Consider the following 288,358-nt stretch of genomic DNA (forward strand, 5'->3'; position numbering starts at 1 on the left):
AAATTCTGCCTTGACAAAAGGATATTATGACAAGCTAATAACACCTAGTACTATCATTCTCCAAGTCCAAGAATATTTTCATCTCGGTCACTGGAATTGGGCATTAGAGTCAAAGCAAGGAGCCCCACAGGCAATGCTAGACAGAGCAACTTTATTTCACTCTTTAAAATTTCTACTCTAGAGCCTTAAATATTGGCTCATGCAATTATTCCACATTTAAATACCACCAGATTACCAAGGACACATCTACTAGTTTAAGTTTAAATTGATGGTTTCTGGATAAAATTCAAGGATACCCATTTCAACAGCAAAATATGTACATAATATCTCACATTTAATTATTCTGATAGTTAATCACATTCACTTCTTTATGCTTTTACTTCACAACAATTGTACAGAGTGATATTTTTGTACTTGCCTCTGACTCCTAAAAGGAATATACCCTATTTGGGCATAACATTTGAACACAAATTTTTAGAAACAGCAGCCTGGCATCACTCTCCAGAATGCTAGAAAAATATAGAAAGACCGAAGATGGAAAAACAGATCAATGATATGGGCCATGACTAGGAAAGAGAAGAAGGAATGTGAAAAAACACAGCAAAGAAAGATCAATGGGACTTGCTTTGAGGGTTGTATGGGTTTGAGGTACAAATAAAAGGGAAGAAATAAAGAGGCCTCCAAACTTTTCATTTAGAGGATTGGAAAAAACACAACTTGAGAAAGAAAAATTGCTTAGAATTAGATGGAAGAATAGGATGAGGAGTTATTGGAGGCAAGTGCTAAGTTTCTGCAGATATGTTCTGAGCTCCCACAATGTGCCAGACACTGGTCTACGCTCCAGGTCCCCGTGGGGGTTGAGACAAAGATGTTGTCCAGGGAGCTTACATTCTGCTGGAGGAAGGCAGACTGTAAACATGTAGGCGAATAAGGTAACTTCCCTAATAATGATTTACAAATGCCATGAAGGAAATCCAAACAGGAAATGGAGAGAGAGTGAATGAGGCTAATAGGAGAGATGGCAACGACATCACCTCAGAAGGTCAGGTAAACTGGAGAGCTGGGGGATGAGAGTGAGCTGGTGAGGGAAGCATCTGAGAAGGCAAGCCAGGCAGAGGGAGCAGCACATGCAAAGGCCCTGCAGGGCGGAGTAGCTTTGCATGTTTGTGGGTTAGCAATGAGAGAGACGAGGTAGGAGATCAGTTTGGGAAAGGCAGGCAGAAATACGACTAACACCTGGGCTTCAAGCTATGGTGAGAAGTTTGGACTTTACTCTTTAAGTGATGGGGTGCCACTGGAGAAGGTGAAACAAGCAGGTGACAGGATCTCATAAAAGAGCACTCATCCTGTTGTCAAATCAACATGCTGTACACCCTAAACTGCCACATAAGTCCATCTGCAGGAGGCAGGGGGATGCTCTAGATGCTTTATAAAGGTGTCTCATAAAGGCGCAGAAGTAGGGGTGAGAGACCAGCTAGGGAGCTACTGCAGGACTTGGGGTAGGAGCAGTAGAGGTGAGAACTGTCCTATTGATGGTGGATATACCGTGATGGAAGGCCTTATGATGCATTCAAGGGGGGATGTGAGCAAAAGAGTTGAACACCTAAGATGATCACCTGCAGACCCCAGAGAGAGACAATGGGAGACACACACAAGGTGAGATATGAGGGACAGCAAAAATAGGGTTGCAAGATACTCAGGATGGGGGTATTGTCTAGATAATTAAAAGTATAGTGTAAGAATTTAGGGGAGAAGTTAGGGTTGGAGGCATAAGTTTAAGACTTATTAGCTTGATGGGGCACCTGAGTGGCTCAGTTGGTTGGGTGTCTACATGATCCCAGCGTTCTGGGACAGAGCCCCACATCGGACTTCTGGCTCAGTGGGGAGTCTGCTTCTCCCTCTGCCCCTTCCCATGCTTATGCTTTCATTCTCTCTCTCAAATAAATTAATAAAATCTTTTAAGAATTAAAAAAAAAACTTTCAAAGTTTAAATTAAAAATGTTTTAAAGAATTATTAGCTTGAGTATGATGGCTGACATGTTCATGCACCCTGACAGACTAAGCAGAGTGGGAATAGCGAGTCATGCCAAAGGGAATAGTCTTATTTAGAGACTAACAAGATGAAGGAGAGTCACAGGGCCATTTACAGACACAATGGCCCAAGGAGGGAGAGCGCCAAGTATACTGAAGCTGTGACTGACAGGCTCCAGGTCTCAGATGATTTTGTCTCTTAGCAATGCCCAATATAGGGACTTGTTTGTTGGTGTATCTACATTGTCCTGACCCAAGAAAAATGTTTCTTAAATCTGAGAGGAAGTCCAAAAGACTTTAGGGATCCGGCAGGATGAGGTCTTGGAAAAGGCCAGGTAATTCAAAAACAACAACTTTTGGCAACCGTTGACAATGGAATCAATTAAAACAACAATGATAGATACTGCTGGACACCTATTAAATGGAAAGAACCCAAAACACTGACAACATCAGTTGTGGGCTGAGAGGTGAGCAACACAAACTCATTCACCAGTAAGAACACAAAATGGTACCGTCACTTTAGAAGACAGGTTCACAGTTTCTTACAAAACTAAACCCCACCTTACCATATGATATAGCGATCACTAAGCAATCAATACTTCTTGGTATTAACCAAAAAATGTCAAAAGACTGTGTCCACCTCAAAACCTGCACATCGGGGGATCCCTGGGTGGCTCAGTGGTTTGGCACCTGCCTTTGGCCCAGGGATTGAGTGCCGGGTTGGGCTGTTTCTCCTTCTGCCTGTGTCTCTGCCTCTCTCTTTCTCTCTCTCTATCATGAATAGATAAATAAATCTTAAAAAAAAAAAAACCTGCACATGGACGTGTACAGCAGCCTTATTCATAATTACCAAAACTTGGAAGGAACCAAAATAACCTTCAGTAGGTGAATGAATAAAGTTATTGTGGGACATCCAGACAATAGCATATTTTAACAGCACACACACACACACAAAAAAAGAAATGAATTTTCAAGCCATGGAAAGACATGGAAGAAATTGAAATGCATACTGCTGAGTGCACGAAGCCCATCTGAAAAAAGTACATAGTTTGTGATTCCAACTATAAGACATTTTGGAAAAAGCAAAGTTGGAAAAAGTAAAAAGATCAGTGGTTGCCAAATGTTAGTGGGCAGGGATGAATAGAGCACAGAGGATTTTTTAGGGCAGTGGAACTATTCTGTGGGATATTTGTCAACAAAATGTACACCACCAAGCGTGAACCCTAAGGTAAACTATGGGCTTTGGATAATTATGATGTGTCAGTGTAGATTCCTCAATTGTAACACATGCCCCACACTGGTGGGGGTGTTGATAATGGGGGAGGCTGTGCTTGGTAGGAAACATAGGGTATATGGGAAATCTCAGTGCTTCCTGTTCAATTTTTCTGTTAACCTAAAGCTGCTCTTTTAGTTTAATTAAAAAAAAAGAAAAAGAAAAAGAATCAGAGTTGTGTGGCCCAAAGTAAAAGAACAGAAAGCCAGAAGCACAGCCAGACAGTCCGTGAGATAAGCACGATTGCTGCTTTTTGTTAGGTAAAATCCACTCTTCCCATTGCTCAGGCCAAAAACCATGGTGCTGTCGTCATTCCTCCCCTTCTCAAGTTCATGAGCAAATACTGTTGGCTGTACCTTCAAAATACATCCAGAAGGTAATTGCTTCTTTGCATCTCTTTGATCTTTTCTTCCTAGGTCATTGCAAAAGCCTCCTGATTAGGCCTCTGTATTTCCCACCTTGATTTCTCAAGATCGATTTTCAGTGCAGGAGCCAAGGGATCCTGTGAAGGTCAGAGCCAAAAGTCATGCCTCCCCTCAAAAACCCCTAGATCTGGGGCACCTAGGGGACTCCCATCAGTTAAGCATCCGACTCTTGATTTTGGCTCAGGTCATAACTCAAGGTCATGAAATTGAGCTGTCACGCCATATGCTCAACATGGAGTTTTCTAGAGATTTTCTCTCTCCCTCTACCCCACCCGCTACTTTGTGTGTGTGTGTGTGTGTGTGTGTGTGTGTGTGTGCAAGCATGCGCACACACATATGTGCACACTCAAATAAGTAAACACTTCTTGATAGAACTCTCTCTCTCTCTCAAATAAGTAAATCTTAAAAAAAAAAACAAAAGTCCCGCAGACTTCCCATCTCACTTAGAGTACATATCCTTTTATGGCTGAAAAGTCCCCTCCATTGTGTGGCCCCCTCATCCTCTCCCCTGTGTCTCACCTCCCTCCTCACCCTCTCCTCCATCCACGCTGCTTCCCTGTGCTCCAGACCCACAGGGAATGGCCTGAGTGCCTCCTGCTCTTTCTGCCCAGAGTGTTTTCTCCCCAAGATACCCACATGACTCACACACTCATTTCCTCTAGATCTGTAAGATTTTATTTATTTATTCATGAGAGACAGAGAGAGAGAGAGAGAGAAGGCAGAGACACAGGCAGAGGGAGAAGCAGGCTCCCTGCAGGGAGCCTGACGTGGGACTCGATCCCAGGTCTCCAGGATCAAGCCCTGGGCTGAAGGCAGGCACTCAACTGCTGAGCCACCCAGGTGCCCCTCATTTCCTCTAGATCTTTATACAACATCTTATCAGTGAGGCCTTCCCTGTCTACTGTGCATAAATTAGCAGCAGCCCCCAACCTGCTTCTGATCAGTCATTTGCCCTCTTCCTTACCCTGTGTTACTTTTCTGCACGCCATTTTTTTTTTTTTTTTTTTTTTACCATTTGGTCTGTCTTTACTGGTTTATAATTTTTATGGTCTGCCTTTCCTCTCTGGAATCTGAGTTTCGTGATTTGAAAGACTTTCATCTACTTCTGCTGTATCTCTCCACCTAGTGCCTGGCCCATCTCAGGCACCTGAAAGACATTTGTTGGATGAATTAATGAATGATAGAAGAAAGTCCCAACTTTTTAAAAGTTCATGCGACAAATAAATTGAAAAGTCAGAGACAGCCTGCTGCAATGTCTCTATCTTAGCCCATTGGAGCTGCTTTTTTTTTTAAATAAATTAATTTTTATTGGTATTCAATTTACCAACATACATAATAACACCCAGTGCTCATCCCATCAAGTGTCCCCCTCAGTGCCTGTCACCCATTCCCCCCCACCCCCTGCCCTCCTCCCCTTCCACCACCCCTAGTTCGTTTCCGAGAGTTAGGAGTCTTTATGTTCTGTCTCCCTTCCTGATATTTCCCACACATTTCTTCTCCCTTCCCTTATATTCCCTTTCACTATTATTTATATTCCCCAAATGAATGAGAACATACACTGTTTGTCCTTCTCCAATTGACTTACTGCACTCAGCATAATACCCTCCAGTTCCATCCACGTTGAAGCAAATGGTGGGTATTTGTCGTTTCTAATGGCTGAGGAATATTCCACTGTATACATAAACCACATCTTCTTTATCCGTTTGAGCTGCTTTAACTATGTACTATAGTAAGCGGCTTATGAACAATGAGAATTTATTTGTCACAGATGTGGGGGCTGGGAATTCCAAGATCAGGGTGCCAGCAGGGTCAGTATCTGGGGAGAGCCTGCTTCCTGGCTCACAGCCAGCCTTCATTTCACTGTGCGCTCACCTGGTGGGAGGCAAGGCAGCTCTCTGGGATTTCTTTGTTGAGGGCACTAATCCATTCAATAGGACTCTGCTCTTCTGACCTAAACACCTCCCAAAGGCCCCATTTCCAAATATCATTTCATTGGAGATTAGGTTTCAACAGATGGATCTCAGAGAGATACATTAGTCTATAGTAGTCCCCTCGCAAAGTTTTGCCAAATAATTTGAGAACAAATGATATATTGCTGATTTTTATTGATTATAGGAGATCTGCTCCTCTGATTATTCTACACTGACCCATCAAACTGATCTATGTTTTCTATCTTTCACTTACATGTGACTTTTAAAGCTCATTCACTCATCATAATCTTTATAAACTACATTAAGTTCTTAGGATGCATGGAGTTGATTATAAACTCCAATGAAGCCTGAACTTAGAAGGCCTTTGCCTCTCAGTTGGCTATTTTTGGATGTCTTTGCTTGAACACTACAACCAAAAGGAAAAACAAAAAAGCACTACTTACTCTCAAGGACTAGACAACAACTGTCCTGTTTATTAAAACCTGATAAACTTTTCAAACTCTGTTTATCATTCATTCACAAACAAAGCAAACTGCAAACAGGCCAAGCATGTTTTTGATGACACGTCAGTTTGTGACCACTAAGAAATTACAGCAAAAGGAGAAATCACTCATCCTTTTTTCTTGGTGCTTTTAACTACACTTACCAAGGCAACAGATAAAACCAGCTTAAGACTTTTTAACAGCATCACTCAACCAGGGAAAACATTCATCACTACAATTAAGTAGCACCACTGATATTTTCCTTTTTATCTTCTGTTGATAGTTAAAGGAAAATATGGATTACCTTCATTGAGCCATTTGAAAATGCAACCAAAATTCCAGATTTTGTGATATCTTTACAATTACAGCTTTTTCTTTTCTATGGCTTTGTTATTGCTATTCCATCCTCACCATCCCTTCAAACTTCCTTATTTAGCCAGGAAATACGTGGAACTTAATTAAGAAGAGTGAAGTATCTCAGTATTCTCAATGTGAGAGAACACTAGAAGTTCAGACACTGTTGTGTTATGTAGCAATAAAACAGACATGAGGCTAAAAGTTGTCTGTTACTTCTATTAAGAACTTTGCAAGGTAAAATCTCATTGTGAGTCTCCATCGTCTGTCTCTATGGGAACTGTAAAACATCAACACATGATCTGAAACATACAGTATTTCTCCTACTGAACACAACAAACCACAGCTGAGTTGGAAAAATTCTTTCATAGCTAAATTGTTATCCATAGATCAGTATTTACTCTCATATTTCTTAAATTGAGGTTGGGATTAAGAACACTTCTTCGGCCCATCTGTCCATGTAATAGAACTATAATAATTAATATAGTGTGATACAGACCCAGGAGCAGAGAGATGAAGGTAGCAAAATAGAAATTGTAGAAATGAGCTCATGGTACACAAGCACAAATTTAATATGTAGTATTTCAAATCAAAGAGATAAAGATGGATTATTTGTATGCTAATATGCATCTATTTGAGGAAAAAAAATTAGTTAGATCCTACCTCACACCCAGTAGTAAAATGTATTCAAATGCATTTGACCCTCTAACAGTTCTCCTAGGGGTTCTGTTAAGGATGGAGACGTAAGACCCTTCAGAACTTACCTCCTTCCATGAACACAATATATCTACCACTATATGTGAAATAATTCTCTCTGAAAGAAATTCAGAAACTAGCCAAGTTAACTTCTACACAGTAGAGAAATCCCACCATAAATCCTACCTCTGGCACATACATTTAGAAGGGAACTCACAACTCTCAGCTTCTCTCTTAGGAGTCAAAAAGTTGCATCTATCATCTAGTACCTCAATTTTTAAGACCTGCACCTGAGAGAATGGCCCCCAAAACACCTAGCTCTAAAGAGCAGTGATGCTTGGGACCACAGGACCCAAAAGGCTATACAAGCAGGATCACAAGGACTCACTGTGGCTAACCTCCCAAGGCTCAGTACAAAAGCAGCTGACTAAAATGCCCATCTCCTAGTCTTTCCATGAAAGAGATCTATTTGCTTATCTTCAGCTTGAAGTTCAGACTCTTAATTTAATACAAATCTAGGCATTGATTACAATCTTCTGCAAAGACTGGCAAGATCAATGGATAGAAACACCTATCTCCCAGTCCCCCTGAAAGAGGCCTACTTGTGTACGTTAAAAGAAGCCACCTAGTGCTATCTATTTCCCTCTTAGAACTGCTTTTGCTGGGACACCTGGGTGCCTTAGTGTTTGAGCATATGCCTTTTGCTCAGGTCATGATCCTGGGATCCTGGGATTGAGTCCTGCATCAGGCTCCCCTCAGGGAGCCTGCTTCTCCCTCTCCCTGTATCTCTGCCTCTCTGTGTCTCTCATGAATAAATAAATAAAATCTTTAAAAAAAAAAAAAGTTATCTGTCTCCATGTATTTTTTTTCTTCTTTGATTGCTTTGTTGACCCATTGGTTGTTTAGTATCATGTTTTTTAGCCTCCATGTGTTTCTGTTTTTTCCTGTTTTTCTTCTTGTGATTCATTTCTAGTTTCAGATCTTTGTGGTTGGAAAAGATGCGTGAGGTGATTTCCATCAACAGACAAATGGATAAGAGATGTGTATACATATACACACAATAGAATATTATGCGGCCAGAGGGAAGGATGAGATCATGCCATTTGTGATAACATGCATGGACCTAGAGGGTATTATGCTAAATGAAATAAGTCAGACTGAGAAAGACAAGTACCAATGATTTCACTCATATGTGGAATCTAAAAACAAAACAAGAATAAGCAAAGAGAGAACAGAATCAGACTTAAAGATACAGAAAACAAACTGATGACTCTGCCAGAAGGGTAGAGGTGTGGGGGGATTGGGAGATACAGGCTTACACTTATAAAATGAGCAAGTCATGGGAATAAAAGGCAGAGCAGAGACTATATAGTCAATGGTGTTGTAATAGTGCATGGTGACAGATGGTACCTATACTTATGGTGAGCACAGCATAATATAGAAACTTGCCAAATCACTATGTTGTACATCTGAAACTAATGTAACATTGTATGCCAACCATACTTGAATAAAAAACAAGTTTTAAAGGAGATACTGCCTACAGCCTGTCTTCTAATCAGCCTGCATCCAAGTGCTTAGACCCTTCCCTTTTGAACATTGGAAAGTCTTGTCACAGCCTCAACTCTTGGGAGCCACTAAGAGCAAAGGCAGCTTGGACAATCACAAAGTTCAGAGAAACAACCAAGAACTAGGGCAGGGCTAAATGATAAGTTTCATCTCCCACAGGAGAACACTGCCTCAAGGCTGGGAATTGTGACTCTTATCTAATACACAGAAACCACAATGAGAGTCAAGGAAAATGAAGAAACAGAGAAATATGTTGCAAACAAATGAAAAAGATAAAATTCAAGACATAGACCTTAATGAAATGGAGGTAAGTGACTTACCTGAAAAACAGTTTTGAAATAATGGTCCTAGGGACCTAGCAGTTGAGCCTCTGCCTTTGGTTCAGGGCATGATCCCAGGATACTGAGACTGAGTCTCACATTGGGCTTCCTGTAGGAGGCCTGCTTCTCCCTCTGCCTATGTCTCTGCCTCTGTGCATCTCTAATGAATAAATAAGCGAAATCCTTTTTTAATAAAAGGAACAATGTTCCTAAAGATGCTCTGTGGTCTCAGGAGAATAATGCATGAACAGAGTGAGAATGTCAACAAAGAGATATAAGCAAGTACCAAACAAAATTATAGAGAAGAAGAATATAATAACTGAACTGAAAAAGTCAATAATGGAGTTCAACAGCAGAACAGATGAAGTGGAAGAAGGGGATCTTTAAACTCATATATGGGAGGAGCACCTGGGTGGCTCGGTGGTTGAGCATCTGCCTTTGGCTCAGGTCATGATTCTGGAGTCCTGGGATCTAGTTCCACATCAGGCTCCCTACAGGGAGCCAGGGAGCCTGATTCTCCCTCTGCCTATGTCTCTCCTTCTATCTCTGTGTCTCTCATGAATGAATAAATAACATCATTAAAAAATAAATTAAAAAATAAATTCATATATGGGACTGTAGAATTTACCCAAATAGAAGAGTTAAAGGAAAAAAGAATGAAAAAGGTGTATTTTAAGGGATTCATAGAACAACATCAAGCAGACCAGTTTTTGCATTATAGGAGTCACAGAATAAGGGGCAAAACCTTATTGGAAGAATAAAGGCTGAAAATGTCCCTAACCAATGTCCATCATCAAGAAGCCTTAACATTCCAGGTAAGATGAATCCAGAGAGACACACACTGAAACACATTATAATTAAATTGCAGAAGTTAAAGAGAGAATTTTTAAAGCAGCAATACAAAAACAACTTGTTATATATAAGGGAACTTCCACAAGACTTTCATCACATTTTTCAGCAGAAACTTTGTAGGCTGAAGGGTGTAGCACAATACATTCAAAGTGCTGAAAGAAAAAAAATCCCAACCAAGAATTCTCTACCAAGAAAAGGTGTCCTTTATAATTTAGGAAAAGTTTTTCAGACAAGTGAAACAAGAAGTTCATCACCACCGTAATGGCCTTATGAGAGATGTTAAAGGGACTTCTTCAAGCTGAAACAAAGGGATTCTAATTAGTAACAAGAAAACACATGAAAGTATATTCCACACTGGTAAAGGTAAATATAAATTCAGAATACTCTAATGTCATCTTGGTGGGTAAATCACATTTAAATCTAGCATGGAAAAAAAATAAATCTAGCATGGAGGTTAAAAGACAAAACTATTAAAAATGACTACAACTACTTGATTTGCTAAAGCGCACACAACATAAAAAGATGTCAACTCTGAAATCAAGACATAAAATATGGGGGAGAGTAAAAATGTAGAGCCTCAGAAGCAGTCTAATTTGTTATCAGCTTAAAATAGATGTTTTATATAAGCTTCACAGTAATCACATAGCAAAAACCTGTAACAGATACACAAAAGGTAGAGAAAGAAATCTAAGCATACCACTACAGAAAAATCATCAAATCACAAAGGAAGAGATAAGAGAAGAAAGGAACAAAGGAATTTTTTTTTTTTTTTTGGAACAAAGGAATTTTAAAACAGGCAGCAAACAATTACAAAATGGCAACAGTAGCTATACTTCCATCAGATTAAATAGATGTTCAGACAAAGACTGCCATTATATAATGACAGGTTTTTTTTATTTTTTTCATAAAGATTTTATTTATTTATTCATGATAGACATAAGAGAGAGAGAGAGGTAGAGACACAGGCAGAGGGAGAAGCAGGCTCCATGCCGGGAGCCCGATGCGGGACTTGATCCCAGGACTCCAGGATCGTGCCCTGGGCCAAAGGCAGGCACTAAACCACTGAGCCATCCAGGGATCCCTAATGACAGTTTTTATATAACAAAGAGGGTCATTATATAATGGTAAAGGGGTCAATCCAATGAGAGGATAGAATATCTGTAAGGATTTATGTTATATATATAATTATATGTTTATATATTTTATATGTAATTGTATATTTTTATATAATATACTTGTATATATAATTATATATTACTTATATTGTATTTATATATTTATATTATACATCATATTTACAGTTGAAAATATTTATGCCTGTGACAAAGGAGCACCTAAATATATAAAGCAAATATTAACAAACCTGAAAGGAAAAATAGACAGCAAAACAGCAATAGTTAATGGACTTCAATACTTCACCTTCAACAATCATCAAGATGGAAAATTAATAAGGAGACATTGGACTGAATCTACATATTAGGCCAGATGCACTTACATAACATTTCCATAACATTTCATCCAAAAGCAACAAAACGCATATTCTTCTCAAGCACAAGGAGAAATAGATCTTCTTTCTAAAACAAGTCTTAATAAATTAAGGAAGATTGAAATCCTATGAAGCATCTTTTCTGACCACAATGGTATGAAACTAGAAATCAAATATAAGAATACTAGAAAATTCACAAATATGTGGAGGTTAAATAACATGCCTCTGAACAACCCATGGATCAAAGAAGAAATCAGAAGAGAATTTTAAAAATATCTAGAGACAAGTGAACATAGAAATACAACATAATAAGGCTTATGGGAAGCAGCAAAAGTAGTCCTAAAAGGGAAGTTTATAGCAGTAAATGTCTACATTAAGAAACAAAAAGGAGGGCAGCCCTGGTGGCGCAGCAGTTTGCTGCCTGCAGCCTGGGGTGTGATCCTGGAGACCAGGGATCGAGTCCCACATCGGGCTCCCTGCATGGAGCCCTCTGCCTGTGTCTCTGCCTCTCTCTCTCTCTCTCTCTCTCTCTCTCTGTCTCTCATTAATAAATAAATAAAATCTTAAAAAAAAAAAGAAACAAAAAGGATCTCAAATAAGCAACCTAACTTTATGCCTAAAGAAACTAAAAAAAGGACAAACTAAGCCCATACTTAATTAGTATGAAAGAAACAACAAAGATCAGAGCAGAGATAAATGAAATAGAAATGAGAAAATACAGAAGATGAAACTAAGAGCTGGTTTTTTTTTTTTTGAAAAGGTAGAAAAATTAACAAACCTTTAGACTCATTGAAGTAGGAGAAAAAGAATCCAAAATCAGAAATGGAAGAAATTACAACTTAAACCACAGAAATACAGAGTCATAAGAGATTACTATGAACAATCATGCCAATAAATTAGATAATATAAATGGAAAAAAATGTAGCAACATAGAACCTTCATATAAAATCTGAATACTGATTACTACTCTTAGATTGAATCAGTAAACAAAAATCTTCCAACAAACAAAAATTTAGGACCAAATGGCTTGACTGATGAATTCTATCAATTAAAAGAAATTAATACCAATTCTTCTCAAACTCTTCCACAAAATAGGAGATAATACTTATAAAATCATTTTACAAAGCCAGTATTATCCTGACACCAAACCAGACAAGGACATTCCAACTAAAGAACATTATAGGCCATATACCTGATGAACATGGATGCAAAAATCTTCAACAGACTATTAAGAAACCAGATTCAACAATACTTTAAAAGGATCATACACAATGATCAGATGGGATTTAACCCTGTGAGGCAAGGTTGGTTCAACATCTGCAAATCAATGTGATGCATCATTTTAACAACATGAAGAATAAAAATTAGATAATTGTCTCAGTAGATGCAGAAAAAGCATTCAACAACCTCAATGTCCATTCATGATAAAAACTCTGGGTGAACAGGGAACATTCCTCAACATTAAAAAAATCCATATGGGGTGCCAGGGTGGCCCAGTCAGTTAAGCATGCAATTCTCAATTTTGGCTTAGGTAATGATCTCAGGTTTTGAGATCAAACCCTGCATCAGGCAGGTAACAAAAATGGAATAAAAGACACCTATCTCAGAAAGAAAGAAGTAAAACTGTCTCAATTTTCAGAGGACATTATGTATATTTTTAAAAACCCTAAATACCCTACCAAAAAAAACCCTATTAGAACTAATTAATTAATTCAGCAAAGTTACAGTTTACAAAAATCAATTTACAAAAATCTGTTGGGTTTCTACACACTAATAATGACCCATCGGAAAGAGAATTTTTTTAAAATCCTATTTTTAATTGCATCAAAAATAAAATATCAGGAATAAATTTAACAAAGGAGGACCTAGACACTGAAAATAAGACACTGATAAAAGAAGACACAAATAAATGCTCACTGATTGGAAGAATAAATATTGTTAAAATGTCTGTAACACCCAAAGCAACCACAAATTCAATGAAATCTCTATCAAAATTCCAATGGCATTTTTCACACAGAAACAGAATGATCATAAAAAATTCATATGAAACCACAAAAGACCCTGAAGAGCCAAAGTGATCTTGGCCAAGAAGAACAAAGCAGGAGACACCACACTTTCTGATTTTAAACTATCTTACTAAGTTATAGTCATCAAAACTTGGTACTGACATAAAAATAGATACACAGATCAATGGAACAGAGAGCCCAGAAATAAACCATACAGATGTGATCAATTTATGACAGGGGGGCCAAGAACATACAGGGTGGAAAGGACAGTCTCTTCAACAGTGATGGGAAAACTAGACAGCCACATGCAAAAAATGAAACAGGACCTTCATTTTACACGATATAAAAAAAAATCAACTCAAAATGGATTAAGGACTTTGAACAGAAGACCTGAAATCATAAAACTCCTAGAAGGAAACACAAGGAGTAAACTTATAAACGTTGGTCTTGGCAATGATTTTTTAAAATTTTATACCAAAAGCAAAAGTAATAATAAAAGCAAAAATAAGTGGGACTACATCAAGCTAAAAACCTTCTGTACAGCAAAAGAAACCATAGACAAAATAAAATGCCAACCTATTGAATGGGAGGAAATATTTGAAAATCATGTTTCTGATAAGGGGTCAATATGCACAATATATATAAAGATTTTATACACTTCAAATAGCCCAATTTGATTAAATGATGAGCAGAAGATCTTTCCAAAGAAGACATGCAGATGGCCAACGATAAACGTGCTCTACATTGGTTAATCAGGGAATTGCCAACAAAAGCAAAATGAGGTGTTACCTCACACCTGTGCAAAGGGTTATTATCAAAAAGACAAGAAATAACAAGTGTTGATGAGGACAAGGAGAAAAGGGAACTCTCGTGCATTATCAGTGAAAACGTAAATTGGTGTTGCCACTACCCAAAACAGTATGTAGGTTGCTTAAAACATGAAAAACAGAATTACCAGTTGGTCTAGCAATTCCACTTCTGGGTATTTACCCAAAGGAAATTAAATCACTACCTTAAAAAGGTATCTGTGCCCCCATATTCACTGTAGCATTATTTACAGTAGCAAGACATGGAAATAACCTAAGTGTCCATCAACAAATGACTGGATAAAGAAACCGTGGCAAATATACACAAGAGAGTGTTATTTAGCTATAAAAAAGAGTGAAATCGTGCCATTTGTGACCACATGGATGGATCCTGAGAGCACTGTGCTAAGTGCAATAGGTCAAAGACAGATGCTGTATTATCTCTCTTCTATGTGGAATCTTTTTAAAAATTTTAAAAATTGAACTCCTAGATAGATGGAACCGATGGAGTTTGCCAGAGGCAGGGGTTGGCATAATTTGTGAAGGGGCTCAAAAGGTACAAACTTCCACTTACAAGATAAATAGGTCCTAGGATGTACAATAGAGCATGGGGCCTACAGTCAACAACCCTGTGTTACACATTTGAAAGTTGCTAAGGGAGTAGATATCCAAAGTTCTCATCACAAGAAAAAAAAATTATAACCATGTGATAAGGATGGATGTTAACTAAACTAACCGTAGTATCAAATCATGTTGTTTGCCCTCAATTAATACATTATATATCAATTATATCTTGATAAAACTGGAGAAAATTTTAAAGAGTACTAGTCAAAGTTCTAAGTGAGTTTATATGGGCTTGGGATAGAAAAAGACTTTCTAAGCATGACGGAAGTGGGAAAATGGTAGCACAGACCTATAAAATTTTATAATTTCTGTATATAGGAAGCTGTAAGTAAAATTAAAAAGGAAATGACAAACTAGAAGAAAGATACACAGGGGCACACCTGGGTGGCTCGGCGGTTGAGCATCTGCCTTTGGCTCAGTTGTGATCCCAGGGTCCTGGGATCGAGTCCTGCATCAGGCTCTCTGTAAAGGAGACCATGTCTTTGCCTGTCTCTGTGTCTCTCATGAATAAGTAAAAAAAGAAGAAAAACACACATACGCAGCTGACAAAGTGTACATTACCACCCTGTCCCAATAGGAAAATGCTTGTAGGATGTAACAGGACCCTCACAATTAAAAAAACAATTCTCTAGCTTTAGTTTCTCTCTTGAAAATTAACAATCACAATAATGCAGGTAAAGAGCTGAGTACTGGTCTTGCCCTTAGAGTTTCTAATAGAAGTGGTGTTACTTATCACCGCATGTGTGTGCGTGTGCACAAGGGCATCTGCACAGACCAGCTGTACCAGTCGGCCCAGAACTGATCAGTGGTAAAACTGAAAGTCCAATATCCTAGAAAACTCTTCAGTTGGCAAATTGGGATGGCTGGTCACCCCACCACACATGCACATACGTAAACCTATAGCAGAGGACCTGAAAGACTGTGCATCAGGGTTTTAACACGGCTTAATTCTGGGTAGGAAGTATTACACCTTCCTTTTATTTTCTTTGTTATGCTCAGTTATATATTCTAATTTTTCCTATAAATGAATGCATTCGTGTTATGATAAAAAAAAACCCTCTCGTTTATTCTAATTTTTTAAATGAATTTAACCTCTACAACTCTTAATAGCTATGGAATGATTTCCAAAATATAGACTGAGTCAAATAGTAACAGCTTTTATGATACGAGAAAAATCTTTAGGCCCCAAGACATGATATGGTGTCAATTTGCCAGCACTAAAGAAACATTCCCTGTACATGGTTTCTGCATTTTAATGTCTTGACAGCATGGAAAATACAAGAAAGTCATTTTAATCAACGGCAAGATAGGCAGCTATGTTAGTAGCAATGGTTTTAGTGCCGTCAGTAAAAATTGCAGATGCTTCATGTTTCTATTGCATTTAATATAATATCACCTAGGATGTCATCATTTCAAAGACTATGACTTACATGCTGAGATTTTGTCCATTGGTCACTGGGATTCTGTGATTATGTAATGAAATTGATGGCAGACTGATAGATTCTATGACTTAAATTGAGGGATTTTTAAATTCCTATTTCCTTAAAATTTGAAGTGTTCCTAACTTAAATACATATTCTGAAGGGTCTTTCTTTAGAGGAGTGAAGCAGGAGAATTGGCAGGTGGGTCCCAGTACTTTGATGAGAAAAAAGAAAAGATCTTTTCATTGTTTTTTTAGTACCCAGGGAGCTGTAAATTCAAAGACAGATGTGGCAGGAAAGGACACGCCGTGGGGCCACCTCTTCCTGTGACCAGGAAAAGCTTCGCAATCCACCCAGAGGTTCATCAGTACCAGTGGGATGGTCTCACATTTCCTTATTTAGTGCCAGCAAGCTGTTAATGGCTTGACTCAAGTCTTTCCAGTTACCGTATTTCTGAATACTTCCACATGAGATTTAGAACGTCTGAGTTGTTAAGAGAAAAAAAAAATTTGGAGCACTGGAAGCACACAAGACAGCCTCTGATTCCCTAATTCTACTTCCTAGAGCTAAAATCAACACACACACACACACACACACACACACACACACACACACACACAGATCTCCTGGCCAGAACCTCATGTAAACAGAGATGTAACCCTGTAACTTGGCCCTATTCAGAAAACCCAGGATCTCTGATTTAAACGGTTCACCTATGTTACCAGAGCCGATTTGGCCATAATTCCAGGTGTGTTCAAAACCCTGTCTTTTGAATCTAACACAATTTTCAGCCTTTTTACACTTAATGCCTCAGCCCCCTTTATAGAGAATGGTCTGTGCTTATCACGGTTGGCCTCAATTACAGAGCCTACATCAAGTATCTAGGATTATATTACTACTATATACACTCTTCTCTGGCTTTGCCCAAGACAAAGGGTCTCTTTTCAGCAATTACAACTAATCAAAAACAAATTGAGCTTTGGGCTTTACCGCCCTCAAAAACAAAACAAAAACAGAAGCCAAACCACACAAGAAAATATTCCTATAGCAGTAAAAATGCATCTCCCAAGATGTCCCTCTTTCTCACTCCCTCATCTAACCCCCAGTCCTCTCGAGATGGAAGCTAAAGAAGAAAGTAATCCTGTAGATTTTATTGAAGAATTCATGAAAAGCCTACTTTCTGGCCACTATCATAATTTGTAGGGAAGGTATGAGATGTACATGGACCACCCCCTGGAGAAGACACAGTCTTTTTATTTTTATTTTTTAAATAAGATTTTAGAGAAAGAACATGAGAGCAGAGGGGGTGGGGAGGGGCAGAGCAGACTCCCCACTGAGCACAGGGCAGGATGGGGAGCTCCATCCCAGGACCTGGAGATCACGACCTGAACTGAGACCAAGAGTCGGACACTCAACCAACCAAGGCACACAGGCACCATATTTTCAAAGTGCTGCAGCAGAAGGAAAGCCACACAAGCCCTTGAACGTAGCAGAACGATATGAAGTAACTGGTGACAAATAAGCAGGTGTGGGGAACCTCAGCCTGTAAACTCTGTACCCGAAGTGGGGTGCTCAGGTTCACACTAACTCTAGGACCCAAGACTGAACAACCTGTGAGCCACTGACAACATGTGGGCAGCTGGCCTCTTGTTCGAAAGGGCTGTCCCTGAGGCAGCTCCCTAACTCACACAGAGTCTGCACCACATTCTCCAACTTCCCAGGTGCTGGCGGCAGCATCAGCGTTCTTTTGGGCCTTGTGGTACCTAACCCTTCCTCTCTCATGCCTTCCATTCCATTACCTGGTCCCAGATATTTTCCCTTTCTCCTCATGATGTAGCCGTTGGCCTCTTTGCCTCCTGTACTGGGCTAGCTCCTCACCTACCTGCCCCTGCCTCCTCCTATTTTATCTCACATCTAGAAACAAAAATCTTACTTCCTCAGGAAGTTTTTGTGATGCTTCCCTAGACCAGAGGATCTATTCACTAACCCCAAATTATATGTATTGTTATGATCAAACAAACCAATGATGGATTATAGGGGAACTTTGCTATGTATTCCTTTCCCCATCATCGAACCACCTTCACCCCCAGTTACAAACAGCAGCACCCACCCTCTTTCTCATCCCTCATGAACCACAGCACCCACAGGCTACTGAGCCCAAAGTGAGGAGATGGAACAATGCCTCTGAGCAGTTTGATTTTGAGCCACAGGGAGTGGGAAGTCCACTTTCAACCCAGACTCTAAGCAAAAAGAGGCTGCTCCCACCAAAGCTGCTTAAAATAACTACACAGAGTAAGTTGGCTGGACAAAGAGGTCCTTCTCTCCCAAGGAGAATAAAGTCTGCAAAGAGAATCCAAACACAGTTTGGTATAGGCAGAGAGAAAAGTCAGAGATATAGACCCAAAGAGGCTGCCTAGCATTTGCAGAACATGTTGGAAGAAGCAAAACCTTCCCTAAAACAAAAGCTCTGTCAATTGGAGACTGTACTGGGAGTAGTGACAGGAGCAAAGACTAGTTATTTTCTGTGCTTAGTTACAGGGACTTTGAAGAAGAAAAAAAAGAGAAAAAGAAGAAAGAAATAAAGAGGTCACAGCTGGTGCAAAACAAAGGCCTGGAGAAAGAGGATTCCAGACATGAGCCTCCAGCCCACCCTGGTTAACGCTACCCTAGGTTCATGACTGAGGAAGTACTGAAGATTGTTACCCAACACTGCGCCTTTATTGCACTGGGGGAGAGATCTGAACAAACCTGTAGTTCCTTGCTGAGAGCTCTTATTTCAGAGGATGCATTCAGTCATTCTCAAAAAATCCTTTTGTTGAATATGTGAGACACCACTCCGTCCTAGAAGGAGTGAGAAGACCCTTCCTACTTTCCCCCTTTCTAGAGGTCACTCTAGAAATCATTTAGCTAGAAAACCCTTTGAGCTCATCCCATTTAATTCTGTCTTTGCATAGTTAGGTGAGTTTTCATATTTCTTAGTACTTATATATGTTTTGATGTTTATTTGTCCCCTGTTCCAAGTAAAAGGCTGTACCAGATACTATGAAGACACAAAGTAGATCTAGCACCTAGCACGTTATTCTTGCCTTCAAAGGACTGACAATCTAGTAGCATGAAAGAAATAAGAGGCCAAGAGTTAAATAGTGACAAAGTAATTAAGAAATAGCTCAGTACTGGTGGTAAGTGCTAGGGGAATCAAAGGGAGAAACCCCATGGGAACTTGGTATTGCTCCGCTGTTTCTTTCCTACATGCCAGGAAGTAGCATTGACTTTTCTTACTGAGTCTTGCTGCATGGGTCTAGCCCTTTCAGTGATACAAAGAATGGGAGTTTGGGTGCTGGGCTTGAGTTACAATGCTCCATCCAAAGAACCTGGGAAGGGTATTGAGAAAAGGTCACTTGACCACTAGAAACTAAGAACCAGCACTTTTGAGAGGCATTTATTATATCCAGTTGGGAATTCAATCCCAAGAGGCTAGGGTTGGAGAAAGAAGAGATGGAGAGAAAACACAGGTGAGAGGGTGGCCATTGGCTAGAAGGCAAGAAGCCAGCCATGTGAAATGGTTTGAACCAGGGGTGGGCACAGCGTCTGGGAACAGCCCTGAGCCAAAGAAAATGGTTGTAGGAGCTTTTAATAAAAGCAATTGCCCCCTTGAGTTTTAGTGGGATGAGTCATAAAAGGGGCTCACTGAACTTGGACATCACCCCCAACCCACTCTGACTCTTTCCTGTCAGGAAGAGAGGGGTGGCACTACCAAGGGCAAACCCTAACATTCCCTAGAACATCGCTGAGATGGGAGAGGTGTTCTCTCAAGTACCTCTTTGACCCAAACACTTCCCGGTGGCTGATTTTAATGTCTTTGGATGCCCAGAACCTCTGAACCTCTCTGAACCTCTCTGAACCCACTCTTTGGGTTCTAAAGTGGAGAAGGGAATCTTGAGTTTGGGTGATCACGATGAGTAGGAATAGAAGGTATGGGGCAGGAAGACCTTGAAGACAGCTTCTCTAGTTACCTTGGAAAGTCAGAAGTCGGGGTCTTCCAGCAGCTGGTGTGGGCAGAAAGTACATTGTGTTTGGAGGCAAGCCCAGACTCACAAATCTCCCAGACTCCCTCCCCCAGGGGCCCAGCATTAGCTATGGAACTCCTTATATGTGTATAGGGATAGCTTCCTTAATACTGACCAGCTGTTAGGTTAATAGCAGTGCCAGGGATGGCAGGGGACCAGCACGGCTGGAACAATGATTGATACAAAAGGGAGTGTTCTGGCCAGTGGCTGTGGTGAGTCATTACAACTGAATTCTGTTAGGAATATGTAGTGCATGTGTCTTTTTTAGCAAGAGGTTCTCCTCTGGAGTTAATATAGAGTATCAATTGATATAATCCATATGGCTGATCATCTGCATACAGTGGGCAGATGGAACCAGACTTGGAAGGTCTAGAACAGTCAGCTGTTTGGTCTGACAACAGAACCACCTATGATATTAAGACTACAGATCACTTGGCCTCCTCCTAGATCTACTGAATCCTAATATTCAGAGGTGGGACTTTGGCACAAAGTTTAAAAACAATACTTTTTCAAACCCCAAGAGAGGCATAGCCAAGGTGGTGAACTACTGTTCTAGAACAATGCTCTACAGAATTGGGATACAAAGTGAAGACAAAATTCTGATATTATGTGGTCAGATTATAGGAGTTTTATGTGGCCAGATAATCTGTGAGGATATATGGGACCAGGTAATCTATGAAAGTGTTATGTGTTTAGCTAGTCAATGAATGTGTTTAAAATTAGAAATTGATAATTTTTATTTTATTTATTTTTTAAAAGATTTTATTTATTTATTCATGAGAGACACACAGAGAGAGGCAGAGACACAGGCTGAGGGAGAAGTAGGCTCCTGTCAGGGAGCCAGATGTGGGATTTGATCCCTAGACTAGGATCATGCCCTGAGCCACCCCTCAACTGCTGAACCACCCAGGCATCCCTGAAATTTATAATTTATAAATGTTTAAAAATATATAATAAATCACATAACCTTGTTCTGGTCAGCTTAGTCCAGTCAGATAAAACTCTGATTCCTAAGCAGTCGATTTAACATTGAAAAAGTTGCACCAGTAAGATTTGAGTCACTGTTCTTCTGACCTCACTTGAGTCAACAGATCAGTGGCTTGTACACAGTATGGGAACAAGGCTCTGCTCTGATAGTAATGGAAAGGGAGGGACAACAGGAGGAGTGGTGGACATGATAAGAAAGCAGAGTCCTCAGAAAGGTAGGACCATGACAGGAAACATGTCAATTCAGAGTCAACTTTTTCTGGATGGTATCCACAGAGAAAGCAAGGTTTAAAAAAAAAAAATGGCATCTGAGTGAAATCAACCCAGGGCAGAAGATTATTAATATCATCTCTTTTGCCAGCCACATACATTCCCATCCATTAAAAATGGGAGCTTGGGTAGAAGAAGAGATGGTAGACAGTCTACTGTTGCCACCACTTCCTTCTTTGACCGCAATTTCCTATCACATTTCATTTTTAAAGTTCCCGGTGTTAAGTGCTCAATTTGATCAAGAGGAGAATGGGTTCCAGTGGTCTAAATTCTTCTAAATAAATTAGTCCATCAATCCATGGATATGCTCATCAGTTGACAGCATAGTGTAATGTCATGGCAGATATAAGGCCACTAAAAGTCTTACTGGATAACATTTAATGTTTTGAGTTGACTCAGGGCTCAGCTGGGGTGTTGTTATAGCAGGAAAAATACATGCATTTAGCCTCCTTTGGTTGCTTCATAGAGTTACCCTCCCTCCACATTCTTTCTTATGCACACTCCAAATTCCATGACTACTCCTTTTCAGGGAGGGGTCATCATACATAAGCACCCACTCTGTTAGAGCCATAACATCACAAAATTTGGGGGCCAAAGGACCAGATATGTGTTGGTACCCCAGGTATCTGTTGACCAAATATATTAGAGTTCTTTAGAAAGTAGATGTATATATGTATATACATGCATACACACACAAATATGGATGCATATATATGGAGGGAGGGAGGAGATGGGGAAGAGAGGGAAAACGGGAGGGAGGGAAGGAGGGAAAGAGAGAGAGTGAGAGAGAGAGAAAAGGGGGGGAGAGAGAGAGAGAAAGAGATTTTTTTTGAGAGGGAGAGAGAGATTTTAAAGAATTGGCTTACACAGTTATGGAGGCTGACCAGATCAAAATCTGCAGGATGGGTTGGCAGGTTAGAGACCCAAGGAAGAGTCAGTGTTGCAGTTCAAACCCAAAGACTGTCTGTTGGCAGAATTTCCTCTTCCTTGGGGGAAACTGGTCTTTTGCTCAATCCAGGCCATCAACTAATTAGTTGAGGCCCACCTACATTATGGGGAGCAATCCGCTTTACTCAAAGTCCATCAATGCAAATATTAATCTCATCCAAAAACACCCTCACAGACACACCCAGAATAGTGTGTGACCAAATATATGGGCACTACATGAAATTAACCATCACAGTGCCAAGTGGGCGCTCTAATCAGTTAAGAAGACCAGAGGTCCTCCAGCATCAAAGGGGTGTTATCCTTCCCCCTGATTGTAGATGAATGGCTAAAAGAAGTAGGCATAGATGGACCCCAAGCCAAAAAACAGCACCGGCCTGGTCAGGATGGTATTCATTCCTCAGGAAATCACAGGGTAGGAAATGAGAAAACCTGATAGAGCTATTTGAAGAAAGTCCTTGTTTCCAATGTATTTTAGCATAGGGTTCTGAATGAGGATAGAGGGATATGTGTCATGTTCTCAATGCATTACAGCAAGGTGTAGGCAGTGTTAGGTTGAGGGCGGAGTGCAATCTCACAGCTCAAACCCCACTTTAGAGGAATATCTGCCCTTAAATGGTTTGAAGGATGTACTCCAGGCTTTGGCTTACCATTTGTTTTCCCAGAAACTGAATTAAAATCTCTGGAAAAACTCTTAGTCATATTATGGATCACGTCCACCTTTATGAGTTTCACAGGAGCCCTCACAAATGGCAGACAGTCTATCTTGTACAAGATCTTGGCAAAAAAATACTATTGAGACTCTACTCAGAGTACATAAGGTTACCATTGTCTCTACTAAAAAGTGATCCACACAGAGCCGGTAAAACCAACCACAGTAGCAGACAAGTCACTGCTACTGCCGCGGAAGGAGCCACTGTCAGGGGCCTTGTCACACACTGGGGGTTTTGAAGTTAGGAATTCCAAGTTTGGCTCCGCCAAGCAAACCAAAACCTACAAATAGTACTTGTTGGATTTAAAGAAAATTAGAGCAGGATTAAGAGAAATGAGGGAGGAGACAACATAATGGATCCCCATCTGCGCTCTCTCCAATAGATTGCAAACTCCTCAGGGTGGAGACTTTGTCTTATTCTCTGCTGAATGCCCAGAATCTGACACACAACAACCAGTGCTCAGGAAACATGTTAACTGGCAGAGTGATTGACGGGTTAAATAAAGTCCAAAGCAATCTTCCTCAAGTACCGACACATCATCAAAGTGGTCAAAGAGGAACGGGACTGTTTTTCTGTTTTGTTGTTTTTTTGGTAGAAAGTTGGAATGTTCTCAGAGTGATTGATGTTGAACTGAATTTATAAAATGGCCACCATCTTTGCATGTCTGCTTGGCCCTCTGTAAAGTAAGACTGGCATGTATGTTTACTTCACACCCATACTATGCTTGGGGATACATCCGATAGGTAAATACGGCAGGGAGGCCGACCCCCAAACCATTTACCCAACAGCCCTTTCCCTTCCTAGCAGAGGACAGAAGCTTCCAGGAAGATCTTATTAGGTTGCTCAATCTAACTTCTGGAGGGCAGAGACCATGTATCTCATTCCCAGCACCTAGCACATTCCCTGACATCCACGGAATGTGCTCAGGCGATGGTTATCCAATGCTTATGTTCTTAGTTTTTTCTTGCCAAGCAAGGAGATTGGAACATAGAATTTCAGAAATCCTGTGATAACAGGAAGCTGGTGAAGGAGCAGAGATTACTGCAGTGGAATACAAGAAATAATTAAAAGTAGCAGAGGATATTGACAGAGAGAATAGGACCTGAAGAGGATAACTAGAATATTGAGTGGATGGGGTAAGAAGAAGACAAAAGAAAGCTCAACTAGCGGTATTTATTTTCCCAAGTATGGAATTTGAGTAAAATATTACGAAATCTATTAAAAAGGTGGAGAGCATTGGGTTTTTAGGGAGGTTCAAAGAACATGGAAGGTAGTGTTTCCAATCCTGAGGAGCTTACACAGTACGCTTTTTCATTACTGATAGCATGGACCAAGTGCCATCCCAAGGAATAAGAATTTCATGATCAAGGATTATTATCAGCTTGGATAACTTACATGCATATTGGCCTTTCAATAATGTCTATACTGTAAATACTATAATATTTTGTTTATTATATATTTACAACATTTCCCTTTTGTAAACAGCATGCTAAGACATAGATTAAAACCCTGCAAGCACAAATTTTTTGTCATCTTAAAAAAAAAAGAAGAATTTAGTCCTTTCAAATGAATAAGCCCTGAAGTCACCACTTTGAATGCTGCTGGAAAAATCTCCAGCTCTTCTCCAAAATCCTAACTATGAGCAGACCCATAATTAATGCTTGTATTTTCATTTTAGTAGAGTAGTGAATCCTGGCCATTTGGGGGACATCAAGGTTCTGAGAAGTTAATGGAAGGTATGGATACTTTTCCTTTATAAAAAAGGAATATATAACTTATTGAAGAAGGGTTTTTGTCCACATAGACAAAATACATAAAAGATGGGTACTTAGGTTTTTCATAGAAAAATGAATGTGTACTTCCTAAAATACAATTGAACTAAGTTAAAATTCACAAATAATAAAGAAAAATAAAATTTTAACTCTGCTCACATTTCAAAGAGAAGTCAAATTTTGTTTGCCTTGAATAGGAAGATTGTAATAAGGCCTTTGTTACAGTGATGTTCTTGTCAGGGTAATGTCTGACATCTATTCAATTTTGACTTTTCTATCCAATGCTGTAGGTGCTGAAATTTTCTAATATACAGAACTCTGAGGTGTTTGATAAAATCAGAAGAGCCTGGCCTTGCATCAAAATTCACCAAACTGCCCAATTCTTTGAACTTAATTAATGCCCCAGCATTTCCTAGGTCTATGAAGTGACCTTAGGCAAAATCTACATCCATGATGTTGTTCTCAGAGATAAGAATATTTTAAAAGGAGAGGAGTCATAAGCAGAGACCTTAGGACCATGCTGTTAGGAGCCATGACTTTCTCATCTCCTGGCTTAGTAATGCTCTCATGTCTTCTACAAGAGCCTCTCAGTCTTATTTGCTTCCATACTTGATGCCTTGCCCATTCCTATCCTTCAATGACTCTCTCTCCACACTTCTCCACCATATCCCTACTGAATAGCCAAGAAGGACCCCAATCCCACCGCAACTAGGGAGGACAGCAACCAAAGTATGGTCTGAACCATTTTACCCCCAGAAAAACCATTAACGTTGTGGTTGGGTTTTGTGGTATACTCTTCCACTATGAACAAACCAGGTGGGCTGGCTTTTTGAGAACCACATTTGTTCCCATCAAAAAATGCATTCCATGTTCCATACAATTCATAAAAACTGGCTTTTGGGGCACAATCTGGCCAGAGGTGAGGTGCTGCTTGCATGTGATGTTATACTTGCAGTAGACATGAATTTCACCCTCATTAGTTTTAATAGGGCAGAGATCCAGATGTATTTTATTCCTATGGGAATAAATGTAGGATTTATCCCTGTCTACATCCCAATTGTCAGACACAGTAGTTAATATTAAAAGAAATAGAAATGGGAGGTAAAAGCTTCTAACCACTTCTGTTTTTACCACTGGAGCCAGACCTCTATTTTCTTAATATTTTGTTCTAAGAGCAGAGTGGAAGGCTGCCATTTTCAGTGTTATTCTACAGGCATCCTGGGCCAACAAAGCTGAGAGGGAAGCTAAAAACTACAGCGAGATCTCCTATCAGAGAGCTAACTTCTCTCCAGACTGTGTCTTCCCTATTTGGTAAAAGTCTGTGGTACATCTCAACTGATTCTTAATTAGCTTTGGTCTTGTGTCCTCAGAGGGTAAGATCCACATGGAACATTAAATTGGACATGGAGGGAATGTCCTTGGATGTGTACACACTCTCAGGATGCAACTTCCTGTGCATTTTCAAGTCCTAATCACATCACTATTATCCTCACTCTGAGAATGAAGCTGTACTTCGACATTTTCTAGGTAAGACGTGATTCATTGAAGACATGCAGGCCAATGTCTTGCCTCTCACATTATTATAATCTAGTGGTGTCTCGTGGTCCCACCAAAAGGACAAATTTTCATCACAGCAAGCTTTCTGTGTTTGTGGTGGCAAGCCTCCAAAACAGTGTTGTTTGGCAAAAACAGGAGTGTTTTTAGCAACAAAATCCAAGACAATTGTACGCTACAATCTGAAATCAGCGCATTATGGGCCAATTAACTGAGCATCTGTTACATCTGGCCCCAAACTATTAACTCACAATCTTGATTATCTTCATGTGTGAAACCAAGTAAGCAGGGGGCTAGGTGTATTTTATTTTTTTCACCTAAGTCGGAGATTCAAATTTGTTTGCAAATACTCTGAATGTTTGAAGCCTCCTAGATAATTTAATGGGGTCTTTCCCCTGCCCCTGTCCCCTAGTTTATGGTGAAATTTGTTTTGGAAAAACCTGATTATTTGGAACTACATAAAAATTATTTGTATCAGATGGCATGATTGTCAATGAAACTAAAAGAAAATCCAACTCAAACTGACTTAAACAATAAGAAGTATTTACGAGTCACATCACTGAAAAGTTGAGAAGCTAGGCAGATGTAAGGTGTGGTTCAGTCAGATTTCTGGCTCCATTTATCTGTGCTTCAATCAGTTCCTCCTCCATGATGGCGGCCAGCCGCAATTGGGGTCCATGCTTCCTCTTTCCTAATCTAGAGAGACTCGCCTTTCATCTTTAGTTATATAAACCTAAACTGATCATTGCTATTAGGATACCAGGCACTGATTGGTTTATGCCTGAGCACTAACCTAACCCCTACCAATCATGCGGCCAGAAAGATGGCACAGGCTATTTGGCTAGTGCCAATCAGAGCCAACCTGTAGGCTCCATCACACTTGGATGCTCTGTAATGGGGGATGGAAAGTAGAGAGGCCGGAGCTTCCCCTTAGAAATGAGAAAGAGATGGGAGATGCTAAGCTGCTTAAGCAGCTATTGAATGGCAATTGCATTATTCCCCTTAAAAAAGAACTGTTTTGGGGAGTCTGGGGGCTCAGTAGGTTGTTAGGCTTGTGCCTTTGGCTCAGGTTATGATCCCGGAATCTGGGTGGAGCCTCGCATCAAGCTTCCTGCTCAGCCCCTCTACCCTTATCCCTGCTCCTTCTCACTCTCACTCTCACTCTCTCACTCTCTCACTCACACACACACACACACACAAATAAATAGAATCTTATTAAAAACCTGCTTTTTCTTTTTAGAATTGTAATCAATTCTAAATTTATTTCTAAATTTCTAAATACAATTCTTTAATTGCAATAAAGAGCCATTATAGATATATATCATTTTATATATATATATATATATATATATATATATATTTTTTTTTTTTTTTTTTTTTTTTTTAAAGCAGCATACAAGGGTGCCTGGGTGGTTCAGTCAGTTAAGAATCTGCCTTCAGCTCAGGTCATGACCTCAGAGTCCTGGGATTGGAGTCACCTCAGGCTCCAGGCTCAGCAGAGAGCCTGCTTCTCCCTCTCCCTCGTCCCATCCTCTCCTCCCCACGCCCCCTCCTCCCCCCCTGCCCCAACCCCGTGTTCTCTCTTGCATGATCTCTCTCAAATAAATCCTTAAAAATAAATAAAGCAGCATAACATGTTTTTAGATTAGAAAGAAATAGGCTAGCATTTGCCTACCCGCCCCCACACCCAAAAAGAACAATTGTACCAATACTTATAATGGTTAGGAATCCAAGTGTTCTGGAATCTGAGCCTTCGGATTTAAATTGTATCTCCATCACGCACCAGCTGCGTGCCATTGGGTAAGTCAGTTAGCATCTGTGTCTCAGTAAATGAGGATAACCATAGTGCCAGCATCACCAGGCCTAAGTGAAATCACACATGCAAATAAACCTTTTGGCAATAATAAATGCTTCAGGGTTGTCGCTCAGTCATTAGAACGCAGCTTCTATGTGGGCAGGGACCTCGCCTGCCTTCCTTGTGGCTGTAATCTCAGTGGCCAGCATATATAAAATAGGTCGTTGATAAACACATGTGGGAAGAATGAAGGAATCTCTTTTCCTTCATCACTCTCAAAAACAAGAGTCAAGAAAAGGAAAGAGTTAAGGAAATTAGAGGCCAGTACAGCTGGAGCAAGTTTTTGGTTGAAAGCCAACACTAAAATCCAGGAGGAATGAGGTTTGGAGTTGTAGATCTACTTTGAGTGCTGTTGGAACAGGGCAGCTGACAGGGTCTGGAAGGGAAGAGGTGGAAGTGTTTGTTAAATCCCACAGCATGGACTTCTTTTATTTTTATTTTTTTCTTTATGAGCCTGAGAAGCAAAGGATGAAGTTGGATCATCTGGTTCAGTAACATAATCTTAAAATAAAATGAAAAATCTGGGAGTCTCTCTGTGGGAAAAGGGAGAACAAGAGGATTCAAAGGAAAAAGACAATAGAGGATTTAATCCAAAACATCTAGAAGCAAATATTGTTTTCAGGAATTTTCAGAGATGCTCTACAAAGGGAGAAAGAAATTGATGACTAAGGCGGAGAGGGACAGAGCTGTGGAGATGTCTCAAATATGGGGACTGCACACATGCATCTTGAAAGTATACCTACAGGAATTCCTCATCCAGACAGACAGACATGCTCGATGATGAGCGGGCCCTCCCCACCCCAGCCTTCCTTGTCTCCTGGGCTTCTGCCAAGATGAGGCACAATGTTAACCACAAAAATGGGTCCTGCTCCCTGAGAAGAAACAAAGGTGAACTAAACTCTCCACCCAAGATAAAGCAAATAAAAATTCACTTTGGAATATTCAAAGAAACCATGTAAGAGCTATTATATAGATGATATAAGAAATACACAATTTTGCATGTGTGTTTTAAATAGACTTTTTAAGTGAGAATAGTGTTAGATTTACAGAAAACTTGCAAAACAAAATAGTACAGGTCGTTTCTGTATATACTCCGTGTCCAGTGTCCCCTGTTGTTAAGACCTTAGTATACACGTGTAGGATACACGTGTCAAACTTACCAACCAAATTGATACAAGACTAACTGAAGCTCATACCTTATTCAGATGTCTTTAGTTTTCACCTGGTCCTTTGTCTGTTCCAGGATCCCACCCAGGGATCCTCACATCACACTCAGTAGTCATGTCTTGTTAGGCTCCTCTAAGGGGTGACCATTTTTAGACTTCTTTGGTCCATGCTTGACACTCTGGATGAACACTCGTCAGATATTTTGTAGCGTGTCCTTCAGTTTGGAGTTGCCTGCTGTTTTTCTCTTGATTCCATTAGGATGATAGTTTTGGGGAGGAAGACCACAGATATGGTAAAGTACCATTCTCATCCAGTCATGAAGGGTATGTTATCAACCCCAACTCCTACTGACGATGTTAATCTTCTGATCATTTGCCCCCTTTCTCTACTACACTCCTCATTAGAAGGTCACTATGCACAGTCCACATTTAGGGGGTAGGAATTTTCACTTCATCTTCTTAAGAGGGCAGTGTCTATACACATTTTTAAAAAATTCTTCTATATGGGAACTTGTCTCTTCTCCCATTTCTTTATTTATTCAATCATTTATTTTTATCGCTATGGACTTGTATTAGTCTGCTAGGGTTGCCATAACAAAATTCCACAAACTGGATGACTTAAACAGAAATTTATTTTCTTGTCTAAGGTCAAGGTTACTGATGAGAGGTTGGTTTCTGATGAGACCGGTCTCCTTGGTTTGCAGATCGCCACCTTTCACTGTATCTTTATTTGGCCTTTCCTTTGTACACATGCACAGAGAGATCTCTGGTGTCTCTTCTTTTTCTTATTGGGTTAAAGTCCCACACTTATGAGCCTTAGACTCCCAGCCTGCAAGGGGGTTATAATCCAATACTATAGGGGGATCTCTGGGTGGCTTAGTGGTTTAGCGCTGCCTTCAGTCCTGGGCATGATCCTGGAGACCGGGGATCGAGTCCCATATTGGGCTCCCCGCGTGGAGCCTGCTTCTCCCTCTGCCTGTGTCTCTGCCTCTCTCTCTCTCTCTCTCTCTCTCTCTCTCTGTCTATCGTGAATAAATAAATAAATAAATCTTTAAAAAAAATAATCCAATACTATATTATTTATTTTGTTGTCCAAGGAGCCTTTGGGAGTTCTTTAGATTGATTCTTGTGTTCCCTTGATGTGCCCCAATCAGTTGTTTTTTTTGCTTTGTTTTTCGCTTTTGTTTTTTTTTTTAAGTAGACTCCATGCCCAGCATGGAGCCCAACCCGGGGCTTCAACTCATGACCCTGAGATCAAAACCTGAGCTGAAACCAAGAGTTGGATGCTCAGCTGACTGGGCCATCTAGGTGCCCTCATCACTTTGGGTTTTGTTTTGTTTTTGAGCACTCCCTTATTTTCTACACTACAAGATGCTCTAGTTTAATCTTGCATATTCCCTTCCCCAGCCCTAGAATCAGCCATTTCTCTAAGAGGCCCAGGTTCCTTTTATTGCAGAATAATGTTAGACACAATCTGGTCCTTGGATCTGCTTGTTGCCATTAGGTGTTGCCTCTGGGCTCACTCAGTGATAGCACTTGTTTTAATTTTTCAGAGTCTAATGCTAGTTTCCTATCTCAAATCTAGAAAATAGAAATACAGTAATAGAAAAACCAAGTTCTTGGGAATCAGAGGGACATTCTGTGATTTATCCTCAGGTTTCTACCACTTAGTAGACGTGTGACCTCCTGCAAGTTACTGAACCACATAAAGTTTAGGTTTACTCATTTTCAAAATAGAATATTTTTAAAAAATATTAAAAGAGATTTTATACACACATACACACACACAAAGGGTAAAGCAAAGCACCAAGCTCATGACCAATAAATATTAGTAATCCCTTAGCCTATCAGTCACCTATTATTTCTGCAATTGGACCTTTGAGCAAGAGATAAATGCTTTGGTAAATATTCTTCTCCACATGCAAAATCTAATGCAAGAATCAGTTGACTGATTCATCACGGTTCTGTCCTGTATTTTAAACCAACTATTGAACAAACCTACATGTGTGTATAAATACTACTTCAAATTCAAAATAACTGAAGCTAAATCATTTTCCCTAAAGTAAGTCCCACATTAGAATTTTACATATCTAAAAGATGCACCATAATTCAAATTATCCAGGCTCAAATTCTGGTAATGTCAGACTAGATATTTCAGATGAGCCCTCCTGTTAAGTACAATTTTTAGAAGTTGACCAAGTGTTTTTTCCATAGTCGTAAAGGCATTGGAACGTTTATAAGTCACTGGAGTCATTTATAAGGAATTGTCAAACCAATGTCTATGAGAAAATTTGGTAGCCAATATCTGGAGCCATGTTTCCATAGAAGAATATTCTATTCTTCTAATGAAATGCAATAAGGAGAGGTAGGAGTGGGAAGGGCTTATAGGGCTAAGGGAACAAAAATTGTAATGCATGATCTTGGAAGAAGTTTGTTCAATGGTAAATATTTCACACTTAAGGTTAAAACCCAAAAGTTTACATTCTAAGGATGAACTGGAAATAGAGTGGCCCTTCCAGGAATGGAAGCCCAGATTTGAGTCATCTTGATTCTGCTTCATCCTCATTTACATAACTTTTAAATAAATATGCCTAAAACATCATTTGTTACCCCCACCTCCAAAAAATAAACCTCAAGATTTTTTGGTAACCTCTCTACAAACTGCTATTGCCCAAAGGAGTATTAATTGAGAAGGCTCAACCAAGACAGCAGAGCGCAGTGGTTGTGAATATGATCATCTCCAGGCTAGGATCAGGCAAACAGTGAGTACCTGACATCCCTGGTGAAGGATAAGCACAGGTGGGTAATGGAGAGGAAAAGATAATGTCATTCCATAACCAATTGGAAGTGTAAGTAATAATGACTCCCACTTACATATAGGTTTTCACATAGGTTTATACATTTCAACTCATTGAGCCCTAATAAATCTTTGTGATATACTATTAGCGTCTTCATTTTATAGTTGGGGAAACTGTGGCATAGGAATGGTAAGTTACTTGCACACAGTCTTATAGGCAAGTGGCTAAGCTCTGAAATTCATGCTTCTTAATGCTTACATTATACACGGCCTCAACACAAGTGAACAGCTTTGGTTTCCAAAGAGAATCATACCATGACTGAGCTGACGGCAGAAATTTATGGTTCAAGAGAGAAATATTTGCCATGTTTAGGGCTAATCTCTCACCTTGCAAGAGTGAGATGCAAATGACTGAGATCACACAGTGCCTAAGGGTTGGGCAACAATCCCAATATTATTAGAAAAATAATTACAATTTACAGCCCTCTCTCTCCTGAATTACCATTATTTCCCTGATTTGGTACCATACTACGTGGTGGTAAAAGCTTTTCAGGGATCTTTTGGGAAATTACTCTAAGATCTACTTTGAACAAGTCCTCCTTGCAAACCAGTTGAAAACTGGGCTAAGCCTAATCCATTTGGTTTTGTTTTCTCCTTCCAGTAACACAACTTGGCATCTTTCTTTTTCCTTTATGAGGGTATTTTGACTTTCATCTGCTGGTTTTAATTTAACTTGTCATATTTCTATTTTTTTGTGCATGTGCCCAGAGGCCTTTGGGAAAAGGACACATTTTTTAATAAGTCAAAACAATAAAAACCAGAAAGGTCAACTTAAGTCAATTAGTCACGTTTTAGGCAATCTAAGTTGAAGACAAAAAATTCACTTCCAACCTTCAAGTTGTTCTCTTGAGGACTGCTAAGACTGGAAACAGACTAGGGCATTCCTGAACAGAGGGAATGAAATGATCAAGGCCATGGGCATCGTAAGTAGGAGGCCTTTTTACATGGTAAGTAGGAGGCCTTTTTACATGCTACACAGATGACAAAATACACTGGTACCCTAAGAGCTCTACAAGCCCTAACTTGATTCCATGTACACAGATGAATTCTGCTAAAACTAAATGTCTCTAAGTCAGTGGCCCCACACAAGTCATGGGATTCCTTGTTTTCTAGACCTGGGTGAACAGGATTATAACTATATATATATATATATATATATATATATATATACACACATATATATACAATAAAATAAAAATATATATATTTTTTAAAGTTGTGGCATGAATGGTCTGTTTTAATCCTTGGCTTGTCACATGTCTGTATTCTTTGAGGAAAAATATCTCATAAAAGCTTCCCCACTTTACCCTCACCCCCATTATTCTCTAAGCACACCTTCTTAGTTTGGGTCCTGGAGCTTATCAATTTATCCATTAATTATCTTGTTATCAGGTTGCTAGCTTGCCTGCCACCTACCTCCTCACCAGATCATAGGCTCCATGAAGGGAGAAACTATCTCTTTAGCTCACGATTGTATCTCCAAGCCCTAAGACATAGCCAGAGCTCATGCTTATTGAATAGTTAAAGAGAATGAATAAATAGACCACAAAATTGAGTAGGCAAGTAAGGTTGAGTTGGACACAGTCCTTACATGAACAATATGGAAATCTGATCTGGATTTTGCAGTTAGCTGGGAAAATAAGAAATATTACCTTTATGGCCAAATTCCTTTCTTTCATCCTTTTTGTCTATCTTCTTTTTCTTTTCTTCCATTTTGCCTGATAATTTGCAAAGCTCTATAGTAAGGAAACAAAAGATGGTGATGAATGTAGCAAAGATCAACTTATAATTTTGGGAAACTTTTTAATGAAAAAGAAAAACCACCAAAGAGGTTGTGAGATGAAATCATTTTTCATGAGAAAATTCCATAGGATCACAGACACTAGAGGGCAGTCCTAGGCACCCTTGTGGTGTCTTCCAGAGGCCGAATTAACACAGCAATCTAGCCTCGGGTTTAAAACCCACTCTTACCAACAAATCTGATGCTCAGGCCTTACCCTCCTCCTGCAATTGGACGATTTCATCTATGACTTCCCATCTACTGTGGTGCCTCACCTGAGTCCTACAGCCTCCCCCAAGAGCTATTTGAAGAAGAGTCTGGGTGTTTCAGGCCTTAGCTGCTGTCTCCCCCAGGAACCCCCAGCCACTGCTCCTGCGTCTTGTCCTGGGTCCACAGGACTGCCTACAGCACTATGCTGCTTGCAAGTCCTGGTGCAACCAGCTGAATGAATCCCCCAGATTCATAGGTTGAAGTCCTAATTCTTGGTGTGATGGTAGTAGGAGGTGGGACCTTTGGGAGGTGATTAGATCATGAGGGTGGAGTCTTCGTGTAGGGGATTTGTGTCCTCCTGAAAGGGATCCCAGGGAACTCCCTTACCCACCTGTGGCCATGTGGCCATGTGAGGGCACGACAGGAAACAAGCTGTCTGTAGCCTAGAAGAGGGCTCTCCAGAGCCCAACCGTGCAGGCAAACTGATGGTGGACTTTCAGCCTCCAGAACTGTGAGAAATATATTTCTCTTTTTCATAAGCCCTCCACTCTGTAGTATTTTGTTCTGGCAGCCCCAGCCTGAATGGACCAGGACACCTGGCACATGCACACAGGTGGGGAAAAATGCTTTGTTCCCCCATTTTAAGTCACCCTCTTTCCCAGAGACTAGCATGGAACTGCTTTGAAGCATGTTAAGGTTTAACCTTACTGCAATTTAATAATAATAATAATAATAATAATAATAATAATCCCCTTGAATATATCCCTACAGCCTTATTTGGCACTGAAAACATTAGCTTATGTTTGGCATCACGTATAAGTTCTGGGGGACCTGGGCTCCCCAGTTGCCAAATTCCAAGTTTACAAGTCAGACGTCCTGAGTCCCCACCCCCACCCCCCAGAGGTTTGCTTCAGGCACTCTGTCCAATAATTATATAAAAGGCCCACCTCACCAACCCATCAGACATTTGTAGGTTCTTCAGGATTCTGGAGCAAACCGGCCCTAAGTGAAATCTGTAAATCACTCAAGATCCTGAGTATACATCCAAATGCCCTCCGGGGCTTTGCCTCTCAGGAAGATTTATCCCCAAATGTCCAGGATTTGAAAGAGCATTATTTTCCTTAGTTGCCTTCCCTTTAGAGGAAGACTTGTTGTATTTATTTTTATTTTTGTGTAAAGCAGAGCTGTATTTAAAAGGCTCGTTCTAAAAAGAGATCAAGTCAGAGTCTGTTTTTGACTAGTGGGAATTTTGTTTCAGCTAAACTAACTGGTGGCTGTGCTTGAACATCTGCCAACACGGGGGCCAGGGCTCCAGCACTTGTAACTCAAAAGTGGCTAGTAAAATCATGAGGGGGAACTCCCGAAAGAGAATTACAAACGAAGGTGTCAAAAAAGAAAAGAAAAAGGATTTTTCTGTAATGAGGGTCACCCTCCAGGTACCAGAAAAGAAAATTTGCAGACATAAGCTGATGATGCCAGCACACACACACTTGATGGATTTAAAACTTTGCCCTCAGTGAGTTTAACCGGCCAGTTTCTAGTAATCCGCTGTTTCTAATAATGCAGAAAAACTGAGCATAGTTGAGCAAAAGAAAAACCCAAGATCATCTCAATTACCCAAAAGACCAGATGAAACTGAAAAACTACCTTTCATTTTTGATACATTCATTTTTAAAACTATTGGAACCTTGGAGAACACACTGTTCTTACACTGGCTTATTTTGGAAATGGTTTAATGAGCATCCTGAAAGTAGTCATGTCAGGACTCACCTACCTGTTGATCTGAAGGCAGGATTGCATTTTGTCATATAAAGAAATAGATTTTAACTGTGTAGGAATAACACTTGGCTACTAAGCCACAGATGTATTTGGTCTTCTGTTAAAAAGCATGCACTAATGGTTAAATGTTAAAGCATCTCTATTTTTAAGTATTCGGTGCATGGCTACAACCCAGAGATCTTTTTTTTTTTTTTTCCTGTGGTGCTTTTTACTTATTTATTTTTGGAGAGTGTGGGCCAAATCTGTTTCATCTTTGACCTTTGGGTTCTTTTCTTTTTAGGGAAACAACGATGTATACCTTTCCCAGTATTAAACATACACACAAACTCACATGCATGATAAACAATTCCCAGATTTGCTTTTCTGACAAATAAATCAGTGCTAGTAGATCTTTAAAATGTCAAACTTCTCATTCAGCATGAGACCTGTCACTGTCCATGTGTTTCTTTGACAGCACCCCAGGCTTTACTGGTTGGCATGGTTCCCATGTGTCAGAATAGTGAAACGTACAAGACACCTATTCAGACCTATCCTGTCCCTGCAATTATTGCAGGGTTTTGTTCTTTTTCTCTTTTCTTTTCTTTCTTTTCTTTTCTTTTCTTTTCTTTTCTTTTCTTTTTTCTTTTCTGTCTCTTTTCTTTTCTTTTTTCTTTCTTTTCTTTTCTTTTTCCTCACCTGGCTTCTTCAGAGATTTACTACTCTTGCAGGCTCCTGGCCTCCCAGGGAGGTCAAAGAGCTTCAAGTCAGTTTGCTTTCCCTTCACTCTTTCAATACCAAGGTGCCACCAAACCTTGTTCCAAGACCTCCTGGGGAGGTCCTCGCTGCTTTATGCTGCCTCTCAATCACTGCTCATAAGCATGCCCAAAGGGTCAGCCCAGAAGACCTTACTAATTCTAGAAAGGTGACTTCTCATTCTTATAACTTTAAAAAGTGTTCATGCAGACTTCATAGCATGAGGAACTGGTTTTGCTGTCTGTCCTGGGTTCATATTATACCATTCCCTTGCTCTATAAATACGTTTATTATTGCATTTCTCCAAACCTTAATGCACTCATCTGTGGACAGCAAAGGGATGCCATTAAAAATAAAGGCTTATTTGGGTGCCTGGGTGGCTAAGTCAGTTGGGTGCTTGACTTTGGCTTCGGTCATGATCTCAGAGTCCGGGGATTAAGCCCTGTGTCAGGCTCTCTGCTCAGCAGAATCTGCTTCTCCTGCTCTCTGTTTCCCTCTTTTCTCTCTCTCTCTCTCTCTCTCTCTCTCTCTCTCTCTCTCTCTCTCTCTCCCCCTAACAATAAAAAAGAATACAGGCTTATTGTGTAAGTTACCAACAAGAGTGTATTACAAAAGAGGAACAGTACCTGTACCCAATTGTGTGGCAGTAAGAAGCATTCTCTTTCCCCACCTACTCTCTTTTCACTAAAACAAGAAAGAATACACTGGAAGTACTGCAAAGCAAGGGAGTACAAAAGGGGGTACCCCGGTGATGCACTGCATTTTACAATCAAGGTATTTTATAACATAAAGCTATTTCTGCCCAGTGAAGTCGGTAAGGGGGCCAAGCACGCGGTGAGACAATGTTACTACTTTCTGCCTATTTGGGTATTCTTGTCTTAGACCTAAGACTTGCCTGCAATATGAGGAATTTCCAAATTTCTGCATGTCAGGGTCAGCAAGCCATCGCGTGGAGGTCATCCCCTAGTCTCATGTGTAGGCTGCATATGAATTAGTCACTGAGATTTACTACAGGGAACATCACTTTGATTAACATCACAACCTGACCAGAGTAGCAGACTCCATGCCCAACACAAATGGACTTGGGAATGAGAAAAAAGTTTTCCACCGTCTACTCCTGAATCCTTGTCTGGGAAAGGACTGGCCACTCAGGAAATTACCCAGATGTGATGATGATTTGCCAGGTAATCCGATAGCTTATTGATTTCTACTATTTTTGCACGGATAAGTCAAGCAAAGATGAAGACATAAAATTCAAATCAATCTCCCAAGTGAGGTCTGATGTGAGAGAGCTGAGAAAGTCCAGCTTTTCAGAGGGCTCAGGGTTTCCCCGTGGATGGGCTCCCAGATCTGCACTGCCAGACTCACCGGCTGAGAATTTATGCTTCCGGGGCCTCTAGGGCTGCCAGACTCAAACATAAGGAGTCCAGTGTGTGACTGCCATGCACCTCCCATCCTCTCCTTGTCCATCGCTACTGTTTCTGTTCTTCTAACTGGATACGTTCAGACTCACCCCTGGACTCTCCTTCACTCTCATTCTGCCAAGGATCTTCTGACCTTTTTTGGGGACATTGACCTGGTGGCTTTCCCTTCCTACTTCCCCTTAATCAGGTCAACGGCCTCATCACCCAATGCATCTGGTTTTCCTTTCCTTCTAACAACTGCTCCCTGCCCCCCCCCCCACCTCCTTGCCAGTAAATGTTTTGACTCCCTGTGGGCCTGTCAGACCTCTGCTCTAGAACTGGCTCTCTAAGCCTCAATAAATATTCTTGTTACTAAGATCCTCTATCTGGGGAGATCCATCCCTATTTCCTGCCACTCCCTAACCCACTCTTTTATTCCATCCTTTTTTTTTTTTTTTTTTAAATTATATCCTTTATACAGCTCTTTCCTCCCAGCCTGGTGTCACTGATACTTCCCCTCAACGTTTCCACTCGCAGTGCCTCATTCCAAGCCTCCTATTCCAATGCCAGCCCAAGGCTGCATCTGCCACCACCCCGCCTTAAAAAACTTTGGAAACTGCTTACCTTTCCTGTCTCTACACTCCCTTGCTGCTTCAGCTCCAGCCCACCGCCACCCACGCCCAGGTTGACACTTCATGCAAATCGCTGTTCTGTGTGTGTGTGTGGGGGGGGGGGGGGGCTCCGCACCATTCTTCTCCATCCTACTCATTCCTCATTCCTTCTTCACCTACTCATTCTTCAGTCCCTGCCCCAGCGGAGGACAACAGAAGGAGATCAGTAATACCCCGAGGCGGAGCTGAGCGCTGGGCTCCCGCAGATTCCCGCCTACTCCTTGCATCCCCGCTGCGGGCGGGGGGGGGGGGGGGGGGTCATTGCTTCGAACCTTTCTAACTTTGCTGCCCTTCATCGCAGGGAACACAGGGAGGGCCACGGAAGATTGAGTACCAAGGCATTCACATGCCCCACGACCCCAGTACACAAAACCAGTGACCCCCGCAGGGCGATCAGGGGTGGGTGGGAGATGGTATTGGGGGTGTAAGCTCTCCGCCGGGGGACTCGCGCGTGGGCCCCGAGGGTCATCGGGCTGCAGAGGTGACGATGCAAGGGGCGGGTGCGCCTTCCCATTCTTCCATTTGGGGGAAACTGGAGCATCCTCTCCTCCCGCGCGCGGGGGGGCGCGGACAGCTCCCCAACGCAGTGGCCCGGTGGGCTGGAGCGACCCTCGGGGCGTCGGTGAGACGCGACAGCAGCGGCGCGGCAGGCGGGGGCGGCGGGGGGGCGGGGGCGGGGGCCGGCGGGGGCGGGGGCGGCTGGCGCGGGGGCGGGGGCGGGGGCGGGGGCGGGGGCCCGCCGCTAGGGGGCGCCGGAGCGCGCCGGGCCGGTCCCGCGGCCGGGGAGGGCTGGCACGGCGGCGGCCGGCCCCCGAGCGCGCGGGGGGCGGGCGGGGCGCGGACGGCGGGGGGCGCGCGGCGGAGCGCGGGGCTGTCAGCGCGGCCGCGCGGGCCCGGCGTCTCGGGCTCCCGCTCCCGCCGCGCACCCGCAGGCGCGCAGGGCCATGGCTGCCGGGCGCCGCCGCCGTCCCCGGGGCTGCCGGGCGCCGCCGCTCGCGCCCCTCTGGTGCTTGGCGGCGGCGCTGGGCGCGCTGCGGGCGCCGGGCTCGCGGGCGTTCAACCTGGACGCGGACACGCTCACGGTGTACAGCGGCCCCGAGGGCAGCTACTTCGGCTACGCCGTGGACTTCCACGTACCTGCCGCTCGCACGTAAGTGGCCCGGCGCGGGGGGTGCGGCCGCAGGTGGGGTCCCCGCGCGCCTGCCCGGGGGGGGGTGGGGGTCCCCGCGCCGGTCCCCGCAGCCCGATCGGAGGACGTCCCTGAGCTTCCATCCCGCGGCGCACTGGGGGGCCCCCTTCCAGGCTAGATGTGCCTTGCGGACCCAGAGCCCGAGACGGGCCGCTTGCACGGGCAGCGCCGGTCCTGGGGAGCCCCCGGGTCTGGAGCATCGTGCAGAGGGGCGGCCCGAGCCCGAGCCTGTTCGCGCACAGCCTGCGGGGCTGAGCGTCGGGGCGCGGGCGCGGGCGCGGGCGCGGCGGGCTCCAGGCAGCCGGCTCTGCCCTTTGCTCCCCCCAAGCGCCCCTTCTCGCCTCTCGCTGTGTGCATAGCTCCACCTGGAGAAGAGTTAGCACTATCTGCACCCCTCTGCAAAACCAGTTTTTCAGACGCCCGGTAGGTTTCCAGTAGGAAGTCGGGTTTGACAGTCGCTCTCCATCCTAAATCCGTTCCTGCGCCCCGACCCCCCCGGCCCCCCCAGTCTCGGGGAGACGGCGCCGCGTGCGCACCCTGTGGTTCCCAAGGAGTGACTTTTCTCCACGCCCTTCGCAGGGCCAGCGTGTTGGTGGGGGCGCCCAGAGCCAACACCAGCCAGCCCGACATCGTGGAAGGGGGAGCCGTCTATTACTGCCCCTGGCCCGCCCAGGGGTCCGCGCAGTGCAAGCAGATACCGTTTGACAACACCAGTAAGTGACTTTTGTCATCCTCCACGGCGGCTCCCGGTTTCAAAGAAGCAGAGCCAGGCGTGCAGTTACCTCCCCACCTTGCGGTGGATGGGTCTGTGTTGTGGGCCGTCCGGGTCCCTAGAGAAATGGGCTTAAGACTGAGTGAAGGGCGGGGGGGATGTAGGGCGAACCCCAGAGAGGGAACCCGGGATGCGTCCTGGTAACTTCTGTTTCCTTGCTGGCCCAAGATGAGCAGTTTCGGGGCGAGGGGATGCTTTGAAGAAGTACAGATGTTCCACCCTAACCTTGATGGTGGAGAGAGTTTGGTTGCTTCCCAAGGACAGACCTGGGAAAAGACAGATCCTTAAGGTGTCCTGTGCCCAAACTCCGGAGGCAAGACTCAGCTGCTATGGACTCAGACATCGCTCCATGTTGCTGTTTAATTCTTTACAGAAAGAAAGAATTTTCTTTCAAAATATTGGACATTGGATGCAAACTAGTCCAGGCAGAGTGTAGATGGATTACATTCATTTCCAAAATCCCTAGACAGATGTTTCTTATTTAATTAAAGGGAAAATACATTTTAACCAATTCAGGCTGGTTAGGTTTCCTCTGGTGTTTTCTCTTTGGGTCCTGAGAAAATAATTTTGAACGTAATGCTTTCAAAAACATTAACGCTGAATGTTTTAATTTGTACCTCTAAAACTTTATGCATTCAAAAGGAAGACATTATCAGAAACCAGATATCTCTTTTCAGAAAAATGTGAACTCAAATAATCTTCTTTGATGATCATTTAAAATTCCTTTTGCGCCACACAACTGTTTTTATGACATCATTCTTCATCATTGCTACATTAGTGTGCATTCAGAATGTATGTAGAAAATCCATTTTCACAGCGTTTTGATGGAGTCGGATGGATGGTATTACCTGCTACTATAACCGATTTGCAATTTTCTGTTTTAAAAGAGAAAATAATTTTGATTCTATCTATATGGAAACTATTTCAAAGAAGAAAAAAAATCCTTTGCAAGGCTTACCTTGAATTATGACCAAATTAGGAAAATGCTTCATAAAAGCATTTTCAAATTATGTTTTTCATATGTGTCTATAAATAGTCATAGTAGCTCATTTACCATTTTATTAAGTAACTCAGTCTGTACCATTTTTTGTAAGCTTTTACTTTAAAATATGTTAGAAATTAGAAAAATTAAGCCATCTGATGTTATTTTGTAAAAGAAATCTTTTAACTGGTTGTTCAATTGGTCTTCTAAATGCTTCTGATTACAGACCTATCTCTAGTTTGAGAATAGATTTTATATAATCCTGATTTATAAAATTAGTGGCATTTTTAATAATCCATATCAAAACCATTTGTGTTTTTAAAAGTCTTTAAACTTAAGCCTTGGTAAATAAAGGCATAAATCAATAGTACTATTTGAATTTAAGTTAAGGGAAATAAGTATTTACATTTTAAAATATGTTCATGTATTTTTACCAAGAAGCAATCTATAGTCATGGACGTGAATTTTATAACCTGCTAGAACATTCCCATAACATACCAAATCAGGATCTGGTTAGTATATTTTTCCTTTGATAAAAGAAGAACCGATGTCTGCCCAGATAAGTCACATCTGAATACCTTTCTAAAGACTAATCCCAGTAGATGTCATGGTTTAACAGATGAAAACCAGAGAATGCAGACCTCAATATGAATTTTTAAAAACTGAACACTCCCAACCAAAAATTTCTGATGTTAAATTATAATAGGTAAATTTTCCAAAAGTTCCTCCTAGAGCAACTGCTTGCAGATTTGAATTCACTTTCCCATGGAGAACTAATGCTGAAAGATTGTGCTTTGGTTTCCAGAAGAGCCCACAAGAATGCACTTAACCCTTATTGTAGCTGAATTATAGTTGTAGTGAAACCTTAGGGGACAAACTAGCACAGTTTTAGCAATTAAATAGATAGGAAAATAATAAAGATGTCAGAAAAGATCAGTGTTACTTGGAGAAAGAGTCAGGGGTGAATGGCATCTTCTGTGCAAGTTCAGAGAAATGCATCTGGATGTCTCAAAGAGCTCTAGAGATTAATGCTGCTGGCTCTACACTATATCTTATTTTACTTCTAAGTGAATGGAAGTTTTTTGGATTTTTTTTTTTTTGATAGACAGATGCCCTCATCTTACTACTATACTTAGCAACTGTTAACAGTAGGGATTTGAGGATTCAGAAATGGAACAAAATAAGGGGAAGAAACAGGGAGGGAGGTAGATGTTTCTGAAACAATTGAGCAAAAAACAAAAAATGAGGATAACAAAAGAACCAAAGCAGAGGAAGCCACACGTTGGTGAGAAATGAATGGTCCCTGATGGAAGGAGCAAAGCAGCGAGCTGTGAAAGCTTGGAGGAGTCCTACTGAGAAGGATCTTTGAGAAAAGAAAGTTCCCCGTGTTAGCCATCAGGGGGTACTGTGGGCCCAGGAACCTTGGCTGCTGTTGGGAACGGCCTGGGAACCATGGGGCAAAAGGAACCCGAGGACCCCAGGTCCATGCTGGCTACTGAGTGGGTGCTAGCGCACAACACACATCATTTCCACCAATGTCTTTATCCAGGCGGGCGCCCCAGACAGTGGCTACCATTTGCTGCGAAGCTGGGAGGGAGAGGGGGGCAGCGAGGGGCAGTGCAGCTATTTGCAGTGCAAGTCCCCGTTCTTTGGGCACCGTGTGACCTTGGAACCAAAGATGAAAGGCAGACATGCAGGTGTTGCTGACTCGGGTCTGGTCAGTGTTAACCACCTGCTTGACCCTCACGGATCACCTACTACGTACCAGTCACTTATGCACCTTACTGATAATCCATAAACCGCATTTTATGAATAAGGAAACTGATATCAAAGGTGCTGGAAAAAAAGTTATGTGCAAGACCACACGAGGGTCAGCAGGAGATGCGGGGTGGGAGAAAAGGCCAGCCTGCCACACCCCGAGCCCGCCTGCCTCTTCACCCTGCCTTCCTTCCAGGGTGGGAGACGATGGGTCCCACTAGCGCACAAATTCAGGGGCAGATCCTGTGAAGCTGAGCTGCTGCTGGCCCTGCCTTCCCCACCTCCATCCCCTCAGCCCCCAGTTACCTTGGCAAATCCAGTGTCATTGATCTTCCAGAGAAGATCTAGAAGAGAAAAGCAGTTCAGGTGGAAGGTTGTAGAAAGCAGAGGTTATAGAAGGAGCCTTTGTCTTGATGGGAATGATGGGTTGGGCCTGCCCCTGGTTTGCCCCAGCCCCTCACAGCACGCCGGGTCCCCTCAGTGTCCCCAGTCAGCTGCCTCCTGTCTTAATCTCTGCCTGCTGGCAGCAATGGACAGTTGTCCCAAAGAGGAGGAAATTTCCCTGCTTGACAAAGTAGTGGCTCTGAGTGCTGAACACCCACGAGCTGATGCTCCCATAATAGAGCGGGATGTCTCGGCTGTAAGTATTAGATTGAGAAGAGAGTAATGACTTCTTTCTCTGTCTTTTCTCTGTGTGGCTTTACTATTACATCTGAATTCGGGGCCTTCTAGGTAAATCAGACCTCTTTTTTTTTTTTTAAATTATATTTATTTATTCATGAGAGACAGAGGCAGAGGGAGAAGGAGAAGCAGGCTCCATGCAGGGAGCCCGACGTGAGACTCGATCCTAGGTCTCCAGGATCATGTGCTAGGGCCGAAGGCAGCGCTAAACCGCTGAGCCACCCGGGCTGCCCTAAATCGGACCTTTTAATGACATTGTTTCAACTTGCTCAGGCCCCTGGGGTGTCTACAACTTAGTGTTCACTGGGGGTGACCTAAAAAAACTCTCACCTAGGCACTGAGGGAGGCTGGCCTATAATTTAGTCTCTGAATCTGGTTGTGATCTTGAACTTCAGTTTATGTAAGGTCACCTGCCTTTTTTCTTTCTTCAACTTCCATTTAGTTAGGTTTTCTTTTCACTAAATAATCCTCTATTTTATTTTTACCTTCCCATATAACCTGGATTTTAAAAATTACTTCTCATCGTAAATGCTAAACCAGGAAGCCAGGGGTAGCCTAGCACTTCAAATGCATGAATACTATTAAAATCTGTGGTCCTTTCAAGTACGGAGGAAGGAAACCTTAGGGAAGCATATGGCAGTGGGGGAGGTGCAAAGTGCAAAGAGTAGATAATTTTCCTGCTCTGTACAAAATCAAGTGGTTGCAAAAAAGCACTTCTCTCATCTCCCTTCTGTCTTTCCCTCTTACTTCACTAGAATAAAATTCCCCCCCTTCACCAAATTGATTTCTTTCACTTTTGCCTCAGGAACCGTCCAAACTGTGCCCCGTGTCTCCAACAATTTAACATCTGCCAAATTCATGCCTCTCCTTTCTAAATCTACTCCAAGGTTCATTTCATCTTTTTTTTCCCCCCTACATTTTCCAAACCCATGTGTGGGGTGAATAAAACTGCTAGATTACAGCGCTCCTGCTAAAAGGGGGAGAGATGAAACAGAATGAATAGAGCCTCCTCTTTGGACTGATGAAAGGCAAATTGCAACAATAGTGGCAAAGGCATAGTGTGCAAATATCTGATTATTTTAAATATGCAAATGAAACATTTTGAGGAGAAAGATAATGGCATGTGCTCAATTAAGAATGAAAATCGTCATAACCCTAAAAGTAATGGTGAGGCAAGACAGCTGGGAACCACTGGCAATTAGGGACCCACATAAAGAATGAACAGGAAGAGGTGGGCGGTGCCATTGAGATTTGGAAGTCATCTGAGAAAAAGTACTAGAATTGGCCTGGCCTTCATTTAATATCTTTGTGCTTAAAACAACAACAACAACAACAACAACAACAACACGGAACCTTAAAATGGGAGACATTTTGCTTTAGGATATTTCAAAGCTCTGAAATGGTAAGATTTTGCTTAGAATCGTGTTTTAGCTTGGGGACCGGAAGCCTTTGTGTTGGGGGTCTGTTTTATTTTGTGTTAAGTGAGCCCACAATAAGAAGCAGCTTAAAGCATCTGGCGCTGTGACTGGTACAAGGGTTGCTTTTTTGATAATATTGGGTGTGCCCCTTTTCTCATGTGAGGGTTGGGAAACATATTGGTCACATAAGTCTTGCTTTTTCCAACTTCCTCAGAAAGAAATCAGGTTTTGTTCAGGAACAAAGAGAAGAAAAATGTAGGTCAGAGCTATCAAATAAATGACAGAGGAAATAACACAAATGTGACAAAACTCATGGACAGCAGAAATCTGGGCTTTTGAGGGGTTGAGCTGGAAGTGGAAAAGGTGGGGAGGCAGCCCAAATATTAAGAATTAATATTTAGAATTGCTCTATTAAGAATTAATAGTGCAATAATTAGTACAAGTGCTGCTAATCAGAATGTGTGTGTGTGTGTGTGTGTACACATACATATATGTTCATTGCTGATCTCACGGAATCCATGGAGGGTGGTTTTGCTGGATGGTTCACGTTTCTGGGAGCAACTCATGGTGGCAACCACACCTGCCTGACACACCACCCAGCCAGATGCATCCAGCATCCCTAAGCTTCTCCCAAATGGCTCAGCCTTCCATGAGACAAAATGCAACTGAGGTCTGATACGAGAAGGGAGGAGGCAGTGGTCCCTACAGCACATAGCAACCGAGGAAGCAATTAGAAAAAGGAAGTCCTTGAAACTCTAACTAGAAATGGGAAACAGATCTGCTGTACGGCTAGTTGAGCAGTATGAGCATTAGGCGCCTGTTGCCTAATCTGCAAAATTCTTTCAAGAAACTAGAAGTCTGTGCCATGGAACTGGCTTCCAGGCTCTTGGCGGGAATAGCCCATAGCAGTAGCTGCTGCAGTATTCTGGAAGAAATGTAGGAAATTATCTTAAAAGTATCCTGAAAGCAGAAAAAAAGCCCTAGGACCTATAAGGGGACCGGTTGAGATGTGTGCATTCAAACTTTACCCGTTGTGTATAAAGAGCCCTGTATCTGTGCACTGTGTTGAGGAAGAGTGTTGCCAATATTATCAAAAAAAAAAAGCTCAAATCACATGTGCTCTGACTGACACTATCCAGACCCACAAACACAGATTTTTGAGGAAGACAGATAGACTAATTATTGATCCTATTAAAAACACCTAGAAAAAAAAGTAATTTTCAAAATTCACTTTCAGTATATCCTTACAAACATATTTAATGCATCAAGCAGGGTGCACCTATGTAATGAAATCCTAAAATAGATTTAGAATAATTTTAATTCTATTATGGTTATTTAAGGTATATAAGCAAATCACGATTCACCAGGAGGTGATTTATACTTAAAATAATCTACCTAATACATAATGCTTTAATACGGTGTTATTCCATTGGACTTTAGCCAGGTAGCTCCCACACCAGTTTGAAAGAAATGGAACTAAAACTCAGTCCTACAGAAAGATCAGTTGCTGGAGCTCTGATATTTTATATGTGGCCTCAAAAGGTGTGCCAAATTTCCTAGATCCATAAACATTGGTTAAAATGACCATTTACCCTTTTAATTGTTTTTAGTAGAAACAAGGCATAGGTTACAAATAAATCTTTGTAAAAATGCCAGGTGTTGGAGGTGGGAAGTAGGTGTGGGGCCAAAGAGGCAGAACAAGGGAGTTTGAGGAGTAGGCACACAAAGGAACTTTCTACGTGTTGATGGTGGTGGTGGATACATGGCTGTGTGTATCTGTTAAAACTCATAGAACTCTGTATCACCAAGAGTGAATCTTAATGATTGTAAATGAAAGAGAAAATGAGAGAGAAAATTTTTATGAAGAATGCTAGAGAGTTATATATTCGGTGTGGGGATTCAATTTGGTTTTGTGGCCATTGCTATGAGCATGTGGTCTTTAAGCTTCCGGACTATGGGAAGGTCTAATGTAATAATAACTGGCAGCATAAGGAGACACATCTTACCCTTGAAGAGCTTAGGCTACTGCCTCTAAGTAAGAGGGAGCAATTGGTCAGATCATCATGTAGGACCTTCTTTATCATTCTTTAAAGGATTGTATGTTCAGAGAATGTTGGTAAGAGAACTGTGAATGAAAACATGTTGAGTAAGAGTAAATCTTGGCAATGAAGCATCATACTTGTGTAATATTATCCCTACAGGAAATCCAGGCATGGGACCCCTCATTGGTAGTCATTACACTAAGGAGACCTTGCTTCAAATGCTTACCGTAGTTATCTCAGTCAGCGTAACCACCCTCAGGGCATGCATGCCCTAACATTAGTTCAATTCTTTTCTCTACCTCTGCTATCTGAGTACAGACACAGATTATAGGATATTGCAAAAGCCTCTGCATGCATCTGCCTTGGTTTCCAGGACGTGTAGAGATTAGAGAGACACACACCATTGCTACAGGAATAGGTTTATGGACCGTGCACAGTGTACCTTATGTGCGGCATCCCCCCAGGTGTAGGGGGTGAAGCCAACTCCCCCAGTCAGGTTATGGCTCCATCTCACATGTGTCTTGGTTGTTAATCCCTATGATTTGCTCAGATGTCTCCAGCTTGCCACACCGCCTACACAACTTACGTCTTTATTTTTTTTTAAAAGGTTTTATTTATTTATTCATGAGAAACAGAGAGAGAGAGAGAGAGAGAGAGAGAGAGAGAGGCAGAGACACAGAAAGAGGGAGAAGCAGGCTCCATGCAGGGAGCCAGACGTGGGACTCGATCCCGGGTCTCCAGGGTCAGGCCCTGGGCTGAAGGCAGCGCTAAACTGCTGAGCCACCCGGGCTGCCCAACTCATGTCTTTAGCACAATATGTTAGAGCACTGGGTATCTCTCAAGTATGTATTACCTACACACACACACACACACACACACACACACACATCCCTGGTCTCCCTGGGTCCATGTCCTGGTGACTCTTCCTCAACCATCCGGAGCATCTTCTCTCCCAGTAATGATTTTCTGGTACTTCTGGCTTCTTTCTTCCTGCCATTCCCAATGGGAAAAATGTTTTTAGACGTTAATTCTGAAGTTGCTGCCAATCCTTTTTTTAGAAGAAAGGAGGCATAAACACTGAAGAGTAATGTTTTCAAATATCCTAAATATGAATAGTCAAGTATATTATGGCCTAATCACTATGGGAAACGGTTTTATTTTAATGTTAAGTGAAAAACATAAAATTCAAAATTGTATCTAGACCTGTCGAAGAGTGCAAGAAGGGATAGGTGATGAGAAGCTATCTTTGCGAAATAGGATTAAAATTGGGTTTTTCTTCTTTTCCTAAATATATACATATATATTTTAAAGATTTTATTTATTTATTAATGAGAGACACACACAGAGAGGCAGAGACATAGGCAGAGGGAGAAGCAGGCTCCATGCAGGAAGCCCGATGCACTCAATCCTGGGACTCCAGGATCACGCCCTGGGCCGAAAGCAGGCGCTAAACCGCTGAGCCACCCAGGCATCCCCTAAATATATTTTTTAACCTCATTTTCAAAACCATGGACAGGTATTTATTTATGATCAGGGAAAATAGTGGTAAAAATAAACATGCAAAAACTTCTAAATGAAGTTACCGAGTTCACTGAAGTATTGTGAAGATTGAGTAGAGTTTTAAAATGCACTATTTTTGTATGGATACTTTTGTTTCTAAATATTGAAGAGCAAGGATGTTTTCAGTAACAGTTATATATGTAAAAATAAGAAGATGCAGAAGTATTGCCTGTTTTCATTTTCGATTGTCCCTGAATCAGTCTTCATAGACTAGATGGTCTGATACGAAGTTTCTAGAGTGTTTCACAATAAGGGACTGCTCATGGAGCAAACCACTGTGCAGATCCTACCAATTCAAATGCTAGTTTCATCTGGAAACACCCTCACACAGACATATCTGGAAGTAATGTTTAGTCAAATATCTTGAGCCATTCAAGTTGACACATAAAGTTAACCATCTTATAAACCCTGCTTACAGAGCAAGCCTCTATAAGACTTACGACGTGAGTACTCCTAGGAATGGCACCTTAGAATTCATGAACTAAGGAAACCCACAGGATTCACAGGATAGAGCATTTATTGGCTGTCACTATTTATCTTCACATTTCTTAGGCCAAAACATACTCAGGTATTACTGTAGTAACAAATGAGTTCAGATCTCTTGTTTCAAACAACCCAGGTATATCGCTTGCTCACATTGTGTGTTTAATATGAGTTGGTAAGGAGGCTGGCTCTGTTTACTCAAGCCACCGAAGGATCCAGGCTAATGGAGGTTCCTTATTGACATGTGCTTTCAAGATCACCCCAACTGTAAGGGCAGGTGGAAAATTACACATTGTCTGTTAAAGCATCTGCCTAGAATTGACATTTACCGCTTCTCCTCACATTTGGTAGGTGAAAGCAGGCCATGCCAACTTATTTCACACTTTTTTAAATCCACACCTAACAAAACTGTATCTACAACCTTTAAAAGAATACCAGATAGGAAATGCAATAGAGGCTGCTGTCTTTGAAAAATGTGATTAAAACTGGTGTTTCTTCTATCCCTAATGGATGTCTCTTGTAGGACATATTTTTGGGGGACACTGAAATGGCATGGTTCTTTGGGACTACAATCCCAACCCTCACTCTTATGGTAGAGAGTGGACACATGGCAAGGAAATGCAGGTGTTTCTGTCAGCAGATACAAAGATATGAGTAAAACTTTATACCAGAAAATCAGTCCTTAACCTGATCCATCTGGACTCCATTCTCTACCACAAATATTGTCTGAGAAGATTGAATGCCCTTCATCCTTTCAATCAGGCTCCTTGGTGGACATGCTATTAAGTCATAATGTCTTTTCCCACTCAAAGCACCTTTCAGTAAATTTTAACTTACCTTAGTTATGAAAATATTACCTTAAGATAACAATGGAGCTGAAAGTAAAGCTTCATGTTAGCAAACAATAAAATCAAATTTCAGTGACAAGAGGAGTTTTCGCAACTTTCTACAAGAAGATATTATTCTGAACAATAGAAGTGTGGCCATGAATGGAGCCCAACTCCCCTTGGGGCATTTACAGAGCATAGCCAATGACAAACTGGGGGGAAAAGGAAGGTAAGACCAAAGGGACAATGAGTGGTGTCTGTGTGTACCCAGTTTTTATTTTATATTGGGTGGGTATTATTTTTCTGGAGCTGCTGTAACAAATTACCACACATTTACTGACTTTAAACAACACAAACTGATTAACTTACGGTTCTGGAGGCCAATGTAGAAAATAGGTGTTGGCAGAGTTGTTTCCTTGATTTTTCCACTTTCCAGAGATTTGCTCACATTTCTTGGTTCATGGCCCTCTTCCATTTTCAAAACCAGCAATGTCAGGTGTCATTCACCCACTGCCACGTCTCTGGCCCTCCTTTCCTGTCTCCATCGTCCACTCTGAAGTATCCTTGTTATGACTGTGGTCCCACTTGAATAATCCAGGATAATCTCTTTGTCAACTGCTTAACAACCCTCATTCCCCTTTGCCATGCAACCTAAAATAGTCACAGGTTTGGGGTGGTGAATATGTAAACATTTTGGGGGGCTCTTATTTTGCTTACTCTAGGTGATTTGAGTTTTACTGAGGAGGGAGTATATCTGAGCAAGAACCTAAATTACGTGAGGGAGGGAATGAAACAGTATTGAGGATTGGGTAGTGTTCCAGGCTTGCAGCGAAGTCATTGTTAAAATCTGGAGATGAGGACGTCCTTGGGAGATGGAAACCACTGGGCTGGATTGAAATAAGTCAGGGAAAGAGTTACGGAAAATGAGACCAGAGAACCAAGTATATTGGCAAGTACCTTAGAGGCCAGGGGCAGAGTTTTGGATTTTATTCAAGGAGTGATGGGCAGCCACTGGTGGTTTTGAGTAGACAGGTAAGATAATTTGAGTTACGTTTTTCCAGGGATCAGTTTAGCAGACTGTAGGCAAGGAAGGAGACCAGATGGAAGATTCTCCCCCCTTGTCCACTGACAGAGAAGTATGGTTTGGGTTGGGTGATAGCAGTTAGGGTTGAAAAATGATTGGATCTGGGGTTCAACTGGAGTTGAATCCAAATGGTGAAATTTGAGCTGCTTATCTTATTCAACATCTAGGTGAGGTCACATGGGAAAGTGGATCAGTAAAGTTGGAGCTCAAGCAGGAGGCTTGGAGACTGAGGTTTAGAAGTTGTGAGTATTTGGGTGATATTTAGGACCACACCTGGGAGAGTGAGTATGGAGGGGGGCGGGTAGCAAAGCACAGCCAAGAGAAGAGGGAAGGGAGTAAGAAGGGGGAGATCAAGGTTGAGATTAAGTCCTAGGGCACCCTGGCAGTTGGAGAAATATTGGAGAATTGAGGAAGATGAGAAGGAGGACCATTGAGTTAGAAGAAGTTATGAAGCCAGTGAGGCAAGCCTTGTGAGGTGGAGTGAAGTTAGGACAGAAATGGAGAACATTTGCTTTGGCAACGGGAAGTTATTGCTGATAAAAATAAAAGTGGTTGTGGTGGAGTTGTCAAGAGAGAATAGGAGAGGACCAGTGGGGACCACAAGGACCAAGGACTTTTACTGTATATGGGATCAGAGAAATGTAGTCATTGAGAAGATACTACAGCATGTTTACAGTCTATTGGGAGTCATCCCGCTAAAAGGGAAGCAACAGTGACCAAAAGAGAAGGGAACCTGCTGAAACAAAGTCCCAAGAAGCTGGAAAAGGGGGTGTGGGACACAGATGGAGGGACACAAGGGCAGCTCTTCCTCAGTGACAGGACACGGCACAGTGAGGGCACCACTGAGAGAGGTTGGCAGGTCTGGAGACAGGAGGAAGAAAATGACCTTGCTCATGTCTTGCATTTTCTCCTTGAAATAAGAAGCAAGGTTACCAGCTGAGCATGAGAAGGTTAGGAGATTGAAGAAGTGTGAAGAGTAGTCTCTTCACATGGTGGAATGAAATGAGTAGGGATGCCACGGTGGAATGGAATGAAATGAGTAGGGATGCCACGGAATTGATCAGCAGACAGTGTGCAGGGACCGTGCAAATGTTTAATTCTGAATTTATTTGTGGAAGGAATAAACTTTTGCCTTTGCCCACCTTACGGTGTGGTGCTACTCATTTGGGATAGGATTTGAGATTTCCCAGAGAGCAATTCCATCCGGAGTATTAATCTTCTGTGAGGATACGCTGCAGATACAGAAAGTTTGCATTCTGAGATGCCTATTTTATGTGACATTGGGAATGGTGATTCCTTCATTTTAACCACAAAATGAACCGTTTTGTTAAACGAATGGTTGGGATCCTTTTTACTACATCTTCTGGCAACAGAGATGAGATCCCAAGGAAATGCAAGCATATGACAGGAGTTAGTGTAAATACATTTTCAAGCGCTATTGGGAGGCAAGTTTATATAGCCTTCATCCTGAAACCCAATCATATCCTGTATTTAAAAGCATTGCTTTGAGGTCATATTGAAGAGATTTATGTCATTTAATCTGCTTCCTGAGATTCCCATGCTGAGAGGTTTTCATTACTTCTTGAAGCAAATAAATTGTTGGGCACTAAACAGAAGCATGCTGTGCTCCTGTCAATCTGAAGGTGACATAGAAGCTGTAGGGAGACTTGTCGGTTCCCCAGCTGTGTCTCTGGCCCAGACTTTGGAGACCAGGTAATTATTTCAGGTGTGAGAAAATCTAGGGCTGAGAGAAAGCCTGAGGAATGCAAGGAGCTCGAAGGAAATCACTGTTTGGGAATGAAGAGATGGTGCTGGCAAGAGAATTCTGCTTTAGGACAGAGAATGAATTTGTAAGTGGCAAACCTGCAGGAAGGGAAACCAGTCAGGAGGCTGTTGCAGAAACTGAGGCTAAAGAAATGGTGGTCACAGCTACAGAAGTGGCAAAAGGTATGGAAAGAAACAGATGCACTTGAGAGGCCTTTGGAAGGATCAGGAACTGCCTAGGGAATGGAGTTTGGGAGTGCAGCATTGCTGATTGCCTAGGATGCAGGCCAAGCACCTGGCTTGGTTCGCGGGGCTACTGTTTTACTAGGTATATATAGCAAACAAAACAGACGTGCTCTCTGACCTTGTGACATTCAAGCCCAAGGGATGAGAGCATCAGGGTCTGGCAGCGGGAGTCTGTAATAGCAGAGCGTGAAGGTTTTAGGTGTGCTGAAGAAAGCTCCTATCCCTTCCTGGAGGGGGACTTGTGTGTATCAGGGACAGCTGTTCAGAGAGGGCATCACTAAAGGTCAGAGCTGAAGAGTGATGTGTGTGCGCGTGTGGGCATGTGTGTGCATGTGGATGTACCTGTGTGGGCTGTGTGTCTGTCCCAGGCATGGGTGAGATGAAAGAGAAAACTGTTCTAGCCAGCACAGATGAGTGGAGCGTGTTGGCGCAGATGAGGTCAAAGGTGATGTCTCCATAGAGTTCAACTATACCCAGCTCTGCCTTTCAGACTTTCACATAGTACTAGGGGAGTTTTGTTTTTGTTTTATTTTGTTTTTAATCTGATCTGCCAGAGATGGCTTACCATTTCCCTTCAGAGAGATGAGTCTTTCACTTATTTAACATTTGCTCCCCCAGCTCCATCATACAAACTAGCAGAATATCCACCCATAAAATCACTTGCATCAAACCAACAAAAGTCCATATGTATTTCTGGAATGAACCTTACATATGACTTGAGTTAACTGGTATGTGACAAACATTTCAAATAATATCCGATGATGTAGAAAACCCATTTGTATTATTGCTGAACAAATAAATGTCTGAAGAACACTGGCTAGGCACTATTGATTGTTAAAAATCAAGTTGGGAATATGATCTTTATTCTTGGCAAGACACTACAGACGTGGAAATAATGATAGCAGAAAATTTATAGTCTCGTCTAGATCGGGAAAACTATATAGTATTATTTATGGGAACAAATATTTAAATAGCGGTATGAAAATAATAATTTAAAATAGAACTTTCATGATTTCCAGAAAAGAAAAAAAATATCTTAAACAAGAGGAATGAGCTAGAATCCTCTTACACTCTGAATGCTTGGATGGGCTTACCAAATTTAACCACTACTATGTCCAGAGATTAGGATTCAATGATCTTCCACTTTGTGCCTTATATAATTTATAGAAGTTTCTTATATTGTTTGAATTATTAAAAGCAAAAATCTGAAAGAATTTCAATTTGAAGAATTTTTGGCTGTACATTTTAAAACAGTTTTTTTATGACACATATTTTATTTTATTTTATTTTTTTAATTAATTTTTATTGGTGTTCAATTTACCAACATACAGAAAAACACCCAGTGCTCATCCCGTCAAGTGTCCACCTCAGTGCCCGTCACCCATTCCCCGCCAACACCCGCCCTCCTCCCCTTCCACCACCCCTAGTTCGTTTCCCCGAGTTAGGAGTCTTTATGTTCTGTCTCCCTTCCTGATATTTCCCAACATTTCTTCTCCCTTCCTTTATATTCCCTTTCACTATTATTCATATTCCCCAAATGAATGAGAACATACACTGTTTGTCCTTCTCCGATTGACTTATTTCACTCAGCATAATACCCTCCAGTTCCATCCACGTTGAAGCAAATGGTGGGTATTTGTCGTTTCTAATGGCTGAGTAATATTCCATTGTATACATAAACCACATCTTCTTTATCCATTCATCTTTCGATGGACACCGAGGCTCCTTCCACAGTTTGGCTATTGTGGCCATTGCTGATAGAAACATCGGGGTGCAGGTGTCCCGACGTTTCATTGCATCTGAATCTTTGGGGTAAATCCCCAACAGTGCAATTGCTGGGTCGTAGGGCAGGTCTATTTTTAACTCTTTGAGGAACCTCCACACAGTTTTCCAGAGTGGCTGCACCAGTTCACATTCCCACCAACAGTGTAAGAGGGTTCCCTTTTCTCCGCATCCTCTCCAACATTTGTGGTTTCCTGCCTTTTTAATTTTCCCCATTCTCACTGGTATGAGGTGGTATCTCATTGTGGTTTTGATTTGTATTTCCCTGATGGCAAGTGATGCAGAGCATTTTCTCATGTGCATGTTGGCCATGTCCATGTCTTCCTCTGTGATATTTCTCTTCATGTCTTTTGCCCATTTCATGATTGGATTGTTTGTTTCTTTGGTGTTGAGTTTAATAAGTTCTTTATAGATCTTGGAAACTAGCCCTTTATCTGATATGTCATTTGCAAATATCTTCTCCCATTCTGTAGGTTGTCTTTTAGTTTTGTTGACTGTATCCTTTGCTGTGCAAAAGCTTCTTATCTTGATGAAGTCCCAATAGTTCATTTTTGCTTTTGTTTCTTTTGCCTTTGTGGATGTATCTTGCAAGAAATTACTGTGGCCAAGTTCAAAAAGGGTGTTGCCTGTGTTCTCCTCTAGGATTTTAATGGAATCTTGTCTCACATTTAGATCTCTCATCCATTTTGAGTTTATCTTTGTGTGTGGTGAAAGAGAGTGGTCCAGTTTCATTCTTCTGCATGTGGATGAATGACACATATTTTATTAGTTTGGTTATGTCATTTCACTATTTAGACATAATATGTAGCATCCACTTGTATTCATTCAGTTAGTTCACTTATTTGTTTGTATGCTTAATTATTTATATTTGATCAATTTAACATGTTAATATTTATCAACTCAAAGCATGTTACTTTTCAGTCAGAGAAGGACAATCATTTGGTTTCACTCATTGGGGAATATAAGAAATAGTGAAAGGGATTATAGGGGAAAGGAGGGAAAATGAGTGGGAAAAATTAGAGAGGGTGACAAAACATGAGAGACTCTTAACTCTGGAAAACAAACATGGGGTAGTGGAAGGAGAGGTGGGCGGGGGGGATGGGGTGATTGGGTGACAGGCACTGAGGGGCACACTCACTTGACAGGATGGGCACTGGATGTTATACTATATGTTGGCAAATCGAACTTCAATTAAACAAAAGCATGTTACTTTTATACGTTTATATATTGTAATATGATTGCCACTGAAGCAATATTTATCATATTACATCGTTAAAATACAGTAGTATTAACTAGATTCATTACACTGTGCCTTAGATCTCTATGGCTTATTTACTACTCGTTACAAGTCTGTACTGTTAAACACCTTCATTCTTTTCCTCCCTCCCCGCACCCTCCAGTAACCACCATTCTACTCTGCAAGGCAGGGTTTTAAGGAAGCGATTTGGAGTAGTTGGCAAACAAAGAAGAATGGAATTTTGCAAAAGAAACATCATGTAGGGGATCCCTGGGTGGCTCAGTGGTTTAGCGCCTGCCTTTGGCCCAGGGCGCGATCCTGGAGTCCCGGGATCGAGTCCCACGTCGGGCTCCCGGCATGGAGCCTGCTTCTCCCTCCTCCTGTGTCTCTGCCTCTCTCTCTCTCTCTATGTCTATCATAAATCAATCAATCAATCAATCAATCTTTAAAAAAATTTTAAAAAATAAAAAAATAAAAGAAACATCATGTATAAAGTCTAGGAATAAGCCTAAATAGGGAACAGAGAGGGAGTTGCCTAAATGGAAGGAAGGTCAAGTGTGGGGTTCCAGACCTATGTTCTGGAGGGCAGGGCATTTAGATTTGATCTAATAAATAAAGGCAGGGATACTATTTTTTATGTGTCTGTGTGGGTGTGAATGCATTCTACACACATAGTTGCACAATGTATACATATATGATGTATACAAATAAATCTATAAATAAATGTATAGAATATTCATTTAATCAGAATAATACATTTCTGTCCATCAACAGATGAATGGATACAGATGTGGTATATAAAAGAAGGGGAACTGAGTGGGAAAAATTAGAGAGGGAGACAAACCATGAGAGACTCCTAACTCTGGGAAACAAACAAAGGGTTGCAGAAAGGGAGGTCGGTAGGGGGCTGGGGTGACTGGATGACAGGGACTGAGGAGGGCACTTGATAGGATGAGCACTGGGTGTTATACTATATGTTGGCAAATTGAGTTTAAATTAAAAAATGTAAAAACAGTTAACAACAACAACAAAGAAAGATGTGGTATATAGATACATCAAAATATTATTCAACCATTAAAAAGGAGAAAGCCCTGCCACCTGTGACAACATGGATAAAACATGAGGGCATTATGTTAAGTGAAATAAGACAGAAAGAAATGCTGTAAAATCTCACTTATATGTGAAAAGAGAAAACAATAGCAACAACAGGAATAAAAACTCAGAAAAAGAGATCAGATCTGTGGTTACCAGAGGTGAGGGGAATTAGAGGAAGGTGATCAAAAGGGACAAACTTCCAGTTATAGGATAAACAAGTCCTGCAGATGGAATGTATAGCAGGAGGACTATGGCTAACACTGCTGTGTGTTATATATGAAAGGTGTTAAGAGAGTAGATCCTAAGATTTCTCACCATCAAGGAAAAAAAAATTCTTTTTTTTTATCTATATGTGAGAATAATGGATGTTTACTAAAGTTACTATTGTAATCATTTCATGATATATATAAGTCAAACCATGATGCTGTACACCTTAAACCTATACAGTGCTGCTTGGCAATTATATCTCAATAAAACTGCAAGGGGGAAGTATAACATTATAATTTATGATTACAATTCCATTTTTTGAACATTGCATGCAAAAATGAATTTGTGATACTTCCTCAAATACTTGAAAATTCACAATAAGATGCTCAAGAGTACAAAGGCTACAGAGCCCTTCTTTAATAGCAGTTTTAAGGGTGTCGGGAGTCACACATTTGGAAGTTTAATTTTCCTGGGCCTAAAAACCAACCCAGATTCTTTTCTTGGATGTGTTTCTTTTCGGCAAGGAGTTCTCCTGCCCCAGCTGTATTATTTTGAATTTTACAAAGGAGTAATCCCTGTTCTCAGGTATGTAGTTTCAATTTAAATGAAACTTTTACAGCATACACTTGATTATGGGAAAGATTACAAACAAACGTTTAAAGATTTCTTTTTACCCTTTTCCTGATTAAAAATGTCTGGACAGCTCCTGCAACAGCTTTAAGAAAATCCCGAAGGCTGTGCACTTAAAGTGATGACTGAAGGTATAAGGAAGCTTACTGTGTTCCAGCAGGAGGTCAAGGACTCATCTATAAATAGTTTTCAAAAATCTGCCCCCCATCTACCAGAATGTTCTGCTGCACCTGTGTCAGTTTCAGCTCTTCCCTTCTCTCCCCCATGGTGATCCATCTTCACTTCTTGTAATTCCTCCCATTTTACTAAGCTAAACGATTAGAAAAATCTGCTAGAAGCCCATATGTGCACCATATTCTATGCTCCCTCACTCCTGCTCTGAAATGAATATTCCCGTGAAAAGGAAACCAAACATTAGTAGGATTGCCAGCCACTGGGATTTGTACCTAGATTGCCCCGAGACTGAAGCTTCCGATTTAAGAGAGGTAGCTTCAAAGCCCAGAAATGTAGGACAAGCCAAACCAATTCAATTGTTGCCACCTATCAAAAATTTCCAGTGTGGCCTACAAATCTTTAGATTTTTATCTTTAGGGTTTTTTTTTCCCTCCAGATCATATTTTATTAATTTTAAAGGTTTTATTAAGTAATCTTTACACCCAATATGGGGCTCGAACTCAAACCCTGAGATCAAGAGTTGCACGTTCTACCCACTGAGCCAACCAGGTGGCCCCCAGATCTTATTTTAAACGAAAGTGAGATAGATCCTATTAACCAATATCCTAAGCAAATTTCTGAATAAATAGATAGGGACTTGGATATTCATTCAACAAACACTTATGGAGGGCGTACTCCATGCTAGGCACCATCCTAAAAGTGGGAAATACAGAGGTGAAACAGAATTAACGTCTCTGCTCATGGGATTCACATATATTCTGAAGGAGACAGACAGGAAGCGTGCAAACCAACAAATAAGATCATCTCAGGTAGTGCTCAGCTGTGTGGAAAACCATGGCAGCGGGAACAGTAAATGCAATGAGAAGACAGCAAAAGCTGATACTGTTCAAGGGACAGGAAAAAAAAATTTTTTTAAGGGACAGCAAAATTGATGGGTCTGCACCTCCTGAGCCTGGGCAGTTGGAGGAGTCGATGCTGGAAGCAGGCAGGGGCCTTAATCGTGTCAGGACTTAATCACTGCAGAGGTGGGATTACAGCCGCCCAAGAAAAAAGATAGTATACTAGGTATATTTGTAACATATATGTGGGGAAAACAATCAATACCCAGAATATATGTTGAATTCTTAATAAATCAATAAAATCAAATCTTCAAGAGAGAGAATGAACAAGGGTTGTGAACTGGAAATTCGCAGCAGAAAAGGCTGTGTGGCAATAGAAAAACATGGTCACTGTGCCGCCAATCAAGGAAATGCCAGTAAGGACAGAACAAAGGAGGTACCAGTTCATGGTCACCTTGATTGGCAAAAACATACAAATGCGTGACAGTGGATACCTCTGGAGAAGAAAAGGGGGGGATGGAGCCGGGGATAGTTGCCAAAGGATACTGTCGTATTTGTAAATATGAGGAAGCTTAGTGGTCAACTCTGCCTACAAGGGTGTGTTATATTAAGCCCTTGGACCTTTCTCTACTTTCTTAAAGCCTTGAAAGAGCTAAGAACGAAAAATACATTTTGTAGATATTATTCTGTATCAGTGCACACGAGTCTGTCACGCATATATTAACAGTTGGATAGTGGTCTACTTTACAGATAACAGAAATTTCTGTTTGAATCCCTTCTGCATAAATATTTAAATTCCAATTTTGCTATCACAACCAGGATGACAGATATGTCCATATGGCATCTTTCAGCTTTTGTGTAATTATTTCCATTGAACAAAATCTTGAATGTTGAATTATTCACCACCACCCCCAAAAAAGGTACATTTAGGGACACCTGGGTGGCTCAGTCAGTTAAGCATTTGATGCTTGACTTTGGCTCAGGTCCTGATCTCAGGGTCCTGAGATTAAGCCACGTGTGGGGCTCTGCATTTTGCATTGAATCTGCTTGGGATTCTCTTTCCCTCTCCCTCTGCCCCTCCCACTCATGCTCTCTCTTACTCTCTAAAAGAAATAAATATTTTTAAAAAATGTACATTTAAAACTTTGATATATATATTGCCAAGTGGCCCTTCCAAAATCCTATGTTGATTTATTGTCTTGCAGAGTGACCATTAATATTTTTTTGTCAAATTGGTAGGTGACAAAAGTGTTAAGCCATTATTATTTTAATTTGAGGCTAGGGACCTCTCCATGAATTTACAGGCTTTTAAATTTCTTCTTCACTCTGCTATGCCAAGTCCTTAGAGCTTTCTCCTGTACAATGCTAGTCTTTTATTGATTTGGGAGCTTTTTTACATATACATTATATTGATCCTTCCCTTGACAAAAGTTTCAGCTGGATTTTCCTTTCTTTACTAATTTTGTTAGTAGTTTTTTGCTGCTTAGAGAGATTTAAATCACATGCCGTCACTATAAAACTTTAACCTCACCTGTGGCTTTGTTTTCTCCATAGTTGGTGATGTGCCAAGGAAAGAATTGTTTAGGTGACTTTTGGTCTCCACTATCTCCCAGAACCACTGGCCCTTCCAAGAGTTTTCTGGGCTTGACAATGCACTTAGGGTAACCAGTGCCTTCCTTCTGCTATAGATACCCATGTGTCTATCCTAATTGTTTTGCCCCATGTCATCAGTGCATCAGTGGGAGTTTGGTCAGGAGAACAGAGACCACTCTGAGTATTACAACTAGGAAATAATTGCATACAGAGACTGAGAGGCTGACCTTGGAAAGCCTGGGGGTATGAAGGTTGGGAAGGTCACTGCCTGCCAGTGAAGAAATATAGAAGTTCAGGAGTCAATCTCTGCTGTCTGATGCACCCTAAAGGGATGATTATCAAGGGATACTTGAGAGCTGCACAAAGAACATCACATCTGTCACTACTGCCGCCCATATGTGTGCCCGCAGATGCCACCAGAGCATAATAGCTTCTCCGTCTTCTCTTTCCAGACAGCTCATGAGCCTTTCATTCAACCAGAGTCTTACTCGTAAGGGGTGTCTAGGAAATGTACGTTCCAGGCTTTCAGCCCTCTGCCACACAGAGGAGGGCTCAGGAGGGCAGAAGCCTTGCTGAGTAATCCCCAGGGGTTATTTTCAGTAAAGAACAAATCAAACCAAATAAAATCAAGACATTGTCCATGCATGGGTTTCTTGAGCACTGGTGTGCAACAGATAGAACGGAGCCTTGTGTTGAGGTATTTGGCATGAGAAAAATCTTGTACAGAAAAGGAAGGTGGGACCCTGGAAAGTTCACTTCCATAGTCAACCCCAAGTATATTTCACTCATTTGAAATTTTACAGAATTATGATATTAGATTTCAAGTCACAGGACATATCAAAATAATAAAGCAGAATTTTGAGAAGGTGGCTGGTCTACCTCAATGATCAAGGAATGGATGACCCATCTAGATTGAAGCTCATCTCAGTAAATGAAGATCGAGGACAGTGGAATCCTCTCCTGCAATCCTTGGATTGCCTGTGGAATTTGTGTAATAATGAAGCCCATTCATTTGTATTCTTGGTGCAGAAGAAATTTGTTGCTGGAAAATAACCCACAGTTGATGCTTTTAATCCAGTTACACAGTTCAGCCTCAGAACAGCAGAGAAGGTGCCTCAGGAGTCCCAAAGGCAAAGTTACATCGTTTTTTTCTAGCAAAACCAAGTCAATTTGAAACTGGCGTCTGATTTTTCCCAGAATCCATTTCCTTCCTCCCAGCAACCTGCTTTTAAGTCCTTTTAGGATCTCCTTTAAGGATGTTTGAAATTTTGGAGGTGCTGGTCTTTTCATGGCTTTTTAGCAGATTGGAGATTTAAAGCCACTGTGCTGTATTTTCTCTCTGTAATTAATCAACACCACATAGACAATCTTGAGAGGTGTTACTAATTTCACTGCTGAGTACCAAAAATCACTAATAATAACATATTCTATGCATATGTGTGAGGTCCTTTCCAAGTCTTGGACTTAGGTTGAGTTTCCAGGTTTCTAAGTAAGGTATTTGTAAAGGGTTTGGACTTCAAGTTGTATGGCTACAGGATTTCTGTAGTATACAGCTTCTCAGCTTATAAAAAAAAAGCATTTTCAGTTTCATTTATCTCATGTGATCATTATGACTTTGATCACCGTTGAGAGAGGAAAGGGGGAAGGTATTCTCAGCCTCATTTTGCAGAAGAAATAAAAACTCTAAGGATTAAAAGAATTGTCCCTAATCACCCTGTAAATAGTGACAAGATTCTTTGTGTCTGAGTTCTACAATCTTCCAAAGTGCCTACATATAAATAGGAATGTTTATATTTTCAAGTTTATGCTGTAATCTGTAAGATGCTCTAGTTCTCTGCTAGTTGTGTGCATTTCGAGAAAGGATTTACAGAACTTTTTTTTTTTTAAAGCTCAGAAACAACAAAAGCATAAGGTTTTTAAGAAGGAAATTCATGATTTTCTACTAACATGTAAAATGTAAATTTCAGATTAAGATTAAGTATACATAATTTTTGAAAGTCTGTAATCATGTAAACTCAATTTAATGTTAATTACGTGTATATTTTGGCCTCACTTAATAGGAGTTAAAAGTTCATCTTGTAATGCATTTATTACAGAGTCAAGAAAGAAAAATGAAATGCATACCAAAGGAAACACATACAAATAAAATGTAAATAAAATGCCTCAGTACAAATGTCTTTTGAAATTCATTAACTAATACTGACGAAGCTCCAGTTAGAACCATGTGGTTAGAACCACGTGGGAAATACACTGACTGGAAATCAAGAGTGAAAGAAAAGATATCTGCTTTTTATTAAGACCTGAAGTGTGCTATAATTGGGTTGAGTTTCTACCCAAATGGCCCCCCTCATTCTGACATCTGCAAAGTGTATATAAAACTGCGTTGAGGTGTTATTTTCTGTGGCTGCATGGACACATGTTAAAAACCAAGACCTTGGGAGTCCTTCACAATCATTCCTAACTCAGCCAAGAAACTTGTGTTTCTCTGATTGGGGAGATTCCTATGTGCTTCCCATTGGGGAAGATTTGGGGGCACCTGAGTGGCTCAGTCGGTTAACCATCTGCCTTCACTTCAGATCATGGTTCCAGGGTGCTGGAATCAAGCCCCCTGCCCCCCTTCCCCTATCAGGCTCCCAGGTCAGCAGGGGGTCTGCTTCTCCCTCTACCTTTCTGCCTGCTCATGCTCAACTCTCTCTTCTCTTGAAATAAATAAAATCTTTAAAAAAAGAAAACAAAATATTGGAATTCCTTAGGGCAGTTATAAATATTTGGTCTTCGATCTTTTATAAATCAATGACAAACATGTAGATTCAAGACTAGCAGAGTCCACATCAAGTTTACAATACAATTATCTCTGAAAACATAAGTTGTAAAAAAAAATGCTTCTTGCAAGGTAAGTTGTGAAATATTATGTTCAAATACACAATTTCATTTGGTATTTTTCTAAATGAAAAGACTTGGTTGGAACCTCCCCCTCCATGTATGAAAATTGTTTTCCAAGTATTTTTAATGGACACGTTCATTTTTACATATTATATCGGGCTGCCACATTTTACAAATTATTAACAATTCCATGTCCTTTTTCTCAGACAACAGAAAAATCAGGGTTAATGGAACCAAGGAACCTATAGAATTTAAATCAAATCAGTGGTTTGGAGCAACGGTGAAAGCTCACAAAGGAGAAGTTGTGGTAAGTATGAATCATGGGGATGCTTTGGAATAATCTGTACTCTGAAATGTTTTAAAGCTCATATTTATAAAAATACTTTCATGTAAGATTTTTACATGCCAGATTTTTAATGATAAATTTATCAGTTTTCTAAAAACAAACTTAGTGTTTCAAATTAAGGAATCTCTTCTAGTGTTTAAAGTTACAGGAGATAAACCTTGTTTTCCAGATGAGTTAGATATTTTTGAATATTTTAAAAACAACTAAGGAAGATAGAAAAATAAAAGCTAAATTTTGAGGAGGTAAATATTTTATTGCTTAAAATTGATTTAAAGGGTTGATTACAAATTGATGAGAGAAATAGGACTGCAATCAGGATTCTTTAAAAGTGTATCTATTACGGCATCACTGATCATTTTTAAAACTAAAGGAAAATTTTCTTTAAAAATATAACTACTAACTACATGGTTCTCTGAGTACATTAATACTTTTTCAAGTAAAAAAAAAAACCTCACTCCCAGGTAGCTATCATTGAGCTTTAAAATTCCATGACTTTATAATTTATTCTCTTATTATTTCAAGTAATGATACATGTTAAGTTACTGAGAAATAAATGCCTGTATTAGGCTGACCTGGAAATTTTTTGTTGGGAGAATTTTTTAAGCCATTGGCTTTAATTTCCTTACAATCTTGGAGTAATGACTTTGCTTTTTGGATTTGTTTAAAGATGCTTGAATTATGATTTAATAAGTATCTAAAGGAAATGCCTTGCTTTATTTGGTCTGTGGTTAACCCCCCAAAGAGATTTTGACATAAACAGGTGATATATAGAATACAGATAGCCCTCTTTGGTTACAAGTCCAGAATTTATAGTATGGTCTCTGTAGGATTGTGCTTGCATTAATATGGTTTTCACATTCCAGAATTGGTATTAAAAAACAAAACAAAACAAAACTTCTTCATCCTTTAGTGGTGTATGACAGGTGAATGCTTTGGAAAGCTAATTCCATCTAATAACTATTTGGGGTTAAAAAAATCTTTGGGGCACTGTATTGATATTTTTAAGTCTTGAAAATTTATCTGTCAACATGTGCATTTATTTATTCAGTACTGGTAGAAGCCTTGAGCATCACTGAAAACAAAATCATATGTCATGTTCATAATCAAAACGGTTAATTTGGGGACATGCTGGCATTTCCAAAATTTTGTGAAAAGGAATAAGATAATATTAAGCATATTTCAAGTTAATGTTTTTCCTTTGAGCACTAAAACAGCAGGGTAAAGAAGTAAATGCTACCCCTATGAGACAATTATTAGAACTTGAAAATGCTGAAGTATCCTTTTGAATATCCTGGTGTCATGTGTGTATGTTTTAAGTTTGGGTCATAATCCAAATTCATCTCATCAGGGTGTTTCACATCAGTGTGAAACTGAGCAGATATAAAAAGGAAAACTTTCTAGAGCTGACACCAGGCAAGTACTGGGAAGAATTTTCCTGATGTTTAGGTGTGCCTGAGGATCCTGCAGGTGAGGCCATTTGGCGGGATATGGGGCTGCGCTGGTGAATGCCTCTGCCCACACTCCTGCTTTTCCCCTTGGGACCTATATGGTAAATATATTCATCATATAATTTGTCAGTTTACCAAGAGGGCCCTAAGATAAGGGAACATGATGAGATTCACGTTTTTTAGGTATCTGCCAAGACCTCACAATACCAAAAAAACTCAGGAGTGGAAATATTCTTCTTACTTGATGCTATAAGTTATTTTTACTAAAAGTAGTTATGCATTGGACTGATTATCGAGGACACGTTTGGAATCATGAAAGGACTTTAAAATCAGTGTCTGCTTTCATTTTTCTGACAGCGTTTCAAGAGTGGTACCATCAAATTAGGAGGTAGGCTAGTGGTTCCATATTCTTGGAATCTGCAATTCTGTGTCCTTAGAGACGAGAGCTTGAAGAATCAGGTAGAACACACTTATGGAGAATTCAAGCTAGCAAAACAAGAAAAAGATGCCTACGTTTTCTACATATTTATTTTCTTGCCTCTCTCCTTAGTAATGAAATTAATATTGTTTAATTTACTTAAATAGGCTTTCATAAATTTTCTTTCATATTTGATATCTTTGCAAATATCATGCTTTTGTTAGAATCCAAGCTTCTGGAGAAGTGACCAGAATATTTCATGCAAGAATCATGTGTCCTTACTGTTGTTTAAATTAATTTTTGTTTTGTCATGAATAAAAACCAGTGAAAAAAAAAGTGAAAAATAAAGTCAAGAACATTGTGGTAAGGGTGTCCGAATGAAAGTCATTGTTTAAGAAGTCATGAGATACGCTGTTAGTGATATACCAGGGAAATCTGCAAAACAGAGGTTTATAAATTTGTCTGCATCCTTTGATTTGAAAATAATTTCTTGAAGCAACAATTAGACAAAGAAAGTAACAGTTCACATCACACTGCTTAAGTGATCATTTGATTGTAGATAGGTCCAATATTTTTTAAAAAATAAAAGAAAACATGGGTTCTTTGCTATTAGGAAATAATTATTTTTGCTAGGTGACACTTGTTTCACTTAAAATCTGGCAGGCAGGGGAGGAGGGATTGGGGCGACTCATTCCTTTCTATATGTTTAATTGGTTCTGATTCTATGGTGCATTAAATAATTGGCTTTGGAAGTTTCATGAACTCTGATGGCTGAGGTACTTACCAGCATGCTGGCAGCCAGTTAATTCACCCCCTAATTTAACATAGTTTGTCACGAATCTAGGTACCTTAGTCAACAAGCTAAATCCTTTCATAGTATGAACTATGTCAAGGAAACATTGCTTGTCTTTGATGTGTCACAGGCCTGTGCTCCTTTATATCACTGGAGGACTCTTAAACCAACACCAGAAAAGGACCCAGTTGGCACCTGCTATGTAGCGATCCAGAACTTCAGTGCATATGCAGAATATTCTCCTTGTCGGAACAGTAAGTGATTTTATTCCTTGAAACTGTAATTTAGCTCATGAGCCTTTCCATGGTAGACGGTACACGTAATGTCAGAAGACCAATAATAAGGACAAAGAGATGGGGGTGAAGGTGATGGACAGCCTTTCAGGATGCCTGGCTGTGACACGGGGGCCAAGGCACAGAATTCTGATGATCCTCCTTCATGTTATAGAACATTTCTTTTACATATTTTATAGTAGAATTGACCTATTCCCTATTTTTAGCCTTAAATTCTCAGTTGCTACTCAAAACTCACACTAGATCTAAAGAAGGTGCACCCCCTGCTTCACTTGTTAATGGCAGGATCCGTCTTAGCTAGCTAGTGTGCTTGGAACTGGGGACATTCTGACATCAGCTTTCTGTACACCCTGTTTTTTTTTTTTTTTTAAGAGAGAAAGAGCATGAGTGGGAGGGAAGGACATAGTGAGAGGGAGAGAGAGAATCTTAAGCAGTCTCCATATCCAGCACAAGAGCCCGAAAGGGGGCTCGATCACACAACCCTGACATCATGAACTGCGCAGAAATCAAGAGTCTGATGCTTCACCAACTGAGCCACCTAGATGCTGCACAGCCTGTGCTCTTGACAGCTGTTGCTTTATTTGGCAGCTGTGTGCTCCAGTTATCTGCATGGTACACTTCCCTCCTTAAGGTGTGTTATCCCCATTTTAAAAAATGACTCTGTACACTTAGAACATAAGACTCATCTGGCCATCCTAGGGGCCTTCCAGCAAGGTATCCCCAAAGGCAAGCCTGTGAGTGCCATCTTTGGGGCACTCCTGTTTAATCACTTCCTGGTGGAACACCCACAGACTTGGGACAGTATTTCCAACTGATTGATCAACTCAGTCCTTTTGTGAACTCTTCCAGCTTGCTATGTATCATGTTGGTCCCCCGGGATTTGTCAGAAAGCAACCAATGGATTTTCATTCATATTCTTGATAGTTTGCAAAACATTGAGGAAAGAAATGTCATTAGAAAGAATATTCTGGTAACTGATTTCAGGAAATTGATTTTTTAAAAACGCAATCTCAGATTAGATTTCCAAAACTGTAAGTAAAATTTCATCATTTTGTGTGAATTTTTTTAAATTCAAGATTAATTTTGGCAAAGTAATAAAAAATATCAGAAATAAAGCAATGAAGATAAAGAATGGATCACTGCTATCAGAGGGTTAATAAGGAAGCCATGGAGATTGTATCCAAAGATCAAAGTGGAATAGCTAACTCAGATGGTTTTGGGGGAGGATTTTGGCAAACAGATTTTGACTTTTGTTTAAAATATTGAAATAGCCACTTCCTCACATCATGACAAATGTCAGCTGAATGAATAATCTGTTAAATTAAGATTTTATTTTAGATGGCTTTAAAACAGAGGCTTCTTGTTGATAATGAGACTCAATTATGTATCTATTCAACACATTGAACACTAATTATTCTATGTTTAGAGAATAAACCATAGAACAAGAGAAAATAAAACTCAGTCTTTAATAAATTTACATTCTAGTGGGGGAGACAGACAACAAACATGTAAGTGTTCAGATCCAGCAATTCTACATGTGGGTATAGATCCAAAGGAAATGAAATCAGGATTTCAAAAAGATATCTGCACCCCCATCTGCATAGCAGCGTTACACACATTAGACAAGACCTGAAAACAGTCTAACTGTCCATTGAAGGATGAATGGATAATGAAGATGTTGTATAGATGTACAATGGAAGGTTATTTAACCATAAAAAGAAGGAAATCCTGACATTTGTGACAACATGGATAGACCCTGAAGACATTAAGCTAAGTGAAATGAGTCAGACAGAGAAAAACAAATACCAAACAAAAAGACCACTTATATGCAGAACCTAAGAAAATGAACACCAAAAAAACAAAAACAAAAACAAAAAACAAAAAACCCAAACTCATAGATACAGAGGTGAGAGGTGGGGAGATGGTGAAATTGGTGAAGGTGGTCAAAGGGTACAAACGTCCAGTTATAAGATAAATAAGTACAGGGGATGTAACATCCAGCAGGGTGACTATAGTTAGGAATACTGTGTTGTATATTTGAAAAGTGCTAAGAGAGTAGATCTTAAAAGTTCTCATCATAAGGAAAAAAACTGTAATTATATGTAGTGATAGGTGTTAACTGGACTTGCTGTAGTAATCATTTTGCAGTCAGTAACATAGAGCCAATTATGATGTTATATACCTTGGACTAATAATATGTTTGTCCCCTGTCAATTATGTATCAATGAAAAGATTTTTTTTTAAAGAATAAGTTCAAAATATAAAGCCAGAGAGCAAAAAGTGCTACAATGAAGAAATATAACAAGGCAAGTGAGTAGGGGGACATGCCTGCCTGGGTGGGGAGAGGAGCTTTGAGACAGGACCATGGGAAGGGCTCTTAGCAGATGGCTGTTAGAGGGCAGGGAGAGCTTACCAGGCACAGGCAACAATCATCAGAGGCATATTTTGAGTCCTGTTCCACTCAGAAAGTTGTGTTCCATGATTCAGTGAGAGGCTGTTACTATTATGCTAAAGATAAAAGGCAGATAGAGAAATAAAATCCTGAATGTACTCAGAAAACTAATGATAGAGCTGACATTTAACACTGAACGTATTTCATCAATCCTGTTCGTATCATATTGCTCATGATTTGCTAAAGAGGCTTCCCCATCACAGTAAACTATTATTGCTGAACCGATGGGGCCATCCTTCACATTCTTGCCTTGGTCATACATCATACTCTTCTAACTAACATGGAGGGTGATCATTTATAAAACTTGTCACTGCCTCTTGTTCTGCCTTTTTGACTGAGTGCCTCAGTGATGAGAGAATTCAAGTTAAAATATAGCACATGGTACTTACACATGAGTCTGAGCTTTTATCTGAAAACAAGAATCATATAGTAGGCTTGTGTCTTGAGTGACACAGGCACATCACGGTGCCAATTTACTTACTGTTTTTTTTTTTCCTAAATCAAAGAATAGCTTGACAAAGGTAAAAATGGAGCTTACGTCGAATTGCAGAATAGCTAAATAAATTTCCAAGGATTCTTTCAACTTTAGTGGGCATCTACAGTTTTTGTATTTCTCGTGGTCAACCTCTTACTACAAATACTTCTTCCTCCTTAAATTCACCCAAGGAGCAGACTTCCTGTCCTTCCCTCAGGAATTTACAGTCCATTACCACAAAGCCAGCTTGTTCAGGAGCATATGGTCAATATCACGGGAGGAAATTCAGCAATATTATTTTCAAAAGAGATTTTAAAGAACTCTCTCATGCTCATTCCATACCACAAACATATCCCACTGATACATTAAGCAATGTGGGAACTAATCTACTCATTCATATTCATGACATGCCTACAGCTCTTATGATCATTCATAATTCAGGTGAGGATTATTTACATACATCCTTCCATTCTACTTTGAAAGCCAACAAACAGTAGTGAGTGAGCAGCGTGATTCTCTGGATTTCTGAGTTCATTATGGGACATAATTGTAAAGTTTACAGATGCTCTGAAGTTCCAGGAAGATAGATTCTTTTAGCTCTCATAAACTATAAATCTAAGACAAAAAATTACCTCACATTCCCCTATAATCACTGCTTTGAATAAGCATTCAAAATTGGGTTTTTTTTCTCAATGAGGTTTGTAAAAAATTAGTAATTTCTCTTAATTTTTTCAGTTTCTTGTTTTGAAACAAAATAATTTCAAAGAGTGGTCATATTTCTTCCTTTTTGAATAATTTACAATATTAAAAATGAAAGAAAGACTTGATTTTAAAAAGGATTTCTGAAGAGGTTGTACATTAGGAAAATACATTTCTGAATATATACAACATTACACATGTATGTTTACATAATCACACATCAGGTATTTATATATATTTCTGAATGCATACTTCTATTTCTATTTACATATGAACTTCCAGAAGACTTGTACCCAGATACCTGAGGTTATACAGATGAACCTTTAGGGAACTTTATAGCTTTTGGAACTACAAACCACAAAAGTTTCAAATAAGGAAGAAATTTCATAAAAATACAGTGTAAGATGTTGTGCACTTAAAAATTGCAGAGGGTAAATCTCATGTTAGATATTTTTACCACAAAAAATGAACAAACAAGGGGACACAAGAATTTTTTTGTAGGTGATAGAAATCCTTATTACTTTGTTTTTTTGTGATGGTTTCATGAGTGTATGCATGTGTCCAAACTCATCAAAATGCATATATTAAAATATACAATTTTTTTGTATATTAAGTATACCTGATTAAAGCTGAAAAAAAAACCCTCAGCTTTAAAAATAACTCACTAGGCATCAATGGACATTTGAATTAAAAACAGGTATTATCATAAAGAAAAAACAGTGTATGTGATAAAAACACTGTATTAAAATATACAGGGAGCATCTGGAGAAGAACGGATGATAACAATGCTAAAATTAGTTATGTACTCACCAAAGGGAAGAAAAAACAGAAGACACTGTAGAAAAAGCTAGAAGGGCTGGATCTATCAAAAAGCTTCTGGAACAGGCCCACCTAGTCTACAAATTTTTCCTATGATGATGTGCATTTCCTTTCTTGCTCTCTTATTTTAGTCTCCATTCAGGAATATCCTTGATAAAAAAGCAGTAATTATTTGCATGTTCATATCAAACTACATAATGATTGGGATTCCCCCCTCCACTAAAGTACATTTTGATTTTGATCTTCTACACTTTAGAAGCTGTAGACAGTACAAGTGGCAAGTACTAAATTCCTGATCCTGACATCCTTATAACCATGCCCGGGGATCCACATGTTGACCTTCCCATAATTTTTTAAATGGTATGATAAGAACCTATTGGACATTCAGTTGGTGAATTACACTGGATAAAATACAAGATAAGCCATTACTGGAGGGCTTTCTCTTTTGCAAACACTGATATTCCAGTGTGCCCACGTGGTCCGTTGTGACCAGAAATACAATTTCCAAACGTACCGAACTAATGATAATAGGATAATTTTAAATTAATTTCCTGTTGGAGACCATTAAAATCAGAATCTTTGCTGGGGCCCTCAGCAGAAAGCATCTACCCAGGTGACCATGTTTGCCTCTCTCTTTCTCAAGGGATTTCCTTAGGAATGACACAAATGGCTTCACACAGAGCATGTGGGCCACTCAGAAACACATTAGCACCCCTTGGAGAATGCAGAACATAGCTGACAGAAGGAGAGTTTATGTCTTCAAACAAACATGAGTTGTAAAACCCAATTTAATATCTCCAAGGAACATTATTCCTGATGACCTGACTACAGAATCACAATGATATTTAGGACGAGAAAATAAATTGAAATATATCTCATAGGTTACTTGGAATGAATTTCTAAAAATATAAAACAGATTGATCATTTTAAATTTAGAAGTCTACAGAGAAAAAACAACAGAATATCCTGAATTGGTTATTAAAATATATCTTGGGAATGACGATGGAATAACACTTCTATATTTTGGTCATTCTAGGTAATGCTGATCCAGAAGGCCAGGGTTACTGCCAAGCGGGATTTAGTCTGGATTTTTATAAGGTGAATTCCTTTGGTCTTATAGCTTCTAATATTTGTATTATCTGTTTGATTTTTTTTTCACCCTCACTCTCTCACTCCCATCCCTATACCCCTGTCCCCAACCTCCCATCCCAATATCCACTACCACCAAAAGAACTTTTAGGTGTGTATCAAACAGTTGCCTGTTTTGGCAACTTCTTCAAATGTTTTTGTTTGCTCTTTATTTTTATTAAACTATTAAAATAGCACAGAAATACATAGGATAAAAAGCAACAGTCTTCTTCCCATCTCTTATGATAGTCATTTTAGATGAAAAATCTCAAAAACTCAGAGAAATGTGCCTCAAAAAAAAAAAAAAACAAATCACAAGAATCTGTAAATTGCTTTATCTCTGTAATTCACTGATGACGTTTAACATTAGTGTTTAAATTCACACATCCTTTCACAAAATTAAAAGCAGAGATGCCTAGTAAGCTAAGAGGGGACAAAGGTTTCATGGTTTTGAAAATAGTATAGAAAAAATTTTCAGCATACAAAGTTCATTGCTTCTTTTTATCATTTACCTTTTTTTTCCCCATTGAAAGTTAAGGATGCAGAGGTTGGAAGGTGGGGTTTTAAGGAGAAGGAAAATTTTATATTTCTTAGTCTAGAGTTTTTGCTTTCTCCCCTGAGAAGGAGAAAGGGGGGTGGTTGCAGATGTATGGAAAAAATAGGCATTACTGTGGCCTTGAGATAAATAGAAACCGAATTTTCTTTTTGTTGCCAAGGCTCAAAAGACCATGTCTGCTAAATAATACAGCATTAAACTTGTACATATTTTGCTTACCTGAGGCAGTGCCAAAAAACTGAATTTATATATTCTCAAGGGAGAGAATTCAACTTAGCTAATTGAGTCAAATGAAAATTATTTAATATGCTAACACACTAAATAGTAGAAAGCAAGAAAAGGAAATAAAATAAGCTGCATGACTCCAATAGAAAGGCCTCATTTAAAAATTGCTTTTTATTGTATAACAAATTGTTAGAGCAGTGCCTATTAACATTGATTTATATCACCTTTAAAAAAAATCTGTTTGTTTTTTTTTTTCCTAATTGTTGCTGTTTCTGTTTTGTAGAATGGAGACCTCATAGTAGGAGGACCGGGAAGTTTCTATTGGCAAGGTATGTTCCATTAGCAGAAAAGAAATGCCCCTTTGTTGTTACTAACAAGGAGATGAAGCACAAGTAACAATCAAATGTTGACCTTTTAATAATTTTATATCCAGATTCATAGTTTCTCAAATGAGGTATCATTTCCCATTGTACTTTGTTATATAAATGATATTTTAAAACACTGTTGCAACTTAATTCATTTATTCTCCAAATATTTATTGAGGCTATGCCAGGCTTTATGTCAGATGCTGGGGATACAGTGATGAGTCTTGAGAGTACAGGAGGCTTCTCCAGGGTGGCTGCTTGCAGATACTTCATCCTCTGAACACTGGTGGACAGGGGACTGAAATACAACCTGTGCTCTGCTTAAGGAGTCAGGTACAGGACAGCATCTGCCCAGATGGGATGATTCCTTCTAATTCTTATAAAGGTGTTACATAGGCCAGCAGCTGCCCTAAGGTCAACTAACTTGAAAATGAGCAACCCTGACCTGAGATCTGAACTTTGCTAAGAGGTAACTAGCAAAGAGAGAAGGGACCGTATGGAAAGGTGCTATGACCCAAAGTTGAGCAGTCAGGTGAGAAGGAGGGAAGCCAGGGTGACCAGAGACAGAAGATCATGGAGGTATCGAGCAGCCCCCCTGGTCATGAAGGGCTTGTAGGCCAACATAGGCAGCTGTGTCTTTATTCTAAAAACAATAAGAAATTCCTGGTCGATTGCAAGAGTTTAAAATAGATGACCTCAGCTACAGTATTTGTTGCTTGTCTTGAGAATAATGGGAAACCACTAGAGGGTGTTAATCATGGAATGCTATGATCAGATCTGTGTTTTGAAAAGATCACTCTGGCTGCTATATGGAAAATGGATTGGAGGTTGGCCAAAGTGAGCTTATCAGCAAACCAGTTATAAAGTGATAAGTTAGTTACAAGTTTATAAGGTAAATTAGCAATAAAGATACAATGAAGATGCTTGCTTCTTCATCCTCCTATACTCTCAAGAGTGGTAATGGTATAGATTGAGGGCAGCCCAGCTGGCTCAGCAGTTTAGCGCCGCCTTCAGCCCAGGGCGTGATCCTGGAGACCTGGGATCAAGTCCCACGTCAGGCTCCCTGCACAGAGCCTGCTTCTCCCTCTGCCTGTGTCTCTGCCTCTCTCTGTGTGTGTCTCATGAATAAATAAATAAAATCTTCTAAAAAAAATAAAATAAATGGCATGTCTTTTTTTAAAAAAAAGTACAGATTGAAAAGGAAGAGGAATTTGAGAGATGCTTTGGAAGGAAAATAAACAGCTTAGCTAATGGGTTGGTGGATACGTATGGGTAAGGGAAAGGAGGATGCCCAGCATATGTTTCTGACTTTTGCAACTGCATAATTGTAAGTGGGTCCCACTCACTGAGATGGGGAACCCTGGAAGAGAACACGTTTGGAGTCAGTTAGAAAGGGAAGATTATGAGTTTGCTTTTGGTTATGTTGAATAAGAAAATGTTTGAGATGCCAAGGTTTTACTTAAGTGTTCAGATGTATGGGCTTTAGCTCAGAGAAGATATCTCGGCTAAAATACAAACTTCCATCACTCGCATATTGGTGACCATTATGCCATGGATGTGGATGGGATGCTTACATAGAGATGACAAAGAATATTCACTGAATTTTGGCTGTAAAGTTTAGGATATAGATAGAGTAGACTATGAGAGAAATGAATAGTTGGGTAAAGTTTTTCTTTTAAAATGGAAGACACTTGGTCATATTTAAAGGCCAGTGGAAGTGTACAGATACTGGGAGTCTGCAAGAGATGGTGGAGTAGGATGACCCTAAGGTCACCTTATCCCACAGATAAGTTATCTAGTTGTCTAGATAACACTCAGATCAGTGTAAATAGCCCCGGAAACAACCCCAAGACTGGTAGAAAAAAATCCATAACTAAATGTAGATAAGAGGCCATACTGAAGAGGGTAGCAAGGGTGAAGATGTGGTAGGGAGCTAACCAGACCCACAGGGCTGTCCTTGGGAGGAGGGACGCTGTACACATGGAGCAGGGAGAGAAACAGACTATCATGTCAGGGATCTGTCAGGGGCATGATGAATCCCTGTTACATTGGCTTTGAAAATCAGAGGGGCTGACTTCCATGAGTTCTTATAACTAGTGGGACTTAAAACCTGGAACTTTAAAAATCAGTGAGCTCAGCTCTGAGAAAGCCAAAAAGACAAGAGGAAACTGAGAGCACAATAAACAGCCCTGTGGAGATAACAGCATAGAAGCCGCAGCTTATAAAGGCTTGAGTTGAGTCAGACCAGCCATTTGTCAGAGGTGCAATAGCCCTGAACTGAAGGGTATTTTCCCCATTTCGTTTCCTGAGAAACTTCCATTGGTGGGCAGGTCCTGCAGTCAGACCAGCTGTCTGGCTCCAGCCCAGAGCTGCAGCCACAGTCTGACTGGTGTGTGTAGTTATCTTTCCTTCTCCCCAGGCCAGGAGCCACTGTGGATGGATGGGTCTAGAGGATATATTACTAGTGAAATAAGTCAGTCAGAGAAAAACAAATGCTGTATGATTTCACTCATATCTGGAATTTAAGAAACCAAACAAATGAACAAATTCTAAAAAGAGACAAACCCAAACACAGACTCTTAAGTATAAAGAATAAACTAATGGTTCCCAGAGGGAAGATGTGTGTGTCGGCGGGGGTGGGGGGGCAGGGAGAGTTAGTGAAACATGTGAAGGGGACTAAGAGTACACTTATTTTGACAAGCACTGAGTAATGTATAGAATTGTTGAATCCCTATATGGTACACCTGAAACTAATAGAACACTGTATGTCCACTATACTAAAAATAAAATAATACAAAACTACAAATATTTTTTTTAAAAGCCAATGGAAGAGACCCCAGAGATGAGTTTATGATAAAATTGTATGTGAAATTACTGTTAAGCTTAATTCATACATGTACACCTATGAACATCAAATAATTAACATTTTAAAATTATTTTGCAAATTGAAAAACTATATTTTATGCCACAGATAGTTATAAAAATCACATGTGTTTAAAATTTTTTTCTTCTAATACACTTGATTACATAATTTTTCCTCTCCTTAACTTAAAAATAATGTCTGATACTGATGATTTGCTTAAAAGTAGCCATACCAAGGAGATTTAGAAGCATTGTCTGTGATAGTTAATGTAGTTTTATTTAGGCTTAAGATTATAATGTTTATAGAAGCAGCTAAAGGAAACAAACAAAGGCAGTGTGTATGTAGGAGATGGGAAAGGGGTATTTAGCTTTAAACCAGAGAAAATTGGCAAATTCTGTAGACATTGTTCAGAAATTCATGTGTAAATATCATTGTCTTAATATTAGAACAATCATTTCAGACATAGTCATTGGGAACTATTTATGGCTGAATCTGATCGTTTTATTCCATTTGGACTTCAAACAGGCTGAATTATCAGTAAATCCCCAAAGAATAATTTGGCTTTAAAATTAATATTATTAAATGTTATTTTCTTGAAATCCTTTCTCCAGTTTTCTCCCAAAAACCATGAGATCACACTTGTCCCATCATAAATATGGGAATGCATGGAAATCGTCGTGGGAAATTACTGGGCATCTTTTAGATGTTTGACCCCCGCCTCCAGTGTGATCATGTTTCAAGACTTTTAATAATTACTTGTTTTGAGAGATATTAGTCAAATTTCTTACCATATCGTTGTTGGCAGCCATGGATTCCTTTTTCTTGCTCAAATTGTGGATCTCACTGGACCTCACTGCCTCCCATTGTCATAATTTTGTGCTCTGTGCATATATTTTACCATAAAAAATAGAGGTTATGTAATAGGTTATGTAATCCCTTCTTTTAACATAACTGATGGATTTCACAATCTATTAATTAAGTGATTTAGATTTAATCTGTATTTTGTGAGAACACAAATAGCCTTACTAGAATGCCAAAGGAGACCTTGGTTGTAATGCCAAATATCCTAATAGCAAAACTACATGACCTGAGAGAAAGCACTCATGCTCTCTGGGCTTCGGTTTCCTTACCTATAAGAAGTTATATTTTGGCTAGATGATCTCAAAGTTAGATGATGTTTCTTCTAGCCATGATGGTCCAGATTAAAAATTTAATCCATAAATTGTGACAACGGGTGTCTTTACTCAGATATTTTTCTCACTTGGAGGTAGAGGGAGTATGTATTGTGAAGGCATCGAGAAGACAGATAAAATTATGTAGTTCATCTTTGGTTCTTCTGTCAGAATGGAAAGCTCTCCCCAGCTGTAACCAGCCTCACCTTGCAGTTTGGCAGCTAGGAAAATTCATCATCAAAAATTCAAGCAATTCCATGATTATTTTCAAGGAAGTATATGTCATTCAGATGTTCTGTGTCTGCCCAGGGAGGCCCTGCCTCTTGCATTTATTCCACTAATGTATTAATTTGTTTGAACACAGGTCAGGTGATCACTGCCAGTATTGCTGATATCATTGCAAATTACTCATTCAAGGATATTCTAAGGAAATTGGCTCGAGAAAAACAGACGGACGTGGCTCCAGCTTCCTATGATGACAGTTACCTTGGTGAGAATTGTTGCTCAACACATATGTTGTTCCTCAAAAGGAAAACATATTAAATGTAGATGCAAATTGTATTCCTCGCTTATCTGATATTATACTGCAATTTATGCAAAATTTCTTTCCTTACCAGCTTAGAATGGACTTTCTGTTTGTTGAGCCATATTATAAGTCTTTTCTTTAGGTTCAGTCTATTTTATAGGCTTCCTAATAGAATCTTTCTTCAAACCCAACAACCATTTTTTTTATTTTAAAAATTTCAATAAATTAGATGGATACTGTTTTCACAGAATAAAACATTGGCCTCAGTCCCAAAGTCAATAGCTTATGTAGTGGAGGATTTTGATGGTTAGTTTAGGCTATAGTATGCAGTATGCAAACACTAATCATCACAGTGTCTTGCACATAAAATATTTTGCCAAGTGTAGATAGTATGAATTAGTAGGGCTGCCCAATGCTATAGGAGCAACATGCTGGCAGCACTTTCCAGTTTTTAGAGCAATGGTAAAAGACCTTCCAGTTCCTAGAATGTTGTCAAAATGCAGCTTATACAAACCATACATACAATGTTGCTGCACCACTGTTGTTTCCCGCTTTTGGAATAATATTGGCATTTTGATTGCTTGGTTAAATTAAGCAAACTGTGGGGCGCCTGGGTGGCTCAGTCGGTTAAGCATCTGACTCTTGATCTTGGCTCAAGTCATAATCTCAGAGTCTGGAGATGGAGTCCTGTGTCAGGCTCAGTATCAGTATGCTGAGAGTGGAATTTGCTTAAGATTCTCTCTCTCCTTCTTTCTCTCCCGCTCTCCACCCTTCCCCTCCCCCTGCTCTCTCTGTCTCTCTCTAAAAAAGAAAAAATTAAGCAAACTGTGGTTATGTTTTCACCTTACCTCACTTTAGAGCTAAGTGAAATTTGTGGGAAACCATCCTTAAGGAAATTAGGAATTAGACCTTCTTGATGATCAGAAATAGCAAAAGCTGAGCACAAAATATACCTTTCAGAGTATCATGTCTGATCCTGATGAATCAGTGACCTTAAAATGCAGTGGCCACCATTTACACTTGAAGGTGGATTATGAAGCATCCGTCAGAATCTGATTGTGTTGCCATGCCCAGAAGCAGCAGATCTATTATGCTTCCAGGATTTAGTACAGAACTGTTCATATTGGCCCCACTAATTTTTTCCCTTTGCAGAGTCCTCAAATTTTATGTTACAGTATTTGTTGATATTTCTGAGCAAAGCAGTAGTATGGTAATTCTTTCATGTTTCTAGACTTAGCTCATTTGTAAAGCCTTCAAACACGTGATTGGTTTTTCTTTTCTTTAACACAGGATATTCAGTTGCTGCTGGGGAATTTACTGGAGACTCTGAGCAAGGTGAGAGACATTATTGATTGTAAGTCATTTATAAAGTATGGGGAAAGGTAAGGTGACCTAAAAAGCCCTTTCATAAATGTAATTTTCTTTACTACACAAAATGTACAAATATGGGACCCCAGAATGTATATGATAATACATTATAGAAAAACCAACAAAATACACTTCAGCCCAGCTTTTTAAGTCTCAAAAAATTCCATAAGGCTGAATATCACTCTTTATTAAATCTAGTTAAGCAATAAAAACAATTCCAGTAATCCCATGTTATGCTATGCGTGAAAAAAAATTCAGGTGATTAAATGGCCTACACAAAAGACATGCTGTTAGTGATAGCTCAAATTTGAAAAATCAACATCTTCCGTCTTTATTTCAATATCTGGGATCTTATATTGGATATATCCATACCAAACTCCCCGCCAGACTCCAACCCAACATCTCCACATTATTTCCTTTTCCCCTTTGGACATGCTCAAGTCCAAAATAATGGAATGAATTAACCTCCTACAAAGCAGAAATTCACAGAGAATAAATATTCTTTATGCTGTGAGGTAGAGTTTGAAAGCAAGGTTTTTTTTTCTTTAAAAGAACAGTTTTATTTAAAATATAACCTAATTCTTAAAGGCCCTGTCTTTCATTTTTATTTTTTTCATCAAGATAACAAAAGACCATCTATTGTGGTAGTTAAAAGCATGGACTTTGTAGTTACACCACTTGAGTTTCAACCCTGACTTTGCCACTTGCCAGCTCTGTGACCTAGTTACATGACATCTTAGCATCTCCTTTTCTTAATTTCTAAAAGAGGGATGGTGTGATGATGGTAGTGATGATGACGATGATGGTGATGGTGGTGGTGATGATGATGATGATGATAACGATGATGATGAGGAGGAGGATGGTAATGTGACGATAAGGATGGTAATGGTGATGATGTTGATGATGATGATGCTGCTGCTGACGATAATGATGATAATTATAATAATGATGATGACAACAATGAAAACAATAGTGGTACCTATATCACAAGATTCTATGAGGATCAAATGAGCTAATCCTGTTTGTTCATGAAACAGTAGAATTAGCTATAATAATAAATAACCCTTGGGTTAGGAACCATCAGAGACAAAATTGAAAAGTAGTATCTTATAATCACTCAGTGATTTAGCAAAGACCACTATAAAATATGCCAAATTATTTTAAACATGGCATTAAACTCTTAGAAAGTTCCCTAGTAGAGCCTTTAGTCTTGACTCATGGAAATTAACAGGGATACATGACAGCACATCACAGGGAAAGATGGTAGGAGATCACAGTGATTTTCCATCAGATCACAGAAATATCTAGATGGATCCAAGTTTTATTTTTTTTTATTTTTTATTTTTTAGGTTTTATTTTTTAAAATTTTTTATAATAAGTTTATTTTTTATTGGTGTTCAATTTACCAACATACAGAATAATACCCAGTGCTCATCCCATCAAGTGCCCCCCTCAGTGCCCGTCACCCATTCACCCCCACCCCCCGCCCTCCTCCCCTTCCACCACCCCTAGTTCATTTCCCAGAGTTAGGAGTCTTTATGTTCTGTCTCCCTTTCTGATATTTCCCACACATTTCTTCTCCCTTCCCTTATATTCCCTTTCACTATTATTTATATTCCCCAAATGAATGAGAACATATAATGTTTGTCCTTCTCCAATTGACTTACTAGATGGATCCAAGTTTTAAATGATTTGTGAATATGTAAAGGCATTATCAGAGATCATGATCCATTTATCAGACCACACTGAGTCTCAAACTAACCGTGTTCACTACTTACTTAAGTGGACTGGAAGGAGTTGGAATTCTACGTAATGTGCTCTAGGTGAGAGATCCTTAATATGGGATCCTTGGACTCTGAGTGATACATGGATGGACTTCATGGGATTTGAACTCCTAGAAATTATATGCAAGGTTTTGCTGTATGTGAACTTTTCCAGTGAGAGGATCCATAACTTCCATCTACTTCCCAAGTGTGTTTATGACTCAAAAAGGTTAAGATCTTTTGTTCTTGTTTTAGAGTCTGATGTAGTGAGCTAAAACCAAGAAAGTGATCTGGCCAATCCTAGTAGATATGAATGCTTACTTTTTAGAGGTTAAACAGTAGAATATTATAGAGCATGTGGCTCCCTGTCTAGTGGGTAGAAGACATTTGATAGACACTGGCTTCCCTTCTGCTTCTTGATGAGGTTGACGCCTGGGTCATGTATTTCGAGGCCAGGTATCTAACTTTTACCTCCATGTATTATTGATATTAAGAGAAAGTTTACCATGAGTAAGTGGAATGGATCTAAGAAAAGTCACTTATTTTCCTTCCTAATTGAATACTTTTGTAGTTGAGTGATAGTTCTAATTTGCCTTACACTCTAAATAATTTCATCATCTTGATCACTTTTAAATAATTGTGAACATTCTTAATCAATATTTACTTGTAATAACTCCTAGCATTGTGGCCATGTGAAGTTGCAGGCTCCAGTGTTACTGAGTGTAATAGTTGTTTTCTTTTAAACGAAATTCTGTGTTTGTAGGATGCTTAGTAGTGGCTGTCATCTATCTCAAATGGGAGAGGCAGTCTTTTCTGGTTGATAGGTATGATCCTGGAATCAGTCAACTTCATTATATCTGATGGCGATTTGCTGCTAGATGCCAATGTAATTCATACCAAATAAACGTTATTGAAAACCGAGGAATGTGCTTCCAGTTCTGACACCGTTCCTGGGAACCTATCCACATAGCTTAGTTCTTCTGAGCCTAATTGTATTCTTCAAGGACATGTTTCACCCTCCCTCCTGTTGCTATACTTGAGCAGTCCCTGCTCCTGTATGAAGTCAACCTCTCTACTTTGCACTAGGCTTCATTCCCTCTCAAAGAAGGAACTCCAGCCATTCCTTATTCTTTATCTGCATCATCAATTTTTGGGGAAAAATTTACATACAAGCACACTGTTATTTCCCATATGTTGAAGAGAAAATTTCTTATTCCACTTCCCCCTCCAGCAAGCATCTGTCTTCTCTGCTTCAAAAGAGCTGTCACTCTTCTCTGCCTGCATCTCTGCCAGTTCCACTGTACCCCTCCTCTTAAACTCACTGCTCAGCTGAAACAGCTTTTGTCAAGCAAACCAGAGGCTTCATGAAGCTCATCTTCCTTGACTATCAGGAGCATTTGACAGAGTTCATCATTCCCTCCTCATTTCTTCACTCGATTACCCAGACCCTGGAAGCTCCTTCTCCACCTCTTTTAATGTTTCCCCTTTAATTTCTCACATCTCGTGGAAGCATCCCAGGATTAAATATATGGACTGTTTCCTTCCTCTTTGAGTTTTGGTAATTTCATCCAGTCTCACGTATTTTCCCAGCTTCTACTGAATTCAGGTTCATGGTACTTCTCCAGATTACACTGAATTCTAGGTTCAGGGATACATGTTCTAAGATCTAGCACCTCAAGCTCCATACTCAGCATCTCTATTTGAATGGCTCTCTGAAACTTAAATGTTCTCGTGAGCAAATTCATGACCTTCCCCCTGAAACATGGTCTACCCTCCAACAGCTTCATCCCAGTAAGTGACAATGCCATCCTCCCAGTTGCTCAAGCCAAATTTGTTGGAAGTCAGCCTTGGATTGTGTTCTTTATCTCACATCCTATCTATATCCAATTCATGAGTAAATCCTATTAACCAAACTCTCAAAATATGACCAGAATCTGACCATTTCTCACCTCCTGCACAGCTTCTACTCTGATCCAAGTTCTCCAACTTTATTGCAGTAGACTCCTACCCAGTCTCTCTGCTTTTTCACTTGGCCTCCTGTAGTCTGCTCTAAATCCAGTAGCCAAAATGGTCTCTTAGAAACAAAAGTCAGATTGTGTAACTTTTTTTATCCTGTGATTTTTCAATTTATTCAGCCTGAAATCCAAGTCTTGACAATGACCTGAGAGACTCCATTCATGAGGCTGTTAGTTACTTTGATCTCATCCTCTACCCTTTTACTTCTCACTTCCTCTCCCCCAGCCTCTGTGATCTCTTTACTAGTCTTTGAATGTTCCAGAAACACTTCTACCTCAGGACCTTTGCACTTGCCATTCTTTCTGACTAGAACATACTTTTCCCACTTCTCCACAATATTTACAGCCTCACTTTCTTCAATCTTTGCTCCAGTGTCACTTTCTTGCCACATCCTTTCCTGATAATTGTGCCCTAATAAGCCATAAATCCTTCTCCATCCCACCTCTAGCACTCCCTGTACCATTTTGCTACTTGTTTTTTCTTACTATATTTTCCCCTTCAGATACACTATTTCATTGACTCTGCTTTTTAAATTGACTGTTTCTTCCAACCAGAGTATAAGCTCTGTGAAAGTAGGGAACTTTGTCCATCTTGCTCACTACTGTATACTCCATTTACCTATAAATATTTGTTAATTGAATGAATGGATTTACTACTGAAAAGTCCAACATCTAACCCCAAATGAATCTTCACTGATTATTAAAGCTAGTAGCATAAGCACACAACTCTGCTAGGACACAGCACACCAGATATAGTTGATGCTAGAACTTGTGCTATACCTTTCAGGGCAGGATGAGGAAATTTAAATGGAAGGGGATTCTCTTCTAGGCCCTTCCTGTTTAAATTAAACTAGATTTTTAAGCTCAGTGAATCAAAGGATAGTTTAGAATTATAGAAACAAGAGCTGAAAGATCTTTGATAATTAGTGATTCCAATATCCCAGGTATACAGCAGGCCCAAGAAAAAAATCAGTAGCTTCTGAATCTAGAGCCAGATCATAGTGCAATGAGTTATATGGACCTTTTCCCTCAGGTGTGCCTCTTCTGTTTCTATTAGTGAAGCTCTCTTTCTGGGGGACCCTTAGCTGCCAGGTCACCTGCTAATTCTGCTACCAGCAAACAGTTCCAAGGGGCCCAGACTCAGGTCATTTCTGATGGATTTTCTTTAGGTAACATGAATTGTTTTAACATGTTTAACATGACAGAAGCTGTACTTTTTACCCTAATACAAAAGATGTCGCCACAGTGAAAGCTGGTAAAAGCAGAGTAAGAGGTTTAACTTACAAGTCACATGCAGAGCTGAGAGGCCAGGCTTATGCTATGCAGGCAAAAACACGTGGAGACTGGTGATAAAGACGGGTAAATCTCACAGTATGACTTTTGTTCTGTTTTCCATAGTCTGTAACAGAAGCAAAAGCAAACGCAGAACCATGACTTCACACTTCCAGCTCCCCACATGACAGTTACTCACCTAAAAAGCACTATTTTTAACTGATTTGTTGGATAGCTTTAAAATACATGTAATCCCCCTTCTACATGACTATGTTTATCCCTAGAACTGGTTGCTGGCGTTCCAAGAGGAGCACAGAATTTTGGATATGTGAGTACAAAGGATGCATTGTTGGAATATTTTCTTAAATATGTGAAGAAATGTTTCATTTCATTCAACTTTTAAATGATTTAAAATGCCTTTTAATAGTGAGCCCCTACAGATCTGTGCATGTTTGCTTACTAAAAAGGAAGGAGAACAAGTGAAGCTAGATTTTTTTTCTCATCTTTGTACAGGATCAGCTACAGAGTTTGTGGGACCCAGTGCAAAATGAAGATAAAGGGCTTTTTGTTCAAAATTATTAAGAATTTCAGGATAGCAGCAGCTGGGCATTAAACCAAGGGTGGGGCCCAGTTGAACATAGGGACCTGTGTGGCTCCGCAGGTCACACCCATGAAGCCAGCATGATCCTTATGCATAATCTAGGAATAATTGTAGAGGATACTGTTGCCGATGCACTCAGCATTTTAATATGCCTCATATGGTAGAAATGAGAAAATCAATTGTTATTGCACTAGTGTATCAATTTCCTGAGACTGCCACAACAAACTACTACAAAGTGGGTGGCTTAAAACAATATAAAATTATTTTTTCACAGTTCAAGAGACCAGAGTCTGAAATCCAAGTGTCAGGCAGGTCACACCTCCTGCAGTGCATCTAGCAGGGGATCCTTCTTATCTATTCTGGCTTCAGGTGACCAAGGCCTTTTTTTGGTGTGTGTCAGCATGACTCCACTCTCTGCCTCTGTCCTCAGATGGCCTTCACCCATCTGCATCTGTGTGTGTCCTCTCCTTTCTTATGAGGACATCAGTCATTGGATATAAGGTGCACCCTAAATCCAGGATGATTTCATTTCAAGTTCCTTAATGTATTTCATCTACAGAGACCCTATTTCCAAATAAGGTCACCTTCTGACATTCTGGGCGACATGAATTTTGGAGGGAAACTATTCAGACCCATTATAACTAGTTACCATAAAATTAGGAGAAGAAAATCAAGAGATGTTCTGAAAAGAAAAAGTTGTATTTTAAATAATGTTTATTCTTTAAAAAGTCTAGTGAATGTAATATCTGCAGATTTTAGGTTGACTGAATAGAATTAAAAGTAATATTTTTGCTATATGGATAACATTTTAAATTTCCACCTTTTTTTTTTTTTTTGCAAAGAGCCATGATCATCAGTTTCTCATAATAACAAACACAGAACCAAATTTAGACAAAATTAGATTAGATCAATTAGGTGGCCATCAGGTTAATTGCTCTCAGTGTTCAATTGAATTCAATTTCTATTTTCCCTTTCCAGATTCGTAAGCATGTATTTTAATTTGATAGTATTACAGGCTTACCCGGAGAAAAAAGTTCAATTGGATTTTTTTAAGATCATTCTTATGGGATTACATTTTTGTTTTACATATAGTTAACTATTAACTACTCTTCCCCAAAATTTAAAAATGATTTCAGTTGTAACTTAAAATAGTTTTTTTTTCTCCAATTCTGTCAAATGATGTAACCTATCTACTTTCTGTGATTTCAGGTTTCAATCATTAACTCTACAGATATGACTTTCATTCAGAATTTCACTGGCGAACAGGTAAAGACCTTTGAATATCAAACAATGTCACTCAATACTATTAGTGAATTGCAATATTCATATAATTTATTCATTTATAAAATAGGTGTTCACCGAGCACCTACTCTGTACTGGGCACTGGTCTAGGCATTGGGAATATAAACATAAATCAGACAAGACCCCAGCTCTCATGCAGCAGTGTCACTAACTCCTAGGATCTGAGAACAATCCCGTTCTGCTATAGGCCTGTATGTAGTGTGCCTGGTGATTGAGTTCTGGGGACCTGCCTTCCCTCTGAGAAGAAGCAGTATTCTTCTCAGCCCCGCTGTATTGGTCAAAGTCAAAGGGCTTATCCTCTCCCCAACATTATGTGGAGGTTGACAAGTTATCTGGTTCTGGTACCTTCTTCCCAGGGACTAGATGTTCTTCTTCACCCACTGTCACTGGCAGAGATCTTATTATGTTTTTGTTTTTGTTTTTGTTTTAGAGATCTTATTATGAATGAGGGAAGTGCCTGTCACTCTCCTAACCGAATATGGCCTAAGGTCATACTTTACCCACCACCTTGAGTTTTCCAGGGTACTGTAACCTGTTGAGATTTGCCACATTTCTTTAAACAATGAATGTGGTGTGGCCATCTAAGGAAGCCAGTCATCAATTGAATCAGTTTCTCTGGGCAACCCATATTCTCTTTTAGCCAGAAACCCACACTGCTGAACTTCTAAGAAGCCTCACATGTGAATCTGGCTAAGTTACATCATGGCCTTCTGGATGGTGGTTTCAGACCCTTAGATGCTCCCCTCATCGCTAGGGACATAGATTTGGAATAATGTATTTGTCAAGCAATTTTGATTAATAGAGTTTCCTAATGAACACAGAGCATGTTTGACATCATAACCCCCCTGCCCCCACCAAATCGGGGCTTTAGTCTATCCGTTACTCTGCAATTTTCAACAAAGCATTTAACAATCCTTCATGATACTCTTGTGGTTAACATGGAGAAGTAAGGCTGGGACAATAGTGAAATTGGATGAACTTACAAAATTTGAACTATTCTCAAGTGATGGTAATTAATGGTTTACTGAAAATCTGGCAAGACATTTCTTTTGCCCAAATCTGTTTCACATTTTTATCATTAGAAGCTCTTTAAACATTATTAGATTTGGCCTTTCTTTAACTTCTCGTCCTCCATGCCTCCTACTTCTTCAGTCTTGAATCTCAGCATTTAATACATAAATGATGAAATTCCTCTGAGTGAAGGCCACACAATGTCACACCAGAAGTAAGAATTTCACTGTATATGTTTGGAATAGAGAAGAGAGGTGGGAGAACTGAATTATTATTGCGCCATTAACTTGTGTATTCATTCCCTCTGCAAAGAGCATTTGGCACCCAGTAACTATATCTTAGTCTTCAGAATAATAAAATGCCATAGATTGGGTGGCTAAAAAACCCAAATGTTTATTTCTCACAGTTCTGGAAAACTGGGAAGCCCAGAATCAAGAGGTAGTCAGATTCAGTATCTGCTGAGAGCTGGCTTCCTGATTCATAAAGATGGCCATATTCTTGGGTCCTCACATGGTGAAAGGAGGGCTAGAGAGCTTTCTGGGGTCTCTTTTATAAGGGCACTAACCCCATTCATGAAAACTCCATCCTCAGGACCTAATCACTTCTCAAAGGCCCCACCTCCTAATACCATCATATTGGGAGTTAGGATCAATCTTTGAATTTGGGGAAGGGAGGGACACTAACATTCAGTCTAAAGCAACTCTCTATGTTTGGAATAGAGAAAAGAGGTACGAGAATTTAATTATTGCATGACACTTGTTAACTCAAGTATTAATTCTCTCTGCAAAGAGTATCGGGCACCTGGCACCCACTCTGAGCTGGACCCGAGTCAGGCAGTGGAGACACAAAAGTGAACAACACAGACCAGTGCCTTCTGTAAAGGACACCTTCTAGTGGATTGTAGACTGATTACATTAGAACATGATGGGAAGCTAAGTCATTAAATGCTAAAATATGGAACCAAAACATCTTGATAAGTTCAAACTATGGGCTGAATCTGAAAAGATGATAAATGTTGGAAACATAGCTTGAAAAAACAAAAAATTTAAGAGCTAGAATGTGGCTTCCTAGCTATACTAAAAAAAAAAAAAAGACTTAGAAACCTTATTTGACAATGAACTCAATATGAATTGATACTGAGACATAGTTTCCCTTGAAATTAACACCCTTTTTGAGCAGCCCAGGTGGCTCAGTGGTTTAGCGCCACCTTCAGCCCAGGGCCTGATCCTGGAGACCCAGGATCGAGTCCCACATCGGGCTTCCTGCATGGAGCCTGCTTCTCCCTCTGCCTATGTCTCTGCCTCTCTCTCTCTCTGAATAAATAAAAAATATATATATTCAGAAAAAATAAAACCCTTTTTATGCTTCCATAATATAAAAAGCCCAAACCAAATAATGTAATCCTACTTAATTCTTCTCCGGGCAATGTGTTCATGGGGTGTCATCTTTTCTTTGGTATGACTTGTGGTATCTCTAAGAAAGAGAGACCATGATGGTGAGTCAGATACAAATATGAAATTTCATATGAAAGTGGAATTAGATTTATTCTGTGAGGTTCAAGATTCTAAAACTAAGGAGGATTAAGGACCAGAAGTTACAGAAGGGCCAATTTTAGCAAAGAAATTCAATTGTGTCCACAAATTGAATGGGCCAATTGTTGAACATCCGCAGAGAATGGCCAAGTAGATTTCAGGGGTGCTGAGGGGAATTTATGCATGGGCCAGACTGAATGACTTAAGATTCTGTCCATGTCCAGGAATCAATGAATGTAATGCAAAAATCTGCTACAATGAGATTCATCCTTCAGGAAAAATTGAGGGAGGATTATAGAAATTATTTTTGAACACAAACTATGTCATCTTATGGTTTTCCTTTGCAGATGGCATCTTATTTTGGATATACGGTCACAGTGTCAGATGTTAACAATGATGGGTAAGTTTATAAGAACTTCCTCACCATATGTTATATTCATCCACAAAGATGTATTTTTTTCTTCATGAAATAGATCCTTCCATACTTCCTCAACAAGATAGAGGCTCTCTTGTTTTCACTGTTTTTTTGGTTCAGGGCAAGAGGATACATCTAAAGAATTCTATCATCCTATTTTATGTCTTTATGGAGATTTTCCACATCTGCCACTTCCAGAAAAAGACTATTTTACTTAGTTTTATCTTTAATTTAATGAACTGAATAGTCTTTGGCTATTTGAGATCCAAAAACATTAAAACATTTGCTCATCTGTCTCCCTTTAATCCTTAGTGACACATTCATAAAACATGCACATATAAATAAACATTTTTTTTCTCCTGACATTGCTTTAGCCAACATACTAGTAATGCCCATGGAGAAGATGAAATAACATGAGATTTTCAGAGTATGGCAGTAAATTACAATTGAGCTTGGACCAAATACCATGATAAATTATGGTTATGGTTAAGTCATTACTTAAAAACAAATTATTATTAAACATCTCTTTGGTTCACTAAAACTACCTAACTGATAAATAAAACAAATGAATAAATACAAAATCCAATACATGGAGATAAACTGAAACTGATTAGCCATCCAATAAATATCATTGGAGCACCTATTATGTATCAGCCATTGTTTTCAGTGCCCAGAATATAGTGGCAAATAAGACAAAGTGAGCTCTCAGGGAGCTCACATTTTATCAAAATTAAATACCTGCTGAATCCTGACTATGTTCCAGGATCTGGACTAAGCAAGCACTTTAGATACATCATTGATAGACATTAGCTATGATCTTCATATAGACAGAAATGTACTTTAATATTATGGTGGTATATGACTGGAGACAAATTTAGTCACCTTTTGGAAAATATCTTTTTCTTTAAGATTTTATTTATTTATTTGAGAGAGAGCGGGAGGAGGGGAGGAGCAGAGGGAAAGGAACAAACAGACTCTGTGCTGAGCATGGAGTCAAGATCAAGTCAAACACTTAACCAACTGAACCACCCAGGGGCCCTGGAAAATATATTTTTTATTACTCTTCCATTTGACATATATTTCTTGAGTGTCTACTATACTTGAGCACTGTTCTAGGTGCTGGGATACAGCAGAGAAGAAAATAGAAACCTCCGTCCTCATCAAGACTCTACTAGAGATGGGGGGTTGGGGACTACAGACAAATAGTGAGTAAGTCAAGTAAAGCATATTTAGATGGTGATAAGGATTAGATAGGAATTAAAAAAATAGAAGAACCAAAATCAAGATGTCCTTTGGTAGGTAAATGTATAAGTAGACTGTTACATCTGGGCAACAGAATATTGTTCAGTGCTAAAAAGAAAGAGCTGTGAAGCATGAAAAGACATGGAGGAAGCTTAATTGCATACATACTATGAAGTGAAAGAAGCCAGTCTCAGAAGGTTACATACAGTATGATTCCAACTATATGACATCTGGGGAAAGATTTGTGTGCCACTGCCATGTATAAACAGTCTTACCCAGTGCCACATAGGTTCTGCTATGGATAGAATGAGTCTGTTTCCAAGAAGGACACATCTCATGAGCTCCTGGAAGATTCTAAGCAAGGGAATGACCTATGCCAACTTTGTTTTTGGCAGACATGCTGTTGGGTCTCTACTGCTGTGAGGTCCTCTGGAAACCCCCTGCCATAAGCCAGGTGACACAGGACAGCACCTAGGGCCAGAGCAACAGCAGTGGCAGGAAGCCATAGTGGTCGCATTCTGGATATATTCTGAAAGTATATTTGAATGCCAATCTTATCCTGAAAGCAAGTAATTTCAAATTAAATTGCCTTAACTTCCAACTGAACTGTGAAAACAAAGTAACAGGATCACCATTCACAATTTCCAGCCTAGATGGACTGAATTTGTTATCAACATCTTTTAGTAGTCTAGAAAAAATGGCAGGGGAGGGGGAGGGTGGGGTTGGCTGAAAAAGAGCTTAGGTCCAAAACAGGGCATGTTGTCCCAATTGAGAAAGCCCACTCTTTAGTAAAAACAAAACAAAACAAAACAAATCCCCTGATGGCCTTTGGGATGTGCACAGACACATTTCTTTCAACAGATGGTGACACGTAAACACAAAGCTTCCCCACCCCCACCCTACCCCTGAGCCCCCACTGTGCTTTCTAGGGCCCATATGAACTCAGCGTGTGCCCTTCCTTTGCTGCACTGTGTCATGGATCCTTCCAGCTCTCCCTCAGTCCAACACCATGCCCTGCAGGGCACTGCCTCCTTCCTGGAATCGCATTTATTCCAGTCCAGAGCAAAGCGTTGTGACACATTTATAATACTTTTTTTCCTTTTTTTTTTTTTTTTTTTAAAGCCATGTTAAAGAAAGAACAAGAACACTTGTGAGGAAAGGATCCCTTTGGTCTCGTGCTGATCAAAACAACATGGTAGTAACAAACACAAGAATTTTCCAGGGATAATTTATTCTTTTTTGACATCCTTAAAAATTGCTCTGCCCATTATTTCTTTTTTTTTTTTATTAGGCGGTATATTCTTAAATCTTTAGACTGGATCAAAACATAAATACACCTGTTATCTTAATATTGTCATTTTTTAAAAAGATTATTTATTATTTATTCATGATAGAGAGAGAGAGGCAGAGACACAGGCAGAGGGAGAAGGAGGCTCCATGCAGGGAGCCCGATGTGGGACTCGATCCCGGGTCTCCAGGATCATGCCCTGGACTAAAGGTGGCCCCAAACCACTGAGCCACCCAGGCTGCCCTAATATTACCATTCTTAAAGTACCCATAGATTCTCAATCAGTATGTAATTTTCTGTTCTTAGATACTGTAACACTATGTAAATTCAGGGCCCTATTATAAATGAGTAAGCTCTAGAGGTCATCAAGAGCCTTTCATTCCAAATACAGATGAAATCTGAGATTGCAGTAATGAAAATATAATTTGCCATCATCTTTGCAGCACCTGCCTTTCTAGAAAAATTGCTTGATATTGTTGGCATTCGACTAAACATCTGTGTGTCTAGGTTTACACTTGATCCCGATGGGGGCCTGAAAACCACTAATAGAGCCAGCAGCATCCTCACCATCCTGGGTGGGTATTCATCCCCAGGGAAGGTGTGAAACAACCCATGAGGGCAGAGATGTAGACTTGCAATCCCTCAGAAATCTTAGCAGAATCTGAAAAGAAAGGCAGCAAATCAAAAGCCAGTGACTTTTCTTAAGCTCCTATAATAGCCCGTGTCAGAACACAGGTGGCCTCTCTTTGAGAAAGAGGGCTTTTGCCATTCTAATTTCTGACAAGATTTCTAGCAGAGATCTGAAGCTTGCGTGGGATTTACAGGAAACATGAATCCCTGTCTCAGATAGTCTTCCTGGTTAGTATGTATTTGGTCTCCCCAAATTCTGAGTCATTTCAAATGCAAAAATCTCTTTTCTCCACTGACACTACTGAAAAACCTAATACTGCTTTAAATGACAAAATTTTATCATGCATGATTAGCAGAAAATGTTTTTTTTCCCCTCTCAAAGTGCCTTCATGTGTAATATATGTCTAATGACAGGACGATCCAAACTACAATCCAGTGAAGCTATCTAAAATTTACTGGTGGAGAAAGACACGAAAGCTCAGCGACTTGCCCAAGATTGTACACTAATTAGGCAAAGGTCTTGATTAGATCCCAGACCTTCTGCAGAGTAACCCAACAGTATTTTTCTCACTAACTACAGAGAACTCTATACAAAACTCTATGAAATAGCCAGTAGGAAAAATATATGTAATTTCAATGTTCAAGGACTTCTAATCTATAAGAATCAGGAACTAAGTGAATAAAATGACTGGCATGACTCTCACTCTTAAGAAGTTGGGGAATTAGTATATTTGTCACTAAAATAATTCATGACCTTTTTTATTTTTTAAAATGAAAATCATATGTTTAAGGTGTACAGCATGATGTTTTGATATGCATAGTTAAATGATCACTGTCTTCAAGCTAATTAACATATCCATCTCTAGAATCCATCTCTATTTATCCAGCTGGGCAACCCACCATTACATATTTACCCTGTGTGTGTCCACTGTGTGTGGGGTGTGTGTGTGTGTGGGGGGGGTGGTAGCACCAGAGATCTACTCTCTTAGCAAATTTCCAGTATACAATGCAGTGTTATTAACTGTAGTCACCATACTGTACACTAGATTTCTAGAACTTAGATCTCCTTCATTACTGCAACTTTGTACCCTTTGATCAGCATCTCTCCTTGCCCCACCGCCCCACCTCTGGTAACCACTGCTCTATTCTCTGCTTCTATGATTTTGATTGTTTATGTGTGTGTGTGTGTGGGGGGGTGTATGTGTTGTTAAAGTGTTTTACTCCATTTTTTTGGTAAGTCTACACTCCTATTTATTAACTGTGCATTTTACTAATTTCCATTATTTTTATAAGCAAGGTCATACTTCCAGTTTATAAAAATATAAAATCATAATTTCAAAGTTATTTTCACCCAAAGAACTTTAAGATTGCCTTTAGTGATGCTAAAAACAACTGATTCATGAGACAAAATTCAGTTATAGTTTTTAGTGTTATGGATATAAAAAAAAATCAGTTTGTGTGATTATATTAAAAATAGCCATACTAGTCTGCTGCATTTTACTGAGTCAGTAGTAATGACTTATAAGTAATTTTAGAGTCTATAATTCCTATATATATTTTTAATTCACAAAACGCTTTTTAGCTTTCCCAGCATTTACCAGTGATCAAGCAATCATCAGTGAGCGTTAATCACCGATAGAGTTCAGTATTAAAACTGAGATTTAATTCCCATTTTTTAACCCGAATTTCTAAGTTTTCAATTGCTTTTTTTTTTTTTTTAAGACCTGTATCTTCTAAACCTTGGATCTGAATGGATGCTATATAGTGACTCAGAATAGGATTAATAATATCACTTGGCTAGTTGATTGGTCATGGTTCAGAAGTTAGGACTCTGCATATTCTGTGGGATTAAACCAGACTTTTCCTTTTCTGGCCAACAGATAATTAAGTACTTTTGTGCATGAGGCTACCTAATGAACATTCTTAGACAGCATATGACATCTTCTCCACCCACTAGGCAACAAAAGCAAGGTCCCTGCAAATGCTCCAAAATCTTGACATCAGAGAGAGAAAAGACAATGTTATGAAGTAATGTGGCCAAATTAGTAAATTCCTGGACATTTTTCCCAATATTTTTTATTTAAAAAAATCTCTAGGTATTGTAAATGACTCCAAAAGTTTAGACCAAGCGATGGTGTGCATGCTGGTTGGTAGTTGATATTGTCAAGCTTGTGACTGCTTTGAAAATATAAACAAGCTGGTGAAATTAACTTTAGTTTAGTTATCTTAAGATAGCCAGGGCTATAAACTCTGCCAATGTAAACTGTTAGGAATTTCTGGACAAACTTAACAAAGGGAAATGGAATTTTTCATCTTCAGCCTAAGCAAGCAAATTAGGGGTTTTTTCTTATGGGTTTTTAAACTTACAGCATTTATACTATTTCAGAAACTCATAGAATTATATTTTAATTGATTGGATTATTATTATTTTTTGCCTCTGGAGGGCCCAAAGGAATTAAATATAAAGAGATTTTTAGCAGTTTGTTAACTTGAGAACATTTTCGAGAAAATTTATTTGAAAGGAATCAGCTTTGGGTAATTATGTTTTTGCCCTAGATTTAGCCTAAGTATGTGTTCTCTCTTACAGGTTTTATCATTATAATTGAAATACATAGAAAATCCAGAAAACTAAAATAGAAAGAAGTTGTAAATTGAAATTGATTTCTGTAATGTAAATGATCAGCTATGTTAGTTCTTGCTACTGTAAAACAATTCAGCTGATAAGATATAAACTTTAGTGTAAAGTCTACTAATCTGCATTCTGTTAATGGGTAACCACATTCCAAAAATTAATTATGGACATTAACATGAACATCTTACTACCGGGAAAAAAGAAGCATGGAAAAGTTTATAAGTTAAACCAACACCTTAACACCATTTGATTCAGAAAACTGGAATCTAAATTCTTCATATTGAATATTCTCATTGGTTAGTCCTCTCCTCTCTTGCTGTCTCATTCTTTATCACTATTTATGCCTTGCTTTTCAGGAAAATATTCATAATATTCCTGTCTCAAAAACCATGTGAAGGATGAGAAATTGAGTCTTGCATTGTATTATATTATCAGAGCAGATTTAAACTTAAAGAGAGACACAAAAACCATGTGTCTGCTATCCAAAGATTTTAAAGAAAATTGTGCTTAAACATTGGACATTTTGGGTAAAATGAAATTTAGTGTATGTATCCTTTTATGAAGTGCCTTTACATAAAAACTTAGATCTCATCCAAACCACCAACATGACCCAAACAGTAAGGATGGATTTTACTGGAAATTTCATTGTTAAAGAACCATACAGGCTGGGTGATGGATATATATCGGTATATAAATATATATATAGGATATATATCGGTATATAGTATTTTCTTAGAATGGTACTCAACCTATTACACAACTACATATCAGAAAGTCATGAAAAATATCTTTACTAATAAATATTGTAGAACTTTAAACTTTGGTTGGGCATATTCAAAACCAGGACTTGACAAACTAATTTTGAAACAGTATGCTAGCACACATTGCCAGCCTACTGCAACAGTTTTTCAGGGATTTTTTTTGCCTTGTGGTCCATAATAAGAAATAAATTTGACATTGCACCCAGCACACACACATAGAACTGAGACAAAAGTTTCATGGAACCATATTTACCCTCGTGTAATGTATTCATTCTATTTTCTGTTCTTTTTTATTTTGTTTTTTAAGAATTGGTTGTCAAGACCCATTGAATTGATTTTGCAATACACTAATGTGTTGCAAACCAAGATTTAAAAACACCAGCCTAAACAATAATATATATTGTGGCTCATAAGTAGTATTGCTGTAATAAAATAATATTGACACTAAGTGCAAAGTATTCTATAAGGCACATTGTACCAATTAAATCCAAGACAGTTATTGTCTTTCAACCTTATGGGAAACACAATTATAAATGAAAAACAAATGTCTTTCCCTGTTTTTATGGCATTTAGAACATTTTAGAAGACTTACACTTAAATATCTAGGGAAATATATTTCTAACAAAATAAATCAATGCTGTCACAATACTCCAAGAATCCAAAGGTTCCATGGATGTGCAAGCCCTCACAATGTGAGTCAAGTAATTTCCCATTTGTAGAATTCAGCGTTGGCAGTGAGAAATGTAGAGAGCCAACTGTGTCAATCCTGCATCGTGTTTGCACTCTCGGGGACCAATTATATGGCTTGTTCCTTCTTTGCAGTAGGAGAAAATGGCCCCACTCCATCTCTACAGTAGAGACTAGCAATTTCAGACATCTTCAAAGTACAAGGAAGTAAAACACACAATTAGGTGTTTAACAAATGCCTCCTTATACTTCCAATAATTCTAACAGAAAGAGAAGCAACCAGTGCCTTTGAGGGAAGACCAGGGGCTAATAAAACTCCAGTCCCTCTTCTCCTCTGGTTCTGGAACACAGTGGGATGGCAAGCAATGGGGATTTTTTTTTAATCAACATACTTGTAACATTTTTAAGAAAATGTTTTACCTAAATATAGCAATCCAACTTAGGTTCTGGAATGTGAGATCAAAATAATAGCCATTCCTATTTACCCATTCCCCCTCCACACCTCCTGGAATGCACTTGTCATGATGAACACTGGGTGATGGGTGAGAGTGTTGATTCACTATATTGTGCACCTGAGACTCATATAGCTCTGTATCTCACCAATAGTGGAATTAAAATACAATTTTTTTAAAAAAGAGAAAAAAATAGCCATTCCTTGAGTCTATCTATAACCACCCTTCACTTCCTTTGTATAAGTTGGCCAAATAACACTCAATAGTTTTAGCTAGAAACCATGTGTTAGTTCTTCTGCTGTGGGAGACAAGTAAGAGGCTATTCTAGAAGTAGCTGGCAGCCCCAGACTATCTCAAAGTCACACTTCACCATGTTTATGGCTCTTACAAGGTAGGAAAGGGAGAAGGGGGATGCATTTTACTCTTTTAACAAGAATTCTTTCTTTTTACATTGCCATAATGTAGAAATATTGAGTAGTCTCTTCAACACCTAAGCCAGTGCCCTCATAATACTTATCATATATTAAATACTATAGTATGACCTGAGTGTGTGTGTGTGTGTGTGTGTGTGTGTGTGTGTGTGTGTGTGTACATATTCGGAAAGAAAAAGACACACAAAAAGAGCCACAGCCAGAGACTGAGGGAGATCTTCAGTTATGTATCCAATGAAGTAGCCTATTTCTACATTAGTATTTTTACGGTAATATCACTTGTTCAATATAGCACAGCTACTTACCAAAAGAGCCAGGTTTTAAAACCAGATGAGTATAACATCACAACTCGTCTTTGCCCATATCATCTGGACTCCATTTGCTTTTCCAATAATCTTTATTTTTTTTGTAGGTTGTATTTTTTTTAGAGTGGTTTGAGTTTATGGAAAACTTGAACAGGAATTACAGAGAGTTCATAAATTTTCCCTCTCCCCTGCACTCTCAGTCTCTACTGTTAGTACCATCTTGCCTCGGTGTGGTGCGTTTGTTACAATTGATCAACCCATATTGATACATTGTTAACTGAAGTGCCCGGCTTATATTAGGGTTCACTCTGTGTTATACACTCTGTGGGTTTTTCCAAATACATAATGTCAGGTATCTACCTACCATATCATACAGAATATTTCCAGTCTTACAACATTCTATCACATTTTTGTGACATAGTGAAGCAATGAAAGAAGTACGGTGATTGTAAAATGTGCCCTGAGAAAGGAAAAAATTACCACTGGAAATACACTAATCCAATTAATTAAAAGTGTACCCCAAAAGAATCGCATGTCTCTCAGTGCTCTGACCTCCCTCTTTGTTCCCTACAGAATGGATGACGTATTGATTGGGGCACCTCTCTTTATGGAACGTGAATTTGAGAGCAGCCCTCGGGAAGTAGGGCAAGTTTATCTGTATTTGCAAGAGAACACACTTGTCTTCAGGGACCCACAGATCCTGGCCGGCACTGAGGTCTTCGGGAGATTCGGTAGTGCCGTGGCTCACTTAGGAGACCTGAACCAAGATGGATACAATGGTAATTGATACCAGTACATGGAAATAGTTTATTTGTCATAATTCATGTTTTTCTCTATAGAAAGAAACAATGACATCTTTTTTTTAAAGACCCTATTTATCTATTCATGAGAGAGACAGAGAAAGGGGGGGTGCAGAGACACAGGCAGAGGGAGAAGCAGAGGGAGAAGCAGGCTCCACACAGAGAGCCCGATGTGGGACTTGATCCTGGGACTCCAGAACCACGCCCTGGGCGGAAGGCAGTGCTAAACTGCTGAGCCACCCAGGGATTCCCAAAAACAATGACATCTTAAAGTATTTGCAGTGGTGTGTGTGGTATAACTACCATTACTGGCTTTTAATAAATTAGCAAAAACCTCAAGGCAGTTTAAAGTTTACATATGGTGTCATATAACAGCTCTAAATAAAGGCAGCAATTTGTTTTTATTTTTATTCTTTATTTTTTTAAGATTTTATTTATTTATTCATGAAAGACATGGGGAGAGAGAGAGAGGCAGAGACACAAGCAGAGGGAGAAGTAGGCTCCATGCAGGAAGCCCGACATGGGACTCGATCCCGGGGCTCCAGGATCATGCCCCAGGCTGAAGGTGGCACTAAACCACTGAGCCACCGGGGCTGCTCAGCAATTTGTTTTTAAATTGATATCTTGATTTAGTGGCTCAACGAAAACAAGAGAGCCTTCTGTGTGTACAGAGTCAAGACAAATAAATACATGTTAACATATGGACAAGGATAGTGCCTTATGATTAACCCACATGGACTATGTATAGGTTATGCTGAATTTTTAAAAAATTTATTTAAATTCAATTTGCCAACATATAGTATAACACCCAGCGCTTATTTCATCACCTGCCATCCTTAGTGCCCTTCACCCAGTTACCCCATCCCCACACCCACATCCCCTTCTGCAACCCCTTGTTTGTTTCCCAGGGTTAGGAGTCTCTCATGATTTGTCTTCATCTCTAATTTTTCCCCACTCAGTTCCCCTCCTTTCCCTTATGGTCCCTTTCACTATTGCTTATACTCCACATATGAGTGAAACCATGTGATGATTGTTCTTCTCCAGCTGACTTATTTCACTCAGCATCATCCCCTCCAGTTCCATCCACATCAAAGCGAGTTGTAGGTATTCAGCCTTCCTGATGGCTGAGTAATATTCCAGATATATACCACCTCTTCTTTATCCATTCATCTGTCAAAGGACATCATGACTCCTTCCACAGTTTGGCTATTGTGGACATTGCTGCTGTGAACATTGGGGTGCAGGGGTCCCATCGTTTCACTACATCTGTATCTTTAGGGTAAACACCCAGTAGTGCAATTGCTGGGTCATAGGGTAGCTCTATTTTTAACTTTTTGAAGAAACTCCACAATGTTTTCCAGAGTCACTGCACAAGCTTATGTTCCCACCATAGAGCAAAGGAGGAACCCTTTCTCCAGATCATCTCCAACATCTGTTGTTTCCAGTCTTGTTAATTTTAGCCATTTGTCACCAGTGTAAAGTGGTGACACTGGATAAAGAAGATGTGTTCTATGTATACAATGGGATATTACTCGGCCATTAGAAATGACAAATACCCACCATTTGCTTCAACGTGGATGGAACTGGAGTGTATGATGCTGAGTGAAGTAAGTCAATCAGAGAAGGACAAACATTATATGGTCTCGTTCATTTGGGGAATATAAAAAATAGTGAAAAAGATTATAGGGGAAAGGAGAGAAAATGAGCGGGAAATATCAGTGAGGGAGACAGAACATGAGACACTCCTAACTCTGGGAAATGAACAAGGGATAGTGGAAAGGGAGGTGGGCAGGGGATGGGGTGACTGGGTGTTAGACACTGAGGGGGGCACTTGACGGGATGAACACAGGGTGTTATACTGTATGTTGGCAAATCAAACTCCAATAAAAAATCATACAAAAAATTTCAATTCATGATTTATTTAGTCTTAGCAGACTTACTTAGGAGCAAAGAGAAATAAATGGCAAAATGAGGACACATAACTATCAACCACTGGGGTGAGTGGTTATGTTACTGTGTCATTGGTGCTCTTTTTTATGTAGAACCAAGTCTTTGTGTCTGTTGTTTAGAACAATCCTGATGAACACGAGGTGTGAAAGCTCATTTTCCTTGAGTGCTATATTTAAGTGAGGGTCATGTGACAGGGCTCTTTCTAGGTTCCTCAATGTCCTCCATTGTACAGTGTGTCCTGCCTACCTCATGGGACAAGGTCACCATGACATCGTATAATCTTTGTTCAAGAGATGATTTCTTTTAATAAGAAACTTGTAAGTACTTTGCAGAGATGCCTCCCCTGTTCTACCCAGTCTGGTGGTGTGAGCTGGCTCTCCGTGTTGCTCACTGAGTTCCCGGTGTAGACCACCCTTTGCCTGCTCCTCCAATGGACCAAGCTCTTTCCACCTTTGGACCATGGCACACCAGATCCTTCAGCCTGGAGTGCTCTTCCCTCTGATTTCACACAGTTGGTTTCATCTCGTCCCCAGATTTCAATGTCAACATGAGCCTTAGCAACACCGAATCTAGAAATAACAACCATTCTCCACTATGTTAATATTTTTGATTCTTCTACATAGAATGTGTAGCTCTCCATCTTCTCTTGATTCTTTCTTTATTCAAATTGTGGACTACCTGTACTGGAATATAAACTTTCTAAAAACAGCAGTCTCTCAGTAAATATTTGCTCGATGGATCAAAGACAACCAATAATTTATTGTTGCTACAGTATTATGAAATTTTCACAGAAAACTTAATGCACCCTTTGGATTCTAGGACATTGCTCTTTGCACTTATTTCTACCTCTGAAACCTTCTTTACTTAAAAAATATGTTCACATGTCCCTGTTTGCAGACATTGCCATTGGTGCGCCCTTCGCAGGCAAGGATCAAAGAGGTCAAGTGCTCATTTACAACGGGAACAAAGATGGCTTAAACAGGAAGCCTTCCCAAATTCTGCAGGGAATGTGGGCCTCTCAGACCATCCCTTCGGGCTTCGGTTTTACCCTAAGAGGAGACTCAGACATAGACAGGAATGATTACCCAGGTAAGAGTTTCTTTCCTTTCCTGCAAGGGAGCCCACTTTCTAGATAGAAGCCCATTCTCAGGACAGCGCCTTGTGTGTACGCAGTTCTTTTTTAACCATGAAGGCCAAGTGGATGGCACAGGGCTTTTATGCATGGCTCCTGAATGACTTTCACGAGAATATGAAGGAAGACAAAATAAACACAGCTTTTCCCAACGACAAGATGGCTTTTGAAAAACCACACTGGGCCTACAACTTGTCAACTTTGCAACCAAAGTTGTTATTCAAAACCCCTCAGTGGGCTGTTCTCCATTGATAAAGACAGCTTGCCTCAGAGCCAGCTTGAGCAATTTATTTTAAACCTGTAGTTTTCTCTCCATCTCTTAGTTCCGAGTAATTAACTCATGAACTTCAAATTTTCTGTCATAGAACTCTTATGTTTTTGGAGCATGAGTATTTCACCATACTTTGGGGTTTTTTCAAAATAGATCGAATATTTTAAGTGAAGCCAAAGGAACTGGTTTATAATAAAGGTTGTAAGCTCTTCTTGATTACTTACTTCATGTTGAGGTCTCATGGAAATTATACAGCACAGCGGGATAATTCATGTTCTTTGTGTGCCATCGGAAAACACAATTTGTCTTCAAGGATTGTTTCAGTAATCCCAGGATTTTTAGCAGAAGACATTGGACTTCTTGATCCTATGGTTCAATCATCACTTTTATGTTAGTTATTTTAAGATGGTTTCAATAAATACTTAGAAATCACTAATAGTTAACTGACAGCTTTAACTACTTATTAAAACCTTGTCTCTTTCCACCCTCTTGTCTTAATTGGGTATTTTCCATATGTAGAGCTTTTTCTGGTTTGGGGCAACATTCCAATAAACTGCCAAAATACACATCACTAATTTCATCCTTCCACTTCTCTTCCCCTCTGGGATTAAGCAAAAAGGATACAGCAATGTATTCTCATAAATTTGCCAGAAATCTCTCATGACACTAACATAGATACTGTAGTGTGCTCAAAGCAGATATAGTATTATATTATATACAAATATATCCTGTCTTCCACATTTTTAAAAACATCTAGTTAAATTTATTTTCTTAGGTTAATTATACTAATCCAATCAATGAGGTTAGTGGAGATTATTTTACTGGGGGGAGGGGGTGTCATTCATAATATACTCTATTTTAAATAATCCTCCCTGTGATTTCTTCCTAAAATACGTCAGGATGATTCATGAAATTTAACTCATGGGTTGCAACTTTAGAGAAATAGTTATTTTGGAAAGTTATTGCCATTCATTATGCCTATCATAGTCTCACCTTTGTACCAGGAACTTGATAGACAGAATGGCTGGACCTTCCACAAGGTAAAGGAAATAAGGGATGTATCAATCACATAGACAGTTCATCAACTTCTTTTGAAGTCTCTGAGACAAAAGCCAAGAAGGAGAGAAACATGAAACAACTTTTCTCTCAAGGAATATTCCTTCCTGGGGGTGGGCAGAGGGTTGTGGTGGTGGGGGAGCAGGAGTAGGACAGGGAAGAAAGAAGTTAAAGTAGGTAAATGGTAATTAGTTGCCTCTTAATGATGTCTTCTTTTTTTAAGATCTTATCTATTTATTTATTCCGGAAGGACATAGAGAAAGAGGCAGAGACATAGGCAGAGGGTGAAGCAGACTCCTGATGTGGAGCCTGATGTAGGACTCTATCCCAGAACCTGGGATCACAGCCTGAGCCAAAGGCAGACACTCGACCACTGAGCCACCCAGGTGCCCTTATTTTAAAAGATGTCTTCTTTTATCCCTTCTTAACAATCAGAAAAAGTCATTTGAGGCCATTTGTTAACTTTATCTACTGAGGCTGATTTAATTTATACTAACTAATGAAGTTAATGCAGTCTATCCATCTGTCTGTAAAGTAAATGTTCTTTACTAAGGCAAAACCATTAATGCCACTAGTTGAATTCTTATCCCTCAAGATGGTCTTGAGGCACTCAGAGTTCGCCTGTACATCTTAGAAGACTTGGGTTCTGGTTCCAGTTCTGCCTGTCAAGTGAAAATATAGATGTCTGCTGATTCATGATCCTGTAACATTTTCTTTGATCCTCATCTTTTTGCAAAAGAATGTCACTCCTCTAAGGAAAGCACTTGATGGGATGAGCACTGGGTGTTTTACTATATGTTGGTGAATTGAATTCAAATAAAAAAAATTTTTTTTAATGCCTCTCAAAGAAACCTCTTTATGAGTATTGACACCAAGTCCCCAAGGATCTACGCAGAGGAAAACCACTATCAGACAGGCAACTACATTCTTTTCACTAGTAGAGTGGATTTGAAATTCACAGGCAAAATTCAGGAATGGGACCTGTAACTTTCCTCATTATTCTATTAAGAAATTCCATGTGGCTTGTCCGAAGCCTCTATTTCTATTAAGAGGAAAAACTTAATCTCACAGTTGCTTCCAGATCCAGACTTAATCTCAGTTGTGTAAACATTCATTTCAATTCAGGACTTTCTCCTTCCTCCCTCTGTGGCCACTCTTTCAAGGAACAGAGTAGCAAAGGACATGCCTATTGTCCAGGGATTGAGAAAGGGGCATCCACCTCCAAGGCATCACCCGTTTTTACTAGCTCCTGTCTGAAGGGTAACTCAGCCTCTCCTGGTCTTTGATGTGTCACTCGAGCTTCCATGGTTAATCTTGTGGCCTGTAGTAGCCACTGCTCAAAAGTTCCATGTGTCCTGGCCTCATCCTATTTTGGCATCTTCTGGTCCAGTCTCAGCATGGGCTTCTATGCCACAGTTGGGACTCAGATACTTTCGGGTTGGGTTTTCAGGCTTCTGAAATTGTTTATCCCCCTAGATTATTCCTTTAGCTATTGCTAATTTTGTACCAAGACATCTTATTGCTTTAGCTTAATAGGGTTGCAGTTTTCTAATGTTTTGCCTGGGAAATAGCAGTCTTCTCCCCGCCTACAATCCCCCTGCAAAGTTTACTGGGCGGAATGCTTTCCAAACTCTACAGTTCATTTTTAAAAACTCTATGTCCTAGGCTCTCATGGTCTGTCTTGTGATTTGCCCAAACCAGACCTTTTTGAAACTTAAAAAGAATCACAGTTTGCTTTCATTCTGGGGTCCTGCTCTTCCAAAGCAAAGTTACTCTGCTTTTAGATTATTGTGCCTTCTATGAGTTTCACAATCTATTTCACAGGTTAACTTTCTTCTAGTGTGTATCTAGTCATCCCCGTAAGCAGAGTTCGCAAAGTTGGCTGCACATTGAGATCATCAGTGGACTTTTTTTTTTTTTTTTTCATCAGTGGACTTTTAATCCATCTGCTCAAGTCATACTCTAAACTCAGAATCAGACTCTCCAAAGTCAGAATCTCTGGGTGGGGGGGGGGAGGGGTAGAGCTCAAACCAGAGTAACATAGTTAAGTAACCTGGATGATTCCAGTGTACAAGCCAGCTGGGAGCTAATGATCTAGAACTAGGTTCCCCCTTTAATGAACATCAAATCAACTGGGCATCTTGTTAGAGCCCAGATCCTGACTCAGTAGGTCAAGGGAGTGGGAAGATTCATTCTTTCCAGCGAGTTCCCAAGTTTTTTCCCTGCTGCTGGGCTCCGCATCAGACCCTGAGTGGCAAATTCTGAAGCACTGTGCATGCTGGTCACCCATTGAGTCTCTTAATACAGGTTGAATGCACGGCACCCCTTCAGATAATTTGGCTTATGGAGTCTGAGATGGAGTTCTGGGATTTATGCTCCTACCCAGGTCCCTACTTTGAGAAACACAGCTCTAGAGTCTTTGTGCTTGCTTTCCATGCCTACACTAGTCAGATGTACAGGGTTCTCTTTTGGCAGACACCTGTTAGCTAGGCTCTGGCATTTCATTTATTCTTTACAAGTTTGTCCAACCAGCCCGAGGGGCTCTTCTCCAGGTTTCCTCTGTGTGGTTACTGCCATGGGGATGTTTGGGCATAATACATACTCTGGCCTCATCTGGAGAAATTAAGGAAGGCTCATTGAAAATATTTAATTTTTCATGCACTGCTCTACATTTCCTGGAAGTTATCTATGCATTGAAAATGATGCCTTGCTGACTTGCATTTAAAATATATTATCGCATTTGTTAGGAATTAACCCACCTTAACCTGACTTAAGCCATAAAGGGAGAGATTTATATTAAAGGTATAGGAATAAAATAAATAAATAAATAAAGGTATAGGAATATCTCAAGGAAACCTAATGACAGGAATCTGTCAGGCCTCTGGAAGGGACAAGCTGGTCAGGTTAGGACTTCCTCTCTCTTACTCTCATCTCTGCTTTTCTTTCCACGCCTGCTCCCCCCCCCCCCCCACCATTTCTCTCAGTGGTGTCTCAGCTCCAGAGTTCACATATTACAGGTTTCCTCAGTCAAAGAGCCTGTCTACAATTTATCTCAGTCCCAAATCCTAGGGAAAGGAATCTTATAGGCTCTGAGGCAAAGGGTGACATTTTCCAAGGTAGGAGGTGACTTGTGGATTATGCAGGTATCCCAGTAAATATCCACTATAATGCCCCTGCAAAACAAAATAAAACAAAATGGCCCTAGGAAAGAATTGTAGCAAGAAGTGAAGAAAAATAATTGAAAAGAAAAATATTTTGTCCTAAAAATTAAAATAACAACAATAATTAAATTGTTCATTGATATTTTTATGCTTGTTCCTTTCACTTCAAGGTCCAAAAGAAAAATAAATAAGACATTCCTTGATTCAGTCGAAAAATACATATTAGAATTTACTCTGTATTAGAAATTGTGCTGGAGGAATGGTGGCAAGGCATACACAGTCACCACCTTCCCAGAGTTGACATTCCAGGTGAGAAGGACAGCTGAATAATTACAACAAAGTCTGAGCATTGTAATACTGAAGTCTTTAAATGCAAAACTTTTTTTGGAGTATGATAACATCTGAAAAAATTCAAGCATTGTTGATGAACATTATGCTTATGAATTTTAAAAGCATATCGTGAGAAAAATACTGTTGGCCTTTGGGAATTTTGTAAGTATTTGGTCTTAATTAAATGAATCAGCTGAGGAAAATAGATAAGCTCTGGAGCTTCTTCTACAAGCACCTCCATTTCTCCTGACAAATTTCCCCAAGGCAAGCTAATATTCTGATCAGGGCTACAAGTTATGTACCGGTTGTGCCCAGCCGAAGGGCAAGTGAGGGCAGATTCATACACCAAGAGGTTTCCTCCACACAGGATGGGGCAAGGCCACCTTTTAAAATTCATACACAGGCATCTAGCCCTGTTCCAGGTCCTCCATTTGAAATAGATTGGAAACAAAATCCCCCAAGTCTCCACTTTAACTACTTGGTCACCTGCAGAATTTATAGAAAGACAAATGTACAAGTGAACAGGAGTCTGAAATTCTGCACTGAATTCAGTCAAACCCCTTGGAAAACACTTGAAAAACTGTGCTTACCCAAAGAGATGGGGTTACTTTTCCCATTCCTGAAGTGTACACTTTCACCTCATTTTAGGCACCAGCTATATCTGCAAGCAGAGCTGGGCTGGCTTCCCCTGGTCTGTGGCCTGCCATCTACCCTCTCCTGGGCACACTGCTATGAAACCTACCTATGTTAATGGCGGGGTGCACATGTTGCCCGATTGGCCAGATAGCAGCAAGTATTCTTAACATGTTTTTGAAAAAAGCCAGCTGCCTTTTGCAGGAAGAAAGAATAAGGTTGATTTGATGTTTGATGTATATTTATTGTGAATTACAGCTGTTTCATCTCCCAGACTGACTAGAAATCAGGTCACCTAGTACCTGAAATAATCAAAAGCACAGACATGTAAAAGGTGGTTTGATTTACATTTACTTTTTGTCACACGACCTCTTCTGCAAGTTACAGATGTTCTGTATTTGAGCAGGACCAGACACTTCGTTTCCTTGTCTTAGGGAAAAAAAAAATGCTACCAAAAAGCAGACATGGGACCAATTATATTGCTAACATTATTGCAATTAGAGCAATTATTACTACTATGCCATCTACTGCACAGAAGAGAAATACAGTTCATATCCACTAGAATATTATTTTTTAATATTTCTCATGCACACATACATATACTCACATTTATATGAGTATTTGTGTGTATGTGTATTTTTTTGTGTAGGTATGTGTACTCCAAGATGGTTTACAGAGTAAGGCAGATGACACTCTACTTTCTTTTTGGGAAACATCAAACCAGTGTTAAGAATAACCTATTAAAGTTAGCAGTGTGCTAACAAGGGAAGGGAAATCAGACCACCCAGGTTAGGATCCCCATCCATCACTGATAGGCTGTGTGGCAATGGACAAATTACTCAATTTCTCTGAGCTTCCACTTCCTTATCTGATATTATGGGGCTAACAATATTTCCTTCACTAGGTTGTGTGTGTTTGCACTTTCTAAGATGGGAAAAGATTTTTGCAAAATGTTGTAAAATGGCTTAGAAAAAAAGGAAATCCACTTGATTGACATAAACAGAATCAAAGCTACTTTACTTCACAGACATATTTGGGCCACATAAAATGTTGAAAAGGTGCATTCTTGGATTCTGGAGATGGAAAAAATGAGTTTCAAACTGGACTCCACTATTTCCTAGCTGTATAAGCATAAGATAATTTCCTAATCTCTCTGAACTTCAATTTCCTTATCTGTAAGATTAGAGTATGTTGGTAAAAGAGACAAAATAGCATTTTTTTATGTAATATGAAATGAAATGATGGGTTTAAGTTAAAATGGAATTACATAGAATATAGTTTAATAAATGGCAGCTTTCCAATCAAATCTTAAAACAAGACTATATTTTGGAGGTATTCTTTTCTTATGCACACTAGTTGACATTATTTTCTTTTGCTTATTTGATTTCTATGGCCCCCAATCTTAATTTACAATACCATATTTGCTTCCCTTGCCCCAGATGAGCACTGAAACTGAGACGGTTAGTTTGAGAAGCACTCGTAAAATTCCCATTGCTGGACCCTCACTAGAAGCTTCCAATATCAGGAGGTTACTGCCCTGCTATGGTGCAGTTCCACTACTCACTCCATCTGACCTCCCACCCCTAAGTGGGAGACGAGGCATAAGGGACTTCTCCTATTACTCACTACTGTGATTTACTAGGTGCCAAGAATGGAAAATGCTCTTCCTTCTTAAGCTCTAAGGCAGTTGAGGGCATTTATTTTCATACATATTGGACCTGAACTAGGTGATAACGATGGCAACTGAAAGGAAGGAAATAATGTAAATGAACAATTGTCAAGACTTAGTAATGGCTCGCCATGATGGAAAGTAAAGGAGTAAAGTTAAGAGTAAGGAATAAGGAAGAGATGTTAAGGATGACTCTAGAATTTTGATCCAGTGTACCCAAGAAAAGTATGGCAAAATGAACAGACATAAGGAGATTTAGTTATAGAAATATAAAGATTCTACTATAGAAATAATATTTAGAATAATTTTCTTAATTTCTACTTTCACCACTCAGTATTTGTTTAGATTTCTTACAGTTCATATTCTCATCGGTACATATACATAAATAGGAGTCATTAGTATATTCATTTCTGGCACCAAAATCCTTTTTCCTATTTAAAATATGGATGTATTCAGGTTTCTGTGTTGGTGCTGATTGGAAAATGAGGGTTGGCCAGAGGAGTATCTTGTATACATTAATTGAGTGAAAGCATTTCAGAGAAGAAACAGCTGTGATGGTCAGAAATTCCTAAAAATTCAATGATCTAGCCTAATCCTGTTAAACATGATTGTATAACAAGACCATCTGCTAAATGCATAGCCCAGACACTGGAAGGTGGAGGAGGGGAAGTGCAGGTTTTGTTTCACAGAAATCTTGCAGGCAATAAAAACTGGGGGAAGACATGGGCTGAATGCCAAGACGATCATTGTCTTGTTCAGGCCCGTAATGTCTGATGATTATACCATGAAGCCATCTCAGACAATTATACCAAATGGAAAAAAATGACCCATTATCTGTTTTAAGGAGTGCTCTCTGTGTGTGTGTGTAAGCGAACACCCGAGCAAGAAAGAACCTACACATAAGAAGAAATAAAAGGATGGCTTTAGCCAAGGGAATAATGCATAATCAAACTTTGAGCTCCTTGAAATTGATTTGAAGTTTAGTTGAACTAAATTCAAATCTTATAGTCAAAGTTTATTTCTACTTCTCAAACTGCTACTCAAGTTATCCTGTAAAGTAAATTATATTCCTTATTGAGCAAGATTTTCATAATTTCGTATAAACACATTAGAAATTTTAGTATACAATCTAACTTGTAAAAATATTTTATGAATTAGTTTAAATGGAATTAATTAAGTCAACTGACAGAGTTCCTGGACTTGTCATAAAGTGGAAGTAAAAGTGAATGGAGAGGGGATCCCTGGGTGGCACAGCGGTTTAGCACCTGCCTTTGGCCTAGGGCACGATCCTGGAGACCTGGGATCGAATCCCATGTCAGGCTCCCGGTGCATGGAGCCTGCTTCTCCCTCTGCCTGTGTCTCTGCCTCTCTCTCTCTCTCTGTGTGACTATCATTAAAAAAAAAAAAAAAAAAAAGTGAATGGAGAGATAAAACCCGTGAATTCTAGAACCAGCTCTCCCATGACAATGTTACTTTAGTAACATGGCTTCTCTGGGCCTGACTTTACTCTCCTGAATGTGATGTGGATGCATGGAAGGCTTCTCCAAGGGTCTTTTTTTTTTTTTTAATTTTTTATTTATTTATGATAGGCACACAGTGAGAGAGAGAGGCAGAGACACAGGCAGAGGGAGAAGCAGGCTCCATGCACCGGGAGCCCAACATGGGATTCGATCCCAGGTCTCCAGGATCGCGCCCTGGGCCAAAGGCAGGCGCCAAACCGCTGCGCCACCCAGGGATCCCTCCAAGGGTCTTTTTGATCTCCACACTCCTCTGATCCTATAATCCAAGATCTAGACTTACGGCCTTCCAGATAAAGACACTACCAAAAAAAGAGAACTGTAGGCCAATATCTCTGATATCTCTGATGAATATAGATGCAAAAATTCCCAACAAAATATTAGCAAGCTGAATCCAACAATACATTTTAAAAAAATCATACACATGATGAAGTGGAATTGATTTATGCAAGGTGGTTCAATATTCCCAAATCAATCAAAATGATATATCACATCAATAAGAATAAAAAACCATGTGATCATTCCAATAAATGCAGAAAAACCATATGACAAAGTATAACCTATATTCATGATGAAAACCCTAAACCAAGTAGTTTTTTTTTTTTAAATTTTTATTTATTTATGATAGGAACACAGTGAGAGAGAGAGGCAGAGACACAGGCAGAGGGAGAAGCAGGCTCCATGCACCGGGAGCCCGACGTGGGATTCGATCCCGGATCTCCAGGATCGCGCCCTGGGCCAAAGGCAGGCGCCAAACCGCTGCGCCACCCAGGGATCCCTAAACCAAGTAGTTTTAAGTGAGAATACACCTCAACATAATAAAGGCCATACATGAGAAATCCACAGCTAATGTCATACACAATGGTGAAAGAGATTTTCCCCTAAGCTCAGGAATAAGACAAGAATGTCCACTTTCACAGCTTTTATTCAACATAGGACTGGAAGCTCTAACCACAGCAATCAGACAACAAAAAGAAAAAGGTAACCCAACTGGTAAGAAACAAGTAACACTGTCACTATTTGCAGACGACATGATACTATGCGTAGAAAACCCTGAAGACCCCACCAAAAAACTACTAGAACTAATAAATGAATTCAGTAAGATCTCGGGATACAAAATCAATGTGCAGAAATCTGTTGCATTTCTATACGCAAATAATGAAGCAGCAGAAAAGGAAATTAAGAAAACAACCGTTTTTACAATTGCACCAAAAAATAATAAAATACCAAGAAGGTGAAAAGCCTGTACTCTGAAAACTATAAAACACTAACGAAAGAAACTGAAGATGACACAAAGAAATGGGAAGACATCCCATGCTCATAGTTTGGAAGAACAAATATTGTTAAAATGTCCATACTACCCAAAGCAATGTACAGATTTAATGCAACCCTTATCAGGGCACCTGGGTGGCTCAGTCTGTTAATGCAATCTGTCAAAATACCAACAGCATTTTTCACAGAACTAGAACAAATAATCTTAAAATTTTGTGATTCCATAGAAATAATCTTAAAGTTTGTATAGAGCCACAAAAGACCCCAAATAGCCAAAGCAATCTTCGAAAAGAAGAATAAGACTGGAAATATCACAATCCCAGGTATCAAGTTATCCTGCCGAGCTGTAGAAATCTAAACAGTATGGTACTGGAAAAATAGACACATAGATCAGTGGAACAGAATAGAGATCCCAAAAATAAACCCATGATTATATAGTCAATTAATCTTCAATAAAGCAGGCAAGAATATCCACTGGGAAAAAGTTTCTCAACAATGGTGTTGAGAAAACTTAACAGTTACATGCAAAAGAATGAAACTGGACCACTTTCTTACACCATGCACAAAAATAAAGTCAACATGGGTCAAAAAAAATCAAAATGGGTCAAAAACCTAAAAGACCTGAAGCCATAAAAATCCTAGAAGACAGCACAGGCAGTCACTTCTCTGACATTGGCCATAGCAATGTTTTTTCTAGATATGCCTCCTGAGGCAGGAAAAACAAATGTAAAAATATATTATTGGGACTACATCCAAAATAAAAGGCTTCTGCATAGCAAAGGAAGCAATCAACAGAACTAAAAGACAAAATACTGAATGGAAGAAGATATTTGCAAATTATGTATCTGATAAAGGGTTAATATCCAAAATATATAAAGAACTTCTACAACTCAACACCAAAAACCAAATAATCTGGTTAAAAATGGTCAGAAGACATGAACAGAAATTTCTCCAAAGAGGACATACATATGGCCAACTGACACATGAAAAGATATTTGACATCAATCATCATCAGGGAAATGCAAATCAAAATTACAAGGAGATATCGCCTCACATCTCATACCTATCAGAATGTCTAAAATCAGAACACAAGAAACAACAAGTGTTGGTGAGGATGTGGAGAAAGAGGAACCCTCATGCACTGTTAGTGGAAATGTAAACTGGTATAGCCACTGTGGAAGCTTCCTCTAAACATTAAAATTAGAATTACCATATGATCCCATAATGTCACTATTGGATATTTACCCAAAGAATGTAAAAACACTAATTCAAAGAGATACACATATCCTTCTGTTTACTGCAGCATTAGTTACAATAGCCACATTATAGAAGCAGCCCAGTGTCCATCAAAAGATGGATGGATTTAAAAAAAACTGGTATGTATATACAATAGATTATTACTCAGCCATAAAAAAGAATGAAATCTTGTCATTTGCAACTACACTAATGGATCTACAGAGTACAATGCTAGTGAAATTATGTCGGTCGGAGAAAGACAAATACCATATGATTTCACCCACATGTGGAATTTAAGAAACAAAACAAATGAGCAATGAGAAAAGGAAACAAACCAAAAAATTTTTAACTATGAAGAACAAACAGATGGTTACCAGAGGGGAGGTGGATGGGGGGATGGGTGAAATAGGTGAAGGAGATTAAGAGTAATCTTATCATGATGAGCACTGAGTAATGACTAGAATTGTTGAATCACTATATTGTACACCTGAAACTAATCTAACACTGTATATTAAATATACTGGGCTTAAAATAAGAAAAAATTTTAGGAAAAAGGGTGTTTCTTCTCATTCATTTATTCAATTTCTTATATCTGTATGAACTCATGGATATTTATTTTATCTTTAGGGCTATAATCCATTGCTATATTTGTTTATATTTGCCCAATGTGTTCTATATTTAGCTGTTGGGAATTCTTTCCAGTTCATTCCTGTGTTCTTTTAATATTTTCCATCCTTTTATGAGCATTTCCTTACTTTATAACATCATATGCTCCAAAATTATCCTGAATTTACCCCGCTACAGCCCTGGAATCAACCATGCTTCAAAGACATACAGTTTCTTTATTGAAGAACAATATTTAGAAATTGCTATCTGGACAATAGGTGTTATCATGGCAGCTAGGGTATTAAGATTTGTAATGCACTTCTGTGGATTGACATATTGCCATATATTATAGCTACGTTGCAAACCATCAATATTCCTTGAAATCAACAAATTATATTTTCATTATTCGGCCTATATCTTGTAAGTCAACATTTTTCATTTTAGTTGTCAACAACAGGTATTTGGGCAATGTTAATATTATTTATTCAGCTAATGTTTAGAACAGCCACCATTTTTCTTCACTTTTAAGGATGACAATATTAGAATATTTACTAGTTATATGACACTCAAGAGATTATATTTTAGAAATACAATTTATTAGTTTATTCAACAAATACTTATTAAATGTCTTTCACGTGCTTGGTACTCTTCTAGGTTTTGGGGATATAGCACTGAATTAAATAATGACCCTGCCTTCATGGACCAGAGTTCAAATTCTAGCTGTAACACTGGCTTACTGTGTAAGCTTGACAAGTTTACGTAACCACCACAAGCCTCTGTCCTCATTGGTAAAATGGTTATACAATGCCTAATAGTTTCTCCTTTAAATGGGGGTTGTGGATGCTAAATTAGATAACATGTATAAAGCAGTTAGCACTGTGAACACCTAGTAGCAATTATTAAATATTAGTTATAAATGACACACTGATACTATTTTGACATAATCCATGCCTTTAAGAAACAATGCAGTCAAGGAGATAAAAGCGTTCAAACTGTAGTATATGACAGCATATGAGAAGAGTTTTAAGAGGTAAAATAGTAATAATAATAATGAATGAGTTAAAAAGAGAAGTTTCTTCTAGCTAAGGTGTTAAAGAAAGCTTCATGGGGGGAGTTATGGTTAAGAAAGGTCTTAAATACAGGTATAATTTTAAGTGGTTATAAGGAGGCAGCATTGCAGCAGAGGAACACAGCATGAGAAAGACTCAATTTTGGAAGTGACTTGGCTCAAATTGATACCAAGTATCAATTTACTCCAATTGGAGCATAAATGTTTGTGTTTTGTTTTGTTTTTGTATATTTTTATTGGAGTTTGATTTGCCAACATATAGTATAACACCCAGTGCTCATTCTATCAAGTGCCCCCCTCAGTGCCCACAAGTCAATCGGAGAAGGACAATCATTATATGGTTTCACTCATGTGGGAAATATAAAAAATAGTGAAAGGGATTATAGGGGAAGGGAAAGAAAATGAGTGGGAAAAATCAGAGAGGGTGACAAAGCACGAGATGGGAGCATAAATGGAGAGATTCAAATATGAGTAAATTTGGGGCAGATAATGAAGAGGCTTAAATAGCATATCAAATTATTGGTATTTTATTAGGAAAATAACGGAAGAAGAGATTCTGTTTTATATTTCAATATGACACTTTTACTTCAGTCTTTAGCAATGAGCAGAATGAGCTGTAATGAAAAAGAAACTTGAGGGCAAAAGCCATTAAAGTATCCCGGGTGGGGATCCCTGGGTGGTGCAGCAGTTTAGCGCCTGCCTTTGGCCCAGGGCGCAATCCTGGAACCCCGGGATCGAATCCCACGTCGGGCTCCCGGTGCATGGAGCCTGCTTCTCCCTCTGCCTGTGTCTCTGCCTCTCTCTCTCTCTGTGACTATCATAAATTAAAAAAAAAAAAATTTTAAAGTATCCCGGGTGAAAGCAGTACACCAACCCAGGAGAGTACGGCAGTAATGCCAGTGCAGCCTGGATGTGAGTGGGAATAAGACGACTCAGCCACCTTCAACTTTTTTTTGCATTCCCACAAGCAATAAATGAAAGCTCCTACAGTTTCACAATCTCACCACCATTTGATACTATCAGTGACCTGAATTTGGGCCTTCCTAACAGGTGCATATCATTACATAGGCTCATTTGCCATCTGTATATCTTCTTTGGTGAGGTGTCTATTAAGGTCTTTGACTCATTTTTTAATGGGGCTGTTTTCTTATTATTAAGTTTGAAGAGTTCTTTGTCTTTTTCAGATAACATCCTTTATCAGACGTATCTTTTGCAAATATTTTTTTTCCAGTTTGTGGCTTATCTTCTCATTCTCTGGACATTGTTTTTCATGGAGCAGAAATTTTTAATTTTTAATTTTCAATTCTTCCTCTCATGGATCGTGCCTTTCATGTTGTATCTAAAAAGTCATCACCATACCCCAGGTCATCTATGGGCTTTCTTCTATGTTACCTAGAAGTTTTGTAGTTTGTGTTATACATGTAAATTTCTGATCTGTTTTGACTTAATTTTTGTGAAAAGTGTAAATAGATTATTACTGTTGAAGAGATTATCTTTTCTCCATTGTATTACCTTTGCACCTGTGTCAAAGATCAGTTGACCATGTTCATATGCGTGTATTTCTGGGTTCTCAATTCTTCTCCATTATTTGTTTATTCTTTCACCAACACCATACCGTCTTGATTACAGATTTATAGTAAGTCTTCAAGTAGAGCAGTGTCAGTTCTCCAATTTTATTCTCCTTCAATATTGTATTGGCTATTTTGCATCTTTTGCTCATCAAAAGGCATTTTAGATTCTGTTTGTTGATAGCCACAAAATGACTTGCTGAGAACTGGACTGGGATTGCACTGAATCTATAGAGCAATGACATCTTTAACAGTATTGAGTTTTCCTACCCTTGAACATGGGATATGACTCCATTTATTTAGTTCTTTGATATCTTTCATCAGAGGTTTGTTTTTTAGCTTTCCTCAAATAGAGTTGTACATATTTTGTTAGATTTATTTGTAAATATTTCATTTTGGGAAGGAGGATGGTAATGTAAATGGTGTTTGTGCTTTTAATATCAAATTCTACTTATTCATTGCTGGTATATGAGACAATGATTGACTCTTGTATATTCTCTTTGTATCCTGCAACCTTGCTATATCTAGTCTCAGGAGTTCATTTGCTTATTCTTTTGGATTTTATACTTAGATGATCATATCATCTGTGAACAAGATAGTTTTATTCTTCTATTTCCAATCCATATACCTTTAATTTCCTTGTCTAATTCCATTAGCTAGGACTTATTATTTTTTTAAGATTTTATTTCTTTGAGATAGAGAGCTAGTGAGAGAGAGAGAGAGAGAGAGAGAGAGAGAGAGAGAGAGAGAATGAACAGGGGGGAGGAGAGAAGGAGAGGGAGAAGCAGCTCTCCACTAAACAGAGAGCCTGACATGGGGCTCGATCCCAGGACCCTGGGATCATGACCTGAGCTGAAGTCAGATGCTTAACCCACTGAGCCACCCAGGCACCCCTAGCTAGGACTTCTGTTATGATCTTAGAAAGCAGTGGTGAGAGGGGGCATCATTGTCTTATTCCTAATCTTAATGAAAAAGCTTCAAAGTTCTTACCATTAAGTATAATATTAGCTGTACGGTTTTTGTAGATATTATTTATAAAGTTGAGGAAGTTCTCTATTCCTAGTTTACTAAGAGTTTCCATCAAGAATAAGTGTAGGATATTGTTGAATTCTTTTTCTTCATCTATTGATATGATCATGTGATTTTTTTTCTTCTGTAGCTTTTAGATGTAATGGATTATATTACTTGGTTTTCAGATGTTGAACTAGACTTGCATACCTAAATCACACTTGATTGTGGTGTATAATTCTTTTTATATATTGTTGGATTCAATATACAAATATTTTGAAGATTTCTGCATGAGAGGTATTGACCTATAGTTTTTTTTTTTTAATTTGTATTGTCTTTGTCTCATTTTGATAGTAGGATAATGCTGGTATCATAGGATGAGTTAAGGCTTATTCCCTCTATTGTATCTTCTGGAAGAGAACGTAGATAATTTGTATAATTTCTTTCTTAAATCTTTGATAGAATTCACAAGTGACCTCATCTGGACTTCGTGCTTACTGTTTTGGAAGGTTATTAATTGTCAATTTAATTTATTTAGTAGATACGGGCCTACTCCAATTACCTCTTTCTTCTTGAGTTAGTTTTGGCAGATTGTGTCTTTCAAGAAATTGGTCCATTTCACTTACATTATCAAATTTATGGGCTTAGAGTTATATTCCTTTATTATTCCTTTAATGTCTATGGTATCTGTCATAACATCCCTTCTTTCATTTATCTTATTAGTAATGTGTGTTCTCTCTACTTTTGTCTTATTTAGCCTGGCTAGGGGGTTATTGGTTATATTGATCTTTTCAAAGACCTAGCTTATAGCTTTGTTGATTTTTCCTTTGATTTTATATTTTAAATTACATTGATTTCTGATCTAATTATTATTTCTTTTCTTCTGCTTACTTTGGATTTAATTTGCTCCGCTTTTTCTACTTTCCTAAGGGAGAAGCTTAGTTTACTTATATCTTTCTTCTTTTCTAATTTATGTATTTGATGGTATAAATTACCCTCTAGGCACTGCTTTCACTATATCCCACAAATTTTGGTAAGTTGCATTTTCATTTTCATTTAATTTAAAATATTAATTTGTCTCGGGTTTTCTGCTTTGAGCCATGTGTTGTTTAGAAGTATGTCATTTAATCTCCTAATACTTTGGGATTTTCCAGATATCTGTTATTGATTTCTAGTTTAATTCCACTGTGGTCTGAGACCAAACATTGTATGATTTCTAGTCTTTCAAATTTGTTAGAGTGTGTTTCATGCCCAGACTATGGTCTATATTGGTGAACGTTCCATATGAGCTTGAGAAGAATGTGCTTTCCATTGTTCTTAGATGAAGCAGTCTATGGATATCAATTATATCCAGTTGATTGGTGATGTTGAGTTCAATTATGTCCCCATTGATTTTTGCCTGCTGGATCTGTTCATTTCTGATAGAGAGGTGTTGAAGTCTCCAACCATAATAGGGGATTAATCTATTTCTCCTTGCATTTTTGTTAGCTTTTACCTAGCACTCTGTTGTTAGGCACAGACACGTTAAGGATCATCATGTCTTATTGGAGAATTGGCTCCCTTAACATTATGTAATACCCCTCTTTATTTCCGATAATTTGCCTCTTAGTCTGAAGTCTGCTATGTCTGAAACTAATATGGCTACTCCTGTTGTCTTTTGATCACTGTTACCATGGTATCATTCTCCATCCACTTACTTGTGTTCTATATGTGTCTTTATATTTAAAGCGTGTGCCTTACAAACAACATATAGTTGGGTCTTGATTTTTTTGTCCATTCTGACAATATCTATAATTTGATTGGTGTATTTAGACCACTGAAGTTCCAAGTGATTGTTGATATAATTAGATTCAGTTCTATTATATTTGTTAGTACCATCGTTGCCTTTGTTCTTTATTCTTATTTTTGTCTTTCACTCTTTTTTCTGCCTGGTATTAACTATTTTATGTGATTCTATATTTTTCTCCATACTTAGGACATACTTCTTTTTAACTTTTATTAAGCAGTTGGCCCAGGGTTTGCAGTATACCTTTACAACGAATCCAATCCCACTTTCAAATAACACTGTAGCACTTCACATGTAATGTAGCACCTTAGAAACAACAAAAGAACCCTAATTCTTCCTTTCCATTCTTTATATTAATGTTGCCGTATAGTTATTTGATACACACACACAGACACACACAGTATGTGTAAATAAAATGTACCTACATTATAAGGTAAGTTATATATATACATAGTCAAATACAGTGTTGCTATTGTCATTTTGCTGTTACATGTTAGATCAACTTAGGATAAGAGAAGTAAGATTTTTTTTATTTTACTTTCACTTACTCCTTCTCTTGCTCTTCATTTCTTGTTTTTTAAAGTTAAAATATTTTTCCAGTTTTATTGAAATATAATTTGCATATATTACTATGTAAGTTTAAGGGGTCTAGCATATGGATTGATATACATATCATATATATTGTACATATGTTGTTGCTCTTCATTTCATTATATGGATCCAAGTTTCTGATTTACATCATTTCCTTCTTTAGAAGAACTTCTTTTTAACATATTTTGAAAGCAGAACTATTGTCAATAAATTCCCTCAGTTTCTGTTTGCCTGAGAAGGCCGTTTTCCTTCACTTTTGAAGGGTAATTTTTCAGGGTAAAAAAAATCCAGGGGTTTTTTCTCTTAACATTTCAAATATTTTACTTCATTTTCTTCTTGTTTGCATGGTTTCTGGAGAAAAGTTGGATGTAATGCTATCTTTTCTCCTCTATAAATAAGATATTTTTCCCCTCTGGCTTCTTTCAGAATTATTTTATTTTTCTTTCTTTTTTTCTTTCTGTAGCTTGAAAATGATATGCATAGGTGTAGTTATTTTGCCATTTATCTGTTTTAGTGTTCTCTGAGCCTCCTGCATCTTTGGTTTGGTATCTGACATTAATTTTAAGAAAATATTCATCATTATTATTTTAACATTTCTTCTGTTTCTTTTTTTTCTCTCTTTCTGTATTCCCATTATGCATATGTTATGTCTTTTGTAGTTGTCCCACAGCCTTTGGATATTCTGTTCTGTTTTTTTCCAATCTACTTTCTCTTTGCTTTTCAGTTGGGAAGGTTCCTATTGATATACCCTCTAGCTTAGATATCTTTCCTCTACTGTGTACAGATTACTAATAAGTCCATCAGAGACATTCTTCATTTCTGTTACAGAGTTTCTGATCTCTATAATTTATTTTTGGTTCTTAGAATTTCCATCTTTCTGCTTACCTTGAGCATCTGTTCTTATAGGCTGTATTTTATCCTTTAGAGCCCTTAGCATATTAATCATAATTGTTTTAAATTCCAAGTCTTGTAATTCCAACATCCCTGCCATGTAGGAGTCTGGTTTTAAGGCTTGCTCTCTCTTTCTCTTCCTACTATATTTTTTTTGCCTTTTAGTCATGTCTTGTAATATTCTTATAACTAGTTATATTCTATAACTAGTCATGTCTTGTAATATTCTTATAACTTTACTTGTGTTCTAATAAAAGGAACTGCCATAAATAGGCCTTGGGAATAGAGTGGTAGGCATTGGGGGAGGGGAAGTGTTTTATAATCCTATGAGTAAGTCTGTCTTTTAGTGAGCCTGTGCCTCTGGACTGTAAACTTACACATGCTTCTTAGTCTTCCTTTATGGTAGGCAGGATGTCAAAAGTGGGCTAGAGTCAGTATTTCCCTTCCCCTGGGTCAGTTAGAACCTGGCAGAGACCCACGAGGTAAAACTCACAAATGCATACCTTCCATGACCAGGTCCTATGGAGTTGTTAATCCCCAGAGTCATCCACACTGAGCCTCCAGCAGTTCAACTGCTGCTCAGGTTTCGGCATCCAGCACTGGATCCCTTGGAGATTGCCACTCCAACAAGTGGTCCACTGTATTTGCCTGTCAGTTGCTCCAGTCTGGGGGCAGCAGTTTGCCCTGTTACCTCACTCCTCTTATGGATCTAGGAAGAGCTGTTGGTTTTTTCAGTTTGCTCAGCTTTTTACTTGTTGTGAAGATGGAGTGGTGACTTCCAAGCTTTCCGTGTGCTGGACCAGAAACGCACGTCTGTCAGTTTAAGTTTGAACTAATCCCCTTCTAAATACCCAATCAGAGAAGCTAGCTTCTCTACGAAACCCAAGGCAACAGTATATATGACAGGATATCGTTTATACTTGATCTTACTTGTAAAGATGTACTTAATAAAAACACAATGCCTTGCCACGGTTCCTTTAATGGGTGAGGGGCAGGATGTGGAGGAGTGAGAGGAAGTTCTCCTGGACTTAGAACCTCTGCATTATTTCTGACCTCCCACTGCATATGCTTGCTAAAAGTCATTTTTAATTTATTAATATGTAATTTAAAAGCCATATTTTAGAGCAATTCACTTGAGGCATCCCTTCTGCCGTTTTACACCCTGGACATTTTCCCGGGAGTTCACTTCCCACTTTTGAACTCAGTTCAAATGTCACTTCCTTAGGAAGTCTTCCCTGACTCTTGTCCTTTCTCTAACAACACTTACCTCAGATTGAATTACACATTTGTGTGATTATTTAATAAATATCTATTTCACCCCACTAGACTGGACACTGTATTAGGTGAGGGCAAGCGCTGGATTTGGTTTTGCTCACTATGGAATCGCTTGTGCCCAAAGTAATAGCTGGCACTAAAGACACCTAGTAAATATGTGTAGAATAAGTGAACGTAAATGAATGATTGAATGAATGAATGAATGAATGAATGAATGAATTTCCTCACAGCCACACACCTAGGCAGATAAACTGTTGTTGCTCTCCTCTCTTTTTACCTGGTCACTATCTTCCAGCTCTACTTAAATCCAGTAAGCTATTTTATTCCTGTGCAGAATGAGAATGGAAATGTAAGCAGAGGTGATGATGCCCTTTAAAATAAACTTTGACATCTTCTCCTGGGATCATAAGAAGCTCTATTCAAGTGATGCAAGCAGAGCCCTTAACCCTAGTAGAACACTTGACCCTAGCTCTGTATTCACTGGACATTTAAATGTCAATTGCTGTTCAAACTGCTAAGCCAGGAGGCCCAACAGCCAGTGTGATAGAAACATCACCAAACTGGAGCCAGGAGACCCATATTCTCACTTCTTCAGCCATCATTATCATCTCTATAGCCTCAGATGTACCACTTACATCTCCTGACCTCAGCTTCTTCACCCCTCAAGACTGTTGTAAAGGCAGTTTGCAAACTATAAAGAACTCTACATAGTCAATTGTTGTAATTTCTTAACACCACACATCAAACAGAGGTGGGAGGGTTCAGAATCTAGCTCTAAGGCAGAGGTCCAAGCTCTTTGAGCCAGATCTGTGCCTTAACATGATGACTCAGGTAATTCTTGCCACAAACTTCCTACAAGAGAAGGGATGAGACATTTTCAAAATAACTAACATAACCAAAATCCTTCTCAGTACTTCATCTTGCAAACATTGTTCATGTAATGCTCTTCTTTCTATATGGCCATGATTTTTATTTTCTTACTGATGTTATTAATAGCTAGTTTCCAAAAAACTACCAACCCAAACAGAAATTTATGAGAGCACAAGCATACAATAGAAAGCTCGGGGTCGGGGCACCTGGGTGGCTCAGTCAGTTAAGTGCCTGCCTTCAGCTAGGCTCAGGTCATGATCCCAGGGTCCTGGATCCAGCCTATCATGTTCCCTGCTCAGCAGGGAGTCTGCTTCTCCCTCTGCACTGCCCCCCATGCTTATGCGTGCTCTCTCTCTCTCTCAAATAAATAAAATTTTAAAAAAGAAAAAGAAAAGAAAAGGAATAAAAGCAAGCAAGCAACCAAGCAAGCTAGCTAGCTCAGGATCTGGCCAGCCCTCAGGCTAAATTTTGAGGTAGGTGAAGCTCACTGGGGCAATACTCAGCACCTCTCATCCCCAGCTTCCTTTTCTTTCTGTCCCGGATGACTCCTCTATGCCAGCTGCAGAAAGACACTCCTTTTCTCAGATGTGTGGTGAGGAAAGACCTAACATACTTATTCTTATCTGGATATTAGTGACTTGGGGAAGTAGGTCACACCTAGGAGCTCTGATCTGGGGTATGGGTGGGGACATAATGGCCGAGGTTTTTACAAGCCCCCTTGGAGAGATGGCTGATAGACTCAAGTGCCTAAAGGAAAGGGAGTGTATCTACTCACCCTCTGCTGAACTTTTGGTGGCTAGGGCAGAACTCGGCTCATGGTGGGTGTTCAATAAGGAGCCTGAATGTGGGAACCACTGCATAAATGTTCTTCTCTTCCTCTCCTGCTTCCCTTGCAACTCTATCAGTGTGTATCTTCGTGTATCAGTCTGCCATGGCTGCCATTACAAAGTACCACATGCTGGGTGGTTCAAACAGTAGCAATTATATCCTCAGGGTTCTGGAGGCTACAAGTCCAAGATCAAGATATGGGTAGGGCTCATTTCTTCTGAGGCCTCTCTCCTTGGCTTTTAGAAGGCCAGTTTCTCCTTGTGTCCTCACATGGTCTTCCCTTTCAGAGTGTCTCTGCCGGTCCTATTAGATTAGGGCCCACCCTCATGACCTCATGTTAACTTAATTACTTCCTTAAAGGCCCTTTACAGTGAGGGGACACAATTCAGTCCCTGACACTTTAGCAAACTCATAAAGTCCCACAAGGTTTTAATCCTAGGCTTTTATCTGTTAGGCTGGATGTGGGGCAAATGTCTTTGAGATACCAAGCTCCTCCAGAAGACTGTGAAATCATTCCCAGTAGGGAGCCACTTATAAATGGGACCATTGCTAAAGAAACAGAGTTTTCTCCAAGACTTTTAGCAACTGACTGAACAGCACACATGTTGGAAGTGTGGCCACACCAAGGATAAAGTGAAATGCCTTTGATATGGTGACAACAAATGCAACAAGTAAAGCATTAAGCAAACAGCAGAGGAAAAGAGGCAATTCTTGCAGCTGCGGGATGCCAATAACATTTGGAAAACTGTTTTCCTAAGGCAGACTCATCATTTGATATTTCACCCTTATTTTGTGTGGGATTTTTTAAAAAGGAAAATAAACTCTCAGTAAATTAGAATGTTGCAACCTAATACTGCATTCCAACTCATAAATGTTTTTCTTCAGAGTTCATTTGGAAGCATTTCAGACAGATTGTTAGGATTATTACTTTCTGGGATAAAACCATGCATTTTTTTTCAAGCATTTCTTCCTCAACTCATAACCTTCCTCTCAGTAATATTTTGCATGTTGCAATAAAAAAGCAAGGAAGAAAGGCGGCCTCTATTTTTAGATTAATGCATTTGCCAAACTCAAGTAGACTTATCTAAATGCCTGCTTCCCACAGACACGAGCTGTTTCTCTGGTGCCGAACATTTAAGCCAATTTCATAACCTACTTACGAGTCAACATTGCCATATTTACTCACCATCTTTAACCCCATTGTCTTATACATCACCTTCAATCCTACCACTTCTCTGAAGAGCATCCCCATAGGAAAATAAGCAGAGCCCAGGTGGTGTCCAGGTGAACCATCCTGCTGGTTGGGCATCATTCATCTTGAAAACACTTGTATGTGCTGCCTGGACAGTGAGAAGGGCCTGGTGGGGAGGGGAGATACTGTGAACTTTGAGCATCAGTAACATTAAGATGGGAGCCAGGAGTCTTTGGACGATCTGTTCAGGCAGCTGAGTCATGGAGGTAAGCAGGTCTGATGCCTGAGTCTAGGTAAGGCAGGGAGAAAGCCAGAAACTGGCCATCCTATCATGGAGGCAAGAGAAGAAGCCAACTCTGCAGGAGCAAAGCTGACCGACAGTCATAGGGGCATCCTGGACTGCACCAGGGCAGAGAAGGCACAGTCACGCAGCTCCCACCAATTCTGCAGAACTTGTGGCTTTCTGGAGCCACAGGAACCTTGGAGATCTCAGCAGACATTTGGCAGAGGAGAGTGACTTGTCCAGAGTCATCAGGAAACGAGTGGCGAAGTGAACTGGAATTTAGAATTCCTGATTTTTACACTCCATTCAGTAATTTTCCAGTTGAAACAAAGCACCTGCTTTCAAAGAGGACTTCGAGGATGTTGGAGAGATCCAGCAAGTGAATTTACCAATCATGAGTGGCCTGCGAACACATAAAACCATATACATGTGTTTGTAGTGACTTTCTCAAAACTGGAAGCAACGCAAGTGTCCACTAGCCAGGGATGGACACTCTGTGAGCCATTCACAAAGTGGAGCAGCTGAGTAAGAAAGAAGAATGAGCTCAAGACACACACAACATGGCAGATGACTCCCTGATGAGAGGGGAAGAAGCCAGACCCAAAAAGCGACATGCTCTATGCTTCCCTCTCTCTGACATTCTGGAAAACAGATTAGGGGCCTCCAGGGCAAGGGGCGGGGAGGGTTTGGTGACAGGCAGCAGAGATGACATTTTAGGATGATGGAGCTGTTCTGTATCTTGAGCATGGTGGCAGTCATATGAGTGGATGCATTGAACAAAACTCTTGGAACAGGATACTAAAAGGGATGCAATTTACTGTGTGCAAAATATAGCTTAATTTTAAAAATTTTATTTAAAAAAAGATTTTATTGATTTATTCATGAGAGACACAGAGAGAGGGAAAGAGAGGCAGAGACACAGGCAGAGGGAGAAGTAGGCTCCCTGTGGGGAGCCTGATGGGGGACTTGATCCCAGGACCCCAGGATCAATCACTGAGCCACTCAGGTGCCCTTATTTTAAAATTTTTTAAAGAGAGAAACAATGGCCCGTAGACGTGCTTCTGGGAAGCAGCCTAGTAAAATAGGAAAGCATGTCAGCCCTGTAGCCAGACTGCCTGGGTTTAAACTTGGCCTTGTTTCCTACTCTGTTTAGCTTCTCTGATCCTCCTTTACCTCATTTTAAAATGGGAATAATTAGAGTATGCACCTCGTGGGATTATTACAACAAAGGAATTTATATATTCAGAGTGTTTAGAAAGTTAGCTTTTGCCTGACACATCTCTGCAGGATTGTCCCATATGGCCTCAGGACAGATTCCTAGAAGTGCAAATCACAGGTCAAAGGTTTGCATTGTCAGACTCACTGGCAAACTACCTTCCAAGAAAATCGTGCCCATTTACCCTCACGCACACAGACAGCATGAGTGCCCAGTCCTTGGCTCTCTACCCAACACTGCCTGCCAAGATTCTTTCATCTCTTCCAGTCAAGAGGTCAAAAATGATAACTCATTGTTCCTCTCATTTGGATCCTTTTACTGACTAATGAGGCTGAACATCTCTCTACATATCTGTTGGTCTTAACTATTTATTTTGATGTGCATTTCCTCTTTACAACCTTTATGTTAGAATGTTTATAGTTTTATTATTAATTTATATGTGTTTAGTATGAACTAGGGTTAATAATAATTATTTTTTACTACATTGCAGACATTCTTGTAAGCATTGAAAAATACATTTGGTCAGGCATATAGATTATAAATGTCTTCCTCTGTTTCTTTCATTTCTCCTTGGACCCTGCTTTTATTTTTTGCAGAAGAATTTAACTGTAAAATTCCTTTGTGATTTGTTTTGGTCACATTTGAGGTGGCCTTCTGTCTTGAGTAATTGTAATCTTTTTATACAACTATTAGCTGTATGTTCCTGTATTTCTCAAGTTCCTTACAGCAATTCTCATTGGCTAGGATTATTCTAAATTAGTAAATGAGTCTTAATTTCAAAATAGAAAAGGAACGTTCTGATGGCATTTTTGGCTACAGACATAAGCATTAGTACATTTCTCAACAAAACGGGAGAGTAGGAAGGAAAAGTAAGAGGGTGGCAGGTAAGAAGGCTTACATCTTGTGAAACGTAGGCTCTCGGCTGGCCAAAGGGACTTCCACTAAGGGACTCTAGGTGATCTTTTAACGCATTTGTGTCACCCCTCTTCCTGCTGCCTCCCCTCCCATCGGCCCCCCTCTCTCTCCTCCAACCACTCCCTCCTGCCCACGTACGCCCGTACGCCCATACTCAAAGTTGATGTTTTCACATAGAATTTCTTCCAATTCTAAAATTTCCTTCCTAGGTTAATAAAAATCAGGCTCTGTAGTCTAAGCACCACTTGAAAAGTTTGGCTCTTTTCTTCTTCCTCATTTAGTAATAATAATTTTGGAGAAATAAAATACAGAAAGGAGGTGTAATACATCTCCTATGACCTCACATTTTTAGGGTTATTTTTTCTTGCCAACTGATCCTGCATTCATGCTAATGTTCCCCTTTTTGAATCCTTTAAAGTAGGCAGTTGTTTCATCAAAAGCCGAAAAGAAAATAAACTGTGTCTCGGGCAATGTGAGGTGATAACAAAGAGCTCCAGCATTTGGGGACCAGTTTTAGACTAAGGAGAAAGAACCAATTTTAGTCACCACTTATTTCTTCAAGAAAAAAAGATAGCTGTGTCTTGTATAAAGAAAGGCAAATTTTTTTTGTTTTCAGAATCTGCCTTTAAGAAGTTTCTAGAAGAAAGGAAAATAAATATTACATAATGGCATAAGACCTGTTATCTCCAAGCAAGAAATAAAGTTTACAGAGTTATGAATCCAAGTATCAGTACCAAATTACTTTCTCTTCAGATTATCTTTTAAATTCCTAAGCATGATGGAATTATGCAAATCTTAAAAAGTAGTGTGTGCATGGATATATATATACATGCACACATATATGTGTACATTTAGGTATACATATATGTATATATGCATGTACGTACATGTATAGACAGGTATTTGTGTGTATATATACATGTGTGTATACATATATACACAAACATCAGTCTGTGTATGGATAAAGATCATATAACTATATATGTATGTATATGTATATGTATATGTATATGTATATGTATATGTATATGGAAACCACATAGTACTTGTTAAAACAAATCACATATTTTGAAAGGGCAAATTGGTTAGGAATATAAATTGGCAGATCAAGTCTCCCCTCTAGAGAGATCTCAGAATTTTAAGCTTCTGAGCATAAATGTTTCTGGCCTTTCCAGCAGGCACACTACCAAGGTGGTGTCTCCAAAGGCAAACATACTTTCCTGGTAGATAACTGTTTTCTTGGCCTCGGAATAACTGTAGCCACATTCTCATGAAGAAAATTGTGGCCTTTTTTGCCAGTTACTTTATGTTCCCAGAGTAGTAAACTTCCCACCCTCAGGCACAGAAACCAAATTTCCTAAAGAAAAAGGCCTCTTGCTCATTATTGTCAGGGGATGTCTCTCAGCTTCTTGTCTACAATGATCTAGTATGATGCAGCTTCTATACTGCTTTCTGGAGTGTTCTAGAATCTGGAGCTTCTGTGTGTGTGTGTGTGTGTGTGTGTGTGTGTATGCATGCACACTCACATATGGAAAAATCCAGCAGAATTTAACTATGGTTTCCATTAACCTGTCTTAACAATTGGCCCATTTTCTTCCTCTCTCTTATCTTTAGTACATTATCTTGTTATTACTTATTCTCCAATTTATAAAGCCTCTGTTCCAAATCTGGCCCAGTGCTTGGTACTGTGTGTGGATGCAGATTCTTTCTTTCTTCATTTATTTCCATGAAGTATCTGTGATATGCAAGCTTGAAGAAAGATCCCTGCCCTGGAAGAGCTTACAGTCTTTTTTTCTTTGCCATTTCCAGAGAAGTCCATTCTTAAAACTCCTCTTTTATAAAAGATCTAATCTTGGTATATTCCTATTTCATCATATTTGGAGCTAAAAACAAAGCACATATATAATTCCTCTCGAATCAGTTTTCATAATAGAATTCTCTTGTCTGATGTCTCATCAATAGCAGGGATCCATCTGGGGGCCACCAGTCTTGTGTAACTACGGAGTTACATGGCACACACAGAGAATAGAGTTCACATTTCTTCAAATCAGTAGTTCTTCTTCCTCTGACAGAGCAAAAAATGCACTGATATGCTGGAAGAGGTGAATGTAACCGGAAAAAATAAAAGTGAAAATACTTGAAAAAGCTGAAACTGATATAATTTTAAAAATTGGTAGACTCAGAAACTTTGGCTTCTGGCTTCAAAGACTTGAACTTTGGAAAAGACTCTTATTCCAAAGCCATAATTATTCAAATTGTTGATTTTCTTAATGCATCTTTTAATCTCACCCCTAAAGAGATGATCTCTTGAAGATGGCCTTCATTTGACTTTTTCAAACATTCACATATACACTTTTTTAGACATGGAGCTTTGGAGTTCAGTCTCAAACCTATCATCTGAATCTGATTCTGTGTCTATTAAAACATGAGACTTCTCAACTGTGGTTTTAACCTTGAAGATATTTGAGTTCATTTTTTTTTTTGAAGGTCTTAGGTTGGGTTCTTCCAGCACAGACATTAAGACAAGGATTAGAAAGCAAGCAGGTCACGTGAGAAATGGTCCAAAGAAACATCGCCAAGGGAGGAGGGTAGAGGGTAGAGGAAGGAAGATGGTTATGAAGCACATTAACACAGTGGGCAGAGGGAGCCGGGGACATGTGAGACATGGGGAAGAACGCATGCCTCAGGGCTATCCCCTTGGAGGGGTAAGGAAGCGGTCATCCCTGGTTATGGCCTGCTTCCATCCATCATTAGCTGAGGGCTCAGGCCAGGGGCACTTCCGGCCCTCCAAGGGGAATCATGCTTGCAGTCCGATGCTGCTCCTACATCCAGGAAAGGTGGCTGCTGAGGGAATGTGGCTACAAATCATCTCCTTGTGCAAACTCCACTAGACTAATTTCTTGATCGGTTTTCCATATGGACAGGCCAGATAAGTTCCTCTCTCTCTCTTTTTTTTTTTTTCATTTTCATTTCTGCTCTGCTAGGATTAACCACTTATGGTCTCAAATGTTGTAAGTCTTCTTCTGTGGCTGTTATTTCTACCAGGTCCAGTTTTCTCACATCTACATCTAAATTTTACTCTGGAGATTCAGCCATTGTCATTTGTATGTTTGTTTGGTGGCATTTAACAAGAGTAACCATTATAGATTAGATCTACAGAAACAGACTGCTTTACCCATGTATTAGCCAAGCACTGTGATCAGTGTGAGCGTTACCCCTCAGACAGCCTAAGATTGTTCTAGTGCCCGGCACTGCTGTAGACCAGCCCCACCTCTCACCTAGTGTGGACTCCAGTGAATTTATAGGTTTGCCCTCTTAAGCCTCAATTTACCTACCTGCAAAATTGTGCAAATAGTAGAGACTTCCTTGCTTCTTGTTAGGAATAATCAAGGTCAACTCTTCAAAAGAATTCCCAGATCAGAGTAAGTGTTCAACATGTATTATTATTATTATTATCGCTGTTGTTGTTATTTAAGATCATTATAATGACACCAATTATTTCATAAACTACTAATCACTTTGACAAGAGGATACTCACCATCCACACTATTCATAAAGAGCAAATGGTCATGTCAAAAAGGTAGTCAAAATGTCCCACTTCACGGGTAATGACACCTGCCTCACAGAGTCGTTGGTAGAAGGAATGGGAAAACAAGGTGTGTAACATGCCGGTACATACAAGCACTGAGCATATGGTTTTTTTCCCTTTCCTTTTCCTTAATGTTCAGGCCTCCAGTGTGGAGGATAAGAGGAATGGTGTTATGATGTATTTTTAAAACATTTCTAGAAAGCTGACATTCCCGAGTCTGGAAGGGATTGAGATCTACTGGTTTGTGTGTCCCACAGAGTTACAGTGCAGTTCCAACATCCTTTCCAGAATGTCTTCAGGAAGGTGCAATTTGCTGCCCTGCCCCCGCTGGATGTGCCTCACTCTACAATCAGCATCTCAGGATCCTCTATATGCTATTTATGATGAGCTTAGATTGTTTCTGTAAAATATGTACATGTGTTCTGAGTTCTTGTCTTTTTTAGATTTAATTGTAGGTGCATTCGGGACAGGAAAAGTAGCTGTTTACAGGTATGTGGCTTGTGGTATGCAAAGGTCCTCCTAACTGTTTCAAGTGCATTTCCTTTCTGCCGCTAGTTTTATCTTCAAGAGTCTATGCCACCTCTTTATTTTGGAAGACAATTAGATGCTTTTTTTTTAAGTCTGGAGGAATCTTTGCTCTCCACTCTTTTCCTTTCTTTCATCTCTCTGCCTTTTTATTCTCATCCTCATGACCAAACTTCTAGTCCCTACTAACATAATGTGAAATTAAGATATGAATCTCAGCAGAACTTAAAACAGGATGCATTCCTTAGATGTTACTAGGTCTGAATTCTTCTCTTTGGTTTGGAAATCCATTGAAATGTGCTTATAGAGAAAGGGTACCAGTGGGAAGAGGTTACTATTTACCCTGGTTTCTATAAATCAGGTGTGGAGACTAAGGGAATGAAATGTGCCAGGAATTTATATTCCAAAAGCAAGCATTGAACAACAGTTCATACCTGACAGGTCTGGATTCAAAGCCCTAGCCGTTCCACACACTCACTCATGTGTCATCTTGGGCAAGTTCCTACAATTTTCTAAGCCTCTGATTTTTCATTTGTTAAATGGGGACAACAGTACTTGCTTTAGGAGTTTATTTTTGTGAAGAGGATTAAGTGAGAATCTGCAGGTAAAGTACACAGAATTGTATGTTATAGTAGACAGCTGGTGCTCAAAAATGTTAGATTCTTTTTTCTTCTTAAAAAAATTTTTTTCTAGGAATTCAGGACACTAGGTCGGGATGTCAAAACAAAAGGCAGAGAGCAGTCCTGGGTGTTCTGGGCACTGCTAACCTAGCCCCACCCCCAGAGCAATTCTAAAGTTAGGTTTCCCCAAGTAAGTGAGATTTTCACCTTCAACCATCCCAAGGCATACATACACATAGGCTGGTGTAGACCGGCCCCTCACTGCTTCGGGTTATAGAGGATCAGATGAATGAAAAGCTCAAGTATCTAAGGATGAGGCTATGTGTGCAGTGGCCAGAACGATGCTCCACTCAGGGCTGATGAACTCATATTCCAGCTGCTAGGGTCTAACTCCACCACCCAGTCCCCTTTCCTTCCCTCACTCCTTCACAGGGGTCAGACCTACATCACAGTCAGATGCTGGCTGCCAGCCTCCTCCCTCCCAGTTGGGGCCCATGTGGTAATCATGAAACTGTTTCACACACTGGCCCGAAGCACTGCCTCCCCTCCCATCAGAGGAAAAGTTACCCATCTTTTCATGTTGTCATCTGGAGTCCTGGCTCTGAACTCTCCTATCTTGGAACAGAGCTTTACAAATTGCCCCATCCCCTTCCCCAGTGAGTTACTCACTTGTCTCGTTATCCTCACCTGGGGGGTTAAAATGGAGTTTGCTGCGCATTAGAACCACCTGGAGGGCTTGGTTAACCTGATGCCTGCCTGACCCCGACCCCCTGCGATTTTGATGCACTTCGTCTGTGGTGGGGCCCGGGCATATCACCTGTCTGAAAACTCCACGGGTGCATACATCGTGCAGTCAGGATTGAGAACCTCGGCTCTGTGTGAAGTACACAGTGATCTTGCCAACCCACCATGATGTGTTTAGCTAAACCTACAAAGCTTGGATAGGAATTTATCAATCAAAATAAAAAACCATCAACCCAGCAGGAAATAAAATTTGCAAACCTAGAGTACTTACAGGCAGGAGCAAATAGAGGATGATGCATTTCCTCAGACCCGAATGTAGCAGATCCCAGCACAGCACTTCACAGCAATATCCCCAAAATACCTGGAGTCCATTCCATAAATAGCAGGTCTGTGAATGCCGTTTTGCTTGACAGACCCACAGCATCCTTGATTTGTAGCCATAAGTGACCACACGTGTTTGAACGTAATTAAGTCTGGAGCCCACCTGTTCACCCAGGAAGGCAAAATCTTGGTACAAAGGACTGGGAATGTTGGCAGAGGCCTCTAGAAGTGGGGTGTCTCTCCCGTGGCTCATTGTAACCCTGTGTCTTTTCCCTGCAGGGCAAGGCCAGTTGTCACTGTAGATGCCCAGCTTTTGCTGCACCCAATGATTATCAATCTGGAAAATAAAACATGCCAGATTCCAGAGTCTCTGTCATCTGTGGCCTGGTGAGTTAGTCTGGTGTTTCTCAAACTCTGATGTGGATTCAAATCACCTGGGCTTCTCGTGGTAAACCAGCTTCTGGGGTGGGGCCTGGGACTTTGTAGTTCTGAGAAACTCCAATCAAGTGTGCATCCAATTTAAGTAACAAAGAGTTAGTCTTTCTGAATGGAGAAGGAAAATGTGAGATCTATATATATACATAGACCTCACACACACGCACACACACATATATAGCGAGAGAGAGATAAAATATTACTATATATATTACTATACAATATTACAACATATACAATATATTGCTCTGTCCTACATACACACACACACACTCACACACTAGAATATTACATAACCCCCCAAAAAGATGAGATCTTGCCATTTGAGGCAACATGAATGGACCTGGAGGGTATCATGCTAAGTTAAATAAGTCAGACTAGGAAAGACAAATACCATATGATTCTACTCATAAATGGAATCTAAAAAAAATTGAATAAACAAAAAGAATCTACATACAGAGAACAAACTAGTGGTTGCCAGAGGGGATGGGGATGGGGGTTGGACAAAATGGGTGAAGGCAAGAGGGAGACACAGTCTCCCAATTATGAAATGAGTAAGTACCAGGAATAAAAGCAGAACATGAGAACGCAGTCAGTGACATTATAGTAACAATGTAATGGGACAGATGGTAGCTATACTTTGTGGTGACCATAGCATGATGTGTATACTCGTCAAAGCACTAAGTTGTACACCTGAAGCTAATGTAATGTGTCAACTACACTCCAAAAAATTTTTTTTAAGATAACAATATTCAGAGAGATGAAAGATGTAAGCAGGTATGATGGCTATAATGGCAGCAATATTTCTCAATGTCATAGAAGAAAAGCACAAATACAGAAAGGAAGAAAACTAGAGTATTTCTTGTGGTTCTAATCTGGAGTGGGAGGCATGAATGCACGCACATGGTTTTCAATATATAGAGATAGAAAGAAATACAGATATAGACAAAAAACAGTCTTTCAAAAAAAAAAGAGAAGGATCTTTTTACATGATGCTGATCTTTTGTTGTTAACTAATCACTTGAGGCTACTTCTCCAATCTATAGGCTCCAGGTAAGAGGAGAAGCATAAAAACATTTGGGGCAATTTCCAATAAAACAAATCTGGGAGATCTCTTTTTGATTCTTGGCATGCTAAAATAAATATTAACCAAAATGAAAATATATGGATACCCCCTCTCAGACATTTTTTTTAATAGTCAGACTTCAGTTAAGTCACTTGGCTTCCTGCACTGTGAAAACATATGTCAGTTTTATAATTTAGAGTACATAATCAGACAAAAAGTACACATTGTTAAAATAGGAATTTTAGGGGCACTTGGATGGCTCAGTCTGTTAAGCGTCTACCTTCTGCTCAGGTCATGATCCCAGGATCCTGAGATCAAGTCTCACATCAGGCTCCCTGCTCATGAGGAGCCTGCTTCTCCCTCTCTCTCCCACTCCCCCTGCTTGTGCTCTCTCTTGCTCTCTCGCTCTCTCTGACAAATAAATAAATAAAATCTTTTTTAAAAATAGCAATTTTGTGCTCACAACTCTATTGTTGTGGCCCTGATCTCATTATCAGGAATATTAGTAGAATGACAGTTCCTTTGGTGGACAGTAGGAGGAAACCATCTATATCTATATCACTTCTCAAAGTGTTGCCTCTCAATCTTGCTGGTCATCTAAAGGAACACAAATGGAACTCGATTGTAACACAGCTTGAGAATATGTGACTTTGTTTCTCAATATGGAGGTCCTCAAGAGTCAGAAGTCTGTGGTATTGGGTAATGCCAACAGGGTATATCCTCTAGAAAATCAACAAATCCTCGGAGTGTTTGAGATTTGCCCTCATTTTCTAGAAGGTGTGGTCTAACTCAGACAGTATGTTCAGTTCCAATGAATGTCAGAATGCAGAACCAACCAGTCTTGACCTAAAGAGCTTAGTTCCACCCAAGTTCAATGTGTTGTTGATGGTCTTTTGACAAGAGTCAAAAGCTTCAAATGCTGGAGTCAAAGCCTTCATGGGTGAAGGTCGAGGGTGGGGGGGTGGTGAGGAGGACCCTGAAGAAATGTGGAAAAAACATTCTTAGCTGGGTGCTCCCTGATTCATTCTGGGAGGCGTGCCCTCTTCTTTACCGGTTTTTGAAAGTAGCTGGGAAAAGTGCCCTGAGCACATTTTTAAATGGTTTAAAACCATAAAGTATTATAATGAAAACCTGATCTGAGAAAATATGTGAAAGAGCCAGCATCTGTCCTTACCCTGGCGTGATTCACTCATTGAAATGAACTGTGGGAGCTACTTGGGCAAGAGTGCTAAGACTTCAGGATTTCCCCAAAGAGTCTAGTGTTCCATGTTCACAATTGAATGGACCCCAGGCTGGAGTTTTTTGAGCATCTGGGTGTGGCAGGCTCTGATATCAAGTGCTATTTTGAACTAGATCATTATTTTGAAAGATTTTTAGGGTTCTTTTTTTAAAATAAAATATAAGTATTTTTAATTGACATGGGTCTGTTTGGTTTTATAGGAAGAGTATTACTTTGTTACAAAAAAAAGTGTTTCTTTTCATGAGCTGTTTCCCTTACTGCATTAAATCATATTATTACAGTAAGATGGAATTTGTTATGTGGGCAAGTGAATAAATATATGTCTTTATGATTATTTATTCCACTCTATTGCATGCATTCTCTGAGAAACATTTCATTTCCACGCGCAAAAATTTGGAATTAATAGAGGCTCAGGGTACTTGAAGATGAAAGTTAAGAGCCGGCTCAGTCTAGAATGTGTTTCTCTGATAGTTTTTATTTTAGGAATTTAGGTCAGTGTTTCCAAAATGATTGATGGGCAGTTGTCGGTTTGCTTTCTTAGAGTTTTTGTCTGTATTTGATATAACCTTGTATTCTACATCTGAAAACTATTTAAGTGAACCCTAACTGGAAAATAGTTCTTCACGTTTATCAGTGTGAATTTCTGTGACTTTCAAATAGCTGTGTAGTTTTATAAAGTATCTGCTACTGGCATTTCTAAATTAGAAAAAATAAAAAATAAAACCGGCACAGTAAATATTAACATTGTTATTAATCAATTAGAAAAATAAAAAGTATTTAGTAAAATATTTCATTTGATAAATATGAAAGACCTTCATTATCCATTTTCAAATTTAAGAAAACCTTTTTGCATAAAGTAGTATGCCTAACTCTATGCAAAATATTTTCTGTCACTGAAATTGAATTAAATTGCTTAGATTGAGAAATGAGAGGTGCCTGGCTGGCTCAGTCAGAGAAGCATGCAACTCCTGATCTCGAGATCGTGAGTCAAGCCCCACGTTGGATGTGGAGATTACTTAAAATAAATAAATAAACTTTAAAAAAAATGAATTGCCTTGTAGTTTTAAATCTTGTTTCACATCCACCTCACTCTCTCTCCTGCATGGCTATGCACACTGCTATATCACAGAATCATTATCCCAACTGCACATTGAGTCAGGGCTGGTGTTGGAGGATTTGTCATGTACTGTCCTGCCTTCTGATGTATTAGAAACACTATAGACAAACATTCTATAACCTCCTTTAGTGTTTATGTGATGAGGGCTCTGGGTTAATTTAATGTTTTTATTCCAATCAGACCTATTCAGACTAGTGTACCATATTGAATGTGATCATAAATTCAAGTTTGCAATTTTAACTCTACCTGGAGATCACAGCTCTCCCTGACAACTCAAGTGTACTTCATAATTAAATATAGACCTGAGTGGACCTAATTCTCTGATATACAAAACACATAATGAATATATGTCTGTGTTTATGTAAAATATATGTTTTGCCAAATTCAGAGTGAATATTTCAACAAAAATACTAATTCAAAAAGACGTAGGCACCCCTATGTTTACTGCAACATTATTGACAATAGCCAAGAAATGGAAGTAACCCAAGTGTCCATCAATAGGTGAATGGATAAGAAAGGTATGATATATATATTTACAGTGGACTATCACCCAGCCATAAAGAAGAATGAGATTTTTGCAACAGTATGGATGGGCCTAGAGGGTATTATGCTAAGTTATTATAAATCAGACAGAGAAAGAAAAATATTATGATCTTACTTATAAGTGGAATCTAAAAAACAAAACAAATGAGTAAACAAAAAACCAGAAACGGACTCATACAGATAACAAACAGGTGGTTGGCAGAGAGAAGAGGGGTAGAGAGGTGAAAGAGACGAAGGGGATTAAGAGGTATACAGACTTCCATTTATAAAATAAATAAGTCACAGTGATGAAAAGGACAGCATAGGGAATAGAGCCAATAATTTTGTTATAACTTTGTATGGTGACAGATGGTAACTACACTTATCATGGTGGGCATCGAGTAATGTATAGAGTTGTCAAATCATTGTGTTGTTCACCTGAAACAAATATAACATTATACATCAAATATAGTTCAATAATTAAAATTTTCTTAATAATGTTTTATTTATCATAACTTGATAACATTTGTTGATATCTGATAGGACTATGTCTTTTTTTTTTAAGTAGGCTCCCCACCCAATGTGGAGCTTGAACTCAGGACCCCAAGATCAAGAGTCATGTGCTCTACAGACTGAACTAGCCAGGCACCCCAATAATAACAATTTTCTTTAAAAGAGTTAATATTTTGGCCCACTACTATAAAATGTTGAGGTTTTCCTTTTAGATCAGAGCCTTCTACATGGCAACTCTTTTCTGTGAAAGGACACCTATAAACTGGCAGGTTGAGGTACTGTTATCAATAATTCAGTAAATTGTAGCAGTTATTTTAAACTTGTATGAAAAAAGTTACAGTCATCCCAGTTAATGACATGGAGGTAACAGAGAGGGAGAACTAAGAAAGGAATATAGAATGACACTGACATGTGATTAATATAATTTGCAAGTCTGCTGACATCATTTGTTGATCAAATACCTTCTCACAGGGGATCCTTGGGTGGCTCAGCGGTTTGGCGCCTGCCTTTGGCTCAGGGCGCGATCCTGGAGTCCCGGGATCGAGTCCCACGTCGGGCTCCCTGCATGGGTCCTGCTTCTCCCTCTGCCTGTGTCTCTGCCTCTCTCTCTCTCTGTGTCTATCATGAATAAATAAATAAAAATTTTTAAAAAATACCTTCTCACAAAGAAAAAATAATATTCATATTCAGAGCTTTATTTCTTTTTCAAAAACTTCATTGCTTTTGAGTTATTCATGTTAAACACAATACTGTATATAAAGTTATTTTGATTTACATAAGTTGAAAATTTCATCACAAATAGGAATCTATCTTGAAAAATTTAATGAACTTTGTCTATGATTTTAACACATAACCAAATACTTGCAAAAAAAAAAGTTGGGCACAGAAAAAATTTCAATTTTGAAGCCTGACACGCTGCAGAATTTTAAGACAGGGTTAACTATTCATCTTCCTTAAATAATTCTAACTGAAGTAGAATTGAGCTGGTACTTGTGATTTCTCTGGGAAAGTGGTACAAACACTTGTAATAGCAGAGACATCTCAGGAAACTATTGGCTTAATGGCATGTGGCAAATTATTTACCCTAAAGGGAGACATTTACTGAGGTCACGGTAGACAGATGAGTCCCAGATGTGACACAGTTTCATTATATTTCACACAGGAAGCTGACACATAATTAACGTATGATTAGGGATTACTTACAGCTTTTGGATGCAATAGAAATATTCAAATCATACTATAGTATTTTATTAGTAAAATCATTAAGACTGTCATTAAATCATAGTTAAGTATTTTCTTATATTTTTAACTTTCCTAGAAATGTGAAAAAGCCCCATCTTGAATGCTGGCTGTTAGGGCTTGACATTTTTCAGGAGGGATGTGAGCACATTCTGCAAAGCCAGGCAGAGACAAGTGACCCATTCTCACTTCCTCTTTGGCCACAGAACAGGTCCAACCACAGGTCATCCTACCAGCTGCAGCAGACACCTCTCTGGATTGAGTTTAGGTCATGTTCTAGGCAAAACTATAAAATGTTTCTTGTGCATGTCCACCATCTTTTAATTGTGTCTATGCACCATATCACTGTGCCCACCCAGCTTGAGACAGCCGTGCTAAGCTGCTTCTGTTCTTTCTACCCCCCTGCCCTCATGAGGTGTCTACGCCTCTAATTGTACCCACACCAGCAAGTTACCATCAGGTTCCCTTCTCTTCCTAAGCCAAGTAGGGATGTGCTTTAATCATCCCATGGTGCTCCATGCCTCTTAGGATGAAATCCAAACTCTTTAACGTAGCTTTCAAAGCCTCATTCCCACAGATAAACCCAACCAGCCTTGCCTCCTTGCACTTCCCCACCTTGCTCTCACCCCCAACCATACTGAATTTCTGTGGGTTCCTCAAATGGAGTCATGTTCTTGATCATCTCCAGGCTGTACCGCTAGCTGTTTCCCTGCTGTACTGCCTAATTCTTCCCTAACACAAGGCCAATATTCATATGTATTTATGGAATAAAAGCAACGAGTAATCAATTAATTAAGTTTTAACCCATTGGTTAATTCAGTTAACTTGTGGTTAACTTCCTCTGTATTAATATTACCTGTCTTAATTGTATTAGTGTTGTGGTCAACTGGTGAGATAGATAAATATTATAAATATATGTATATTTAGTTGTGTGTGTGGATAATGAGAAGTCCAGAGGAAAAATGATGTATTCAATTTATTTTGGGTGAGATAAAGATTGCTACTTCAGATACAAAACTTTACTAACCAATATGTTATTGACTGTTATTTTCCATAGCTTCTCTTTAAGCGTATGTGCATCTGTAACAGGCCAGAGCATTTCAAATACAATAGGTGAGCACATTTTCATTTTTATGCTCCTATACTATACCAAGAAAAGTTAGCAGTAAGCGTTTCTCGGCACAGACCACATAAAACTTTGAAAGAGCCCCCCTTTTTTTAATATTAAGATTTCTATGGTATATAATGGAAACTTCTACATAACTATTACTTGAATGGTTGGCATTAAGATTGTCTGCAAAAACAAATATAATAGTTGGGTAGGGGGTGGAAATGACTTTGTCAAATCTTTACAAAACAAGTTTCTCGGCTTGGAGAGTATTTCATAAAACTTCTTTTCAGCTCGTCTATTGTTTTTGATCCCAGCTATGAAAACAATGTTTTCTGAGTAAGCAAGTTGAACTAGAAATTCATTCTAGCACTGCATTCAATGAATACTTTGCCTTTCCTGATGATATTTGCTCTATTTCTGTCCCTAGGCCTGACTGCCGAGGTGCACTTGGACTCCCTGAAACAAAAAGGAGCCGTGAAACGCACGCTCTTCCTTGACAACCATGAGTCACATCTCATTTTCCCCCTCACCATAAAGCGGCAGAGATCCCTCCAATGCCAGGATTTTGTCGTTTACCTTAGAGTAAGCGTTCCAGAATCGCCTTTCTGGCTTCTACCACTCAGATTCAAATTCCAACCAATTTTCCCTGTTGAACCACAAAGATCCACATCAATTTTCCCTTCATAGGCGGAAACTTTACCATAAGGCCACATGCTCCATTCTTGAGCTCCGAGGCAGCTGACCTGATGGAGCGTGGCTGTTCATCCCCAAGGCTCCTTTCTGTTTTGCACACTATCCTGATAATAGTCCTCACTCAGGTGGTTTTCATTTCTCACTGCCTCCCTCCCCAGAAAAACCATAAACGTTAAACGCAAGTTATTTGAATTTTTCTCCTATGTGAGTATGTTCGGCCAGATGTTATCAATGTGCGTTTCAGAGCCAACTCAGGAAAACGTTTAGGCATCCAATACTTTTATTGAAAGCAATTTATAATTATATTCTTTTAAAGAAGTGTATATTTACAGTAACTCCGAAGGCTACCATGAAATAAAAGAGCCAAAGTATTTGTAACACTATTACTCCAGCTTCTTAGCAGTTGTGGGGTTATCTCTCGCTCGCTCGCTTTGTCTCCTCCCTTAATGGGCTTAGTGAGGGAGTGAGAGAACCCACTGAGGGCAGAGTTCACAGACACATTCTAGAATGAAAAGCTGGGCACACACCCCTTGAGTCTCATTATGCCTGTGACTGGCACACATCTGAAGGTGGCTCTCCTTCTGCATGGCCTAAGGTATAACTGTGTGCTCCAGGGCCTTTGCTTGTGCCACCCCCTCAACTCTGAAGGGGTTCTCTTTCGTTTTCTGAGGAAACTTCAAGTGTGCTAAAGATGTCCTGAAGTTCATGCAAGCTTAAAGAGATGACAAGAGGAGGAGAACCAAGATGTGTCCTCCCCACCCACCTGGAGCCCAAGAGCACTCATAAACACTGCTGACCTCACAAAAACAAAAGTCCCAATTCACAAAACTCTCCATGCCATTTGTTATATATATATATTTTTTTTCTATTGCAATTTGACCAATCTGTGTGAGAACCTGAAGATTGCCTCCAGAAGCATTTATTTCGATGAAACCCCAGCTGTAAACAATATCATCCCCGAACATGTGCTAATTAAGCTGGCTACCATCTCCCCCACGAATCAGCATGTACCTGGGCCCGCTGCCATGATAGTCCCTGATCAGTTCCACTGGCTAAAGTCAAATGTCGCCTGCCTTTCACAGACTAACATCTTGTAGCTATTTCCCAGAGCCTTCCTTGAGTGTGTGATTATTTTCCCTAGGATGAAACTGAATTCCGAGATAAATTATCTCCAATCAACATTAGTTTGAATTACAGTTTGGACGAATCCACCTTTAAGGAAGGCCTGGAAGTGAAACCAATATTGAATTACTACAGGGAAAACACTGTTACCCAACAGGTAGGTCACTGGCAGTCTTTGATGGTTGATTCTCAGGCCTCGAGCATCACTCCTGTGACCTTCAGACCAAATCTAGCCTCTTTTGTTTTCATTCCTGCACATAAACTCATGACACTGGGGAGACTTTCCCAACGTGTTTCCTGAAACACTGCATTATTGTGTTTTCGGAAGCCCTTCTCCTTGTGCAATGAGATTTAGTTTGTTCAAAATGTGGCCGTGATGGAAGCAAGATAGCCCATGATCCTCAAAACGCTGCCAGAGTGTTTATGGACATTTCAGGATGAATGGGAATCGGGCTGTTATGTCAATGAGGTTGTATTGGGAGATCACTGCCTCACATAGGGTTTCTAGCTGGGCACAATCACACTGAGTGAAATGAAAAGCTTTGGTTTAATTTGTGGAATCGTTCATACATTTCAAAAAAGAGGATATGATTCAGGTTTACCCACATTATTCCTGATGCCTGTTTGCACAACACAGGCTCACATCCTGGTGGACTGTGGAGAAGACAACATGTGCATTCCTGACTTGAAGCTCTCAGCTAGACCGTAAGTTTAAATAAATAAACTTGTACGCTTTATCTAATGGAATACAGGTGTTTATTTAAAGCTTCTCTGGAGAAAGTATACACTTTCAACTACTACAAAAAAAAAAAAAAACACTGCATGAAATTCTTGAGTTTGGCTATGCTTTGGGTTAGCCTGTGTCTTGGGTCAGTTCTTTGTCGCCGGTGTCAAGTGACACACCCTAAGATTTTGCCTGGGCTGTTTCATCTTTCAGCACAAGTGGGGAAAAACATTTTTTTGTTCAAAATGAACCCATCTGGAGGGTGACTCAGGTCGTGTGTACTTGCATCAGTCCTATGAACAGCGGACTCAGGCTGTTTCTATCTACGCCTTACCCAAATTACGACTCAAAAGCATCCTTAAAATTGTCAAAATGAAATCAATTTTAACTTGCTAAAAAAAAAAAAAATTAGTGGCACTCTGTGGAGTAAAGCAGAAGTGTCCCAAAATAACATTAAGAATCAAAGTGCAGGATCCCTGGGTGGCTCAGTGGTTTAGCACCTGCCTTCAGCCCAGGGCGTAATCCTGGAGACCCGGGATCAAGTCCCACATCCGGCTCCCTGTGTGGGGCCTGCTTCTCCCTCTGCCTGTGTCTCTGCCTCTGTGTGTGTGTGTGTGTGTGTGTGTGTGTGTGTGTCTCATGGATAAATAAATTTTTTTTAAAAATTCAAAGTGCTTCAGGGCACCTGAGTGGCTCAGTTGGGGAAGCATCTGCCTTCAGCTCAGGTCATGATCTCAGGGTCCTGGGATCAAGCCCCGTTTGGCCCCTGGTCAGTGAGGAGTCTCCTTATTTCTCTTCCTCTGACCCTCCCCCTGCTCATGCTTTCTCTCTCTCTTTCTCTGTCTCTGAATAAATAAAAAGTCTTCAAAAAAAAAAAAAAAGAATCAAAGTGTTTCCCAGTTGCCTCTAATGGAGAATCACCAGTCCAGCACTGGTAAGTGCACTGCATTTTATTATGGAAAGAAATGAGACCATGATGTAAAACATCCTCTGTGGGGGAAAAGGAGATTCATGCTCCTCACCCCCCAGCACACACCCCCAAGGCCTATCCCCCCATCAGTGCTTGGAATTGCTTGGCAACGTTGCAGGGGATTTTTTTCCCCCAAACTTCACAATTTAGCCAGTGTCCTAAGCAATAAGCTTTGACTAAGAGTCAAAGTGGCAAAAGTCATTTGCAAATGTTGGTTCAGTTTGAGGTTTGGAGAGAATTAAATTTCCTCAAAATCCTCAGTCAGCTATTTGAGATCTTATTTTATTTTGCCTCTTTCTTCCCTCTTACAGTTCATTTGCCACGTGTGCACACATGCACGCACACACACACACACACAGCATTCATTTCTAAACCATCTCCCTTCCCTCCCACCACTCCTCTTCTTCCTGCGGAGTGTGTGCAGTGATGTGGGGAGCTGCCTCCTTCTGGCTTGTGAGACAACTGTCAAATTTCCTGGAATTTTTGGTGGCAGATGGTTAAGTATGTCAGTAGCCTGAAATTGACCACAGTGGGAGGATTTACACCACTGGAATCAGCAAGTGCTACAAACTGGTACTCCCTTTTTTTTTTTTTTTTTTGAGAATACATTGTTAAATATTACCAGCACATCACTGGATGTTGTCCTGCCCTGCCCACACCGATGTGGTTCTCTGGGCTCTTCTCACCACCCTCTCATGGCAAACCATCTTCTTGTCCAAGTCTTATATTCCCACATCTTCCTTCTTTCCTCCCAAGTCTTTAAATAAAGTATCAGTGAATCCAGAGAAGTATGGAACCTAACATTCCTTTTAAACTGCATTTTTAGAGATAAGCATCAGGTCATCATTGGAGATGAAAACCATCTTACGCTCATAATCAATGCAAGAAATGAAGGAGAAGGTGCCTATGAAGCTGAACTCTTTGTGATAATACCAGAAGAGGCAGATTATGTTGGGATTGAACGCAGCAACAAGGTAATGCCTTGCAAATTATTCAAAGTAGGAAAAGAACTAGTTGTATATTTGAAGTTAGATTGATGTTAAGTAGAGCCATCTTAGCTGAGACTTTCTTCCCAAATAAAGGAGGACATAAAGGCACCTTTGGTAATCATAATAGCAATGAGCCAGGAAGGAAGGGGGGGGGGGTCTTAAGCAGTATTCATGTCTTTCTTGGCCATAGCGCAGATAAATTGGCCAAAGATTGAGAGCTGAAGCAAGGAAGAGAATACAGCTGGCTCAGAGGAGAAACTCACTAATGCCATCTATCAGCTTGATTCCCCTGCTAACTCCCACCCTCACAGGCCCTTTTCAAGCCTTTGTTTTTAGTTCCTTTAGGTCCCGGAAGGTCTGGTTTTCATTATTGCTTACGGAGGAAGCTTATGGACTCTGACCAGTCCCAGCTGAGCGCTGATAACAGCCTAGACAGGCACTGGAAAGGAAACACGTTCATTTTGCTTCCTTCGTGGTCCACCGTTTTGGGACCAGGACCAAGAAAAGCCAGGTCTTCGTCATTTGTCGGTTGGGCAGTGCCACCATTTATTAAACTGACACTGATGTTTTGTTTTGTCTGTTTTTAATAATCTTTCCTTTCCTTATCAGTCCATGAATCTTCCCACTCAGGGTATCCTTAGGTTCTGCTGTGTTTTTAATCACTTGGTCCAAAAAGCCATTATAAGTATATGGCAGGATAACGGAGAGAATCCCTTGTCTTCAGAAATGTACAGTCAAGGGTGGAGACCTAGCCTACCACTCTTTCCTGGCCATCACTGCACCGCACACAGAACCAGGCATAAGGTTCTTTGAATGACTCAATACTCCAGTGAAAAATATTTCCTCTACAGAAATGTTAGCAAATTGTTGTGATGTTGTTACGTTACAGGCATTGAAAAACATAAGGAATGTAAAATTCTCTACTCAAGCCTCTAGTCTTGTGGTTTATGTTCTGGCTAAATTATCTTCTTAGTAAAAAAATAAATTCAGGTGAGTAATAATCGTGTATCTTTGACAGTCATAAAATCATGATTTCCTGTTACAGAAATGTATAGAAAAGTATCACTGATACACGCTCACATGCAAATACAATATAAACAAACAAAAAAAGTTCAAGTGTGTTATTTTACAAAAAATTCCAAGGCTCCACTCATATTTTCACTTGATTCTTTCACGTCAGTCCACCCCTGACTTTGTTAAACAAAGCATCTATTCTAAAGTGTTCTTGTAGCAGAACATCCAGTGTACTGTTTGCTTTGTTGCATGGAAAATATGGGAGAACCTTTATCACTTCTATCTTTGGCTTTAAACCTCACAACAGACATTATCCATAATCTCAAAGAAGTCCTTAACTAATTTTCTTCCATCAGTTTTTCTTGGGCAGAGATGTAGCTCGGTCTTTGAATTTTACATGACTAAAGCCACGTTCTAATTTATTCTTTGTTTTGAAGCATTTTGAGGTTTGTGTACCTTTTTATTTAAACTCCGTTCAAGGTTTTTTTTTTTTTTAGACAATTCTCTCAGGGGGAAACATATTAGGATTATCTGATTGTAAATTTTGTTATTCTTTTGTTGAAAACATTCATCTTTTCGAAAATGTAGACGCTGACCTTCTCTTTCTCTGGAAACCTTCACTGAGCCAGACTTCATATTTCCCTTTGGTGGCTTTTTCTAAATTCTTCTAGGAATAAGGGCCAATGTGCTTTATATTATGATTATTATTGATAGTATTACTGGTGTAAACAATTTATAATACAAAATTTACCATTTTAGCCACTTTTTAAATGTGCAGTTCAGTGGCCCTAGGTACATTTGCACTGTTGTACAATATCCATCAATTGAAACGTGCTGGGTACTGCTCTGAGATCTTATGTGGATTCAATTTACTAATCCTCATAACAGCCTTATAGAAAAACAGCAAGTCTATCAGTATCCCCAGTCTATAGATACGGAGAAATTGAGTAACAGGCCCAAAGGTACACAACTATTATGCAGCAGAACCAAGACTCACACCTCCACTATTAGTTCTAATCCCATGCTCTTAACCACTGATCTACACTGCCTCCCAGAAGCTTTGACCTCACTTCCTTCAGGATGGCGTTTCTGGTGCTGAAATCTAGGTGCATGACCCCCTCTATCACTAAGACTCTCTCCTATCATAAAACTCAAACTGCACTGGTTATGTTTCCATTGCTTGTCACAATTGCTTGTGACTTTTTACAGTTGTTATGATCATCGGAAATTCAGTAAGGACAAGGAGTCTTTTTTATCAATGCCTGGTAAACAGCAGGTCCGCAGTAAATATTTTTAGTGAATGAATAATATTTTAAGAGCTATAAATGGATTAGAGCAACAGTGTCCCTGGAGCAGCTAAGGAAAATAATCTAGAAATATCTAGAAAAACAATCATTGTTTCTCTCACTCACAGAAAGGAAATAAAGGTTAAAAAAAGAAAAAGGGTGGAGGAGGGAACTGGGGGAAAGAAAAGATCTTTGATTGATGTGAAAAAAACTATTTCTAGAAAGCTGGAAAAAATGTACATATAACTTTTAACCTTTAGATAAGATAAAAATATTTACTATAGAAACTAAGTCCTTGAGTTATATTCAAAGGACTCACGGACATTTTTAAGAGCTTTTGCTGGTTCTTTTTTGCTGTTTTGAGGACTGAGTGATTAGGGTTAGTAATAGATCCTTAAGATTTTAAATACATGCTAATTCTACCTTTCAGAAGAAAGAATGTTAACAGCTATTTGAAACTATGTTTCTTAGCTGCTTAGAATACTAACAGGTCACTGGGGTTATTTGGGGAGAGCATTATTAAATTGCCTCCAGATACCAGTCACTCACTCCTTTCTTATGAGTCTAAACAGACTTTTCAGTGGGGGTTGATTACAGGAGGGAGGATTTTATAGTTACTTGGGTTTCTATTTCATTTCAGACTCTTAGGAAGTAGGATGGGCTACTTCTTTTTATCTTCCATTTACTACTTTTTGCCCCACACTACTCCAGGCACTAGGAATAGAACAGACACACACACACACACACACACACACACACAAAAAAAACCCTGTTCCTCTGAAGTTAATTTCCTCAAAGCATATGATTTACTTACAAAATTCTTTACCTGAATGTATTTGTCGTTTTCTTATTGGATCTTATTTTTTCTCAATGAAGTAGGAGGAATGGAATGGAGGCTGGTTTCTGAAACTTTTACATGAAAAGTCACATTACTTCCTTTGAAATTTCAGTAGAGCCGACAGATGGACAAATGTTCCTCGTGTTCAGAGAACCCTCTTCTTGGACCTCTCCTTGGGCAGAAATCCCCAAAAGGCTGCTCCTTTGTGAAAGTCTTCATGTTGCAAGCTTATCTCTGGGAATGAGAGTGACAGGTGGCACTTAGTGGCACTTAGTAAGTTAGAGGGAAATAATGGGTAACATTTGTAGCTATCACCAAAGGTGAAGCAGGGCCATAGGGACATTATGTTTTGAAAAATGGAAAGGGGCTCAGGATGGAGAGCAAGGTGTGGATTTTAAAGCAGCTGGGAAAAAAAAAATAAAGCAGCTGGGAGTAGTGTGAAAACGAGATAGAGCTGGAACAGAGGGAAGGAGTTCAAAGATAAAGCTCCTTTACTTCTCATCTGGTGTAACCTTTTGAACTTGTCCAGGGCATAGTTTTAAGCACCTCTTCAAACTTGAGTTTGACACTTTCTAATGAGAATAAGACATAGGTAGAAGAAGGGAGACATGAAGCACGAGGTAAACATAAAAGTGTTCTCTTCCCATCTTAAGTGTTTAGAGGGTTGAACTAAGATTGGTCATGTAATCTCAAAATGGGACCATGGTGTGTAAAAATTTGTGTTCAGAGCAATTCTCTTGCAAAATACTCATTGAGTCGTATGATAGCTTCCGCTAATACCTGTCATTTCAGTTTTGCAAGAATAAATTTGTTCAGTGATGTTTACTTACCTGTGATCTTCATGGCCCAAATTTAACAGTAGCAATAATAAAAATAATTCCTAAAATGTTCATTATATCATGTATTAAGCATTTTCCTCCTCAGTGAAATGTACTAAGTATGTTGACTAAGCCAATTTCTTCCTATAATTAAACTTTGATTTTTTTTCTATCAAGTTTCTCTTCTGACTTAACGGTTACACATAAACTCTTGGGCACAGTTGCCCACACAGGTGTTTGAAATCAAGAGAAGCTTCCGGCCCACACATCGCTTTTGGGACAGGATATGACTTATCTGCCTACTGAGCTCCATGCTGGTGTTCTTTCCCATTGCAGGGGTTGCGACCACTGAGTTGTGAGTACGAGATGGAAAATATAACCAGGATGGTGGTGTGTGACCTTGGGAACCCTATGGTGGCTGGAACAAATGTAAGAGAAAACCAGAAGACCTTACTAAGTTCTAATTGAATTTTTAAGAGAGCTAATACAAAGCTCCCCAATTAGCACTCAACAATTTAGCACCTGGCAAGTGAAACAAATTAGGCAGGAAATTACCACAGTGGTGGATTTAGCATTATAGCATATCGAGAGTAGGGAATCTGAGGTTAAGAACACAAAAACACGAATACTTTCATGCGCTTTTTTCTTTGACTTTACTCTTACATGTCTTTTAGGTGCTACAAATTTGTGAATTTCTTTTTGGTACAGGTTTTTTTCTTGGGATATTTTTTCTTTGAATTTCACAGCAATTTTTTTTGTAATCAGTAAATGACTTAAGAAATGACATCATTAAAGATTTTAGCAAAGGTGATTAAGCTATTATTTTGACATATTTCCCGTATGAATATCATTCACAGTATTTTATATTAAAATGTTACCATAATCCAGCTTTTGAGTCAGCTTTACCAGGTCTGTATTTTTCCATGCATTTTAATTGAAGAATAATAAAATTGTAGCAAGAAAAAGAAAGAGTTAATAATGATTTATAATGTGCTTCTGAGAGAATAAGGACATGTTCTTCCTCTCTCTTTCTTTGTTTCTAGATTTAGGAACTTTTCATTCAAGATTACTTGTGGACAATAAGTTTATTTTATTCAATAGCCATTTAAGTACATAGAGTAACTTCTTATAATAAATACCTCAATAAATATCTCCATAAATAAATATCTCAATAAATAGGTGACCAGGCACTCATTCCTTTTTCAAGTATTGAAAGTGTTAAATCTAAACCAGAGATCATCTAAGATCATTAATAACCAACAGTAATCTTGGAACAAAAATTGGCCACCAGTGATTCTCAAAGTGGAGGGTAAAAATGGCCATGTGGTCTTAACCACAAATGTGTTTATGTGACTGGATGTCAATCCACTTAGCCAACAAATAATTTTTGGAAGTCAAGGAAGTAAATTGTTTGTATTCATTTATCTGTGAGGTCTATAGTGGAAGAAACCTAATAGCTTTCTTATCTCACCCCTTAATGCCCTTAAATACATCAAATTTTATTGCATTCTGTTTTGTTATAAAACATTTTGATTTATTTACTTCTTCATTTCGTACTTAAAAAAGTAATCTCCTCAGATTGTAGTAAAATTCCAAATGTAAGAGCAGTCCTAAATATTAAAAAACATCATAAATCACCAACACCATTTATTTCAGTCCCAACATTTTAAAAAATAGTTGTCAAGTGACTTTTTATTTTAATTTAACAAAACATTCAAGGTAATATTTAGATGTATTTCTTCTGATTTGTGAGGAGTAATGTCACTTTCATATATGTGCCAGTAGGATTCATAAAAATGTATACAATCTCTCAATCAGGAAAACAAAAAAGTAGTGGTTCCACAGAGGTTCTTTAGAATCAGTGCCCAGAGATCTGGTGTTTGATTCTAGTTGAAAACACATGGGTCTTTTATCAATATGAAATTGTCATATCTTTGTTGTGTCTTTGTCCCAAGCTAAATTGTTCTACAATGAAGACCAACATTAGCCAGGCTTCATCATAATATGGCAAGATCCCCATCCCTAGAACTATGCAAATAACAGCACACTCTTTCACATTCTTTCAATCATTTGTATTGTGCCCCTTCTATATGCCTGATCCTAAGCTAGAGTCTCACAACCTCAAGATGAAAATATACAATCCCCATTCAATAAGAAACTTGAAATTAGCAACCTTAGAGGTTGAGTGATGGGAAGAGTAGCAAAGGAGAGACAGGGAAAGAGAAAATTTCTGCCTGACCTGGCCTGTGGGACCAGACAGTATGTTGCAGGAGGATCTCTTGTCCTGAGCTTTGAAGAATGAGTACAACCTCTTCAAGTAGAAAAAGCAGGAAATGTTTAAACAGGTTTCCATAGACAAGAGAAGTTTATGTGCAAAGTCCTGGAGGTCTGACCAAAAATCGTACATTGTTATTATTAAGGAATTCATTGTGGCTGCGGCATAAGGATGCAGAGGTTTAATAATTAGACACTCCTGGGTTTAAATCCCAGCTTTGCCATTTTCAGTGTGATACTTTGGACGAGTCACATTGAAATGGGAGAATTTCTGTGTTTAGAAATGTTTGGAGCAGTGCAACGATATGATGTAAATAAAGCCACTAGGGCAGTACCTGGTGTGCAGCATAATCAGTAAGGGCTAGTAAAATGATGATGAGGGTTTATGATAAAAACAATGATTTATTATTGTTCGTGTTAACATGAGTTTTGAATCACTCATGATTTGATTTGATTCTCCTAATATAGTGGTCAAGAAAACAGGTTCTGGAGTCAATTTGCAGGAATTTCCACTCCAACTCTACAATTCATTTGCTGTGCTCCTGGAGGAAGGCACTTCATCTCCCTAATCCTCAGATTACTGCTCAATTGTAAAATGTCAGCAATCATAATACCTACCTGTGGGTGGTTGTCATGATTATGTGAGGCAAGGCACATAAGACTTAGCACAGTACATGGGAGAGTAAGTCATATAATTACTTAGCTCTTGTTTTTACTTTCTTATTTATAGTATCATTGCATTTACTTTTCCCAAAGTTTTAAAAATCTGTACTCAAAAAAATAAGCTCAAGTATAAAACTTTGGAAAATAAAGAAAAGTGGAAAAAACAATCCCTACACTCATACCTTAACATAACCACAGGATGTTATTCTGATATATTTTCTTACAATATACCCTCACTCCTGTAATTTTTCCATCGATAAACTTTTAAAACAATAGGTGAAACACATTGTACATACAACTATGTAATCTGTTTCTTTACGGATCATCATTACAATGAAGCATTTTCCACATTTTGCATAGAATTCACAACCATGATTTCAATGGCTACCTAAATGTGCATCAAACACAAGCATTACAGTTTTCCAAATCAATCATCTCTCGTATATTTAGGTTGTTTTTAATTTAGTACATAGGAAGGTGGCCAGAGAAGAGTTCGTACAGGGCTAAGTGAAGGGAAGAAACCACAATGTAGAGGGACTTGAACTGTCTGGGCCCTGCAATCTTAGTTGCATGATTTCCTCCCAGCAACCCAGGGTGGAATCTGAGAAAAAGACAGCAAGCTAGGGTGGGGATTTGCAAGGATGACTTAAAAAGATTTTTATGCTGCGTATAAAGTCCCTCCCTGTAATAAACTTAGTGTCTTGTGATTTTTTTTTTCTTCTAGTATTCTCTGGGCCTCCGATTTGCAGTTCCACGTCTTGAGAAAACAAACATGAGCATTAACTTCGATCTCCAAATCAGAAGGTCAGATCTTTGAGTGCCTAAAATTATGGTCAGTTTTCAATATTAGAGAAATCCATAGTGAAACGAATGGCCACTCTCCAAGCTCCTTAACCTTAAAAGGTCTCCTGAAATTAGAACTCAGACTTTCACAGATCATTTTTCCTTTGTTCCCGTTATTTCAGTTTTGTTTTGTTTTGTTTTGTTTTGTTGTTTTGTTTTGTTTTAGAAAAGAGATCCATTAAATGAGCCAAGTTATTTTAGTGAAATTTTGTTCTGGGTACCCTCCCACCCCCATTTACCTCCATTTGTCCTCATTCTGATTCACTTCCCTTCTCCCACTCTCACCAACTATATTCCCACCTTGCTCTCAGCTGGTGGTCAGCTAATCCCTGAGGATAAAAATTTTTGCAAAAAACCAAAATGGATTATGCATTCACAATCTTGAAATCCAACTATTCAAGAAATAATGAGTCTCTGATAGTTTCACTGTGAGCACTGTGGCAGGAAGCTGGTGTGATCATATATTGGTTCAGAGCCTTCATTCAGGGCCTTTTCTGGTAACTACAAGCCAAAGCATGTTAAGTAGCTGCCACTTTTTTCTAAGACCCTTTTCAGATATAAAAGTGTAATTACTACTTCCCTGTCTATTCTGTTTAATACTCCATGGCTGAAAATAATACTTAGTGAGTGGGAAGACTAGTGGGGAACAGTGTGCATGAAAGCCCAACTATGGACTTCAGGCCATTAGCCAGTAATGGGATCAATTTAATGACTGCAGGCCAGTATTAAAAGAAAAAGGAGATTGAATAGAATGGAATGTATCAGAGTCCTTCCTGTTCGTGAAACAATTCAATTAGATAAATATAAATGTGTATATAGTAAGACACCCTGTGAAATGTATATATATTTTTTTATAGTCTGCAATTTTAAAAGTTTGAACAACATTGGTATAAATAGCATATGCTCAGTGTGATGAACCCTTATTCTAACTATAACACAACTCTGAAGTCAGTCTCTACAATTTGGTTCTCAAATCCTAGTGTGCAGTGTGGCTTAATCTCTAAACTTACCTTCTGTCCAAAAGAAGTGATTGGAGAGTGCTGACTTTGTGCAATGGATTACTTCTTAACAGCTACTTTGACTCAACGTTTAGGGTTTTTAAAAAATATATAAACTCTATAAGAATATAGCAGATTTTTGAAATGTACAACCTAGAAGGGCCTGGATGGCATAGTCAGTTAAGCAACTATCTTGGTTTTGGCTCAGGTCCTGATCTCAGGGTCATGAGATCAAGCCCTGAGTTGGGCTCCACACTCAGCATGGAGTCTGCTTGGGATTATCTCTCCTTCTCTCTCTGCCCCTCCCACTCATGCATTCTCTAAAATAAATAAATCTTTAAAAATTAAAAAAACATTTTAATCTACAACCCATATCACAAGCCACACCCCCTAAATTTTATGATAGATTTCTAAGAAGGAAGATTTTCTAACTTACCTTAGGTCTTTTTCTGATCGTAATTAGGTCTTTTTTAAAAGTTTAATTTAATATTTTCTGCTAGAGATTTAAAAAATGTTTACCCTATTAGGGGTAAGATGCAGACAGAATGAATTCTATAATATCATTTTACCAAAAGCTTATTAAATCACTTCTTTGTATCTCTATAAATGTGTATTTTCCAGAAGTTTCAGGTAGTCCTAAATATTTTCATTTGAGAAATATTTGTAAGTCTTCAAAAAAAAAAAAAAAAGAAAAAAGTAAAGCACTCCATAGTGAGGGCCACTATCACTTCAGACAGTGGCCTAAAGTTTCTTTTTTCTCACCATCACTGTCTGTGACATTGGTCCTGCAATGGCATGAAGATATATCTGTCATGAAATTTAAAGCCTTTATTTAGAAAGAAAATCTGGTGCAAAGATGCAAAGCAAATTCCTTGACACATCCTTCTTACTTTTGATTGCAGTTACAGGTAATAGAATGAGTGTAACTAGTAGTTCATTCCAAGGAGCAAAGGATAACAAATGATGTCCTAAATGCCTTCTCCAAATCCATCCTGGAGATCATCATTCAAATAGTGAACTCAGCAATGAAGTATTAAATTTGATGGAAAACGGAAATGGTCACAATTCAACATCCCCCTTCATCTAAAAGAATGGACCATGATTATATTCCATCCTTACATGCTATAGCAACTCATGACTGTTTTAACATTAACCTGAAAAAAATATAAAAAGGCAGAAATGTAGAACTAGAGAGCATCCAAGAACATACATAAAGCATCAAATTCCAAAACCAGACATTTCAGAGATAAAGAGAATACTTTATCTTTCTATCTGTTTGAGAATACTTAACACTGAGGTGAGCATTAATCTACATGCTTTGCCTGGCCAACTCCAAAGACATAAATAACTATTTAGTGGCTAGTTTGCATTCAATTTAAATGTGTTAAAACCAAAGATAAATTAAACCAAGTGCTCTGAAGTCTAAATTCTTAAGCTTTTGACCACATTGACCTCTGTTACCCACATTTAATGCCCCTTTCCACAAACAGAACCCAACAGAGAAATGAGACCTTATATATTAATAAACCTAAAATATTTCATGTTACCAAATGTTTGTATTAAATGGTCTCTTCATGTCGTGGCTCTGTGTGACATGTAAACATTCTCCTTCCTGTGTGAAGTGGTTCTCAGATAGCAATTCCCACATACAAATAGGTCCTCGTGATGTCACTGAAATTGCTTCCTTGGCAATGGTGAGATGAACACTGTATTTGCTGATGTGCCAAAGACCACAGAAAGCGCAGAGGGAATGTTAGAAAACCCAAACTGGGAAACAGTAAGGAAAAAGAAAAAAGCATTGAAGTGATAAGTAAAAAACATGTTTATCCTTGTGCATGACATAGGGTGTAGTCGTGGAGAGGAAATCCTTCATTCCTGCGTAGAACTAGCACCAATGATATAAATAGCTCAGCGTCCAGGCCAGTGATGGATGACTTGTTTGAACATAGCAGTGGTATTAGCAAGGGAGGTTTCCTTCCAGGAAAGAGGTCAAGGAAGCATCTAAGTTGTATATCAAGCCTGGTGCCTTTCTTACCAGGAGATGTTGTTGATACCAGTGGTTGATTGCAGTACTAAGTGTCATGGCAAGGCTGTGTGACAGAGGACGATTTTGTTTAGTGAACCCGATCTAGTCTCCACGTCTGCCATTGCTCTCACTGTCAAATAGCCTCTGCAAGCTTCAGATGAGACTTCTGTCCAAAGACGATTTCAGTGCCTAACATCTATATACATTTTCAGGGTGTTGTGAGTAAAGTCAATTGTGTCATTTTAACCACATGGAAACAAAATGCAATGAAATTGTGGGACAGCTAAACTGAAACTTGTTTTTGTTTGTAATTTTTATATCTACTGCTGCAGAGCAGTGAGAACTAGAAAATTGAACCAAGTCTGGGTAAGGTGTAGAACAATGAGATTTCAATTTCTAAACTACAGAGTTTCCCATAATGCATTTGGAACTACACAGTATGCAACAAGTAGAATTACTTAATGACTCTTGCTGGTTAGTAATTCAGTAATTTAAAAAAAAAAAACACAACAGAAACCTTTTAGTTATATTCCCCAAATGAATGAGAACATACAATGTTTGTCCTTCTCCGATTGACTTACTTCACTCAGCATAATACCCTCCAGTTCCATCCACGTTGAAGCAAATGGTGGGTATTAAATAATAGTGAAAGGGAATAGAAGGGAAGGGAGAAGAAATGTGTGGGAAATATCAGAAAGAGAGACAGAACATAAAGACTCCTAACTCTGGGAAACGAACTAGGGGTGGTGGAAGGGGAGGAGGGCGAGGGGTGGGGGTGAATGGGTGACGGGCACTGAGGGGGGCACTTGACGGGATGAGCACTGGGTGTTATTCTGTATGTTGGTAAATTGAACACCAATAAAAAATAAATTTATTATTAAAAAAAAACCTTTTAGTTGTCTGATTTTCCCCAGATGTGATAATAATAAAGCAGCCTGGAAACTGGGGTTTCCAGGGATGAACAAGTCCCCCTAGGCTCATCACAAGGCTAGCAGTGATGCCCCATTACAGGAAATGAGACTGACATTGGCCTGTTTATATCTTTTATGTGTGTTTGCAGTTTAAGTGGCCTTATCAGTATATACAATCAGCCGAGACTTTTCAAAAGCATTGTGGGAACATTTCTGTCTCCTCCTGCTTTGAAAGCAGACTCTTATCATCTCCTCTCCAGCCCCCACATTTGGAAAGCTTCAAAAGCTAGTCAGAACACATACCATTACCACCAGTGCAGTGTGAAAGCTTATCCATTGAATCTCCGTGAAAGCCGATGATGAAAAGAGGAGGCTTTCTCTTCTAAATGAGACCTGGATATAAACATGACCTGTCAGGGGTGGTGTGGCCACATCTGCTTGCTGAAAGCTGCATAATCTTTGGAATATGACGGTGACTCCAGTGAAATCACAAAAGGGTTATAAAGGCAACTGGCATCTGCATTCAAAGCTCAGCTACTGGCTGAACGTCTTGTGAGACCATGTTTCATTTTCCTTTACAGGATTGGGTGCTTCGCAGGTGCATTTTTTAAAAATTAAATTTCATATGTAGGTGCACCTGAGTGGTGGAGTCTCTTAAGAACCCAACTCTTGGTCATGATCACAGGGTTGTGAGATAGAGTCCCACCTCTGGCTCTGAGTTCAGCAGAGTCTGCTTGAGTTTCTCTTTCCCTCTCCCTCTGCCCTGCTGCATGCTCTCTCTCTCTCTCTCAAATAAATAAATCTCTTTTTTAAAATATTAAATTTCATATGTAATTATATTTGCTTGAGATAAAAGAACCAGCAGATTTAAAAATAATTTTGCCACTGTTCAAAGAAACATTATTAAACATGCACTTTCTATCTTGAGAATCTTTTTTAAAATTTAAATTCAATTAATTAACATACAGTGTATTATTGATTTCAGAGGTAGAGGTCAGTGATTCACCATTCTTATGTAATATAATACCCAGTGTTCATTACATCACATGGACTCCTTAATATTTATCAGTTACCTCATTTCCTCCTATCTATTTTTTTTAAGATCTTATTTATTTACTCATGGAGACGCAGAGAGAGGCAGAGACATAGGCAGAGGGAGAAGCAGGCTCCCTGCAGGGATCCCGATGCAGGACTTGATCCCAGAACTCCAGGATCATGACCAGTGCCAAAGGCAGATGCTCAACCACTGAGCCAACCCAGGTGTCCCTTCCTATCTTGAGATCCTGATGCACTTGATAATGTCTGTGTCATGTCCTAATTGCCTTGATGTGAGCTGCCCAAATTCCTGGGGTCTTGCTTCTTCCCACCATTGGCAATGCTTCTAATTCACTCCCAGCCCCCGCACCCTCATCAGCCAGTGAACATGCAATAAATGTACACTTATTTTAATACTACTTCAGGAATAAACCACAAGGAGGGTAAATTTGCTGCCAAAACAATGTATGGTATAATGAATTCCAGAGCCAAATGCAAAAGCTTTTTCCATTATGTGCTGCTCTTGGATTATTTATCCAAGTTCTCTTCTTTATGAGCATGGAGAATCAGGAAGGAGTCCCTTCCTTTCCCATTTAATGGACAATGAACATGATGCATAGAGAAGTTCAGAAACGTGTCCAAGGTAGAGGTTGGCAAATGAACTCAGCTCACTGCCTTCTTGGTTGAGCCATTGAAACAAAGAAGTGTTTAAGCTTTTCTAGTCTGCTGTGTTTTCAAAATAAGATATCTTCATAGGGAAAGTCATTACATTACTTTCACTCATAGAGAATCTTAGCATTTCCATTTTCAAATGGTTACAGTTTTGTAGAATGGATATACCATTGTTTTCTGAATGATTGTATTGGTAGCGTTTGTTGTTCTTTCAATATATAGAATGTTATGATTGCATATTGTATCATGTCTGAAAAATACATGCAAATCATATTGTCACTGTGTTGTAGTTCCAACAAGGACAACCCAGACAGCAATTTTGTGAGCCTGCAAATCAACATCACTGCTGTAGCTCAAGTAGAAATAAGAGGGTAAGTAATAATCAAGACATTGTAGTTGTTATACTATAATACCATACTAATACTATAATAGCTTTAGTTCTGGAAAAAAAACTAGTAAAAACTATATGAAATTTTCCTAACACATTAGCAATCACAATTCACTTTAGTTTTAAATTTCCATTATTTTCTATCCACCATTAGACTTCCATTGAAAACTAGAGCAAACTACATTTGGTATCAACTTAAAGGATATCAAAATGAGAGATCCCTTTATTCCCCACACTGACAGGTAATCAGACTATAGAAACTTGTGATAAGAAGCCAGATAAAACAGACAAATCTATGATTGCCGAAAGTCTCACTTCTCCAGTAATTATTTTGGCATAATGAAAGGTTAAACAAATGGCTAACTCTTAGATATGAAAAATCTACATTTTTCCTTGTGTCCTGTTCTTTGAAGAAAGTACCAATACACAATCAGTTGAGAGGCAGGAGGAGAGTGATCAAAGAAAAGGCTTAGAATGACCACCATCTTGGGAAATGTACTGTACATAGTTTTTATGCAAGTGAGGACTTTGTTGATTTTATCATAATTCTATTTCTTCAGGGCAATTAAGGACTTAGCTAAAAATGTCAGCTGGTATTCTAGACTGAGTGGTCATTTGGGCTCCAGCAATCCCAGATCCCTTTACTTTTCCATAGTCCTGAGTGGTTCCCACTCTTCCATGATGGTCACTCGAGACAACTGCACTCTGAGCCTTGGTCTCCATGCATTTTCATACTTCTGCTCCCTGCTGTTCTCAATGAGGGGAGCCCTGCCTGCCCTCTTGGGACCAGTGAGGCTCCACCTAATGGATTAGAGAAGAATAATAATTCCTAGCATGTACTGATCCTTCCATGTGCTACCGCAACCCATTAGCACATCTTAATAAATACCAGCATCCTTGCTGCACAAGTGAGGAAATTTTGGCAAAAGGGGCTGAAGAAAAAAGGAGGGAGCTGAAGACTACCAAGCTAGGAGGTAGGAAGTGGGGGGCTAGAACGGAAGTCCAAGCAGCCTGTCTTCAGGTGCATCTTTATAAATAATCATGCCATGTAGCCTATGAGAGAGTTCTTTGAACCTTATCTACACAAAATCTTTTGTTTATGCTTCTGTGATTTTTTTTCATTCAAATGAATGTTTTTGACATTCACCCACTTTAGGACGTGTGCTTATAGTTCATTCTTTTAATTGCAGAAGAGTTTAATATTGTATAGATACACCATACTTACTCATCCATTCTACTCTTGATGAGCATTTGAGGGTTTTCTTTTTCCTTTTTTACAAACTTCCTTGTACATATCTCCTGGGACACATGTGGAAGAATGTCAGAAGTGAATGTCAGAAGTGTACCTGCTTAGAGGCAGAATTTGAGGATCAGACATTGTACACTATTTGACTTTGCTAAATAGTACCAAGCCAGTTTTTTTTTTCCAAAATAATTATACCAAACTTCTGTTCCAGAAGACATGGAGGTAAGTTTCACTGTTACATGTTATTAACTTACAAAATGGTCGAGTTTTTCAATCTGAGTCAATCTAATGGATGAGAAATACTGTCTAACTCAACGTTCAATTTGACATCCCCTCTTTCCAAAATGACAATGAGTAGCTTTGTGTGTGTGTATGTTGACTCCATTCTTCCCAAATTGAATAATTTCTGCTCATTTTTAGGCCATATTTCTACTAAAAGACAATTTTTTCATACTAATCCATAGGAAGCAACTCTTTCCTATTCTAGAATTTGAGACACTAATCCTTTATCAGCTACACACATTGCAAGTACCTTTTCATAGTCTATGGGGTTTGGTGTGTGTTTTTTTAAGTCAGGCTTTTTGAGGTATAAATTATATAAAGTAAAACTCACCCTGTCTTTAGATGTTCAGTTTGAAGCATTAGGACACCACAAGGACGTTCAATATAAAACAGTTCCATCACCCCACATAGCTTCTCGTGCACCTTTATGGTTAACCCAGCCCCCACTCCCAGGCTCTGTCAGCCTTGATCTATCTTCCATCACTATATTTCCAGAAAAGTCATATAAATATACTCATACAGAATGTAGCCTTTTGAGTCTGGCTTCTCTCACTTAGCATAATGCATGTGAAAAAAACACCCATGTTCTTACATGTATCAGTGGTCTGTTTCTTTTTATTGCTGTACGGAAGTCCCACAAATTGCTGCTCCATTCACAAGTTGGTGAACACTTGGGTTGTTTCCAGTTTAGAGCTATTAATAATAAGCCTGCTATAGGCATTTGTGGGGATTTTTTTTATTCACAAATGGAGTTGAGCTGTAATGGCAAGGGTATGTTTGACTTTAAAAGAAATTGCTGAGCTGTGTTTCAAAGTGGCTGTACCATTTCCATTTCACATTCCCACCAGCATAGTGAGTTATAGTTGTGTCATGCACTTGCATGCATGGGCTTGAGGTTTGTTTTTGTTCATTTTTAGCCATTGTGGTAAGTGTGTGAGAATATCTCATTGAGTTTGTTATAATTTTCTTTTTTTTAAGATTTGTTTATTTGAGAGAGCGAGCACACAGAGGGAGAGAGAGAAGCAGACTCCCCGCTGAGCAGGGAGCCCAATGTGGGTCTCCATCCTAGGACCTGAGCCAAAGGCAAAATGTTTAACTGACTGAGCCACCCAGGGACCCCTAATCAGCATTTCTAATGACTAGTGATACTGAGTATCTTTTCACTATTTATTTGCCCGTAGTGGGTTTTTTTGATGTGTCTTTTAAAATTTTGCCCATTTATTATTGAGTCTTTTATTATTATCTATCTTACTATCAAGTTTAAAAATTCCTTATATACTCCGGATACAAAATCATTTATCAGATATGTGTCCTGCAAATATTTTCTCTCCGTTTATGGTTTGGCTAATTATTATTTTCTTAACACTGATGTTCAAAAAGCAAAATTTTTTAGTTTGTATGAAATCCAAATTTTAAATATTTTATAGACTGCTCTCTCAATCTCCCTAAAATATATAAATAAGCCTTTAAAAATAAACAAATATTTTATAGTTTGTACTGTTTTTGTCCTTTATTAAAAAAAATAAAAAGTCTTCACTTTTCTCAGAGTCACAAGACCTTCTCCTACATTCTCTCCTACAAGTTTTGCAATTTTACATTTTGGTCTATGATTAAGTTAATATTTGTGTCTGGTGTGAGGTAAGGTCCACAGTTCACTGCTGCATAAGAATATCTAGTTGTTGCTCTGCTATTGGCTGAAAGACCATCCTTTCCCCATTGAATTACTTGACACCTCTATTCATCTGTGACACTCTGTCTCTGGACCTTCCATTCTGTTTCTTTGATCCACATGTTTAAGTCCTGAAATGCAAGCAGGGTACCCTGAGATCTTAGTAAATTTGCTTACAAATTCTAGTAACTTTTTGGTTGTTGATTTCCTAGAATTTTCTATAGCATTATCATGCCACTTGTGAATAAAAAGTTTGATTTTTTTCCTAATTTAATCTGCATATGCAAGAGTTTAGCTAACTACAGAGTTAGAAGGAATAGTACCCAGAAGAGATTATCCTTACTTCTGATACCAATTGTAGATTTGAGTGCTTCCCAAAATCACCCTCAGTTTGATAATTCATTTGATAATTCATTCAAAGACTCATAGAACTCCCTGAAAGCTATTATACTCATCACTATGTGCATTACAGGAAAAGGATAAATACTAAAGATAGCCAAGGGAAGAAGAGCATAAGTTGGAGCCTGGGGCAGTACCAAACACACAGCCTCTGTTGTCATCCTCCATGAAGCCAGGACATGTTACTTTCCTTATATGGATACATAACAGTATGCATGGAGTATCCCCAACTGAGGAAATTGCCGAAGGCTCCGTGTTCACAGTTGTTATTGGGGATCCACTACAAAGGCATTTAATTGATTGACCACTGATTTGATCTCAGTCATCTCCAGGTTGTCCAATATGATGTAATCAAGCTCCCACCCGGACTCACACTGTTAATCTTTTTGATGTGGGCAACCCTCCCCAAATCATATTGATAGAATATCCAGTATGACCCATGACCCTTAGAAAAAACAAAGATATTTCTTTCAGGCATAAAATTTCTAGAGCTTAGGCTTTACCTTCCAGAAGCTAAGGGCTTCTGGGAAAATGTTAAATTGTTTACTACATAGTCATACCTTTTATTTCTTCTATTTCTTTTTTTCTTTATTTCTTTTTCTTCTCTTATTGCATAGACAAGGAGTGTCAGGGCAAGATTGAGTAGACTTGGTGCAAAAGGACATCTTTGTCTTGTTTTTAGATCCTACCCTGATCTTAAGGGAGGAGCATTCAGTTTGTCTTTCAAGAACTTTGTCTGTTTCATCCAAGTTGTTACATGTATGGCATAAATTTGTTCATGATATTCTCTCATTTTCCTTTTAATGTACGTAGGGTCTCACCATTCCCTGTATTGATTTGTATCTTCTACTGCCCTCCTTTCTTTGCTTGATCACTCTACCTAGGGTCTAGTGAACTTTTCAAAGAACCAGTTTTTTTATTTCATTGACTTTTCTTTTTTCTCCTTCTCTCTCTCTCTCTCTCTCTCTCTCTCTCTCTCTCTCTCAAGACTAATTATTTAGAAGGACAGAGAGAGAAAGAGAGCACAGAGTGGGGGGAGGGGAGGGGAAGGGGCAGAGGGAGAAACAATCTCCAGCAGAGCCTGCACTGAGCATGGAGCCCATCTTGGGGCTTGATCTCAGGACTCTGAGATCTCAGAAGCTCAAATGACTGAGCCACCCAGGTGCTTTTTTCTCTTTTATTTGTTGCTTTGTTTTCTATTCCATTGGCTCCTGCTTTTGTTATTACTATTTCCTTTCTTCTGTTCACTTTAGGTTAGATTTTCCCTTTTTCCAATTCCTCTATGTAGAAATTAGATCATTGACTGGCGACTCTTTTCTTACATAAGCATTTAGTGCTATAAATTTCCCTCTAATTGCTTGAACATCTACCAAAATATTGATATGTTGGGTTTCAGTCACAATGTTTTCTAATTTCCTTTGTGATTTCTTCTTTAACTCATGAGCTGAATCATGAGAAGTGAGCTGTTTGATTTATAGAAATTTGGAGCTAATCCAGATGTTTCATTTTTGTGCATTTCTCAATTCCCCCATTGTTCTCATTGAGAAAAACACTAAAGAAAATCAGAGAAGAAATAAGAATTTTTTTACACTTATTTTTATATCTTTTAACATTTACAACTAGTGTATATGAAGTTTTGTCTCCTTCGTTAAGCTTAGCTTATCTTTGTTTTGCAGACCAAAAATAAATTGAAACTTTTTTTTAATGCCAAAGAAAATTTTAAATTGGGTACCGTTTTTATTCCATAAGACATAACTCAATCCAATGCTGCAAGGTGTAATATATTTATTTCTTATATATCCATTTTATAAGATAAATATTTATAAATAAATTTCTGCCATCATTTATCATACCAATATTTCTAACTTAAAAAGGAAGGAAATTTCCTATTCATTTTAGCAATAATTAAATCAGGTAATTAAAATTGGGTTTCTCATATGAATGCAATTTTTTTAATCACTAGATTAATGTTCAACAACTGACCACAGTTTATTCTTAACACAGTGTTAGAGTTCTTTTTAGCCATTTTGCAAAGTAAAGCTCTTTATTCCAAATACTTAGCAAAAATATTAGTTTTAATGTTTAATTCTTCAGGGAACAAACAGCTACTGTGTTGAAAATCTTCCATGCTCAGTTTTCAGAAATCTCTTTTTTTTCCCCAGTTGTGTTTATTCCAATGTATTTTATCACACACTGTCTCTAGCAGTTCTTTTTTAGTTTAGCGTTGTTTTGTAATTTTAAAAACAAACTCAAATGGATTTATTTCTTTAATGGGAAAAAAATACTGAGAATTATTCTGCTATTTCAAAGCCAGATAGTGTCAACACTGTCTTTCAGCAGATTTACATGTCATTTGTTGGCTCAAAGGATTAATTTAGCATTAAGTCGGTAATAAGTAAATTTAGCCACAAGAGGTAGCACCACATGTACTTAGCTCACAAAGAGTAATAAATTTGTGTCCTCTGTAATATAATCAGGATTTAGTGAGTTTGATTAAGAAACAGTCAGGACGCCTGGATGGCTCAGCGATTGAGCGTCTGCCTGGGCTCAGGGTGTGATCCTGGGATCCTGGATCAAGTCCCGCATTGGGCTCCCTGTGGGGAGCCTGCTTCTCCCTTTGCCTGTCTCTCTGCCTCTCTCTCTCGATCTCTCTCTCATAAATAAATAAATCTTAAAAAAAAAAAAAAGACTACCATCATCAACAACCATGGTCTGTATAGACCCTGGTAATAGCAGGTGGAGCCAACATTGTTCCATACATTAAATAGAAGTCTATTTGAGGCTAATAGTGTTTGAAAACAGGATTATGAGAATAGGGTTCATATCATAATAGCACAGCATCAGACTTGAACTTCCAATTGCATTGACTTTAACTTACCAAAAACCTAATTCCTTTCTTCCCTAATCCTTTCCTAACATCTAGCATTACCATTGATACCTCAATCTTCTTATCACTGGGGTGGGGAGCTCCATGGAATAATGTTCTATCCTCCACCCTAGAATGTGAATGCTATTCAGTTAGGGTTCTTTATCTCAGCTAAAAGTTGATTATATTCTTCCTTCCTTCTAAACAAAAATGATAATTTTGAAAACCATGAACAATGTTTCACTTATTTATGTGGAATCTCCATGGAGCCATTTTTTGTCATGGTTTCCCCAGATTTGAAAAAGTCTTAGACAGTAGATAACTGAATTTTGTGACCCATACCTTTTGAATGATTTTGCCATGACCGATAATAGATTGTTTCTTACCGGTTTCTATTTGATTTTGTTTACAGAAATGGGGCAGAATGTTTCTTTAAGTTGTCTTTACTAAAATCGCTGCTACTTGGTGGCTCCTGTGGTACATTATACAGTTGAGTTCTGAACAAGGCAGGAGTTAGGGGCACCAACCCCCTGTGCATACAACTTTTGACTCCCCCAGGACTACTATTAACAGTAAGCCTTCCTGATAGCAGAAACAGTTGATTAATAGATATTTTATATATGTATTATATGCTGTATTCTTACAATAAAGTAAACTAGAGAAAATAAAATGCTAATAAGAAGATCATAAGGAAGAGAAAAAATAATTACAGTGCTGTATCTTATATATGGGGAAAATATTGGACCGTGCAGTCTAAATCCATGTTTTTCAAGAGTCAACCGTATATTGGAAATAGAATAGTACTGAATTAACCTGAGCTGAAGTCTTCACCTGCAATTAACTCCTACTTTTCTGAACATGGATTTTCCCTTCATGGATAAAATGAGAAGTATTGAATACACTGTCTCCATAGTACCTGTCAAGGTCGAAATATTTATGATTCTGTGGCATGGGAGCATTTATGACCAGTCAATCCTACAGGATTGATGGCCATAAGAACAAATTTTTCAGAGAAAATGTGCTCAGCTTCTGTTCTGTATTTATTCTCTATCAAAAAAAAAAAATAGTTTTCCTTAGAGCCTCACATTGGCTGTAGAGCATGATGAAGTCAACTCTCATTGCCAAGCTAAGAGCAAAGTAAAGCTTTGGGTGGCTAGATCATGAAGACCCCCAGAAGCCCAAACTCCTTGGGTTTCATTTGAATGAAAAGAACCTTCCATGTTCTGTACTCTTCTTCTTACCAGGTCCCTGGTGTTTGATCTGAACATGATTTAATCAAATCAAGTCAGAAAGGGGAGCATGATGTAACAACAAACCAATATAAGCATAGGGAATGTTGAGGTATCAGCCCAGCAAGCCTGTGCCCTGCACTTATAATTTAATAGTTGCCCATTAAGGATGAAAGCAAATGTTTTTGTAATTTAGTAGCATTTGTGTGGGTTGCCAATTTAAAAAATATACTTCTTCCACACACCCCCAGAAGACAATGCAGCCAAATTAACTTTGATCAAGATCATTTGAGATGTTTTCCAATAATTTGTGGTATACAATCCAAAGAGTTTATCATAATTTTCCAGATGAGAAAATAGGGACACATAGAAATTAAATTACTTGCCCTTGGGTCAGTATTTAGTCCAATAAATTTTGCTTCGTCCTTGATAAAGAGATTACTCAGAGGCGAAAATAAAGATAGTATTTGACGTTGCTAGAGGCTGCATTAATTACTGATGCCCTTAAAGGGGCATTTGAGACATCTGATTGCCGAGAGAGATTCTCTGTTGAAGTTACTTTTAGCTAAGGTCTAGGAATTCTTTTAAAGATACTTTCACCTAAAAATTGCTAAAAAAAAAAAAAAAAAAACCCAAAAGCATTGTTCTTTTGAGAAGTATCCTTTTGAAGATTATACAAAAATAACAATTTGGTTTGGAACCAGCTTTTAATGTAGAATAATGCCATGTAGTGCCTTGCATTCAGCCAGTGCTCACTAGGTGTAAATTACAGGCAAAAAATATCTATGTGTTAATATCCTACTTACATGATTACATCATTTAAGCGTCTCTCAGCCTTGAGTTATCTAGAAGACAACTCTAGAACTCAATCAGGCTTTATTTTGGCTCTTGGCCTGGCCTTGGGGGAAGTATGGCTGCATTAAGGGAAAACCAAAGAAATCTAAGTAGGAATATACAAGTGACCACTTTTCTGCTCTGAAGTATTTAATACAAAACTACATTTCTTCATAACCCAATGTTCAACACAACACAAAATTCTAGACTTTTATCCACAAAAAAAGTCCCATTTCTTGACATGACTTAAGGTAGGGAGTATATGTCCTATACACACACACAGTCTTACACTTACACAGGACCTATAGATAGATGTGTACATTTATACGTATATATGTTAAATTATCCATCTCAAATCAGAAAGACTCTCTGCTCTCCCTCCTAGTGCTCAAGAGGTGAAATGCTATAAAATAGTCCACCTCTCAGCTAGAGGCCAAGTATTAAAAGCCTCCAGTGGATGTTACAGATCCTTTGCTATTCCTTTAGTTATTTTACTGATCATCAGTTTTAATACCTTTTTCCATATAGGCAATATCTGTTCAAGTAAATTGCAGGCCACTTTTTCTCATTGCTGTTAGCATCCTGTACACTAGTGAACCATTCTTTACTGTGTCATCATCAGCAATTAACAAAACATTCCATGTTTCAGAGTATCCCACCCTCCGCAGATTGTTCTGCCCATTCATAACTGGGAGCCAGAAGAGGAGCCCCGCAAAGAGGAAGGAATTGGTCCACTGGTGGAACATATTTATGAGGTAGCTTTTATCTATCTTAAAGTTGTGTTAGGAGTTTATTCTTATGCTCTTTACCAATAAACTCTTCATAGTATTTTAAAAGACACCAATCTAAGATCTAAGCTGTATATACTGCTTGGATTTGTGCTGTTATGCTATCATATTGCAGTGGGGAGGGGGGGAGTACAGTATGAGTCACTTGCTTTCTAGTGATGAGAGTCATTATGTAGTGAGAATATTTTATCTTGTTACTATTCCCTTTTAAATGTTCCTTATTTCCTCCCTTTTAATCTTTAATGTACAGCTTAAGCATAAAAATGACTAGCTCCCTAGACTTTATTTTGCTTCTTCCTACATTTTCAAATATCCTTAAAACCTACACATCTCTTAAAATAAAGGTCACCAACCAGAAGGTACCAGACAGAGAAAAATTTATGGAGTATTCACTATTGTACAAAAAACCCCACACACATATAACACAAACACACACACACACACACACACACAGAGGAATAACTTATTCTGAGATTTGAAATAGTCTGTTGATTAGTAAAGTATTTTCCAGAAGCAAACCAGCAGCTCATGAAAAGCCATCTTCTGTTTGAGACCCGTTCTTCTGTACTGCTGTCTGTCCTTCTCCTATGTAACACACTCCACTGACCTAATAATTCTGACTGTGACTTTCATCTGAAGCTACAAGGGACATGACTAACATACTCGCAGGTTAACAATGAAGTCATTTCAAAACTGATGAGCTGTTTACATATGGGGAAAGAAGTGTCAACTCCTGCACAGCATCAACACGAAAACCTCTGTCATCTGCCCAACCTGTGGTTCAGAATCAGAAGCCCCATCCGAAGCTGGATCAAAGCTTTGCCCTAAGCTCTCTTGATAGCAAAAGGATAACAGAGTCCCCAAGGCCACTCAGATTAAGAACCTTGCTAGAAAAAAATGCTGTTGAATAATTTATTAAACCTTGTGTGCACCACTCTGCTTAAGAATGGTGAAACTTCAAAGTTTGCAAACATATTCAAACTCAATCATTCTCAGGGCAGCCCTGCTTCTAATCTTAGCATAAACGGATCATAAAATTTTAGGGTAATAATCAGTGGTGACAAAAGCAATCATCACATGTTTCCTATGTGCTATCCTCATGTCTCAAAATATACTGTTACCAGTGGATGCCATGTTGCTTTGATAATGTGAATTAAATGAGCCACCTAATAAGCAAAACCAAATTATAAATTGTTTTATTGATCATTATAATTATCAGAACTGTGGAGGAAAAAAAGACAAAAGTATCCTGCCAGCTTTGAAGTGAATTTTCAAAACCACAATAAATTTAAATACATTTGGTGATTTTTCCCAAGCTGTTTTGGTGTCCTGTGAGTACAAGACTCATGTGTTTAAAATGCTCATCTCTTTATGAGATTTGGCCTCTCTTTCTTTGAGATCCGCTGATTAAAACAGAAGGAGCTCAGCTTTGAAATGTGTACTTGAAGTGAACTGTGCTGAGCCTGGGCCATCTTTGGCATTTGATGGATAACTATTTTTCCAGGGGGTGAAAGAAAGTGCATCCCATATGGTTGCAATTGGCAAGTCAGTAGTCAGGAAGAAGGCAGATTTCAATGTAAAGAACGAATAACTAGTTTTGAAAGCATATAATTAAAATTGCACTTCTAGCACTGCGATGAAATTAATATATATTTAAGGTAAACATCACAATTACCAGACATGGTTAATGTGGTCTTTGCTAAGCAAGTCTGACCTTAGAGGTTCCCAGAATGAAGAGTCTTCTCTGAGCATCAGCACTTATTGCTTTTGGAGCTCCTCTTGCTTACATCGATTCTATTTTCCAATGCCACCATCACAGCCCAGATGCATTAAAAACAAACATACCTGTCTTTTAGAATGGGTACGAAGTACATGGAGTTTGATTTCATCTTCCTGTTTTGTGTTGTGCCATTACTTGACATGTTCCTTGTTTATAGCTGCACAATATTGGACCAAGTACCATCAGCAACACCCTTCTGGAAGTGGGCTGGCCATTCTCTGCCCGGGACGAATTTCTCCTCTACATTTTTCATGTCCAAACTCTGGGACCTCTACGGTGTCAAACAAATCCTGATATTAACCCACAGGATATAAAGGTAGGAGCCTGGTCTAACTGGTTGTTTTGCTTATGTTTTATGGTAAGGAAAAAAATTAAAACTGTGGCTTATATTTTTTTAAGGCAAAGTAATTATAAGAATAAGTTATTTTGGAGATAATCTATCAGGCTTTTTCTTTTAATTTTATGGTTAAAATGCCAGACCTAGGGGCGCCTGGGTGGCTCAATTGGTTAAGTATCTGCCTTTGGCTCTGGTCCCAGGGTACTGGGATTGAGCCCCCACATTGGTCCCCCTGCACAGGGGGGAGTCTGCTTCTCTGTCTCCCTCTGCCCCTCCCCCACCTCTCTCTCTCTCTCTCTCTCTCTCTCTCTCTCAAATAAATAAAATCTTTTTGAAAATGCCAGACCTAACTTAAAATGTCACTCCTAGAAAACTTAAATTTCTCCTGGTTTCATTGTTCATGGTAACCTGTCACTTATTTAGCCTACTTTAATAGGTATCTTTTGCATATGGTTTGACTAGCAGCACAAATCAAACCAAAATCATAAATAGACACGTCATGTTTTGGAGAATTCATACAAAATGGTATTTTTAGAGTCCTTTTGGTACATTGCCAAAAGATAGAAGGATCTTTGCCAAGTGGGCTTTTCCAGATGTTGCCAATACTAAGTGGAGAAATGCGATAATTTGCCAAAGGCCATCTCAGTGCCCCCGAGAACCCCTAGACTGGAAATTTCTGGATCACATTCTTTAGTGCAGCTTATAGAGAAGCCGTGAGCAGTGCTTCTCAGATTCTTAAGCTTATCCAATCACCTGGGGTCTGTTAAGAGGCAGGGTCTGGGGGACCTAAAACTCAGCCTCTCTACAATCCCCACCTGCCATCCACGCTGCTTTTCTGGTCACAGACTCGCCAGGAGCTCAAGTGTCCCAGGAGCTGATGATCCCTTTCAGATTAAGATCCAAATCTGGCTTTAAGTTTCTTCTGGGAAGAAAAGAACATAATTAGCATAAACCCTTGAAAATGTCACATTTGAATGGGGAAAAAAAAAAAACCTTTTAACCAGATGTTATCCTCAAAAGAGAACTTTATTTAAGAATCGACATTGTCTAGTAGCTCAGGGAGACAGTGTCTCTATTGGAAATGGAGCAAAGGGCAGGCTTCATGAAATACTAACTCAACCATTTGGAACACGGGTCTGCCTCTACTCTAACTGCAGGCACTGGGACATTGCCAGTTATGAAACGCTTTCTTCTTCAACCCAACATGCCTTTTATTCCAAGAGAGGAAGACTAAAAGGGATTCAGTATTAAAGGATTTATAGGACAAGTCTCTTTCTTTATGAGGAAATAATAAATAAAGTCACTTGTATTCCACAAAATTATTTCAAATACTTCCTCCCTGGAAAATTTTTTGTCCATTTCCTCTCTCCTTTGGTTCTTCATTGAGATGATTTTAATATCCTCAAGGATTATAAAATAACATCTTCTGGGGCTCCTGGGTGACTCAATCAGTTAAGTGTCTGACTTTGTGATCTCCCCCACATCGGGCTCCACCCTCAGCAGGGAGTCTGCTTCTCCCTCTCCTTCTGCCCCTCCCCTTGCTGGTGCTCCCTCTGTCTCTCTTTCAAATAAATAAAATCTTTTTAAAAAATTTAAAAAGCAAAAATAGCATCTTCAAAGGGAATGTATTAACATTGAAACAATTAAAGCTTTCACATGTCCTATGGTTAAAGGTTTCTCTCCTTCAGATTCTTGGAGCACAGACACCTAGGGAAGTTCTAAACTCTGGAGTTGAATGTTTGCTTTATATCCAACACTATGTATGTTCATAGATACTATGTAACTTGTGTGATATGCATCATGTTGGTTGTGAATTCTTTTCTCTTTGCTGTAGTTTAATAGTCATTTACAGGAAGGATACCAAGAGATCACTTGCCTTAAACATTGACAGATTCATGCAAACTGGGTGTTGGTAGCCACTAGGCACCTGCAGTCCATGCCACCCGGGTATTCTTTGAAGTATAGACTTCAATAATATAAGGCTAGTAATCTTTAAAATGCGACCTAAACTCTCAATTTATAAATTTGTAAAACTCTCAATTTGTGGAAATTGAATATAAGAAGATTTGATTACAATGTGAAGGAATAGCTCCCCAAAATGACAAATGATAACAATTCATGAACTCTTGAAATTCGGAATAATGGATGTTTTGAAATGTTTTTACTTTCAGGTCCTCTAAGCACTTCTACTTACATTTAGTGTGTATAACCCAGAGAGTCAAAAAGAGACTTTTATCAATAAATAAGTTTTTGAAATTAATTATCAGTATGTTTTATATAAGTAGCTACCAACAAATTGAGAGTACTTGAAAATTATTTTCTTCTTAGGACATTAATTTATTGGTGAAGTTCCTATAAATAGGAAATTTATTTCTTCCAAATACTTGGAAATTTATTTCTTCCTAGATAATACAAAGCTAAACAGTCTATTCTCTGTCTTAAATATGAATTGGAAATTAGTAAAGAACAAATTATTTACTCTATCTAGTTATCTATCTTCTAGAATAGATCTGAGAAATTTTTTTAACTTAAGTATCAATTTCAGATTCTTACATCAAAGCTGATTACTGGGGATCCCTGGGTGGCGCAGCGGTTTGGCGCCTGCCTTTGGCCCAGGGCGCGATCCTGGAGACCCGGGATCGAATCCCACGTCGGGCTCCCGGTGCATGGAGCCTGCTTCTCCCTCTGCCTGTGTCTCTGCCTCTCTCTCTCTCTCTCTCTGTGACTATCATAAATAAATAAAAATTAAAAAAAAATACATTTTAAAAAAAAAGCTGATTACTGGGTTTTTTTTAAACCATTTCACCCATTTTTAACCCATTTGGGTTAAAAAATATTTAACCCAAATATTTTAGATATTTAAAAATAAATATACTTTTAAAAAATATAGATACCTAAACATCTAGCTTTTTTAAAAAACTTAATTCTTTAAGAAGCAGAGAAAGGGTAGGTTTAATAAAAGGAAAAAGGAGGCAAAATACATTCCTATAGGCAAAAAGTAAATCCTACTATTCAATCTTATTATCCACTAAGATCAAATTCCTTATGATTTGATTCTACAACTTCTTTACAAACAGAATGCCTCTTGAAACATCTACATCTATGAGCAGGTCTACAAGTCCTTTCTGAGGATACTCTAGTGAACACTGGATAAACCACCAAAATATCCCAGGCCAGCTGTGGGCCTCTGAGAGGGTAGACTGCCACCTCAGCTCTCCCAAGTATCCTCTGGAGGATTTTCAAGTTCCCCACATTTGCTTCTACAGCCAATCAACTGATTTCCTCACAGCAAAATTCTTTCTTTTTGGGTCACATAAATCTTTTTTGTCATTTCCCCATATATATCCTCATTTTTTTTTCCTCAACCAATGGAAGTAGCTCTCTACTTCACTGCTCCTTTGCAGCTCCTACCAATGTCTAAGGGAATGTGCTGATGAAAACGCAACTGTCCAAATTTCCTTAGAGGCATTTTCTCAGCCATCTGCTCTAAGGAAAGAATGCCACCAACTCTAAAACCTTTGAAATTTCCTGAAATTTCCCTGCAAAATCCCACATCTCAAAATAATTTCTCATATCCACCTAATTAAACCTGCTAGCATTTATAGAACTAATGTATTTAACACAATGTGGTTGTTTTTTTTTTTAATTACTCAGCAACCTCTTGGCTTTACTTTTTATTATGAATGCATAGTTTTACTCATCAAAGCCATATTGTTGATAAAGTAGGGTTTTTTTGTGGGCTGGCCTGAAAACTGAGCCACAATTTAAAAGATTGCCTCTAAAGATAAATGTATCCTGAGTGCCAAACATCTAGCCTAAAATCTTCCGAAATACAACCCAGCTATAAATTCAACAGGCATTCCAAATGCGACTCTCCTCACATAGGCCTTCAACTTCTGAACGGGACTCACTTCTCACAGTGGTGACTGGTACAGCTGGAGCATCAGTGACTAAATTGGAGACATAACTTGGATGCCACTAGAAGTTTATGAGTTTTTTTAATAGTTGCCTCCTTTCAGGCTTCATGGGGATTCACTTAGTCTGCTTTGTTGACACTGTTCCAACACCCCAGTGTGAACAGAAATAGGAGCATGCACAGGTGATGGGGTTCAAGAAAAGGGAGTGAGCCACACAGCCTCTTGTAGTACCCAGTGCAGGCAAGCCAGAGAGCAGGACAGGGCCTTGGGGTACATTCGCTTCTGCTTTCATTTCACCTCCCAGTGAAATGATTGCTGTGCTTGGTTTTCTGTTCCTCCCATGATGGTTTCACTTCACCAGGTTCATTTCTCTGCCTTCTATGAACGAAGGGGCAGAAGCAGATGGCCATGAAGGTTCTGGCTCCGGGCTTCAGAGATAGAGGATTTTAATGTGGCGATTCCTGCACATTCTACCACCGAAAACATTGTGAAACATTCAACTGTCTGCAGCATTCTGACCAATCCATTAAATCTAATTCATTCCAGATCCTCCTTGGAATAAAATTTTAGAGTTGGATAAAGTATTTCTCAACCATTCTAAAGGCAGTAAAATAATGATTTCAAACTATGCATTATCCTATTTGGGTAGACTTTATCCTGGGGGTTGGAGAGTCCTCCAGACAGGCGATGATCCCTAGATAAGATGTAGTTGAAAAAGCCAACACTAGTTAGAAACCAAAGCTGCATAAAGAGTGAAGGATTTTTTTTTTTTTTTAAGTTGGCAAGATTTCATCATGGACAGCCAAGTGTAAGAAGCGGGAGAGAGGGCTGTGGAATGTCAGGCTGTACCCAGGATGGGAGGACCAGTGAGGTGCTGGCCTCAACACACACAAGGATCCCAGTACCACATTCTGGGCGCCCACTCAAGAAAGGAGCCCAGGGTACAAATGATCTGATAGGGGCTAGATTAGGGTGGTAGACAAGAGAGAAGCCAATGTTGTGTGGAGAATGGGCTTTGGAGCCATGGAAAGCAGGAGGTTACAACTGTCTCGAACAAGACCATTCTCACAGGAAGCCCAAATTGCAACCAGATAGTACAAACATGGAAGCAGAAACACAAGGACCATCCATCAAAGATTATAGCCCTGCAACTAGTTTTGGGGGGTTGGGGGTTTGTGTTTGTTTTGTTTTTTTCAAAATTGGTGAACACAGACTGTGGCTTGGCTTGCCTTGGCTTGCCTTGGCTTGACTTAGCAAATTTGCATAGTTTTGTCTTACCCTTGAGAGAATTCTTTTCCTTCAAAACTGCCTCCATTTAATTACTGCTTTTTCTTAATTTAGAATGCAGGGACACTTGTTATAGCTCCCGACCCACTTGCATTCTCTGTCTCTTTCTCCATTTCTCTCTCTCTCTCTTACATGCACCCCCTGATAAAGGACTTTCATTCACTTTTTATTTTTAACAGTGCCTATTGGTCCAATTTTCAGCCACCAAGGGGCTTACATTCTCCAGGGTCAATTTCTCTTTGCCTTATCTTCTCTTTAAGATGGTCTTCAGGTTTTCATGGAAATTTTAAAATGTAAGAACACATCTCCAACAATTTACAGAAGCTTCAAAATCACCAACAGAGAGAATCTATTATTTTTTCAGGATGTTAAAAAAAAAGTGTGTGTTTTTTTTTCCTCTCCTGACAAATCCTTCACATTTATGTCTTAAAGAAAATGACATGGTAGCCCAACCTCCTGTGATTGCCTCTACTCCATTTAATTATAGACAAAGAATTACCTGAGGAAAAGTCTGCCATCTTTTGTGTATTAGGAATACCTGAAATCCAAAGACAAATCACAAACAAGATGAGGATAGTATGTGTTGTGTTTGTTCAGGTTCAAAGAACCTTTAATCTCATTGCACCCAACTATTTTCTTCAAAAGTTGCATTTTCACCAGTACTGCACATTCCAGCTGTGCAGTATCTCTTTAACTCATAAATTTAAACCTACCCAGAGTGAAGAGTTTGGTCAAGAGTCATGCAAATAGGAAACTCCTGTTGGAGTCAAAATCTGAGTAGCAGCTGGGGAAGAACCATATTTACTAACAATTATTTCCTTAATGCAGAAAGGAGCAGTTTTCCAATTGTTCTGAGGAAGATACTTGAGTGTTTACCACCAGCTTCTCAGAGCACTTAGCAAATTGTTTTCTGAACTGAATGCCTGCCTAAGACGGGTGCTAAGAGGCCCTCACCTCTCAGGGTTTCAGATTAAGGAAAAACATGACCCGTGGGTTCATGATCAGTTGTGAAAGAAGCTCCAAGAGTTCATCTAGAAAACAGGCTGTAACTGTTGTTTACATTTCTTGGATTAGTTCATCCTTGTTTTTTAGTTTTTGTTCATTTTGCTTTTTGGTTTTTTTGTTTTGTTTTAGATTCTGAAATAATTTCTGGAATGCCACTTTAGAAAACTGGTTTGTAAGCCATTCGAAGACTTTCTCAGTATGGTGGTTGGGAGGGACATTCCTCTATCTGTAAAACAATATTACGAAAAGAAAGAAGCATGTTTTATCAACCCCTGCTGTGTAATACGTTCATTCTCTGGCTCAGAGTAAGCCCTCTGAGACTGCTCATAATATTTGTAAATGATGATGGACCAGCGGCCACCACAAATGTGTTCTTTATCTGTACACAAGCTGCATCTGATGCCATCACACAGGAAGCTGAAGAGTTGTCTTCTCTTTGGGCTATTATTTTCCTACTACTGCTACTACTACAGGAATAAAGGAACATTCCATAGGTCCTTCCAGTATCTTTTCCCCTGTAGTTTGGTTAGATAGAGTTAACTCTGTAACATATCTCCCAGGGACCTATATAAAAAAAGAAATTACACATGAAAATATCAAAGCAAAAACCATACATACACACACATAAAATATATAAAGGAATCTTAGAGATCTTCACAATTTTCTATCTCAATTCAAATTTTAATCTTATGTTATAAGAGCTTTTCTCTCAGATTGTCCACCATTGGGTATGCTTGAGCATCTCTTTGGCTAGCACTCCTTCCCTACCACAGTCCTGGACTGTTCCAGCATCCGTGGGGCTGGTCTGCACCTCACAATCTATGTAGTTTAACAGCCCAGTGCTGTGAACATCACTTCTAGTCACCCTGTCCCTAAAGTGTTTAAGTCAACATCCAAGCCTCCAATGCAATCTCCTATTTTTATAACTTTCTCACTTCCTCTGTCCACAAGACCTTCTCTTCTTTGATGTGAAAACTTTCTATTAGTTAGCTCACCCACCTGACTCTCAAGACTGCCTTTGGCCAGACTTTCTTTCCTGACAAGTCTGGATTCCATGAGGAGTCGGTTGAAACGCTCTTTTACAGGTTCTCTTACTTAACCTCCCTTCCCCTCTATCCTTTCAAGTCCCTGTTCCATAAATCTCGATCAGGTACAGTCCCATAATTTGGCTTCTCTGCCCCTTCACCTGAAGGTACCAGGACACATCGATGGTGGGAAGTGCTCACTGGACATCCAACGTCTGGAGGAGCCCCTCTGCCATCCTGATGACCCCCCTAGCAGTTTCTTCATTGGCTTCTCCAAACCTTCACTACTGTTCTCAGACTTCCTATCCAGCCTCTCTGGCATCACTGTTAGCAGATGACCTTACAGCAAGAGAATCTTCAAAGGATCCTTTTCACCCTCCCAAATCCCAACCCCCACCACACACACACACACACACACACACACACACACACTTCTAATTGTCTCTTTCTCATCCTCAAATCCTACCCAATACTTTGAGAGGAAGGAAAGGTCTTCTTCTGATTCCAAATTTAACTTTGCTACATCAAGTATCCCGTTTCCTATATTTTCAAGCTCTTCCTCTCTGCTGGTTCCCTCCTTGGACCCCAGAAACTTAGTTAAATTTCCTGCTTCTTCAAAACAATAAGCAAATGACTTGGATCCGAATCTTCTTCCAAGAATGAGCCCCTATTCCCTTTCATGTTTAGCCATACTCTACTTGTTATCCCTGCTTTCTTATTTCTCTTTTACTCTTATTACAATTGAGTTTTTTTAATTTTCATATTAAAGAGTACTAAATGTCTGTCAAAAGAATATATCAGGCAATGTATAAAACATAAAGAAGAAAATTTTTAATTTCTGATTATGTCACCACCCATTTACTGTTAATTTCCCATTTATGTGTGCATTGGTTTACTTTTCCAATTGATTATATATTGCCAGTAATTAAGGATTCTCTTTAAAAATCTATAATACCAGGCAACCCCAGGTGGCTTAGCGGTTTAGCACTGCCTTCAGTTCAGGAGACCCTGGATCCTGGAGACCTGGGATCAAGTCCCACGTCGGGCTTCCTGCATGGAGCCTGCTTCTCCCTCTGCCTGCGTCTCTGCCTCTGTGTGTGTGTGTGTGTGTGTGTGTGTGTGTGTGTGTGTGTGTCATGAATAAATAAATAAAATCTTTTAAAAAAATCTATAATACCAATTATCATACCTGAAAAGTAGTTAGTGAAACTTCTTAATATCATCAAATCTCTAGCACTAGCAATATTTACATGATTATTCTTCCAGATTATTTCTAGATATACAAGTTAAATATACATCCATTTTCTAATTTAAAAATACAATCTTATTATATATGCTATTTTATAACCTGCCTATTCCCTTTACTAAGATCTTGTATTTTTTAGAATTCTATGTAGCTCTACATCAAAAAACTGTTCAGTAGTCTTATGTATAAATGTCATGATTTATTTAACAAGTAATCTATGTATGCCCACAAAGTTTTATATTACTATTCTGTTTCCATTATAAATAGCAACTAAGAGCATCTATGTTTTCTTTTGTTTTCTTTTGGTGCTTTCTTATTTGGAAGACATGGCTGCATCTCATCTCTGAGCCATGGAGAATTGCCTTAAAATAAGAATAAGATAAAGATTTAATTTTATTTTTTCAAATATTCGTTTGTTTGAATGCATTCACCCTTTGGCTTCTGCAGATCAATTTCTACACATACCAATCCTCTGCTCAGTAAAGGGCATCTACAAATTCTTTTTTTCTCATTTTACATTGAGATATAATTGACGTGTAGCATATTAATTTCAGGTGTACAACATGATTGGGTATTTATATACATTGTGAAATTATCACCATGGTAAGCCTAGTTCACATCCATCACCACAAAGAGTTACAAATGCTTTTCCTTGTGTTGAAAACTTTTAAGATCTACTCTCTTAGCAACTTTCAAATATACAACACAGTATTATTAATTATAGTCACTGTGCTGTACAGTATATCCCTAAGACATTTATTTTATAACTGGAAGTTTATACTTTGTGACCACTTTCACCCATTTTGCCCCCTCCCCAGCCCCCCTAAACTGTGACAATCACCAATCTAGTCTCTGTATCTATGAGTTTAGGGTTTTGTTTTGGTTTGGAGTGGTCTTTTTTTGTTTTTTTAGATTCCACGTGGTATTTGTCTTTCTCTATCTTGGTTCACTTCATGCCCACAAGGTCATCCATGTTTCATAAATGGCAGGATTTTCTTCTTTTTTTATGCTTGAATAATATTGGTGTGCATGTGTGCATGTATGCATGCATGGACACCACATCCATTCACCCATCTATGGACACTTAGGCTGCTTCCATATCTTGGCTACTATAAATAATGCTCCAGTGAACATGGAGGTGATCTCACTTCCATCTGGGGAGATCACTTCTGCTGAAAATCTCTCCAAGCTAGTGTTTTATTTTCTTCCGATGAATACCCTGAATGGAATTGCTGGATCATCTGTCCATAATTTCTTTTGTGACAAATACAATGACTACTTTTAGTCCTCATTCTTTACTCCTCTGCAGAATTTGACATTCTTAGTCACTCCTTTATTTTTGTAACTTTCTTTTCCTTAGACTTCCCTAGGTTCACACTTTCCCACTTTCCTGGATTGTCTGTTACATCTGATTTCTCCCATTTTACTTTTCCCCACTGGATCTTTTTTCTCTCCGTTTCCTGATACTTCCTTGGATGTTATATGAGACACAATGCTTATCATTTTACATTTCCTTGCTGGGCAACTCAGGCTGGCCAGCAGGCAGTTACTGCACAGCTTGATGGGTGCATATGGGGGAATGGAGCTACCATGTGGAATGCCAAACAGGGGCCCAGGAATCATCCTGGTGCATGTCAGGAGTGGACAGTGGTTCTATACATTGCAGGGCAGGATGGAGAGGGCTCTTGGTAAGAAACAAGGCTGGAGAGGTAGGCTGAGGCCAGTATATAGAGGGCTGTTCGTGGCATACTACAGAATCTGGACTCCTACCTTTCTGTTTATCCCGTAGATTTTCCTAGGGTCTTAGAACAGGCTGAGCATGATCATTTCATCTTTTGTGGTACTTCTTATATCTACAATATAGGAATATCTTTGTTCATCCCATAGAAATGAACATACTACTATTGCTCCTGTGACTACAAAGAGAAACTATGTAAAAGAACGTGCGTTTGGAGGGACTTGGGGCAGGAGCAGAAAATTAAGTTTCTATATTCAGGCAGTCTGGAAGACACTTCTATGTGTGTGAGTCTGTATTCAGGCAGTCTAAAATGAAGAATTTTAATGGGATATTATGTGTGACTTACAGGCACTTTCAAAATATTTATTCAGCTATCAGAGGTACCCAGCATGGAGCCTGAGATAAAATCCTAAGTTCTAGAACACTCACAAAACAACCCCCATTACAGCACAGTGTTCACGTGGCATGCTTTGCAAAAGTCATTTTTATTAGAACATGATTCACTCCTGAAGGAGCATTTCTTCAAACTCCAGGAGCATGGGGCTTAGACGTGCTGATGTTTGGTCCTTGACTATGTCAGGCTGTTTCCCCATGGCCACCGCCTCACTTTCCTGCCACCTCAGGATCCGTCTCACCACACAGAAGGTTCCTGAGCTTCCCCAGCATGAATAAATGATAAAAGGAAAGTAACAGGAAAATAATGACTCATGCTTGACAAGTCACTTCCATCTGGGGAGATCACTTCTACTGAAAATCTGATCCTTACCAGATAAACTTTCCCAAGATGCATTCCCCATCCTTCAGGAGCTCCTATGGTTGGAGAATGGGAAGGCTGGTTCCTTGTCCATGCATTTCACTTTGGGGTTGAACACACTGCTGGTAAATCAGGACAGGTCTGGCTTCTCTTGTGACTCCTTAGCCACGAAATGCCTGGAGTTCAAGGCTAATGAAGAGGTGATGAGCATTTATGAGACTGATGTGCTGTCTCTTGCTTTCTCTTGGCAGCCCGCCACCCCCCCAGAGGACACCCCCGAGCTGAGCGCCTTTTTGCGAAACTCGACCATCCCTCATCTTGTCCGGAGGAGAGATGTGGGGGTGCTGGAGCCCCACAGACAGAGCCCCGCAAAAATCCTGGTGAGTTGGTTATCTCAGCGTACGCAGATCAGAGAGGAAAGGCTGGATTGGCCAGAACTCCCAAACACAGATGGTTTGAACTTGAACTATTGTTTCAATGCTCAGATATGCCTGCCGTGTTTTGGCAGTACATGTTATGAGCCGTGAAAGCAACTCTTCCATGCAGACAAAGGAGTATTTGCATTATAGTGTTTTCACTCTTCTAAACCTGCCATGCAGGCCACGTTAGAAAAATAATGATAAAAACCTAAAACATGGCATGTAGTGCTTTGGAGAACACGAAGCTCCCATGTGAGCCTGTCCCCAGACCCTGAGAGTGAGAGTGTGGAAAGGCCTGGAGCAGCAGGTCCTGGGGGTGGAGGGAGGTTGTTGACACATATCCCTGCATCTCAGACTCCTCTGCTGGTCCAGAAGAGATGAGAATGGGGCCTTCTGATTTCCTGGGTCAAAATCCTGCAGAGTCTTAATGTTGGCGGCTATGGTAGATTGATTTTGAGCTTATTAGTAAACCCTTTGCAGAACTGTGGAGAGCACTCAAGAGTCAGTATTTTCTATTCAATTCTCCCACTCGTCCCAAGGTGAATGTTAATACCACCAAACACTACACTTAAAAGAGGCTAAAATGATTTGTTTTCATGTGTCTTGAGCATGTTGTAACATTCATAAAAAGTTTCAAACACAGAAATGGACAGAAAAGTATATCAAGCAAGTCTAACTTATTTAGTTAAACTTAAATCAAGAGAGGAATGTTTATTATAATAGAAGTACCTAAAGTTACCTGGCAAAAAGCTATGGCAGGTGGCAGATTTTGATTCAAGTCCCTGCAACTTTTTATGGCATGGTAATGTTTTTTAAAACCTAAGAGTCAGAAAGTGATATGCTATTCAGCTTAGGATAAATTAATAAAATGCCACATATTATTGTTTAAAGAAAGCTTCCAGGAGAAATAATAGAATAGAAAACAACGCCTGTGCATGTGGCATACAGAATGGTACTACACTTAATAATAATGTATTGCATATTTGATAGGTGTTAAGAGAGGAGATCTTAAAAGCTCTTAAAGATCATAAAAAATTATAACTGTGATGATGGATAATAACTGGACTTATTGTGGAGATCATTTCACAATACATACAAATATTGAAACAATATAATGTGTGTCAATTATACCTCAATAAAAAAATTTAATAAATTTTGTAAAAAGAAAGCAATGATTGGCATCTATAGAATTCTAAAACGCAGTACCAATGTAAAAGCCCTCTGGAGAACCAGTGTCCACACCTATGGGAATCAACAATTTAGAAAATCAAGATTCACTTATGTTTTTCAATTTATGCTTTAGTGTATTTCTCATAAACACCCTGAGGCTGTAGAGATCGAGATCAATAACTAAAAATTCATTTGAAAAGTATATGCACTTCTGTTGTAGGGTCAGATTATTTTTTCCCTCCTGTTTTCTCATTAAAGATTTTTTTAGGGACACCTGGGTGGCTCAGTGGTTGAGTGTCTGCCTTTGACTCGGGGCGTGATCCTGGGGTTGCAGGATCGAGTCCCACATTGGGCTCCCTGTGTGGAGCCTGCTTCTTCCTCTGCCTGTGTCTCTGCCTCTCTGTATATATATATATATATATATATATATATATATCTCACGAATAAATAAATGAAATCTTTTTTAAAAAGATTTTTTAAATGCACAATGATTTTTAACTCCTGAATATCACAGAAATTTGTTACTAGCAGATGAGAGCAAGGCAATTCTTGATTTCCATATCTGACTTTGTTAACTCATGCTTTATTCTCTTATTGGTTTGAAAATTGCAAATCGTACGCCTCCCCATGTCCTCAAGTCAAAACAGTTCTGGATAGAAAGTGATTATACGAAGTTTATTCTAAAATCAAAAGTTAAATAAGACCGCCTACGGTTTTTGTTTAGTTAAAAACAATTTACTGAATCCCGTTTCTGATTAGGAATTTGAAAGTGCAAAATGCCAACATCTTGTGTTGGATTGTAATTTCCACATTTGCATAGGAAAAATTTGTATCCATAGCGTGGAAATATAATTTTTCCTCTGCCAAGAATGTCCTTGCCTTTCTCATCTAGGGCCCCTGCTGCTCTCGTACTGACCACCTCATCTCCTCCTCCCCAGGCTTTCTTCTTGTCCTTTTTCCTACTCCGCTTACAGAAACCTTATCTTTCAAACCCTCTTCAGCATATGATGCTATGAACCGCTTCCTAAAACCATCCCATCCCTTGGCCTCCCCAAAAAACATTCTCTCCAGGCTCTCTTCCAGTCTGTTGGCCTGTGCCTTCTTACAGTTGTCCCTGGCCTGCTTCTCTGCCCATTCAAGATTCCATCTTCAGGCCCCTCCCCTCTCCTACTGACTTCGCTCCTTCAGGAAGAGGTTCTGCAAGATCATTAACTCCAGCCATGCCTATGTGCCTCCTGCCATCTTAGCCATCTCTGCTGAGCTCTAGACTCAAGTGGCTCAGCGTATACATTCACCTGGATGTCTGATAGCCACCCCAGTCCCAACATGTCCAGGACTCCATCTCCATGACCCTCAGAAAGTGCTTCTCCTCTGGGATTCCCAATCTCAGTAGTGCCAGGACCCACCCACTCAGTTCCCCAAGCCAGAAGGGCTCCTTCCAATCCTCTCTCCCTTCATCCCAACTTCCAACTTGTCACCAACTGTCCCATTCTACTTCCTGAACTTTCCTACACTTCGTCTTCTCTCTCCCTCCCCATGCCCCAGGTCAGGACCTCCTCCTTCTCACTTGGACTCTTGCAACAAGCTCTTGTCACCCTCATGGCTTCTCGCTCTCCTCCCCCCCATTCTTGACTCACATACCACCTGCCCCTAAAACCCAAACCTGTTTGTAGCCCTTGCATAAACAGAACCTTCTGAATAGAATCTAAAGTCCTTGGCCCAAATGGGAAAATTCTTTATCACTTAGACTTTCCTCTCTCATTTCCATCTGTCCACCCTGACTCCAAATACCCTTCTCTCCTTTCTTCTGAACACATGCTGGGCTTGTCCCTGTCCACCTAGGTCACTCTTCTCACCCTTCATGATTCATTCTGAGCACCATCTTCTCCAGAATCCTCCAGCAGAGCTAGCTCACCAGGACCAACAGCTCCAGGGAGTTTACAAGAATAACCTCCTTCTCACTCCCCTCCTTGGCCTCCACAGGGTAGGATTGGGGATACACAGCATGTCAGTAATGAAGTGTAGATAAACACGAAGGTCCTCACAGGGGACCTGAGTGCAGTGCTTCCAGAATTCCTACTCCTGCTGGAGGCACAAAACCCCAGACACCTCAGCGCCCAACCCTAGTAAAATAGGAACAGCCCAGCCACCTGAATTTGGAAACAGCATGTAGAAATCTGACCTCCCTGGAATTTATCAGATATGTATCCCTGATTGCTTTGCTCTTAGAGAATTCTGAGGTTCTCAAAAAAAAGTTCTCATGGCAGTATGTCCCTCAGGTTACTCTGTGGCTTAGCAATTTCATTAAAGTGAAATTGCCTCAGGATGCTTGGGTGGCTCAGCAGTTGAATATCTGCCTTCAGCTCAGGGCATGATCCTGGGGTCCTGAGATTGAGTCCTGCATCAGGCTCCCCACAGGGAGCCAGCTTCTCCCTCTGCCTGTGTCTCTGCCTCTCTCTGTGTGTCTCTCATGAAAAATTAAATAAAATCTTAAAAAAATAAAGTAAAATGCTTCCATTAAATCCTGTGTGTAATATTCAATAAACTAACGTTTATTGAGCATCAACAGACCAGAGCCCAGTGCTTGAAACATGAGAAATAAATAAAGCATAGTCCACACGATAAATTCAAATCAGCGAGGGAGAACAATCCAAGAAGTAACACCCTGTACATAGGTACACAGATAGTGGAGGTGAGGTGTCCATTTATTTCCATACTGGATCCAATCAGAAGATAGGATTTGGTAGACAGAATGTCATCATAATGAATATTTCCCTGGAACGTGCATTCCATTTGGTAAGAGTTACCCATTGTAAGTTGGCAAGACTAGAAACTAGTTTAAAAATAGCATGGAACTCAAAGAAGATTCTGCTTTATAACCAAGAAGTAATTTAGAGAGAAGAATGTTTTGGAGCAAATGTTTGTCAACGGGTTGTTAACACTGGGTCTTTGAGATAATATAGACACAATCTATATTGTGCTTCCTCTGAAGCCTTTTCAGGGCTTGCTTAGCCCAGGGTCAGGTGTTGTAAATGTCTACCAGGAATGTCTTTACATGTTCTGAGAAATGAAATTAAAACAGAACAATCCAGGGTACTTGCATGGCTCAGTGATTGAACATCTGCCTTTGACTCAGGTCGTGATCCCTTGGGTCCTGGGACCCTGGGAATCTGGGATCCTGGGATCCTGGGATTGAGTCCCGCATCAGGCTCCCTACAGGGAGCCTGCTTCTCTCTCTGCCTATGTCTCTGCCTCTCTCTGTATGTCTCTCATGAATAAATAAATAAAATCTTCAAAAAATAAAATAAAATAAAAAGAAGAGGAAACAGAACAACCCAATCACTGCTGCAGGAATATTGCTTTAAGTCCTTAGGGAAAAAAAGAAGCCTAAAATTTTTGTTGTATTTTATGTTCCATTTTATCTCTACACTACTAGTAAAACTGGCACATCATTATTACAAAGCTGTGTTTTCTCTTGATTGTTTCAAGGTAATTGTGTTATTTAAATGACTAATTTATGAATTAGATGGTGACTTCTGAGAAAATACAATGCAGATAAACTGACTTCAATGTTGATTTTCTACCACAATTTAAAGACACTGATGGACCACCACTGCTGTTGGTTTTTTGCAGAATTGTACAAATATTGAGTGCCTACAGATCTCCTGTGCAGTGGGGCAGCTAGAAGGAGGAGAAAGCGCTGTCCTAAAAGTCAGATCACGGTTATGGGCCAGGACCTTTCTCCAGGTAACAACATTGCACAGGCTTGCAGGGAGTCTCTCCTCAAAATCTCAGTTGGAAGTTTGTCTCAGTTGGAAGTTTGTCTCAAAAGGACTTTTGAATGTCTTCATCTTTAAATTTAAAAAGCTTTGAATTTTTTCACTTAAAAAATTTAGATTTAATTTTATTTCATTTTCAACTTAAAATTTTTATTAATTTTTAAAAATATTTTAAATTTTTAAAAATCTTTTAAAAGAAGTGTCTATGGAGCCATTGAGCCAAGATCAGCTGATCATCTTTCCCATCAGGTGAAGACATTTTTTTTCCAGGTTTATTGAGATATTGTGGACATGTAACATATGTAAGTTTAAGGTGTACAACCTGATGATTTGATACATGTATATGTTTTGGAATGGTTACTGCACTGAAGTCACTTCATACTTCCATCTCCTCATGTAATTACGTGTGTGTGTGTGTGGACGGTAGGTGATAACTTTTAAGGTCTACTCTCTCAACAGCTCTCAAGAATACAATACAGTATTGTTAATTATACATTAGATACCCAGAACCTATTCATCTTGTAGCTGGAAGTTTGTATCCTTTGCCAACATCTCCCCACGTCCCCCACCATTGGCAACCACCAACCTCATCTACTCTATTTCTGAGTTCTTCTTCTTTAGATTCCACATGTAAGTGATATCATACAATATTTGTCTTTCTCTGACTTATTTCCCGTAACATAATGCCTTCCTAGTCCATCTGTGTTGTCACAAAAGGCAGGATTTCCTTCTTTTTTGTGGCTGGGTAATACTCTTTCATCTTTTAGGTGAAGCCAATTTAAATATCTTGAGTCCCTAAGACGTTTAGACAGTAACTTCGATTCAAATAAATCTATTTAGCTCACTACATCATACCCAGTGCCCAGCACGTAGTAGTTTTTCAGTACATATTAGTTAGTGGAATGATAGTGAGTACAAGAGCACAGTACAAGCCATATGCCCAAAACGATCAAAATAGAAATCAATTAGGAGGGGAAAAGGAAGATGGCCCTAAAAAGCTTGCTTGTTTGGTGTTCCCATGGACTGGCTCCAGCCTGGACGCATCTCAGTGACGTTACACATATGTGTGATTAGTAGATTCTTTGCTGCTTTGGCTTTTCTATATATGGTGGCATCCCACACTGCCACAGATAATTCCATTGATTGTGTGCATTTTAAAGTTTTAAAATCTCTTTTATACTAAGGAAATTCATTTTTCCATTTGGAAACAGTGATTTATTTAAATATACTATGTTGTGACCTTGTTGTTTAGAAAGGATTTAGAGAGGAGAAAAATAAGCTAAATTAAAACCCCTACCAAATCTATGCAATCTTGCTCATATTTTAACTATTAAAAAATTCATTTGGCTCATTGTGCCATAGAAAATCAAATGGTAACATCCTTTGGACTCTAACTAATAAATACAGAATTTCATAGTTCCTTTCATGTTTTCTGGAATACAAAATGCTTCTTTAATCTTTAATTTTGTTTCTAAAATAAACAGAAGGAAAGTTAAAGGTATTTTTGAAATGGTTGTTGTGAAGTTTTTCTTTTAACATGAGGCAGGGTTTCTTAATCTCAGTATATTTCAGATCAGATAATTCTTTATTGTGGGAGGTCTATCATTGTAGGATTATAGAATGCTTTATAGGAAGTACATTATAGGATGCCTAGCAGCATCCCTGGCTTCCACCCACTCGATGCCAGTAGCAACCCACACCCCAACTGTGGCCACAAAACTCTCCAGACATTGCCAATGTCCCCTGGGGGCAAAATCACCCCCAGCTTTTTTTTTTAAGATTTTATTTATTTATTTATGAGAGACAGAGAGAGACAGAAACATAGGCAGAGGGAGAAGCAGGCTCTCTACAGGGAGCCTGACACAGGACTCCATCCTAAGACCCTGGATCATGACCTGAGTCAAAGGCAGATGCTCAACCACTAAGCCAGGAAGTTTTGAATGCTTGAACCAGGGAGAAATGCAGTACACAATTTATTTGATTTTTTTTTTTTTAGTTAAACCATTATTTATTCATTCACTAAACAAATACCCATGGAGTGCCAACCATGCACCAGATGCTGCTTCAGGTACTACTTACTTTCCACCAATTTGCTCATGGTCACTCTGCTTTTGAGTCATTACTTCTTATCTCAGAGTTGAGTTAAGGAGAGGAGTCTTACTGAATTCCCAAGTCCATACAGTCTTCAATGATAACCATACATTCCTTCGATTACTTTGGGCATCATGTCCTGCTGAAATAAAGGAAAATAACTTTTTTATGAAGCAAGACTAAAATCAATAGGACAAAACAGTCAAGGGAAACATGATTTTTTTTTTAAGATTATTGACTTATTTGAGAGAAAGAGAGAGAGAGAGCAGGGGGAGGGGCAGAGGAAGAGAGAGAATCTCAAGCAGACTCCTTGCTGAGCGCAGAATCCAATGAGGGGCTCCGTGATCCCAAGACTCTGAGATCATGACCAAAACCAAAACCAAAGAGAGTGGCCCAAATCACCAGCATTTACCAACAGCCGTAGCCCAAATTTCTGGACACCCAGTTTCTTTCTGCTTATTCCTAGCTTGGAATCTGAGTGCCAGAAAGGAGTGCCTTATTGCAGGCTCTCTCTCTCTCTCTCTCTCTCTCTCTCACTCTCTCCCTGCCTCTCCTGCTCACTCTCTCCCTCTCTCAAGAATATATTATATACTGGAGGTCTTTAACGGTTTTGTCATGCAATCCTAAAGGACGGAAACATGTTCTTTCTTCCTAATCCAAACTAGAAAGTTTACAATTCTTCCTAATCCAAACTAGAAAGTTTACAATTCCTGCATGACATGATTTGCTGCATTATGTTTGTTCCTGTCCACTTGGTGAACAGGCAAATGGCTCAGAAAAAGATTTTATTTAGATTAGCCCTAAATGATACCCTGTCCTGTTGATTGCTGTTTGAAACAATCCTTCACAGTTTCTGGTAAGATTTTACCAGTAATTGCTTCAGTTTTGTCAACTCACCAGGCTTTCTTTCTGGCAAATGTTGAGTACTTCAACATGGGCTATGTGGTCAAAAAGAATTCTTGAGAAGGAATCAGGCAATGGGAAGGTAGGAGTAGAAGGGCTTGTGACCTTACCAGCTTCACTATGTATGCATTTAACCAATTCGAAAGCCTCACTCTCCATTTGTTACCAACTAGAGGACTTTTATTCATACCAAAACCATAAGCAAATCATTGTGCAAAAGTGCATAACAGAGGCAGCTAGTGAGCTACAAACCGCAGTTGAAATGACACAGCAATGACAGGAGAACAGAGCATTTTCTGAGGATTAATAGCTAGCTGGTCAGGTTGAAGGTCTAAGATATTGTCAATAGATATTAACTCCAGCTGTTTTTTCAATCTTAAATTGCCTGCAATATGGCAATGATTGCCATTACATGAGTAGATTGCTATATGGAAGAGGAGATTTCTTTTAAACATAAGAATAATGTAATTGTTATCTGAAGCCCACGGCTGAAAGCATTCAACTTTGAACGTGGAATCAATAATATGACTCTGCTCATAATTGTTCATGAATTACCTACCTGTGCCATGCCATTGACCTGCAGTCATAAGACTAGCGTATCTTTGGTGCTGCCCCAGGTGATCACAGCCGAATTGCTTACATTCTCTGTTTCTTGGAGCTCCAGAGCATCTTAAAAAATGAAAAAAAAAAAAAAAGCATTTTCCTACTGAATAGGATGGAAGAAACCTTGGTTTTGAAGAATAATTTAAAATAAGGTGTAGGGGGGCACCTGTGTGGTTCAATCAGTTACACATCTGCCTTCAGCTCAGGTCATGATCTCAGGGTCCTGGGATCGAGTCCTGTATCAGGCTCCCTGCTTCCCCCTTTCTCTCTGCTTCCTCTTGCCTGCTTGCGCTCTCTCTCTCTCTCAAATAAATAAATTCTTTAAAAATAATAATAATAAATTAAATAAGGAGTAGATCTATGAGTTGTATTTTTTACAGGCTATTTGCCTACCACCTTAATTTGTTCAGGCCCCAGACTGTGTCAGTTTGCAATACAGAATCAAATAGTAAAGGGTAGGTCAACAGCCCATTTTCATGAACCACAGCCCTCATTCTATGTCCCTATCTCTCTTACAACTTCTTGAACTTTCTAATCTAGTTGATAACAGAGAGGGTCCAATTCAACCATTGAAAGAACCAAACCTTTTGCAAGGTGTTATCATATTGGTATTACATGAGGTGAGAAAGTTCATTCTCTGTCCATTTACATGCTCAGTCAGCCATGGTGATGGTGTTCAAGTGCTGTGTAAGATATAAACATTATATCCCGTGGTTTATACCCTCCATTCTTTTTACACCCTCCATTTTTATATAATCTTGGTGAGACAAGTAATAGAGACAAAGAAAGAGTTAAACAACATCAAAATTGCAAAAAAATGTAGGACAAATATAGTTTCATCCTGGTCTTTCTGAATCAGAATCCCGGGACCTGATCCCAATTGTTTCTGAAGCTCAGCAAAGTCCAGGGGTTTGTGAACCACTGGAAAAGGATATTAAGGATTGGTAACGAAGTAGAACACGAGAAAATATCAAACTGTGGCCCAGAGCAGGGGTAAAGGACAGAGGTGAATGGAAATCCCCCCAGAGAAACATGTTTCTCCAGGTTCTACATTCTAGAGTTCAAATCCCACCTTCTATTCATTAAGAAACTTCCATATTCATAAATGCAGAATCAAGAAACCCAAAACTTCCCATCAAGAGTTGAAACAGAGATGGAGATCTCTGTTGATTTGTTCCTCAAAGATATGACTTCAGGAGGAAAAGAATTATTTTCTATCAATTTTTTTTATTGAACTTGGAGACTAAAGAAAATTTGTTCACTGATGTTTGGGAAGCATGGACATATGAGTATATAATTGTGATTCTTATGCACAGAATCTCATGACCAGAATTTGGTCATGAATTTGGTCATGTTCCTTCTGTGTCTACCAGCCAGGGTGGTAAAGAGAGTAGATTTAAATCACCAAGTACCTGCAAGATTTTATGAGCAAAGTTTTCCACGTTTAAAAAACACTTCTCAAATAAACACATAAAAATCCAGCTTTCAGTTAAAATGAAAAGCCAGAAGATAAGAAAACATCAGAAGAATAACAACCAAAAAGTAATTTTTCCAAATGAATAAAGTTACTTATCCTGGAATGTTGGGGTAGAAAGAAAGAAAAAATCAGTGTCCTTAAGTATTTAAAAGTTTTGCATAGTCTGGCCTGTCCTTCTCATCTAGAGGAGATGAGATTTATTGAAGGGAGAAAAAAATTCAGTCACAGGAGGGAAAAAAAAGACCTTTTTAAAAAAATAGAAACAAAATTTTCATAATCCAATCTGATGATGGGACGCCTGAGTGGCTCAGCAGTTGAGCATCTGCCTTTGGCTCAGGGCATGATCCTGGAGTCCCAGGATCGAGTCCCACATCAGGCTCCCCACAGGGAGCCTGCTTCTCCCTCTGCCTCTGTCTCTGCCTGTCTCTCTGTGTCTTTCATGAATAAATAAATTAAATCTTTAAAAAAAAATCCAACCTGATGGATTGGCCTCAAGAAACCCAACATTGGATTATAAATAGTGAAGTTCTGGTGAATGTTTAATAAACTGCTTATGTGTGTGTGTGTTGAGGGTGGGGGAAGCACCATTGCAGCATTTGCTGATTCCCATGGTGTAAATATTCCTACTATGGCTGATTTCAAGCTGCCAACACAATATCACCAAATCTGGAGTTGGGAAGAGAGGCATTAGCACACCATCATATAGTATTTCCCCTTCCAGATACAATACACTTAAATAATATCAAGAGCACAGCTACAGTTACTGGGGCACCTGGCGGCTCAGTGGTTGAGCATCTGCCTTCAGTTCAGGTCATGATTCCGGGGTCCGGGGATCAAGTCCTGCATTGAGCTTCCCACAGGGAGCCTGCTTCTCCCTCTGCCTATGTCTCTGCCTCCCTCTCTGTGTCTCTCATGAATAAATAAAATCTTTATTTTTTAAAAAAAAAGCATAGATACTAGTGAAACACAATAAAATAGTTAATAAATGCTGAGTTTTTGAGTGTGTATTATCTTTTTAAAAATATTTTTTTCTGAAATTTACATATATATGTTTTAGTAATGGCTTTGTTTAACAACTGATACTCAAAATTCCTGAAATTCTCACAGTCTGTCTCCTCTCAAGAGCCATTATGAACCAGCTCCAGCCCAAGACTGGATAGCTCTAATCATTGTCTCAAGTTAAATGGTGGGGAACCACAGAAATTTACTTTCTCAAAACGGCCTTCCTTGACTTAGTCTTAAATATTTTCCTTTGGCTTTAATCAACAGTTAATATGAGAACCAATTAAACAAAAAAATTTATTTGCTGAAAAGTTCTATCAAAAACTCTATGGCTCTAAGTCTGTGGTTCTTAACCAAGGGGATTTTGCCTCCTGGGGGACAGACAATAATTAGAGATATTTTTGGTTGTCACAACTATGGTAGAAGGGCTACTGGCATCTAGTGGGTAGAGGCTGGAGATACTACTACATATCCTACAATGTTCAGGACAGTTCCCCATCCAACCCCAAAATCCTAACAGTGCTGAGATTAAGAAAGTCTTCTCTGGGTCTTCTGAATAAGATGAAATGTGATAAATTTCTTTATAATTTAGCATCTGGGACATGTGGCTGGCTCAGTGGCTGAGTGTCTGCCTTTGGCTCAGGGCGTGATCCCTGGGATCAAGGCCTGCACCAGGCTCCCAGCAGGGAGCTTGCTTCTCCTTCTGCCTATGTTTCTGCCTCTCTCTGGGTCTCTCATGAATAAATAAAATATTTCTTAAAAAATAACTTGTATCAGTCTCTCTCTTAAAATACTTCCCTCTATCAGATAATAAGAATTGTATAACCTACGATATCTCCCCTTTGTTCTTTACTAGCAGCACCTATGTTAATCCTTGTGCTTGCTCCCATTTAGGACTCTGATTTTCTGTTTTTATTCTAACCTCATTGTACAAAGTCTTTTGTTAATAAGAGAAATTCTTTTTAGAACTAAGAAGAGGATGAATGAGTGGGTGGTCAGTTGGACGGACACTGGGATGGCTATCTAAAAGGATGTCTGGATGTATAATGGATGGATGTATGATGGATGGATAGATGGATGGATGGGGGAAAATTTTTAAAGAGAAAAAGAAGACAGAAGGAAAAATGAAATTTTCCTTTGGAAATGTGAAATACTGAAAACAGTTGGATGGCTGCCTGGATGGCTTTTAAAGGGTTTACACAGAATATATTTAAATAAATATTTTTCATTTCAGAGAAAAAATGATCCCTATACTCTTGCATCCCTGGTGTCCTTCAAAGTTAAGAAGATGCCTTATAAAGATCAGCCAGCAAAACTCCCAGAGGGAAGCATAGCAGTGAGTATCTGAAAAATATAGCAGCATAACAATTTCATTGAAATAATACTTTTTTTAAACCACTGTTCAGCTGATGCTACATTTAAGCGCTTATTCCAGTGACCTGAGGGAAGTTTCCTTCTCTGGATCACTATTTTCTTGTCTCCCTCCAGAAATTTCTCAGTGTTCTTTGATCAAATTTTTAAACTTTCAATGTAAATTTCTACTCAAAAAAAAACAAAACAAACAAAAAAAATTTACGGTATAGGACTAATACCACTTTTTAACCAAGCCATTTTGTTTGAAAGAAGTCCAGATAGCAATGATCATTATAATGAAATCGTCCTGATTGTTTAATTCTAAGGACAGCATGGTGAGTGAGGTGGGGGCCGAAGTTGGGGGGAAGGACTCTCTTCATTAGGGACAGCTGGATGACCTTTGACATCTTTCCTTTCTATGCAAAGAACGATCATTTTCACCCAGAAAAAAAAGTATAGCATGAGCTTCAGTTGAATAAAACATTATTTTTAAACTGAGGCTATTAAGCATTACTGGCAGGAGTTTATCTTTCACAGCACAACTGCCAGCATCCTCAGCAGCTTGGCAAGACCATGGAGAGCAGACAGGAACAGGGGGACAGAGGACCAGCAGGCATGGTCACCAAAACCCTCCCTTTACAGTGAAAGTGATCACAGCCAGATCTGAGGAAAAGATGTTTAGATTTAAATCTTCGTTTCTGGGTCATTCTATAGATACACCCCCCCCCCCCTTAAACCCTGGTCCCCAGGTCTTGTTATTCATAGTCCAGTTTGCAGACATCAGCATCTGCATCACCTAGGAAATCGTCAAAAATTCACAAATAAACCTCACTCCAGACCTGCTGAGTCTGAATCTGCATTTTATACCAGGGCTTCGTGGACACAGTACAGTTTGAGAAGCACTGCTTTGGAGGGTATATAAGTAGATATGATCATAATGTCTTATTGGCCTTACATCTTAAAATGTAATCACAGGGCAGCCCGGGTGGCTCAGCGGTTTAGTGCCGCCTTCAGCTCAGGGCACGATCCTGGAGACCCGGGATCGAGTCCCACATTGGGCTCCCTGCATGGAGCCTGCTTCTCCCTCTGCCTGTGTCTCTGCCTCTCTCTCTCTCTCTCTCTGTGTCTCTCATGAATAAATAAATAATTAAAATCTTTAAAAAAATGTAATCACAAATTTTTTTTTGTAATCACAAAATTTAATCTTGCTAGCCTAGTCTATTTTTAGTAATTTAAATTAGGTAAATGTGTGGATCAGTGATTTTCAGCTAAGTATGCGAAGCATCATCACTCATGAAACTTTAAAATAAATACATGCTAAGACCTTACCCCTGATATCAGGACTGAGTAGCTCTGGGGTGGGGCCCTGGGACTCTGCTTTAAAATCACTGAGAGGGGCACCACCCACTGGTTAAGCCTCAGACCCTTGATCTCAGCTCAGATCTTGATCTTAAGGTCATGAGTTCAAGCCCCACATTGGGCTCCACACTGGGTATGCAGCTTACTAAAATAAATAAATAAAATATAAATAAAATAAAATAGTAAAGTAACTGAGAATCTCTAGCATGGGATCAGGCCCACATTTCAAATGTATTTCAAAACACATTCTCCTCGGCTTCATCCTGGCTCCGTGCTCCCTAATTAGGAAACCTTCAGGATATCACTGTACTTCCCTGAGGCTGTTAACTATATTCACCTGAACACATTGTTGAGAAGGTTAATAAAGTGATGTCTATGAAGCCCTAGCATTGTACTTGGAACAAGGTACGCCTCAAGGCTCAGTAATAGTAACCCTCCCCCAAAAATGTCTTACCCTCCCTGGGTGAATCAAGGAAGCCCAAATGGAAATGTCAAAATATTTTAGTAAACTTTGGTGGCATTTTAAAGTAAGCGCGGCCACATCTTTCTTCATTTAGCTCGCCTTTCTTTCCCTCACAGGATGTCTACTGTAGTTTGGATTTATGTTCAACCTAGAAGACAGAGGCTTTGGGATTTTAATATAGAATGTTCATCCAAGGAGGTTCAAAGGCTTGTCTCTCTAAGGGAGATAAATCTGGGTCCCTTTGTTTTCTCCAAGCATGTGTTCCATAGCAGAAACATATGTTACAGTCAATGCCGTCAACAACATTACGTCTTTCTGTACTGGCCACAGGTGACAGCCTGCTGTTCTCAACTCATCTCAAAAGATCCACAGAATCATCTGATACATGTGCTTCCCCCAGCCCCACCATCCTTGTCATTGCATTTTTTAAAAGCCTTATTACCTGACGTGGATGATTTACCACATCAGTTATATAAAGGTTATTGGAAAAAATATCCAGGAATGAAGGTACTTTGGGGTCTCCCAACACCCAGCCAAGGGGAGATCTGGCCCATTGGAAGTTTGCTCTCCCCTCCAGGGAAATGACTTTTCTGTGGCTTGGTTTGAGAGGACTGTGCTGTGAGCTAGCTGATGCCTTTTCTAGCGAGTTCTTCTCAAAGGTCATTCCAAAGGTCATTCTGGAAAAGAATGCAGTAGAAGGGAATTGCTTTAAGATGCTAAATCAGTTGGGATAGGTTGTTGAGAGTCCTAAGAGCTCCACTGCATACCCTGTCAATGGGGAAACCCTCTTAGATACTTCTTTTGTAATGAAACTTGTTTTCTTAGGCCCTTGTGTGGATGATTAGTTAGTTTGTATTCCCTTGTCAACATGGTCATGATTCAACCATTTCTTGAGCTCCATGTGAGCCTCACACATGGAAGAAAAGAGCTCTCCCCATCTGCTACCTGCAGCCTGTCTAAGTTTGTAACAAATGAACTCACGAAGCGCGTGACACTTGCCATGTTCAGAGGTGAGGGAAAGGTTGCATGGTGCAAAGGGATATGATTGAGTGCTCAATTATCACAGCGCGGCAGAAAAAAGCAAGATTCAGTTACTTGAACACTTTCTTTGCTTAACAGGGAACGTTGGCATTTGTGTGTCATGCTACTAAAGCTGAATTCCATACCTGATATCTGGGAAGGAATATGATTGTCTAGTATAATTCCCACAGTGGTTTCTATAAAATAGTTCATAAAAATCCTTCTTAGAAACCTCATACAAAAACTGTGAATCCATTTCATTTGTTAGCACAACTTAGGAACCTTAAAATGGAATTATTATATGAATCAATTGTTTGGAGTTCAAACTGCTTATCTCTCATAGGTTATTTAAATGTTAAAATGTGTGTCCAGCTGGTCCACTTTATGATATTATTCTGTTCTAAATGGCACTGTAGGTAAAGTATTTTGGTACATTTATTTAAAACATTCTTGTGACCCCTATGAAGTAAGTTTACACAAGATTTTGTGATACATAAATACAGATGTCAACGTTAATTACAGTTGCAAATATAAGGGAGCCTTTTCCTTCTACCTTGGTATTTTGTCAAAATATACAACAACATATCATAAATGCCCATAATAAAGTGTAGGCATATTAAAAATTTATTTATGGTCTTTCAACCATAATAAAGAACAAGATTTATGATGTGATGAAGGTAAGATTAAATGTTCCCTGCTTAGTATCACTTTCGGAAGGTCTAAACCACTTATAATTTATGGATCTCACTTCCTAAAATTGCAGATAATTAAAATAAGTGAATTGTTAACATTGTATGCCATTTCTTTAAGTGGCTATAGGTCCTCAATACATGAAGATAAAGTGATACAATTTGTTCATGAGTTGGCACACACTTGAGATTTTCTCCTTAAATTTTAAGTATTTTAGTTAGTCGACATGACCTTTCTTTCTTAAAGCAGTTAAATATGTAATTTCTTGCCCATAATCTTAAAGGAAACCTTCTGCCTTGGGACCACCTTCTTGATGAATCAATCTTGTAAGGGAAGACTTAGGTAAATGGGCAAACCACACCATTGTGTGAGATTACACAAAATGTTCTAGAGCTGTACAGTCCAATACAGTGACCATCAGCCATATGTGGAAAGTGAGTACCTGAGAGGTGGCCAGTGTGAGACTGAACTAGTAGTTTTGCTTTATTTTAACTCATTTAGATGAAAACCTAAAAACTGTTGCAGTATAAGATGTTTTTCCATTAATGAATGCAGCTGTGTTTTTTTCTGTGAGACTACGTTTCACTGTAACCACTGAAAATCTAGTTTTGTCATGTGCTGCAAATATGAAATACACACTGGATTTTGGACACTTCATTAAAAAGAAAAGCAGAGTTTAAGATGTCTTATGGATATTTTGGTATCAACTGCATGTTGAAATGATAATAGTTCTGATATTTATAGTTAAATAATTAAAATTAATGTTTCATCTTTTTCCTCTTTTTTAATGTGGCTGCTGAAAATTCTTAAATTACATACGTGGCTTATTTTATAATAAGAAATAGAAATTTCTAGACAGAAATAAACCTGATCTAGAGCAGGGTTACAGAAGGTTCTAGCTTGAAACATGGGATATTTCATAAATCTTATTTGAAATGAGTGAAAAATTATTACAATAAATCAGTGTTTAGTTATGAGAAACTGAGAATTAAGACCTATTTTTCTTACTAGCAGTTATCTGATGGATAACGAAGTTTCCTGAGGGCTTATCAAAATGAGCTGCAAGACAAACATAAACACTGACAAAGTTTTAGTATTTTCCAACGCTTTATTTCTTGGCAAGCTTTCCTCAAACCATTCTGTAATTTCCACAGCACTAATACAAATTTAAATAAGCTTTGGTCCTATAAAAGTAATCAATTAAGTCTTTCCCCAGTCAGGTGGCCTGTGCAGCTCAAGTTTCTAATTTATACAAAGCACTGACTTTCAGGAAAAGCTAGGCTTTACCTGTTTCCACTCATGAATGAAATGCCCCATTGCCATGTATACACATGAATATGTCACATGCCCCCCTAATCAATGTGTCCTCAGAAGGACCTCCCTTTCCAAGACATATAGGACTCTTCCAATGATGTGTTGCACTTGACTCTTCATCTGCCTCTTTCCAGCAACAACCAATCAGCTCCCCTGCATTGGAAATCTGGAGAGATGCTCTGGGGCACTGTTTTTGATTTTCTGTTATTTCTACTGGCCTTGGTGTAGTGACTTCTTGACTATATGGTGAAAAGCCTAGAGGTGCCTGGGTGACTCAGTTGGTGAAGCATCTGCCTTCAGCTCAGGTCATGATCCCAGGGTCCTGGGATGGAGCCCCACATCAGGCTCTCTGCTCAGCGGGGAGGCTGCTTCTCCCTCTCTCTCTGCTGCTCCCTCTGCTTGTGCTCTCTCTATATATAATAAGTAAATAAAGGGATGCCTGGGTGTCTCAGTGGTTTAGCGCCTGCCTTCAACCCAGGGTGTGATCCTAGAGACCCGGGATCGAGTCCCACATTGGGCTCCCAGCAAGGAGTCTGCTTCTCCTTCTTTGTCTCTGCCTCTCTCTCTCTCTCTCTCTGTCTCTCATGAATGAATGAATGAATGAATGAATCTTTTTTTTAAAAAGTAAATAAAATCTTTGAAAAAAAGAACAAGAAAGAAATGCCTAGATAAGTTTAGGAAAACACTAGAGGCCAAGGAAGAGCTTTGCAGCTCTTGCATTTTAGATTGAGATGGATCTAAAGGATCCATCTCAATGGAAAACACCAGAGGCCAAGGAAGAGTTTTGCAGCTCTTGCATTTTAGATTGAGATGATTGGGCACCCTCAGTGCCACATGGATATCCTAAAGGATGTCTTTTCAGCAGGCAAGAAAAGCAGAATGCAGGCGCAGGAGGATTCCTGAGTTTGCTTGCTTTTAAAACTCTTTGTCCTTTCCTCCTGGTTAATTACATATGATGATTTACAGGAAATGTACATGACATGTGTAATCTGAACTTTTAAAATTCTCAGAGAAAGGAACAGTATGGTATTTTTTAAGTGAGCATAATGTTACTGGGAGCAGACCGATGACAGTTTTGGTGATGAGAATTTCAGAATTTTGGAACTGAAAAGGACAGTCGGGATCACCTACTCTCAAATGATTTTAAGACACTGCTGTTAGAATCTTTAGAAGTGAATGCAAACAAAAAGCCAATAGATTTTGTAATTATACCTATAAAGCTGGTTTTTGCTTCAGAAGACCCTAATAAGCATATCCTGTTCAATTTAATATTTTATTCATATTTTTCCATCATTGCTGCAAAAAAACAAAAGCCTTCACATAACTCCCCCTACTTGTTTCTACAGGATGACCATGTTTTTTAGATAATAACATCAAAACCTACAGTGGCCAAGTAGCAAAGGAATCCAGGAAAGTCACTGTAGCTGTTTTCCCATCCCATTGCTTTTTATTAAACTAACAATTTGAACAGAACAGTCTGTGGCCCTCTGGCCCTTCTTTCAATTCCTTTAGCGCATGTGCTCTCTCTATATATGTATATATCTATAGATATAGATATATAGATATAGATATAGATGATATAGATATAGATATAGATATGAACACTCACAAATTCAACTATTTGCTATGTTTAACATGAAACCATGGGAGGCAATTTAAGATATTAATTAGGTAAATCAGGACAGGGAAGATGGAGAAGCATGGTTCCTTGTGTTACTGTAAATTACCTATTAGTAAATTTTGGTGATCTCTAACACATGCACCAAATACAGCCTGAAACTATGTTTAGGGGGAAGAAACATTTATAAGAAACCTCAGAATTGTCCATGGCTCCAGATTTTCTCTCTGCTGGGTCACTGTAACTGGCTGGTGAGTACATGTTCGCTCCTCTCCCTTGTGGTTCCAAAATTCTGAAATTCTCATTATCGAAACCGTATAAGTCTGCTTCCAGTAATACTAGGATTGTTTTGAAAGACCACTTCATGTCCTTTCTCTGAGTACCTTAAGATGCGGATTGAGTGCTGATTTCATAGGTGCTATTAGATGTAATTCATTAAAGGAAGGAGTATAAAGAGAAGGGATTCAGAAGTCATTAATCCCGTTCTTGCTCATGCAGCTGTATACATGCAAAGGATCGTTTTAGAGTAAGTTATACAGGCTGCAGATTCCAGGTGGCATCGTGGCTACTTTGAGTCCCTGCAGTGCATTTCCTCGTGTGCCGTGTGTCCTGTCCCTAGACTAGCAAGCAGTGTGAGGCTGATGCCATCTTGGTCGTGGAATGTTGCACCTCCTGCTGATGTGTTGGATGAAATAGAGACTGCTTGGTAACGGGAGTTAGCAGGCAAAGGAGGAAGGTATAATGGTGAGTAGGTCATGGCCAGCCTTTTTCTCACTGAGAGCAGAGAATCAAGTTCCTGGCACTGTTGTGCATGTGGAATGACTAGCAGTCTCACTACTGTTGGTGCCTTCATTTAGTCTGGATGTAAATGATACTTGGGGCTGGAGAATGAGTGAATTACCTTATCAGTATGTCCACTGCACAGAGGAAATGGACCCAAGATGAAGGAGCAACGAATAGCTACACAAGCTGACAAGCTCAGAGGCAGGATCTGCAATGTAATTAAGAAAGCAGAAGAAAGAGATGTGCACCGTCACAGGCCCCTACTTGGGTGGAAATTATGAGAACACCCATATGTTTCCAGCCAGGACACATTCCAGAGCCACTAACCTTTGCCATGCATCTATTATTATCTCCTTATTGGTGGGTTAGAGAATTGTGGCCTAGAGGTTCTAAGCATATATCAGGACTGGACCCATGATCCTTCCAGCCAGGACAGCTAAAACCAGGAGCACTCTGACTGCTTTAACTGAGGCAGTGCTTACTTCTCTCTAAAACCAGATAGCCGGGGATCCCTGGGTGGCGCAGCGGTTTGGCGCCTGCCTTTGGCCCAGGGCGCGATCCTGGAGACCCGGGATCGAATCCCACATCGGGCTCCCGGTGCATGGAGCCTGCTTCTCCCTCTGCCTGTGTCTCTGCCTCTCTCTCTCTCTCTCTCTCTCTCTCTGTGACTATCATAAATAAAAATTAAAAAAATAATAATAAAAATAAAACCAGATAGCCTTGCCTTCGTGAACAGCATTTTTGATCCAATAATATTTTTATTTGTCTTCTCCTTGGCAGAAGGTGTTAGCAGAATGGCTGGGCCTCCTCTTGGCTTTATCTGGGGGTCTGCAGCTTCTCTGCTGTCTGGGTCTCCAGGGGCACATGAGCAACAGGAGAGCTGCTCTGCCCATGTGGGGAGGCAGGGATGGTTCACAGGTACTGAGCATGCAGTTCTGCTGGGAGGATCTTCTTTTCCTCCAAATTCTCTTGCAACAGTGAGGAATGAAATGAGCTCTCATGGCAACTGAAAACTGGATTTAGGATTGAAGCAGCCCCAATGCCTCTGGACAGTTAGCACTCACTTCGCTCCCTGCAGTTAATTCCATGAAATCCAAGATGGCTAGTCAGGCTCTGGGCTATTGTTCATTGATAAAACACAGAACCTAGAGTTAAAGAGGTGGTGACATTAGTTGTATGAATCACTTAGTCCCCCGGTACTCAATTTTCTCATCTGTAAAATGGGGGGTTAGATTAGGTGATTTCTAACCTTTTGCACATTCAACAGTCCAATGGGTCCAATTCAACTCACTTCTCAATGAGGTTAGCTGAGCTCCATGAAGAAATGTGTGTGGACAGATTTGACCTTTCAGAGGGTCTATTTTTAATCATTACTGCCATAAAAGGTCCAGCCTGATTTAAGCTCATTCCTTTCTACTCTGTTGGTTCTCAGTCCAGCTTCAATTCCATGCCAGGGTTTCTGGGCTGTTCTGAACCAAACACACACCAAGTGTCTGTAATTAGACCTTTCATCCCACCTGGAGGACCTGAGAATGTGCTGGCTTTTAGGATTCTGAGTGTTGTAGACCTTCCAGTCCCCCCCCAGGATGATTTCAACTACTATACGAATCTTTTTAGAACTACTCCCATCTCCATATTGTACTGGTAACTGCTGCTTTATTTCACCCAATAGTTTTCAAATTCAAGCTCATTTGCTTTATTTTCCATTTCAGATTAAGACATCAGTTATTTGGGCAACCCCAAATGTTTCCTTTTCAATCCCATTATGGGTAATAATACTAGCAATACTTCTTGGATTATTGGTTCTGGCCATCTTAACCTTAGCTTTATGGAAGGTAAGTTTATTTCTTTTATTTTTCTTTTTGAGTAGAGAGGCCACTGAGGGGATTTACAAAGATACACCTAGAGATTTAAAAAGACAAAGCCAGAGGCATGATTTGGGGATTTTTAACAGTCGAAAAGGCATAAAGTGAAAATTGTGTCTTGTTTGTTTTGGCAAACTTACTATGCCTGTATAGCTGATATTTAAGAAGACCAAGCGTGTTTAATGTTGCTTTTATCTTGAGATTTCTTGTAAATAAATACAGAGAGTGTTAGACTTTTTTAGCTGAGACCTGTGATCTTCTTTCCAATATGCTTGGAGTGAAAATCTTTTTATGAAGCCTTCTTGTGTAATTAATCAAGATCTCAGGCTTGTTAGTGATGTGGTCCTATCAGCAATACTTGAGATGTTTCTTTATAAGCACTACCCAGATGCAATTAATATAGTAATTAATGGATACTTGGACTATCATGCCAAATAGATGCTGCATGTTATAATATTCTTGAACTTGTTTTTTTGATCTTGCCCATTAGTCCATCTCCATTAGGAAGATTGAATGTACTCTTTCATGTGTTTTACTGACATTTATTGTAAAAACCTACAATAGGAATTAATTTCTGGCCCCAAAACCAACAGGACTGCCAAGTTTCATAGAGATTTCCATTCCAAAATACAAACAGTGTCACAATTACATGACTAGAAGAGTAATTAATCCAGTCACATCTTTGTTAACCACTATTGTTGTGATTCCCCAAAATCATAGTGTATTTTTGTTTTAAAACAATATGTGACTTGCCTAATAAACTGAGAAAACCTTGCCATGCGAGTTAAATAATGGCTTTCCTGATCATTATCGTAAGCTGTTTTGTGCCATCCTGAGCCTACATAGTCTGCTGCATAGTTTACCTTTAGAAATAGACCCTTATGTCATTCTGTTATTTATAGTATCTTTGTTTCCATAAATGATACAATGATATGGGGCAATTGGCAGAATATGGTATTGGTCCTGAAAAAAAAAAAAGACAACTCAGTAGTTATCAATAAAACCCAGTGAATTTGGCTTCCAGGGTAAGAAATAATATATAAGAATTGAGGTTCCAGGGGCAGCCTGGGTGGCTCAGCGGTTTAGCGCCACCTTCAGCCCAGGGCCTGATCCTGGAGTCTCACGTCGGGCTCCCTGCATGGAGCCTGCTTCTCCCTCTGCTTCTCCCTCTGCCTGTGTCTCTGCCTCTGTTTGTGTGTGTGTGTGTGTGTGTGTGTGTTTCTCATGAATAAATAAATAAAATCTTTAAAAAAAAAAGAATTGAGGTTCCAGGTCTCTAGACCAAATACTAATTGAAATTCAAGAGGACGAAGATTCTAAAATAGCTTCTTCCTCAAGTCGCTGGGTGATCTTTGAGAAGTCACTAAGATGTTCTGGGAGTGAAAGAAATGACCAATCTACTTTTCCTCTATATGCTATGTGTTCCACAAGTACAGAGTGATATGCAAGCATCTCCTCTCTTCTTAAATTCCATCCCAAGGTAACTATGGTATACTTCAGGAGTCTCCCTTCCCTGGCCAGTAGTTAGTGCTCCTGCTGTCTCCAGAAAGCATGCAGAAAAGCAGAGAGGAAATCTTTGGGCCTTGTTGCTATAATCTCAGGAAAAATATGTCAGGTCCATAAGTGGATTATACAAAACAGGGACATTCTCCCACATGGGAGGAGGAAGGACCAGGCAGGAGGAAGGACCCAAACACTCTGCCTGATGCAACAAATTCTCTCTGCAGGTAAAGACTACTCTGCTTCCCCCTTCTAATTTGGAGAATCAAACCAGGAATATCCACAGAGCACTGATTTCCTTAGAAAACACAGAAAGTGAAAATTCTTAGAATGAGGAGTTTCACCCAATTCCCAGACCTGATTTAATAACCCTCTTTTCTCTTGTTCATAGTGTGGATTCTTTGACAGAGCAAGACCCCCCCAAGATGATATGAATGACAGGGAGCAACTGACAGATGACAAAGCCGCTGAGGCATGAATAGCAAAACCCAAGCTCCAAATATTCGAACATTGGTCCTGTTCAAAGAAAAGGAACACAAAGGTTAAACAAAGATTTCCCTGTACATGCCAGTGACCTTGAAATGGAAGGGCCCCAGAAATATCACCTCATGTATGCTGCACTTTGGAGAAGCTGCCGCAGAGCCCAGAGACCCTTCTGGGTGAGATAATGTCCGTCCTCAACACTGTGGAAACTGTTAGCAATGGTGGAAGATGTCTTTTGCTTTAGTTGTTCTCTTTTTGGCAGATGCTCTGAAATGGGCATGGGAACTCAGTTGCTTTCCAGGTAAATCCAACTCAAGCCACCGAGATTAATTATTTGAATTACAATCGACTTCTGACAGTGAACTAGGACCAAACCTTCCAACACTACTGCATCTGATGGAATATTTGACACCTCCCTATGGAAAAGACACATTTCTAATGAAATTATGGCTCAGGGAGACAAGCATATGTTGTTGGTACTGTGAAAGTACTTTTGAAATGAGCAAGATAATCTTGTAACTGAGGAGAACAGTTTATTTATTTATTTTCCATGTCTCTAGGCAGATATTCTGGTCATCTAGAAGATTTGAACATTACAATTTGGTTAGCTGCTTTTCAAAATCACTAAATTTCCTTCTAAGATTACCATCTTGTGCAGATAAATTAACAGAGCTTCTTCAGGATATAGACAGTGCTAAGGAAAAGCAGACAGCTTCACTTAATACCATGCCACCCACTACCTGAAATCACTTTTGTTCACACCTTCCAGGGACTCACATCTGCTTAATTCAGCTTTGCAAAAAGTTGTATTTATAGCTCCTTACATGGAAATAAAAATCTCCCCACTGACTTAATTAGCAATACACAAATCTCGAGGTACTCTTGAACCTCTCCGGTTAAAAAATAATGGTAAAATTTCTACAGTCCATTAATAAAAAAGCAATTTTACAATATGGGTAAATGTTATTTTTAATATCTATAAGAAGCAACGCCAGTATTTACCTTGGGATTAAATACCTATTTACTATACCTCAAATTTATATACACAGGGAAGATGTGTTATGCATACATGGGAAGGAAATATAAAGTTATGCAGATGCAAGATGAACCCAGAAAAGGGATTCCTAAGACTTTTATTTACAATTGCCTATTCTAACTTTACTACTCATCTTCACTGCTAATCTTTATAGTACGTACCTTTGGAAAATAATCTTTATCTTAGCTATTCTTCCATCATCTAAAGTCTAACCATCACAAAACGTTGATGTTTAAAACTTGTAAATAATCCATAACCATGTGTAACGTCATCATGTTTGAAGTTGACCAGCCAAATTCATATAATCTGCACAATTTTATATACTTTTTATGATAATGAAAACTTACTATGAAGAAATGCTGAACAAATTTTATATTTATGTGCAATATTTTATAGACCTATGTATCTAAAGCATGTTTACACTGGCATTAGTTATTTTTTTAATTAATATCCTAGGTATTACAGATAATAGAACTAGCGGACCAAAATCCTGAAGTTTACAAAGCAGTTGGAAAATTTGTGTTCCCAATGTCATCACACTTTATCTGAAAGAGGAGCCAGACTCACAGACACTAAATTTTCCGTGGTGCCTTAACCTGGAGCTAAGCCATTTGGCTACAGCTGCAGAGCTTCATCGGAAACCAAATGCAAGTCACATGGAAAAATATTCTGATGAAGTTCATATTTTTCCCACTTACAAATTCAGTCCTGTCATGGCAGCAGTTTCAAGTCTATAAGGACTGAAGTCTGGCTCCTAATGTGTATGGCTGACTGTGGGTGAGAACTGCAGGTCCCTCAGAGAGGTTAGGTCCCACACCACCTCTGGGGGTCTTCCATGTTCGCTCTCTCGGTAGAAATGGTTTTATGGGGAGGTGGCTGTCTGTATATGATTGGAGGAGTGCCAACAGATTTCTCTGCCCCCATATAACGCCCTAACTCTTGTCATCAGGCCTGACTTTGGGTCAATAGGAATTAGCTCCTCAGAATTTGAGGTCATAAGAAGTCCCTGAGAACACATACCCATTGCCTTTTCAGCTAACATTTGCAAAGGAACTCAGAACTCCTGGAGCTACTTAAGTTAGGACCCCGTGAGCTGGGTCACACAGACACCTGGAGGAAAGTAGAGATGCCATGAACAAGAGTAGGACCAAGAAGGAGCAAGATCTAGGGGCTTCCTCACAATCTCAACCAAGAGTGGTCCTCTCTAGAGGGATGGGCACTGCTACCTACAGACACTTGGGCACACAGTGGCCCCCTCTGCTACTTCAGATGTGGAAGCAAATGGAGGAAGGGGAACACCTGAGGTCAGGTGGACCCACCAATCATCAATTCCTGAGCATCATTTCTGCTTGAGGAATGCTCTATCAATGCACTGAAAGTAACTGCTTCCCACATAGCATCATCACCAATCGCTTTCATAATTCACATTGTACCAGGCTTCTGTTAGAGTCTATGTATATTTTAGACATCCCCATTGCAATTCTTGCAGCTGGTTTTGAGGATGTGGAAAATGGGCAAATCAAGTTTCATACACTTGGAGATTTTTATACAGTAAATAAGCAATATAGTTGCCCCTGACACCCCACTGTTTCAACTCAACTCCTTTCTTTTTCTTCTTTTATTTAAATACGTGTGTAGATATCTGTGAAGATTTTCACATACCTATTTACCTTGTCACTAATAAAATGAAAAATTAAAGACGTGATGATGTACTTGTGGTTTCTTTTGCATGCAATGTAAAGCTTTACCACAATAGCAGAGATCAAAAGTTTCTGTCTCTATGCTTTGATTTTCTATTATTATAAAAACATTTAACGTTGGAAGAAATTTGAGAGTGAGAATACAACATTTCTTTGGGATGATGAGAATGTTCTAAACTTAGATTGTGGTGATGTTTGTATAACTCGATCAACATACCAAAAAATATTGAATTTTACACATCAAATGGGTGAGTTTTATAGTACATGGATTAAATTTCAATAAAAATATTTTTAAGAATTTTAATTACTTCTAATACCTCCACCCTTATACAACTATTTTTCTCTACATTGCCTTTCAAATTTTATCCATATAAAAATCTTAGCTCCCTTATGAAGCTTTCCCCTCTGTCTTCAGCCAACTTGAAGGCTCCTCTTGCCCTCCAATGGCATTTTGTGAATAACTACACTCTTGCATTTGTTTGCATGACTATCTTTCAGCTGGACAGACCCTTAATGAGAACAGGAAATATCTTTTTTTTTAAGATTTTATTTATTTGAGAGAGAGAATGCAAAGAGGGAAAGGAGAAAGCACAGAGGGAGAGGGAGAAGCAGAGTCCCCGCTGAGCAAAAAGCCAGACATGGGGTTTGGGACTTGATTCCAGAAACCCAGGATCACAACCTGAGCCAAAAGTAGACACTTAACTGACTCAGCCATCTAGGCACCCCAGGAAAAATATATTTTCACTTTATGTTGCCAGCACCTAGCAGCAGTATCTGCTGTATAGTCAGTGCTCAAAAACCTTTCTAGAATGAATGAATAATTATACCTATGTGCATAATAATAATCATGGGGAACATGTACTTTTGTAATCTGCTTCCATTACAAAGCCCCAGAATGCACACATTTGTACATCCTCCCACTGAAAGCGTCCATTATAATAGTACTCAAAGTTCTATTCAATAAGTGGACCATCTTTTGTTTAGCCATCCCCCCCTCCCATCAGGAATAGTTGTTCACAGATTCCTATATTAAGAATAGCATTAAATTATTTTTTTTATAAGATATCTTTTTTTTTTTTTTTTATGATAGTCAGAGAGAGAGAGAGAGAGAGAGAGGCAGAGACATAGGCAGAGGGAGAAGCAGGCTCCATGCACCGGGAGCCCGATGTGGGATTTGATCCCAGGTCTCCAGGATCGCGCCCTGGGCCAAAGGCAGGCGCTAAACCGCTGCGCCACCCAGGGATCCCAAGAATAGCATTAAATTAAATAGTTTCATACAGGAGGCTTCTTTTGGTTACTTTAATTAATAAACTTTACATGTCTTTGCTTGGGCAAAGTATATGAAAATATTTGTGGTTCTTGAAAACATATTGCCTCTTAAGAGCACTAGATCAATTTGCATTAACCTAAATATACTATTTCTTTTGTAATTCTGTCAGTATTTTAAAACTTTTTGGTAATTGTTTCCAAGCAATATTTTAATTCATATTTCACTAGAACTTAGCTATTTGATGTACACATTTAATTCTGAGTTCTAATATTTATCAACCATTCAATAGACCAATTTACTAGTTATACCCTATAAGGTATTTAAAGACCTGCCACTTTTGGGACGCCTGGGTGGCCTTGTCGGTAAAACATCTGATTTCAGCTCAGGTCATAATCATGGGGTCCTGGGATGGAGCTCTGCACTGGGCTCCATGCTCAGCAGGGAGCCTGCTTCTCCTTCTCCCTCTGCCTCTTCCCCCTCACTTGTGCTCTCTCTCTCAAGTAAATAAAATCTTTTAAATACATACATACATACATATATACATACATACATACATACATACATATATACCTTCCACTTCCCTGGCCAGTATTCATGAATCCCAATGAGAAGAACCCCATATTTCCATGCTCTCTTTATAGCCTAAAGCAAGTAGTGGGATGAATCCTTCACTCACATTTCAAAGCCCAGATATATCTAAAGGCTTATGATGGTGATTCAAGGTTGCCTGTGTATCGCTGATGAAAAGATGCAAAACCAAATCTGAGATTTGGTAATATCGGAGTGACCATCAAAGCAGGTGAACTCATCTAAGTAGGGCAAGACCACCAAAGAACACACATAAGGATCTCTCTCTCTCTTTTTTTTTTAATTTATTTATTCATGAGAGACACAGAGAGAGAGAGGCAAAGACACAGGCAGAGGGAGAAGCAGGCTCCCTGCAGGGAGCCTGATGTAGGACTCAATCCCAGGACTCCAGGATCACACCCTGGGCCAAAGGGAGGCGCTCAACCGCTAAGCCACCCAGGGATCCCCATAAGATCTCTTGTAGGCCAGCCCCACTGGTTAAAGCCTGCACATGTTCACAGTGAGGGGAAACGAAAACATCTTACTGTGCCTTTTATATTAGTAAAAGGCTTTGTAGTTGTGTGTAGGTGTGCCCAGGGAAATCTCAATCTTCTCAACAAATTCTGTTGCTATCTTTGTCACTTCCAGCCATTTTATATGTAGACACTTGACTCCATCAATACTTTCTAAACTCAGTGCGGAATTTTGTGACAAGGTGGGATTCCCTTAGAGGTGCAAATCTCTTCCCTGAAGTACTCCCAGGTGACCCCTATAGGGCACAGCACCCTGGCACCCTCAGGGAGATCTAAAACAAGAACACTTTTGCCTGATATCCATGAGGTAGTGATGCTATGTCCCTAATGTCTGATGTTCTTCTCCCCAAAGACGGCAGATTTTCTCCTTCAAAACTCCCATGACATTAAAAGGTTGATTTCTTTAGCTTGAGAAATTTAAAGCATTGAAACTGTAGACTCAGTTGGAAGCTGAGTAAAACCATAACCCCCCAGTGGTGCTGAAGTCAATGGCAGGTTCAGAATGGCCAGCGTGAGTAAAGCACAACTCTGCTTGCCATGTTAAACTCTCCCCGACCCCACCCCCAAAATACCATCTGCCTGACACACTGCCTTTTGGAATTGTTTATGAGCAAGTTCCCTGTTATTTATGATTGTTGGCCAAAATCCACATGGAAATGTAGCTTGATACTAGTGCCTCTTGACAATATAAAGTCTTGAATTTAACTTCTATCGGCACCATGATATGACACAGTATGAATGTTCTTAATATCTCTGTGCTGTTGCTTATTTTGATTATGCACTGCACTGTAGAAACAACCAAGTTATCAGCAAAGTGCCATGCTATCCAACCTGTAGATGGGATTATTTTTAAGGCAGTAACAGTGGACTTCCCTGGTTTTAAAATTTTAGCTTTAATTTTCATTCACTTAATTGACGGTAGGGTTGGAGTATAGTTTATTTCTATAGGAATCCCTAATTTTAAAAAACTCCATATTTCTCTTCTCTATTAGCTTCCCAGGGTTGTCATAACAAAGTATCACAAATTGGGTGGCTTCAAACAGCAGAAATTTACTGCCACATGTTTCTTTAGGCCAGAAGTTTTTAGGGTCCATCTCAATGACCTAATTTTATTATTTTTTTTAAAGATTTTATTTATTTATTCATGAGAGACACAGAGAGAGGCAGAGACATAGGCAAAAGGAAAAGCAGGCTCCCTGCAGGATCCCAGAACTCCGGGATCATGTCCTGAGCCGAAGACAGGCACTCAACCACTGAGCCACCCAGGTGTCCCAATGACCTCATTTCAAAGACCCTATCTCCAAATCCAGGCACATCTCAGATAAAGGGAGATTAGGACTCTGACACAGCTTTTTGGGAGGACACAATCCAAATCACAATGTCCTCTTTCAAAAATATCTATCTTGTAGGACAGTTTGACAAAATGATAAAGCACACATGAATTAAAGATAGGCTGAAGAGGTTTTTTTTTTAAGATTTTATTTATTTATTCATGAGAGAGAGAGAGAGAGGCAGAGACACAGGCAGAGGGAGAAGAAGGCTCCATGCAGGGAGCCCAACGTGAGACTCAATCCTGAACTCCAGGATCACACCCTGGGCCAAAGGCAGGCACTAAACCGCTGAGCTAACCCAGGGATCCCCAGGCTGAAGAGTTTAAAGAGGGTGTCTTTGTATCAGTCTTTTGATTTCTACCCACACAGGTAATACACTAGTGTGGCCCAGTATCTAACAAGATGCGTAAATATCTATGTTTCCCCACACTGACTGCCTTCATGAACTATTAGAAGTTTAAAACAGTTGCGCTTGTCATATAGGTTACTTGCCTGTTCCACTTTGCAATTTTCTACCACCATCACTACACACACATTCTCATCCCCCCACTTTTCCTTCTCTCTCGAAATCATCATCTTATTCTCAGGACTAAGTGGATAGATGTGAGCTTTGTAATATGAGAGACTAGAGTCCCTTCTGATTAGAAACAAAGGGTGCTGGTATTGAGTTAGGGAAGCTCAAGGGAAGTCTCTATTTGGGGAGGTGGGGCTTGATCCCTAGCCATACTGGTCAACACAGTTCTTCAATCTCCAATGATCCAGAGCTGAGAAAAATAGCTACCATCATGGACAACAGAACAGAGAAAATAGAGCAATGATAGCCAGCATTCACTGGGCTTGTGTTGTGTGGGACACTGAGTCACCTGCTTGGCGGCGGGAGGGAGTTTACCCAAACAAAAGAGAAAAAAGAAACAAAGGTGAGTCCCTTAGTGCCTGACAATGGACATAAGTCTGGTCTCACAGTTTGGCCAACTGACTCAGTCTCCTGAGCGGACCAAGTCTCTTGCTTCTGCTGCACCTGTCTGCTCTTCCCACCATCTTCCTTCCCGGGCCTTATCAGGGAATCTTCATCAGCGTACATGTAGGCTGGCTCCTGCTCCAGGTGGAGAGCCCTGGATATGTTCCTTTGGCCACTGACCTCTCGCCCCACACTCAGCTTCAGGAGTCTGTCCAAGCTGCGAGGTCCAGGCAACAGATGCCCTGGTGGGATTTCATCACTGAGAAAAGCTGCAAGGGGAGGACAAGCCTCAAGCATGCAACATGAAGAGGATGGCTAATCCAGAGAAAAGAACATCTGGGGGATATTATCTGACTGGAAGTCCCTGAAGGACTATTATGAAGGGGAGGAAGTATAAGTAGGAAGGAATTGGGATGGAATAGTAAAAGGGCGCCTTGGTGGCTCAGTCTGTTAAGCGTTTGCCTTTGGCTCAGATCATGATCTCAGGGTTCTGGGATCAAGCCCCAGGGTGGCCTCCTTGCTCAGTGGGGAGTCTGCTTCTCCCTCTTCCTCGCCTTCTGTCTCTCCCCCTGCTTGGGTTCTCTTTGCCTCTCTCTCAAATAAATATTTTTTTTTAAAAAAGGTAATAACAATGGAAGGCAGCTATGCTAACCACTATACCACCAACGCGGTAATAACAATGGAAATACATTAGGCTTGCACTTTGTGTCAAGCCTTCTGCTAAGTGCCTTCTGTGCATTTTTCATTCAATTCTCACAACCACCATATGAGGTAGATACTAGAATTATCCCTGTTTTCTGGATGAATTGAGGTCTAGAGAACGTAAGTAGCTTGATGTTCTACACCATAGCTGGTGGCAGAATGGAGATTCAAACCCGGGTCTGCCTAACTCCAGAAGCCAGGACCAAATTAAGAGTACCTACTATATATTCCATGCAGAAAGTAAAGAAGAAAATATTTAAATAACAGAGTTCAGTGGTTTTTCATGACATCGATGATCCCTTTTAAATTCTCCCAGAACAGGGGACCTGCATGGCTCAGTTAAGTGTCTGCCTTTGGCTCAGGTCATGATCTCAGGGTCCTGGGACTCAGCCCCACAATGGGTTCCCTGCTCAGTGGGGAGTCTGCTTTTCCCTCTCTCTCCTGCCTCTCCCCCCTCACTTGTGCTCTCTCTCTCTCTCTCAAATAAATAAATACTCTTTAAAATAAAATAAATTCTCTCAGAATTTACTCTAAGTTCTACATTTTATTTTGATTTTAAAATCTCCCAGAATTTATTACTATTAAAAATAATGACTCCTGTGTACGAAAGCACAGAGCTGAGTCCTCCATCTAGTTACAGAGTCCAGATGAGAACTACAGAACTCCTGTCCTCCTCTACCTTCCAAACTCTCTTTAGATTCATGCACATGATGAGACATTCTCAACACCCTTCAACACCTAAAAAGTTAGATAGAAGTTATTTTAGTTGCAGAATATACGGAGAGAGAAACTCATTCTTTAGGGCATTCGCAAAGATTGAAGCCAACCCCCCAAGCCACAGGGATTACAGAGTTTGAGAGCGGTGTGCTTTAAATAGTTTTCCTCGCACTAAAAAGTGACTGGTTAGAAGCCTACAGGGCATAATAAACTTAGTTTGTCAAATCAAAATATCTAGACTTTTCCAGCTTCATTTTAGGAAACTGCGATCTCATATAATGTCCTGCCAAGGCCACAAACAATTGCTGGCTAGTGATCTCATTGCTTAGAAGACTAATCTGATGTTTTGTTTCCATCTTTTGGAAACCAAAGGTAATGAAGGATTAACCCCTAGCAAATAGAACTCCAGTTTAATCCTCAACCTTGGAGGTCTACTAACTGCATCAGCATCAACGTCTGTTCATATGTAATTCAGGTTCTGTGATGTTGAAATGTTATACTTTATTTTTAAATCAAGATGCTATGTGTACACTTAGAAGAATGAATCTGTCCTAACTCACTCCACTGTTGGACAGATGGCAAGGAAGACCATGGTCCTTTTGATTTGAACCATGGGTCAAGGAAAGGTAATGATGTGGCTTTGCCTGATACTGTGATGTGATGCCGTCACATGGCCAGCGGACAGCATTTCATTTGGGCTGGGTAGGAAGACAGGGGAATACAGAAGATACTGTACGTTCTCCTTAAGTGTTTGGATCACACTATGTTCAAGAATTAGTTTTTTTCCATAGGTGTGGGAAGGGATATATATGAGGCATGAGTGTGTGTGTGTGTGTGTGTGTGTGTGTGTGTGTGTGTGTATGAGAGAGAAAGAGAATATGTACGTGTAAAGAGGAGAATCTGCAATGCACGCCAGTAGGAAATCCTTGAAGGGAGCTATACTGGGAGAACAGAACGTACTGTAAGGCCTCCTAAGGAACATTATGCTAGCCTGGATGCTCAGACATGCAGACACATCATGCCATAGACAAGGATGGACACTGTGCAGAGCTCTGATGAGTGACGAACAGTGTTTCCTGCAAGACAGAACTGAGATCCGCATTGTGATGGATTACAACGGGGAAGCTTTGTAGAGTAACCAAACTTGAGGACAGGAGGCAAGGAAGGAAACAGCAATTCTCTATAAGGAACATCATTTCCTGGGTGTTCTGCCCAAGGACAATGGGAAAGTAAAGGTTAGAATGACGTTTATAACTTCTTTCCCTCCTATGCTGTAGTGCCTTTCAGGGATCCCATTCCAGTGGAATCGGATCCACCCTCGTATAGCAGACTGCATGAATGGCCTCAATTCTTCACTCTTCTCCCTATCGATGTCCTTTGCCATGTTGGCTTTGCTGTCCCTCCCATCCAAAGGCCCCCTATCCTTCTCTACCATGATTCAGAGTTCAGCCACATGACATGCTTTGGCCAGTAGGACGTTAGCAGGTGGGAAGCTTGCAGAGGTGTGAAAGGATGCATGCATAATAAAGCTTGCTGTCCATTAGACACCCGGAGCAGAACCACCCACACCCAAGCCTAGTGTAGATTACCTGACCCCTGCCAACCTATAGACTCAAGAGAGATATTACATATATGATCATATAAATAGCTTGTCTGAGAGAAAGACAAGCTTGCAGGGAGCCGAATACAGAGCCCACTCATAACCACTTTGCTATGCAGCTCCCATGGAGGATAAAGGTGTAAGGCAAATAAAAGGAAGTGTGATATGCCCTGAAATCTTACTTCCACTATAGCTTATAGGCAGGGAGTAGCATCCCAGGGGCCAAGTCCAGGAGTTCCCAGTAGTAGGCAGTACCATGGTGGCCCAGGAGCAGGAAAGATCTTCCTCCTTAACCCTCTGCTCCACCACCCTATCCCCTGGCCAGGCATATGCCAGGTCTTGAGATAACCATAGGATAATTCTCCCTAACAATACCAGAGGAGGGTTCCCATACAGAAAAGGGAAAAATACCTCTTGAGCTGTATGTCATGATTTAAGTATAACGAAGTATTAAATATGTGATAATATATACATATTATATGTATGTATGCATACACATATTATATGTACACTGAGCATTTTAAAAATGTGTATAAGCAAAGGTTATAGGTGTAGATAGATGGGACGATAATAAAGTAACTAGTATGTTAGTAACCCTGCAATTCTAGGAAGTGTTGTCATCTCCAGACTTCATTATAGTCTGCTTTTATAATGACAGTATTACTATAAAGCTGAAATTCCTCATGAATTGTTAAAAACTCCCGCTTTGAACTTCAGACCCTCTTCCAGTCAAGTAAACATTTATCTTATAAATACCACAAACAGACAAATGACATTTTTCATTTTGTTTTCACTTCTACAAGCTATCAGCATGTCAATTAATTAAAATAGTATTGTCTCGATCACGCACAGATATGCTATTGGACTCCTCATGGTAGACTTAGAATATGGGCGTCCAGTTTTTTGTATTACGCCCACAAATAGTTTTCTCTATAAAATTCAGGTCCATTTTGCGCTTGAAAATCTGTACGTCCTAAGTTTTGGGGGGGTTTTCCAAAGATTTTATTTATTTGAGAGAGAGAAGTGGGGGAGGGGAAAAGAAACTGAAGCAAACTTTGTGCTAGGTGCAGAGCCCAACACAGGGATCAATCCCACGACCTGGAGATCGTGACCTGAACCAAAACCAAGAGTTGGATGCTTAACCAACTGAGCGACCCAGGTGCTCCTGTAAGTCTTAAGTTTCAAGAAGTAAAATCTAATTCAACATTCTCATCAGTGGTGGCCACACACTCTCTGGAGTCATGCACTGGACATCTTGTCTCCTTACCACTTTCCCAACCCTTTTGTTTAGCAAGGCATTGAATACCAAGACCTCATCGTGGTCTCCCTTATTCTGTATTTAACCAGGGCCTGAGTCTTTTTTGTGCCACTGTGACGCCTATCCTTCCTTATATCCAGTCAATTATGTCCCACCAAGGCTTCTGTTTCTGGAGGTCATCCTGTTATCACCACCTGCAGAATCAGGGAAGATGGATACACCAAGGGAAGATGGAGGGGTAGAAGGATCCTGAGCTCACCCTGTCCCAGAGATACACCAAGATAACAGCTGTATTAGTACAACTAACTCTGAAAACAACCTGAAGACTAATAGCACCATTGGAATGAGCTGTTACATAGAGTATTGCCTTAACTGGTTAACCAGGTGTGTGTGTGACACACACACCTCTCTTCATGCTTAATACTATTTTCTGTGAAAGAGTCATTACTGACAAATTCTCCTTTTTAGTTTAGAACCAAGATTTTCTTTGATACACATTACTATATATATATATATATATATATATATATATATATATATATATATAATCTCCTAGTCCTTTTGATCCCAGTCTAAGTATGCTTTTGAACTCATAATACCATCACCCTTATATGTATATCCAAGGGGCAGGAGAAAAAACACACTCTACCAAGTATTTATCACTGAAGTTGCGATTTCGCGTCTCCTGCTTTTGAGTTCACATAAGAAGAAAAAAATCTCAGTTGTGTTTTACTCAAGACAAAAATTATGAGGAGGGAGAAGGAGTGAAGGGTTACATCTGGAGAGAGTTAAGTTCTGTGGCTGGAGCAGCAGCTGGGACGATGCAATGCGGCAGCCTCCCTCCCGCAGCCATTATGCTTTAGCTTGAAAATGCGTGGGTTTTTTGAATGGTGTGGGTTTTATTTGGATAGAAGGAATACAGTGTTTTTCAGAGAGGAAATTTAACAGTTTATTCATGTTCTTAAACCACTTTTTGCCCTAAATTTATTGACTAGGATGATGCTATTAACTAAAATTGGGAGGTCTTGGGGAAACTCTAAATCTTGTACAGCCGTTAATTCTTGGGCACTATGAGAGCTTTTGACAAAATGTTGTGGAGTGCCTTTTTTAAATGGCTCTAAAAGGTAAGGTCTTTTGTTGTTGTTGTTGTTGTTTTTAATTTGTTCCTCTCTGATGCCCACACCGCTCTTGCTTTACTTACATCAGGACTAAGCAGCCTAATAATCCAAGCTGGTCACCAAGGGATGGTGACTGATGGCCTTGAATATTGTCAGCAGTGGTGTTCCTCTAAATGTCTGTGCTTTTTTATTATTATTATTTTTGTATTTACTTGAGAGAGAGAGAGCACAAGCAGGGGTTGGGGCAGCAGGGGCAGAGGGAGAAGGAGAAGCAGACTTCCCACTGAGTAGGGAGCCTGATGCAATCATGACCTGAGCTGAAGGCAGACGCTTAACCGACTGGGGCCACCCGGTCACTGCTCAAATACCAGTGCCTTTGTTGGAATCACCTAAGAAGCTATCATCCCTTCTCTTCCTTTCTTGTCTGATTAATGATAAAGGATAATTCACCACACAAAATGATTTTGAAATGGAGAGCCTGAAACAGTGTTTTATCTACACTACAGCATGACCTACTATACAAACTGCTGCCACAAGTTGCTCAGAGGAAAAATTTTGCCAAACTGTTTTAAATTTCTTCAGGTTTAATAAGAGAGAAGTGCTTAGCCATGCTTCTTTATGTACAAATATGGTAGGTTTCCAGAGGTGGTTTGCAAGTGGATTCCTTAACAAGTTCGAAGGTGGGAATTCCTGAGGCGTCGCCTCCAAGGCAAAGAGTGAATAGGCTCCAGCAGTTTTGAAAGTGGGGCATGAACTTACTGAGAAATTCTTTTTCAGGAAGCATCTCTCATTCTGTGACTTGCCTTCATGGCATGACCTCTCGCAGGAGTTGTGAAGGGCTGACACCTCCACTTCCCTCACGCTCCTGGGCTCACCTGGTCCCTGGTGTTCTCCGTGAGGCCAAATCCAGTGGTCACCTCCTGCTCATCTGCAGTTCTCACCCGTATGTGCTCAGGAGACCACTCCACCTTTTTGGAAATAGTGTTCTCCTGGCTTTAGAATCACTACATCCACCTCCCCTCCTTCCCGCTGACCACTCCTCCTTTGTCTTTTTTGAGCTCTTCTTCTCTCTTCATTGCTCAACTTCTAAGTCTTGGAGTTTTCTAGCATGCTAGGCTCTCCGAGTTGATAGACTGACATTCTCTCTAGAGAACCTCTGCCAGTCCATGGATTTAGATGCCAGCTGTACCTATGACAATGACTCAATTCTTTACCTTCAGTTATGCCATGCAGGCTCACCCACCATCCAACAGTGTCACAGCTTTTGCATTTATTGGCCGTGTCAAGGTTAAATAATGTCCCAAAACACATGACAATGATGCCCCAGCACAGTGAACACAGCTCGACTAATGATCAAAGTGAGGCCCATGCCATCTGTTGGCACAAGGGACGAACCAGCGTATTCTAGAAGGACAAACATAATGCAGCCTGCAGACATGACTTTTATTGTTTGTTTGGATTTATTTGGCCCATAAAGTACTTTTTGAAAAAAAAATGTTTCTTATATGTAAAACTTTGGAGCTACACATAAACATCCAGATTTATGGCCATGTTTGAAAAACTAGATCAGCAACTGGGTCTCCATTCTGCAGCAGGAAGCAGCTGGCTCCAAGTAGCAGGGCTCCTTCCAACCAATGTGGGCTCTCTAGTTAACCATGGTCCCCACCCAGCCCACTGCATCCATAACCCACCTGGCCCCGACAAGCACTTGAGTTGGCGTGTCCCCCCCATGTGAACGGAAGGCAGGCTTGCATCCAAGATGAAGCCTCCTAAGAGAGGCATCCACACAGAGAAAATTTTGTTCTTTGATGTGGAATAACCCAGTGACAAATATGCTTCAACTAATAAAACCACCAATGTGTATAAAATCAAGTTGGTGAGTTTTTAAAGAAATAGATTAATTAAATATGGATAAACCACAAGAAAACCAATTTTTTTTAAGTGAAGACAAATCATTAAAAAAAATTTCCTGTGCTTTATAAATGACCTCCTGGTAATATTTAGAACTCTTCATAGCTCATGTTTTCAAGTGATGAAGAGAATTTCATTATCCTAAGCAATATTATAATACAGAGCACACAAAGACAGAAGTGAGACTTGCCCCAGCAAAATTCCATCATAGGGTACTGTCTTCCTGATATAATCTTGACACTAACAGTCAAACTGACAACATGTCTATACAGAGCTACAACCAATGGTGTTGAGAATCTGCTTTAACACAGATCTTTTTCAAGATGAAAAAGTATTAGGCATGCTGAACACACATGAAAACCTATGAAAGGAGTTGACTGGCTCATGTAACAGAAATTCAAAAGTAGCCTGATCCCGGGATCCAATCTGTCTCCCTCTCTTGGCTCTGAGCTTCTCACATTGCCTTCAGTTTTTGGCTCTCCGTGGTGGTAAGATGGCTCCCCACATCTCCAGCATTCAAGCCCATAAGCCTGTCCTTCAAAGGTCCCAGAAAAAGTCTTTTGCTCTTAACTGACTCAGCTATGCCCACCTCTTAAGTAATAAATATGACCAGGCAAATGCAATGTTCCAGTTGGCCAGGTCTGAAATCACATGCTCATCTCAGATACGAAGGAGGAAAACTTCCAGTTCTACAGGTTAGAAGTCTGAAATGCATTCCGCTGGGATAAAATCGGTGTTAGGAGAAGGATGTTGTGGCTGGAAGCTCTCTAGGAAAACGTTACCTTGCCCATTCCAGCTTCCAGGGGCTGCCTGTCTTCCTTGGTTTGTGGCCTCTTCCTTCATCTTCAAAGCCCGCAGCCCAGCACCTGTCAACCTCTCTCTGATTACTTCCTCTTCCACCTCTTGTCACTTTAAATTAAGGACTCTTGTGACCTCACTGCGCCCATTAGGATAATCCAGAATAATCTCAATTTAAGATCACCTGATTAGCATCCTTAGTTCTATCTGCATCCTTAATATCCCTTCAACATGTAACAGAGCATATTCACAGATTCCATGGATTTAAATATGGACGTGATCAGGGTAGTGTGGGGGCTATTACTTATCTACCACAAAGTCCAAACTGAATTATCTTTTGTAACCTCAAGGTGATCAAACTCTACACTGTCCGCTCAGGATTTCTTCATTCTTCAAGGCCCCTTCTGCTAAGTCCTTGATTGTGAATTCATTCACTTACGCATTTAATAGATAAGCTTTAGTAGCTACTGTTAATTCAACAGTGAGGCCAATACAATAAGGTGGCCCTGATGCTGTGGTGACCTATGTAAGCAGACCACAATGTAAGCATGTAAATGTTTCAAGGTCACAAAACTCAAATCCGAGGGATGTCTGGGTGGCTTAGTTGACTGCGCATCCAACTCTTGGTTTCAGCTCAGGTCATGATCTCAGAGTCATGAGATCAAGCCCTACATCTATCTCCATTCTCAGCAGGGAGTCTGCTCAAGATTCTCTTTCTCTCTCTCTCAAAATAAATAATCCTTTTTTTAAAAAACCCTCAAATCTGAGAATAACAAATCTCAAATAGTCAACTAATAATTAAGCAATAGGGGTGCCTAAGTGGCTTACTTGGTTAAGTGCCTGTCTTGTCCAGGGATCAAGCCCTGCATTGGGCTCCCTGCTCAGGGGGGAGTCTGTTTCTCCCTCTGCCCCTCACCCCTTTCTTTCTCTCTTCTTCACTCTCTCTCACTCTTGAACAAATAAAATCTAAAAAGAAATAAAAAGAAGCTATAGCCAATCAGGTAACTTATTTTCTTTATATATAAGTCTTTTTCCTAGCTCCTGTCAGCTCAGTACTCCTAAACACTTTTGGTTTATCACTACCCAATTAGAATCAATTTTTGCTCAAATAAACTCATAATTTTTAATACACCTTGACCGGTTTATCTTTTTGCCTACCACAGGCAAAGCACTGTGCAGGCACAGAATATACAATGGCATACAAAATATTTCTTTCCCTCTTGGCATTTACAGTTTCATGGATGAACAGACCGCAAATAACCTGATCGACAAACAATATTTAAATACCTATTTATGGGCCAGGTGGATGGCTCAGTGATTGAGTGTCTGCCTTTGGCTCAGGGCGTGATTCCGGGGTGTTGGGATCAAGTCCTGCATTGGGCTCCCCGCAGGGAGCCTGCTTCTCCATCTGCCTGTGTCTCCACCTCTCTCTGTGTGTCTCTCATAAATAAATAAATAAAATATTTTTTAAAAATGCCTATTTATTATCAATCTGCTTCTATGGAAGCTTTATTTTTTTTCCAAATTGGTTTGAAAATAATGGCTGCCTTGGAGATCCTCCCACTCTCTTGTTTTTCTAACTGGACTCTGTGTCTACAATCCCTCTAGGTGGTCTTCAGGACACTGAAAAGAGGATACAGCCTGTTTTAAACACGGTGGACAGGAAGTGGCACTTCCTGCCAAGAGTCTCAGTTGAAACAGATGCCCACAGTGCAGAAACAGGGTGGCCATGATTTTCTGTATAAGATCTTTCAATGACACCATCTCCCCAACCTATGCACCCCGTACCTGTCAGACCAAAGGTTCAGGGTATTTACATTTTAATCATCTCACATCTGACATCCTGTTTGTCATATTAAGCAGAAATGTAAAAAGGAGAAAGTCCCAGTTAAGTAGGACAGCTTCCAACTCTTTAAATATTATCTGCCTATAATTATTATTCCATCATGTAGGAGCACTAAATTTTTAATTCAATCTTTCTATTGTATCATCCTGACCAACTCTATGCCAGAGTGTTCTTATTTATAGGAAGTGGGTAAAATGTGGCAATCCTTCACACAGCTATAATGAGGTTATTTTTAAAAGAGTTTTAAGGCCTAGGGCAAGTCTTAGTACACAGGTCAAAGGGTTTTGTATACAATCACTAAAAATTCTTTCAATGCTTCTGTAGCTCAAGCCACATTTTATCCTTGTTATCTCCCCAGAATCATAGGTCCCTTAAAAACATGACCTTGAAAAAATCCTTTTAATTATGTGTTGACAGCAGCCCTGCCTACACCCTCCTCTTCCAGTCACTTTCCTCCCCCAACAGAAATAACACAAATACTCACCCTGGAAGATAGTTTTGTGCTACAGCACATGACCACAAACTTTAAATCTCAACTGAGCCCCTAATATTGCGGAAACAATTAGTTAGCTTGTTCTCAAAATGAGCAACGTAGTATGAATGGTCATCAACTAGAGACTTTGTTCACTGTATTTCCTTAAAATTTGCAGATTTGGGGCCAAATCACTATCATATATGTCAGCCTTGGCTGCCTCCTTGTTATCTATCACTTTGTCTTACAGTTTCATATTTGCATTCATTTCCTTTCCATTGCTACATAATCAACATCCCAGCAGGACACTTAACTGAACAAAGGATTAAACCGAAGAGCATAAAAAGAATTATTTACAGAGGGTGACTCTATGGCCAGACAGAGAAAGAGTAAGAGGGATACATTCTCTGACCTCTCCTTCATCCCTGTCCCATCTCCTACCAATAAGGCCAGCCCCAGACAGACACCAGAGGGCAGGCGGCCCTGAGCAATGCAGGTGCTGGCAGTCAGCCTCCTGGGGCACAGAGTATGTGTGACAGGCTGGGGGCTGCGGTGTGGAGACCATGCACAGACTCAACAACACTGACTTTTGTTCCCCCCAACCACTGCAGGGTGCCTACCTCCCCAGCCAACAGCAGAGATCAGGCTGACCCCCTGAGATGGTGACATTCCCAAGAAGGATCAGAGAGCCTGGTGATGGATCACTTACACCGGCCCCCCCTTTCATGGAGTGGGAAGACATCTATCCCCTACTACACAGAAAATTCCGAATGGATTAAAGAGAAAATAAATACTATCTCAGCATTAAAATTAACAGAATTTTATTAATAACTTCAGGACAGAGAAGGCCTCCTTCAAAAAAAGACATGAAATGCAGCAGCTCTGAAGAGATGGATGAGTTTCAGTCAAAAATGTTAAAAAGTGCTTATTATAAAAGACACAAAGCTGACCACAAGACAAGCAGCAGACAGGAAAATATCCGAAACAATCCTAACAATTGCTTCATATGACGCTTATTATTACCCACCAGATACTGATACTCTATTGTGCCCTGATTCATTGAATCTTATCACAGTGTGAGGGAGGTACTATTATTATTCTTCCCACTTCCCAAAGGAACTGAGATGCAGAGAGATTGAGTCACTTGGTCAAGGTCACACAGCTAGTAGTTGGCAGACCAAAGATTTGAATGCAGGCAGCCAGGCTTCAAGGTCTGTGCTCTTAACCCATACCCTAAGGCCCTCTCTCATTATTTTTAATGCTACCTGAATTAGACACTGAATTTATAGCCAGAATATAAGAAGGAATCCCAAAACAAATGAGAAAAAATAAAGAACCCAATAGAAAAATGGGCCAATGCTCTTAACAGGCAATTCACAGAAGAGAACACTAAAATGACCAACAAACATACAAAACGTCACTGGCAATAAAGGAAATGAAATTTTAACAAAATGAGACATGATCTTTCTTCACGCATTACATTCACAAAGATTAAGAGATTATTGCCATATATTCGCAAGGAAAGTTATTCTCATGAGCATGGTTGAAGACAAATTTGTAGAGCTTTTGTCGCAGTATGTAATAAAACGTTAAATACCCATTAATGAGGACTTAGCCATGTTTAATGCTTAGCATCTGTTGTAGAAAAATATATGTACCATGATATCACTGTCATATTTCCAATAGTAAAATTTTAGAACATAATTAACCATCCCAAAATTCACATTGATAGTTTTAAAAACCAGTGGCAGTGTCTATGAATCACTACCCAATAGTTCAGAAGCAGGAGAGGCAGTTACAGTGTGGTGGGGAAGCTTCCGGACTCCCAGGTATCCCCATCCAGTTCTACCACTTAATCACTGGGTGAACAACAAGCCCTCATCCTCTCTGTGCCCCAAGGGCTTCCTCCGAAAGTGAGACTTAAAACAGCACCTGCTTTGTCGTGAGAATTCAGTCAGGCAGTACCTGTAAAGATCTCAGAATGGCATCTGACACATGCCAAGTGCTCCATAACTCTTAGTGGTTGTTATGGGTCCCATGGAGGGGCACCTGGGTGGCTCACTGGTTGAGCATCTGCCTTTGGCTCAGGGCGTGGTCCTGGAGTCCCAGGATCGAGTCCCACACTGGGCTCCCTGCGAGGAGCCTGCTTCTCCCTCTGCCTACGACTCTGCCTCTCTCTCTGTGTGTGTCTCTCATGAATAAATAAATAAAATCTTTTAAATAATGCAGACACATGCACTCATGTACCACACAAGATGACTGCAACTATATATATATATATATATATATACACATATATGCACAAATAATATATGCATATATAGAAGAACCTAAGCAATCACTTACAAGTGATTTGTATAATTGTCTTTCATCCTTTTTAGAAGGATAAATGTTATATCCTTTTAAGGAGACATTTTTTAAAAATTTAGGGGGGGGCACCTCAGTGGCTCAGTAGGTTGAGTGTCCAACTCTTGATTTTGGCTCAGTTCATGGTCTCAGGGTCATGAGATTGAGCCCCTATGCTGGGTGTTGCAGAGGCTGCTTAGAATTCTCTCTCTTTATTTATCTTTCTGCCCCTCCCTGCCCCTCACAAGCACATGTGCACGTGCACTCTCTCTCTCTTAAAAAAAAAAAAAAAGTATTTCTTAAATTTCACATAGAAAAAAGACTAGAAGAAAATAAATCTAAATGTTCATGGTGATTGCTTTTGGATGAAAAAACAATGAATTCATTTTGTTTACTTCTTCTCTTCCAATCGTGCCTTCAGGCTTACACATTACCTTAATTCCAATATTTTTTTAAGATTTTATTTATTTATTCATGAAAGACACAGAGAGGCAGAGACACAGGCAGAGGGAGAAGCAGGCTCCCTGAGGGGAGCCTGATGTAGGACTTGATCCCAGAATCCTGCGATCACGACCTGAGCCAAAGGCAGACACTCAACCACTGAGCCACCCAGGTACCCCTAATTTCAACAGTTAAACCACTAAGGTTTTCGGGAAACACATTGCTAACACATATAAATAGAAATGATGATGCTTGAGACACAGCTCCTGATGATTTTCATGAAGTCAGATGAACTTTTTTTTTCTATTTTTTTCCCCTACTTTTTTTCTTTTTTCCAAAAGACAGGAGGGTCTGAAAACGATTAGCAGAAAAGCTTCCCAGCAAAGAGGTCATGTGAAGGATTTAGAAATGGTTTGAGTTGGAAGGAAGAAGGTCCCAAACTCACAGCCTCTCTTGTCCAGGGCAGCCTCCAGAGGTGGTTTCCATTTGACTAGGGTGGCTCACGTGGTTGTGACCTTGGGAGTCTTGACATGACACACATGCTCCATTTTTTTTCAGGATCCCATCATTTCTAAAGGCCTTAAACCCTTGTGCAGCTTTTATTTATGACACTTGCCTGGTCCCTAAAAGCATGGGAGCATGCACTGCCCAAGGAAGCCCTCAGTTCATCACTGAGAGGGAAGTGAGAACATATCAAGAGATTGTGATGAAACATGAAGAAATAGGCTTCAGTTTTAAATCAATGAGAGCTTTTGCAGGCCCATTCCTAGAGAACTTTGATGGTAGGATCTTTAACTATGTGTCTCAGATAATTTTGTATAAACTTTCGTTGAGATCAGGCATTAAAATACCACTGAGAGTCACGTAGTAGAGCAGCCCTCTGACCGGTATGTGCATCATCTGGAATGCTTGCCCAAAACACGGGTTTCCAGAGCCATCCCGCCCTACTCCACCACTGAGGTGCTGGCTCAGTCAGTGATACTAAATCAGGGAAGCTTTGACCTCATTTCAAGAAACCACACTGTGACAGACACCTATAGAGATGCTCATGAAGCTTACAACCCCCTTGGTCACAAATGGGCCAATGCAGCTCACAGCTGGTGTTTAGAGGCAGCAGATGGCACAGGGGAGGCCATCTGCCCCAAGTTGGGCCTGTTGGATTCTCTCTCCTGACCACTCAAACTTGGAATTCAGTGAGCCTAATGATCTCCACTCATTATCCACTGGAAGAAGGCAGAGACTGGAAGTTAATGCAAAGTTAATGCAAAGTTAAGGATGGCCATCTTCTGCCTCATGTATTCAGAAGCAAAGAAAGCTAATCCTTTTTTTTTTTTAGATTTTATTTTTTTATTTGACAGAGAATGAGCGAGAACGTGAGCATAAGCAGGGGGAGCGGGAGAGGGAGAAGCGGGTTTCTCACCAAGCAGGGAGCAGGATGTGGGACTCAATCCTAAGACCCTGAGATCATGACCTGAGCCAAAGGCAGATGCTTAACCCACTGAGTCACCCAGGCACCCTGAAAGCTAATCTTCCAAAGAAATGAAGCAGTAGTGCTGAGAAAAACAAAATAATGTAGCCCTATTCTAAGGTACAGTAATTGCTATGACAAACATACCCAAATTTCAGTGACTTAATGCAATAACATTTTATTTCTTGCTCATGTAACAGTCTACTATGGTATCTTTTGATCAGTACCACTATTTCCATCCTGTGGTTCTGCATATAGGAAGTTTTTATGGGCCAGGCCTGGGAGCAGCACATACACTCGAATGGCCAGAAGTCAGCCACATGGCCCTGCTTAAAGACAAGGCATGCCTAGAAATGTGGTTTAGCCATGTGCCCCAAGGTAAAAGGGAAATGGAGTTTGGTGAACACACAGCAGTCCCTACCACCAGCTCCCAAGAGAGAAAAGTTAAAAGAACACTTGCCAAACTATTATCAAGAAACAAAGGAACAGGGGCCCCTGGGTGGCTCAGTTGGTTAGGCATTCAAATCTTGATTTCGGCTCAGGTCATGATCTCAGGGTCATGAGATCAAACCCCACATCAGGCTCTGCACTGAGTGTGAAGTCTGCTGGAGATTCTCTGCCTCTGTCCCTCCTGCTCATTTTCTCTCTCTAGGTAAATATAAAAATCTTTTTAAAAAATGAACAAATAATAAAACAGAAAATAAGAATGGTGAGGATGTGGAGAAATTGGAACCCTCATGCATTGTTGGTGGGAATGTAAAATGATGTGACCACTGTGGAAAACAGCATGGAGGTTCTTCAAAAAATTAAACATGGGACTCCCTAGGATCCAGAATTCCACATACCCAGAGAAATTGAAAAAGGGAATTGAATAGGTACTTGCACACTCCTGTTCACAGCAGCATTATTCACAAGAGACAGAAGATGGAAACAATCTGCTCTGTTAACCTCATTAACAGATGAATGGATATACAAAATGTGGTTTATCCATCCATACTATGGAATACTATTCAGCCTCAAAAAGGAAGTAAATTCTGACATAATAACGTCCCAAAAGTACAAATATTATGATTCCACTAATACGAGATTTCTAGAGCAGTGATATTCATAGAGGTAGATAGTGGAATAGTGGTCACCAGGGGCTGGAGGGGGAGGGGTGGGATGTCTCTAGGCCGAGTTTATTCCTGAGCTACAGACATTAATGCAAACAAAAAACAAACAAAAAACATTTACACTCAGGTTCCACACATCCTGTCTGAATACCACCCTCTGCTCTCTGGAATCCCCTCCCCTGCTCCTCCTTCTCCATTCTCTATCTCAGCCAATAGCTCTGTTTTCAGTTGCCCAAACATCCAAGGAATTATTCTAAATATTCTCTCTCCACCCCCACCATCAAAACCATCTGTTCAGCCAGAAGCAATGTACCCATCCTTTGTGTCACTGCTCTAGCCCAGGCCTGCTTCATTCACCACATTCATCGCTAACAACTTGCTGATTGCTTTCAATACCTTCAACCTCTTTCCATCCTTTGCCCACCCTTTCCCCAGAGAGATCATTCCAAAGTATTGGTCTGATTGCATGCTGCCTGACTGCCACCCTGACTCATTTGTCCACCTCTCACCCTCCAGACAATGGACATGAGACTCTTCACAGTACCAGTGTTGCCCGTTTCCTCCCACACACCCCCTCTCCCACAGCGCCCAGCTCACTCCTCACCCTGGGCTACTTCCCAGGCTTCCATGACTTTGCAACGCTATTCCCCCTGCCTGGAGTACCTTTCTCATCGCCTCCTTCACTTGGTCTCTTCCACTTCTCTGTCAAGAGTCAGGTCAGACATCACCAATTCTTGAAAGCCTTTTGTGACTCCCCATCCCCATCCCTCATCTAGGTTAGTTGTGAGTTTGTTTCCTCTCAACTTTGCAGATGGTCCTTGTGTGTTCATTTCTCCAACCACTCAGCCACCAACTCTTAGGTCAGGGACTCGGCTTTTGCCTCCGGGCCACCAAAGCCCATCTCTGTGTCTGGCATGGGGTGACACTCAGCAAATGTCTGTGGTCACCATTAAGGGGTACTCATTATTTCCTGGGAAATGCTATAAAGACAAGGTGCCAGTGGAAAACAAAACAAAAAACACCAGACGTACATTGACACGCTCATTGCACATTCAGTCAAGTCTGGATTTGGGAAGATTTGTTTTTTGGACCACTGACCATCATGCAAGCTCCCCTATGCTAGGGGAGCGGAGCTGAAAGCAGCACTTTTCCCATCCCTGACTCCATCCCTCAACTGACTGTATTCAAGAAAGCAGACACTGAAAATAATAAAACACAATTGGAAGCTAATGAAATACTCATTTGTACGAATCCTGGCCATGCTTCTACACGGGAGTAGTTCCGTTTACATCTCTAGAAAGAAAGTCTGGGTTTCATTTTGTAAACTCAGACCAGAAATAAGGTGCCTAAAGACATCTTGACACTCCAGCAGTGTTTTAGAGAATTCTACATATTGCACATTGGCTGATGACACCACCACTCAGAAATGTGACATTTTCTTACAAAGGAGAAACTATCCCTTATCCATAATCTGACAAGTCACTTCCGAAAGCTGAGTTAGGGCTGGTTTGCTCCAAATTCCCAGAAGAACAGATGCATGCAATTTCTATTTATAGGTTAAATCTAGTCACTACAAAAATGCACAATAACAAAAGGTCATTACACCCTTAGGGGATAACCTACTTAAAAGGAAAGCCACTGGTCTCTAAGAAAGCACAGACCACAGAAGGCTTAACCCCAGCCTTGCTTCAGTGGAATTTGACCTGTGTAACTATGTCCCCACCTCATATAACGGTTCTCTAGCAGCACTTCTCCACAGGCTTAATACAAACCTTGCTTGCTGCCTATCCTGATCTGTTTCTGGCACTTGGTATTTTGTGGGACTGGATTGAGTTAAGAGAGCTAGACAGTTTCTGTTGCTAGCAGCATGAATATATGAATGAAGGCATGGTAAATCCAAGTGCTCTAACTTCAAGAGAGGACAGGCATGGGGTGCCTGTCAGGATCAAAGGTAAAATCTCTCTCCTCTTGGCCCTAAAAATATTGAAAAGTATTTCATGGTATGAATAAACCACATCTCATTCCTTCTGTGGATGAACATTTCACACAGTGTTCTAGCCCCCAATATTCATGCTTGCAATCCTTCATTTCTCACATTCTTCTTTTAAGAGTAATAGATCAGCTTCATTATCCCAATTTTAAGAATGTGGAAACCTTCCTCTTACAGAGATCACATGGGTACTGAGCATGAATGAGTATGACAACAGAGTTCAAAATCGTGTCACTTTTTTTTAAGATTTTATTTATTTACTCATGAGAATAAGTACTCATGAGAGAGCAACAGAGACACAGGCAGAGGGAGATGCAAGACCAGATCCCAGGACCCTGACCCAAAGGCTCAAATTGTTCAACCACTGAGCCACCCAGGTGCCCAAAATTGTGTGTCATTTTTTTTCCTGGCCCTCCCTGACCCTAATCCTTGCCCTCCACTATCATCAGTGTCGAGAAGATACATACCTGATTTCTAGAACCCACTCCCCACTGTTATAGTCCACAGTGCACAGGTGCTGCTAGAGGTCTGAGCCAGCATGGAAACCCAGAGGCTCTGCAGGCACCCTCAAATCTGAGACCATTCCCCCAAGCTGGAGGGTTTCTAAAAGAACCCACCTCTCCAGGGCACTCAGATCTGCTTGGGTCACCAGCATCCCAGGCACCTCCTAGGACTGCAGGTGGTTATGATCCTTTTCCTCCTTCCAGGGTCACAAGGTCAGGGCCAAGGGAAAATTACTGAAAACAAGATTGTTGAGGGGTGATTTGCCAATATCAAAACATACTATCATGCCACATTAATTAAAAATATCACAGAGCTCACACAGGAAAGGCAAATCAATGGAAAAGAATGAAGAGTCTGGAGACTAGATGTAAACACACACACTCACAAATGTATTACATGGTACAAATATTTCAAATTAGCGATTCACAGAGAAAAGACTATTACCAAATACTGTTGAAATAATGGACTACTGGGACACCTAGGGGGTTCAGTGGTTGAGCATCTACCTTTAGCTCAGGTCATGATTCCAGGATCCCGGGATCAAGTCCCACATCAGGTTCCCCACAGGGAGCCTGCTTCTCCCTCTGCCTATGTCTTTGCCTCTCACTCTGTGTTTCTCATGAATAAATAAATAAAATCTTTAAAAAAAAATAATGGACTACCAGTTGGGAGGGAAAATGAAGATTGATCCTTATCTTCCATTCCATATCCAAATAAGTTCTGAATAGGTTAAGGTTCAAATTTTTTTAAAAAAGAAAAAGATCTCATAAACTATCCAGGGAAAAGATTGATAGGTTTAAACTTTTCTATGGTTAAAAAAAACAGACATATGGCATACGTTTATAGGTAAATAAATGCATCTTTACCATGCAACACTTTAAAGGTGAATATACAAAGGCATCTTACAAATCAATAAGGGAAAGAGGGATTATCCACAAAAAAGGGGGGGGGCACAAAACAAAGAGGTCATTTACAAAAGTTAGAAAGAGATACCACAAAATGCTGGTAGAGATCAAAGAAAGTCGCATTAAACAACAATGATATATCCAATTTCACCTATCAGATTGGCAAACACTGAAAAGAGTGATCCTACCCAGGGTTGGCTAGGCAGTAGCCAAGGGAAATAAGGCCCTTTTATCCACTGCTTGTGGGAATGGAAACTGATACCCTTTCGAGAACACAGTCTGGCCCTAGGTACCCAACTTCAAAATACGTGTATCATTTGACTGGCAACTCCACTTCTGGGAATCTATCCTGGAGAAACAGTCCCTCAGGTATGGGAAGTGGAGGCACACACACTGTGTGGTCAGTCCTGTGGGGATGGGAATGCGGCCAAGGGACCTAAGGCAGGTCCCAGGGGCTAGAGAGCAGAGAGGAGAGGACACTGGGCAGATTTCCTAGAGGAGGGGTTGCTGGAGATGAGTTTTGGAAGACAGGTGGAAGGAAGAATAAAGGGGATGGGAGGATAGAGGTAAGAGAAACTACGCACCTGGGGACATAAGCAGGGCCCCGGGGCTGGGGCAAGGAAAGTGGAGGAGGGGAGTCAGTAACAAACCAAAAACGCCAATGAAGGCCACTCGTGATCCCCACTTCATGGATGACACACTGAGGTTTGGTTACACAGCTCAGGTGGACAGGGCTGCTCACATAACTTGGAAAGATAGAGTGGGCATTTGAGCCAAGGTTCCTCTGACTGTGGAACCCAGGCCAGGGTGGGGGATATGGGCTCTCTCCTGATGGCCACCGTGGAAGGTGTGTAGAAGGCATGTGGAAGGGGTACATTCGCCTTCCCCAGGTTTGCTCTGGTGGCAGTGTGGAGAGCGGATCAGAGGCCTCCCAGGAAGAAAGAAGACAAGCAGGTAGACATCTGTTGCAAGACGATGGATGAGGAAAAGTGAAGCAGGCATGGAGCAGTGGGGGATTTGAGAGAGAAAAGCCACAAGACTTGGGGACTTGTTGAGTGAAAGGAGTGGGAGGCACAGTCCGCAGTGACTCCTGCTGTCACCTTGACACTCCAGGATGAGCAAGTGTTAATATACAAACAATTGCTCTTGCTTCTTGGACACACCTCTGTTCACATCTTTGCTCTCAGCCTCCCCTCCCATGAAATATCATCCCCAGGTGCCTTCACATTGAAATCCCATAGTTCAAAACCTGTCTCCAACGCTACCTCTTGTCTCATGAAGTCACAGAATACTCTTCCTCCATCCCACTTAGAGTGTCAACATTTTGTGTTGGCCTCTATCTGCCTGATAGTTCTTCAGTCAGGCAGATACCCTGTCTTCCTTGCTTGTTGGTCTCCTGAAGGCAAGGACCACATGGCCACATCATACCCTTTTCCATGTGTTTTGCAGTACAAAGCAGAGGCTCTTGTACATGATAGACATTTAAATAGTTGAAATAAAGAAAACAAATAGCTCTCCCCTCTTTCCTCTCTTAGATTTTGCCTCCTCAGCTTTTAGGAAAGAAATCGCTTAAGTGTTTCTTGCTCCAGAAACCAAAAGAGTTGGAAGGAAGTTTTGGAATGCCTGCGGGAGATTTTCTTAATCCTTAACTGGCTGATAACACTGCAGGAAACTAGCTTAAGGAAAACAGTGATGAAACTGTAAGGTCCTATTACCACTTCCCTGCTCTACTGAACAGGACATTTTGAGAGTAATTTCCAGTGGAATGTCTTCCAAATGTATATAAATAGTCACGGTCAGCCTGGTGAAAGTGTGTGTTTCCAAGATGAACTGATAAACTAAGCAAGATAAAAGAGGTCAAGTGGACAAGATGGATTGCATAGGACATTTATAGACAAAGTTTGCGCATTTTGCTGGAAAGCAAGTGCATAAGAGCTCAGACTATGGCTCTGCCTCATTTTAGAGAGCACAGTACAAAACTTTAATCTCAAAAACAAAGATAAATAAACAAATAAGGGGAGACTGTTTACAGAACCAAAATTTTCCAAACTCTCTAGTAAGTCAGGCACAAACAAGATATTCATGCAAGAAATCGGGCTGATCCTTGGTAAAAACAAGTCAACTCAAAACCACTCACCATGTAATACTTTGGCCATTATAGTGACACAATGAGGCCCCTCCTAGAATTGTCTTTCCTTTCAACTAATCCATATGCCAAACCAGAATTTTCCAAAGTGTGCTGCCTAGAACATTAACCCCCCCAAAATTTCCCATCAAGGGGGTTCCATGGTCAAAGACATTTAGGAAATGTTTAAGGCTCTCCATGTGTCTTGGCATCATGCAGGCTCTGAAAAGTCTTTTATAAACTTTCACTCTTCTTAAGCATGTGTTTTCCAAGTTATTTGGTCATGCAACCTTCTAAAAGGAGCAAAAGTAAAACCATAGTGAGGTTGAAACATTGTTCCCCAAAACCCAGTTGGGGAACCTCAAGATATTACCATCTCTGGTTTTTCTTCCTTCTTCTGAACCTCACCTCTTCCCTTCAAAAGTCAATAGTCACATTGCTCATTCCCTCAGAGCCCAGAGAGAGCACTAGAAAACATGAAGAGATCATTTAATTCATTTATGGATAATGACTTTTTTATTACCTCTCCCTGGAAGCAATTGCATTTTTACTGAGGGCCTCTGAAATACAATGGCTAAATTTAAAAGAACACTGCAACTGCCAAGACTTTCGTGCCTCTGTATCACATCAGGAAGTCACCTCTTCTTTTCATGTGTAGGTTCCCCACCAGGAAGGCATAGGGAAGTTACTCTCCCTCTCCCTGCCATCAAAGCAACCACAGCAACAACAAAATATCATGTGGGCTACCATTCACCCTCACCTTTACCTCGTCATGCTTTAGGGATCAAAATAAGTATTGTTTCCTCCTCCCTGACCCCTGGACTAGAATAACAAATGGGGTGATCCACGTTCATAACACCCAGGACATCCCTCTGCCCTGTCTCCATAGCATTTATCACTCTATATGCCATAATAGTTCACTTCACTGTCTCAACCATCATCTCTCTCTGTCTCATCCTCTTCTGTATGCCCAGAGCCTGGTCCAGGACAGAGTATATCACAGGAAATCAACAATCTAATAAATGGAGAAATGTGTTAATTGGTTAATTGGTTGGTTAACTTCTAATCCTATGGGACTAACAATCCCATTTCCAAGAAGAAATTCAAAAGAAGATGAATGTATGAAACAGACTACACCAGTGAGAGTCTAATGATCCCATTCAGCCATACATTCTATTTGAGCGTTGCCATATAAGGCATTACAGAAGAAACTACAGGAAGACAAAAGATTTGTAAGATCGGATTCCTGCCTTCAAGGAATTTAAAATAAAGAAGGAACAATCATAATCTTCTACTAGCCTGCAACATGGCTGATGCAGGAGAGCATTTCTGAGAACCTGAACATCCTCTCCATCTGCTATTAAGAACACAAACATATATTAGATTGAAAGTTTCACCCTGGCCCCCAGTGCCAACAACTTAAAATAGGGTAGCTTCCTGTGCAAGGAGGGCTGCCTACAGGATACCAAACAGACTTTGTGTGTTTCTGTTACTCAATACTGTGTAGGCACTAACACAGCAAGCATAAAATGCAAGGGACCAGGCTTACAGGGGCTGAGGAAGTCGGGGTGGAGCTATGCGGCTTTGCTGGTGTGTGTGATAGCAGCCGAATGGGGAACATCTGTGTCCTGTCAGAGTTTCCTAGAGGTCTTCTCTAACTGCAGTGTGAGCAAATTAAGATTGATAAATTGTAGGGCTCTTTCTGGCTTTAAAGATCCCAGATGCTCTGCTAAATTAATGGATGCTCTATCTCCACTCAATCTGACACCAAAACAGAACTTTGAAAACATACCAGACCTCCACTCCCCCAACCCACTGAGCACACCCAGGGCAGTGCTCCTTCTTTCAGCTCAGATTCCAAGGAGCACATCCATATATCTAGTTGGCGACTGTGTGCATGCGTGTGTGTGTGTGTGTGTATACATACGCGCACATGTACATTTTCAGACTAGAACTTATCTTCACTATAGGGCATGTGTACACAATCTTGACCAACAAATGTACATCTGTTGACACAAATTGCCCAATGAAGTTCCTTGAACACCAAACTGTCCATTACAGAATAATTCCAAGAAAGATGAGATCATTTGTATCATTTGGAAACCACTGTTTTACTCAGACATAACACACTGCTAATAATAATACCTAAGACTATTCTTTTCTTATTCTCCAGCACTGAGTTCACTAACCTAGTTTTCTACATGGCCAACAGGATGTTTTATTTATATCAGTAGAAAATAATCACATGTAGCTTGAGGAAAAGTATTCGAGGCGCTTAACCAAAGCTATTCTGCTTCTGTGAGATTCTGAAGATCAGATACAACTGGAGAACAGCGTCTTGGTGGTCACCCAAGTAAGCATGCAACTCCAAATGAAGCATCTCTAATAACGGTAGCTCCCTTTGAAAGAAACTGACTAGAAGGAAATATCCCTAACAAAGGAAAAGCATCCTAGGAAAATAAGCCAAAAAAAAAGAAGAAATGCCCTACAAATTCAGACCACTGGATCGTCTACTTCCATATTCTCTTTCCAATTAGGGCATTAGAGGAAATTAAATAGAGTTCATCCTCCAAGACATCATCTTCAGAAGTTTAAAATGTTCCTAAACATCCCTAAATTCTCCATCAAGGCTTGGTAACAATGATTTAAAACAATAATTTGTGGTGTTCAAACTCTTTCAAGCAAAGCATGCCTGGGTATGGGTCCCAAGTCAGTGGCCTCCAGCATGGGGACCACACTGGCTTCCTCAGCTGCTTGCTATCTGGTTTTCAAAGTTCTCCCATTTCCAGAGTCCAGTGATCATATCAGCAAGTCAGCTTTATTCATTCTCTCATTCATCCATTCAGCAAGTATTTATGGAGCATTTACTATACTACAACCTGGGATACATTGGTGAATAATAAAACTGTGGTCCTCAAAATCTGGTGTTGGGACCAGGAGCACCAACATCAGCTGGGAAATTCTTAGAAATACAAATTCCTAGAAATACAAATTAGAAATACAAATTCTTAGAAATACAAATTCCTGAGCACCTGGGTGGCTCAGTAGGTTAAGCAGTTGCCTTAGGCTCAGGTATGATCTCAGGATCCTGGGATCAAGCTCCATATTGGGCTCCTCACTCAGTGGGGAGTCTGCTTTTCCCTCTGCTCCTTCTCCCTATACTCTCTCTCAAATAAATAAATAAAATCTTAAAAAAAAAAAAAAAAGAAGAATACAAACTTTTAGGTTCCACCTCAGACCTATCACAAACTCAAGGAGGGTGGCTAACAATCTGGTTTTTTAGCAAGCCCCCCAGGAGATCGGGAGGCACATTTAAGTTGGGGAATCCAGCACAGACTAAGGCTCGGCCCTCACAGAGTGCACCTTCTCGTGGACAAGATAGGCAAGAGTTAATAAATAACAAATGTGTAATATAACGTGAGGCAACAATTTTTAGCTGTTTTTTTTTTAAGTAAATCAGGAAACAGAGAGAAGAGTAATGGGGTGCTATGTCAGATAGGAGGGTCAGGGAAGGAAAACCTCCCTTTCGAGCAGAGCATGAAGCCAGGGCGCAGGACACACGCACAGGCAGCCCAGCATCATAACGGCATTCTGTCTCCTCTTGGACCTTCCAATAAACCAGACCACATTGGAGAGAAGCTTGTCTTACCAGCCATTCCATGATGCCTATGGGAATTCGAATCTTGAGGAAAAGTAAAACAATCTAGTACCTGCTCCAAACTTCCAACTAAGTTTTGAAATCAGAAGATACCAAAATAGCCCGAAGCCTCAATGATTTCACTTACCATTTGGAATAGACATAAGAGACCTTTTTGGCAGTGAAGATTATGAAAATATAGAATAGGTTGCCAAAGAAGACACAGGAATGCTCTCCTGAAGGAGAGATTATTCCTCAACACTTACGGTTCATGCGCAATTCTGGTGGGATGCAAGCCTGAAACAGGTGACCCTTTGGGGTCACATTGATGCCTGAGATCACAAACATCTGCTCTACTGTTTTTCCAATGCTTTTATTAAAAATCCTCAAACATATGGAAGAACAGAGTGATGATCACACATAGATGTGCCATAAAGAATCCAAAATGATAACTTTTTGCCATATTTGGGGTTTTTTAAGATTTTATTTATTTGACAGAGAGAGAGCATGAGTGAGGGGAGCAGCAAGCAAGAGAAGGAGAAGTAGGCTCTCCGCTCAGCAGGGAGCCAATGTGGGGCTCAATCCCAGGACCCTAGGACATGACCTGAGCCAAAGGCAGATGCTTCACTGATGGAGCCATGTAGACACCCCTGTCATATTTGTTTTAGATAGATGATAGATAGATGATAGATAGATAGATAGATAGATAGATAGATAGATAGATAGACGATAGATAATAAATAGATATTGCAAGCCATTGGAAAATAAATGATATTGTATCCTTTACCCTTAAATAACAATCATGTATCTCCTAAAAATCTGTTTCTTCCTACAGAATCACAGTGTTATTACCACTCTTAAAATTATTAATAATTTTCTGATCTCGGGATCCCTGGGTGGCGCAGCGGTTTGGCGCCTGCCTTTGGCCCAGGGCACGATCCTGGAGACCCGGGATCGAATCCCACATCAGGCTCCCGGTGCATGGAGCCTGCTTCTCCCTCCGCCTGTGTCTCTGCCTCTCTCTCTCTCTGTGACTATCATAAATAAATAAAAAATTAAAAAAATTTAAAAAAAATAATAATTTTCTGATCTCTAATAATTTCTCATCCATACTCAAGCTTCAAAGGTTTCCTTTAATTACTTATTTAGGTAATAACTGCAATATGCTCATATTAGTTGGATAGAGTTGAACCAGAGTTTCATCTGGTTCTAAATACAGACGTAGATGTAGATATTGAAATTATACCAAAATTTGAGATGATGATGATCACAAACCCAAAGGTTATAATAAACAATTTGTGGGAAAATGTTAGAAAAGGAAGCAGGGATCCCAGAAAAAGACACTGAGCCTGCTATTGACTAAATGTTTGTGTCTCCTCAAAATTCATATGTTGAAATCCTCACTTACACACACACACCCCACTGTGTGATACCATTAGGGAGTAAAGCCTTTGAGAGAGAACTAGATCATGAAGGTGGAGCCCTCATAAAATGATTAATACCTTTAAAAAAGTAATAATGAGAGAGTTTGCTTCCTCTTTCTTTCTTTCCATTAAGTGAGGATAGAGCAAGAAATCAGCAGACTCTAAATCAGGAAGTGAGCCCTCCACCAGACACCAGATCTGCTAGCACCTACATCTTGGACCTCCAGGCTCCAGAACCATGAGAAATAAAAGTCTGTTATTTAAACCACCCCGTCTGTGATAATTTGTTATAGCAGCCTGAACTGACAAAGACAGAGTCTGAATATATTCATTCATTTATTCAGCAAATAGGCAGAGATGTACAAGACAGACACTCTCCCTGTATTCTGGGGGTCAGTTCAGCCAGCAGAGGAGTCAGAAGCAATGGGAATGCAATGGAAATCCCTTTGTTGGCTCAGGACCTACCTATCCTCTACATCTTTCATCTTGCTGCCAGTTAGATGGATCCTCCCATGGTTTAGAGGGCCCTGTGTCTCAGGGAGGTAACCTGCACTTCTGGGATCAGAGTGCCAAGCAGACGGACACTGGATGACCAGTCAAGGTCATCTTGGATGGAGACACAAATACAAGAGCCAGGGGAATACCAGGTCAAGGAGTGTCCAGGCCAGGCTGAATGAACCATTTGCTTCTTTAGCATTTGAACAGAGGCGGAGGGGAAGGAGGGACATCTCTCCTGCATTCCTTTTTTACAAGGTTTGTCTAAAAACTGGCAAATGCAAGACACAAAGCTTGACTCTCGGTGACAAAAGTAATCTGTAATACCATAATCATTAAACAGAATGGTAGAAATTCAAGAGAATATGAGGTCTATTCACTCAAAAAGCATTTATGGAACATCTATTGGACAGAAGAATCAATTTCAGAGCCTCAGACCATCAGATGCTAGTGCTGCCCTACACAAGGTTATAGAACTTTAGGAAGGAAAGTACCAGTGACTTTCAGAGGACACATAGCTATTGTGGTGGCACAGTCAGGCTTAAAACATAGGTTTCTTTCTTTACCACCCAGGGCTGTCTCCACCATCCCATTATGGCCATGACGAGATTTAATATTACATGAGCCCTTTGTTCTTGTATTATTACATGTAAGTTTCAGGAGAGCGGATACTTCAACTTGTTCCCTGATGGCATTCCTCCCCTACCAACAGTGCTGAACACATGCTATGTCTGGCACATAATAGATGCACAATAGAATTTTTAACTAAATGAACATGCATACCTGAGGTCATGCAATATATTGCAACACCGCCACCCATTTTGTACTAAACACTTTCAATTTATGTATAACTTGCTTGACATCCTACACTTCACAAGGCCAAAGAGGTAACCAGGGCAATGATGACGATTTAAATGGGTCAGGATATTTTGTTTTCCACAGATCTGATCTTAACTTTTCAGAAGCGCTTTACTCTAATTTTAGTCTTAAGTCATGAAAACCAGGCCAGCAGAAGCTATTTCATCTTATTCTTTGGGGGGAAAGAAAATCAACACTGTTGCAACACTAATGCAAGTTATCAGTGTAACTTTGACACTAATCCATTGATCCTCTTCCCATTTTATGAAAGCAAGAAAAGCTACATCATAGATTTTTCTATGACTTAACAAGAAACCGAAGCTCTGTCTAGCGAATTTAAGTCATTCATGTATCACTTGGACGGGTACCCTAATTGGCATTGAACCCAAAGCAGTGTTCTCCATAGCAGATACATTTTAGAGACAATTTCCAAGGCTGCTGAGACCCTTGGGCAACTTCTCTAACTGTTCCTCAATAGAAAGTAGGCTTAATCTTTAACTCTTTTTTTTTAAATTCTTTTTTTTTTTTAATTTTTATTTATTTATGATAGTCACACAGAGAGAGAGAGAGAGAGAGGCAGAGACACAGGCAGAGGGAGAAGCAGGCTCCATGCACGGGGAGCCTGACGTGGGATTCGATACCGGGTCTCCAGGATCACGCCCTGGGCCAAAGGCAGGCGCCAAACCGCTGCGCCACCCAGGGATCCCTTAATCTTTAACTCTGATTCAATTTCCTGACGCTGAATGGCTTCTCAGTCTTCTCTCAGAATTTTGCTAGCCATTTGGGATAGATAGTTAATAATTATCAAGACCTTGGAATTTCCACAGTCTGTGAGGTAATTTCTAGAAGTTTAATAACCATGCAGACAGCTCCCATTAACATTCCCAGTGCTTCACAGGAATTGGAGGCATCCTCCAAATCTCACCATTTGCTTTCTTATGCAGTTATTCTAGTTGCAATCATTGGACACTCTATGAAGAGGTGATGGTATCTCTCTGTGGAGGTGGCATATCTACCAACAGTGGCCAAAATCTTGCACCTGGTGTTTCTCAGGCTCAGTTAGGAACTCCAGCTGAGCTTCTGCTCCTGTCTAGGAAGCAAAAGAGTTGCCTCCTGTTGTGCCATTTTATTAACTCACTCCAAGAAACAATGCGGTGACAAGTAGACATTGTTCTTTGGTTGTCTGCTGATCAGCCTTGGTGTGAAGGGAATGGTCCCTTGGACAGACCAAAGAGAGTATAAAGAAGGTCCTGCACGCATGATCCTCTCCAATTTAGGTTTTCAGAGAACTAGGCAGTGGATAGAGTATCACTTCACCTAAGCTCATCGAAGTCACACTAATTATGTGCCATTCTCACTTCAAAAAACAATACAGAGAAGATTAACATCACCTGCACAAAGATGACATGCAAATTCCTGAAGCATACTTTTAAATGTGAGGCTATGTGAATTGTACTCCAACAAACAAACAGATAGATAAACAAGTAAGTGCATTCTGGACACTGGAAAATCAGCTAGGACATTTTAAGTGGCCCTTCAGCTATATATCTTAGGAAACACTACCTGTCAAGTGGACAGTAAATATAGCCAAGGGCACTCTTCACTCTAGATAGCTACTGTTCTAGAATAAAAAACAAGGGAAAGAACCACACCACCCCCAAGTCAGCAGGACAGGAGAAAGAGAATTTTTTTTAGAAAGGAAACCTCTCAGAAAATAATTTAAAATGGTAAGCAGAAGAAAATTCAAATAATCTCCCAGAATGCAGAGAAAAGTTAAAAAGGAGAGAGATATATGATAAATAAGACAGTGTCTTAACCTAAAAATTGCAGTGGTTTCTGAGAAAGAAACCAGAATATTTGAGATAGAAGTAATAACTTAAATAGCTTTCCCAAGTGTGTAGATCAAAAGAAACCTCCAAACAAAATCAGTTAATATAAATCCATTATTAGATATCCTCTTGAAAAAAAAGGGGGGGAATATAATAATGCCTCAGTCAATGTGTTGACAGGAACTAGACCTTCTGTAGGCAGGTTAACTGTGCATCTGTGGGGAGGGTATAGAAGGATCTCACAGAGGTCAGTGGATGGCAGTATTGCTGGGCTTCCTGGAAAAAATAACCATTGTGTTGAGTTTTTCTCCCTACCCCCAACCCCACAATTCAACTTCACTCCATGACTGCTTCATCCACATGTCTCAAAGAACTGACTTCCCTGTTTGCTTATAAATCACTCAAAATGACTTTCTAAATGAAATATCAGCATTTGAGTCTGCATACCTTTGAGCTTAAATTCCTACAGCTAAAAAAAACTCAGTCTCTGCTCCCCATTTACAAGTTTCTGAAGAAAATTACTGATGGTCCAGCTTTGGACGGTTGTCCCTCCACAGCTCAATTAGCTATAGCCAAAAAGGCAGGGCCATAACTGGGATTAGAGCTGTTCCATCAATAGCAAGTTCTCTAGGAAGGGGTTATGGAATTGGAGGGAATTATTAAAACCTCCAGCTCAGTAGATTAAGAAAAAAATCCTAGGGGCACCTGGGTGGCTCAGTGGTTGAGCATCTGCCTCGGCTCAGGTTGTGATCCCGGGGTCCTGGGATTGAGTCCTGCATCAGGTTCCCCATAGGGAGCCTCCTTTCCCTCTGCCTATGTCTCTGCCTCTCTGTGTCTCTCATGAATAAAAAAAGAGAGAGAGAGAAAGAAAAAGAAAAAAAGATAAAAACCCTACAAGCATCCAAGCAGGAAAAATATTTACCAACTATGGAATAAAAACTAGTGTGGTCTTCAATGGCTCTGCAACATTAACCACCAGATGACAAAGAAGCCCAGTCCATCTGGGGAAAGGTCATGACCCAAGAATTTTGTATTCAACCAACATAAACATATTCTTTGCAACTGGAAAGAGTTCTCAAACCCACATGAGGGGCTTTTTAAAAATACCTTCCACAAGACACAGTGCAGCTAACCAAATGGAGAGGCAGGCACTACCAACCTTATGCCACATGGAAATCTTGAATGAAGTCACAAAAGAGCATAGACATGAAGCTCCACCCAGTTTGAATGAAAGTGTTTTCTGGTAGATAATCAGTGAGACCAGACACCCACCTCACCACAGCCTCACTTGTAGCTTACTTTGCTTTGTTTGGCAGCACAGGCAAGAGCATCAGCTACCTGGCAGCCAAGCTCTCTTAACACCAACATGGGAGTAGATGGGGCAGGACTATTCGATCTATCACCAGAATCCACCGAACACATCAGATTCCTACACACTTGAAAAGAAGTGAATTAGGGTCCGAGATGGGTTAAAATGAACTTTCTATTATCTGTACTGGGAACTTGGAATCCAACTCTAAGATTGAAACATATTATTTTATACACAAAGTTATAAACAAGCGCTCCCTGGTTACAGAGGAGATTAATCACAATTAATAACTCTAAATACTGATATACAGTGAATACTCAGTCTCTAAGATTTCTGTGTATTTATAGTAATAACCCACATCTGGCTGATGGATAATGAGCACATCAAGTGGAGGTATGTGCTGGCAAAGCTACTTTGTCACTGTCATTGACAGGGAAAGGAAATGTCTGGGTTTGTTCCACAAGATATATCATTCCGGTTAAATCATTAACAGATTAATAAATTAGTAATAAACAAAACATCAACAAATTAAAGCCTGGAAGCAATAATAATGGTGATTTTACTTAGCATTCAACTGTATACAAGATGAGTGTGAAGTATTTTCCTTGTGTTACATCCTTGTAATCTTTACATAAGTCAACTAAGATATACGTCATTATTCCCATTTCATAGATCTTTAAATTGCAGCTCACAGAGATCAAAGAACTTCTCCACAGTTGTATGACCAGGACAAAGCTGAGGGGCATGCTCAAATCTGCCTGATTCCAAAGCTTGTGCTTTTAATCACTTCTCGCTTATCCTCCCCTGAAAGTCAATTACTAGGAAGAGCTGGCTAAGAAGGAACTTCTTGTATCAGGTCAGTTAGTCTGAAAACTACAAGCCAATTTCCTACTTCCAAAAAGCTAAACAAAAAAAAAACAAAAGCTCAAAAACACAGATAGGTAGATACACAAAGTAGATACGTTGAAACAGTAGAGAACAGATAAATGTCTTTCTTGTCAAATAGTAGTATTCTGAAGTTTAAAAACTCAGTCTGAATTTTTTTAAACATCAGAAAAAGGATATTCCAAAGGATGAACTAGAGGATTGCTGCAAATTTTGCCGTCTGATAAATATCCCATATTGAAACAATAAGTTTCAGAAATTTTCTTTTAAAGACTATGCTTAACATAAATGTTTTGAAATTTTCATCTTCTCATATAGTGAATTCTCACTGATAAGTGAATCAGAGATGAATGAGTTATATAGTCACTTAAATTAAGTTTATGAAATATTTATAGCATGAGAAATGCCTATAATATGATGCCAGGTGAAAAAAAAACAGGATAAAAATCTTATACAGTATAAACTTCAGTATATTAAAAAATGCATAGAAAATAAATGTTAAAGATTATACACCAAAAAAAAAAAGATTATACACCAAAAGGCTAAGAATTTGGGGGTTTGGTTGGACAAGTTATGAGTAATATTATTCCTTCTTGTTACTTCTTTTTTCCAGCATCCCTTCCAATTCCATGGAAGATTGTACTGCCATTATGCACGCTCCATTGGATAACTGGTGGCGATGAGCATTTGTCATGCAAGCTTCCCACTAGAGGAAGTGTAATTGACCGAGAGGTCCAGCTGCATGTTCTGAAATCCATCATCACAAGCCCATGGCTGAACACAGCAGGGCACACCCGGGAGATGTAGAACCCCTCTCAGACACAGATCCCAGCTTTGACTCAAGGACTCTCCGGCAGCCTTGCTGAACCTTCCCAGAACCTCACGGCAGTCTTGGATGTTTTCACCCAACACTCTTCCCTCTCTCCTTTGCTAAGGTCAGACTTGTGTTGTGGTCTGATGCCCCTCCTTCCCTTTCTGGCTCACACTGCTTTTTTTTTTTTTTTTCTTACACAGGTGTTTCCCCTATAGAAACCTTTGTGCATTAATCTCATCTTGGCATCTACTTCTCAGAAGACCCAGACTGACCCAGCATATTGCAAGATCCACAAACTATACCTGTATTATGGTCCAAAAGAGTCATATTCTATTGCTTGTGGACTTAAAAAAAAAAAAAAACAAAACAACTTTTTTTTCACTAAGTCTTTCCTGGGTTTATTTTAAATTTGCTCTTGTTCCTTCCTCCCTATCAGCCATATGTATCTCTTCAGCAACTCTGACTCCCTACTTCAGATGAGATAATAAAGTTCATTCTTCATTTCTGTCATCTACAACATTAGAGGAATCTTCCTCTGAGATTTAAAGTATAATCATTTTCATCCCAAGTGTAACCCCCTTGGGATGACTAAGGGACCCCTTCTTCCTAAAGCCCTCTATTTCTAATAGAGTAGCTTCCCCTTTTCATGGTTAGTTGTCTGTCTTTGTCCGGATAGCACAGGAGTTATCCTTTGAAAACGTCAGCAATTGAGCATTGCCTGACTCTTCTGCCCACTTCTTCCAGGTTGGGGATTTTGAAATCCCAAGGTCTGCCTGCTATGCTATTTAGAATTTTGTTTGCAAGCTAAATGAGGCAGTCTCCCAGATTTAAATTCAGAATTCTACATCAACATTTCAGAAAAGACACCCCTATGCTTTGCTTTGGTAATTAGGAGGAAAAAACAAGCAACTCTCCAGGGAGGCAGAGTCCTTTCTTTGATGAGCTCTGAGTAATCTAGGGACTCCATGGGAGACATCTCCTCCTCTGGGTGAGGGGCAGCAGGTCCTGGGGAGGGTCACCACCTAGGATGCAGCCAGTACCCCCTTCAGTGCCCCAGCAACGAGATCTGTGTCTGTGAGCCTTGCGCAGGGAGCGTTTCATCTTCTTGGTGATGTAAGATTTGGCTCGGATTCATGGATTCTTGTGGCAGCTGTTATGCCTGTGCCAAAACCCTTACAGAGTGATGCTCAAAGAGATTAGGGAGGAGAGAGCCCCTGCCTGTGCACAGACCAGATTCTGTGTTATGACGAAAGGTGCTTTGATTTTCACCCTTTCTCTCCCTCAGCTAAGACTCCAGAGCTGTCTCCAAACTCACTTTACACCAGACATCCTCAGGTTGCAGCAGGTAAGATGAACTGGAGACCTTGCTGAAGCAAGATGGCACTGCCAGTTTCCCCAGAGAGAGATCTAGTCCAGCCTCGGAGGCATGGGATGGGTCTCACCCCACCAGATAGAACCAACTGACTCCTGGGTCCCAGGGCACTGAATCAGCACCCCTACTCGCTTGTTTGACCAAAATGACTAAATAGAAGGTTTTACTCAGCAAACAAATAACAGATTTTTTTTTCTACCTTTTGCTCTTGTTTCTATTTTATTGTCCTCAGGGAATGTAGAAAAAGCAAACATTATCTACAGTGATTTCCTCTTCTCAGAGACCACATGTATGAGGCTTTATGTCCCCAAAGAATTTGTAACCTTTCTCTAATATCCTCTCTTAGGTTATTTATTGTGACATTTCCAAAACAAACAATGAGACAACTGAAACAGGGTCTTGGACAATGAGGCTTAGGGACATGTTATTGGTTTAGGGCAGCAGGAAGGATGCCTGCCTAAGGAACAAAGGAGCCCATCCCTTCAGCCTATTAAATTCTGTTGGGTTTCTCCAATCACCCGTGAGTGCCTCAACAATACATGCTATTGCCCCTCTTTTCTTTGCTAAGGGAAGGGCACTTTACAACAGAGAAACTCCAATTTCTAAATATAAATCTCTTGCTAATACCCACATTCCTCACACACCGCCTAGACAAGATTTGGGATTTTCTTAGTGTACTTAGACTGAAACTTCAAGACTTGTTGTTAATCAAGTCTAATCCCAGGTTACAAATAGCCTCACTAAGAAATAAAGAATTCTATCCTCATCAGTATGGATGCAATTCCCCTCCTTCCAAAAGTATTCCTTCTAAATCTAAATGCTATTGCACATCTCCTAAAATGGAAGAAATGAACTAGTGAGTGTCAGCGGGAGGGGACATCCTAGAGTCAGTAGCTAACTGCATAATAAAACAGACCAAGGCTTTTGGGACAATGAAAATGTCATGAATTTAGCAAAAGAATGAGAAAGAAGATACTCACAACCACATTTGGGGATTTGAGATACATTCAATATTATGGATGGTCCGTCCAAAATAATTATCTTTAAATACCTTTACCTGGGGGCACCTGGGTAGCTCGTCGGGTAAGCATTGGCCTTGGCTCAGATCATGATCCCCAAGTCCTGAGATTGAAGCCTGTGTCTGGCTCCCTGCTCAGTGGGGAGTCTGCTTCTCCCTCTGCTGCCCCCATGCTCTCTCTCTCTCTCAATTAAATAAAATCTTTTTTTTAATTTTTTTTTAATTTTTATTTATTTATTCATAGAGACACACACAGAGAGACAGAGAGACAGGAGAGAGAGAGAGAGAGAGAGAGAGAGAAAGGCAGAGACACAAGCAGAGGAAGAAGTAGGCTCCATGCAGGGAACCCGACATGGGACTCGATCCCGGGTCTCCAGGATCACACCCCGGGCTGCAGGCGGCACTAAACCACTGCATCACCGGGGCTGCCCTCAAATAAATAAAATCTTTAAAATAAATAAATAAATACATTTACCTCATTCATGTACAACTCCAGAGAACATTTTAGAAGGATTTGATGCTGTACATGTGAACTAAAAGCCATACCTATCCCTGAGAAGCTAGATCCTTTAACCAGGACAATATAGTGAAACTGGATGGTACAGTGAAATAAGTTCCTGTGAAGCTATTGTGTCAATAGCTCAATCTTAACTGAAGGTAATTGTAAAGTGAGTAAGCAAATACATCATGTGAATTTCTTAAGAAATTGGGTTGGTGATACATGAACAGTGAACTCATTTAAGGACAGTGTTACAGTTGAGCAAGGGCATCTTTGTTAATGACCTGGAAGTTGACCAGTGGCTGTCTCAGTCGATTAAGCATGTGACTCTGGATCTTCAGGTTGTGAGTTTGAGCACCATGGTACGCACAGAAATTACTTAAAAAAAAAAAAAAAAGAGTGTAAAAAGTAAACAGAATTTGAAGGAAACCCAGAGATAAGTAAAATGGAATTAAGATTTGTGAAGTCTTAACCCAGGAAAAATTCTACTTTCAGTAGAAAATGACTCATAATGCAGACTTCTAAAGGTATGGGTAAGAATGGAACAGAGGAAAGAAACGGAGGAGGGTGAAGGAACACGTGCCTGAATTCATGCTGGGTGATAGAGAAATCAAAGGCCAGCATTCTGTGGGGATTAAGGATGCTACTTTTCCTAAGCAAAGATGATTTTCCACTTCCTACAAATTGGTTAATTTTCATCTCCAATTCTATAAAAAAAGAATGACTAAATTCCAATGACCTAAGGGAAACAGAAGTTTGGGTTGTAACTAGTAAGATGGGAATTGAGGCCAAGGTTCTCACTTGCCTTTGGGACAGTAACCCCTATAGTACCAGAATACTATAGTTATGTTTCTTAGTTCATGAGGTTAGTACATCTACATGGTCACTTGAATCTGTGCATAATGACCAGGACCTAAGGAAAATACTTAAAAACTCCGTACATAGATTTTGCCTGAAATGGAAGCGGGGAAAAATGGAGGTGGGACAACACCATAACTCAGGTAGAAATGCTCATATAGGAGAGAAGCAGGAGTCAAGGTGAGGGGGACATTTCAGTGACACTTAGGAGAAACCAAAGAACCCTGCTCCCAAGAGTGACTGTATTAGGAGAAAAGATTCCCAGATGAATACCTTAAGCTACTTTATCCCGCCCCTTCCATGCCAAGACAGATAGCCCTTTAAAGTTGTTAGGAATATCCTAGAGCAACTGTGGAGAGGGGAACTAGAGCTACATTCATAGCCTTCTTCAGGGCTGGAAATGCAGAATTAGGCAAGCTAAAAGTGTTTATTGAGAATTGTTATGGACTCAGGACTGTTGGGGATACACTGAAGAAGTAAGTAATAAAATTATATTTTTTCCCCTAATTTGGAATGCTAGGACTTGAAAACGATTAGTGATTAATTGAAGTCAATGCAAAATTATGCTGAGTTATTGGGTTAGTCATGAAGCCCAAGAGAATTTCATAGAAGAGTGTGAGCAGAAGCATCCATGGAGGCTTCCCAGAAAATGTGGTTTTCTGGGTGAATAGGCAGCAAGGAAGGAAAAGGGCATTCTATAAAACAAAATAAATGAAATGAAACAAGACAGCAAACAGGGTTTGAGGGGACAGCAGACAGCCCTGTCTGCTTGGAGCGGTTGTGATGAGGAGCTCTGCATGACGTCTTCTTAGTGGGCAAGTGCGGGGTCAGATGAGGAAGCACTTCAGAGAGAGGCAGGGATATGTGTCTCCCTAACAAGAAAATAAGAAGCCACTTAGTTTCTGAGCAGGGAGTCAGGCTGACTAGCTAATAAGACTTGTGCCAAAATCCAAGCACTGGTAATGAGTCTAGAGTAAAAAGTGGTGGTTATAGCAACGTAAACAGGAGAAGAGAAGAGAAACATTCCAAACAAAAGATGAAACATTTCAAAGGCACAGTCCTGAGGACTTGGTGGCTAACCTTCTGACCTGGATCTCCAGGTGGCAGTCCCCGTCTGCCTGCTACCAGGAGTCAGCTGCCACCATCTGAGCAGGACATCGTGTGTAACTCATTGCCCCAAAATACTCTTTGCTGGGAGTAGATGTAGAGAAGAATCCATACTCTGTCGACTGAAAGGCAATGTCTGAATATTGGAAAGGAAGACCAAGGCATGTGTTGCAAAGAAGAAAACACACATTAAGAAGATGGAATGTGAACCAATGTAACTGTTGTAAGAGCCACAAGCCCCCAGATGTCCACACTGAGGTCCCCTTGTCGCAAAGTGAAATGTCAAAAATACAAATACACTAATTCAAAGGGATACATGCACCCCTATGTTTAGAGCAGCATTATTTACAGTAGCCAAACTATGGAAATAGCCCAAGCATCCAGGGACAGATGCATGGATATATAATATATCTTCTGTGGAATATTACTCCTCCGTAAAATAGAATGAAATCTTGCCTTTTGCAACAATGTGGGTGGAGTTAGAGAGTATAACCTGAAGCGAAATAAGTCAGTCAGAGAAAGACAAATAAATACCTTAAGATCTCACTCATATGTGGAATTAAAAAAAATAATAAGCAAAGGAAAAAAGAGAAATAAACCAAGAAACAGATGCTTAACTATAGAGAATGGATGGTCACCAGAGGGGAGGTGGGAGGAGATGAGTGAAACAGGTGATGGGGATTAAGGAATGCGCTTGTTGTGATGAGCACCAAGTGTCATATGGAAGCGTTGAATCACTATATTGTGCACATGAAACTAATATAACACTGTATGTTAACTACATTGGAATTAAAATTAAAACTTGGCTTAGGGGTGCCTGAGTGGCTTAATTGATTAAGCAGCTACCTTCAGCTCAGGTCACAACCTCACAGATTTGGGATGGAGCCTGCATTGGGTGCCCTGCACAGCAGGGAATCTGCTTCTCCCTTTCTCTCCCTCTTCCTCTGCTTCCCCCCCAACTCCCCCACCCCGCTCATGCATTCATGGACAATGTCTCTCTCTCTCTAAAATAAGTAAATAAAAGCTTCTAACAAAAAACTTAGCTTAGGGGCACCTGGGTGGCTCAGTTGGGTAAGCGTCTGCCTTTGGCTCAGGTCATGATCCCCAGGTACAGGGATTGAGCCCTGCATCAGGCTCCCACCTCAGCAGGGTGTCTGCTTCTCTCTCTCCTTCTCCCTCTGTGTGCACTCTCTCTCTCTCTAGCTATCTCAAATAAATAAGTCTTTTTAAAAAGTTCTAAGTGAAAATAGGAAAAAATAAAAGATGCATGTTAAAAAAAACTTAGTTTAAAAAAACTATTTGCCCTTACACTAAAAACAAAACAAAAATGGGTGATGGGGTTCCTTCCTTAAGGAAAGGGAAGAAGGGTGGCTCATACCATGCTATTCCTACTCTTCCCCATTTCAGTTACAACACCCAAATTCATTGGCATCTCAGGGATTTTCGGTGGCAGCCCCCACAGCAGTCTATCCCACTCCTGAGCCTTTCTACACAGGAGCTCCTTCAAGAGTTCTAATTTTTTTTCTCACACTTCAGCCCCACTCACATGTTCAGGGCATGGATGGAGCAGTTCAACACCATATCTCCTCGGCCTGTAACCAATTACTGCAAGTGGAGAGGGAAGGCTGGTTAGGACACCTCACTGATTTTAAGATTACCCATTGTCTCTGCTTCATGGCTTCCTGATCATCTGTTCTAGAACATTAAGCAGAAAGTCATAAATGTTATTTTAACTGCAGTCAGATGACTAACAGAGACAGCAGAGAAGCAATTACTGAAAGGCAAAGGCAGTGCTGATCCCCCCCCCACCCCGCTCCCAGCCCCCGGTCGCTGCTCGAGGCCAGGCCGGTTTGGCAATGACTCTGAGGTCTCTCTGAGTATAATTCTTCCTTGAATCAGCATTCACCAGACTGCTCTGAACATACTTCCCTACACTCATTTTTATTACTTATTTTAATAGTCAACTGTGTCAGTAAAATCTCATCTAAAAGGAATAGACTAAACATACAATTTGTTAGGGCAACCAAATGAAACAAAAACAATATAAATGACATTCATGTAAGAAATGATAGAGAAAACATCTCTGCAAATGTGTGCTTAATAGAGGTTTTGTAGTAAATTGTCAATGCAAGTATCATTCAATTGTCCCTGAGACAATTGCTGTTTCCAGGTAATATCCATGGACATTTTCTCTGCTGGCTCACCTCACCATGTAGTCTGTCTGGGGGCCTCTTTCCCTCATGCTCAGAAGCTATGTGCTCAAAGCTAACACATTTATTAGATCGAACTAAACAAATGATAATTGTGAAAACCAATATTGAAAGGAAATTATATAGTGGGTCGTTTGCTCCTTGCTACTTCTCTGCTCCCTCTGCCTGGAGCGTCCTTCCCTTGCTCTCCACCAACTGCAGCAAACCCCTGCTTGTTTCCCAGAATTCACATCACGCTTGGCTTTCTTGGAAATACTGTTCTTGCTGCTAGCCCACTCCCCTTCTACCAAGAATACATCAAGCCTCTTGTTATCCAACACAGAACTTTCTGTTCACTCACATGACAGCATTTTCCTGGGTCTTCCCTCTTCTGCTCTTGTCTCCTTTGTACAGAAGTAGATAAAGTCCTAACTTTTGCAAGGAATATTGTATCTAGGGGCACCTGGGTGGCTCAGTGATTGAGTGTCTGCCTTTGGCTCAGGTTGTGATCCCAGAGTTCCGGGATTGATTCTCACATCAGGCTCTCCATGGGGAGCCTGCCTCTGCCTATGTCTCTGCCTTTCTCTGTGTCTCTCATAAATAAATAATTTTAAAAAAAGGAATATTGTATCTAAATTCTCTACCTCTCCATTATCCATTTTAACTTCTCTTTTGTGTCCCTGATTGTTCTAGTAATCATTCTATTAGCATCTTACATCATGTTATTAGCCTTTACAGCAATCTCCACTACAATCTAGATTGGTGAGATGTTGGATTTGCTTATGTCAGAGGTCAAGAGTGAAGAAGGACAAGATGAAGTAGAAGAAATAGCTCAGAGGAAGGGAGTTTCCCTACCATTTCAGCAACAGATATTACACCTAAAAATGCTCAAGCGGATTAGTGATCTCCTACAGCATCTTATCATCAATCGTTAATGTAGGGTGAGTTCTCTGTCCCCTGGTGCAGCTACCATTGCCTCATGCTGGAGAAAAAGTCTCCCATGATTTGTTAAGACATTAGTGATCCACCTGAAAGAGATTTCATCTTAACACCAGGAACTTGAAGGAAACATTTTAAAGCCAGAAAAAGAAAAATGAGTTTCAGGCATGCAGAGAAAAGAACATGAGTAGAAAACAAAGTCAAACTTCCTTGCCAACTCATTCACTCAACAAATGCTTGTTGAGGTGACTCTATGCTGATTTTTGAGTCTTCTTTTTTTCTTAGCTAATGTAATTAAAAGCACTGCTAATTTTGTTTGTTTTTTGGAAAGACTGGTCATTACTTTCAATGTTATGGTTTATTCTGGTCTCTATTTTATTTATTTCTGCTTTTTCTTTGTTATTCCCTTCCTCTACTGAATTTCAGCTAAGTTTCTTCTATTTCTAGTTCCTTGTGGCATAATGTTGTTTAAACTTTTTTTCTTAATACAAGAGTTTATAGCATACATTTCATTCCAACATCTGCTTTTGCTGCATCCTGTAGCTTTTGAATATTGTGTTTTCCTTTTCTTTTGTTCTGAGACATATTTTGATTTGCCATTTGATTTCTTAATTGGCCGATTGCTTATGCAGTAGAGTGTGTTAATATTCGCATATTAAATATTTAATATTTACATGGTAGATTGTGCAGCTTTGTTTTATTGTTGATCTTCATTTTGTATCATTGTGGTTGGAAAATGTACTTGGTATGATTTCAGTCTTCTTAAGCTTGTAACATTTGTTATGTCTCTTTTTATGTGATTTAACCAGGGGATTCTTCTGTGTGTACTTGAAGAAAACATGTATTCTATTTTTCTTAGATGGAATATGATATATATCTTTAGAATCATGCATTCTTTTTTTTTTTTTTTTTTGAGAGAGAGAGAGTAAGCATGTGAGCAGAGGGAGAGGGAGAGAGGGAAAGAATCTCCAGAAAATTCCTCACTGAGCAGAGTCTGACACAGGGCTGGATCCCATGACCCTGAGATCATGACCTGAGCCAAAACCAAGAGTCAGTGGCTGAACTAAATGAGCCATACAGGCTCCCCTAGAACCATGCATTCCAAAGTATGCTTCAAGTAAAAAATGCACCTGTTGAAAAAAAAACACCAAACTTTAACTGAGCATACTCAGTTAAAAATAAAGTGTATCAGTGTGGATGTGGGTGGGAGGATGGGTAATAGGTGAAGCGAATTGAGTATACTGATCATGATGGACACTGAGTAATGATATAGAATATAGTGTAGAATTGTTGAATCACTATATTGTACACCTGAAACTAATATAATACTGTACGTTAACTATACTGAAATTAAAATAATTTTTCTAAAAGACCATAAATATACTGTTCTTCATTACATCTCTTTACTTCTTTAAAAGGCATAAGATTGTATAAAGCAATAATTACAACATTTTATTATGCTTATAACAAATATAAATGTATATAGATGATCACAGTGGCACAAAAGAGGAAGGAATGAAGTTATAATGAAACAATGTTTCTAAATTTTACTGAAATTGAGTAAATGTTATTCTGAAATAAACTGTGATACTTTTTTAATATTTTATTTATTTGTTTATTTATGATAGTCACACAGAGAGAGAGAGAGAAAGAGAGAGAGGCAGAGACATAGGCAGAGGGAGAAGCAGGCTCCATGCATCGGGAGCCCGACGTGGGATTTGATCCCGGGTCTCCAGGATCATGCCCTGGGCCAAAGGCAGGCGCCAAACTGCTGTGCCACCCAGGGATCCCTAAACTGTGATACTTTAATGCATATTATAATCCGTGGGGTAACCACTAAGAAAATAACTAAAAATTATGTTTAAAAAATCAAGAAATGATTTGAAATAGTAGGCTAAAGATACTTACATTAAAAAGGCAATAAATGCAAAAGTGGAACAAAAAGATATGAAACACAGAGAGAGAAAAAAACACCAAAGCAGTGCTCAGAAATCCACCCATATCAATAATTTATATTAAATGTAAATGGACAAGATGCTCCATTCAAAAAATAGAGACTAACAAATTGGGTAAAAGAGCAGGACTGAACTATGTGTTGTCTGCAGGAGACACATTTATGTTCATTCACAAAAAGACATTCAAAATAAAAGGATAGGGGGGAAAAAGACATACCAATTGGATAGCTATATTAATAACAGACAAAATATTAATAGACAAAGAAGGAGTTTCATGGTGATAAAAACATCAATTCATCAGGAAGATATAATAATTATTGATGTATATGCACCTAACAATAGTGTACTAGTTTTCATTTAGTTCACATAAATGAACAAAAGAAAAATACCCAGTTTTCCCATATCTGGACACATGTATATAGGAAAAAATTTAAAATCACATAAATGACTCCCAAAGAGAAGGCTTTAAGAATAGATGACTTATTCTGAATTTGCAGGTTCAGTGGTTTCTAAGTAATGAACTTAGAGTAAACAAGAAAACAATGATTTCTATCATGTGGCAGCCAGAGTGGTATTCAGAATTTATGTTTCAAGAGAATTTTTTTCCTCCAAGCATCTAATGTTTGTTTGTCCTAAAGAAATCATCATCATCAAAAATCTAGGGGTCTGTCTGTAGTTAGCAGTTGCATGTTTGAGTAATACATGCATGCCTGTTGGTTGTGTGGATGTATGTAACCATTGATGGAGTCCATAAAGCTGGGGAAACAGAACAGTGGTGGCTAATGACAAATACCAACTTTATATTCCTGTGCCGACATTTGGGAAGTCTTGATATTTCTATGTGTATTTGAGTCTCCTGCTTGTTTTAATTACGTTCATCTAATTCTAAGTGATGCATGATATCAAGCATGACCGGGAATGGAAATATTTCTTTGTGGAATTTTTAAAATCTTGATTGCTGCAAGGAAAAGTCCTTTAAGAAAACACAGAATCTTTCCAAACATAGAAGAGATTCCTGTAACTAAGACCATTCTCAAAATGAAATAGAATTACTGTTGGCCTATTTTCCCCACTCCTATTAGTCATGATGATCCACCCCGAAAAAGACAGAAATCAGAGAGAATGCAAGAAAAGAGTGCAGAAAACAACGGGTGGGACCACAGAAGTATTTTTCATGTCTTGGTTTGTGAGAGGAAAGAGCTGTTTATTCAAAACGCTGCTTCAGGGGACAGGAAAACAGAGAGGAGAACACCGACCTAGTGACCTCCACGAATTACTGGCGGTAGCTCGGCCTCCCAGCCTGGTCTGCAGGAAGCCAGTCATCCAGACTCCACTCTTCCAGTCCTAATCAGAAGAGGTGATGGGGCAGGCCTCGAGTCAGAAAGGCATGAGAATACTATTAGCCACATTCAAAGTTCAGGGCAACTGTTTCCTCCTAGAGCATTCTGAGAGCAGCAGGCAGAAGCTCGGAGGCCAAGGGGCCAGGGCTGCTGCTTCAAGGATTGTGAAGCAGAGAATGTTGCTTTTCTCCCCAGGGAGATGGATGACAGTGGGTGGTCAGCTTTGGCTCCAAGCACTGGATTAACAGGAAATCCTTTTTTCTGGGTCACTGAGTCACTGTGTCTTGGAATCACTAGCCAGACAGGAATCTTATAGTCTCTTCAGCCCTCAGGTAAGACCACCTTGCTCAGTCTAGGACTCTAGCAGGACATGATAGCCACCAAGAACTGTGCTATATCGCCCCCTGCTGACCAGCCCCATGACACACCTGGGAAAACGACTGTGACACACCGAAGCTATCCCTATGAGAGATGCCATGTCACTATCAGTAGGACATGTGTGTCATTAGATTTATCCCACGGTTGAGACTATTTTGCCCTTATCCACTGATATTCTCTCTTAATATTCATAGTGACCTGCCCATGAGAACCAATTACATAGCACAAACTATTTTGGGGAACTAAGGGTATATCCTATCCAACCGTGCCTTTAGCTATTACAACAATCACAAACAAAAGATTAACAAAATCTTACAGGACTTTGAATTCCAATATGTATCCAGTACTCAAGTCCCCTCTAAACAGTCCCTAGCAAGAGTCCATTTTAACTTGTATCCAAATACCTCCAAAGTTACAGTCTTCCTTTTGAGTCTGTTACTTCTGCTTGAAAAGTCTTAATGTTAAGCTGAAATCAATTTCCCTAAGACTTCCACTGGACATTAAGTTCTTCAATGAAGAAACCATTTCTGTCTTATAAGGGTTGTATTTCACCACATTCCTCCATTTGTCCATGGGAATAGCATGAGCAATCTAATCAAATGTTTTGTTAAAATCTAAAACTCTGTATCATTCCCTGAGCTAGAAGCCCACAAACCCTGCCACTGAACAAAGTGAATTCGATGTATTTTTTGGATTTTGTAATACATGAGTAACTTGTTCTTATGGAACAGCAGTGAGCACCACTTCCTTCTTTGAGAACTCACAAGTCATTTTTTAAATAATCCACTCTAAAATCTTACCCAGAGATGACATAAAGCTCACTGGCTATAGTCTCAGGATTTCTGAGACTCACAAATCATTCCTAACACATACTTCAACATCATCATTCTACTGAGGAGCCAAACATTTCCACCATCAGAGTCATTTCTTTGGCATAATATGGTGTAAATTATCTGGGAAGCAATCTAGAAATACACGGACAAAGTCTATTGCATACTATCCTTGTTTTCTGGCCAGGACACAAAGCCATTCACTTGAGTCTACCTTTTCAGGGCCCCAAATTGTCCCAAGGGAGGCTGACCTCTGAATAAAGGCTTATAGTTATTTAAGTGACGTTTATGACTTCATTCTTCATGAGAGGCAAAATTGGAAACAACCTAAATGCTTCACATTGAGTGTATGATTAAACAAGGAAAAACTATCAATCACTAAAAACATGATTTTGAAAATAATTTTTGACAGTATGATCCAAATTGTATATGATCACAATTTGTTTAAAAGGAAAAAATGGGGTGCCTGGGTGGTTCAGTCGGTTGAGAGTCCAACTCTTAGATTTTGGCTCAGGTCATGATCTTAGGGTTATGAAATCAAGCCCCAAGTGGGGCTCTGGACTCAGCCCCCTCCCCCCCTCTGTTCATGCCTCCCCCACCCCTGCCACTTGCTCAATCGAGTGCTCTCTCACTCTCCATCTCTCTCTCTCAAATAAATAAACAAAATCTTTAAAAAAAAAAAACAATTATATGCAAAAATTATGTTGCTGGTTAATAGAATAACTGTTCCTACTTTTATTTTTTCAATTTTTCAGACTTTTAAAATATTTTTAATATCAGACTTTTTATCTTCTTATTTCTGAAGGGTGCAGTATTTTAGGATTGTACACATATGGCTGTATCAAAGAGGACTGGAGTCCAATAGTATCTCTTGTTAAAACTTGTGTGAAATTTGAAAGTATTTGCTTCTGTGAAGTAGTTTGGAGAGGAATAAAAACGGAGACCTAGGTTTTGTTATAACCTTTTTTAACACTATTCTAGCTTTCAAACTGTGCATATACCACATTTATTAACAATAAACTAAATGTTAGGTTAAAATTATTTTTAAAAATAAAACAACATGCTTTGTGGGAAAGCATTTTTAAAAGTCATGAAAGAAAGGAAGGAAAGCTCTCCAAGGCTACTGGCACTTTCATAAAGCGTCAAAAGAGAAAGGGAGAATTACATTTAAAGAATAGTTTTTTGTTAGGCATTCTAGCAGAATCTTCCTAGCATGGAAATAGAAGGCCCTGTTCATACCCTCAAAGACTTTACATGTAGGTCCCCTCAGAGGAAGGTGAAAATAAGTACATAAAATAAAGTGTAAGTTTTAACATATGATAGTATCATAAATGACATTTTAAACATCTTTTTTACTTAAATTCAATTATTTAACATATAATGTTATTAGTTTGAGGTAGAGTTCAGTGATTCATCAGTCTTATACAACACCCAGTGCTCATTGCATCACATGCCCTCCTTAATGTCCATCACCCAGTTACCCCATCTCCTTCCCCCTCCCCTCCAGCAACCCTGTTTGTTTCTTATGATTAAGAATCTCTTATGTTTGTCTCCCCCTCTGATTTTATCTTGTTTTATTTTTCCCTCTTTTCCCCTATGACCCTCTGTCTTGTTTCTTAAATTTCACAGATGAGTGGGATCATATGATAAATGTCTTTCCGATTGACTTATTTCGCTTAGCATAATAACCTCTAGTTCCATCCACATTGTTGAAAGTGGCAAGATTTCATTTTTTATGGCTGAGTAATATTCCATTGTGTATATATCACATCTTTATCCATTCATCTGTCACTGGACATCTGTGCTTTTTCCATAGTTTGGCTATTGTGGACATTGCTGCTATAAGCACTGGGGTGCAGGTGCCCCTTCAGATCACTACGTTTGTATCCTTTGGATAAATACCCAGTAGCACAATTGCTGGGTGATAGGGTACCTCTATTTTCAACTTTTTGAGGAACCTCCATACGGTTTTCCAAAGTGGCTGCAGCAGCTTGCATTCCCAAGAGTGCACCAAGAGTGTTAAGAAGGTTCCCCTTTCATAAAATCTTTTTTTTAAGATTTTATTTTATTTATTTATTTATTCATGAGAGACAGAGAGAGAGAGGGAGAGGCAGAGACACAGGCTGAAGGAGAAGCAGGCTCCATGCAGGGAGCCTGACATGGGATTCGATCCCAGGTCTCCAGGATCAGGCCCTGGGCCGAAGGCAGTATTAACCGCTGAGCCACCTGGGCATTTAACAATGTTTTAGGGTTGAAAATAAAAGGAAAGAGTATACTGGAATGAGTCAGAAACTGTTTTGGGGGAATCGTGTTGGAAGTTGAAAGATACCTATGACTTTGGCAGGAAGAGAAGTGGCACAGAGGACCCCCAGTCTGAAGGCAGAACATGAGCAGAGGCTGGAGACAAGAATGAACAGAGCCTACATGGAATGACCTTGGCTGTTGGGGTGGGAGGGCTAGGATCCCAAAGAGTCACACTGACAAGGCACCACCCATGCTGAGTCCATAAGCCTGGGGGACAGTAAATGTTTCTGAGCCAGAAAGTAATAATAATCACAGTTGTGCTTCAGAAAGATTAGTCTGGCAAATTCTACAGGGAAAATAAAGAGCAGACATCAGAGACGAAGCAAAAAAGATAGACCAAGACATAGAAAAAGCCTGAATGGCAGAGAGGCAGTGTCTTGGCTCCTCACTGGTAGGAGCATTACAACTCATGCAAATATGTTTCAAAATCACCCCAATTTCTTTCTGTCTAGTTTCTCCTTCTACATCGTTTTCCTCTCTGATCTCGGCTCATTTCCTCATCTCTTCCCCTCCTGCAGAGCCAAGGATATCCCTAACTTTCCTAAGGAAAAGGAGCCTTTCCGTCATTCTGTGCACATTTCATTTGTTCCTATTTGGAGCCCAATCTGAGACATAAGCCACCCTCAGAGAGCATAAATGAGTTCCTGGGATATTTGCAGAGGTGTTCCCTCAACCAGGAGGCAGTTGGGATGGCAGCATTTTGACCAGGCCATTGTGTGCAACCTTCAGATGTCAGTTCATTATTTCCTATAGACCTTCTTTTCCTTTTCTATTTTTATGTTTTTTGAGAGAGAGGGAGCCCACGCACGCAGGAGTACATGCAAGCTGACCAGTGCAGGGGGTGGAGGGGGCAGGTGGAGGAAGAGAGAGATGGGAAGCAGACTTTCTACTGAGAATGGAGCCCTATGTGCTGGGAGTGCAACCTCATGACCCTGACATCATGACCTGCACAGAAACCAAGAATTGGATGCTCAACTGACTAAGCTACTCAGGTGCCTCTTATTTTGAATAATACATTTTTCAGAATTGAAACAATGGGTTCATATAACTTCAGTGAGTGTCTCTTAAGAACTTTGAGTTTAACAGCTTAACAATAACCCACAACCCTCAGACCAACTTGACGGGATGAGCACTGGGTGTTATTCTGTATGTTGGTAAATTGAACACCAATAAAAAATTAATTTATTAAAAAAAAGAACTTTGAGTTTAAAGGTTACGTTAAGTGGCTCTTAGGGAAAAATAATAATAAAATCACAGGAAAGGCACTGGATCTCCATACAACTATTGTTTGATTAAGGAAATTACAGTTAGGGAGGCTTCCTTCATAAAACATAGAATTATGAAAACTTCCTTAACTTTAACAAATATAAACTGAGTGGCCTCATAGACTCCAGACATAATCTATCATCTGATCTCCCACGACTCAGTTGATGTTAGGATCCCTCACAAAATGAAGGAACATTAAATACTAACATAGAAAGTGACATAAAAAGATGCGTGCTAAGAAATGATAGAGCAAATTCTTCTTAGCTAAATAAATACAGGGAAATGTTTTCCCTCAGGTCAGTCACAAATTTTACAATGCAATTTAGCAGAAGTGAAAAGTAGCTCAGGAAAGATTCACATTTAATCTCAAAATGTCCTTCTAGCCCTAACAGTAACTGGCTTTCCAGTAACTCAATGCTGAGCCTGGGACTATAACCCCCAAAATTCCTTCAGTACGAAGTGCCAACTGAATCCCTGTTAAATGGAACTCTTTCCACTCTGTATGCTTCCATGTGGAAGGACCTCCATCAGAGGAACACTACTGGTCTCTGGCCTCATCCATTTACAGTCTTCTTTGCAGTAAAAGGGCGCATATTTACATGCGACAGACATCAGTCCACATTTCCCAACTAAGGAGAGTTCATCTACTATAAGATTATAACCACAGAGGAATCCATCTCTTTTTTTTCTCACTCACTTCTTCCCTGGTTAAAGTACCTGACCAGTGAATTTGGAAGAAGGAACAAAGCATCCCACCCCATAACTTTCATTCCTGTCTAGAGACTTGTGTTCTATTCTACTTTCTGGTAATGGAAAATAACTTACCCTGTGTGAGAGTTCTCATTGTGGAGCTGTGCCAGTGCTCTACAAAAAAGAGCTAATTCCAGGAAAAAGTTTAGCAATCCCATTTGACTAGAGACCCAAGCCACCTTCTCCCAACAACTTCCCTCAACAACGAAGGGGGTGTTATTTTATTTTATATGTACCCACCTGACTACTGAGTCTATCTACCAATCAGAGCAGAAAGAAGTACTAATTAGGGACTCCCTAAAATCTCAATGGACAGATAGTAGAAACATTTTTATTGTATCAACATTAATTGAGAGGTGTTGAGAAGGAAAGCAGCTCTTACAAAGATATGGTCCTAAAGGTTTTCATAGTAAAAGCTCACCAAGTATATCTTTGTTTATAATGTCAATTTAGATCAACAACTCACTGACTATTTATTGTATGCAGCATCTGCAGTGCAAATAGAAACTGTGTATAGTGAAGAAGAGAGAGTTATACAGAGATAAGCAAGACGTCCATAATCTACTGAGAGCATAGAGACACACAAATAACCTGGATACAAAACAAACCATGATAAGTGATATAATAGATGTAATAACATTATAGACAAAAAGCTGTGACATTTTTAGCAAATAGTGCTGAGACAGTTGAATATCCACATGCAAAAGAATGAAGTTGGACTCCTATGTCACACCATACACAAAAATTGACTCAAAATGAATCAAACATCTAAAACTCTTCGAAGACAATGTAGATGGTAATCTTTTTCATCTTGGATAAGGCAATGACTTCCTTCTGCTTACTGTGGTAAAATAGACACAACATAAGATTTATCACTTCAGCTATTCTAAGGAAGGGGTGCAATTCAGTGGCATTTAGTACATTTATAATGTTACGCAACCATCACCACTATCTAGTTCTGGAACATTTTCATCAGGCAATGGCTTTTTAAATATAACACCAAACATACAAGCGACCAAAGGAAAAAATAGATAAATTGGACTTCATCCAAATTTAAATTTTTTGTGCATCAAAGGACACTATCAAGAGAATGGAAAGACAGCCAGCCCACAGAATGTAATAAAATATTTGCAAATCATGTGTCTGATAAGGGTCTAGTATTCACAACATGTAAAGAACAATTAAAACTCAACAGTAAAATAATAACACAAATTTTTCAATGAGCAAAGGACTTAAATAGACATTCTTCCAAAGAATATATACAAATAGCCAAGAATCACATGTAAACATACTTAACATCATCAAAGAAATGCAAATCAAAATCACAATGAGATACCACATTACATCTACTAGGATAGCTATACACAAAAGAGAGACAATAACAAGTGTTGACAAGCATATGGAGATACTGGAACCTTCCTACATGCTGGTGGGGGTGTAAAATGGTGCAGCCATAATGGAAACAGTTGGACAGTTCTTCCAACAGTTAACACAGAGTTACCATATGACCCAATAATTCTACTCCTAAATATATATGAAGATAATTGGAAACATATGTCTACAAAAAAATTATACATGAATGTTTACCCCAGCATTATTTATAATAGCCAAAAAGTGGAAACAATCCAAATATCCATCAACCAATGAATGGATACATAAAACATAATATATCCATATAATGGAATATTATTCAGCCATAAGAGAAATGAAGCCCTGATTTAGGCTACAGTATGGATTAATCTTAAAAAAATTACACTAAATGAAATATGCCAGACACAGAACACCTCATTTTTTTTATTTCATTCATATGAAGTATCTAGAATAGACAAATAATAGAGACAGAAAGTTGTGGTTGCCAGAGGGTAGATAGAGGAGGGTCGGATGGAGAGTGACCACTAATGATAACAGGATTTCTTTTGGGGGATGGTGAGAACATTTTAAAGACAAATAGTGATGATGATTGCACAATTTGACTATACTAAAAATTGCTGAATAGTGCGCTTTTAATTATTTTTTTTTTCTTAATGCCATGAGGGAACAAAAGAAGAAAAGAGAAACACAGTGGAGCAAAACACAAACAATTCCCAATGGCCCTACAGGCCAGAAGCAAAAAAAAAAAGTATAAATTAAAACCAAACACATTACAGTGATTATACTGATATTCATCACTAAAAAACTCTCCATGTTTGGAATTTTATTCTAATACAAACTGTTTTTCTTCTCAAAAGATCTTTGCAAATGAGTGACTCTGTCTAGGCCCATATCAGTATACCTCAATCTATCATATGACCAACTACCATTTAGGTTATTTAAAAAATATACTCTCATAAATATAATTAACAGGGCACCCCCGGTGGCGCAGCAGTTTAGCGCCGCCTGCAGCCCGGGGTCTGATCCTGGAGACCCAGGATCGAGTCCCGCGTCAGGCTCCCTGCATGGAGCCTGCTTCTCCCTCTGCCTGTGTCTCTGCCTCTCAGTCTCTCTCTCTCTCTGAATAAATAAATTTAAAAAAATACTTATTAAAAAATAAATATATAAATATAATTAACAGAATATAAGTTGTAAACTATACAGTATCAGTCTAATTTGTTCATACATAGTATGTATGTTGTCATGGTGACTTTAAACCTATCACACTTTAGATAATAATTTATAACCCAGAATCATATAGCTTTATGCTTTATGATGTGCCTTTACACACATCTTCTCATTAAGTTCTCACCATAATTCTGTGAGGTAGGCAAGACTGGAATCAATATTCCCATTTGACAGATAAGAAAATTCAATCTCAGGAGAATTAAAGTGTTTTGTCAAATGTCACATGGCTAAATGGCAGAGCCATGACTACAAATCAAGTCTTCTAACTCCTAGGCTGGTGCTTCTGGCAAGGCTCCCACCTCCAACTAGACTCACACAGCGTAGCTGACCACACGACAGATGACAGGACTACTCCTTCAGTCTGTCTGAGATCAAATTTCCTTACAACATCCCATACACAATCCAACCTGGAGTCAAAAGGCCTTAGCGTGGTCTAAGCCAGAGGAAGAGAACTCAGAAATTAGTGGAGAGTAGGAGCTGCTTTTGATACTGGGAAATTGGGAAATGACACTCTGGGCATCCCTGTCTCGTAACCACAAAAATGCCATGACAATAAAATATCTTCCAAAAAAAGAGGCAAAAAAACAGAAAGAAAAGAAAGAAAATTCTATTAGCACAGTGACAATGCATCAGGAGGAAGAGTGAAAAATTCAACCAGTTTATCTAATTAAATTATTCAGATGAATTCCACAAATATCTTGAAATTTCTGGAAACCTTTTTAAATCTCTAAAGTAGAGTGAATTTTTGTTTTCCCTTTGGATATTTTAACTTCATGTAAAATAAGTCAATACAAAAAGGCAATTTTTTTCAAATGAATTCTATGAGATGTGTATATAATCAAAAATGTTTACTGCATAGAAGAGCTTGGTCAAATGCTTCATTTTCTGCTGTTCTTTTAGAGGAAAACAGACAAAGATGATTTTTGCTGGTTTGGAGACACTAGAGCTCTGGTCACAGATACAGCTACAAAATTTTCCACTGCACTTAAACAGACTGAGCCCAGAAGCTAGGTAGCATGTTATCCATAAGAGTGGAAGAAAGTAAGTAACGGATGAACTTTTGAAACGCTTACTAGGTTTATTAGAGATTATCAAGGATTAGACCACAGTTTATACAAGCCTGCTGATTCTCAAAGGGTCAAGAAACAGGAAACCAAAAATTAGTAAAAAAAAAAAAAAAAAAAAAAGAGGCAGTGTAAGAAACCTTAACACAGATGTGTGAATAGTTGATGGGAAAGCAGTTCAACCTTAAACAACGTGGAATAAAGTGGGGAAAATGAATATTGACTACTCAAATATTACACATGTTCTACTGCATGACTTCATACAACAGATAATTCCCAAAAGGTTTTTTGAAAATTAAATAAAAATTTAAAAGTACTACAAAGTTATGAAAACAATGACACAAAATTATATATAAGGCCTGGCCTAAATTTTTAAATTACATATGTATACTTAAAAAAGGTTAATGGGAGCATACCCAAAATTGGGTAGTGCTTATTTCTGGAAATTGGGATTGGTGGTGGCATTTATTCTTTTCTTGTTATTTTCAGAATTTTTTATATGTCTTACATAGGTACATGCTATTATAATACATATGTGCAATCAATACTGTAGAAAGAAAAAAAATACTGTAGAAAGAAAATAGCATTGTGGTTCTTCCTACTTCATTGAACCCCACAATCAACACATTTATAAAGATAACAATCTTTTGTGTATGACATAACAAACTTTCTAGTACTTATGGGTAGTAAGTTTAGACTTTGGGGATCCCTGGGTGGCGCAGCAGTTTGGCACCTGCCTTTGGCCCAGGGCGCGATCCTGGAGACCCGGGATCGAATCCCACGTCGGGCTCCCGGTGCATGGAGCCTGCTTCTCCCTCTGCCTGTGTCTCTGTCTCTCTCTCTCTCTCTCTGTGTGACTATCATAAATAAATAAAAATTTATAAAGAAAAAAAGTTTAGACTCTGACTTCATATCCAGATACTTTTACTTAAAGCAGATAAATGGTCTACAATGGAGATGCAATGAGGCTAGGTTTGTAATATTTTTTTTAGTTACCAAGGATTAAGGAAGAGGGTCACCTAAATGTCTCACCTAAATGTTACACATTTTATCAAGTAAATATTAGATGTAAGATGCACTTATAGAGTACATATATTCATATGTATATTCCATATATTACTCAAATAAAAATGCAACATTAGGAAGATTTAAATAACAGTCATTATTTAAAACTAACAAAATGACCAAAATTTCATCAATAATCCTCCTAAACTCCTGAAATAATTTTACTTACAGGAATCATTCCCTTTACAATTGAAGGATCCCTTCAATTCCAGCTGAGGTCAGCTTACTATGTGTTCAGTGATATGCATCTTCTTTGTTCAAGATAGAGAACCACGGGGGACAAATTCATTTAGGTGTATTTGCAGTGTCCACCTGTCAAGACACAGCAAAAGATCACCCAACCAAATTAGATCAGGAAGGAAGCAGCATAGACTTTCAAAGATGTTTGAAAGGTCTCTAAATTTTAAATCAGAGGTGAGGGGCAGCCCGGGTGGCTCAGTGGTTTGGCACCTGCCTTTGGCCCAAGGCCTGATCCTGGAGACCCAGGATAGAGTCCCACATCAGGCTCCCCGCATGGAGCCTGCTTCTCCCTCTGCCTGTGTCTCTGCCTCTCTCTCTCTCTCTCTCTGTGCCTCTATGAATAAATAAATAAAATCTTTAAAATTAGAAAAATAAATAAATAAATCAGAGGTGAATGATGGGATGCAGAAAGCCTGTCTAACACTATCCTGTGATAGCACGAATTTTCCAAACAAAGACATCATGAACTAGAATTAGGTATTTTGATTAGAATACCTAATCAAGTAGGTATTTGATCTAGAACTACCTAGAATTAGGTAGTTTGATTTCTGTCACAGAGAATGAATGAACAGACCTGGTCTAAAAGCAATGTGTCGGCTGCTCTGTATCCCCCCAAAGAGAAGGCAGTCCCATTCACTAATGAACAGCTGGCTCACTGAAGGCCAGGAGTTGGGTTCCTTGATGCACCTGTAGGTGACTTCAGACCTACCCATGAGCAGCAGGTTACAGGGCTACCCTTTGCTCTGGGAGAAAGGCACAGAAGTTTTTCTCCTGATTTATATTAGGTTATGCTCTCAAAACAAGACAGAAGGCAGCTGCTTGGGAGAAAGCCCTATCTGAAGAGCATCCCTGATGCACAGTGTTGGTGTTGGCACTGCAAGGAATAAAACATGAATCCAGCGCAGTTATCATAACAAGCAGAGAATCAGGGACTGGAAACCACGCCAAGAGAAAGGCAAATCCTTTGATATCTGTCCACCCTTCCCCTAGCTGTCGCAAAATCTCATAAAAGTAATTCATCTTGGGTTGTGCAGCCTTCTTGAGAGTGTTTCTGGTCCCTATGAAAGATGACACTTGGGGATTTTGAAGCCTTTCAGAAGTGACTTCTTTTCTCACATTTTTAGATTTCTGTTCTCCTCAGCTCCATGGCATTACCTGCCCGGGTCTCAATGCTCGGCCTACTCCTTTGGGTTCCTCTAAAATAAATATGACTTGTCCTCATTCTGTCCTTCTCCTTCCTCCTGGGATATGGCTGGCTGCCATAAAGTCAAGGGTTGAGATCAAAGGGAGGCTGCTCCTACGCAAGAGAAAACATAGATTGTCAGCTGTACTCTCTCCTGATTTACCAGACCATGTGATTCAGAAGAAGGGGGCAGCGAGGATTTAGGGATATTTCCCACCTCTTAATGGTCTGAGTAAATGAAGCTGGCTGCCAACAGAGGGAAGGAAACTATTTTCTATTGAGATTTATAACCTGAGTCTAGCACAGCTTTCTGGAAAATTACTAAAACACTGGGTGTGAATCTCCCCCTCAGAGATTTCTGTATTTCCTTTTTGATAAGTTTTTAAAAAATTAGAAATGCAAGCCTATAAAATACCCCTCGTTACACCTTTGTAGCAAAACAAGAAGCAATAAAGTCACTCCAAAATAGTCTTTCCCAAAGCTACTGAGATTCCCAAACTTGTGTTTAACTAGTAGAAAAAATTTCCTTGTTTGTAGAAGTCACTTTCTGTAAAAGGACCTCACCCAGAGATCTCTTTAGAAGATCTTTAGATCTCTTTAGATCTTTTTAGAAGAGATCTCTTCTAAATCACATGTGCCTTAATTTGAGGAGCTGGGGAGACCACGCCCATTTTACCAAAAGAATAGTGTCCCCTGTCCTACGTCTAAGGCAAAGCATTTATTTCCCTCCTGCCCTCTTCGTTTCAAGAATCTTGAAGGAGGGAGAGAGAAAATCAGGGACAAAGGGAAGAAGGGAGAGAGATAGATTGTAGACAAATCAACATACAAAAAAAAAAAAAGAACAAAGATGATCCATGTCTACTCAAAATTGATCCAAATTTAAGAAGCCATATATGCCCACTGCAGAGAGACCCTGTTAAAACAAAGTACACATTTGAAGGCATGAAACAAAACCAACTCAGCTTCCAGTTCAATCTCTATAAACTACCTTCCTGTCTCTTACTGACTGACTTTATAGTCAATTGCCAAGTGTTTTTTTAAAGAAAAGCTGTGGGGAATCTTCACTGAAAAATAAGGAAGAAATAAGGAAAATAAGGAAGTACTGCTTCAAATAGGTCACTTGTCTCAGCTAAATAACGTAAGGATATCTGAGTCTTTTCAATTGTTTAGCAGACAGCTGCCATACTCAGCATATCAGGGATATTGGTAATGCTGCTGTTGCTCTGACACATGTGTGAAAGGACAGCTTATTCTCAGCTAAGTATCTCAAGCTATTCCTATCTTGAATAAACATATACAATTGGAATTGAAAATACAGCTTTATGCTGACAGACCAAACAACTATTGGCAACATTGATCCCTATATTCTTTAAAGCTTGAGTATATCAGTCAAAATTTTATATTCACTTCCAATTACGCATAAATATGTTGCTCTGTTCTATGCTCTGGTAACTTTTCCTCTTTACATAGGAATGGCTTTTGTCCAGGGGTGCCTGAGTGGCTCAGTCAGTTAAACATCTGCCTTCGGCTCAGGCTGTCATTCCAGAGTCTTGGGATCAAGCCCCATGCCGGGCTCCTTGCTCAGTGGGGAATCTGCTTCTCTCTCTCCCTCTCCCCTGGCTTGTGTTCTCTCTCTCTCTCTCTCTCCATCTCTCTCTAAAATAAACAAATAAAATCTTAAAAAAAAAAAAAAAGGAATGGCTTTTGTCTAGAAAACAGGCTTATTCCACAGAACCAAATTTCTTATTTTCAGGCAAGGTTCTTCTTAAGCCACTCACGGGCTTTGTTTTTTTAAGATTTGATTTATTGAGAGAGAGAGAGAATGCACACGAGCAGAGGGGAGGGGAGAATCTTAATCAGACTCCATGCTGAGCGCAGAGCCTGATGCAGGGCTTGATCCCACAACCCGGGGGATCTTGACCTGAGCTGAACTCAAGAGTCAGATGTTTAACTAACTGATTGAGCCACCCAGATGCCCCTATTCATGGACTTCTTATTCTTAGGGCCTACCTTAGTCTTGGTGTATACAGGAAACTAATTTCATAATGACTGGTAGCCCTTAGGGCATAATACTTAAAGAACTGTCCAAAACAAATGGTGTATTTGTTTTTTTTTTTTTTAATTTTCAGTAAAAAAAGGTTTTAAGTAAAAATGATCTGGGGGCAACTGAGTGGCTTAGTTGGTTAAGCATCTGCCTTCAGCTCAGGCCATGGTCCTGAGTACCTGGGATTGAGCCCTTATATCCTGCTTAGTGGAGAGTCTACTTCTCCTCCCTCTGCCCTTCCCCCCCCACCCCGCTCGTGCTCTCTTTCACTCTCTCTCAAATAAATAAAATCTTTTAAAAAATGATCTGTTAACTGAAAATATATTTTGTAAATAGCTACCCTTTAACTCATCTTAAAATGTGGAGAAAAACAATATTGAAGTTAAAGAAATTTTCAAATGTAACGATGAATTTATCTCATGAATAGGAATGCTTCTCTTTATCGCGTCACTGCCACACAATGCTCACTTCAGGTTTCTTTAAAATTTTATTTTGTTGTGATAAAACACATAAAATTTGCCATTTATTCATTATTTTAAGTGTACAATTCAGTGACATTTGGTACATTCACAATGTTGGACGACTATCACCATTATCTAGTTCCAGAATATTCTCATCACCTCAAAAGGAAAGCCCATTCTCATTAAACAGTCACTCACCATCTCCTCCCACCCCTCAGGCCCTGGCAAACACTAATATGCTTTCTGTCTCTGTGTACTTGCTTATTCTGGACATTTCATCTAAATTTCATTCATTTTTATGCCTTCTGTGTCTGGCAGAAAAGCAAAATGTTCATATTTCAATCTTGACAGTGAGCATCAATATCATTTGTGCCTTCACATTGAAATTCTAGATTTGACTTTCTCTATGAATTAGTCTTTCCCTGATTCCTGATATTTAATCCAGAACCTAAAATTTTTGAAAAGTTTCCAATTCATACCAGAGCCGAGAACAATCTTGCTCAAGGTTTCAGAGCACTAATATTACACTTAGACCTCGGCTTATATCTATTAGAATGCTTTTCAGCTGAAAGTTACAGAAAACCCAACTATTAGTACATTAAACAATAAGGGGCTTATTATCCCATATAAAAAAAAAAAACTAAAGGGAAGGTAGTTTCAGGACTGTTCAGCACCTCAGTGAATGAGTTTCCTCTAACTTCCTGCTCTGTCATCCTCAGCTTGTTGGGATGTCCCACCCAACCTTCTTCTCCCACCAATAGTGACCAGATGGCCACAGCAGCTGCCAAGGTCTCCTCTTCACAGAGCTTGTCCAGAAGCAGAAAAGGAAAGTGATTCCTCTAGTCTCAATTTCTATTAGGGTGGAAGAACTTCCTCAAAATCTTCCCAGCAGATTCCCTCTCATGTCCCATTGACCAGTTATGTCACAAGACCATATTTATACCTGTGGTGGGCAAGAGCAGTGGACTCGCCACGTCAACACTCACTCCTGGAACAAGAAAGGACCCATGAAGCAAATGGCCACCAGAAACCTCAATATAATGGGGTTCAGTTAGTGAGGAAGATTAGGGAAATAATAAACTAACAGGCTACCTACATTGTCTGCTTTGGCATTTGTGTTGGTTTTAAAAATTACTTTTCTAATCTCATAATCTGAATGGTTCCCTGAGGTTATATCATCTATGACTTCAGATCTGAGCAACCCCATTAAAAAGGGTTGTTAAGAATGAACTCTTAAAACTCACATTTTACTTAGCCTGATAGCTGGTTAACAGAAAATAATAGACATTTTGCTATATTGACTTGGCAGAAACAAGACTAGAGTTTCTATGTGATAGCACTATATGGTGAAAAGGCAGTATTTTGAAAAGTCTACTTTCCATGGAACATGTTCCCTGGATTATTTACTCACTATTCAGAGGTTACTCTGACAGGTTGTATTCAACTGATCAACAATTGAATCAATACTTCTCACTGCCCAGTTCACTACTTTTGTCAGGAACTAGAGCAAACCCGCCAGTTAGTGTCATGTACATAGAGTCCTAATTGAACCAATAAATCTAGAGGCCCATCAGCTACAGTGATAGCTACGAGGGAGAAGAGCATAGATCACTCAAAACTCAAAGGAAAAAACAAAGCACGACGCAGAATGGGAGTTGTCCTTTTCCTCCTCATCCTGTGGGGAAAGGAAAGCCTTAGGAAATTTGAGGAACTCTTCACCCAGAGAATAATGAGGCATAAATCCTGCCAATAGATAGTGAGAAGCCTGGCTCAGGAAGTAATGCCATTAACCAAGGGACCCTCCAGGGATGGGGACAGTGATTAATGGGCTAAACTTGACACCGTGACTTGGAAAGGGTTTGCACCATTGGTTTCCACTCTTAGGGAGAATGATTTAAAGGAATTGGAAACAATTTTGGTGGTCATTGTCACCATCTTGCCAGTTTTCTTTGCACAGCGGCTAGCTTGGGGAGAAAGAATAGAGTTGTTTATAACCTCTTCTCTCCAGGCTTGAGAACCTGAGACTGTTAATCTGTGTAGGTGGTGTGTATGCTGGCTTCTCTCTAAAACTGGAGGCTGGGTTGGTAATGTTACAATTTATGGAGTGCTTATCAACATACTTCAGCCAGCTTGCAGATGGCTCCAGGCAAAGAACTTCACTCTTATCGGAGACAATACTCTTCGGCTGTCCTGTGTTGGTCTTGAATATTAACATGGGCAGAGCACTGTTGTCACACACTTGCACTGAGAACAGCAAAAAATCTTGCTGCCTGCCTTGTGGACGCTGAGCTTCTGTCACCTCTTTAGAAGCCTGTCATGTCTCTTTATCACTGAGCTTTACATCTCACATATTTCCCAGAACACAGGAGAATTAAACAGGAAGACCAGTAACTCTTCAGGACTCCCAGAGCCTTCAGTAAGGAATGTGGGAGTTTTTTCCCTCAGTCTAAAATAGAGAAGCACAAAAAGGGCAGGAATCCACTGGTTATTGAGTAACTGATTAGAGTACAGATAGGTAAGTCATTCAGCTGCGAGAAGAAGAAGCCAGAGGGAAAGCTGTCAACTGCTCCAGTGACACTGTCAATGGACACATTTTTTGCATTTTTGTGACTTTTTAAAAATAATCATCACAGACGTCCACTGTGTCCCAATGATTTCTTTAAATAGTTATCAAGGGGCACCTGGGTGACTCAGTAGTTGACCATCTGCCTTCAGCTCAGGTCATGATCCCAGGGTCCTGGGATTGAGTCCTACATCAGGCTCCCCTTGAGGAGTCTGCTTCTCCCTCTGCATATGTCTCTGCCTCTCTCTCTGTGTCTCTTATGAATAGATGATAGATAGATAGATAGATAGATAGATAGATAGATAGATAGATACAAACAAACAAACAAACAAACAACAGGCCCAAAATGCAGTCACTTGTGCTAAGCCCCATGTCAGCAAACCAAGACTTAAGACTTAACCTCACTGCCCTTTCAGCTTCTCTCAGAGGTGGGACTTTAAACCAGTCTGGAATTTTCTGATCAACACAATAGTGAGATAGTCTATATGATAGACCTCAGCCCTCTCCCCAAAGGAAAGTGACCCTGCCTAAAAAAATTCTTTCTTTTGTTTATGACTTCCTTGTCCCTGTCCCCTTCTGCCTATAAAAGCCTTCTATTTTGTACAACTTCTGATAGCTCCTTTCTACTTGCTAGATGAAAAGCTATCCTTTTCATAAATCTTTGAATAAAGCCAATTAGATCTTCAAATTTACTCAGCTGAATTTTTTAGCAGATTAAAGACAAAGTGTTCATTTTTACATGTATTTTCTTAAAAATATTAATTCATTGCTATATTATGACATGATTAATATACTAATTGCTATTAAAATCACTACATCATATCTTTGAGACTAATATAACACTGTATGTTAACTAGAATTAAAATAAAAACTTTTTAAAAATATTTCTTTCTCACTGCTACCCATCACCAACCCCCCCATTAGAAACAAACCAAAGTCAAATATTTCTACATGTTGATGATAGTGATGAAATCATTCCACTATTAGAATTATTCCCAGCTTCCTGCTTGTAAACGTCTTTACATTAATGAGAAACTTGTAAGTGCTAGGTAAAAACAACATAACAATAGCTGAACCAGAGAAAGAAGTTATTAGGAAAACCACAAAAAGTCCATTGGTTTTAAGCATTTGGGTAAATATGCACTATAGGTGGGTTAAGCCTTAGGAATCTACAAGTCAGACATTCAGTCCTGACTCTGTCACCTCTAGATGTGTAAACTTTGCCAAGTCACTAAGCCTCTCTAAGTGTTAATTTCCTCACCTACAAAATGGAAATAAAAAGCAAATAGTTCTCCCTACGGCGTACTGGGAAGACTATGTGCAATAATGCACGTAGAGCCCCTAATCATCTGAGCACATGAACGCTCAAGAAATCTGAGTTATTATTCTATTGGTCCACAAAAAGCTAAGATTCTGAATGGAATATCCTTCTGATAGATGACTTTTCCTTACTAACCTTATACTATGGTAAACTGAGTTATAAAATCAAAATTTAAGAAGTCTGGAAAGAGATTTTTGAATCTTGCTTAAGACCCAGTCTATGTTTTCCTCCTAGAAATTCCCTTTCAACCAACTAAAGTAGTTGCCAGCACAAAACAGTACTTTCTTTGTATGCAGTGCACCATTTGTCGTATCCATTTAATCTAAGAATCAGTCTAATTTATAACATGGACGGGTCAAATATCTGAAGATGAATCCATAGAGGCATCTAATTTATCATAAAGAAATAGAGACATCACTTACTATGATGAATGGCTGCATAAATGCTACAGAAATCAAATAACACTGAAATAATATGACATTAAAATCTATTTGTGTTGAAATCACCATAGGAATATACATGGAATATGTGTTGCAAAAGAAAAGTGAGAGAGGATACTGTACTCGCCATCCAAAAGAATAACCACAGTATGCATCCATTCTACACCGTACGTGTGGATATTTGGGTTAGGATATAGCTTTGACAACAGTAATAAAGAGGTCCAAAACGACTGTGGCTTTAAAAAGCTAGCTTTTTAAAGGACTTTGTAGCTTTTTAAAGCTTTTTAGGACTGCCTGGGTGGCTCAGTAAGCTAAGCGTCCGACTCTTATTTTGGCTCGGGTCATGATCTCAAGATCTTGAGATCAAACCCTGAGTCAAGATCTGCACTCAGCACTGGAATCAGCTTGGGATTCTTTCCCTTTCCCTGTACCCCTTCCTTGCCCACCTCCACCCCCACTCATGCATGCATTCTCCTCAAAATAATAATAACAATAATAAAAAGCTAGTAGGTTATTTCTCTCACACAGTGAGAGAAGGTCATCCAGGGCCAGAATCATCAAGGGTCCAACTTATTTCTTGTGCTCTGAGTCCTCAAAATGGTTTCCATCTCATGGTTCAAGTTGGTTGCTTTATCATGTCTACATTTTAGCTTACAGAAAAGAGGGCAAGAAAAGTCCATGCCCTTCCCTTTCAGGGAAAACCCAAGAGGTACAAAGGGGGATGTTGCACACCTGACTTCTATTTGTAAACCACCAGCCTGTATTGGTCACATGGCCACACTAGCTACAAGGTTTTGAGCTCAGCTAGTAATTCATCAGCACAAAAGATGAGAAAAATCGGTGTTGGGAGATAACTAGCAGTCCCTGACACACTAGGGTGTGCTTACTTAGTTGAGATGGGTTGGAAATTAACCATTCTTTAATGATATCATGAGTCACTGATTCATATGCTACTCTATGTGAAGTCCTATATAGGAAAGTCCCAGGCTTCATCATTTCTGTGCATTCTATAGTTTACCAAGCAGACACTAAACCAGAAATCATCTCTTATTTTAGGATAGTCTGGTTGCTGTGCATCTAGGTTGCATCCACACTTTCAATGCTCCCTCTGCAAATACTTTAACTGGAGCTTAATTTCCTCTGTCTTTTAAGTCAGGGGCCTCCAGAGGCTATTACAGGAAAGTCAACTTTGGCTAGGACAGCCCTCTGGGGTCCATCTGCATTTTTTCATAGCAATCACTGGATCTTCAATAAAGATATTCATCATTGAATCATCCAAATGCACAAACCGTTCAGCCTTTAAAATCAATATTGAAAATTAAATCAATTTGAATAATAGGAACAGAATGCTATACCAAACTCACATGGAAGTTAGCACTTATTCTAGATATACATATACATGTATTCTTATTTTGATTCTTTTTTTGTTTAAACCCTGTTATTGGGATGTCTGAGTGGCAGCGACTGAGCATCAGCCTTCAGCTCAGGGCGTGATCCTGGAGTACTGGGATCAAGTCCTGCACTGGGCTCCCCACAGGGAGCCGGCTTCTCCCTCTGCCTGGGTCTCTGCTTTTCTCTCTGTGTTTCTCATGAATAAATAAATACAATCTTAAAAAAAAAATAAACTAATAAACCCTGTTATTTTTTTTAAAACATTGACACCAGGACCCCCAAATGCTGGTGAAGCCACAGTCTCGCTTGTGAAGCCTCATGTGAGGCTTGCACTCCTTTTTACCCATCTCAGTGTACCAGCTTATGCCCTGCCCTGGTTTCCATTTAATTTACTGCCCCTTGGGGTACTTGAGTAGCTCAGTGGGTTAAGTGTCCAACTCTTGATTTTGGCTCAGGTCATGATCTCAGGGTCGTGAGTTCAAGCCCCATATCAGGCTCCATGCTGAGTGTGGAGCCTGCTTGAGATTCCCCCCACCTCCTGCAACTCACACTCACACTTGCTCGTGCATGCTCTCTCTCTCTCTCTAAAAATGAATTAATTCATTTAAAAAAAAGGATTCAAATCCAAATAACAGAGGCAAGAGATTCAAGGCATTGTAGGGATGTATAGGGATGGGGGGGTATATTTGACAGAAGGTAAAGCCTTTGGTAGGGGAGTGTGACCTAATATCCAAGAACAATTACCTTTTCTAACTGTTATTTGGATAAGGTTGATTTCAAATACAGAAACATGATTCCAGGGAGGACTGACCCTAAGGTGACCTCCATTTTCCACCCCTTGCCTGGACACTTTGGTCACCTGGGGAAACCCAGATGTCCTACAGACTTTGATGGAGAGAGCTCCTTGCATTCACGTCGAAAAAATTACAGCAGTGGAACTAATAACACACCTTCGTACTCCAGCCCCGTAGTGCTGGAAGGAAAGGGTGAAGGGTGGCACTAGCCCAGATGCTCACCCTCAAGGGGGGTACAGGAAATCACATGAAATAATCTTTTAAATCCAATTTAAAATTCATGTCATCCTATTCCATAGTCCACAAGGGGAGGAGGGTGATCAGAGGACACCTTTTGTGCCCCCTTTCTCACAAGCTTCCCCTTCCCCCACCTCTTCAGCTGGAGTGCACAATAAGAGGACTTGTCCCAACTCCCGGGATACTGGTTCCCTGGGCAGCTCCTCTACCCTAGTAAGAGTATCTGTTCCACTGCTATTGTTACTACCAGTGCTACTTCTACTATAAAGACTACTGTCTTCATAATTTACTCATATTCTGGTCCAGTCATGGTGCTAAGCACAGCCCTTACATTACCTCCTTTAATCTCACAAATCTCTGTGAGTTCTGTTAGTACCCCTATTTTTCACTTGAGGATATTGGTGCCAGAGGACCGAATGCACCTGCACCAGGTCATGCAGCTGGTAAGGGGCAGAGCTGGGCTATGGCAAATAGGAAGGGCTCCGGAAGCAGCCTGTAGGAGAGAAGCTGGGCTCACACTTGGCACATCAGATGTGCATTCATGGCTCTGCCATGGAAAACTGGCAGGATCGCCTGTCCCTGGCTTAAAACTCCTCCTTGTCACCAAGGCCTGCATGACTGGACCGCTGCGGCTCCCAAACACTCCCTGCCTTGTCCTTGTGCTCTAGCTACATTTGGGCAAATCTGCCAGAAATCCATTTGCCAGAGGCGCTGGCTGAACAGTTGGCTTTGCACTTTTTTTTTTTTTAAGTAGGCTCCATGCCCAGTGAGGAGCTCAACATGGGGCTTGAACTCACAACCCAGAGATCAAGACCTGGGCTAAGATCAAGAGTCAGATGCTGAACATGGAATGGATTGAGCCACCCAGGTGCCCCAGCTTTGCACTTTTTTTTTTAAGATTTCATTATTTATTTATTCATGAGACACACAGAAAGAGAGGCAGAGACACAGGCAGAGGGATGCGGGACTTGATCCCAAGACCCTGGGGATCACGACCTAAGCCGAAGGCTGACGCTCACCATAAAAGGAAATTTCATGCACTGTTCTAAAGTAAGGGAGGTATCCTTTTCAAATTGTCATTGTTTTTCTCATTCTGGACTCTCCTATGACAAATTCTTCTCCCTTAAAATGAAAGAACAGCAAGGTGTTATGTTCCTGTAAATGTCGGAACAAAAGAACTGCTCCCAAGAAAACAGAATCCCACTGGAAGAATTGAACCTGAAGTTATTTCTTTTTTTTTTTTTTTCTGAAGTTATTTCTTCAAGAATGTTCAACATGTGAGCATTCAGAACTCATAGTAAATGGTCAGTACCAAGTCTGAATAATTATCCACAACACGTGCTTTTACCAGGTGCATGTGAATCATGGAACATTTTGCGTAACTACAATGTTAATTAAGATAAATTTTTATTTCTGTCGCAAATGTTTTAGGCCAGAATTAAGATAAAATTTTATTTCTATCACAAATATTTTAGGCTAGAATGAACCAAATTATTTGCTCTGATCATCACTTCAGATTCTTATTGTATACTTGAGGAAAGTATTTTAATTCTATTGTTGATATATCAAAAAAAAATGCTCAAAAGTCATTTAAGACATTTGAGCATGTTGCCTTGCAATCGTTCTTCTTCCACAAAATTCTTTTTTCTGCATAATAAGCTTTTTGTCAGCAACAGTATCTACTGAGTACCTCTCTATACAGAGCCCCTTACTAAATACTTTCATCCCAGGTAACAGGGATGAAAGGTCAGGGTGCCATGGAAGCCTCAACTTGCCATAAAACCCCCTTATGCATTGGGTTCTCTTGGTTTGTGTCTCAAAATATCTTATTTTGATTTATTTATACTGCACACGTTTGAAACACTAGATTTTCCCCAAAGCTTTAGCATGTCTCCAGTCTGGAATCCTTTCTCTATTTCCAAAGTGTTTTTAAATAACACAATAGAGACTACATTAAGAAATGCTAAAATTGTCAACATCCTTTCAAAATGGAGTAAATATTAAGCAATCATCCTCACCCCGATTCACAATATATAAATATAAAATATGAAAGTTCCCTCACACTACATTTTTGAAATATCAGCATTTCATGAAAATATGTGTGTCTGGAGATCTTATACAACTGGGGCTTATTTAGATATAGCAATAATTTCACCTTTTCTTCTAAACTCACAGCAGCCTCAGCAAAGCTGCCATGTCGACACACAAGAGAATCATCATTTTGTTCAATCTTAGATTCTTTTCCTACTGAAATCATTTGCCAGCAAGAGATAAAAAGGAGTTGGCTCAGACAAACCATCCTGAAGGTTTCCATTTATCTTCACTTTGCAACCACGTGGCATGAATATTGGACATCTGATTCACCTACCACACTAATTTCTGGCACACATCCTGCACCAGCTGCTCACTGCTGCTTTTGGCGAGTGTACTGATGAGCTCTGTATACCCAGGGTTGAGACAGATACACAGACATATGAACAAATGCTTAACCATGCTTTAGATATGACCTCTTTAAACTCTGATCAGCGGAGTGTTCAAAACTATGATGATCGTAGACCAATTATTTGGAAAATAAAATGATTTTGAACCTTGGGATGAAGGAGGTATTTTAAGTGAGGAAAAAGAAAAACTAAGGAAGTGGAAATAGACACAATAAAATGAGAGATTTTTGCTTGCCATACATAAAATAAGTTTTCTTAGTCCCTTTGTACTATTTGAATTTCTTTGTATCACTTGCATGTGTTCTCAGTGAAAAAGAACTAGAACTTTTAAGTCAACAATTTATCTGAATTGTTTTGTTCAAGGTAAGCAAACCAGAGCACGTGTGTCTAAATGGACCATGAGAAGATGCTGTTGGTGCAACCAAAGACCAGCACTGCCTTGGTTGTGAGGTCTAATTGTGTCACTGGAACCTTCCTTGTGACACTTTGTCCATACACTCCTGTCCTCTCAGGCACACACCCCCTCACACTCCTCCATCTCTAGCCCAGATCTCCTTCTTGCTCCCAGCTGTCGACCAATCCCCGTAGAGGTGTTCAATGTTTCAAATATGTAAATAGACCTTTAAAGCAATAGTTAATTCCAACAGCAAGTCAGGCCACTCCTCAGCCTCATGATCAGAGGTAGGGCAAGGAGAGCCAGGGGCCACACATGCGTGTATCAAAACAGAATAAGGATGACAAATAGAGTTCCTTACTATGATTTTGTTATTCACTTAATCAGCCAACAACATGCTCTGTGTCAGGCTAGCAGTCAAGGGAAGAAGAAGAAGAAGAAAGAAGAAAGAAGGAAGAAGAAAGAAGAAGAAGAAGAAGAAGAAAAGAAATTTTTTTTTGAGGCAAGATGCCATCCTAGTGAAGTTCATATGCTTGTGTGAAAGGTAGGCTTATCAATGAATCACTGCTGTCCCGTGGGATAAATTGCTAAAATAGAGGCATGTACAAAATGCCACCGAATCCCTGAAGAGACTATGTCCTTGAAGGATTTTAAACAGGAAAGCTATGTAGTCATAAATACCTGCCTGGCAGCACTGTGGAAGACCAGAAACCAGGAGATCAGAGGGGATGCTGTGACACAGGCCATACGACGGCTGATGAGCACAGTGGGAACCGGCAGAAAAAGGCCAATCCTGCAACAGAGTAAATTATCTCAGGCATATCAAATAATGTCCATCCTGTATCGAGAAAAAGAGAGTGCATGTCACCCTCTGGTGGCTAACCCCCATAATGAAAGAATTCACATAATAAAGTATGTGTGTATTGATATATCACTAACCACTATTTTAAAAGATGATTCTACTGAAAGTGCTATTAATCTTCCAGCATGCAACTGAAAAAGCAAGAAAACATTATTTTAATGCAAACTTTCATCTGGAATCTGTGTTCTGAGGCCGTAAACACACTATCGTATTCATTTACAACCACCATTGTCTGGCTGTGACAAGCAGTTTTACTTGCTGTCCTTAATACTTAGTAAGTCACCAGAATGTATTGAAAAGGGTCTCAGAAGCAAGACTCCTTGGTTCTACTTCCAGCTCTGCCTCTACCGAGATATCAGATATTAAACTGATCAGTTATCCCCTTACACCCTGGTTTTCCCAACGATAAATGATTCTAGGGTCCCTCTGAGTTCTAACTAGTTATATGCCAGCTGGAACATCCAGCTGGTCTTCCTTTTCCTTCACCTAATGGAAATGGCCCACTCAGTAATTGTGCCCTGTGTCTTTTTGTTTCTCCACATCTATCAGTTGTGTGGAATATGGATTGCTTACAGGCTAGTGAGCCCGTTGTGTTCAAGGATGGTTCATAGCTACTATCTGTGAAGCTCTACAACAATTTAGCAATTGTAATTGCTAATTACAATTTAGCAATTGCTAAATTGCTACAATTTAGCAATTGCCCCGCGGAGGGGCAAGACGGCGGCAGAGTAGGGTCTCCAGGTCACCTGTCCTCAACAAATTACCTAGAAAACCATCCAATCATCCTGAAAATCTACGAATTCGGCCTGAGATTTAAAGAGAGACCAGCTGGAACGCTACAGTGAGAAGAGTTCGCGCTTCTATCAAGGTAGGAAGACGGGGAAAAAGGAATAAAGACACAAAAGGCCTCCAAGGGGGAGGGGCCCCGCGAGGAGCCGGGCTGAGGCCGGGGCGAGTGTCCCCAGGACAGGAGAGCCCCGTCCCGGAGGAGCAGGAGCTGAACCAACCTTCGCCGCGGAAAGGGGCTCCCTGGGAATTGGAGCAGGATCCCCAGAAAGGCGGGGATGCCCTCGGGTTCCCTGGGGCAGTAACAGAGGAACCGCGCCCCGGGAGATGCGCCGAGCTCCCTAAGGGCTGCAGCGCTCGGCTGGACCCGGAGCAGCTCGGAGGGGCTCGGGCGGCGGCTCCGCGGAGGGGGCTGCGGGGCGGGAGCGCGAATCCAACAGCGCAGGCCCCGGAGCACAGGGCGCCGGGACACAGCCCAGGATCCGGCCTCCCCCGGGACAGGCAGAGGCCGGGGAGGGCCCAGGACAGCAAGGACGCTCCTGCCTGGAACTGAGCAGATCAGCGGCCCCGCCCCGGAGCCCCCAGGCCCTGCAGACGGAGAGCCCCGGAGCTACTGCGGGGGCTGGATCCAGGGTCCCAGAGCTGCCCCCGCCACTGTGGCTTCCTCCCGGGGCCTCACGGGGTGAACACCCCCCACTGAGCCCTGCACCAGGCAGGGGGCAGAGCAGCTCCCCCAAGTGCTAACACCTGAGAATCAGCACAGCAGGCCCCTCCCCCAGAAGACCAGCGACACGGACCAGTTCCAAGGGAAGTCAAGGGACTTAAAATATACAGAATCGGAAGATACTCCCCCGTGCTTTGTTTTTGTTTTGTTTTGTTTTGTTTTGTTTTGTTTTGTGCTTTTATTTCTTTCTTTCTTCTTGATTTCTGATTGCTTCCCCCACCCCACCCCACCTTTTTTTTCTTTTTTCTCCTTTCTTTCTTTTTCTTTCTTTTTCTTCTCTTTTCCCCCTTTTTTTCTTCTTTCTCTTTTTTCTTTTTCTCTTTTCTTTCCTTCTCTCTCTCTCTCTTTTTCTCCTTTTCCCAATACAACTTGTTTTTGGCCACTCTGCACTGAGCAAAATGACTAGAAGGAAAACCTCACCTCAAAAAAAAGAATCAGAAACAGCCCTCTCTCCCACAGAGTTACAAAATATGGATTACAATTCAATGTCAGAAAGCCAATTCAGAAGCACTATTTTACAGCTACTGGTGGCTCTAGAAAAAAACCATAAAGGACTCAAGAGACTTCATGACTGCAGAATTTAGATCCAATCAAGCAGAAATTAAAAATCAATTAAATGAGATGCAATCCAAGCTAGAAGTCCTGACGACGAGGCTTGACGAGGTGGAAGAACGAGTGAGTGACATAGAAGACAAGTTGATGGCAAAGAGGGAAACTGAGGAAAAAAGAGACAGGCAATTAAAAGACCATGAGGATAGATTAAGGGAAATAAATGACAGCCTGAGGAAGAAAAACCTACGTTTAATTGGGGTTCCCGAGGGCGCCGAAAGGGACAGAGGGCCAGAATACGTATTTGAACAAATCCTAGCTGAAAACTTTCAGAATCTGGGAAGGGAAACAGGCATTCAGATCCAGGAAATAGAGAGATCCCCCCCTAAAATCAACAAAAACTGTTCAACACCTCGACATTTAATAGTGAAGCTTGCAAATTCCAAAGATAAGGAGAAGATCCTTAAAGCAGCAAGAGAAAAAAAGTCCCTGACTTTTATGGGGAGGAATATTAGGGTAACAGCAGACCTCTCCACAGAGACCTGGCAGGCCAGAAAGGGCTGGCAGGATATATTCAGGGTCCTAAATGAAAAGAACATGCAACCAAGAATACTTTATCCAGCAAGGCTTTCATTCAAAATGGAAGGAGAGATAAAGAGCTTCCAAGACAGGCAGGAACTGAAAGAATATGTAACCTCCAAACCAGCTCTGCAAGAAATTTTAAGGGGGACTCTTAAAATTCCCCTTTAAGAAGAAGTTCAGTGGAACAATCCACAAAAACAAGGACTGAATAGATATGATGACACTAAACTCATATCTATCAATAGTAACTCTGAATGTGAATGGGCTTAATGACCCCATCAAAAGGCGCAGGGTTTCAGACTGGATAAAAAAGCAGGACCCATCTATTTGCTGTCTACAAGAGACTCATTTTAGACAGAAGGACACCTACAACCTGAAAATAAAAGGTTGGAGAACCATTTACCATTCAAATGGTCCTCAAAAGAAAGCAGGGGTTGCCATCCTTATATCAGATAAATTAAAATTTACCCCGAAGACTATAGTGAGAGATGAAGAGGGACACTATCTCATACTCAAAGGATCTATCCAACAAGAGGACTTAACAATCCTCAATATATATGCCCCGAATGTGGGAGCTGCCAAATATTTAAACCAATTAATAACCAAACTGAAGAAATACTTTGATAATAATACACTTATACTTGGTGACTTCAATCTGGCTCTCTCTATACTCGATAGGTCTTCTAAGCACAACATCTCCAAAGAAACGAGAGCTTTAAATGATACACTGGACCAGATGGATTTCACAGATATCTACAGAACTTTACATCCAAACTCAACTGAATACACATTCTTCTCAAGTGCACATGGAACTTTCTCCAGAATAGACCACATACTGGGTCACAAATCGGGTCCGAACCGATACCAAAAGATCGGGATAGTCCCCTGTATATTCTCAGACCATAATGCCTTGAAATTAGAACTTAATCACAACAAGAAGTTTGGAAGGACCACAAACACGTGGAGGTTAAGGACCATCCTGCTAAAAGATGAAAAGGTCAACCAGGAAATTAAGGAAGAATTGAGAAGATTCATGGAAACTAATGACAATGAAGATACAACCGTTCAAAATCTTTGGGACGCAGCAAAAGCAGTCCTGAGGGGGAAATACATCGCAATACAAGCATCCATTCAAAAACTGGAAAGATCTCAAATTCAAAAGCTCACCTTACACATAAAGGAACTAGAGAAAAAGCAACAATTAGACCCCACCCCCAGCAGAAGAAGACAGTTAATTAAAATTCGAGCAGAACTAAATGATATCGAGACCAAAAGAACTGTGGAACAGATCAACAGAACCAGGAGTTGGTTCTTTGAAAGAATTAATAAGATAGATAAACCATTAGCCAACCTTATTAAAAAGAAGAGAGAGAAGACTCAAATTAATAAAATCAGAATGAGAAAGGAGAGATCACTACCAACACCAAGGAAATACAAACGATTCTAAAAACATATTATGAACAGCTGTACGCCAATAAATTAGGAAATCTAGAAGAAATGGATGCATTCCTGGAAAGCCACAAACTACCAAAACTGGAGCAGGAAGAAATAGAAAACCTGAACAGGCCAATAACCAGGGAGGAAATTGAAGCAGTCATCAAAAACCTCCCGAGACACAAGAGTCCAGGGCCAGATGGCTTCCCAGGGGAATTCTATCAAATGTTTAAAGAAGAAATCATACCTATTCTACTAAAGCTGTTTGGAAAGATAGAAAGAGATGGAGTACTTCCAAATTCGTTCTATGAGGCCAGCATCACCTTAATTCCGAAACCAGACAAAGACCCCACCAAAAAGGAGAATTACAGACCAATATCCTTGATGAACATGGATGCAAAAATTCTCAACAAGATACTAGCCAATAGGATCCAACAACACATTAAGAAAATTATTCACCATGACCAAGTAGGATTTATCTCCGGGACACAAGGCTGGTTCAACACTCGTAAAACCATCAATGTGATTCATCATATCAGCAAGAGAAAAACCAAGAACCATATGATCCTCTCATTAGATGCAGAGAAAGCATTTGACAAAATACAGCATCCATTCCTGATCAAAACCCTTCAGAGTGTTGGGATAGAGGGAACTTTCCTCGACATCTTAAAAGCCATCTACGAAAAGCCCACAGCAAATATCATTCTCAATGGGGAAGCACTGGGAGCGTTTCCCCTAAGATCAGGAACAAGACAGGGATGTCCACTCTCACCACTGCTGTTCAACATAGTTCTGGAAGTCCTCGCCTCAGCAATCAGACAACAAAAAGACATTAAAGGCATTCAAATTGGCAAAGAAGAAGTCAAACTCTCCCTCTTCGCCGATGACATGATACTCTACATAGAAAACCCAAAAGCGGGATCCCTGGGTGGTGCAGTGGTTTGGCGCCTGCCTTTGGCCCAGGGCGCGATCCTGGAGACCTGGGATCGAATCCCACGTCGGGCTCCCAGTGCATGGAGCCTGCTTCTCCCTCTGCCTGTGTCTCTGCCTCTCTCTCTCTCTCTGTGACTATCATAAATTAAAAAAAAAAAAAAAATTAAAAAAAAAAAAAGAAAACCCAAAAGCCTCCACCCCAAGATTGCTAGAACTCATACAGCAATTTGGTAGCGTGGCAGGATACAAAATCAATGCCCAGAAATCGATGGCATTTCTATACACTAACAATGAGACTGAAGAAAGAGAAATTAAGGAGTCAATCCCATTTACAACTGCACCCAAAAGCATAAGATACCTAGGAATAAACCTAACCAAAGAGGTGAAGGATCTATACCCTAAAAACTATAGAACACTTCTGAAAGAAATTGAGGAAGACACAAAGAGATGGAAAAATATTCCATGCTCATGGATTGGCAGAATTAATATTGTGAAAATGTCAATGTTACCCAGGGCAATTTACACGTTTAATGCAATCCCTATCAAAATACCATGGACTTTCTTCAGAGAGTTGGAACAAATTATTTTAAGATTTGTGTGGAATCAGAAAAGACCCCGAATAGCCAGGGGAATTTTAAAAAAGAAAACCATATCTGGGGGCATCACAATGCCAGATTTCAGGTTGTACTACAAAGCTGTGGTCATCAAGACAGTGTGGTACTGGCACAAAAACAGACACATAGATCAATGGAACAGAATAGAGAACCCAGAAGTGGACCCTGAACTTTATGGTCATCTAATATTCGATAAAGGAGGAAAGACTATCCACTGAAAGAAAGACAGTCTCTTCAATAAATGGTGCTGGGGAAATTGGACATCCACATGCAGAAGAATGAAACTGGACCACTCTCTTTCACCATACACAAAGATAAACTCAAAATGGATGAGAGATCTAAATGTGAGACAAGAGTCCATCAAAATCATAGAAGAGAACACAGGCAACACCCTTTTTGAGCTCGGCCACAGTAACTTCTTGCAAGATACATCCACAAAGGCAAAAGAAACCAAAGCAAAAATGAACTATTGGGACTTCATCAAGATAAGAAGCTTTTGCACAGCAAAGGATACAGTCAACAAAACTAAAAGACAACCTACAGAATGGGAGAAGATATTTGCAAATGACATATCAGATAAAGGGCTAGTTTCCAAAATCTATAAAGAACTTATTAAACTCAACACCAAAGAAACAAACAATCCAATCATGAAATGGGCAAAAGACATGAAGAGAAATCTCAGAGAGGAAGACATGGACATGGCCAACATGCACATGAGAAAATGCTCTGCATCACTTGCCATGAGGGAAATACAAATCAAAACCACAATGAGATACCACCTGACACCAGTGAGAATGGGGAAAATTAACAAGGCAGGAAACCACAAATGTTGGAGAGGATGCGGAGAAAAGGGAACCCTCTTACACTGTTGGTGGGAATGTGAACTGGTGCAGCCACTCTGGAAAACTGTGTGGAGGTTCCTCAAAGAGTTAAAAATAGACCTGCCCTACGACCCAGCAATTGCACTGTTGGGGATTTACCCCAAAGATTCAGATGCAATGAAACGTCGGGACACCTGCACCCCGATGTTTCTATCAGCAATGGCCACAATAGCCAAACTGTGGAAGGAGCCTCGGTGTCCATCGAAAGATGAATGGATAAAGAAGATGTGGTTTATGTATACAATGGAATATTACTCAGCAATTAGAAACGACAAATACCCACCATTTGCTTCAATGTGGATGGAACTGGAGGGTATGATGCTGAGTGAAGTAAGTCAATCGGAGAAGGACAAACAGTGTATGTTCTCATTCATTTGGGGAATATAAATAATAGTGAAAGGGAATATAAAGGAAGGGAGAAGAAATGTTGGGAAATATCAGGAAGGGAGACAGAACATAAAGACTCCTAACTTGGGGAAACGAACTAGGGGTGGTGGAAGGGGGGAGGAGGGCGGGTGTTGGAGGGGAATGGGTGACGGGCACTGAGGTGGACACTTGATGGGATGAGCACTGGGTGTTTTTCTGTATGTTGGTAAATTGAACACCAATAAAAATTAATTTAAAAAAAAAACAATTTAGCAATTACAGCTTTAGAAAGCCCAACATCTAATTATAAAAAAAAGCTAGTAATATTTTCTTTGT

The 288,358-nt window shown here is 39.7% G+C and overlaps 1 protein-coding gene and 1 pseudogene across 1 annotated transcript; both read left to right on the forward strand.

Moving 5' to 3' along the window:
* The first annotated feature begins 39,884 nt into the window (after positions 1-39,884).
* On the forward strand, positions 39,885-208,029 carry ITGA8 (integrin subunit alpha 8). The gene is made up of 30 exons (XM_041767597.1): positions 39,885-40,184; positions 40,803-40,936; positions 64,487-64,587; positions 67,416-67,539; positions 73,060-73,121; positions 74,216-74,261; positions 78,697-78,822; positions 80,149-80,193; positions 85,561-85,604; positions 87,087-87,143; positions 90,070-90,122; positions 99,139-99,344; positions 102,213-102,404; positions 131,723-131,768; positions 133,769-133,876; positions 140,679-140,734; positions 141,160-141,314; positions 142,567-142,704; positions 143,185-143,252; positions 145,068-145,215; positions 149,523-149,615; positions 152,848-152,927; positions 158,899-158,979; positions 168,171-168,276; positions 170,247-170,405; positions 181,650-181,778; positions 186,621-186,734; positions 194,077-194,178; positions 203,155-203,277; positions 205,199-208,029. Exons 1-30 carry the CDS (start codon positions 39,979-39,981, stop codon positions 205,283-205,285), a joined length of 3,189 nt encoding a protein of 1,062 aa, XP_041623531.1. The 5' UTR covers positions 39,885-39,978; the 3' UTR covers positions 205,286-208,029.
* Positions 208,030-241,743: 33,714 nt separating this feature from the next.
* Positions 241,744-241,843, forward strand: LOC121498340 (annotated as a pseudogene).
* Positions 241,844-288,358: the final 46,515 nt, after the last annotated feature.

The sequence above is a fragment of the Vulpes lagopus genome, chromosome 8 (assembly GCF_018345385.1).
Source record: "Vulpes lagopus strain Blue_001 chromosome 8, ASM1834538v1, whole genome shotgun sequence".
Lineage (NCBI taxonomy): Eukaryota > Metazoa > Chordata > Mammalia > Carnivora > Canidae > Vulpes > Vulpes lagopus.

Excerpts from the sequence above, each read along its gene's own strand:
- ITGA8 (XM_041767597.1), top strand. The coding sequence starts at position 39,979 with ATGGCTGCCGGGCGCCGCCGCCGTCCCCGGGGCTGCCGGGCGCCGCCG. Across the intron at positions 73,122-74,215 it reads TTAGTCTGGATTTTTATAAG|AATGGAGACCTCATAGTAGG; the intron begins GTGAATTCCTTT and ends TCTGTTTTGTAG. Across the intron at positions 203,278-205,198 it reads TAACCTTAGCTTTATGGAAG|TGTGGATTCTTTGACAGAGC; the intron begins GTAAGTTTATTT and ends TCTTGTTCATAG.